This window comes from Solenopsis invicta, chromosome 6, assembly GCF_016802725.1.
Source record: "Solenopsis invicta isolate M01_SB chromosome 6, UNIL_Sinv_3.0, whole genome shotgun sequence".
Lineage (NCBI taxonomy): Eukaryota > Metazoa > Arthropoda > Insecta > Hymenoptera > Formicidae > Solenopsis > Solenopsis invicta.
The window spans coordinates 17203659-17492016 of NC_052669.1; the positions used below are offsets into that span (position 1 = coordinate 17203659).

The 288358-nt window shown below is 36.9% G+C and overlaps 12 protein-coding genes across 23 annotated transcripts in view; 6 read left to right on the plus strand and 6 right to left on the minus strand.

Annotated features, from left to right (window-relative positions):
• The first annotated feature begins 1853 nt into the window (after nt 1-1853).
• Nucleotides 1854-2420, plus strand: LOC105204176. Its single transcript, XM_011173236.3, has one exon. The coding sequence runs from the start codon at nt 1854-1856 to the stop codon at nt 2418-2420; it is 567 nt and encodes a 188-aa protein (XP_011171538.3).
• Nucleotides 2421-3185: 765 nt separating this feature from the next.
• On the plus strand, nt 3186-4038 carry LOC113005983. The gene is made up of 2 exons (XM_039450825.1): nt 3186-3783; nt 4028-4038. Exons 1-2 carry the CDS (start codon nt 3186-3188, stop codon nt 4036-4038), a joined length of 609 nt encoding a protein of 202 aa, XP_039306759.1.
• Nucleotides 4039-4762: 724 nt separating this feature from the next.
• Nucleotides 4763-13491, minus strand: LOC113004659. Of its 7 annotated transcripts, XM_039450377.1 has the most exons (8): nt 12040-13134; nt 10926-11039; nt 7602-7817; nt 6677-7033; nt 6342-6562; nt 5843-6005; nt 5044-5143; nt 4763-4959 (listed from the first exon to the last, which is right to left on the minus strand). In XM_039450377.1, the coding sequence occupies exons 3-8, from the start codon at nt 7795-7797 to the stop codon at nt 4920-4922; spliced, it is 1077 nt and encodes a 358-aa protein (XP_039306311.1). In that variant the 5' UTR covers nt 7798-7817; nt 10926-11039; nt 12040-13134; the 3' UTR covers nt 4763-4919. The 7 variants fall into 7 exon arrangements, with proteins under 7 accessions (XP_039306311.1, XP_039306312.1, XP_039306310.1 ...); XM_039450378.1 differs by lacking the exon at nt 10926-11039; XM_039450376.1 differs by lacking the exon at nt 12040-13134 and having other exon boundaries at nt 10944-11851.
• Nucleotides 13492-15971: 2480 nt separating this feature from the next.
• On the plus strand, nt 15972-20188 carry LOC113004056. Its single transcript, XM_039450826.1, has 5 exons — nt 15972-16275; nt 16366-16830; nt 16915-17124; nt 18670-19295; nt 19568-20188. Exons 1-5 carry the CDS (start codon nt 15972-15974, stop codon nt 20186-20188), a joined length of 2226 nt encoding a protein of 741 aa, XP_039306760.1.
• Nucleotides 20189-38666: 18478 nt separating this feature from the next.
• On the plus strand, nt 38667-39407 carry LOC120358107. Its single transcript, XM_039450827.1, has one exon. The coding sequence runs from the start codon at nt 38667-38669 to the stop codon at nt 39405-39407; it is 741 nt and encodes a 246-aa protein (XP_039306761.1).
• A 16525-nt stretch (nt 39408-55932) lies between these two features.
• Nucleotides 55933-57661, minus strand: LOC105200608 (uncharacterized protein K02A2.6-like). The gene is made up of 2 exons (XM_011168243.3): nt 57007-57661; nt 55933-56867 (listed from the first exon to the last, which is right to left on the minus strand). The coding sequence occupies exons 1-2, from the start codon at nt 57659-57661 to the stop codon at nt 55933-55935; spliced, it is 1590 nt and encodes a 529-aa protein (XP_011166545.2).
• LOC120358108 (uncharacterized protein K02A2.6-like) lies at nt 57661-59697 on the minus strand. Its single transcript, XM_039450830.1, has one exon. It carries the CDS (start codon nt 59695-59697, stop codon nt 57661-57663), a length of 2037 nt encoding a protein of 678 aa, XP_039306764.1.
• Nucleotides 59698-62476: 2779 nt separating this feature from the next.
• Nucleotides 62477-89561, minus strand: LOC105197109. 2 transcript variants are annotated; one of them, XM_039450418.1, is made up of 5 exons: nt 84628-88391; nt 84283-84481; nt 81715-81848; nt 63533-63751; nt 62477-62699 (listed from the first exon to the last, which is right to left on the minus strand). In XM_039450418.1, the coding sequence occupies exons 3-5, from the start codon at nt 81832-81834 to the stop codon at nt 62541-62543; spliced, it is 498 nt and encodes a 165-aa protein (XP_039306352.1). In that variant the 5' UTR covers nt 81835-81848; nt 84283-84481; nt 84628-88391; the 3' UTR covers nt 62477-62540. The 2 variants fall into 2 exon arrangements, with proteins under 2 accessions (XP_039306352.1, XP_039306351.1); XM_039450417.1 differs by lacking the exons at nt 84283-84481; nt 84628-88391 and adding an exon at nt 89418-89561.
• LOC105197110 lies at nt 89478-142727 on the minus strand. Of its 3 annotated transcripts, XM_039450414.1 has the most exons (14): nt 142163-142727; nt 137586-137682; nt 137158-137306; nt 136896-136984; nt 135743-135819; nt 134862-134926; nt 134606-134765; nt 133286-133687; nt 129467-129665; nt 129204-129383; nt 119516-119667; nt 119301-119402; nt 95324-95547; nt 89478-89627 (listed from the first exon to the last, which is right to left on the minus strand). In XM_039450414.1, exons 2-14 carry the CDS (start codon nt 137588-137590, stop codon nt 89611-89613), a joined length of 1821 nt encoding a protein of 606 aa, XP_039306348.1. In that variant the 5' UTR covers nt 137591-137682; nt 142163-142727; the 3' UTR covers nt 89478-89610. The 3 variants fall into 3 exon arrangements, with proteins under 3 accessions (XP_039306348.1, XP_039306349.1, XP_039306347.1); XM_039450413.1 differs by lacking the exon at nt 89478-89627 and having other exon boundaries at nt 93477-95547; nt 119516-119661; XM_039450415.1 differs by lacking the exons at nt 89478-89627; nt 134606-134765; nt 134862-134926; ... (3 more) ...; nt 137586-137682; nt 142163-142727 and adding an exon at nt 134313-134396 and having other exon boundaries at nt 93469-95547; nt 133286-133812.
• A 5829-nt stretch (nt 142728-148556) lies between these two features.
• LOC105197111 (odorant receptor 9a) lies at nt 148557-212932 on the plus strand. Of its 3 annotated transcripts, XR_005574992.1 has the most exons (10): nt 148632-148775; nt 161444-161560; nt 162742-162859; nt 169389-169644; nt 169754-169876; nt 181908-181998; nt 189725-189861; nt 201070-201202; nt 211272-211509; nt 212748-212932. XR_005574992.1 is itself a non-coding variant. In XM_011163342.3 (9 exons), the coding sequence occupies exons 1-9, from the start codon at nt 148632-148634 to the stop codon at nt 211320-211322; spliced, it is 1170 nt and encodes a 389-aa protein (XP_011161644.2). In that variant the 5' UTR covers nt 148562-148631; the 3' UTR covers nt 211323-211381. The 3 variants fall into 3 exon arrangements, 2 of the variants coding, with proteins under 2 accessions (XP_039306350.1, XP_011161644.2); XM_011163342.3 differs by lacking the exon at nt 212748-212932 and having other exon boundaries at nt 148562-148775; nt 211272-211381; XM_039450416.1 differs by lacking the exons at nt 169754-169876; nt 212748-212932 and having other exon boundaries at nt 148557-148775; nt 211272-211381.
• A 61148-nt stretch (nt 212933-274080) lies between these two features.
• LOC120358109 lies at nt 274081-274870 on the minus strand. Its single transcript, XM_039450831.1, has 2 exons — nt 274332-274870; nt 274081-274240 (listed from the first exon to the last, which is right to left on the minus strand). Exons 1-2 carry the CDS (start codon nt 274868-274870, stop codon nt 274081-274083), a joined length of 699 nt encoding a protein of 232 aa, XP_039306765.1.
• A 10018-nt stretch (nt 274871-284888) lies between these two features.
• LOC120358110 overlaps nt 284889-288358 on the plus strand; it is a 4626-nt gene continuing 1156 nt past the window's right edge. Inside the window, exon 1 of the mRNA XM_039450832.1 lies at nt 284889-288358. This exon is cut by the window's right edge and continues 1156 nt beyond it. Within this exon, the coding sequence (XP_039306766.1) occupies nt 284889-288358 (3470 nt within the window).

Genomic DNA, 288358 nt, shown 5'->3' on the forward strand with positions numbered 1-288358 from the left:
AAATTTGTCATGTAAAATAGTCATTAAAATTATTAACTCTCTAAAAAAACTTAATAAAGAAGAAAAAGAAAAATTAGCCACATACAATAAAAATCATCAAATTATTATAGAAGGTATTTTTCTTATTATTCCCTTCTTAAAAGTTAACAAAAGTCTCCCCCTTCGTCTATAAAATAAATTTACTATATAAAATGAAGAACATAATCCATGAGAAATCATCATAATATATCTATCTAAAATATTTAATTTATACATAGTTATTAAAACACATAATATTATATTTATATGAACTACAGACGAATAAGCTATCAATCTTTTTATATCTACTTGAATTAAACATAAAATTCCTAGAATTATTCCTTCAACAATTCTCAAACTAAAAATTAAATAAATAAATTTCATTAATAACAACTGCCCCGGCAGTTTGCCGTATGCAACCAGTTGTGTGTCCTAAATGTATCTGCAACACCATGTACACGCACCGGGAGAAATGGTGTCTCTCCGCGCTGACGCTTTGCTGCCGCACACACGCGAGCTACGCGAGACGCACGTACGTGTTTCGCGGCAGCGCGGCGGAGGTTGGGGTGCCGGTAAAAGTAGTGGGGGGGGGAAGTGTTTCGGTACCGCATCTTCCTCGCTCGACACTGGATCGAGAGAGAAGACACGGAATCGAGGCGCTCGAGAAACTGAAATGCTGTCTTTTGCGCCTATACAGCCGGTATACGGGATACCGCGGTTCGTCGCGCGCTGTTGTGATTTTTAATTGCATAAAGAAATTTACTCGGATACGAATATTCGTTTGAAAAATAATGTAAATAGAATTACGATTTTTAATAATAAATTAAAATTATGTCATCACGGCAAGATATTTTAGCTTTAATTTGTGGGACTATTACTTTACATAGAGACATAATTTTAATTAATTATTGAATGTAAATCTCTTTAATTACTTATTAAAATAATCTGTATTAGAAAATAAGTTTAATTCGATTAATTTATAAATATGTTAACATTATCGAACAAGCCAGTTTACTTTGTAATTGAGGTAAAACAATACTCGGAGAAGTGACAGACTTCTCCATATTTTGACGTTGCAAATTACTGTACGAAATTTAAGAAAAATCATAATCAGACGTTGTTGCGTAGAATAACATAAGTATAAAATCGAGCAAGTTCCGCGCGATACCGCTCAACATGTTCGGACATGTCTCGGACGTGCGGGCGCCAGAGTTGGCGCGATCTCGGCTGTGCGCGACAGCCACTCAGACAGAAGGATCGCGGAGTCGCTTACGGATTCGTTGCCGGCGAAGTGGTGGGATCGCGTGAGTCTCCGAGGATCTATAAAAATCGATACTTCCTCAAGCGATCTGACATTATTTTCCTCGATTCTGCTAGAGCATTCGTCTCGTGCGAATAATAACGTTGGCAACTAGCAATATTCCTAACGAGCGAAACGCGAGCGAAACTATAAATTCGATACGTAAGAACGCGAGAAACGCGTTCAGTGTAAATTCAAATTTTAATAAAATTGTCATAAAAACGTAAAAACGAGTGTGAACGAGTTCTTCACCGTGCATACAACATTTGGTGTCTCCTGTGAGGTCTTGCGACCCACGGTCAACGAGCGACGAGCCAGCGCGCATACGAGCAACGAGACGGCGCGCACACGAGCCAGCGCGCGAACGAGCCACGAGCAAGCGAACGGACGAGTTCGCGAGGTTACGTAACCTACGAGGAACGAGCCAGAGACGACCCTCCACTACCACGAGCCACACGAGCGAGAGGGGGACCATACACGAGCAGAGTACAAAATGAAGTAAGTCGTTCGGTTTCGTTATTTCAATCAGTGAACAATGGCAAACAGAGCCAAAATACTCATAAATAAACGGACTTCTTTAAAGTCTAAAATCACGAATCTCTATAATATCCTCGACAAAGGTACAACGGACGGTACATTAATCAAATTACGCTTAGACCGTGTAACTGAGTTATTTCACGCGTATGAGGACTTCAACGACGAGCTTACCGAATTAGATCCAAACGAATCACATCAAACTGAATATGAAAATATTGAAGAACGATATTATTTGCTTGCGGCTAAGATAAAAAATAGGTTGTTCGCGTCAAATATATCCGAGGCTAGTACCAGCGCGTCCCACGAAGATCGGGCCTATGAGAATTCACTCGCTACTTCGACCAAAAAACGGCGTATCAAACTGCCCGAAGCCTCGCTTCCGACCTTTGATGGCAAATTTAAGAGTTGGCTCTCGTTTAAGAATAGCTTCCGGAATATGATCGGATCACAGAACGACTTGTCAGACATTGACAAGCTTCATTATTTGAAATCGGCTTTAACGGGCGAAGCGGCCAATAAAATTAAAATCTTTGAAACCGACGATATAAATTATTCTAAGGCATGAGAGTTATTTGAACGATCATATGAAGTGAAGCGCATTCTCATTTCGCGACATTTATCGTCTATTTTAAACCTACCGGTGTTAGAGAAAGAAACGTCTAGCGGTTTGTCGAAACGTTCGGACGACGTACAACAGCATATCGCGTCATTAAGCGTATTGGGAGCTTCCGTCGGGCCCGAAATGATTGTGCACGTTTTAGAGACCAAGTTACCGAAGAGTACGGCGGAAAGATGGGAAAACTCTCTCGAACGAGAAACATTTCCGGAACCCGACCAAATATACGATTTTTTATATAAATCCGCGGTCTTCGCATCAAAGCGCGAACGGACTAAGACATTGGAGGCGGAAAGAAGCAAAGGGGAACCGCCGATAAAGAAAAAACGATACTCTTCTTCTCCAAATAAAGCATTCGTGTTAAATACATCGCGTAATTGTATAATATGCAGAAATCGTCGACATGCTCTTCATTTGTGTGATAAATTTAAACAACTACCGGTGCAAAAACGTATTGACGCGATAAAAACCGCGAAACTCTGTTATAATTGCTTACGGTCGCACAAGAGCAATGTTTGCAACTTTTCCAATTGCTCTATTTGCAACAAGCGTCATAATTCGCTTCTCCATATTGATAATTACGCGAACACGCATAAATCAAACAAATCAAAATCCACCTCCGTTCAAACCGATTGACTAATTGAAGCGAGCAACGGTAAGACCACGAGTCTCGCGTCATTGCACGTATCTGCGCCACATCTAATGACGAGCGCAATGGTATACATACGTGGCGGCAAACACGGTCCAATAAAATGTCGTGCTCTACTAGATACGTGCGCTTCCGCGAACTTTTTAACAGAATCGATCGCGAGATATTTGAAGGAAGAAGTGACGGCACATTCTTCGCCAATTAGCGCGATCAATGGCATGAATACTAAATCAAAGGGCATAGTACAAATTACAATTCAATCTATACATGATAACTTTTCTAAAGAATTGACCTGTTTGACAATTCCGACTATAACAGATTTAGTTCCGTCTGAAACCTTTCCGCGCAATTCAGTTAAGATACCGTCAAATATCAGATTAGCAGATCCGGATTTTCATTTACCGCGACATGTTGATTTACTGATTGGCTCGGGAGCGTCACTATCGTTGTTCGCTATTGGTCAGATAAATTTGTCCCGTGAGGGATATGACTTATACTTACAAAAAACGCGATTAGGATGGATAATCGCTGGCGGCACATCATCGCAAAAATCGGGAAGGGCTGTAACATGCCATTTAACGCGTTTGGAGGATTTGATACAGAAGTTTTGGGAAATCGAAGAGATCGGATTAAATAAACCGCAAACAGAGGAGGAAGTCGAATGTGAGTCGCATTTTATAAGAACGGTATCTCGCGACGTTAATGGGCGATATACAGTTCGGTTGCCATTCGGCAATACAAATAAACGTCTCGGAAATTCACGTAAAATGGCACTCAAACGCCTATTGTCGTTAGAGCGCAAACTTACAGCACCGAAATATTTCAGAGATGTTTCAGAAATATTTCATGTAAAAATTGAAACATCTCAGAAACATTGCAAAATGTTTCTGCAACATCTCTGAGACAGCTCTGCAATAGCAAAATGTCCGCGATCCTTCCACTTTAAATCTTTCAGAGCTGTCTCAGAGCTGTCTGAGACCTTTCAGAGATGTTGCAGAAACATTTTGCAATGTTTCAATTCCTTACAATAAAACATCATACAGCACCGAAATCTTTCAGAGATATTTCTGAAATATTTCATGTAAAAATTGAAACACATCAGAAACATCTCAGAAACATTGCAAAATGTTTCTGCAATATTTCTGAGACAGCTCCGCAATAGGAAAATGTCCGCGATTCTTTCACTTGAAACCTTTCAGTGCTGTCTCAGAGATGTTGTATTAACATTTTGCAATGTTTCTGAGATGTTTCAATTTTTACATTAAATAATTTTGAAATATCTCTGAAAGATTTCAGAAGTATTTCATGTAAAAATTGAAACATCTCAGAAACATTGCAAAATGTTTATGCAACATCTCTGAGACAGCTCTGCAATAGCAAAATGTCCGCGATTCTTTCACTTGAAACCTTTCAGAGCTGTTTGTCAGGAAATAATGCAATAATTGAATAAATTATTTGTTTCCGCAATGAGCGAAGTGTGGATAGGAGTGTAAAATTCAATTTAGAGAAATTTTGCATTTTAAAAGTAATGTTAATAACAAAAGTGAATTTTTATTTAAATTATTTCTACGTATTTATTATAAAAAGCTTAAATTCTATATATGTATATATACATATATATTATATGTACAACTTAAAATAATATAATATTGAAAACGTAAAACACTTGAAACATAAAATAATACATCAACTTTTTTCTAAATTAAAAGTTATTGAGAAAAACGTTTACAAAATTTCTGTAAGTTATGCCTGCATGTAAATATAAAATTAAACAAAAGCGGTCCAAACTTATAACAAGTTTAATCTTGTGATTTTTTTTGATTACGTTGCAATCGTTCCCTGAAAACATACAAATCTAAATTTAAAATATGTTCTTGTAATAAATTTACGAAAAAGTTTTACTTCCCACCAATATTTACTTACTCATCTCTGTCACATCGCAATTTTCCTTGTATAAACCATTTTGCTATAATTTGCGTAATTTGTTGGTCATCTGCAGTTTCAAATTTTGAAATGACACATTCTAAAATAAGGAATATTGTTCGTTTGAATCAGAATTATTGAAAATCTGTATGACTAACACATAATTAAATAATTAATTAATAACATGATTGAGAATTAATTAAAATTTGTTTATAAATTTTCTATTAAGAAATAGAATGTCTATAACTTTTCTTATTATAAAACAAAACTCAATTCAAAAGTATAATTTTTTCATTATTATAAATTTTCATAAAAAGATTGAATATTTATGAGAAAAAGTACGAAAATTTATAAAAATTTTTGATTACATAACACAATAAATTTTTGAGAAAATAGTAATTTTTGCGAACAGATATATTACATTATAAAACATATGAAAATCCATTAGGAATTAACAATATATTAAAACATCCTTAAAGTATATACTATGGAGGAAACAAACGGTGATGCAAACAAGGCAGAGAGGGGAATAGTTGATCATGATGTTCTCTGTGTCACACTCAATTATCACCGAATAGGTGTTAGGTCTGACGGGCCAATCAAAATTGAAGGAAAGAGAGAGCATCACAATCTACTGTTTTCTTCTCTGTCCTACACACAAGCGATGGCTTTCTCCTTTAGTTATGGTCTAAGAAAATATCTAAATTTCTGCAATTTAATTAGAAATTATAGAAATTTAGAATTGTTTACAATAATTTTTCTTTTTTTATAAGAACATTTTGTTCATTGTTTGACTTACGTTTTATGCATTTGGCGAATATTAAATCTTTAAATGCTGTCTTTTTTCCATCTTTTCCATTCCAACAGTACAGGGTGGAAAGAAAATTACTAATGGTATGTTTTAAAATAATAACCGTCATTTCATGATAAGTTTTGCCACCTAAGTGTTTCATATAAATTATCTAAAACATAAAAATTTAAAATAATAAGTACATTTTATTTGTGATATTAAATAACACAATTTTTATTCCGGATTAACAATAAATATCAAGATATCGTACAGCTCCGTGTGAGCATTATAAATAGCAGGTCACGAGTTCGAGCCCACATCCCCGTATATTTAAATTTCAAGTAATTCAGATTTCCCCGTATATTCAGATTTCAAATTATTCGTATTGCAATGATAACTTCACAAGAGCTACAGAAGAATTCTTTAGATGTAGGTGACGTAAAAAGATTGATATGGTCCTATTACTACTACAAACAAATATTGCAATAAGATATCTAATATACTTTACCATGTTTTTGAAAAAGTCTGCTTCTTGAAGGTCTAGTTCTAACTTGTCCAGATCTTCTTTCGTTTTTAAAGGAAAGGATACAATTTCTGTTATGTCAATATCATGCTTCTTATTTTTAAGACTATTTTCCAGTTTTTCTTCAAGACTATTCAATTTCCCATCAATGCGATCTAACTTAGCATCCATTTTATTACATCTACGTAGTAATTCCTTTTTTAAATCTAAAATATTAGTTATAAATACAATATTATTAAAAGTAAGTCGCATAAGTATAAAAAAGTCGATGAAGTATAAAAACATGATTCATATGATTATAGATAAATATGTTTAGATACCGATATCTGCCAAAAGTATTGCATTATTGTCTTTTGACACATTTGTTTCAGTGAAAGACTTTTTTGAAACATTCTGCACAGATGTATTATCATTACTGTGTTTTTTTTTAGCAGCATTTTCTAAAGGTGAATCCTCCATTGGTACATTATCATTTTTGGAATTCATGGACGTTTTCGAAAATGGTTTCTTTGGCGGGGGAGGTAACATATGTTGACTATCATTATCGCTTTCGTCAGAAACGCTAGTTGTTGTCGTTTTACGACGTTTTTTTTTATGAGCATCATCGACGTCAGAAGATTCGATGTCCGAAAACTTCTCAGCCAACTTTACTTTTGCCATCCCACTTTCATATGAATCTGGATTATAAACAAATTAATGCAATTAACACATTTAGCTAAATGCCATAACATCAGCATGTGATTTTTCTGCAATATTAGCCCAAAATTGAAATTTAATTATGAGTAAAATTATATATAGTAAGAAATAGGATTATAAATCAATGCTAAAAAGCATATAAAGGCGTATTTATTTATCTATATCTAATTGGTTTTGCAAATTTGTAATAAATTACATCTCTACAAATTACGCATTGTTTATGTTACGTTTATATAAATCTTTTTTATGTAGACAGTGCAAGCAATGTAAATTATTATAATTTGGATAATACAAATATATAAAAGTGTAATCAAATTTCAAGAGGTTATTAAGTTTGTTGCCATGCGCTAAGAAAAGAAAGCCATCATGACAACAATATAAACGATATAAATTGTATCAACATAAGCAATATATTATACATCGGTTCTAAAAGACGCTTTAAATTCTGTAGTGAGATGTTATAAAAACAATTGATATATGTAGGTAATTTTTTTCATTAATTACTAATAATCATAACATACATGTATCTTAAAACAGTCATTTACTCACTTGCTGTTCCAAAAATACGGACAACTTTCACGGTTTCCCAAGTTTCATCATCTGGTTCTTCGCACTCAGAAATATTTTTATGAAGTCTTTTTATGTTTTTATGCGTTGGCCAGAAGCATTCTGATGATCCTTTTAACCACTTGGTAGGGACTAAATGCAGTCCATCTTCGAATTCGACGACAGAAAATCGATTCATTTCTTTTCACTTATTATATTCTGCAACACAAAAACTGTAGCGCAGTCTACTCTATTGGAGCTTAAAATACCTTTAACAGAGATCTTTTGTGTCCTAATTTTGAACATATGTGTTTGTCTGAGTATAAAGTCAAAACACGACCATAAACAAGTATACTTTAAATACAACTACTTTTTTTATAATTAGTATGAAAAATATCCCATACATATAAAACATATACAGAACATATACATATTAAACTTAAAAATAACACATATATATATATATATATATATATTAAAAATATTTAAATTTATATAAATAAAAAAAACTCGTAAAAAATTGACAAATAACCGACTCGCGATAAATCGACAAATAAATACAAATAATTTAAACATTAATAATATAATAATAAGAATATTATTCTTTACAGAAAATGTAAGTCAATGACAATTACAGACACATATGCGTACATACATACGCACGTGTGTGAGTGTGTGTGTGTGTGTGTGTGTGTGTGTGTGTGTATACATACATACATACACACGCACGCATCTACACATACACACATACGCAGTATATATGTAATACTTTATTTAATTAAATTTAATGAAAACTCTTCATATCCTGCCTAAAAGCATTGCTAAAGTTTATGTATAATATATAAAAAAAGTTGAATACATTATATACTATTGCGCGACAATAAACTGAATATTTTTCATAAAATAATCTAATTATGCAAAAATCATTATAATCATTTTTGTTCAATGTATTATTATATATTTTGTTTATCAAATTGAAAATACTCTCGTGATTATTTTGAAATTTATATGAACTATTATCGACCGTTTTTAAGTATGTATTACTGGGAAAACAACAAACTGATTATGATCGTACGGCATTTTCCACATTTTATTTCGAACATTCTCGCACGGCCAAAGGCATACAGCAGTGTCTTCGCGCATAACTTGTAGACCCAACTCTTCTGATGCGCAAGGATAGATAGGTTCAGAATACAAATTTTTTACTACTTTAAGCTTCCTACCTATTATAAATTTTGTATTATCATTACATTTGACTAAATTTAAAACTGATATTACAGTTCCATTTTCAAATGAAATACAATTATTACTTGTGCTATTGGAATGGATCGTATATGTTTTAGTTCGTAATATTTTATACTGAAAAGCAAAGTTGTAACCATCAATTAAAGGTCCGTTTGAGTGAATTTTTTCAAAACAAATTTCATTACTGTTTTTTTGTTTCTTACTAAGCATATTAAAGTTATTGAGTTCGGAATATCTTCGTGATAATTGTTGAAGAGGTTTCTCATTTTTTCGAATCATTTTTTTTATATTTGACATGTAATTTTCAAATCTGAAAGCACTAAACTCGTCAATGGGTCCATACTTCCGCACATCAGAACAAATATGTAACAAAGTATGGAAATTATGAGACATAAATTTAACTCCGTAAATTTTTTTGAAACATTTTAAAAAATACTCTATTAACATTTGGGCCCATGTAATATTATTATTATCTTTCGAAAGATTAGGACTAGCAAGAATTGTTACAGCAATATGTAATGTTATAAAATTGATATACACATCTTTTCTTAATATATCCTGTAGCACAACTGGACCCGTGTAAAGAAGAAACTGACGAAATTCCGTTGCTTTCCATAATTTTACATCTTTTAGTGATCGTGGGCGTCGAACAAAATCATTTGGTACACAACTTTGCAAATTTAATAAAGCTCCTGAAATCTGATTTAATAACTGTTGAGATAATTTTACAGTACGCGGACCTTTAATCCAAAGTAATATCAATTTTTTCATTATTCCTAAACATATAAGGTGCATGTAATCAATTACAACGCTAGAAACTAATCCAAAATTAGGAATTTGCTTTAAAATCGTCTCACCAATTTGAAAATCGTCGTATTTATTATTAGCAAAATCTTCATCAGTTCTTAAAGCATCAATTATTTTTGTCGCTGGAAAACATAAACGTCCATCTAAAAATTCACCTGTAATAGTACATCGCGAACAACTATTGTAACCGGTATGATATTTTATTGATAAAATAAAAGCTTTTGCTGGAGCATCACAAATTAATCCATGAAAATTAATTTGTACTTGAATTTCATTATAAAAGAGTCCTGTATTAATTAATAAAATTGCTTCGTCAACAAATTGTGTTAAAAACTCATTGTTACACTGCGGTTTTCTTTGACCATAGTATGCTCCCACAATGAAAACTGATTTTAAAACTGTATCTGAACATAAAATGGGCCATAAAGTCGCATTGCTTGATTTGGAAATCGGTAAACCATCAATGTTTATAAAAATATCCAGACTAGCAGGTATTCGGCCTAAAACTGTATTATATTCATCTAACATTTTTTTTAATGCATTTTGTAAACCGAAATGGCAATATTGTTCAACGCCCATTTCAATAATTGCTGTGTGCCTTGGAGTTGAGAGTAATGTTCGAGGATCTTTTGGAAACGAATGTCGCGTATATTTACGTAATATAATCAAAAGTGCCCTGATAGCAACGTGGAAAATGTTAAACATAATTGCCCAAGAAGCTATATCCTTAATAAATTGATCATTTTGATTATCAGTTTTATCGCCAGGCTCAACATTTATATAATGTACTACTGATTTAGTTAATTCACTTGCATTTGTATCACTTTCACTACTATTATTACTATCATTTCTATGCATTTCTCCCTCTTCATTATTTGATTCATTATCGTCAACCGTGTCACTTTCATTTAAATTGTCTACAAGTTCATCATTTCTATTGACAAATTCGTTTTCTAATAGCTCTAAATCTTCACTAGTATCAGATTGTAATAATTCGTCTCTCAATTCAAGATATTCATTATTGGAAAGATTTAATAAATCTGAAGCAGTGTTATTGGCAATAATTCTTCGGAAATGCCGTTTAGAAAGAAAAGAATAATTTTTGTGTTTTCTATCCATCTTTATAATAAAATAATATACTAATCAAAACTGAAATAGCTATATGCTTCAATTAATAGATCTTCTAATATTTGTTCGTTTCTACAGTACATGAAATATAAAACTATTTGTTTTATAATTCATGTACAGTAGAAACAAATGTTAAATATACAAAACCTTTATTCAATAAAATACCAATCTCAACAGCTATGCGTTGGAATGATGGATTTCTCCGTATACGTTGGACTAGTGTGAATGTCCTTGACACTTCACGGATCGTACTTATTGAATCTAGTAACAGAAAAAAATATATACATACATATATATATACACACACACACACACATTTATACTAACTTAGGAATAAGAAAAAAAAGTTAAAAAAATTTACGAGAAATAAATAATAAATACTTTTTGTATTATCTTTATATATGTTGTAATTATTGTAGTTATTGAACTATCCTTACAAAGTGAAAGCTTTTGTCCTTCGAGAATAATATAATATTTTTTAGACGAAAAAGTTTAATAATTTTATATGTCTAATTTGTATACAATTTTTCTATCTTTATTACGTTTGTAGTGTTAATTTATATTATATTTCGTTATAGGATATTTCTTAGTACATAAAATATTACTTCAAAACTAATTTTTCTTCTCTGGAAACTTGAAATCAAATTAATATATCTAACCAGAATACCATTAATATAAGCTATTGAGAAACAGTAGTTTTAAATTTATCGCTTACCTCTGACGTCACACTTTGACAATTGTGATTGGTCGTATGCGTGTGAGTATACCCTTGTCTTTATAACATGTGTGAGACCGCCGTATTTCTTTACGTCGTATATCAAGAGACATAACGCCCGCGCGCGCGCGCGCGTGTGTGTGTGTGTGTGTGTGTGTGTGTTTGAATGTGTTTAGTTCCAAAAATTTTAGAATATTAGTGATGCAATAATCACTTTGTTTCCACGAAAAGCTTTGAAATGCTTAAATTGTAAGTGTAAAGTTCGCTTCTTGTACTAATTTTTTCTGAGTTTTATTAAAGCAACTAATAGGTTAGATTGTCCACAAGAACTACAGAGGGATGTATGGCTTGAGAGAGAGAGAGAGAGAGAGAGAGAGGAGAGAGAGAGAGAGAGAGAGAGAGAGAGAGAGAGCGTGTGTGCGCGTGTGTGTGTGTCTCTTCGCGCGACCGGCGACTTGCGATTACCGAGATCGAATCTTATGTGTACATATACATACATGTAAAAGGTTCTTTTAGATTAAAGTAATGATTGAAAAAATAACTCACCGTGTTATACTATTCTTCCTTGCGATTGTATCACATAATCACATGGAGCTACAGTTGTCGAACCTTGCAGACCAGTGCGATCTACACGACTGCACGATGCTGCGACTCGCGACACGTGACGCGCGACGATTTTCAGTTGTCAAGAAAATCTGAACGCTTGGGATCATCGCATATCGCGCATCGCAACAGTTTGCAACCAACCATAAAAATTCGCGCGTTTTCTTTTCATAGCCAGGCCATCAGAACCGTATGCACAAGCGTGCATACAAAGGCGTATATTAAAGACGGAGCAAAATTACAATTGCAATCTAAATCAATTATCTTTGTATTAAACACCAATTGTGTGTGTTCGCTTCCGTTAGATTTATATTAATTTCTTTCAAAACCAGTACCGTATTATCAATTTAGATTTAAAGAAATCAATTATGTTACATATACAAAATCTGAAACCATACATTAATTAAATCGAATAATAATTAATTGTTTATTTTTCAATGTTATTAAAATCTTTCCAGTATATTTTTCAATACGTACACATTATCAGCTATATTAAGGTAATAATAAAAAATCATGCATGTTCTTTTTTTAAAAAATATTTTTGAATTTATAAAAATGTCTTATTTATAAAAGATTGAACGCAAAATAATCAACAAAATATAATGTTGTTTCTAAATGTATTGCTTGTGAAAGGTGTTATAGCTCAATCGAAAGATTTGCAATATTTCGATCTTATTAAACGTTTCAGAGATATTACAATTAATTCAACTAAAAATTTATAAATGTATTTCATGAAATATTTCATAAACAGCTCAACTGAATTTAAAGATCTGCAAATTATTTCATATGAAATGTTTCAGAAATAATTCAATTGAAAGTTTTTAAATTAATTGCATGTGAAAGATTTCAGAAACAACTGAACTGAAAGATTTTCTAAATTATTTCATATGAAATGTTTCAGAAATAATTCAACTGAAAGTTTTTCAATTTATTACATGTGAAAGATTTCAGAAACAACTGAACTGAAAGATCTTCTAAATCATTTCATATGAAATGTTTCAGAAATAATTCAACTAAAAGTTTTTAAATTTATTACATGTGAAAGATTTCAGAAACAACTCAACTGAAAGATCTTCTAAATCATTTCATATGAAATGTTTCAGAAATAATTTAACTAACAGTTTTTAAATTTATTACATGTGAAAGATTTCAGAAACAACTCAACTGAAAGATCCTCTAAATCATTTCACTTGAAATGTTTCAGAGATAATTCAATTAAATTTTTCAAAAATTATTTTCACGTGTAAGGTTTCAGAAACATTTCTGTTGCAACATTTCATATGACACATTTCAGAAATCTTTCAGAAATGTTGCATATGAAATGTGAAAGGTTGAAATAATTTTGAAACCTTTCAGAAAGCTTTCTGCAATGATCGGTGCTGTATGGGATATATACACACACACACACACACACATTTATACTAACTTAGGAATAAGAAAAAAAAGTTAAAAAAATTTACGAGAAATAAATAATAAATACTTTTTGTATTATCTTTATATATGTTGTAATTATTGTAGTTATTGAACTATCCTTACAAAGTGAAAGCTTTTGGTCCTTCGAGAATAATATAATATTTTTTAGACGAAAAAGTTTAATAATTTTATATGTCTAATTTGTATACAATTTTTCTATCTTTATTACGTTTGTAGTGTTAATTTATATTATATTTCGTTATAGGATATTTCTTAGTACATAAAATATTACTTCAAAACTAATTTTTCTTCTCTGGAAACTTGAAATCAAATTAATATATCTAACCAGAATACCATTAATATAAGCTATTGAGAAACAGTAGTTTTAAATTTATCGCTTACCTCTGACGTCACACTTTGACAATTGTGATTGTATGCGTGTGAGTATACCCTTGTCTTTATAACATGTGTGAGACCGCCGTATATCTTTACGTCGTATATCAAGAGACATAACGCCCGCGCGCGCGCGCGTGTGTGTGTGTGTGTTTGAATGTATTTAGTTCCAAAAATTTTAGAATATTAGTGATGCAATAATCACTTTGTTTCCACGAAAAGCTTTGAAATGCTTAAATTGTAAGTGTAAAGTTCGCTTCTTGTACTAATTTTTTCTGAGTTTTATTAAAGCAACTAATAGGTTAGATTGTCCACAAGAATTACAGAGGGATGTATGGCTTGAGAGAGAGAGAGAGAGAGAGAGAGAGAGAGAGAGAGAGAGAGAGAGAGAGAGAGAGAGCGTGTGTGCGCGTGTGTGTGTGTGTGTGTGTGTGTGTGTATCTCTTCGCGCGACCGGCGACTTGCGATTACTGAAATCGAATCTTATGTGTACATATACATACATGTAAAAGGTTCTTTTAGATTAAAGTAATGATTGAAAAAATAACTCACCGTGTTATACTATTCTTCCTTGCGATTGTATCACATAATCACATGGAGCTACAGTTGTCGAACCTTGCAGACCAGTGCGATCTACACGACTGCACGATGCTGCGACTCGCGACACGTGACGCGCGACGATTTTCAGTTGTCAAGAAAATCTGAACGCTTGGGATCATCGCATATCGTGCATCGCAACAGTTTGCAACCAACCATAAAAATTCGCGCGTTTTCTTTTCATAGTCAGGCCATCAGAACCGTATGCACAAGCGTGCATACAAAGGCGTATATTAAAGACGGCGCAAAATTACAATTGCAATCTAAATTAATTATCTTTGTATTAAACACCAATTGTGTGTGTTCGCTTCCGTTAGATTTATATTAATTTCTTCCAAAACCAGTACCGTATTATCAATTTAGATTTAAAGAAATCAATTATGTTACATATACAAAATCTGAAACCATACATTAATTAAATCGAATAATAATTAATTGTTTATTTTTCAATGTTATTAAAATCTTTCCAGTATATTTTTCAATACGTACACATTATCAGCTATATTAAGGTAATAATAAAAAATCATGCATGTTCTTTTTTTAAAAAGTATTTTTGAATTTATAAAAATGTCTTATTTATAAAAGATTGAACGCAAAATAATCAACAAAATATAATGTTGTTTCTAAATGTATTGCTTGTGAAAGGTGTTATAGCTCAATCGAAAGATTTGCAATATTTCGATCTTATTAAACGTTTCAGAGATATTATAATTAATTCAACTAAAAATTTATAAATGTATTTCATGAAATATTTCATAAACAGCTCAACTGAATTTAAAGATCTGCAAATTATTTCATATGAAATGTTTCAGAAATAATTCAATTGAAAGTTTTTAAATTAATTGCATGTGAAAGATTTCAGAAACAACTGAACTGAAAGATTTTCTAAATTATTTCATATGAAATGTTTCAGAAATAATTCAACTGAAAGTTTTTCAATTTATTACATGTGAAAGATTTCAGAAACAACTGAACTGAAAGATCTTCTAAATCATTTCATATGAAATGTTTCAGAAATAATTCAACTAAAAGTTTTTAAATTTATTACATGTGAAAGATTTCAGAAACAACTCAACTGAAAGATCTTCTAAATTATTTCATATGAAATGTTTCAGAAATAATTTAACTAACAGTTTTTAAATTTATTACATGTGAAAGATTTCAGAAACAACTCAACTGAAAGATCCTCTAAATCATTTCACTTGAAATGTTTCAGAGATAATTCAATTAAATTTTTCAAAAATTATTTTCACGTGTAAGGTTTCAGAAACATTTCTGTTGCAACATTTCATATGACACATTTCAGAAATCTTTCAGAAATGTTGCATATGAAATGTGAAAGGTTGAAATAATTTTGAAACCTTTCAGAAAGCTTTCTGCAATGATCGGTGCTGTATTTGCATCTGTATACAGATGCAAATTTAGAGAATGAATACGCGCAGGTAATAAATGAGTACTTAAATCTAAAACATATGTCGTGGGTAACAAATTCTGACGAAAGCGGGTATTACATGCCGCATCACGCGGTGATAAAAAATACAAACAATACTACGAAGGTGCGAGTAGTGTTCGACGCCTCTGCTAAGTCTGACAATGGCGTATCGTTAAATGACGTGTTAATGACGGGTCCAAGCATACAAGATAAAATAATATCACATTTGATTCGGTTCCGTACGTACAATTATGTTATAACAGCGGATATAGAAAAAATGTATCGCCAAGTGCTAGTACATGAACAGGATCGACACTTTCAACAGATTCTATGGCGTAGAGATGGCAAGATAGAAACGTTGCAATTGAATACATTAGCTTTCGGTGTATCATCCTAGCCATTTTTGGCAATCCGTACCATACAAAAACTTGCAGAGGACGAATATCAATCATTTCCTAAGGCGACCGGAGTTTTAAAATCACACTTATATGTAGACGATTTATTAACCGGTTCCGAAACGATCAAAGAAGCCCGAATAATACGAGACGATATCATCGCGTTGTTAGCACGGGGCGGTTTTACGATAAGACAATGGGCATCGAATGATGAACGCATAATCCATGACTTAGAGTCTACCGCGTTGCACGAGAATTTCACTATCCGCATTGATCGTGATCTAAAAACACTAGGCATCACATGGAGCGCGAAAAACGATAAATTATATTACGCAACAAGATCAATCGAGATCACGGAAAGGGTGACAAAGAGAAAGGTATTACCAGAAATCGCAAAATTTTACGATCCGTTGGGTTTAGTAGGACCAGTTGTCTTGTATATCAAAAAATTAATGCAAGACGTGTGGCGTAGCGGTGTACATTGGGATGAATCCATTCCGCAAAGTATTTATACCGAATGATCTAATTTCGCTAGACAATGGGAATCTATAAATAAGATTTCGGTTGACCGTAAATTATTAATTGAAGGGTATCACGATGTGCAATTGCATGGTTTTTGTGACGCCAGTAGTATCGGCTACGGGGCATGCATATACATACGTTCATCTAATAATCAGAAAACCGTGGCAAAATTGCTATGCGCGAAATCGCGAGTTGCACCCTTGAAAACCGTCACGATTCCACGACTCGAGCTGTGCGGTGCATTAACATTAGCACAGTTATTTCGGGAAGTAAAAGGCACATTGAACATCAATTTCAATAAGATTATCTTTTGGTGCGATTCTACCATTGTGCTTCATTGGTTGAATACAGCCCCCCATTTGTTAAAAACTTACGTGTCTAACCGCGTTGCGAGCATTCGACAATTTACTGACAAGCAAACCTACCCAACTGTTACACTCCGATTTTGATGAGCTTTGAATATGTTGTAGTCTAGGTCAAAATAAGAGACACGTATTTTTTTATAAGGGCTCATACGCACTTTTAGGGGATGAAACACCTCTTTGAAGAAAAAGACTTTTCTTTTTCGAAGCGTATATCGTCGAAACTATAAGAGATAGAAAAAAATGTTCTAATTAAAAGTTAAATGGCATGAAAAGTACTATACAACAGTGATAAAAAAATTTTTTTTTTTAATTTTTTTTATACTTTTCCTCATCACCTACCAATTTTTTTCAAAATTTTTATTTCTTTTTATAAGCGGAAAAAAGTTTATTTTATTACGAATCCAACGATGTATAAGAAAGTTATATTCCGACATTTCCATTTGCCAAAAATAATTAAAAACTTCTCTATATTCATGGTACACGGGCGCATCCGTCCGTGTGCTACGGAAGTGTCCCTTTCCAATTTTGACGAGTTTTTAATATGTTGTTTTCTATTTATTCTATTTCTATATTAATTAGTTGATTTCTGAAAAATGTGTCTTTGGGCTACAACTTTATCATACATGTTTAAATTTGTTGTTAGGCTATAAGTTTTGATATAAGATAAATTTTAAATTTTTCAAAAATTTAGAAGAGGAGGGAAGAAGATTTTGAGAAAAATGACATTTTCAAAAAACCTGAGCGAACGGTTATAAAGTACATAGAAAGCCATAAAACTTTTATTTGAAACTTTTTTTTATATCTTTTATCGTTTCGACAGTATTACCTCAGAAATTAAACAATCAATTTTTTTCAACAGCGTGTTTCACCCCCTTAACGGTCATATGGGCGTATAAAAAATGCGTGTCCCATATTTTTATGTGTATGACAACATATTAAAAACTCGTCAAAATTGGAAAGGGACACTTCCGTAGCACACGGACGGGTGCGCGTACCATGAGTATAGAGAAGTTTTTAATTATTTTTGGCAAATGGGAATGTCGGAATATAACTTTGTTATACATCGTTGGATTTGTAATAAAATAAACTTTATTCCGCTTACAAAAAGAAATAAAAATTTTGAAAAAAATTGGTAGGTGATGAGGAAAAGTACAAAAAAAATTAAAAAAAAAAATTTTTTTATCACTGTTGTATAGTACTTTTCATGCCATTTAACTTTTAATTAGAACATTTTTTTCTATCTCTTATAGTTTCTACGATATACGCTTCGAAAAAAAAAAGTCTTTTTCTTCAAAGAGGTGTTTCATCCCCTAAAAGTGCGTATGGGCCCTTATAAAAAAATACGTGTCTCTTATTTTGACCTAGACTACAACATATTCAAAGCTCATCAAAATCGGAGTGTAACAGTTGGGTAGGTTTGCTTGTGAGTCACACAAATGGCGACACATTCGAACAGAGGAAAATCCTGCCGACGCTATTTCGAGGGGTCAATTGCCACACGATTTTTTGCGAAATCAAACATGGTTTACGGGACCATCATGGTTGAGCAAGGATGAAGTTGAATGGCCCAACGAAATTATTCGGATACCCGAAATACCCGAATTAAAAAAGAATGCTTGCCTAATTTCCGAACATACTAAGTTTGATATCCTCGACAGATATTCTTCTTATTCCAAATTAATCAGAATCGTTTCATACTGTCTCCGGGTCCGTCATCCAAATAAACACACAGGGGTCTTACAAGCGGAAGAGATTAATAAAGCAGAAATACGCGTGCTAAAAATATTGCAAGCTGATCAATTTTCTGATGAAATTAAAAGATTAAATGGAGCTTCGACTAACAAGAGTAAATTCGCCAATTTAAATCCGTTTATTGACGAGTACGGTTTAATTCGCGTGGGAGGACGTTTGCAAAAATCAGACCTCACTTTCGCGCAAAAACACCCAATTCTGCTTCCCAGTCGACACAGCCTGACCGATCGCATCATACGCGAAATTCATGAGAAGCATTACCACACAGGCATACAAACCACGCTTTACATTCTTCGGCAAAGATTTTGGTTACCGGACGGCCGTAACCAAGTACGGAAAATCGTCCGTACATGCACGCGTTGCATTCGATTTAACCACAATAACAGCGATTATAAAATGGGCAATCTTCCGATAGCTCGCGTACGCGTAAGCACGCCCTTTCAAAACACAGGCATTGATTTCTGCGGCCCATTTTATATTAAAGAAAAAAAAATACCGCAATAAAACACGTGTCAAGGTCTATGTATGCGTATTTGTGTGCATGACGATTAAGGCGATACATCTTGAAGTAGTAAGTGACTTAACTTCCGATGGATTCTTAGCCGCATTACGCCGATTCGCTGCGAGGCGAGGTTTACCGGAACGTATACTCGGATAATGGTACTAACTTTGTTGGCGCGAACAATCAGTTGAAGGACCTATATGCCGTATTTAATTCGAACGAACACAAAAAATTATTACAACAATATGCGAGTGATCGCCGTATCACCTGGCATTTTATACCGCCAACAGCACCCCATTTCGGCGGGCTATGGGAGTCTACCGTAAAAAGTTTCAAACACCATTTCAAACGAGTAATTGGTGATTCCTTGTTTACATTCGAGGAATTAAATACGTTCGTTGTAGAAGTCGAGGGTATTCTAAATTCGAGACCAATTACATCTATTTCGTCCGATCCGAACGACTTATTAGTACTGTCCCCCGCTCATTATTTAATTGGCAAACCATTAACCATGTTGCCCGAAAACGATTATACGAGCATTTCAGACAACCGTCTGTCCACTTGGCAACATATTGCTAAGGTGAGACAAGACTTCTGGAAGAGGTGGAGTCTCGAGTATTTAAACGAGTTACAAGTCCGTCGCAAATGGATCAAACAGGGACAGCGTTTCGAGATTGGAGCCGTCGTACTTATCAAGGACAAAACAGCTCCGTGCGCATAATGGAACTTGGGAAGAATTACATCCTGGCGACGACGGGATATCACGAGCCGCTACCATTAAAACTGTGAGCGGTGAGATAAAGCGATCAACGGCGTTACTATACATATTGCCAATTGAGCCTTGACTGCGTAAACATTGTACTCAAATTTTGTCATGAAACATCCCGGCTGTAATTGCGTTATTGATCGGTGTACTCTCTCAACGGGGGAGTATGTTGCGTAGAATAACATAAGTATAAAATCGAGCAAGTTCAGCGCGATACCGCTCAACATGTTCGGACATGTCTCGGACGTGCGGGCGCCAGAGTTGGCGCGATCTCGGCTGTGCGCGACAGCCACTCAGACAGAAGGATCGCGGAGTCGCTTACGGATTCGTTGCCGGCGAAGTGGTGGGATCGCGTGAGTCTCCGAGGATCTATAAAAATCGATACTTCCTCAAGCGATGGGACATTATTTCCTCGATTCTGCTAGAGAATTCGTCTCGTGCGAATAATAACGTTGGCAACTAGCAATATTCCTAACGAGCGAAACGCGAGCGAAACTATAAATTCGATACGTAAGAACGCGAGAAACGCGTTCAGTGTAAATTCAAATTTTAATAAAATTGTCATAAAAACGTAAAAACGAGTGTGAACGAGTTCTTCACCGTGCACACAACAGACACTCATTCGGGTCCTCTCTCAGAATATTGTTTTGAAGAAAATTTTTCTCAATTGAAGAAAATTTTTCTCTTCGTGTAAGTACTGTATTGCCGTGATGACATAATTTTAATTTATTATTAAAAATCGTAATTCTATTTACATTATTTTTCAAACGAATATTCGTATCCGAGTAAATTTCTTTATGTAATTAAAAATTACAACAGCGCGCGACGAACCGCGGTATTCCGTATACCGCTGTACAGACGCAAGGGATACCATTTTTGTCAGTTTCTCGAGCGCCTCGATTCCGTGTTTTCTCTCTCGATCCAGCGTCGAGCGAGGAAGATGCGGTATCGAAACGCCCTCCACTACTTTCTGCCGGCACCCAGACCTCCGCCGCGCTGCCATGAAACATGTACGTGCGCGCGTGTGTGCGGCAGCCGAGCGGAGAGATACCATTTCTGTCGGTGCGTGTACAACGCCGCTAGGTTGTGCTCTAGACACCTGCCTCTGTAAATAGTTCCGAATTTGAATCTCCGGCCGTCTATATACGAGTATACTATAATTCCGCAAAATGTCCATCCGATTTTTGTTCTCTATATAATGCATTAGCGTCTGTCTTTTACACTCTTTCCATTATTTTCTTTTGTATTACGTTACCATTTATTCTCCAAATAAATCTTGTATATATTTTTCCTTCTAAAAACTGAGTTAGCATTTAATTCTCTCCTGACGAGCCCTCGCGCTCTCGCCTCCGTTATAATATCGCCCGTGCGCGAAGCGGGATCGTAACAAATAAATATATATATTTTTTTTAATGAGTTGAGGAAATAAATATTAATGAAAAACAAACATTTAAAAAAACATTGTCTACTACTTCGGAAATTTAAGTAATTATTTCTTAGGATTTTCTTACAAAGCTAATTACAAGATAAGATCTTTTCATCGCAACATTAATCATTGTGCACAATTCATGTCAAATTCCTACACCAACTTGGAAAATAAATTATTTTATAACTGTCTTTTAAGACTGATACATAGGCCTAGTTTACACCGAGCACTTGATACGCGTACTAACTCGTAATTTTTTATTAAATTATCTTACTTTTGACAATGCGTGTATACATGATATATATATTTAATTATCTCGATTCATATTGTACCAGCTTAATATAGTATTCTTTAAATTTATTGCCGAAATTACGATAATTTAATAAAAAATTACTAGTTAGTTCGTGTATCAAGTACTCAGTGTAAACTAGGCCATATATAATCTTATATGAAACACTTCGGAATTATATATGGTTCATACTATATTCTTGGACAACCTTATAAAGCAACTATTTCTTCAGTATTTCTCACAAGGTTAAGACAAGATCTTTTCATCGCAATTAATCGTCGTATACGATGCATGTCAGATTCCTAACATTCTGATAAAACTCGTGTACAAATTGTAAAGGATTCTTATATGATCATATAGATTCATCTAGTACTCTTGTTTGATCACATACAACTCTTGTACAAAATGCTTACATGAATATTCAACAGGGTTTTTATCGCGACATTAATCGTGGTGCACGATTTATGCCAGATTCTTGCACCAATTTAAAGGATAAATGTCTTTTAAGACTGATACATGATCTTGTATAAAACACTTCGGAATTATATTGATTTACACTATATTGGACGATCTCATAAAGCAACTATTTCTTCAATATGTCACAAGTGGCAAAACCACCGCCGACAAAGAATAACTATCAATTGTTAAAAACTATTGCGTCAACTAAGTAAAATTAGAAAAGTTAGGTAATATTACACGACTGATATCGAGAATGCCGAGCAAATGACCTACTTACGAAGACAGAAGATCTACCAATTCGGGCAAGGTCGAAATAGACAGGTCCCCAATAAAAAGCATACAAGACGGGCTCAGTATCCACGACACGCGCACATATCGCATTACACTATCTAATAACACTGGCTTGTATCATACATGCTACTGTCATGCGCGCTTATTGCATGTCGTTATAATTGTAGAATCGGGAGTGACTAAGCAATTTCTGTATAAAGAAACCGTTAATAAATTTTATTATGTACACAGAAAAAAGATTTCTTTAGACTTAATATTCCTATTTATTTGACTGAAATTTGTTTCATTGAAATAATATACAGGAAGGATAGTGTTCGCAAAATATACATAGGGTGGTGGAATAACATATCTCGTATAATTCACGATAAATTCTAAGGGAAATCGTTAAAAATTATTTTGTTACAGTCTATTTAGACATTGTAGGATGATTATTGGTCAATAATATTTGCTGTGTTTTTATAAAAGCTGAATTTTAGTTTTGCTAGTAGCAGAAATTTTTACAGATGTATATTCTCTATGTAATTTTGAGCTTAAGAATCTTATTAAAAGAAATTACCGTCAAATTATATTTTACCACCATCACATTATTAAAATTAATATTATTTTCATTACACCATTTTAAAATAATTAAATGATTTTTATCTGAATTTGTAATGCCATTTTCCTTAGAGAACTTACAATGAATATTGGAGCTATCAGTAAAAGATTCCAGAAATCTCAATATTTACATATTCTTTCTCTAAATTTGATTATTTGTTTAAATTAATTTTCCGTTAAGAAATTAATTGTTTAATAAAAGATTATATTTCACAAAATTCATGATTAATTGATAGGACAAAGTACTTATATATTTCTTTAAGTGTTAAAACTTTATAAAATTTTACTGGATCTAATAATTAATTATTTGTTTAATAAAATATTTAGTTCACAATTAAAACATGTATAAACCATTTATATTTGTTTTAAAAAGAAATATATATTTAATTTTTGTAAGAAAAATTTTTGTAATAATATTCATAAATGACTGACTCTAAACATCAATAAATGTAATCACACAATTAACCCTTAAACACACCGATCCTGTAAAATACGGAAACACATTTTTGGGTCTGGGAGAATTTTTCAACTTTGAAAAGCTATAACTTTGATTACAATCAATATTTTTTTACGATTTTTTTTTTAAACAAAAGTTCAAAATTTCAGAAGTGTGACTGCACAATTGGCATTGCCGAAAAATAATTTATTGTGAAGTTATAAAAGAAAAACCATTAAATAAAAATGAGAAATTGGTCAAAAGTACACTTTTCCTTCAAAAAATCATATCTTCGCAACAAAAAATGTTTGAAGACTTTCAAATACGGTGTTTTAAAGCTAAAGATTCATACTTTCAAAAAAATTATGTCATTGTCATTTCTATGAAAAAATATACCTTTGTAACAAAGCGAATATGAGGTATTTTTGATTAAATCGTGTCTAAAATTAAAAATTGAAGTGTTTCATGATATATTTCGAAAAAACTTTTTTTTTTACAGCATTTTCTAGTATTCCAACTTTAGATAGAGTATAGGCGAGTAACATCTGCGAACCGACCTGTTCAATGTATTTTGTCCAGCTTTTTTATGTAAAATACTCACAAAAAAAGTTTCACTTACACACTACATGGGTCGCATTGACCTTAACAAAACTTTGCTGCCGTGCCGTTCAAATTCTAGTTGACCAAAGAAGTTGATCGACCATGTCAATCGAAAAAGGAGATTTCAAACTTTTGTTATGTCTTGGTTCGAACTTCCTATTTCATTCCATTTTCACACAGGAAGCGTTCGAAACTTTATTTGGGGTCTCTCAGACCCACTTACGTGTTTAAGGGTTAATCATAAATTTTGTGAAATAAATCTTTTGTTAAGAAATTAATTTCTTAACGCTAAACTTGTCTAAATAGTAATCCAATCATTTTTGTAAGGTCTTACAACCGCACACACAAACACAAGATGACAGGTAAAACAAAGTCAGGGCAATTTAATGATTTTCATGTACACTACTCAAAAGAAAATAGGGAACACTTTCCAGACACCAAAAATTAGGCTATTTTCAAATGACTGTAACTCGGTGAAAAATCATCGTAGATAAAAAATAAAAAAAGCATTTTGAAGCTTGAAGATCCAACTTTAACGCTCTATCAGCAGATTTTCAAAATTCTTTTAACTTCCTTGTCTTATGCAGTAAAAAAGCACACCCTGTTTTGTTCCTTAAAATTTCGTATTTTTGACACTTTGCAGCTCGACCAACAAATTTTTTTCGAACAATTCAAGTAAAGCTTCATAAACTACAACATTTTGCCTACAAAATGCTTTTTTTTAAATTTCTCTACGATTTTGTTTGACCGAGTTACGCTACTTTGAAGCTAAACCTACATTTTTTACAAATGATATCCGTACTCCGTGAAAAATCATCGTAGACAAAAAATCAAAAAACCATTTTAAAGCTCGAAGTTCCAGCTTTAACATGCTGTTAATGGTTTTCAAAAATTTTCTCAATTTCTTAGTACTATGCCCCAAAAAAGATACACTGTTTTTTCCTTAAAATAACGTATTTTTAACAGCCTGTAGCTCAATAAAAAAATTTTTCTCGACAAATCCAATGCAAGTGCCATAAAGTATGACATTTTCTCTACAAAATGCTTTTTTTATAGTTTTCTCTACGATTTTTTTTGACCGAGTTACAAGACTTTGAAGATATACATTTTTTACAGTACATTTTTCCGAAAAATGACGTCTACCGCCGACATTAGCATTACCCAATGTGCACCACGTGGAGGTTGTCGGTCGGATTTTTGCACATCGTGTGTGTGTGTGTGAGTGTGTGTGTGTGTGTGTGTGTGTGTGTGTGTGTGTGTGTGTGTGTGTGTGTGTGTGTGTGTGTGTGTGTGTGTGTGTGTGTATGTATGTATCACAGCAGAGATAAGGACCCCGCAGTTCGTCACTTCTGCAGTATTTAATGACTCCAAACCCTCTCTGCTGTGTGTGTATGCGCTCGCGCGCATGAGAGTTCAATAGTGTGTATTTCCTCCTCTCTGATCAATTACTGCTTGCAAGCGTTCTCGCATATTTATACATCTTGCAATATGATCTTGCGGAATGTTGTGCCAAATTTCCGTTAAAATTTCTCCCAATTCTTCTAAATTTCGCGGCTGTTCCTCGCGACGCCTTAATCGTCGTTCCATTTCATCCCAAATGTGCTCGATTGGATTTAAGTCCGGGCTATTGGCGGGATGATTTAACAGTCTAATTGCGTGTCGTTGAAAAAAACGTCGCGTTATATTCGCCGTATGAGGTCGAGCGTTGTCCTGCATAAAAATAAAGTTCCGACAGGTTCGATTTAATAGCAAAACGTGTGGTCGTAGAATATCGTTGATATAACGAACACCCGTCATTGCCGGAGGTGGCAGGATCACTAAATCACTTCGTCTTGTAAGTGATATACACCCCCACACCATCACGGAACTGCCGTTGTAGGATCGTATTGGCATAACGCAACGTCGATCATAGCGTTCATTTCGTCGATGCCAAGTACGTATACGAGCATCATTGCTATAAAGGCAAAAACATGATTCGTCGGAGAAATATACATTTCTCCAATCCTGTGAACTGTAAACATATAGTCGTCTTAGTCTAAAAAAAATCTCTTTTTAGACAAAGATGACCATATGTAAACATTGCATGCTCAATACAATAAAATTTTGTTTAGTACGCCGGCGATTCTCGCAGTGTGATAAGCGACACGGAATTTTCAAAATGCCGCGTAGACATTTATCGGCCGTAGAAGTTGCACGCATAATTGCGCTTTTGCAACAAGGTTTTAGTATGCGTTATGTGGCGCAAGATATTGGTGCATCTGTGTCCGTAGTGAGTAGAGCTTGGTTACGATATCAAGACACGGGAAATTACACGAGACGTGAAGGTAGTGGTCGTTCTCGATTAACGACAAATAGACAAGATCGAGCCGTTGTTCGTTATGCATTAGAAAGACGAATAATTACCGCAAGAAACATTCGTAATGACATTCATTTGCGCCATGTGTGCGAACAAACAATTCGCAACCGTTTGAGAGAAGCCGGTCTTCGTTCTCGTGTTCGTGCACAAGTACCAAGACTCACACTCGTACATCGCCAAGTACGTTATCAATTTGCGCGCGATCACATAAATTGGACCGCTAGGGATTGGAGAAATGTATATTTCTCCGACGAATCACGTTTTTGCCTTTATGGCAATGATGCTCGTATACGTACTTGGCGTCGACGAAATGAACGCTATGATCGATGTTGCGTTATGCCAATACGATCCTACAACGGCGGTTCCGTGATGGTGTGGGGGTGTATATCACTTACAAGACGAAGTGATCTAGTGATCCTGCCACCTCCGGCAATGACGGGTGTTCGTTATATCAACGATATTCTACGACCACACGTTTTGCTATTAAATCGAACCTGTCGGAACTTTATTTTTATGCAGGACAACGCTCGACCTCATACGGCGAATATAACGCGACGTGTTTTTCAACGACACGCAATTAGACTGTTAAATCATCCCGCCAATAGCCCGGACTTAAATCCAATCGAGCACATTTGGGATGAAATGGAACGACGATTAAGGCGTCGCGAGGAACAGCCGCGAAATTTAGAAGAATTGGGAGAAATTTTAACGGAAATTTGGCACAACATTCCGCAAGATCGTATTGCAAGATGTATAAATATGCGAGAACGCTTGCAAGCAGTAATTGATCAGAGAGGAGGAAATACACACTATTGAACTCTCATGCGCGCGAGCGCATACACACACAGCAGAGAGGGTTTGGAGTCATTAAATACTGCAGAAGTGACGAACTGCGGGGTCCTTATCTCTGCTGTGATACATACATACACACACACACACACACACACACACACACACACACACACACACGATGTGCAAAAATCCGACCGACAACCTCCACGTGGTGCACATTGGGTAATGCTAATGTCGGCGGTAGACGTCATTTTTCGGAAAAATGTACTGTAAAAAATGTATATCTTCAAAGTCTTGTAACTCGGTCAAAAAAAATCATAGAGAAAACTTTAAAAAAAGCATTTTGTAGAGAAAATGTCATACTTTATGGCACTTGCATTGGATTTGTCGAGAAAAATTTTTTTATTGAGCTACAGGCTGTTAAAAATACGTTATTTTAAGGAAAAAACAGTGTATCTTTTTTGGGGCATAGTACTAAGAAATTGAGAAAATTTTTGAAAACCATTAACAGCATGTTAAAGCTGGAACTTCGAGCTTTAAAATGGTTTTTTGATTTTTTGTCTATGATGATTTTTCACGGAGTACGGATATCATTTGTAAAAAATGCAGGTTTAGCTTCAAAGTAGCGTAACTCGGTCAAAAAAAATCGTAGAGAAATTTAAAAAAAAGCATTTTGTAGGCAAAATGTTGTAGTTTATGAAGCTTTACTTGAATTGTTCGAAAAAAATTTGTTGGTCGAGCTGCAAAGTGTCAAAAATACGAAATTTTAAGGAACAAAACAGGGTGTGCTTTTTTACTGCATAAGACAAGGAAGTTAAAAGAATTTTGAAAATCTGCTGATAGAGCGTTAAAGTTGGATCTTCAAGCTTCAAAATGCTTTTTTTATTTTTTATCTACGATGATTTTTCACCGAGTTACAGTCATTTGAAAATAGCCTAATTTTTGGTGTCTGGAAAGTGTTCCCTATTTTCTTTTGAGTAGTGTATTTAAATTACTATGTTCAATTAAAGCTTATTGTGCCATTTGTAAATTACTACGTTAACTTGATGACAATTATTACGGCGATTATTCAACAATTTGATCACTTCGAGTCTTGAACTATTGACACTGTACACATCCGACAATTTTTCATTTGTACAATCATTTCCGACATCTCTCGTTGATCCAACATTTCATCGTTTCCATCTTTTTCACAAAAAAATATAAATCTTTTTCTCTTAATGTACAAGTGAAAAAAAGCAATATCAAAGTGTGGATGGAAAAACGTGCAAAGAAATAAAAACTTTGTTCGCACTTTTTCGCATTTCATGGCGTCGTTTAAAAGATGATAGTACACGATAGAAATGCCAACATGCATCAGCAACTCCGCCTGTTTTCAAATACGGGATTATTGATTTGCCTTCGTATACATAATACAAATCTATTGTTAAATTCTATTACATTTTATATTATTTTAAATTATATATGTATGAATATATAATCTAAATTTAATAATATATAATAATATATAATATATAAATTTATGGCTCAGGTCTCGTCCGAATGGAATATTACTTGTAGTAGTGCGCCTGCGCACCTTTCACCAACAGAATTTTAACACTCTAAAAAGAATCTCTTCTTTCCGCGCTACGGCACTCTTGTCGTGGCGCTCCTATCACGGCGCTAGCACGGCCATCTCCATTGTGTTTCTGTTTGCATCAGCCAACACATCGTGGTTCGAGAATTTCTCGTTCCTTTTCACATTTATTAGACAGTTTCAGATTATTCGAGATGTCGGATTCAAGTAGCTGAAGTCGTTAGAGGCCTAGGAGCCATAGGCGGCATAAGAAATGCTCACGCGGGCATAGGAGGAAACGAGATATCCAAGTGAGGTTAAGAGACGATCTTCCTTTTACAGCCCAGCGACACGAGGAGCCGACGGCTCTCAAGAGCCGGGGCATTGAACCAGATAAGCCTCCTTCTCCTCCCCTCTTCCTCAGGGAAGTATGAAGGTGGAATAGCCGGGAAGAAACAGTGGGGAGAGAGGACCTTCACAGCGCCGGCTAGACCGGACAGAGGGCCCTACCCTTTCCACTGTTGAGGAGGTACGCCTCGGGCGGAATCAGCGGCGGGGTAGTTGCCCGATTGATCCGTCTTGGGACTTGGGATGCGGGAGTGCGTACCAAGGGCCCTCTTCCACGGGGGTCCAATGCACACCCGGCATCCCGGTTCGGGCGGCTGGGGCTCGATTTCGATCGAATTCTGGCCGCTAACTCCGGAGGAGGGTTTCTGCTCTCGGGCGGGGACCCGTTTGGGCTAGGACGGATCGCGGTGCATGCTAGTTCGATCCCGTGATCCGTCCAGAGCCCAGACGTCAGAAAAAGTTTCTGTCCCCACAGGACCGGAGACCCATAAAGGCGTTTCCCAACTATAAAAAAAAAAGGGTAAGTTTCCTTGTCAACCTATTTCGCTCAAGAATTGACAAAGAGGAGCCTTAACCGACGGCTCCTCTGCTTTGTATATGACCCCCGTGTCTACAGACAGGGCGTCAAATCCAGCAGATCACACAGGGCCTCTACTGATTAACCAGCTAGTTCGCAGGTCTTCAGCATGCGGCGCGACACTTGGCTTGGAGAAAGAAAATCACGATGCTACTGCTGTTACTGCCGCAACTTCAAAGCAAGCGGTCGTGCCGTATCAGCGATAAGCGAATGGCTGAGAGCGTAAGAGTGCTTGCGGCATTCAAAAACATAAGCGTAGAAAATAATCGCTTTTTGTCGACATCCTAACTCTCTCTTTCTCTCTCTCAATAAAAATTTGTGCTCCGCACCCGATTTGTGCTCCGCACATTTGTTATTGATGCACGCTTCTCCTCGTCAATTGGAAATGTCTCTCCGGATAACTTTTGTCCAGTCGCGACCTGGCTGAACTAGTGACTCGGCGCTCGCAAACAATCGGGTTCAAGGTTCAAGGACCCTCCCTGGGGACACGTCGAGCATATGCACGTCTTTAAGATATACGTCCCACGTAGCAATAAATCTCCTTAGGATATACTATTTTGATCGGATTGATCCTATTCTGATCTAAAATGTAAAATCATCCAAAGGATGTCCTTAGGACATTTGTAATTGCCATTAAAGTCCTTAGTCTATCTTATTCTGATTTTTAAAAAAATTTTTTTATATTACTAATAATATACAAACCCTAACAGCATGTCCTCAAGATGATTCTGAATCCGTTCTGAATGTCCAGGGACGTAAATGGGATGGGTTTAAAGCGTTACGACATCTTATAGACGTCCTTAGGACGTTCCTAGGAGGTTTGCCATCTGGATTATAAACACGTCAAACGCGTACAATTTTGATAACTCCTATGACTTTTTCATCTGCGAGATTATTCCATTTAACTATATGTAAATACTCAAGTTTTTGAATAGCATATATTAACTATTTAAAGGTTGTGCTTTTGCTCTTTTGATTTTAAAGTTCAAAATTTCTATCTTAAACACAGTAATATTGAGAAACATAAATATTATCGGTAGACAAAATAAGTCCATGGACGAAAAAACCTTGATTTACATCCCAATGAGCAAACAATATTTCTAAATGTTTTTTAAATGTTTTTTTAATAACAATTTTTTTATATTTAATTTAAATATTGTATTATATTGGCATATATTTCTAGTTGCATTCTAATTTAAACAAATAACAGAAGTTATTTCAGATGCTATTTCGCATTTGTAAAAATCACTAAAAAAAACTATAATTTTATATATATTTATATAAATAATATGCTTTAATTATACGGTTCATTTTTTTAATAATATATATTCACCTAATCTATCAGTTATATAAATGTGTTAGCATAAAGTGTTCACAGATCATCACGAGGGATTCAGTTTGCAGCAGTCGTAAAAGTCAAGCATCGTCCACCGCGGTTACAACTTGGATGGGTGACCACTTGGGAATTTCCAAAAGAAAATTTCCAAGATCTTTTTTTGCGAAAAATGTTTTTTAAAATGTTACAAAAATATTGTTTTGTTCATTGGAATTATGTGGTGCAATAATATTTATGTAAATGTTTTAGAAAAATTCATAGAATTAGAAAGTCCTAAAAGTTATTTTAAGACATCTATTGGACATTCTCAGGATCAAATTTGATTATCCAAAGACATCCTGAGGATATCTGAATTACGATATCCTAGGGCTCTACATAGCGGACATTCAGACATCCACAGGATATCCTTAGGTCCTCTTAAGTTGGGAGGGTTCCGATAGCGCCCATCCCGATAGCCCACCAACCAATCATCTTGACTTATCTAACCCAACCTACGGAAAATCTCTAGGCATCTGCTATTGTGAGTGGTTTGTGTGCTATCGAGATGTGCGCTATCGGGACCCGCTGTCTTAAGTTTATCTAAGCATATCCTCAGAGGATATTAGAAATTCCTTGACATATAGTACATCCGCAGGATATCCCTGGGATCAAGTTTTGTTATGTGTTACAACATCAACGCGAAATACAAGATTTTTATTTCCTGGATCCCAGATCCGGAGTCCTTTGCAATTGACGCGTTTACATTGGACTAAGGGAATTTTACTTTTATGCTTTTCCTTTTCAAGTCCATTTCTAGCATCAATCTCTTTTAATAAATCATTGTACAGTGCATACTTAAACTTAATGCCGACTAGCGCAATGAACGTTATTGACAGTTCTCAAGTATTTTTACGGACACCTATCACATCGGATGACTTCATGACTACGTCATTTGGCATATTTCTTTTACTGAATTGGAGGTAGCGGCGGATGATCGATCTAGTAATAATTTAGACAAAAGATCGTACACCCAAGGACTTTGATTCTATCCATGGGGAAATTTTCCAAACTGAGAAGTCACCACTTTCTACATACTCGCAGTTCATGATTAATGAAACTACTAGAGCTTATTGATTGTTACGTCATAAACTGTAAGTATGTAGAAAGATAGCGACTTTTCAGTTTAAAAAATTTCCCCATGGACAGAATCAAAGTCCTTGGGTGTACAATAAACCGTTACTTAACAAAACATATTCTTTCAATGGTTCCACCACCAACACAGGAACAACCTACGTGCAAGACAATAGTTTTATTTCTACTCCTTTTTAATAAGCCAATATATGAATCAAAGAACATTCAATCTAATTATCTGACAAGTTGCTTAAGCGTCGATAATAATATTATGTCGTCGTTCAATACTCGAATTGCCAGCACTCCTGTTTCTCACAGTAATTCTATTATTGCACTAACAGCAAACAATAATACAGATCAGCGTTACCAAATCCTGGTAGCTATTCGCGCCTCGCAAATATCCTGTACTACCAAGAGTGTTCTTATTCGGATTCCAGGAGGTCTATCATGTAACATTTCCCCTAGGGCGGAAACGTGAAAAGTGAAAAGTTTCACGTGAACTGCACGATCATGTACGATTCCACGGAATCATGTAATTCACTCATGAGCGGAAATATGAACTTTTTCACGTGAACTTTTTCGCCATCAGCCGTGATGGCGAAAAGGTGAAAATTTAGGGAATTAATAAATTGTATGTATTTTGAAATAAGAATGAAAGTGTAGTAACAGTGTGGTAACAGTTTGAAGAGATATTACTGAAGAGGTTAACCTTTTTGGTATTGCATTGCGTTGATAGGATAAAGTAATACATACATAAATAAAAATAATGCTTTTGTGATGTAATTAGGTTTGATATTTATATTTGACAAATTGATATTTTGATAATTATATAGAATGAGGTTTCATCAAATGCAAATTTAGATAAAAATATACTTTAAACGCGTTTTGATACATAATGATATAAGAAAGGTGCGCCTTGTGAAATAGAATATTAATCAATCATGTAAGTGTTTATAACTTATAAATTTGGAAAATACATGTGTGAGCCGTGAATTCAGTTTTGATCAAGGTCCGTATTCTAAATTATTCAATATTTTTTAATTAAACAAAGTTAAATTTAATGACTAATGAAATTAATTTACTTTAAAATTTGCACACATAAAAAACTAATTAAAATTAATTTTGAAAAACAATGCTTGAATTAAATTACAATGTAATTTTGAGTATTAGATTACTACGGCCCAGTTTCACAACTTTGGGTTTAACCCGAGCTTAGTTGAACTACCGTCAAGTTTAACGCCACGGTTAAACTTCTATCGCGTTTCACAACCAGATTTTAACTCTAGGTTACGTAAACCTATAATCTATGCGAAGAAACTTCAACAGACTTATCTTTCTTCTAGAACAAGTAGTGTGATTGGTTGTTACCGAAGAGTAGGGAATGAGATATTACAGGTTCTATACACCAAGGCAAAAAATAATGAACAAATTTAAAAGTTTTAAAGTTTTCTTCTTACATGTTTTCAAATCAGTTTGAACTAAACAATTAAATTCAATTGTTACTGTAAAAATTTACACTTTATTTAGTACATTAAACATTGGAACACTAATTAGAAAAAAATTTCTCATAAAATAAAGAACAACAGATTAGAATAAAAGACAAAATTGAGTTTTGAAAAAAATAAATAAATCTAAAAGACAGCCACTCGAAATAAAAAAAAACTGTTCTTTGGAAAAACACATATATGGTCATCGTAATTATAGTATGTAATCTATAAGTACTAATTTAATAATATTACAAAACTATTTTTACTGTTCTGTTTTATGAGAAATTTTTTCTTTGATTTCTCTTAAGACTGCAGTAACAGATTCCTTAGTTAAGCGAAATCGAGCATAAAAATCAATGTCATCAAATTCTTCAAAATATGACGGTCGTCTTCTAATTATTCTCGGGCGTCGATTTATTATTTGCACAAAATCTTCATCGTCAGATGACGATAACATATATTACAGAGCCATATCTTGCAACATAACCTTTTTACAATTCCGTGGAGATATCAGCCATGAAGTACAATACTCGAAAGATTATTGAAAGCAGTGGCGCTGCAGTATTAAACCTCGGTTATCTACCTTAAACGCCCGAATTTCGCCGTTCAACTTTAACCGCAGTTTAACAATGTTAACCGAGGTTTAAGACAGTTGTGGAACACAATATTTACCGTAAATCAAGTTTAAAGGTTTAAACTCCGGTTAAACTAAGTTGTGAAACTGGCCCTACATAATAAAATAGTTGTTACAATATATGGATCATTAAAAATAAATGTAATATATATTATATTTGTAAATTAAGTTTATGCAATATAACTAAGAAATATTGCTATTTATTTATGAATATTTTTTTTACAATTCTTTTTTATATAATAAAATTTTTATAGTAAAAGTTATATTGTAAAAGCAAGTAAAAACCTTTTTCACGATCGCTTGATAGTTGCAATGACAGAGCCTCTAATGGTGAATTTCGGAACGCAAACTAAACTTCCGCGCATTATTCATACATAATCGCTGTGCGTGAAAAGATTCACGTGAACTCTCTATGAGTGAAAAATGAAAAATGAAAAATGAAAAGTGAAAAGTGAAACGTGAAAAGTGAAACGTGAAAAGTTCCACGTGAAATTACATGATTGACCCCCAGGTCACCTAAAGACATCGGTTCCAGGTCGGTTCTTTTATCCTTTTCCCGTTTCAAGGGTCACAACAACTTATGCATCGTTATGTTAATCTCTCATTTCTTACCGAAGACTCGCAATATTCGCGCACCTTCTTGCTACCATCTTTTTATCCTATAAACATCCGCACAGAACGATGGGATTATAGACGATTAGCCAGTGGATAAAAGCAATCATGTTAGACTGAATCAATGACACTTTCTCCACTTACAGTATACCCAAAGACTTTGATTCTGTCTATGGGGAATTTTTCATACTGAGAAGTCGCTATCTTTCTACATACTTACAGTTCATGAGTAATGAAACGACTAGAGCTTATTGGTCGTTACGTTAATCATAAACTGTAAGTATGTAGAAAGATAGCGACTTCTCAGTTTGAAAAATTTACCCATGGACAGAATCAAATTCCGTGGGTGTACACCCAAGGACTTTGATTCTGTCCATGGGGAAATTTTCCAAAGTGAGAAGTCACCACTTTCTACATACTCGCAGTTCATGATTAATGAAACGACTAAAGCTTATTGGTTGTTACGTTAATCATGAACTGTAAATATGTAGAAAGATAGCGACTTCTCAGTTTGGAAAATTTCCCCATGGACAGATTCAAAGTCACTGGGTATACAAGACTAGAGTCCTATATAAAGAGAGAAGCGACATTGATGTCCAAAGCTCTGATTAGTAATCTGATTGATACTTGATTGGCTAAGCGAGCAACCATATTGTGACCACAGCTGTTTGTAGAATGATACGAATGGTGTTATTGGTGTTGGATGACGTTAGAGCGGTCCCAAAATGGCGGTGGAGGACTCAATTGGATACTGAAGGTTGTGGTGGGGGTTCGATGTCGCTTCTCTCTTTATATAGGACTCTATACAAGACACGTGTCGACTTTGCTAGCGGCTCGAAAAGGAGTTTTAGTGAGTCTTAAGCCCGTATCAGACTATGCATTCAAGATTGCGATTAAAGATTAAAGATTGAAATTTAACCAATCAAAACAAGAAAATTTTAACTCCGTTTTTTGATTGGCCAAAGCTCAATCTTTAATCTTCAATCTTCAATTTTCAATGCGCAGTCTGATACTAGCTTTAAGCATGCGACCGGTTGATCCGGGGAATCGCAAATTTTTGCAGATTTCTATAATAGACAAATAATAGAGGGAGAAGCGTTTGTAAACGCAGTCTTATTTAAGAAGTAGCAAACAGTGTAGTTTTTTATTCCAAGTCTCGGACAGTTCTTTATGTATAATTAATTAAGTATGATTGTCAGAACGGGACGAATCACGTTCTAAATATCTACAAGTAATATTCTATCCTAACGAGACCTAAGGCATAATTTATACATCAAACAAACTTATCGAATGAAGTTCGATTATAATTATGCCAAGAGTCTCGTGCGGATGGACTTTCCCTTCCTTGCCCTCTTGAAGCAATAGGTTCTAGTAGGTGACTTTTCCAAAGTTTTGAAAAATAAAGATGGCCGCGCGAGCACTGCGACAGGAGCGCCGTAACGCAGGAAAAAGAGTTTCTTTTTAGAGTTTTAAAACTTTGTTGGCTAAATGTACAGTCGTGTTCATTATAGTTGCGACACTTTTTCTTAGATGCGTTTCTGAACGCGCAACTATAACGAGAGCTGAGAACATGATTGGTTCTTACTTGTGGATCCAGCCAATTACGTTCGCCGCTCGATGCGCAAGGCTACATTCCAAAAACCATCAAAGAAAAAGTGTCGCAACTATAATGAACACGACTGTACGCAGGCGCACTACTACAAGTAATATTCCATCCGGACAAGACCCTTGGCATAATTATAACCGAACTTCACTTGGTGGGCGGATCCCAATAGCACACGGGACCGATAGCATACCACCACTCACAGCGGCCGATGCCTAGAGTTTTTCCGTTGATTGGGTTAGATATGTCAAGATAATTGGTTGGTGGGCCATTGCACCGTGCGCTATCGGATCCCGTCCGTCAATTTTCAGCAAATTTTTTCATAATTTGATGGGAGGGAATAACAAAATACCTTTTTGTCTATGCTACGTACTGCACTGATGATTTTCTTGACACGCATGCGCAAAAAAGAGAACCTCAACCGGAACACTAGTGTCACCAATCGTATCGGTCAGTGCTGGGCCTAGGCAGTGGCCCTTAAGCAGGTTATAGTATTCTTCGCGTTATACAGTTACGTTCACAATTCTTTTACATATTATATAAAAGATGTATTCTTTTACATGTAACGCTGGTGGTTTTCGTGCGGTGCGGTCGGAGTCAGGATACGGTTGCGGATAAGCTCGCCGGGCCGGGTTCGGTAGAATAATCGCACTCGGAATTTAGTTGACAAAACACTAAATCTTTATTCAAGACTTTGTAGTTACATGTAGACAGATAACCTGTTGACTTGAACGCCTCGCGACAAGTGGACTTAGCCTAAGCAGGGACGCAATTGGCTTGCGGTGGTCGCGACGACCAATCGCCGCTGAGCGGTCCGAAACGCTAGTTTTTGGTAACGGTAAAAGTACGGCGACGCGCGGAATAACGAGAATGCTAGGCGAGAGCCGAAATGAGTAACAAGACAAGAATCAAATTATGATAACCGCGATAATACGGATGAAACGGTAAGGCGACAAATAATAATTCTAACTTAAAGAAACATAATAAGAACTAAATTACTATAACCGCGGTAATACTGACGGAATCGTAAAACTACAAATAATCCAACTTAAACTAATCGCGTGGTTTTAAACGGACACGGTGTCCGGGGTGATCGAGGAGCCGCGGAACGCAGGATCGGAGCGACGGCGGCGATTCCGCGCCTCGCCCAAGCCGCCTCGTACAAAGTGAGGCGAAGATCTCGTCAGAGCGCGGATGCCCTGACAAAGCTTTAGGTTACAAGAGAATCTTCCCTGAGAGAGAAGACGCAGGTGATTGGCCAGGGATATCTAGCCTGCGGACTCGACGAGGATGCTCGTCGTGGACGGTGATTCGCCGAGGATACTCGGCTACGGAGCACGGCGAGGATGCTCGCCGTGATTGGCTGCGAAGCGGTATTCGGTATAGCAGGATTAGCCGAGGATCCTCAGCTAGCCGGGACGACGAGGATTCTCGTCAAGGGGAGTCTGGATGAGGCGAGTATTCTCGTCCTTTTGGGAGTCGGAGTGCGGTCGAGGATTCTCGACCTGTCGGGTTCGGCGGACCGGAAAGATCTCACTCGGCGTTCCCACTGCCGGCTTATATATCCGAACGCACGGTTGGGTGGACTGTTACGACCCAAGTGCTACCAGATGGCGGCGTGTACGCACTGGTGTGGCGCCTCCTCCGTTAAGTTTAGGGGCGCTGTAAGCGCATCGAGTCGCTAGTCTTTTAGATATTCTCTCTCTGGTCTTTCGACATAATTTGTGCCTGTTCACGTGTTGAAAAGTAATTATTATAAAAACTAATAAAGCAATGAGTATTCGATACATCCGTCGTTTCTGTCGTTACCCTCATAATTCTACGTGCTCTCCCAAGTTATCTAAATACGTAGCAACGCCACATTTGGTGCCGAAACCCGATTAATACCAGAAGAAGAGGGATTTCGAGAACGGTCGATTGGAATCATGTCGTTAACGGATAGCGGACCGAGCGAGACAAATGAGGCCCGACCAGAAATTCAGGCAAGTGAATTCCGGAATGCGAAGCTCCCGCAATTCTGGCGGGAGGAGCCGAAATTATGGTTCGCAATGTTAGAACGCGAATTCGCGGCGTACAACGTTAAATCGGACGCGGTAAAATGCGCGGCTGTAATCCGACATTTAGATACGCCGACGACTAAGATCGTCGCCGACATCGTAGCTGCCCCCCCGTCCAACGACTCGTTCGGCGACATTAAAACCGCACTGATCTCGAGACTGGCCGCTTCCGAGGAAGCACAGCTACGCCAATTATTGACCGGCCTCGAGTTAAATGATTGGAAGCCGTCCGAATTGCTTAGAGAAATGACGCGATTGGCGGGCAGTAACATCGCAGCATGCGTTCTGCAGACTTTATGGTTGCAGAGGCTGCCCAAGAGGATTCAGGAGCTTCTCACCGTTGTAGGAGACATGGAATTAAAAAAACTGGCAGAACTCGCCGACAAAGCCATGGAGAGGTCTGGCGTCCAGGAGGTAGCTCTAGTGTCGCGCAATGATGCCGTACCAACTGCACAGTCACCGGACTCTGAAATTGCTGCGCTCACCAAGCGTATCGGAAAGCTTGAGATGTTGATGCGAAGGACAGCTCGCAGCAGGAGTCAAAGCCGTAACAGGAGAAATTTTTCCAGAAACCAAGATGGGAATAGGAACAAGTCTAAGGATCGTTGAACAGGCATCTGCTACTTCCATAACAAATTTGGAAAGAGCTCATGGAAATGCCGTAAGCCATGTGCGTGGAAAGAAGGTAAAAAAGCGGTAGATTCGGAAAACTAGTCACGCCGTTGGCCATTGAGGCGGTGGAAAACGGCACAACAAACCAATACCGCCTTATTATAACCGATAGCACTACGGGTATGCGTTTCTTAGTCGATACGGGTGCCGATTTATCTGTTCTGCCTAGATCAACCGTTCACAACCGTCGACCATCAAGGGACTTTAAATTATACGCCGCAAATGGATCGCCCATAGACACGTTCGGCGAAAAATTATTGACGCTGGATGTAGGCTTGCGACGTCAATTCCCCTGGAGATTTACAGTAGCCAAAGTCTCACGAGCCATTCTGGGAGCAGATTTCCTTCATCGCTACAACTTGCTCGTGGACATTAAAAACAAAAGGCTTATAGATGACATCACAAAATTGCATACAAGTGGACGCGTTTCTAGTGCAAGGTCGCCAACCATATCTACAGTCAGCAAAAATAATCATTGTCAAGCACTTCTAGAAGAATTCTCCGACATTACGCGTCCAACTAATCGTGGGTGCGCACCACACCAAGTGAGGCACCACATCACCACCAATGGGCCCCCACTCGCTGAAAGGGCCAGAAGGCTACCACCAGACAAGCTCAGGGCAGCAAAGGCCGAGTTCAATTACATGCTGAAAGAAGGTATTTGTCAGCCATCAAACAGTCAGTGGGCCAGTCCGTTACACTTAGTAAAAAAGAAATCAGGTGAGTGGCGCCCGTGCGGGGACTACCGCAGATTAAATAGCGTAACGAGTCCAGACCGTTACCCCTTGCCGCATATTCAAGACATGGCACGTCACTTTGTCGGATGTAGAGTCTTTTCCACGATAGATCTTGCACGTGCTTATTATCACATACCCATTGCGATCGAGGACAGACCGAAAACAGCCGTGATAACACCGTTCGGCCTATTCGAGTTCAACGTCATGACCTTTGGTTTGTGCAACGCTGCACAATCCTTCCAGCGTTTTATGGATTCCGTTTTAAGAGATTTAGACTTCTGTCACTGTTACATAGATGATATAATCATCGCGTCGAAAACTCATGAAGAGCATAAAAAACATATACGCATTATATTCGAAAGAATTAGGAAATATGGATTAACTATAAATATTACTAAATGCGTTTTCGCTCAAGAACAGGTTCATTATTTAGGCTGCATGATAGGCCCAGAGGGCATCTCACCGGCAACGGAACGCGTTGAGGCTATACAAAACCATCCCAAGCCAAAGACAATAAGTGACCTAAGAAGATTTCTTGGGATCATCAAATTTATCGTAGATTCATACCCGACGCAGCAAAGGTGCAAATACCGTTAAACAAATTGTTGATCGGAGCTCGGAAGAAGGACAGGCGCGTAATTAATTGGTCGCCGGAAACGGAGCGCGCATTCCAAGAATGTAAGCAACTTTTAGCTAAACGAACATTGTTATGTTACCCCAGGGACTCCGCTGTAATGGCTTTGAGAACGGACGCATCGGACGTATCAGTGGGAGCAGTTTTGGAACAGAAGGTTAATAATAATTGGGAACCTCTAGGGTTTTTCTCGCGCAGGTTAGAGAAAGCGCAATGTAAATATAGCACATATGCTATGCTGCTTGCTATATATTTGAGCATCAAATATTTTAGGCACAGATCGAAGGAAGAAACTTGATCATCAGAACCGATCACAAACCCTTGACATTTGCTTTTCAGCAAAAGGATAAGGCGTCGCCCAGACAAACACGCCAGTTAGATTTGATCGGACAATTTACGACGAGAATAACGCACATAGCAGGAGCAGACAACACAGTCGCGGATGCGTTATCGCGCATAGAGGTTATAGATATGCCAGTACTCGTTTCAACAACAGAACTAGCCAATGCTCAAGCTTCAGACGAAGAATTGCAAGATATCCTCATGAAAGAAAACCCATGGAACTTACATAGGATCCAAGTCGATGATTCAGACGTTTTCATTTACTGTGACGCGGCAAGAGACAGCCTAAGGCCTTACGTTCCAGTCAGTCCCCGGAGGAAAATTTTTACGTTAACCCACGGTTTGTCTCATCCGAGCGGCCGCACAACAAAGAAGATAATCGGTAAAAGCTTCTTCTGGCCACAAATGAACAAGAATATTGCTGAATGGGCCCGCTCATGCATAGCATGCCAACGGAGTAAAATTCACCGACACGTTAAGAATCTTCCAGAGCAAATAGAGGCGCCGAAGGGGCGTTTTGAGCATGTCCATATGGACATTGTTGGTCCTTTGCCAAACTGTCAAAATTACCTATATTGTCTAACAATCATTGACAGAGTCTCTAGGTGGCCGGAGGCAATTCCACTTTTTCAGGTCACAGCCGATGTAGTCGCAACCGCTTTCTTCACACACTGGGTGTCTAGATTTGGCGCGCCAGCCACCATCACGACTGATCAGGGCAGCCAATTTGAGTCGCAGCTTTTCGCTGCATTGACCAGGCTGATAGGATGCGACAGGATCAGAACGACGGCGTATCACCCCGCGTCGAATGGAATGGTCGAGCGATGGCACAGGTCACTTAAGGCGGCAATTATGTGCCATAACAGTACAAACTGGATTGAGACTTTGCCCGTGGTCCTACTGGGTCTGCGAACGTGTTTCAAAGAGGACATCGGAGCGAGTGCAGCAGAATTGGTGTACGGTACGTCCCTGCGCCTTCCTGGTGAGTTCTTTTTCAACGAAGACATTCCTCCGGATCCACAGCCATTTATCGAGAAATTTCGTGAAAGCATGCGAAAGATTAGACCAAAGCCAGTCACTCGTCACGACAAAAAGAAAGCATTCGCACATAAAACACTATATTCTTGTACTCACGTTTTTGTTAGGGTTGATGCAGTCAAAAGACCTTTGGAACCTCCATATGAGGGTCCATTTGAAATAATTGAGCGCATAACGGATACCATCTTTAAAGTCGACGTCAAGGGTCGGCATACGAATATTTCCACGGAGCGGCTTAAACCCGCATTCTTCGAGGCCGAGTCCACTGAGGAGACTGATTCCAGGGAATCAGCACAGGCAGCAGTCAAAATTTACACTAATCCAAGGAAGACTGATCTGAAGAGGACCCAGACAATACCAAAGAAGACTGTTACATTTAAGGAATAACTATTTAATATACTATTGTAAAAGAATCTTCAGGCACAAATTTTCGATTATAGCTTTAGCTTTAATATTTCGCGATTAAGTAAATCACTCGGAGGGGTTGAGTGTGGCGCCTCCTCCGTTAAGTTTAGGGGCGCTGTAAGCGCATCGAGTCGCTAGTCATTTAGATATTCTCTCTCTGGTCTTCCGACATAATTTGTGCCTGTTCACGTGTTGAAAAGTAATTATTATAAAAACTAATAAAGCAACGAGTATTCGATACATCCGTCGTTTCTGTCGTTACCCTCATAATTCTACGTGCTCTCCCAAGTTATCTAAATACGTAGCAACGCTACACTGGGCCGATTCCCAATCGTAGTGAGTGGGTTAACCCTGAGCGGTTGCTAGGGGGAAAAAAGGGAGGCGGAAAACCTTTTTTTCTAAACAGACTCCTCGGATATCGCGAGGATTGTCGGCTCGGGGTCTTCGTATAAGGCGGAATTTTCGCGTTCGAGGAACTCTAAAAAGAACATTAAATCTACGGGGCACGTTGCACAATCGCGAATTACTCGAATAGTAGTGAGGGAGACCCGGCAGAGTATGCACCGTTCCGGGTTGTGACTTGTGCCGATATTTATATAATGACGGTTTCTTTTGTTATAATGCTCGGCAATGTTCGAGGAAAAGTTTTGATGGCAATTCTCGCAGATGATGTTGTAGCGGTCCAACCGATGGCGAAAAAATATAGCGTGCACGCAACGAGCGGTTGCTACCCATAATAAGCGGCCGGCAAATTCCTAGTAATTACTTGACGTGATTGGGAGGCTGGGATACACGGGCACATTATTTAAAACCTACTCAACAAGAAAGTTGACGCGTCGCAATTCAAATGATCAGATCCCGAAATTGGCTTTATTTATTGAAAGAATAGAAAGAAACCTCATATCCCTGTAGCAACGCTCGATCTCACGCTGTGGTTCCCCTGGTGAAGCAGATGCTGGGCCACTGGACTTCCTTCTCTCGGCACGGACTCTGGGTGATGATGTGGCACACGCGTGGGCGAAACACGTGTCGCCGTGCAATGTTGCGCAGTATTATTTAGGACTGAATCGAATTAGACTGGACGACACTGGGTATTTAAAATTGACACAGACTCTATTGTTACACACTGTGCAATATTTAATAACAAAAGATCATTTAACTTTACATAAATCCGGAGTTACAACTTACGGCTGATTACATTTAACTTAATTTAGGTTCGGGATTATTATATTGGCGTGAACAGAGTTAGGATTAATATTATTAGGAGTACAAATTAAAAACCGCCGTTTTCCAGTAGATGGCGCCAGCGGTAAATGCTGGCGCCAAATTTTAGATCAAAAATTTTAAATGTAAGGTTGGGCATCTGGCAACAATTCCTTATCATTGCAGTTGTAAATTTTTATCGGCGTTATATATTTTTTTGTGATCGAATTTGTGCCCAATAAGCGTCATTTGCGGGAAGTTTTGTTTTTTGCCTTCAATTCGAAAAAATCTGCGGCTGAGGCGCGTTGAATGATTGTAAAAACTTATGGTGAGGCTTCCATTAGTGAAAGAACGTGTCGAGAATGATTCCAACGCTTCAAAAGTGGTGATTTCGGCGTAGAAGACAAGGAGCGTCCCGGACAGGTGAAAAAGTTTGAAGACGCACAATTGGAAACATTACTGAATGAAGATTCATCTCAAACGCAACAGGAGCTTGCAGATTCATTGGGCGTGACTCAACAAGCTATTTCACATCGTTGAAAACCATGGGAATGATCCAAAAGCATGGACACTGGGTGCCATACGAATTAAAGCCGAGAGACGTCGAACGGCGTTTTTTCGCGTGCGAACAGCTGCTCCAATGGCAAAAACGGAAGGGTTTTCTGCATCGTATTGTAACCGGCGATGAAAAGTGGATCCATTATGATAATCCAAAGCGAAAAAAATTGTGGGGCTACCGCGGCCATACATCAACATCGACGGCCAAGCCAAACATCCATGGCTCGAAGCTCATGCTGTGTATTTGGTGGGACCAGCTCGGCGTGATTTATTATGAGCTGTTGCAATCGGGTGAAACCATCACAGGAGCTCGCTACCGAACACAACTAATGCGTTTGAGCCGAACATTGCAGGAAAAACGGCCACAATACAAGCAAAGACACGAAAAAGTGATGTTGCTGCACGACAACGCTCGGCCACATGTTGCTCAGGTCGTTAAAACCTATCTGGAAACATTGAAATGGGACGTCTTACCTCATCCGCCGTATTCTCCTGACATCGCCCCTTCAGATTACCACTTGTTCCGATCAATGGCGCATGGCCTGGCTGAGCAGCACTTCCATTATTACGAAAAGGCCAAAAACTGGGTCGATTCGTGGATCGCCGCAAAAGACGAGCAGTTTTTTCGACGCGGGATTCGTATGCTGCCCGAAAGGTGGGAGAAAGTAATGGCCAGCGATGGACAATACTTTCAAGAATAAGTATGTAACCATTTTTCAACAATCAATCCTCAAATTTTGACAAAAAGCGGCGGTTTTCAATTTGTACTCCTAATAATTTCAGAATTATGAAACGATAACCATTAACTAAAATTTAGGATTATTATCATGAAATAACTAACATATATACAGGGTGTTTCAGACCACCCGTACACCCCTTTTCTCTTCGCAGGATTAGGACCAATCAAAAATATGTTCAGACAAAAGTTGTAGGGTTTCAGAAGATCTATTCAATAATCTTATCAGTTTGACCTTGGATGGCGTCGCCAAGGTCAGATCGAAATCACATTAAGTTTTTTAAATGAAACACCCTATTTTTGATTCCAGAATCTAATAGCTGGTGTCAAGACCTTTCCAAAACACTACAAGAAAGTTTAGTTTCGTTGACTACTTTCCGAGTTGTGCGGCTTGAAAGTTACACTACCGCCAACACCATGTAAATAACAATATAAAATCACGCGTTACGCAGAAAGCCGTGCAGCCGACACAAAGAAAGTAAACACGCGAGCCGGGCCAACAAAAACAGATCATGAAAAATCGTGAAAGTTAGCTGTCGCGACCGTAGATAGTCACATACATATGTATGTCATAATATTATGTAATTACATTATTACTTTAACGGTAGCACACGAGCAATAACGAGCGCGGCTTTCTGCGTAACGATGTCTAACTCGTGATTTTATACATATTGTTATTTGCATAGGATGTAGTAGAGATGTATTCACCACAACGCTATTGTGACTCAACTCAACACGAGTGACAATAACTCTCTCAAACTTGTCACCTACGTCTTCAATAACCGTCATATCAGTATCAATCGCGCAACAAAAATCCGACCCTCTTTATTAGTCTAGGTTTATTTAGCCATGTCCTATTCCAATGAAGAAGCATATGATATGCTGCTAATTTTAGGTGAGTGTCGAGGTACATTCATTGCAGCGGAAAGATTGTGGCGGGAACGTTATCCTGATAGGACTCCTCACTCGCGAAATGTTTTTTCACGTTTGGCTAAACGAATCAAAATTAAAGGGGTCGTTCAGCCTCAACATAACAAAGGTACACAAATTCGTCGTCCGATTATGGATGAAAGAACAGTGGAAATTCTTGCATCGACAGAATTGAACCCTTATGATTCTTTAAGACGACGAGAACAAGATTCTGGTGTTAGTAAAATCAGTGTTTGGCGCATTCTAAAAAATAACAAATTTCACCCTTACAGAATGTGTGTTCATCAAGCGTTGAATTATAACGATATTAGACAGAGACTTGTATTTTGCAACTTTATAAGACAGCAACCACTTGATTTCCACTTGAAAATTTTATTTTCTGACGAATGTACACTTAAAAGTGATGGATCTGTTAATACTTGGAACTCTCGTTATTGGGCACAAAATAATCCTCACTGGTTGAGAGAAGTAGATCATCAAACCATTTGGAAAGTCAATGTTTGGTGTGGAATTATTGGAAATCAAATCATAGGTCCTGTTTTCTTTGACGAAAATCTAAACGGTGATAGATATTCCGCCTTGATAATGACAGATCTTCCTGTCTTACTAGAAAATATTTCTCTGCAATTGCGCCTGAACATGTGGTTCCAACAAGATGCATGTCCGTCTCATACATCGAGAGTTGCTCGTGCGGCATTAAATACTATGTTCCCCGACAAGTGGATAGGCAAATACGGTCCAATCAATTATCCACCCCAATCACCAGATCTCACCGTCCTTGATTATTATTTCTGGGGAAGGAAAAAAACTTGGTCTATCATGAACGTCCGACTACGAGGGATAATATGATTCGTAGAATAAGTGAAGCAATTCGATCCTTACGTGCCGAGGAAATTCTTCGAGCAACCAATGATTTTCAAAATAGAGTTGATGCTTGCATCGCAGAGAATGGTGCTCACTTTGAACATTTAGTCGCTTAACAAAACATACACTCATTCATTCCCGAACGTGAGAGGCAAGGGGACTCACGTGAATCAAGCACCACAAACGTGAGAGGCAAGGGGACTCACGTGAATCAAGCACCCCAATGGGATGAAATTCTCGTCACGTCCACGTCGTTCATTCTGGATAATGCTAAGCACGGGAAAATGCATACAGTCAATCTGGACATGATTGATCATCAAACATAATCAATCCAGTTAATAAACAAAAGCAGAGTACATAAAACTTTGACTCCCCTTTTCCTCCCCCATACACATACGCATGCACGTATGCACACACCCACACACAAGATTAAATCCGACTAAGTAACCACCACATGGTACATCTTGAGTAATGCTGATGCTGGCGGTAGTGTAACTTTCAAGCCGCACAACTCGGAAAGTAGTCAACGAAAATAAACATTCTTATAGTGTTTTAGAAAGGTCTTGACACCAGCTATTAGATTCTGGAATCAAAAATAGGGTGTTCCATTTAAAAAACTTAATGTGATTTCGATCTGACCTTGGCGACGCCATCCAAGGTCAAACTGATAAGATAATTGAATAGATTTTTTGAAACCCTACAACTTTCTGAACATATTTTTGATTGGTCCTAATCTTGCGAAGAGAAAAGGGGTGTACGGGTGGTCTGAAACACCCTGTATATATATATATATATATAATCAGTATGGAATTTAGCGTTAGGAGTAATTGTAGTTAGAATTAAATTTAGGATTAGGATTGATTTGAATTAGGATTAATTTAGAATTGGAATTGGGATTGAATTTAAAATGTGATTGGAAAAGCCTTAACCGTACAGCGCGCCACGTGGTTCGCTACGGAGAGCGCGGCGCGACGCGTGTTTACGTGTTCGAGTCGGGCGACGAAGTCCCTGGCGTCGGCGTGCGGAGGCGTAGCGTCACCATTCCACGCGGCTCTATGTGGCCTATGCTACCGGGCGCGGCGCTGGTATCGAGGAGGGAGACGCTTCTTATCCCGTTTCCATGGGTACAGTCCCGGTCAAAAATCCACGTTTCAAGCCTCATTCGGCAACTACTCTTGCAAAAATTTATGTCAGGAAACGGTGGATGTAACACCTCCCCCATCGATGAAAATGTTGGACCATGTCCAACATTTTTCTTTATTAATTCTACGTATATGTATATTCATAAGAAAAGGAAATATTTGATTACAAGTTTTCGGTTTCTAAATATCTACGCAATTGACTATACGATCGCTCGGTCGAAGGTTTCTCGCCTTGCCCCTCCATCTGCTCCGTGGGAGTCACCTCTTGATTGGATATTATTTTCCCATCCCTGGGTTCTGGGCGGATGAGGACGTACTCCCTGTTGATAACTTGTGTAGGTGTTTGCTGCTTATTTCCCATATGCATCAAGAGGTTTGTCACCGAGCTCCATATGGCACCCAATAAGTGCATGCTCCATCCATAAATGGAATGTAGTGCATACCCATGTATAATTGTGTCAATGATTAATTTTATTATTCTTATAATGACAAATATTGCCAGCACTCCTGCGCTGAACGATCCAAAGGTTATGAATCCGTTCCAGATTCGTTTACCTGCATTTTCTGCAAATCCAAGGATTTCTCATCTAGTAAATTTAGCATTGGCTGCGTTCAACAGACTCAACAGTTTAGTGAGCGCTTGCTGTTATTGGTGTATTCTTCTAAATCTAAAAGTCTGATTGGATGATCTAGAAGAATATCTCAACATGTTGAGTCTGCTGAACGCAGTCATTGAGATGCTACCTGCTGGTATATCTTGTCCCATGGCACCCCGGGCTATTGTGTTTAGCATCGAAGGCTTCTCCACTGGGAACATTATATGATCCCTGAGGCGATCGAGATCTTCCGCGGTGTATATTCCGCTAACTGCTAAGGAATCCGGGCTGACGTACTTCCACGACGGCTGCGTCAAGGGTTGTATAATTGGTGGTGCAATTGTTTCTTCTGGCCTAGTGGTGATGCGGAACCATGTGTCCTGGATCTTATACATCGCTGGGAGCAACCCATGACAATCCCGCGGTGTCCCTTTTCGCGTGAGAATTCGTGACCTTGGTAGCAGGAAATAGGATTCATTCCGGTACATCACAGGGAGTTCGTTTTGGCAACCCTTCGTATGCCGGACTTTGCATTGGACTGGCACGCATTTAATCAGGTGGATTACCTCACCGGCGATTACGGCAGTGTACCACGGCATCTTCATCATGCGGAACGCCATCTCGTCTGGGGCGATACTGGAAAGGGATAAAACGTTTTGCAACACTTGACGCTCCAACGCGCACTTTTGCTCCATCAGATCCTTGTATAATCGCGTGAGCTGTAACTTTATATGTTTTTCCACGTACACAAATTTTGAATTGACGTACGCGAACATGTCCAAATCATTTACCGACGTTCACGATCGCGACTTAAACGTACGCCCGCGCTGCGTTTCGAAAATCAACAGCTTTGGGTGCTCCGTTTTAAATAGTTTGTATCCACACACGTTTATCTCACCGCTCTTTGTTAAGGCGAACGTCGTGTCCTTTGAAGTCACAGTGTATACGACAGGCGTTACCTGACCCTTCGCTGGGGAAAGTTTGTTTGCTATGCCCTCATATAATATATCATAGCGGTCGAAGTGGCAGCTGTCAGAAGGGGCCATTTCCCAGTATGTCTCCGATCCGTCGGCATCGAAACACACGCGACCGCTCACAGCACAACGCATTCCAGATGGTAGGATGACCTCGCCGGTTGATTGCCTCGTGTTTGCCTCAAAGATTCGAAGGGAGATTTGGCCGTAGCCTGAACGATGACATTATTCCATGTGCCATAACTGTCGGTGTATTGAGCTCCCTGACAACTTCCATCAGTTGCGATTCTTCCGGCCAGAGTAATGCTCCGTAAATTTGTTGAATTTATTGCTAGTTTGTCAATTGTAGCTGTTGAAACAGTTAAAACTCCCGTTTCGTGGAGTCGGCGGCATGCGTCAGCGCCCAATTCTCGGATGTATTGTCGCCGCCCATTGCCAACGATTGATACATGCGAGTGCATTCCGCAATAGTAGATAGTCCGATCTATTTCAACGCGGCATTGCCGTGTAGATACAGGGTTGTAGTCCGATAGCTGCATCAATTGAACGTAAACTTCGTCGTTCACGGGTTCCACGTCGTCGAGATTACATGATCCAATGTCCAATAAAGAGAGGGTCGTTATGTTTAACCCTTCTCCATGACAGTTGTAGCCTGTCAGACCAAACACACACACGGGTATTATCACTAATATAAAAATGGAGCTCGCGCACATAGTCCCTCTTTTTGTTGCTAGATATCGATCAGCTGACAGGGAGTTGGGTCCACTGCTTCCCTTTCTGCGTCGTTGCTGCTGGATGGTGGGGAGATTGCCTCGGGAGGGGGCTCCGTGTGAGCTATCTTTAACTTATCGCTATGTACTAACCTACATCTACCGCTGCTTAACTTAATCTTAACATTATGCTTATCAATAATTTCACTTATTTCATACGGTCCCGTATATTGGTGGTCGAGTTTATTTCTCACCGGTTCTTTAAGCATATATACGAGATCACCTATACTAAAGGTTACAGGTCTTGTTTTCTTATCGTAATAATGCTTTGATCGTAGCTTGACCTTAACTAAATTTTTGCGCGCTATTTCCTGGGTTTCACCGATTTTCCAGAAGAGATTGGTAAGGTAGCTTTCATATGTTTTGTTCCGCACAGTTTCTATCTGCGGGTTTGGTGCCGGGACCTCCTCTATCTTTCCGAAAACCAGTTCGTGCGGGGTATAACGGGTAGCCTCGTGCACATTCGTGTTGTAAGAAAATGTCGCAAGGCTCAAATACTCGTCCCAATCGTTTCCTCTCACAAATTGCTTTAGGTAATCTCACAACACCTGGTGTGAACGCTCTACGGACCCGTTCAACTGCGGGCGGTACGCCGTCGTGCTATATTGCTTAATTTTGAATTTACGCGCTACTAATCGCATCAGGCTACTCAAAAAATTTGCTCCACGGTCGATGAGCATGGCTTTCGGGGCGCCAAAGATACAAATAAAATTGTTTATGAATGCGTCGGCGATATGTGTAGAGGTGGCTTGTTGTAATGGTATTGCCAGTGAATATTTGGTCAATAAATCTTGTAGTGTAAGAATGTAGGTGTGACCGTTGAGAGAGGTGGGGAGAGGACCCATTATATCGAAGGAAATTTTTTCGAACGCCGCTCCTGGGGTATCCGTCAGCGTCATCGGTTGCCTGGTTTTTAATCTTACCAGTTTTCTTAATTGGCAGTCCTTGCAATTTTTAAGAAAATTCTGTATGTCGGTCTTCATGTTAGTCCAATGGTAATTGTATCGTATTCTGTCACATGTTTTTGAGACGCCTTTATGTCTCCCTATTATGGTGTTATGGTTTTCATGCATTATTTTCTTCCGGTCTCGTTCATCCGGTGTAACGATTTGATTAGAGCAAATGGATATAAGTACCGCGATATCATAAAAATATCGAACAATGTATCCGCGAACCACGTCCCATGGCACGGCTGCCACGGCTCCCTCGAAAACGGAAATCGAACGAAGCCCTAATTCACGAACAACATCGTAAAGAGATATAAGGGCAGTTTTTATTGTTTCCCGCTGCGTTACTTCAGAACCTCGGGTATCAATGGCTAAAATTGTACCTTCCCTGTCGTAAAGTTTTTGCCCTTCCAATGCTGACTTCTCCAATTTCGGGTATTTTACCGGCTACGACTAAATGTTTTGACCCGGTGTCGCAAGGTTGGCCCGTCTCGTCTACAAATATTACTAAATTATCTTTTTTATCTTTAAAATGGTCACGGGTTTCTTTAATCTTAGTACGGTTTAGCTGATATTCTTCATCAACAGGGTCGATAATAGGTTCGTCAGAATCCGTTTCAGAGGACGTCGTGTCTGCGTCGCTGTCCGCGAGGTCCGTTTCGTATTCCGTTTCCCCTATACCTGTCATAAGTGTATGCGTGTCGGCCATTTCGTCGTTTATGGTTTCCCTGTGTGCTTTGGCCGGCGCCGTTTTTATGGCTTCAGTCTGCTCGGAACTCTTGGGCGTCACGTTTCGTGCCTGGCTTATCTCAGACCGTGTCCTGTTTATATTGTTACTGAGGGCCCAAGAAAGGAATTCTTCTGAATCGTTTGATGAGACAGGAAGGACTTGGTGAGGGATCGGGTTTCGAGAGATTGCGTCGGCATTCGTGTTATTCTTGCCCGCTTTATATATTACCTGATATTCGTATTCGGCAAGCTTCAACCGCCATCGAACAAGCCTGGAAGTGGGATCCTTTACAGAATGCAGCCACACGAGTGGCTTGTGATCGGTAACGAGTTGGAACCTTCGCCCATACAAGTACGGCCGGAAATGATTTACGCAGTACACTATCGCTAATAATTCACGCTCGATCGTGGAATAGTTTTGTTCGGCTTGATTTAATCGTCTACCTGCAAAAGACACTGGCAAGTCTTTTCCCAAGGGGCCCTGACTCAACACACCGCCTATCGCTACGTTGGATGCGTCGGTTGTTACGAGGAACGGTTTAGAGAAATCCGGATATTGCAACACCGGATAGTTGCATAATGACTCTTTCAGTATTTCGAACGCTTCTTGAGGCGATCCCCACAGAAAGACCGAGTCTTGTTTTAAAAGATTTGTTAACGGATGCGCGATTTTCGAGAAGTTTTGAATAAAACGGCGGTAGTACCCTGCCAGCCCTAAGAATTGTTTTATTTGTTTAGGATTCGTGGGCCTCGGAAATTCTTTGACAGCACGGATCTTCTAGGGATCGGGTTTAACTCCGTTTTCTCCTATCACGTGACCTAGGTACGTTACTTCTTTACGGAGAAACTCGCATTTATCCGGCTGTAAACGCAGGTTTGCCTGTCTAAAACGCGCAGCTAATTTCTCGAATTTTTGCGTGTGTTCCCGCAGCGAGCTCGAATATATGACAATATCGTCGAGATAGACGAACAATTCGGTGCCTTGGAGTCCAGCCAGTACCAGGTCCATTAACCTCTGGAATGTGGCCGGAGCGTTTTTCAACCCAAAGGGCATTCTGTTAAACTCAAAATGGCCATATGGCGTGGAAAATGCTGTTTTATGCGCGTCGGCCTCGTCCATCAGTATCTGATGGAAGCCTGACGCCAAATCAAATATGCTAAAATACTTTGCGCTGCCGAGCTGGTCAAGGATCTCTGTTATGTTTGGCAGGGGATATGCATCGCCGATCGTTTTTTCGTTAAGCATTCTGAAATCTATGACCATTCGCCAGCGTTTGTTACTCTTCGAGTCTGGTTTTTTGGGCACGATCCACAAAGGAGAGTTATACGGTGAAACGGATGGTTTCACTACGTCGTTCTCTAGTAAGGTCTTTACTTGTTTGTCGATTTCTTCTCTGTGGATCGAGGGGAACCGACATTGTTTGGTGTGTACTGGTCGCTCGTCGGTAGTTTTAATCTTATGCTTCATTACGTTGGTGCACTCAAATTTATCATTCGGCAACTGGAATATATCACAATGCTTTTCGACTATATTATCAACATGCTTCAATTCCTCTTCGTTCAAATGTTTCAAGCGCAATAGATTTTTTACTTCGTCCTTTCTACTACCTGTGACTCCGGCAATCGCTAAGATGTTGCCTGAGTCTTGACCCTTCCCTAAGGAGGGTGCGGGGGGGGATCCCTTGTTCCGGAAGGGACCATTTAGGTATGTCGAAGTTTTGGAGCTCTACTGCAGGAGTAGGCAAAACAATATCTTTGTCCGATGTATTGTAAGCGCGAAGGTATGCTTTACCCCCCTGATTCGAAACTATTGCCTCACCGAGATATATATTCTCGTTGATTGTTAATCGTGGGACATAGCCGGACGTTACGTCGGTATTTAACACGTTTATACACATCACTACACTCGAACGCGCAGGAAATTTTGTCATTTCACGATTTAGGAATGGAAATGAGGCATCATGCTACTCTAAAGTTTGCTCAACGAAATTTATTTTGCCCACGCCTCGTAAGAAATCGGCTCCTAAGATACCGTCGCACGAGACTGGGAATTCCGAGGATATGACGTGGAACTTGACTTCTCGCCCGAGCACTCTCGCGGAGACACACCCTAAGGTTTTAATACGTCCTTCCGTGATGCCCGTGAGAAAGATAATAGAACTAGAATCGATTTGAGCGCTAGGCAGTATTTTATTAATTTTGATCAAATTGGGTGCAGCTCCCGTGTCAACCATTAGGGCGACATCCGGCTGGAATATGTCGCTAGTTATGTTAATAGTAGGTGCATGACTAAAATTTTTTATTCGGAGGAGCCCGACTCGCTCTTCTCCTCGGGGTCCACCTCCACACATCTTACCGGACGGTTCGGCGGGGGCCCGGCTCGAGCCGCATCCGGTCTGCTCGAGGGGCCGGGTGCGTTTCCCTGTCCACTTTGATTATATTGTCTTTTACGACAATCCTGAATTTCGTGTCCCGGATATTTGCAATACCGACACCATATTGAACTAGTATTTTGGGGTGCGTTTCCGGCGTTTTGATTTGCTATGTTGGTTGTGACCCGCTGATTGCCGTAATGTTCGCGCGGTTCGCGCGAGTTCCGATACTCTGTCGACCTGCGATACCCATCCACGGGAAGGCGGTTATTTGGGTAATTATTATACGGCTCACGTATGTCACGTGCGGCTGAATAATTAGTCGGCTTCCGATAACGGTCGGTATTAGGCCGAGAATCTCTGTAGTCTCGTGTAGGAGTATTACCTAAGAAGGGTCGATTTCCCCCTCTCCTATCTGCGCGGTAATTTGGGTCATATCTCTCTCTTTCCAACTCATCACGCTTGGCTATAGCTTAGGAGGCGGCAAAGGCTCGCTCTCGTGTTCACGCCGCATGAGCATACGGTATCGCAGCGGGAGGCCGTCGCAGAAAGATCTCGCCGTTAATTCATCGACGTCAGCAACTACTGCTGCATCAAGTACGCCTCGCTTTCGACGCTCGGCATCTAAAATAGTTGAGCGGAGCTCTTTGATTCGCGATACAAAATCTAAAATATGCTCGTTGGGTTTCATATATGCTCTATTTTACATATGTGCTAATCTACTGCGGTTTGCGGTACAGAGGAAGGATCAATATTCTTGTTTTAGAGAGAAAAGTATGCACACTTTATTCGTATAACTGATTGCTACAGAATCCGAAGCGAAGCCACGCGCGCTCTAACGCGGGAAAACGAGCCTCTATATGTATATATGCCCTAAGGTCACGCTAACTCTGATTGGTTGCGCATGAAACCTGATTCATACACAACACTCTTCCCTCTTAACGAAATGGCTAGCTCGGGGTATATCTACGCGGAGGGCGACGAACACGAGTAGACCTTCGCGGATAGGATGGTGGCGTAAAGAATTGCTCTGGGGAAGACTCTCGCTCTGGAACTGGCGAGCTCGAAGGAGTCGATCTTGGAGTTGGCGTTCGAGTCCCTGATCTTGGAGTAAAGGGACTAGAGGATCCGTTTGTTTATGCTATCCTCGTAGGTGGATCCCCCCGTAAAAATGAACTCTTCGAGGTGCGTTGAACCTCTCATCGCTTTCACTCGTTGGCGGACGGTGATCGAACGGTAGGCATTTGGATCCTGTTATATCACGTCCACGAATCTGGTCAACATGACGCTTGTATCGTTTTCCTGCATAGTCAATCTCATAATGCAGGTCTCCTAATCTTGTAACAATTTCTCCTGGAACCCATTTATCCATTCGGGGGTTACCCGAGAGAAAATAGACAGCTTACTTGGGTTCAAATGTGCGGAATGAAAGATTAGACTGATACTGCTTCTCCTTCATCTTGGTATAGAGATCTTCGGGTCTCACTAAGTCAAGTCGGGACGAATGTTGCGTCCCAGAAAGAGCTGTGCAGAAGGTTGTGCTGTCGTTGAATGTGGAGCCTTCCGGTATTGGCGCAAGAATTCATTTAAGTTCTGTTGTATAGAACCTTGCGTGGTAGACATTGCTTTTAGAGCGTCCTTGACCGTTTGGACGTAACGTTCTGTTTGCCCATTCGTAGAGGGATGATATGATGCGGTCAGCTTGTGGTACTTCACACCACTCGTCTGCAGGAACGCTTCGAATTCGGCGGAAACAAATTGGCGGCCATTGTCCGAGACGACAGAAACTGGTACGCCATATCTCGAGAACAATTCATCTAGAGTTGCAATTGTTGCTGTTGTGGTCATCGAGGTAGTTACCTTCACCTCGAGCCACTTACTGTATGCATCTACGATGATAAGCAACATCACACCTTCCACCGGTCCTGCATAGTCAATATGAATGCGTTCCCATGGTCCCTTCGGATATTCCCAATGATGATCTCTGAACTTCGGGGGGGGCATGCGCGTCTTTGGCGCATTCTGCAAGATTTCGCGACTCGTTCGCGACTCCGCGTCGACCCCGGGCCAGTATACAAATGATCGTGCCATGCCTTTCATCTTGACGATGCCCACATGTGCTGCGTGAAGGTCATTGAGAATCGATTGCTGCAGTGTGTCTGGTACTACTATTCGGTGTTCGAATAGCAAGCAATTAGCCGTTAGTGTATAATTAACTTCTGGGGCTTTGTACCCTGCACGAGCAAGATCTTGACCTGCTTCCAAAGTCTTGACAATTTTGCCCAAATGAGGATCTTTGCAAGTTTCCTTGGCTATCTGTTCCGCGCGAACTGGAAGTTGTCGAATTTGGCATAAAACAAATTCATCGAACTCATTTTTTTCCTTCTTCTTGAGATAGCTTAGTATCTTCCGTTTGAAGCCTGTGAATAGTATTAATTGTAGACGGCAGTGGTATACGAGAACAATAATCGGCGTTAGTATTCAATTTAGTTGGCTTATATATAACATCGTAATTAAAATGTGAAAGGTAATCGGCATAGTTAGCCATAGGACTAATACAAAGGACAGGAAGTGACTTCTCTGGGTGCAAAATCTGAGTTAACGGTTTGTGATCTATAATTAATGTAAAATGACGTGCGTAAACATAGTAAAAAAACTTTTGTATTGCCCAGACGATAGCCAATGTTTCCTTGTCTATCTGTGGATAGCGCTGTTCAGTAGAATTCAATGTTCGACTAGCGTAAGCTATTGGATGTTCTTGTCCATTACTTAACTTATGTGATAGAACCGCACCTAATCCTATTTTACTCGCGTCGGTTGCTAAAACTAATGGTAGTGACGGATCGTAAGGTATAAGAACTAGCGGCGAAATAAGAGTTTGTTTAATATCCTCATAAGCTACCTTGGCTGATTGCGTCCATGTGAACGGATCCGACAACAACATATCTCGAAGTGGACGGCTTCTCGTTGCCAGATTAGGAATAAAAGAATTGTAATAAGTTGCTTTACCTAAGAATAGTTGTAACTCTTCTGGAGTCGACGGTTTGGAAGCATCGCGTATCGCTTCGATATGCCTGGCCGATTTATGAATGCCCTGCTCATCTATCCTATGTCCTAAAAATTCAACTGACGATGAGGCGAATATACATTTAGATCTATTAAGTCGAAGACCGTGTGCTCTTAATCGTTCCAACGTAGTGTCGAGAACGGACATCAGGTTGTCGAAACTGTCTGCAAGATGTCGTCGTAGAAAGTGAGTACATTCGGAATGCCCTGGAACACTGCCTCCATCCGACGTTGCCAAATTGCAGGTATATTAGCTGCTCCGTAGACTGCTCTTTTAGGACGGATTAGCCCGTGAGTAGGCGTGTTGAGTGTCAGTGCTTGCCTAAATTTCTCGTTGACTGGTAGATGCGTGTATGCGTCAGTAATGTCTAGACGACAAAAGATCTTCGCATTCTTCATCTTGCTAAAAAGATGTTCAACCTTTGGAATCGGATGTTCATCGATAATCATGCGCGGATTCAGAGTTGGTTTGTAGTTTCCGGTGATGCGTAGCTTCCCGTTCTTTTTTGCCACAATATGCGTTGACGATGCCCATTCAGAATGTTCAACTCTCTCGTAGAATCCCGCTGCAATCTTTTCTTCTATTGCCTCTGCATAAGCGTTGCGTAAGACTAATGGCACTTCACGTGCACGAGTAAATACCGGTGCCGTATTTGGTTTGAAATGTACTGTGGCCGGTGGACCTTTAAGCGTTCCGGCGACATCACTAAAAATATCTTTGTAGCGATAAAGTAATTGGTCTAATTGCTCCTTCTGATTTGGAGACAATTGCGGAGATGCAGTAGTTAATGCATGGATTTTACTCGAAAATAGTTTAGTAAAGTTAATTTCCTTTGTAAAGTGAGAAATCCATTCACGTCCAAATAGTGTATCCAACTGGCCATCAACGACATAAAGATTTAATTTCTTTGTAGTGGAGCCCATTGTAACATTAACCGGAATTGAACCAATACATTTGATATAATGACCTGTGTAACTTACAAATTGTCTGTCTGTATTTTGTAGCGTAAACTTCGGTTTGATTGATTGTAATGCTTTTTTACTGATAATACTGCAAGGTGCTCCGGAATCGAGTTCCATTTGAATAATATGACCATCGATTTCCACGTCTAGCATTAACTTACTCAGTGGATTAATTTCGTTGACTTCGCATACCTTACTTAACTGATGTAGTCTGTCGACTTGTTCAGCTGGTTGCTCTGCAACTTGTGTTGCTGTTGTCGGTACTAGCGCAGTGGATTGTGCTACAGTCTTCGATCGGCAAACCTTCGCAATGTGACCTTTTTTACTGCATTGATGACATGCTGCCTCGCGGAATGGACATTGGTTACGTAAATGCTGTCCTCCACATCCTCTGCACGCTGAATAATTGTTATTGTAACGTGTGCTTTTTTGTGTCTTATCATACGTGTTTTGTTGCTGTCTCTGCTCACGAGATTGTGATCTATGTCGAGCAAACTTTTTGCCTTGTTTCGTTCTATTTGGCGTATAACCTATTTTATTTGTCTGCTCTGATGTGGCTGTAGATCCTGTTTTCTTGACTTCGTCCGCCGTGCAACGTGCTGCTTCCAACGCGTTAGCGACCTCGTACGCTTCTGTGAATGTAGTTGGCTTCTTCGCAATGATTTCGTCACACATCTCTCTGGATTCAAGACCATGTAGCATTTGTTCGATCAGCATTCTATCTAAAAATGTACCATATTCGCAGTGAGCGGCGCCCTGTTTCAGACGTAGAACGAAATTAGCGACTGTTTCGCCTTTTTGTTGTACTATGTGTCGGAATTTAATGCTTTCGGCATACTTATTCTTTGCGCGGTCATAGTGATTGATAAGCGTTGTTTTAATTTCCTCGTATGTTAAATCTTCGGGTTGCCGTGGACAAATCAGAAATTTTAACGCATTATTTAGTTCCGTGCCCATATGAACACGTGCGTAATTAGAATATAAATCATCTGGGATTTTACTTAACTGCAGAGCCCATTTAAAGCGCTTGAAGTAGTCCTCTACGGTGGTATCTTCCGAAGAGCGATACTCGGTCATGGAAAATGTCGGTATCTTCGCCTGACCTGTCGATCCCGAGAGATTTGTGGAAGTGCCGGCTGTTATATTCGCTGCCGACGTTTGCAATGCGCTAGTTAGCATATTCGTTAATGCCTGCAAAAGCTCTGGTGGAACTTCCGTCATCTTTGCGGCGTACGATTCCCGTCGATTTGTAGGTTAGCTTCCTTTACTTTTCTCCTCGTAAGGTTATATCTCTTCGAGTGGGTGTAAATTGCACCACTTCTGACACCACTTTTACATATGTGCTAATCTACTGCGATTTGCGGTACAGAGGAAGGATCAATATTCTTGTTTTAGAGAGAAAATTATGCATACTTTATTCGTATAACTGATTGCTACAGAATCCGAAGCGAAGCCACGCGCTCTCTAACGCGGGAAAACGAGCCTCTATATGTATATATGCCCTAAGGTCACGCTTACTCTGATTGGTTGCGCATGAAACCTGGTTCATACACAACACTCTACTTAAATCTCCACGATATTGAGCAATGCTATTAGGTGAACCGAAGGCTTCGTTCAACAAATCAATGAGTTGAGTGACCGTTTCACAGGGCTCATCTTCGACGGCGGCATACGCGCGGTCAGACAATTTGTTTACCAAAAGTCGAGTTAGATGCCTCTCATGATTTGCAGGCGCGATTTCCCGGGCACGCCGGCAAGCGCGTGCAAATTGCGTTAAGGGGACGTTGTACCCAACAAAGCGTGGGATACCCTCTAAAATTTCGCGAAAGGAAAGTTTCGGTGCGCCCGAGCAATCAGGAGAGCCCGGGTGACGCGTTGGGGAGGGGGTAGCACTAAGTATACGTTGCCCAGCAGGCGGGCTAGGGCTCCGCGTGGCGCTGCGGCGGTTTCCTACGTCTTGCCGTAACATATTTATTTCATGCATCATCTCGTTTTTCAGTGCGGATAGTAATCCGCGCACGTCTGAGGCGAGGGTGCCCTCGGTATTTTTTTACGTTCAAATTCCTTCCTCTCGCGGTCTAACCGATCTCTCTCTTTATCAAGGGCAGCGGATTCTTCGCGAAGACGTTTTTCGTGCTGTGCTTGTGCCATCCGTATGGCGTCAAGCTCCTCCTCAGAGAGCGCTTTCTTAGCACCACCGCGTGTTTCCATTGTTTGGGAACTTCTATACCTACACGCGATAATAGCACGTATCCCACCGCTGTCACCAGTTTATGTTACGACCCAAATGCTACCAGATGGCGGCGTGTACGCACTGGGCCGATTCCCAATCGTAGTGCGTGGGTTAACCGAGCAGTTGTTAGGGGGAAAAAAGGGAGGCGGAAAACCTTTTTTTCTAAACAGACTCCTCGGATATCGCGAGGATTGTCGGCTCGGGGTTTTCGTATAAGGCGGAATTTTCGCGTTCGAGAAACTCTAAAAAAGACGTTAAATCTACGGGGCACGTTGCACAATCGCGAATTACTCGAATAGTAGTGAGGGAGACCCGGCAGAGTATGCACCGTTCCCGGTTGTGACTTGTGCCGATATTTATATAATGACGGTTTCTTTTGTTATAATGCTCGGCAATGTTCGAGGAAAAGTTTTGATGGCAATTCTCGCAGATGATGTTGTAGCGGTCCAACCGATGGCGAAAAAATATGGCGTGCACGCAACGAGCGGTTGCTACCCAATCATAATAAGCGGCCGGCAAATTCCTAGTAATTACTTGACGTGATTGGGAGGCTGGGATACACGGGCACATTATTTAAAACCTACTCAACAAGAAAGTTGACGCGTCGCAATTCAAATGATCAGATCCCAAAATTGGCTTTATTTATTGAAAGAATAGAAAGAAACCTCATATCCCTGTAGCAACGCTCGATCTCACGCTGTGGCTCCCCTGGTGAAGCAGATGCTGGGCCACTGGACTTCCTTCTCTCGGTACGGACTCTGGGTGATGATGTGGCACACGCGTGGGCGAAACACATGTCGCCGTGCAATGTTGCGCAGTATTATTTAGGACTGAATTGAATTAGACTGGACGACACTGGGTATTTAAAATTGACACAGACTCTATTGTTACACACTGTGCAATATTTCATAACAAAAGATCATTTAACTTTACATAAATCCGGAGTTACAACTTACGGCTGATTACATTTAACTTAATTTAGGTTCGGGATTATTATATTGGCGTGAACAGAGTTAGGATTAATATTAATTTCAGAATTATGAAGCGATAACCATTAACTAAAATTTAGGATTATTATCATGAAATAACTAATATATATATATATACGGTGATCTGAAACACCCTGTATATATATATATATATATAATCAGTATGGAATTTAGCGTTAGGAGTAATTGTAGTTAGAATTAAATTTAGGATTAGGATTGATTTGAATTAGGATTAATTTAGAATTGGAATTGGGATTGAATTTAAAATGTGATTGGAAAAGCCTTAACCGTACAGCGCGCCACGTGGTTCGCTACGGAGAGCGCGGCGCGACGCGTGTTTACGTGTTCGAGTCGGGCGACGAAGTCCCTGGCGTCGGCGTGCGGAGGCGTAGCGTCACCATCCCACGCGGCTCTATGTGGCCTATGCTACCGGGCGCGGCGTTGGTATCGAGGAGGGAGACGCTTCTTATCCCGTTTCCATGGGTACAGTCCCGGTCAAAAATCCACGTTTCAAGCCTCATTCGGCAACTACTCTTGCAAAAATTTATGTCAGGAAACGGTGGATGTAACAGGACCAATCCGCGCGTTCGGTCGGCTGGCCCGGAGTGGGAACGTTGCCGAACGCCACGGGCGGCGCGTGTGCTGCCGCGTGATCGCGACGGCAGGTTAGCTCGGTGCGCGCACGTGGCGTTCTGCCGGTGTATTGCTCGGGTGGACGGAGCGGAGTGGCAGTGCGCGCGAGGTGGAGGGGCGTTTTGTTACATACATATAAAAAAAAATTTATGTTTGTATATATTTATTACTAAACACTTATTACATTGCACAATTAATTTCAATGTTTCTCAATTATATTGTAGTGTGTTTTTAGTACAATTCGTAATATTGTTGAATGCTTTAGCTGGATTTAATGACTTTTTAAGTGCCCACTGATTTGTCGTCATAGATAACAGCTCGGCTACTTTTTGAGCATTCTGTTTTCCTTCTAAAGACGATTTCTTCATCTATGATATCAAAATAAAATAATTAATTTTTATTATGATAATTATAATACATGTATATTATAAGTATACTTTTAACTTTTGTTTATTATTATATTTCAATAAAATTTAAAAAAGAAGAAAAAAAAGAAATATAGAGAACAAGGATGGGAAGTGACAAGTTACAATGACTAACGCCGTTATTCATCGTTACTCGTTACTTTTTTATAATACTTTTTTATAATTTAGTAGTTACAATTTACCACAATAGTAAATAGTAAGGCTAGAGTTGGAATGGTTACTTTTGACAGTCAACTCGTTATCATTATGCATTACTCATTGAAAAATACTAACTTGTAACTTTAGTAATAGTTACGTAACGAGTCAAAGTATTGCGTTACTTTTCCACGTTATGTAACAATAAATCAACTAACAAATCAACTAACTTTTTTCAATGAATAGTGCATAATGAGTGCAACAAGTGGTTTGTTAAAAGTGATTGTTATCCAACTCTAACATTATCATTACCATAATAAAAAATTTTAACGTTATTACCAAATCGTTATTATAAGAAGATATAAAAAAAATAGACATAAGATAAAGTAACAATAAAGTAATGATGAAGTAACAACTTTCCTATCCCTAATAGAAAGATATCATCATTTTTATATTGTTAGCATAGATCCAAAACAATTATTGTTATAAATAATATTATTCGTAAGCAGTTAGATTTATTTTAAAAAAATAAATATCTAAAAATAAATCTGTAAAAAAACCTTTTTTAGTATTTTTTAGATATACACAAATTATGATTAAAATTATGTTTGAAATTTATTTATTGTTTGAAATTTACTAACTTCGTCAAATTTTCTTCTAACTTTATATCCTCTGTACGTAGCTTGTATCATAGTGGCCGCTTCTTCTTCAGATTTAGCTGAATCGATATGATCTTCCATACATTTTAATTTTTTCATCATTTTCTGTTGTTTCTTGATGGGAAATGTAACATTTTGCTCCCAGTGTTTGTTAAAAATATTTCTTTCTTGTCGGCTTTCATGTCTTGATTTATCAATAACCTAGAAATATGTATGCTATTACTTATATTATTATATATATTATTATTTGACATAGATATAATCGAGGGTAAATATACAGTTTTAGGGAGTCAGCCCCAAATGACTTCCTACCAATTTTGATGTTAATCCTGACCCTCCACAAGGTCAAGATTGTACTGCTTTGCACTGGATGCGAGGAATAATAAAGCACTCGGATTGTCACGTGTAAAAATGCAATCTTTATTGTGTCTTAACCTTAGAACATATAGACATGGAAGGAGAATGCCTATTGTTCTCAAAAGAAAAATATGTCTAGAGGAAGTAAGAAAAAAAATTATAGTTGCCTCTCTCTCTTGTGAGTAACTGCTCAACAGTGCGCTTATGTTTGCTTGGCCGGTTTTATCCATGAAAATAGGTTAGGATTCTTTAAGGTTCCAAAGTTGTTAAACGTACTCTTTCGCGAACTGTCAAAAGTTAAACAATGGGCTTATATTGCATTTTATGTAGTAAAAAAGACAAAAATATCTACATATATCTACATCTACAAATACGATGCTTGTATGCGTCAAATTGGCGCGTATGCGCATTTTCGAGCAGTTACTCACAAGAGAGAGGCAACTATGATTTTTTTTCTCACTTCCTCCGGACACATTTTAATCTGTTATTCTGCTTCCATGTCTATATGTTCTAAGGTCTTAACAGAGATTTCTCTCTAGGGGAGAGACAGGTTGCTCGCGCACCAACGATATATGCGCGCGCGTGTGTGTTTCTCTAGGATCCTGGTTCTAAGTTCGCGAGGGCGCTGCTAATCGCTCGCGTATAGAAGTAGAAAGTCTGGATATCTGTCCCTAAAATGTCGGTGATGAATATGTCAGTGTATGTACGTGAGCTTTATGTGTGTGTATGTTTATCATTGTGTGCACTTGAACGTGTTGTATGCTGTTATCGCATTGGCTAAAAAAGATTAAACAGGGATCCGTATTGGTGCTGCCATTTTAGGTGCACAATCACGTGCATCCAATCACGTGGAACTCCGAGATGTCCAAACTATCTATTTCTAGGGACTCTACCCGCGTAACGTGTGTATCGTCTAATAAAGATCATTGACCTTTTCCAGCACTCATTGTTTATTAAAATGATATTAACAAAGTTAACAAATGAAATGTGTATTTGTTAATGAAGTAAGGTCCACTTACAAAGGGAACCTTTCAAAATGATCTCGGCAATTTTAATAAAATTTTATGGGTGTGTAGTATTCACTCACACTTTTACTGTAGTAAAGCCGTTTGTTGCACAATTTAAACATTCTCGAGAAAATGAGCTAAATATTTCCAGCATCTATTAGAATGTCGACTGGTACGCTTGGGATCCCAGGTTTGATCCCCGCGAATAGAACATTTTTTTTTATTTTAATCTTTTATTTTTTTAATGTTATATATAAATTTTAAATTGTTTTTAATTATTTAATATAAAATGTTATTTTTAAAAATAAAGAAATTTAAAATTCTCTTCTATTATTAATAAAATTAAAATTTCTCATAAACACAAAAAATATATTTGCAATAAAAATTGACAATGACCGTTTTAAAAACGTTAAAATAAATGTTTATAAATCGTTATATCTACAATGGTCTTCAAATAAAACTTTTATTATTGTTTTTTTTGTCTAAATCTTATGTTAGCTAGTATATAAAACTCCTTACTTAAAATAAACAAAGGCAGCACAAACTCGACACAATCGTCCTTCGGATTAGACAAATGTGAATTTCCAAAAGATATTTGTGATTACTTATTGACGATATAGATATTTCAAGACCGTCAATAAGTACTTCAAATGATAAAAAACAACAAAATTTTTATAGTAAATTACTATTAAAAAATGTTATAAAAATAAGCAAAAAATTGCTTGTTGAAAAATTAAAAAATATAAGATTTAAATAAAAACAAAAGTTTCATCCGCGAGGATCGAACCTGGAACCCCAAGCGTACCAGTTGACATCCTAACGTCCTACGTCGCTTATTCGATAATCATTCTTCTGTAACGGTACTATAGATGTTATAAATATTTATGTCTAAGTGGTGCAATGAACGTCTTTACTACATTAAAGATGTGAGTAAATATTACACACCCATAAAATTTTATTAAAATTGACGAGATTACTTTGGAGGGTTCCCCTTGTTAAAGAATATTTGCCCTCGTTCCACGTGGGTTTGCGACCTTTACGCGAAGCGAGGTGCACCTAACCCCCCCCCCCCCTGCCACGTCGGGCAAAACGAGATCTACAAATTGTACACCCAAGGAATTTGATTCTGTCCATGGGGAAATTTTCCAAACTAAAAAGTCGCTATCTTTCTACATACTTACAGTTTATGATTAACGTAACGACCAATAAGCTCTAGTCGTTACATTAATCATGAACTGCAAGTATGTAGAAAGCGGTGACTTCTTAGTTTGGAAAATTTCCCCATGGACAGAATCAAATTCCGTGGGTGTACTATTCCACAAGAGTTTACGATTTTCCATGCGAGGCAAGATCCAATCCACTCCCTCCCCCCCCCTGCCTCGGGGGCAAAACCAGGTCAACAGATGTACAGTTCATGTAGCTATAATTGTAAACCTCGTTTCGCCCCCGAGGCAGGGGGCTAGACCTCGTTTTATGTAAAAAATTGCAAATCTATATGGAACAGTACAATTTGTGCCAGGTATGCCTGGGGTCTCATTCTAGGGTTCACGTTTTGTTTTTAGTTGTTTTTACGTTCATGACTATTATAATCGGATGCTGCGTCAACGATCATGAATGTATTGTAGTGTTAGTAAATTATGTTTTGACAGCCGGCCGATGTAACCTCAGTTTTGATCGGTGAAATCTTAAAAATATTCTAAAGCTTAATTGAAAAAAAGCGGATCGAAGCCTTTGGTATATCAGATAAGGGTAATTGTTAAGAATACCCACTGCACCTCCGATTTTGACGAAATTAGGCTCATTCGACGCGTTTTCACTCAAAATGAAAGAATCTGGCAAGAAAAAGTGTCGCTCTGGCCCGCGAATCGAGATATCAAGTGTTAAAGTTGGCGATTGCACAGGTTAAAGTTGGCGATTGCACAGGTTAAGATACCTGTCATCTCGGCGTTATGTAGCAAACTGAGCATGCGCTTTGGGCACGTTTGCATGCTCCATGGGCACACACATACAAAAAGTGCGCGAATTTGAAACATAAATACAGAGCAATATAAGTGATTCAGTGATAAATGAATAAATTAATTAAGTTATCGTGCGGAAAGTAAATGCTTAAAAGGCTTTGCCCCTCCCCCCGCCACCCTTTTTTTAACCCAACCCAACCTGAATCTTAGTTTTAAATAAAAAATTGTTTTGCATGAAAGTTGAAACTACCGATGTCTGTTTTACAGTGAAATTAACTTTTATCTTAATTTGCATGATACAAAGCACTTTCCACGTGAAGCGAGGTCCATCCCACTTTCTCCACCCCCAGCGTACCCTCCCCCACAGATGTCTGCTTTGCAGCCAAATTAATTGTTATTTTAATTTACATGATACAGGGGGCTTTTTATGCGGAGCGAGGTCCATCCCCACCCCACCCTTCCACCCCCACTCCACCCCACCACCCCCACCGCGCGGGGGGGTGGGGGTGGAAGTGGGGTGGAAAGGGTGGGGTGGGGGTGGACCTCGCTCCGCGTAAAAAGCCCCCTGTATCATGTAAATTAAAATAACAATTAATTTGGCTGCAAAGCAGACATCTGTGGGGGAGGGTACGCTGGGGGTGGAGAAAGTGGGATGGGGATGGACCTCGCTTCACGTGGAAAGTGCTTTGTATCATGCAAATTAAGATAAAAGTTAATTTCACTGTAAAACAGACATCGGTAGTTTCAACTTTCATGCAAAATAATTTTTTATTTAAAACTAAGATTCAGGTTGGGTTATTATAAGAAATATTGTACAGATTCATAAATTTCAAAATTTTTATTTAACACTTTTTAAATAAATTAAGTTACTAAAACGCATGCGCATGCGGTCACCAGCATGCAAACGTGACCACAGCGCATGCTCAGTTTGCTACATAACGCCGAGATGACAGGTATCTTAACCTGTGCAATCACCAACTTTAACGCTTGATATCTCGGTTCGCGGGCCAGAGCGACACTTTTTCTTGCCAGATTCTTTCATTTTGAGTGAAAACGCGTCGAATGAGCCTAATTTCGTCAAAATCGGAGGTGCAGTGGGTATTCTTAACAATTACCCAGATAAGTTGTAGTTTTGATAATAAAAAGTGCTATTATTTGGCAATAAGAAAATATATTTTGTGAGCTGTTTTTCTCACAATTACAGGTAATAATAAAACTTGGTGCGAAACATTACCGTATTCCTTAATAAATGTAAGGATAGTCAGCAACGGAGGGTTTGTGGCGATAATTATCAAAAGCTTTGATCCGCTTCCTTTCAATTAAGCTTTGGACTATTTTTGAGATTTTACCGATCAAAACTGAGGTTACATCGGCCGGCTGTCAAAACATAATTTACTAACTCTACGATACATTCATGATTGCTGACGCAGCATCCGGTTATAATAGTCATAAACGTAAAAACAGCTAAGAACAAAACGTGAACCCTAGAATCGGACCCCAGGCATACCTGGCACAAACTGTACATTAATTTGTAGACTTTGTTTCGCCTCCGAAATAGGGGGAGAAGGTGGAACTTTGTTAATATCTTTTTAAGGGGGCAGACCCTTTGGAGGATCAGAAAATCAATTTTTTTTAATTGCATTTTATGAAAGTACATACTTTTAAGAATCAACCCTTAAATTTTTATTAAAAAATATGAAAAATTACGGAAGTTATAACATTTTATTCAAAGCGGTAACAATTTTTACCTGTAGTATTTCTTTTGGATTATTCTATTATTTTTTATTATAATAAGTACACTTTACTTCAAAGTGCTTGATTAGCAATACTTCTACCAGAAATTAGAGAAGACTAATTTGTAGAATAATTTCTTCATTTACTTAAAACATAAATAAGAGGGACCCGTTTAAAGTTTTGAGTACAATATATATTTTTAATACTTATATAAGAATCATTCTAATCAACAATTCTAAGCTTATATTATAAGGCCTAGAATTGCTGATTAGAATGATACTTACATAAGTACTAAAAATATACGAGTGAATTGTACTCAAAACTTTAAACGCATTTTTCTCAAAACTATGTTTTTCAAATTGACCATGATTTCAAACAAACTAATAAACCAATTAAATTCGCCTTTTACCTACACACTCAAAACACTTCTCTCTATCATTGGAACCAGCAAAATTAAATTATATTACTGACAAGGAGAATACCCCAACTGCCAACCGAGTTTTTTAATGAGCTTTGGTGTGGTGGTAGATTAGGAAAATATAAGATTACGCCTCCAATATTAGCCGTAGATACGCAGCCGTTTTCGAGAATGTGAGGGTTGAAATTAGGCGAGCACGTTATCTACCTTAAATTTAAAGGTTCAATTGTAGCATTTCGTTAGCCGCGCAACGAACGCACTGGACTCACAATCCAAAGATCATGCATTCGAGCCTCGGCACTGTCCTTTTTTTTTATTTAATTATTTTTTATTCTAAACGTCAATTATTTTACTTATTATTAATTAATTATTAACATTGTTTATTACCTAAAATAAAAGAAATAATTAAATTTGTTTAAAAATATATTAAAAATTTAGGAAACATAATATATGATTTTACAATATTATAATCAATCACAATATAAAATGTTTGAAATTTTATTTGTAAACATGAATTATTTCTCCAAATAGTTTCCTAAATTTTTAATATATTTTTAAACGAATTTAATTATTTCTTTTATTTTAGGTAATAAATGTTAATAATTAATTATTAATAAGTAAAATAATTAACGTTTAGAATAAAAAGTAATTTAAATTTAAAAAAAAGGACAGTGTCGAGGCTCAAACGCGTGATCTTTGGACTGTGAGTCCAGTGCGTTCGTTGCGCGGCTAACGAAATGCTACAATTAAACCTTTAAATTTAAGGTAGATAACGTGCTCGCCTAATTTTAACCCTCACATTCTCGAAAATGGCTGCGTATCTACGGCTAATATTGGAGGCGTAATCTTATATTTTCTTAATCTACCACCACACCAAAGCTCATTAAAGAACTTGGTTGGCAGTTAGGGTATTCTCCTTGTGAGTTCATTTTTCTTTTACGTTAAACTTTCAAAATTTTGAATGATTTTTTAAAATTTATTTTTACATGCATAATAATTATTTTTAAAATAGTTCGATTTTAATAATTCTAATCCCGACAATAACCAAACACCTGTAGATTAAGAATCTTTTTGGATATCTTGTTTCATATAACTGAGTGTCGAGATTTTATGGTCATTATGAGACGATGCGCGCCCGTCACGTCGCGAAAAAATGTTATAATTATTACAAATTTTGTTATTTTTACTTGTAAAAAATCCCAATTAACAAGCAAATATAGATAAATATGTGTGCAAAATTTCAAATCAATTGTTCATAGTTTCCGTTAAAAAAATTCATAAAAATACACTTTTTTTACCATCCAAAGGGTCCTGCCCCCTTAATAAACAATGAGCGCCGGGAAAGGTCAATGATATCAACCTTGTGGAGGATATGGATCCACATCAAGATCGGTAAGAAGTCATTTGAGGCTGATTTCCTAAAGCTGTATATTTACCTAATCGAGAGATGCATAAACAAAGTTTGCTTTTTAAGTATCGGAAATGCATCCAAGGAAAAATATTATTGTAGATATATGTACAATTACTTAATATACTTCAAAATACACCCCTCCTGCATGAACCGCCCGCCTCCAGTGCTTCTGTGCCAAGTTCGCAAGAAGATCGCTGTCAACTAGATCCTGCTCCATGACAATGCACCAAGTCACATGTCGCTCGCGGCGCAGGAACAACTAGCCAATCACAATGTGCAACGCTTCCACAACCTCCCTACAACCCAGATCTAGCACCTGCTGACTTCTTCCTCTTCCATCGCATCAAGGCAATGCTCAAGGGATGCTACTACGGGAACTGGTGGGAGCAGCTTCAAGGCAGTATTTAAAGCAGGTGCCGGTTGCCGCATTCCAGGCACACAAACAGTAGAAGAAACGCTGGAGGCGGACGGTTGTTGCAGGAGGAATATATTTTGAAGAATATTAAATAATTGTACATATATCCACAATAATTTTTTTCCTGGATGCATTCCCGATACTTAAAAAACGAACCAACGAACGAAAAAGCAGCAGTAACTCGGGGGCGTAGCTACTGCTGCTTTTCCCTTCTCACCGCGCCATGCCAACACCCGCGGCTGTCTCGGCGACCGGCGGGCGATCCTTGCGCGCGGTGATACGCGCTTATTCGCAGACTTTATTAATTTTTATTTCGTTAACTATGGCAAATATTAAAAAATGGTAAAGGACTTTTCTGCTCAGTTTTACTTGATCTATCAATCCACGAAATCAGAGGCGGTAGTTACCTGACACCTTGTATATTTTAATTGTGACATTATTTTTATTGAAAAATCTTTAAATTTGACGTTTTTATTCTTTTGTTATTTTTACTTAGATAAATATATAAGGAAATAATTTTTAAAGAAATAATTTCTTTATTAATAGATCTTACATTACAGTGTAAATATACATACATAAAATTTATAGAGGAGGACGGCGGTCATGGAATATACAGGGTGAGTCATTTTAATCTATGGACTCGAATATCTTCCAACTAACGGTATCTACAAAAAAATGGTTTAGATAAAAGTTGACCAGGACAGAGGGGGTCATTCAATTGTACCATTGGTTTTGACCTTGAGGTCAATTTTGAAGGTTATTTCAAGGTCACGATGGTTTTTTGAAACGGGACACCCTATTTTTGACTGCGGATTTCGAAAGAGCGGAAAATTTTACATCAAACTTGTCTTATGAAAAAATTGTTTTTGCGACCTTGGAAAGGTCAAAAATGAAGATGAAATGCCTGAAAAACGATCTGGTGTACTTTTTCTGAAATGACGTGGTTTTCTGGGTAACACAAATGTGCATAATGCTTAAACATTACTACTTGCAACTTTCGGCCGGATTCTTCGACGCACGCTTATTGCTCCCCTCCCACCGCTTGCGCCTTAGCAACGGCGCCGCCGGACGGCGTAGCGCACGGTCCTGAGACGATGTATCGCGCTCCTTAGTTACGCCGTCCGGCGGCGCCGTTGCTAAGGCACGAGCGGTGAGAGGGGAGTAATAGGCGTGCATCGAAGAATCCGGCCAAAAGTTGCAAGTAGCTGACAGCACTGCGATACCTAATGCTAATAATCAACGATTGAAAAAGACTAAACAATTACGTTTGATTTAAGATTTATAATTATTGTTATAATAGAGTTTTATTCCTTTTCTTTCTTACTCACTTCTGCATAATTGAAAAATTTACTATTTAAAGTTGCTTAAATTTAAAAATTCCAAACATACGAGGTGTAATCAAAAAGTAAGGTGACTTTTTGAATTTCGCGCGCTCTGTACACTCTAATTTCAAAATTTTTTTTTTTTTGTGTTGGTACACTCGTCACGATCATATGTTCACAGTTTTGACTATATAGCATGTGTTGTTTTTATGTGAGAGGCATAAAGGTTAGACTCGTGTTTGCGTGCTCGGCGATTTTTTGTTGTTGAAAATAATGGAGCAGAGAGTTTGTATTAATTTTTGTGTAAAAAATGGTATTAAGTGTTCAAAAACTCTTGAAATGTTGACAGTGGCGTACGGTGAGTCAACTTTGAGCAAAAAAAAATGTTTATAAATGGTATAAGTTATTCCAAGAGGGCCGAGAAAGTGTTAACGATGAACCTCGCTCTGGACGCCCCAGCACGTCAAAAACCGATGAAAATGTTCAGGAAGTGAAAGAAATTGTGTTGAAAAATCGTCGAATCACGATTAGAGAAATAGCTGATGATCTTAACATATCGTTTGGCTCATGCCAATCAATTTTAACGAATGTTTTGGGTATGACACGTGTGTCAGCGAAATTTGTTCCAAAACTGCTTAATTTTGATCAGAAGCAGCGTCGCATGAATATCGCCCAAGACATGTTGAACGACGTCAATGATGATCCTGATCTGCTCAAAAGAGTTATAACTGGTGACGAAACATTTTCCTCTTCCCAAAATTGAAAAGGCCAATGAAAAGACGAAGATTTGCGACGATTGAGGAGATTAAGGTTAGGTTAGGTTAGGCTGCATCGCTGGAGGAGCTCAAGGCAATACCCAAAAGTGCATTTCAGAAATGTTTTGACGACTGGAAAAAGCGCTGGCACAAATGCATTGTATCAGAGGGGGATTATTTTGAAGGGGATAACATAATTTTGGATGAATAAAAGAATATTTTTTTATAAAAATGAAAAGTCACCTTACTTTTTGATCACACCTCGTACAAACAGGGTATGTAGGTAATTACATTCACAAGTTACCTTTTCAGAATGGCTGATTATAGTCCTAATGAGATTGTTGATATTATACTCGTATTAGTTTTAGGGGAGTGTCATAGCAATTACAATGCAGCATCAAGGCTTTATGCTCAATGTTTTCCTGAAAGGCGACATCCAACTGATATGACAATACGTAGTTTAGTCCAAAGAGCGTGGAATGGACATCTTGTTCGTCAACGTCAACATCATGAATATGAGGAAAATGATGCGCGAGCTGTAACTATTTTAGCAATATTTCACCTTAATCCTCATGTTAGTACTCGCCAGATTGAAAGGGAAATAGGTATACCACAAAAAACTGTTGTTAGAATTTTAAGAGCTTTGAATTATCACCCTATCCACATCACTCTTACGCAGGCTTTACAGCCTAATCATCATCTGATGCGTATTGCTTTTTGCCAGTGGGCTTTACAAATGTTACACGATGATCCTAATTTTTTTAGGTATGTGCTTTTCTCAAATGAGGCTAAATTTGATAGTGACGGACAACTTAATAGACACAACTGCCATTATTGGTCAGATGTTAATCCCCACTGGTATAGGCCAATAGATCATCAAAATCGATGGAGTATTATGGCGTGGTGCGACAATGTAAATGGTTATTTGATTGGACCTTATTTTTTTTAAGAGAACGTTGATAGACACAGTTACTTATCGTTGCTAAGAGATCACTTACCAGGCTTATTAGAAGATGTTGACTTAGCAACAAGAGCAAGAATGTGGCTTCAACAAGATAGTGCTGCACCGCATTATGCACTCAATGTACGTGCCTTTTTAAATGCCAGTTACAATGACAGATGGATTGGACGAAGGGGTCCAGTTGAATGGCCTCCTTGCTCACTAGATTTGACGTCGCCTGATTTCTTTTTATGGGGATACTTGAAAAATGTTGTTTTTGCTGAACGACCAACCACAAGAGATGATTTTATGGACCGCATTCGTAGAGCTTGTGCAGCCATTCCTAGAGCTACCCTGCTTAGAACTGTGGATAGTTTTCAAAACAGATTGCAGTTATGCCTCGAAGCCAACGGAGGTAATTTTGAACAATTACTCCGTGGGTAATTCATTTAAATTACAGTGTCAGTGAGAGGCGAGGGGACTCACGATAATCAAGCACCCCGACGTGAGAGGCAAGGGGACTCACGATAATCAAGCACCCCGACGTGAGAGGCAAGAGGACTCACGATAATCAAGCACCCGAAAGGAAACAGAACTTACTACGTCCACGTCGTTGTTTCCGGGTAACGCTAAAAGTAAGATGAAAGTGCTTTTGACCTTGATATGACCTTGATATGACCTTCAAAAGGTCAGGTCGAAAAACTAAAAAATCCCTATGCTCATGTAAAAAGTGCCATTGTTTAAGAGCCCATTGTCAAGAAACAGGTTCTGCGGTCAAAAATAGGGTTTACTAATCAAAAAATGCGTTATAAGCCTCAAACAACCTTGAAAATTGACCTCAAGGTCAAGCTAGTCAAAGTGATTACACTTTTACAATTCATTGACTTTGTTTAAGCATTATGCACATTTGTGTTACCCAGAAAACCACGTCATTTCAGAAAAAGTACACCAGTTTTTCAAGCATTTCACCTTCATTTTTGACCTTTCCAAGGTCGCAAAAACAATTTTTTCATAAGACAAGTTTGATGTAAAATTTTCCGCTTTTTCGAAATCCGCAGTCAAAAATAGGGTGTCCCATTTAAAAAAACTATCGTGACCTTGAAATAATCTTCAAAATTGACCTCAAGGTCAAAACAAATGGTACAATTGAATGACCCCCTCTGTCCTGGTCAACTTTTATTTAAACCATTTTTTTGTAGATACCGTTATTTGGACGATATTCGGACTAAAATGACTCACCCTGTATATGTGGTGGAATATTACTGTTACATCCAGCCTTAAGGAAAGGAAGGCAGGGAAGGATGCAACAAAAACTCTTTTATTCTCGTGAGCGCACTAGTGGGACGTGCGGCACGAGCCGAACGCACTTTTGAAGATTCCGAAATTATGCGTCAACGTGTAATGACACGCTTTAACGCCTTTTCAAAATCGTGCGATCGTTGGTCCTAATTTGAGTCAGAGAATTCAATCTCTATAACTCGGGATCGGACCGAGTGTAATCTTTTCGAGTCGGGAGGTTAGTGTGTGAGTACGAGATGGGTTTGATGAAATAAAAATTTTTACATTGGAGCTTCTTTTAAACTAAAATTTAACATATATTCTAATATTTGAATTTTACATACATAAAGGTTCAAAAGGAATTAGCAAATGAATACATTATCGGTTATGGTTATTTAATAGAAGAAAAAAAAAACAATATAACAAGGTAATCATTATTAATTAAGACAGCAGTACGTAATCGGTTAGTTTAAAATACGAAACGATTAGGTAATGATTATTCAGAAGTTTAAAAGTTATATACATTGTTTAATATCGATACATAATTGTAAAAGTGAATAAAACAAGAAATTAATTAAAGGTTATTGAAGAAATTAGTATTACGCATTATCGCTAGGAGTTATAGTATAAAATATAAAAATAAAAAAAAAACTTAATTCTATTACATTTGTGTAGGAGAAGATGGAATTGATTGATTTCGGTTACGGGAATTGTAATTATGCGTTGAGATTCATATTTTAACTATTAAATCAAATCGAAACCTAAGATTTAAGAATGGAAGTAGAACATTTCATTTACATAGAGATTTAAGAAATATTTAGAGGGAAAGTCTGGAATTGTCTAAAATGAGAATTGCTGTATTAATCCGAAATAAAAATAATAATATTGGGAACAAGGAGCTGGGACATGAACGGCTGTGATTGCTCATTAGCGATTGATTCCTGGCGAGTTGAATGGAAAATTGAAGTAAAACCGAAAAAGAGAAAAAAAAAAGAAAAAACTTACTTATTAGTTAGACAAGAAGAGAAAGGGAAGAACTATGGAAATCTGCGGGTTGAAAGGTGCTTGACGCAGCGCAGGCTGTCCGCTCTGGGGATGCTTCAACGGTGGGCTGCTCGGAGTTTTAATGTATGTGATTCTTAAGCGCAGATTCTAAGTTTAAAACGATTTTGAAAATAACGCGCACAGCTTCGACACTTGCAACGCGTGGATGTGAGTGCGAACTTGAACTTTGAATTTTTTGAATGAATGAATGAATGAATCAATGAATCAATGAATGCTCGAGCCGTTCGAAGCTGCGTATTTTATAGGGCTTAGGAAAAGGGCGTGAGATTAGTTTAGTGGGTGAGATGAGGATTTGATTGGGTAAAGCCTTTTGAGCTTTTTCCCCTTCTTTGGAGATTCCTTGTCGAAATTTCGAGCTTATTCGTTGGGTAGTTCACCAACGCTCACTACCAATCATCTTCTCGGATGATCTCTCGTTGGCTAATTTTCCATCTTCTCCCGATTTTTCTTAACTCTAAGAGGGGCGAGCAGTTGCATCACCCAATCGCTTAAGGGATTCGTTATCTTCGGTTCCTCTTCTTGGAACGTTCGGTCTCGATTTTTTATATCGCCGCGTCCGTTTATTTGGGACTCGCTTTCCATATGAATCATCTTTCCGTTCGTGATGAAACATAGGTTCGAACAAACAAAGCCGGGTTGTAAATTTTGATTTTATAGTTTTATAGTTTCCGTCCGGTGTCGCGACTCAATCTTATCTCCGATTGTTGCCAGACTTTAATAACGTTTAGATTTTTTCTCTTTCGAGTCCAGGCTTTGTTCGTCCATATGAATTATTAAATAAACATCGTTGCTTATAATTTTGCAGTCGCACGATTTCTCCTTTTTTTGCGTCTATTTATTGCTCCGGATGTAATATGTGGCCATTATATATATATTCCGAGAACAATGTTTGATTTTTTTTTCTTATAATAGCCGGGTGATAGTGTTATTTATAAAAGAGAAATCGTGGAGTTCCGGATATAAGTGTTGTAAATTTTACAGACAATCCCTTAGCTTGTTTAGCATAATTTATACAATGGATGCGAAAAGGGAAATCGTGAAATCCTCCGGATGTAACATTACGATATCTTATATAATTTGCGTTGAATTCTAAGACAACCGTTAAAATTACTTTGTTAAAGACTATTTAGACTATTTAGATTATAGAATGATTGCTGGTCATTACTATTCGCTGTGTTTTTATAAAAGCTGAATTTTGGTTTTGCAGGTAGTAAACATTTTTACAGGTGTATACTCTCTACGTAATTTTGAAAAGTATGTTACATATCAATTTTTTTACTTTAATCTAACTTGAAAGCCTTGAATATAAATTTTAAATAATATTATTGAATCTAATGTGCATCATAATATCTAATGAATTTGAAAAATAAAGTCATGTTATACAGAGTGATCCACAATGATTAGAACAATCATAAAAGTTGACTTACCGATTACACTCCGTGTAATTTATATGGAATGAAGTCAGTAAGTCATCTCTCATAGTAAATAGTTCTTCCAACCATTATGGATTACCCTGTATATGATTTGTAGTTGTGGAATATGTTGAACATGCGCATCTTTCTTTTGACTTAACAATCTCAATGTTTATTAGAAGCAAAGAAATTATTTTAAAAAGTTGTAAGTTTTATTTTTAAAAAATTTTTAGTCAAAAGTTATTTAAAAAAATCTATTTTTAAATAAAACATATTTTATAAAATATTCTTAAAAGCTTGTTTTGTGACACTTATTTGTATAAAATCTATGAAAAATAATTATTAAACGTTTTGTTATATTGGGTTAGCAACTAAGTGATTGCGAATTTTATTAATAAATAGCCTTAGCATATTCTTTTGTTTTGTCAATGAGTTCGAAGCACCTAACCTATATTGTTTTCTTGTTGTTTAGACTTCCGCCTTTAATTTAGTAAAAAAAATTTATCGATTAGTTATTTAGTTTCGTTTTTATCCCAATTTAAAAATGGAAAAACAAGACGCGCATTTCAGATATATTTTATTGTATTATTTTCGAAAAGGCAAGAACGCATCGCACACAAGAAGTTATGTGCCATATATGAGAATAAAGCCTTGAAAGAAAGGCAGTGTCAAAATTGGTTTGCCAAATTTTGTTCTGATGATTTTTACTGAAAAATACGCAATGATCTGGCCGTCCAATTGAAATTGATGAGACCCATATCAAGGCCATTATCAATTCAGATCGTCATAGTACAACATGTAAGATTGCAGAGAAGCTCAATGTATCGCATACATGCATTCAAAACAAATTAAAACAGCTTAGCTATGTCAAGAAACTCGATTTATGAATCCCTTATCAGCTTAAGGAAATTCCTTTGACGCAACGCATTAGCATTCTGCGATTCGCTTCTGAAACGCAACAAAATTGATCCATTTCTAAAACGACTGATAACTGGCGAAAAGTAGATAGTTTATTACAACGTTAATCGGAAAAGATCGTGGGTGATGCAAGATGAACCAGCCCAGACGACACCAAAAGCTGAGATTCACCAAGAAAAAATTATACTGTCAATTTGGTGGGATTATAAAGGAATTCTGCACTTTGAACTTTTACCAAGAAACCAAACGATTAATTCAAACGTGTACGTTCAACAACTCGCCAAACTGAGCGATGCAGTTCAAGAAAAGCGACCAGAATTGTCAAATCGTAAGGGTGTTGTTTTCCAGCATAATAATGCAAAGCCTTACACATCTTTAGTCACTCGTCAAAAATTATTGGAACTAAATTGAGATGTGTTGTCACATCCACCATATAGCCCTGATCTTGCGCTTTCAGATTACCATTTATTTCGTTCCATGCAGAACTCCTTAAATGATAAAATTTTTAATGACGCTGATGATGTAAAATCACATTTAATTCAGTTTTTTGCTGGCAAAAATTAGAACTTTTATGAACATAGAATTATGACTCTGTCTGAAAGATGGCAAAAGGTCATTAACAAAAACGGACAATACCTAATTGAATAAAGTTATATTTTTAAACAAAAATTTTGAATTTTCTTTCTAATTTAAAATCCGCAATCACTTGATTGCCAACCTAATAAATAAAAGCTAATCCCTTTCATGATATAAATTATAATAGTTATTATTCCCACGATTTTCTCATAGTATTCCACAAACGCATCTTTTCTTTCCTTTTAAGTAAATTGTAAATTACGTTCGTTCTATATACTCTTCTATCTACAGGGCAAGTGATAAAACTCTATGACTAATAAACTCGCGTTGGTTAGAATTGTATGGTTAATATTTACTGATTGTAAGTTAAAAAACATCATCACAAAACATAGTATTCCACAACCCCCCCTCTTACGCTACAATACAATTAAATCATAAAGATATATATATGTACATGGTTTGTCCCAAAAGTTTCCGGAATGAAATTCTCTAGCAAATCAGAAGAACTAGAGCGATGCGGTTTTTGGCGGAAACAGTGGTAGGGAATCTTAGCTAACAAATGCAATTTGGCTTACAATTAGTCGCCTCCGGGCAGTAGAGATCGCATTTCGCGCGTAGTGTGTTTTGGTGATGCATTGAGATTCAAGAATTGATCCCTAATTTGGGAAGCCTTTGGAGAGGAAGCCATCTCAGCCAAGCATTTACGAATAGCACAAAATGTTCCGGGAGGGCGTCAAGAAAACATTGACGACAACGAGCGCTCTGGGCGTCCGACAACATCTCAAACGGACAAAAATATGAAAAAGATAAAAAAAGTTTTGAATCCTCTGCTATCATTCTTACATTCAAGCATCGATCCTCGTTCAAAACTTTACGCACTTTTTCCACATTTTTGTCCGTTTATGACATTGACGGACTCCCGGAGTGCTCGTTGTCGTCAATGTCTTTTCGGCCTTCTCGGAACATCTTGTGCCACTTATAAATGTTTGGCTGGGACATGGCTTCCTCCCCAAAGACTTCCCGAATCAAGCTTACCGTCTCAGAGTCCGATTTTTTTAGTTTAATGCAAAATTTGATTGCGTTAAATCGCTATTAATTAATATCGCTGCTCGATTAACCGCTGCATCTTGAATCTCGATGCGTCACCAAAACACACTAAGCGCGAAATACGATCCTTACTTTGTTACTGCCCGGATGCAACTGAGACAAATTACATTTGTTAGCTAAGACACCTTACCACCGTTCCCACCAAAAACCGCATCGCTCTAGCCCTTCTGGTTTGCTGGAAAATTTTATTCCGGAAACTTTTGAGGCAGACCATGTATATTATGGTTCATGTTTTTTGTGTCAACACTAGTATTATTTTTTTTAATTCTATGTTTGTTAGCTTTCTTAGCGCAAAGAGACAATTATGTTTCGCGCTGAAGTACACACATAAACGATACAAAAATAATTATTATATCTTTAAACTTTCATGTAGACTTTGATTATATACCGATAAATTTTACGTGCGAGAGATGAAATCATCAAACCCTATAATAATTGTTCAATGACAGCACAAATCGGTTTCTGCCAACAATCTTCCATCAAATTCTATCAGTAGAACTTGTTTAATTTCTGTTGCCAATCTGTTGGCATAGAATGTTAATAGGTTCTCGTAGATTTCTAGCAGCTATTTACTGACATCGTCAGACATTACAGAATTTATTGTCTTTTTGGCATCAGAAACTTATATAATAGTAATACTACGCGTAATTTATTTCTTCAAGTTTAGCTGAAGGAAATATATGTAATTACATTTACAATTGATTACACAATAACATTTCTTTCCTTTTTTCTATATATTTCTCTATATATTACATATCAAAAACTTATAAAATGCATTTACAGTTATCTCCATGACTACTTTTGTCTCATACAACAGTAAAATACAATGTGTAAAATACTAAAATACTGAAAGAATCAAGATTAGAAATAAAATCTTTAAATCATTCCTTAAATATTTGTCACATTACAGTTCAGTAAACTTTCAATACATTTCAACTCTTCTTTTCTTAAGTATTTTTATAAATATTTTATATTATTTTTGTATATCTAGTGTATATCAGTGTTTTTTAAGCTTTTAATAAAATATAAAATAAAATTTTTAAATATTGTACTTTATTTTTCACTTCTTTGATTTTTCTTTTATTACTTTATTATTACTTTTTTTATATTTATTACGCTTTTATTAAGTTCCAAAAATGTTTATGTCATTAAAACTTCATATTGAAGATGATTCTACATACATTTTGTATTCTTTAAAAAAATCAAAGATTTTTGAGGTAATTCACCCTTTTTCGCAATTTTATATCGTGAATAATAGATTTATTGTTTTCATTTCCACTGTGTTGCATTTTATTCTTGCAGTGAAAATATAACATTATCCCAATGTAGAGATGTTTAATTATAAATTAGTAATTATTGATATATCCGTTCTGATATAATTTCTGATAAAAGTAATAATTTATTTTTTTATTATATATAGAAATTAATTATCAAAATTATAACTAGTATTTATAATTATAAAAATCAGTTTATATGTTAAAATTAACTCACCGTTTTTATATTATTATTTCTCCCCATATTACTGAGACAATTGGTCAAAATTTCAGGTGACATTACCATACGCGATGAAGCGGTTTTGGATTCATACTTTCTTGGTTCTCTAGTTTGCATTGTATTGTATTGTTCTAAAAATACGAAAACATAAAATAAATCTTACAGAAAAATCAAATAATATACGCACAAGGACAGGAAGTTGTTACTATACCATTATCTTTCACCGGTACTTTTAATTTTCTATGATAACGATTTAGTAATGACGTTACAATTTTTAATGATAATAGTAACGTTAACATTGAAGGATAGTCATGTTACTTTTGACAAGCAACTCGTTAATATTATTACATATTACTCAATAAAAAAAGTAACTTATTAATTGATTCGTTACATAACGCAAAAGTAACACGTTATTTCCATTTCTGTATACACACGCACGCACGCACGCATGCACGCGCGCGCGCGTGCACACACACACACACACACACACACACAAAGAAAGATTTTTTTTATTTTATATATACACACAGAGTGTCCCAAGAGTACCGAATCCCTAAATTATCTTAAAAAGTAAGCGTTTTCAATAAAAATGTTTCAAACTAAAGTTGCATGGCAAAAAGATCTGTTTATTAATGAGCTCAATTTGACCTTGAATGACGTTGTCAAGATCAGATCAAAGTCACATTGATTTTTTTTTTTTTTTAATAAAACACCCTATTTCTAATTCCAATAGTTGATGCCAAAAATTTTTTAAAACACTATAATAAAGTTTATTTTTATTAAGTACTTTTCAAGTTGAAAGGATTGGAAGTTACAGGATCGCTGCCATTAGTATTTCCTAGTGTATCACGTGAATATTGCCCGATCAAATTCCCTCTTCTTGTACGCACATATGTATACGTGTGTGTGCATATACGCGTACATGCACTAATGCACTTCAGCGAAGCATCTCTATTTTGTGTGTATGTTTTCTCTCCATTTATATTCCTTCCAACTCTCGATAATGATTTCCATCGAGACGGATTGACATGATTGCATGAAACCCCCGTGCCTACTGCAAACATTACAATTTCTACTTTAAAGAAAGACATTATAAGTGCTCGAAATCATGTTCGCGTACAATTTGATAATGTGCTAGACTTATGTGAACTCAAGATTGCATCTCAAAATTTATTAAATGTTGCTCTAATTTTATCTGTTATTCCGTTAACGCAAATCATCAAGATTTTGAGGTTTTATATTATAAATTCTGTTCTTTTAATCCCCACAAAATAGTCGAATGGAATAAATCGAGTGTCCGTTTTAGACATTCAACGTAATCCCTTTTTATCCACCTATTCGGGAAAACTTCATTTTTTTATGTGGTTGTCGTCATCACGGACGAGTAGTATAACGCGAGGGTGGAGGATGTTACACAGGATCCACAACTGTATTCGGACTAGCAAATAGTAAATATTTTTGGAAACCACGTTTGATGTCAAAGGTGGTAAAAAAATCGATTGATGGAAGCTCGTTATACCGCAAGAGTTGCGTTGCGCGATTATTCGAAGAAACCACGATCCCCCGCACGTAGGTCATTTAGGCGTGGAGAAAACGTACCAGCGCGTAACAACTAGATACCATGCATGTTTAAGGATGTTGCGAATTACATGCAGCGTTGTGACGTGTGTCAGAGAGTGAAGGTCGAGCGAGATGTGCCGGTAAGATTGATGGAACGCGTGATCGAGTCCCCGTGGACAGTAGTCGTCACGGACATTATAGGACAGCTCCCGACTACTTTAGCACAATCCACAATGCATCACATGAAAATATACTCCGCCTACCATCTCTTGGCAGAGATCAGAACCCTTTCGTCCTACTGCTAAGATATTTTATAACTTTAAACCCTCTCTACCGTGATCTTGCTCTTTTACACTCTTATTTCGAAATATCCAGAATGTTCGGCTCTTATTTCGAGATGTCGGGAATGTTCGAGTCACCTCGCAGGCCAGCATTCCCGCCACTCGAAATCAGCAACGACGCGCTCTCCAAAGCACAAGGTACACGTGCGTTGTGACAACTCGCCATAGCATAACACAATTGCGGCGACTCGGTACGTACACGCGTATTTAGAAACGGTATTTGTATGTTGGAATGCGTAAGGCGCATCGTTACAAGGTGATCATTCCCTCTTACTCTACTAATTACTTGTACGTAAGATTTTTTACAACCATATTCTAATAGCAGCGGTCCTGTAACTTTCAATCCTTATAACTCGAAACTTAATAAAAATAAATTTTATTATAATGTTTTGATTAGCTATTAGATTCTAGACTCAAAAATAAGATTTATTAAAGAAAAATTGATGTGTTCTTGACCTGACCTTGGTGACGCCAAGATCAAACTGATATCATCAATAAATAGAAGAGCTTTTTAAATCCTGTAACTTTTGTCTAAAATTTTTTTTCCAGAAATGCTTGGTTTTCAAGATAATTTAGAGTTCCGGGACTTTATAGACCCTCGGTGTTACTCGGCGCTACATAAAATGTTTGTAACGTTAATACATTTATATTAATTTTCAAATACCTAACACGGCTGAATCTATGCAACGACGATTTCTATTGCAATCCACATATGTTCTTTCTAGAGATAATTCTGAATTATCTTTGGGAGAAGAATTGGCTGGTACAGGTTTTGCTAGATTTTTTTGTACTTTAATCTTCGAGATATTAGTTTTTTGATACTCTTCCAGATATAATAGAAATTCGCGATATGTAACATAGTTCTAAAACAAGAAATATACTAACTGATAATGAATTATTTTATATTCTTCTGTATAAAAATTTGCAATATTTGAAAAACTGTTGGAGAATAATGCATTACAGATTAAATAGAAGATAATGCTTGTTGAATTAATAAAATTTAAATTACTTTGTCTTCTCCTGCCCAATTGCGATTAGTCGGTTCGCTAAGTCCAAGCAAATCGATCCAATGGTAATAATCTTCAGTTTGATTACCATACCAATATTTTATAATAACAAAACTATAAATTTATATTAATTATAGTACGCTTATATTTTAATTTCATATTTTATTTTATTAATTAAGGCTCCTGTTTGTAACCATCTTGGATTAAAGCAATTCTGGAGTCATCTGTATACGCGAATATATTTGGATCAGTTGTTTTTTTTATTAAAGACACGGATAGAAAAATCCTTTTACAAAATTAAAGTATAGACAATAATGAAAGGCGCAGGCTACAATTTAATATAAAAAACAAAAAAATTATAAAAATGTAATTTTGTTAATTAACATTTGTTACGCGACAGAAATTTGAGACTTTATACATATGTATAAAATAAGGATGATGTACTCTCAAAATTACAACAAAAGAACAATTTTGTGCTTTTAGAATAAGTCTAGAAGCTTTAGTATAAGTCAAATGATAATTTAAAAGTTTTATGTGTAAAATGACGTGCGGAATCAGTTTGAAGAATAACAGAACAATAATTGTAATGTGTAACGTAATAGTTGAAAGATCTTGCATCAGATGGCGCTGAAGTTGAAGACAAGAACAAATACATGTAATGTATTCGTGAGTGCGTTTAATAAAGAGCGTTAGGTTAGAGCCTATTTGCCTGGCCTTAGTGCTATTCTCCTTACCTGCGCACAAACGCAAATCACTCGTAAAAAAAATTTACAATACTGACGTCGAATGAGTTCTACTGTCACTCCAGCATCGCCTTAATGACGTTAGAGGCAAGAAAATACATCATGAAAATTCTTCCAACATACATTAAAATAAAAATGTTTTTTAATATAATAACATTTATAATTGATAAAACAAATCTGTAAAAAATACTGAAAAGTCTCCTTTGTTAAAATAATTAATAAATAATCTATACATGTCAAATTAAATCTATACGTCAAATACAAAGTTAATAGGTCTGAAAGTCTAAAAGGTGAAATAAAGGTCTAAAAAAGGGTATGTAAAGTTGTTAAATTGAAATAAATATTTGCTTTCACATATAAAATTATGACAAAATCGAAGTTTTCGGTATATTTTAGCACTACGACTATTATTTTAAATGAAACGTTACACACATTACATACATAAAATGAAACATAACATATGTTGCAAAAATAGTTTAATATTTTTATGTGTCATTTTTCCCGCATTAAATGCATTTAAAGCAATGTGTCTGTATTGTTGTTGACATAAAGTATGTTGGTATAAAAGTACGCAGTCAATATATAAAAAAAATTTGTTCCTAAATTTTTTAATATACATAGAAAATTGTAGTATTTTATGGGAAACTAAAAGTAGATCTAGATTCAAAGTTCCATAGTTTTATAGTTAATTCTGATATACTTCCATAGTTATTTATAAATAATTGTAATATTCTATAAATAAGTAGCCATTGTAATCACTTAAAATCATCTACCTAATTAAATTAAAAATTTTAAATTGGGTTGTACTATTTTCCAAAAAGATAGGTAAATATACCAAATAAGAAACTCCGCTCCGATAATCTTGATATTTGTTGTCATGACCCTAAGTGACCTTTAGAAGATTTTACTTTTCATTCATTGTTTGTTAACAGTTATTATTATAAAAATTATAAAAAATAAGTCTGTAATTTAAACTTTAGCAAAAATAGCACTTTATTTTATATTTGTACTGCAGAGATGGTGGGTTCTCGTCTTCCCGTAGGAAGGACGAAACCCGAGAGATATGACCTGATTCAACTCAAATTTTTGTCGTGATCGACTATGTTTCAATTGCCCAGATTGCCATTTCAGACTGAGAATGTAGTCAGTATTAATATAACTTTACATATACGTAAACAGTACTAAAAAAATGTACATTCAAATTGTCAACTTTATTTGTTAACGTAGCCATCAACATGATCAATCGTGACAAAAATTCGAGTTCAATTATACCTTTCGAACATAGTAAAAATACAAAAATATGTGTTTGAATTACTTTAACTAGTTTTGGGGTTCCAAAATATGAATCACACTCTTTAAATACGATTTGCTTTTAATGCGACGTTAGCTTACATACTGCCCCTGGGAGCAGTACGTAAGCTAACGTCGCATTAAAAGCATATCGTATTCAAATGGAGCACTCACATTTACGCTCGCTGCACAGTTCGCAGCGCCTTGCTGATCTATGTGGATCTAGTGGAATTCACTAGCACTAGTGCGATTAACTGTAGTGACGGTGCGAATACTTAAAAAAACGTATAAATATAATACTGTTAATAACTGTTCGAACAATATGTTCTTCCCGGGTACGAGTATCAAGAAGTCAACTGCGCATCAGATCTTGCATCTTGATTACATCACATTCGTACAGATGCGGTATTTTTCGGAACGCTTCGACTTGATAACATGTGGTCAGCTACCGAAAAAGTGACATACGATATTGTTATTATTGGGAAACGCTGATACTTGACAGTCACTGTATTTCTCGAGAAGAACGATTGCTAGTGCAATAAAGTTTGGGCTCTCCTTCCGAATGAACTACTTCCTCTATCCGATCGATCTAAAATTTTACACATAAATATTCAATGTAAAGAATAAAGTGTGTGTGATCCCAAATTTGGAAAATAAACAAAATTTATATTTAACGTTAAGACGTCCACACATAGGTGAGAAGACTATTGTTCAGTTTAGCTCTCTTACCTCCAATTTTAATGAAATTAAGTTTAGTCGTTGCGTTTTTTTGCACAAAACGAACAAACCAGACAGAAAAATGTGTCGCAAACTAAGATATTAATCATTAAAGTTTATGATTATATTATACAAGTTAGAAACCTGTCATATTGACAAAATGCAGCGACTATTTATTTTTCGAAGTTGGAACTACATAGCATACTCTTTACTTCTTATATTAAATACAATTTATGTATAAAATTTCAGCTTGATTCAGGAGATAGTTATTCATAAAATTATCCAAAGTTTGCACCAAAATGTTCAGAAAAATTGCTAAAATTCAAGAGATTGTGATTAAATATTTTACGTTTCGAAAGACACAGCGTTTCCTGAAACGTGGTATAAAGTGTACAGAGAGTAAATGTGACGAATTGTAAGATGAAATTAAATCACATTAACATATTATGAATCGAAGAATAACAAAAAAGTCAAAATGATATCAATTTAATATTAAATTACTTTTTGGACATGATTTGACCGAAAAAAGACAAATTTGATCCATTTCACTTCAAGTTAACATTATTTTGACTTTTCTGTTTTTTATTGGAATATTGAACATGTAAATAATGCCAACAGCAATGCCAATCGTGCCTTTCTGTTCAATATCATTGACACAGAATTCGTTAAACAGGAAAGATTATATAAAAATATAAAAAACCATAAAATACAAATAATTGTATAAATATCAAACAGCGAATTATATACACCTTTAATAGGCCGAGTCAGTCATAGCAAGAATTTCATGCTAAAATAATGTGTTATATGTTTCTAATTCATTTTGAACTGTGTGCTGTTACTTTCGGTTTTAAACACAATTCTTAAAAAGAAAACATAATTAAATTGAAAATCGATTTAATAATATTAACTTGCATCTCTAAAATCCCCCCACCCCTCCCCCCAAAAAAGTAAAACGTTTATTGCGAAAAATATTACGAACGTCGCGTAGTTCAAAATGAAATAGAAACATAAAACATATTATTTCAGCAAAATCTTTCAATAACCGACTTGGCCTATCTTATATTAAAAATCATAGAAATTAACAAATATCACAAGATAAGCATTTTACGAAAATATTTTTACAAAAAAATAAATATTTCCTTAAAAAAGTAAAAATTTTATTTTTTGATAGAATTTTGGACTTATTTATTGAGGTATATCCCACCAGAGAGATCATGCCGTTATATCACCTATAACTATAAAATCATACAATGCTGCCATATTGTTCACAGCGCAAGGTATTATAATATTGATGCTATCTTTGCCGTTAAACTATTGGCAATGCATATGTACATTATCTGCGTGTTGATTCACTTCGAAATCATTAAAGACAAATATATGGCCAATAGTTGCAAATAATTGCCAGTATCACAAGCAACCACAAATTTATACAATTTTCTGAGATACGTTTTGTTATCTAACAAGGAAAGTGCACAAAGTGATAATCGCGCATTGGTACGAATTATATATTGTTAGAAAGGTCTTGCTGAGTAGAATTTAGCTGTACAATATTTTGCTTGCATAGCACATCTAGAGAGCGCTGTGCGCAATAAAATTAAGTTTTTAACAAAAGTTTTTAAAAGTCCACTTTTGTTATTATTAGGCAAACTTTTTTAAGCTCTACTTTGTTTCTTACTTATTTTTTGCTATAATTGATTATTTTCAAGATATTTTAATGTTTTCGGAATTTATAAGACGCTATAACTTTAACTTCTATTGCGCACGACGCTCTAGAGGCGCTATTCAAGTGAAATATTGCACAGCTAAACTCTACTCAGCAAAACCTTTCTAACGATATATGTATTATTCGTACCAATTCGCGATTATCACTTCCTTTGTGAATATGTATATGTGTACATTTTGTATTAATACAAGGAATGTGATTCTTTTTTCCATTGCTTTGAATTAAATCGTTATTGTCATTGAAGATAATAGACAATTTGTTAATAAAAGCACCAGGAGCCTTAAAGTAAAAAATTTTAAATTGTAAATAAAGCTCATACGCAAGACCATCATCCACCATTTTCTGCACTTCAGGATAAGACATCAATTCCATAAATTCTGGATTTTCGGGATTTCTTTTTACGTCTACTAATTGCCACGGAGCTATAAGTCCAAACCTGACACATTTCAGCACTTCTAACATATATTGCTTCCTTTCATTCCAATTATGCATTAACCATCTTACAGCAGACATTAGAACTTCCATTTCACTGTAAGGCAAAAGAAGATAAGTTAAATATTTGATATTATTAAAAATATTTGATATAATTTTTCATTACTTGTTATTAACAAGGGGAGGACCCGACAATGATCTCGCCGATTTTAATAAAATTTTATGGGTGTGTAGTATTCACTCACACCTTTATTGTAGTAAAACCGTTCGTTGCACAACTTAAGCATTTTCAAGAATATGACGATTAAATATTTCCAGCATCCTACAATAGAGGAGAAGAGGGTATGGCTACTGTCGACAATATGGCTACCCTTATTATTTCCATTATTAGGTGACGTATTCTAATAATTGCTTATGGAGTTATTTGTTTAGTAACCCACCATTTTTTAGTGCTGCTAATATACAAATACATGATGACTGACAATTGTTAGAAGGCATTTTTACTTTTTAGCACGTTTAAACTTTTTCAAGGTACACTAACCTTTAATTACATACACGTCCTCATTATTCTTAAACTTGAGTGTATTATCACACGAAGGTACATACACTCGAGTGTTTTTTTTTGTTATTTAACTTTTTATCTGGTCGTACATTTCGAGTTATACAAAGTTAAAACAATAACATGGAATTTGGTTAATATGGTTTTTTAAGCGAAATTTTTATATCGACATATAATATATCTTCGATGAATCGATTATCATTCTAAAGAGTGGTGTTTAGAAACGTTAGAGACATTATTTTATGTTTGTTGTAGGGCTTTAGGACGTTGACTGGTACGCTTGGGATCTCGGGTTCGATCCCCGCGGGTGCGATTTTTTTTCATCTTATGTCTTTTTTATCTTATATTTGTTATATATAATTTTTAAACCGCTTTAATTATTTAATATAAAATATTTTTAAAACATAAAGAAATTTAAAAATGCTTTTTTATTATTAATTAAATTAAAATTTCTCATGAACACAAAAAATATATAACGCAAGAATAAGAAACCTAAAAAATAAGAACAAAAAATATATTTATATTAAAAATTTACAACGATTGTTTTACAATTTTAAGCAAGAAATTTCGTATACAAGCTAACATAAGGTCTAGATAAAAAAAACAATAACAAAACCGTTTTACTCGGAAACCGTTGTAGGTATAACGATTTATAGAAACATTTATTTTGACGTTCTTAAAACAATCATTGTAAATTTTCGTTGTAAATATACTTTTTTATGTCTATGAGAAATTTTAATTTAATTAATAATAAAAAAGCATTTTTAAATTCCTTTATTTTTTAAAAATTTATATAAAATTTATATAAACATTTATATAAAATAATTAAAAACAGTTTAAAAATTATATGTAACAATTAAAAAATATAAAATAAAAAGAAATCGCATCTGTGGGGATCGAATCTGAAGTCCCAAGCGTACCAACGTCCTAATGCCTTCCGCCACGTCGCTTGCTCGAGAATTGTTTTTCTGTAACGATACTATAGGATGCTGGAAATATTTAATTGTCAATTTCTCAAGAATGCCTAAGTTGTGCAACAAACAGCTTTACTACAATAAAGGTGTAAGTGAACACTACACACCCATAAAATTTTATTAAAATCAGCGTGATCATTGTCGGGTCCTTTCCTTGTAAATATTATTGTATTTACTTATTATTATATTAGTTACATAAATTATTTATTATACAATTTTTTAACAAACAATTTCTCGATAAATAAACAGATATCAATATTTTAAAAATTAGATTATACAGGGTTTTCAAAAAGTTCCGGGCCGACAAAATATTTTGAAAATTAAAAATTTTAAGTAAAAGTGTTTTAGATAAAAGTTGTAGGATTTCAAAAGATATATTTACTAATCTTATCAGTTTGACCTTAGATGGCATTGCCAAGGTCACATCAAAATCACATTAACTTTTTAAATAGAACACTTTATTTTTGTTTTCAGAATCTAATAGCTGGTGTCAAGAGCTTTTCAAAACTCTACAAGAAAGTTTATGTTTGTTAAGTATTTTCTGAGTTGTGAGGCTTAAAGCTACAGTGTACTGTAACTTTCAAACGTCATACTCGGAAAGCACTTAACGAAAATAAACTTATTTATAGTGTTTTGAAAAATTTTCAAAATCAACTACAAAAAAATGCAATAAAAAATATAGAATGTTAAGAAAGTATCGATACCTTTTAATGAAGGAATTATCAATACTCTAACATTATATCTTATTGTATTTTCTTGTAGTCGATATTTTGAGAACTTTTCAAAACACTATAAATAAGTTTATTTTTGTTAAGTACTTTCCTAGTTATGACGCTTGAAAGTTACAGTACACTATAGCTTTCAAGCCTCACAACTCGGAAGTACTCAACAAAAATAAACTTTTTTATATGGTTCTGAAAAGCATTTGACACCAGCTATTAGATTCTAAAATAAAAAATAAAATGTCCATTTAAAAAAGTTAATGTAATTTTGACCTTGGCGACGTCATCCAAGGTCAAACTGATAGAATCAGTAAATAGATCTTTTGTCGAACTTTTATCGGAAACACTTTTTCCTAAAATGCTTAGTCTTCGAGATATTCCGCTGTCCCGAAACTGTTTGAACCCTGTATAATACTTTTACAAATTTTACTATACATAAAATATATTCGAAATGTGATTATACCTATTGACGCAAATATAGTTAGATTTCAATAGTAAGCACAATTCGTCCATTGATAATTCCAAAAAATCCTTTGTACTAACGAGCATCAAGAAAAATTTCATAATTCTTGGCACCATCAGTTCCATTACTGCATTGTTGCCGATTTTTTTTGCTTCCAAGTATAATAAGAAAGCAGTATCTTCGGAGAAAAGCTCGTCATTGTCAATAAAAGCCCAGCATTGCTCTTCTAATTCTTTATATTATACAATGCATATATTTTTAAAATCCGCGTGCGCGTTTTATTACATTTTTTACAATTTACTTAAATGTTTAGTTAAACATTTATTTCTACGTTAGAGAGCAAAAATTTCTTTTATTTTAAAATAAAAATTTGAAATACATATAAAATAAAATTGTACCTTTGATACCCAGATATTGAGCAGCCGTGAAGATTTCTAATATATTATCTCTTCGTAATAGTTGATAACTTTCGTTGATTGAACTTATCATCCAGTCATAAATAATAGAGAAAGCCTTGGAAGTCACGTTGCTCTACATTTTTTCCATATAATCGACATTTTAAGAATTTTAAGCTAATTGTATTATTTTAATGTAAAACTACTTATTTATATATATATATATATATATATATATATACAGGGTAATATATATATATATACACACAGGGTGTCTGGGAATTAGGGAACCTACCGTTTTAAGAATATAAAGGAGATGAAAAGGGAAAAAAAAGTCTTATACCATTTTGCGATATTTGCTATAATTATTGATTTATAAAATAAAACGTTTAAGCCAATGTGCGGTGATGCTACGCCATCGCGCCTAGCTTAGCAACGGCGCGCGGCGGTAAAGGTGACGCGTTATTGTCTGAATTGGCACGGCGCAACGGTCTGAATTCGTCTCACCGCGTGTACATACACTGCAAAATGTGTTATTTTAGCTGAAGCTTCTCCTTACACATTTGATAAATAACACATCTGAATTTTGCAGTGTATGTACACGCGGTGCGGCGGATTCAGATCGTCGCGCCGTGCAAATTCAAATAACGACGCGTCATCTGTCCCGCTCCGCGCCGTTACCTACGAGCTAGGCGCGATGGCGCGGTGTCACCGCACATTGGCTTAGACGTTTTATTTTATAACTTGATAGTTATTGCGAATATCGCAATGGTATAAGACTTTTTTGTCCCTTTTCATCTCCTCTATATTCTCAAAGCGGTAGGTTCCCTAATTCCCGGACATCCTGTATATATACATACATATATATATGTCAGGTTGTTTAGAAAGTCTTTCCACATTTTGAGTCGCCGTAGTTGGCACGTTTGCATTCAAAGTAATCCACGAGGAAGCAGAGGGAACGGGATTGTTATTAAATCACCTAACTATGACGCACAAACTATTGCAAACAAAAAGTGCCTCTAAACTATTGTTTGTTAAGTTCCCAATAAAATCACAGAATAAAATTTTCAAAGTAGCTACAAATTATACCAATTTTAATATATGAATTTAAAAGGGACATAAATGCGTCTCAGATCAATCTTAAAATTTGTATGAAGTTTTCGGACAAGACGTAATTATCATTAGGTCATATCAATTTTGGTTTGAAAAATTGTATACATACATAAATAAGGTATCCGGAAAATCGCCTGAAATATTGGGACGCTTTGATGTCGCTAATCTAGAAAAAACCTTTACCAGCCACAATGCTTGCGTAAGAGTCAGAAAAGCGTTGTAGCACCGTAAGCCAGTACGCGCCATCCATGTTGCTTAGAATGTCAAATCTGTTCTGGCTATGAGAAAATGAAAAATCATCGGCTTCCTGTAAGTATCTGCCGAATGTATCATAATGTCTTAAATTGTTGTTATAATTATTGTTGTTATTTCTTAAACGTGGAAAATTTTTGAAATCCGTTCTGAGATCTGCAGAGTCAGGAAATTGAGAGCTTGTTGAACTATTAGAATTGCTTCGCTTGATGATTTTTCTGCTTCTGAAATTGGGATATTTTCAGTTACAGTTAGAGAAAGTATCAATTTATGCTTGAACACAATCGGGCAATCAGATGATTTGGCAAAATGGACTCTTGCAATTTATGCATACAGATTTATCTAGCATGAGGCAACGACCTATCCTGGCCACATTTGAGGCACCTCTCTACCCCTTTGCCAATAGTTCTGATGTGTCTTATCCTATAACACTTATAACAACTTTGGATCTGGGAATGAAAGGGCTAATCTCGTGCCTGGTTTTGAAAATATATGCGTGTTTAGGGAACGCTTGTCCTGCAAATCTAACACAAATCAAAGATAGGGACACCAATTTAGTCGACCCGTTACTGAAGACTTTTTTGCAACCTTTTCACTTTTAAGAATTTTGTATAGATGTGCTTCAATGGATTTGGATATGATTTCTATACTAATTGTCGTATTTGCTTGAAGGAATAAGAATAATAACTATTAGGTAACCTCTAATTCTGTTTATTGTTTAGTACAAATCGGCGTAGGTTAACTGGCTGACTCGAAGATGCACGCCGCAATCCGTCCGTTTACAAAGACGAGGCTGCGCATGCAGCTTTGCGTTATCCGGGTTGCCAATCCGAATACGACACTAATGTTAGAAGGAACATCTCTAATGAGATCCATGCACATAGTGCGATAAGCAGTTATAAAAGCACGTCCATGAGCACTGAGTATATGAAAAGTGACGAGGTCATTGGCAGCACTGGCCAACTTGAATTCGACCATAACCTTACGCTGATCAATTTTTTTAATTTTCAGGATATCATCGGAAGCGATACTGAAGATGAGAGAGCTAGAGTAAAGCGGGTGGGTAGCCTTAGTCTTAGAATTATCAGTATTGTATACATATACTGTGTAGAAAGTGTTATCTTCTTTTGTATATTTGTATGGATAGAATCCACCAATCGAGATGGTACTATAATTATTATTATTACTGTTGATGCCTTTTTGCTTAAATCAGATGTTTTAGTTTGAATATTATAGTTAGAAAAGGAAGCAGGAATCTTGTTATTCAAAGTCTTGACGTTATTTTTGATGCTTAAGTTTGATTTGCTTGACTTACTCAACTTAGATGTAGATGTATCAATTTGTTCCATTATCTCCTCGGATAACCTCTTCCATATCCCCTTGACAAGGTCAACATCCATAGGTGTCTGACATTTTTCAATGTCAACGTTTTTATCGCCTGACTGACTAGCTTCTGCGATTCTAGATTGCATTGTGTTTATAATGTTACCGAGTCTCGAACCCGCGTGAGCTATTGTCGTTGTTTGGTTGGGTATTTGCCTGGAACATTTGAATATCTTCAGTAGCAGTAACGGTAACGCCACTGTTCAGTGCAGTTTCGAATTCGTCAAACCATTTGGCAGGAACGCCATTGTTGATGGTTATTGAAATAGAAGGATAGGGAAGGTGGAAACAAGGAGGATGAGGACCGGAAGAGTCCACAGGAATCCTAGGTGCGATTAACCCGCACTTTGACTATAGAAACCTGGACTGCTAGTTGCAAAAAAAAAGTTGTAACAAAGATGTGTGAACAGCGCCACTATGGCCCTATACCAAGAATTAAGTCATGACGTCACAACCACGATGCCATGAGCCGTCATCAGCACATTGAAAATTAGTGAACTGAGACATGTTTTGTGTGCAATAATTGTGAATAAAGTATGGGTCAATATTGTTTCATAGAAAAGTGCAGCACAGCAAAATACAAGTGCCAACACAAAGAAAATGACACGAGTTTGTGATTTTTTGGCTTGTGGTATATTTTGGCTTGTTTTTTAATCTAAAATGCTTCATAAAATTTGGAAGTATTTTGCAAATATTTTTATTTATACATATTTTCTTGTTGCAATGCTAAATATTGTAAATAAATATAAAATGTTCCGGCTTAATATAATATTGTTTTTATGTGAAGAAATAATCATCATGTATTTACTTGAGTTATATTATATATATTGGTATTGCAACTGTAGGTTTCCGAGTAATCTAGTTTTGAGAGATAAGTGGATCAAAGCAATAGCCATTCAGAACAAGCAAAAAAGTGTACAAAATTTGCCAAAATATAGCCGTATCTGCATATTGCACTTTGCAAGCAATTGCTTAGAAAGTGTTGACTATTCGCAAGTTTGATTAAAACCAAATACAGTGCCCAATATTCTTCCACGTGCTCAAAACCAAAGGTAATAGAATTTATACTAACTTATGTTTAAACTTTTATTAATGAACATTTAAATATTGAACAATTTTGTTGTAACGCTATAATGTGAGATAAAAGTTGAATGCAAGTATTAATTTATAACCCAAAGGTTGAGCCACCTCTATTGGGCGCGTCTCTAAGTGGCAGATAGGAGAAGGTCCGGAAGAGCCCGAGTTTCTCCGAAAATAATATCTTGTGTGGAATTAAAGACTCTCCAAATAGTGAGGGCTATAATTAGTATCCCAAGTATAAAATCCTCTGTGGGGCTGGGAAGGCCGCTGCCGTGGACCAGCTGCCTAAGCCAAGCTGTAAACAATCGTGGCGACGGTTGCATGGCACTGTGGGGGCAGTGTCTCGAACGATCCCTCTGGGACACCAAACGACACCCTAGTATAGGTAGTCTTGCCCATGCGGGGCTCTGCGTGGGCGGACTTATATTTCCCTAGATGCTTGTGGGACCAATATGGAAGATCAATTAAACGTAACAGAGGAAATGGAGGGCTCGCAATGCGGGACCTTTGGCGCAGGGACAGCGGCGAGGGTTGCGGACAAAACTCATCCGGGCCCGGGAGGCGCTGCCACCGCTGTCTCAAGAGAAAGTTCTGTAGCAGGGGCGGGCCCTCTTGTTAGGAAGAACCGCTTTGGTGCAAAAAAAGAGAGCCAAGCGAGAACGGGAGAGGTCTCAATGTGGGACCTTGTCAGGTACCGCAGCCGCCCTGGCTCGCGCCAAGGTGATGTTTACTCAGATTAACTTGCACCACAGAAAAGGGGCCTCGGCAATTTTGTCGAGGAAACAAGCTGGAGTGCACACAGCCATTTCATTGATACAAGAACCTTGGCTCGTCCAAAGTCGTATCAGTGGCTTGGCGGTATACGGGAGAACGTTTAAGTCTCCGACAGCTGTAAAGCCTAGAGCCTGCGTGGCAGTAGGCATAGACGCTTAACTAATACCGCATTTATGTTCCAGAGATGTAGTAGCTGTCGAGCTGGACGTCACCAACGCGTCAGGGGAGTAAGAGAAAGGTAGTGTACTCTGCATACTTTTCTTACGATAAGGAGGGCCTGTCGCCACCAGAACCGGTGACCATACTGGTGGAGTACTGCCAGGTGAAACGGCTTCCCCTGATAGTGGGGTGCGATGCTAATTTACACCACACTGTTTGGGGAAGCATAGATATCAATAACAGAGAAACTGCTGGAATTTCTGATGTCAACGGACCTAGATATTCTCAACAGAAGTAACAAGTCCACCTTTTGCATGGCGGTGAGAAAAGAAGTTCTCGATTTTACTGTCTGTTCTAGGTAAATATCAATGGATGTGGTCAGATGGAGGGTCTTGAATGAGCCCTCATTATCTGACCACAGACAGATCATCACCTTCAGGCATGGGCCAGAGAGAAGGTGACAAAGTTCAGGGACCCCAAGAGGACCAACTGGGACGCGCATATCGGAAGGACCTGGATAGCAGTCTCAAAAATTTCCCCAAAAAGCATGAGATAAAGAAAGAACTGGAACTTGGCGTGGATCATTTGCAGAAGGCTCTGGTGGAGAGTTATGAGAAGAACTGGAAAGGGCGGAAAGGGCGGTTAAGAACTCCAGGAGTAACTCCTGGTGAATTTCCAAGCTGCAGAGCTTAGAAGTGCGGCTTAAAAGGCCTGGAATAGAACCAGGAACACAGTCCGCCAGTCGGACTGAGAACTTCATAGAAGGGCTCAGAAAGACTATGGGAATTCTGTAGTGAAGGCAAAGAAAAAAGCTGGAGAGAATTCTACAAGTCGGTGGAGAGCACACTCAAAATCACAAGACTATGCAGCGTTCTAGCCAGAAACTCAGACGGCGTCCTGGACTCCATTAGTCTTCCTGACAGGACGATGGTGACCGGGGAGCGGTGTCTGATGCATCTGCTAGAGACCAGCTTTCCAAGCTTTCGTAGAGAGCACGGAAAGCTGTTTGCCTATGAAGCGGCAAGTTCGCACAGAACTCGTAAAGCGGATTGGGTACTAGCGACTGATATCGTCAAACCTGAAAAGGTGAAATGGGCAATAAATACTTTTAAACGCTTCAAATTGGCGGGACTAGATCAGATCTTTTTGGCTCTTCTTCAAGAGGGGCTAGAGCTGATCGAGGGACCTCTGACAAGGACATTGAAGGCTTGCTTGGTTTTAGGCTATACGCCTAACGTATAGAAATTGGCGAGGGTGGTGTTCATTCCGAAAGCGGAAAGAACAAGCTACTCATCCGCTAAAGACTTTAGACCTATAAGTCTGACCCTGTTTCTCCTAAAGACTCTGGAGAAATTGGTCGGTGCATATGTGAGGGACGTTGTTCTTCAACGGCATCCCTTACATCACGCGTAACATGTATACCACATGAGCTACTCCACAGAGATGGCTCTTCATGCGACAGTTTCGTTTATTGAGGAGCAGTTGGAAAGAAGCGGTAAGCACCTTTTTAAATTTAAAAGCTGTTTTCAACAATACCCCGCACAAGGTAGTGTGTAAAAAAGCGTTGCACACAATTGTGCCGGAGAAACTTGTTAAGTGAATCCGGGGCATGCTTAAGCGACGGGTCGTAACTTTGCTGGTAACAGCAAAGGTTAGTGGATGGGTGGAGAGGAATTGCCCTCAGGTGTGCTCTCTCCACTGTTATGGTGCCTGGTGATGGATGGTCTGCTCGGGAGGCTAAGTAAAAAGGCTTCGCCGTACACAACTATGCTGACGACATGGCTCTGCTGGTACGAGGACCCTTTTTTGGGCCGCTTTTGGAGTTCATGCAGAGTGCACTGGGAACGGTGGTGCGAGGGTGCAGAGGGACTGGTTTTTTATAGCGATTTCGGCTGAGGCACACCGGTTGCACATTTCAGGTGTCGGTGCAGCTTTTGTGTTTGACTAGTCAAATAATGCAGTCTCTCAGTGGTGCCGCGTGTTTGTCTGGGCTCGATACACCTCGCAAATGCATATTGGCTGTACATAAAGTGGACCTGAGAAAATAGTCGGAGCCAGTTTGTGTGCCACCAATAACGTAGCACACCGATGTGCCCCAGCCGAAACCGCTATTAGTGAATCCGCTGAAAACAGGGCTTGTTGTCTTCACACGCAGATACAAAGTGGGCACTATAGAAGGGCCCATTTTTGAGGGAACGAGACTAGTTCCAGCTGAGTCAGTGAAATATCTAGGAGTGATCCTGGATAAGAAGCTGTCTTGGAGGGAACACCTCGACAATTGCTGTAAGAGCCTGCGCTTTTATTTTTAGACGTGCAGAAGGATCTTTGGCCAGACATGAGGTTTGAAGCCCAGAATAATCTATTGAATCTACGCTCCAATATTTTGACCCAGATTTACATACGCAGCAGTTATGTGGTGGCCTAGGGCGCGAGAGGACGACTATGGTAACGCTGGAGCATGTCAGGGCTTTGATTTTAAGAGGGGCTCTGGGTGCAATGCGAACAATTACAACCAACTTCAAGCAATGTCCGAATGCAGATGTTATTGAGGATGATTGCATTCCACAATCAAATTGTTTCAAAAATAAAAAATTAATCTCAAAAGAAGATTCAAACGATGAATTATCAAATGCAGAAGTGATCGCAGTCAATGAAGTATCAACACATTCCGAAACTTTGTGTAGAATATTTGCATATTTGAAATCTAGATTGAAAGTAGTTATTAGTATAAATTGCATGTGAAGTAGGAAGAATTACTAAGAACGTAGAGTAATTAAAAGATGTAAGCTTAATGTATTTGGTTGCTAAGAGATTTAATTGCTAAGTAACGAATTCTTTCTTTTGCATGCGTATTTCTGTTGTTAAACTTTTATAATCCTTACTACGTAATTGACTCTTGTTGTGTTAACACGCTTTATAAAACGCTGTCAAAATTGTTCCAATAAATTTGGTGAATTGAGTACAAGTCTACTAATTTTTAAGTAAAAGCTAACACTATGAATGAATCACAAGAGATGAGGTAAAGAAATTTATAAGAAGATTAAAAATTTATAAATTCAATACTATTTTCCAATACTAATTCAATACTTTTTTAATATTTTTTTCCGTGTAGATCTTGCAAAGAATACCAATATTCTTTTGTAGCTCAATAATTGAAAAGAAAGCAGAGGGTACATCTTTACCATGCAGTATGTGCACTCCAAAAAACTTTATAGATATCCTAGAAATATTAAAGATAAAGCTATGAATTATATGAGCCCAAAAACAAAAAGTCATTGCATTTGTCTGCTTGCAAGGCAAAAGATAAAAATATCATAAAATTGATGATTAACAAACTTCGCCATAAAAAAATAGCAAACTTGGTAAAGCTATTAAATGAATTGCGACAAAAATGTGATCTTTCAGAGAATTTGGAAATTATAGAGGTAACGAATGGTATCCCTTACGGAAAAAAACACTTAATTTGAGTGTTGTATCAGATACTGAATAATATAATGCTCTATTTGAGCGTTTTGATGTGAATGTTATTCTCAAATATGTTGTAATATTTGAAAGTAACGCTCAAATAAAACATTATATTACTCAAAGTATCCGAACCAACACAAATTGAATATTTTTTCCATAAGGAGTATAAGTAGACGATGAATTAAAAATGCTTTAATTTTTCATGTGTATTAGAGAAACTTCTTATTAGAGGAATTGTTTCTTTAATACACATAGGGGGGGGGGGAGAATAAAGTATTTTTAATGATTCATAATTTACCTCATCTTCAAAATGCGACACCTTGTAATGACATTACGAGGAAAAATACGTTTTTTTATAATTTTAATCTGCAACAAAAATATGACTACATCATGAATATAAATAGATATATAATAAATATATAATAGATTAAGATATAATTAATGATTATTATTTAAAAAACTTGATTTCTATAGTCAATCGTGTATGTTGAATAATTAATAAATGAAATGGTATTGTAACATCCTTTTCTGTTTATAATATATAACTCTCTCTTGTTTATATTAAGCTAGGCAAGAAGACACAGTACTTGTGGAACTACAGAAAGGAAAAGTCAGTGGAACTTCGTGCCTTCGCTTTAACAGTTATTTTTTATAGCCCAAAGACAAATATTTAAGAAACGTTTTTAAGAACAATTTACCAGCTCCATCAACAATTCAGACTTGATACGGGAGCATAGATTGCTCAGCAGGCTTTACCAATGAAGCCATTGACATTTTAAAAAAGAAGGTGACTTAGAATACAAAGCAACTGTATGGTTGTTTATTGACGGACGAAATGTCCATAGTCAACAAGTCGAATGGAGTAAATTTAAAAATAAATTTATCGGATATGTCGATGGTGGATTTCCAGATGATAAACAAGAAAGTCTACCGGTAGCGAAATATGCTTTGGTGTACATGCTAACGGTCATTAACCAAAGATGGAAAATTCCAGTAGCGTATTTTTTCGTAAATTTGTTGACTTCCTAAGAAAAAGCGGAAATTACGAGAAAAGTCTTAAAGTTTATTTCAACATCCGGAGTAAAAATAATTGCTATAACTTTCCATGGACTTGCTTCAAATATTACTATGTGCAATGTTCTCCAAGCTGATATTTATAGTGAAAAGTCCTTTTTCTTGCATCCAGCAAAAAATCATTGTTTACATAATATTGGATGCTCCTCACATGCTAAAATTAGTTAGAAATGCGTTAGCTTCAAAACACATTTTGTATGATAATGACGACAATTCCATAAAATTTTAATATTTCAAAATGCTGCTTGAATGCAAGAAAATGGGAATTTTTATTTAGCTAACAAACTTACCAAAAAACGCATGCTTTGGTTCAGAAACAAAATGAATGTCAAATTAGCAGCTCAAACTTAGAGCAAAAGCAGTGCAACTGACTTAAAGCAGCTATCAGAAAATAGCAATGCTAATTTTATTGGATGCACTGCTACTGTAAAGTACTATTCTGTCGAATAGTAAATAATGTTTTTGACTGTTTAAACTGAAGAAGTTTATACTTGTATGGTTTTAAAAGACCATTAAATCGTAATACAATGGCAAAAATGTTTGCATTTTTTGATAAGGCAATTGATTACTTTTTTCACTAAAATTGAAGCCTGCTGAACAATTCGTAATCAAAAATAAAATAAAAACGGGGTTTTTAGGGGTCTTTACGATTAATTTACAAAATTTGAAAAAATTATATGGAATATGTGGAAACAAGGTATGTACGTGAAATACATTTTGTCATACAAAATGTTACAAAATCATTTAAAAATCTTGTTTTCTTGTTTCCGTGCAATGGGGAGTTATAATATTATAATAACCCTAATTGCAAACAATTTATATCATATAAAAGATGATTATCTCACAACAAAGTTAAATCTTCAGTGCAAGCAAATTACATGCCGCTCAATACTATTAATATCTTGACTGTCTCATCTGCTAAAAAATTTCGACAACATGCAATGATGATATCAAAGCAAACCAGGATAAGCTATTTAATCTCGATGTAGATAATTATTTCTCATTGCATTCCGTAAATTCAAGTGCAAATCACGCCACGTTATACATTGCCGATTTTGTAGAAATGCGAGTTTTACAAAAATTAACTTGCAAAACCTGCTTCAAATTATTAAACGAGTGCGATGAAGTATATTCAGATTTTATTGTAAGGAAGTCTTGTGGCTCTTTACGTTTTCCCAGATGTAACACATTTACAATTGCTACATTTGTAGAAAAAGTGTACAATCTATACAGAATACAAAATAATTTGCAATCAAAAAATGCATACAATAAAATGATTGTCACAGTTTTACGTCATTTAAATCTTATTATTTTTAAAAGTTTTGACAGTCATGTCCAAAAACTTGATTTCCTCAAAAATCATAAATATCAATTAATAAAATTAATTATTAAATTATATTTAAATGTTAAATTATATTATTATAAAAAATGTGTCACTTTACGTATGCATAATAACTTTATTCGTCACACAAATACAAAACTACTACTATTTTTAAAGGCCAGTAAAATTAATTACAAATTATTTTTGTTTTTATAAATTATTATGTATTTTATTAACAGTTTATTGTAATTAAAATTGCAGTATTAATATTTTTACATAAACTATGATATTAGATATATTTTAAAAGTTTTCTATTTTGTTCACCTATATTTTTCTCATTCAAAGTTCTTATAATATTATACGTTCAAATTTATCGCCTTTTGGTCAAAGGGCGGAGTTAAAACCTAATCTATGTTTATTACACTTCTTTCTCTGTCTTTTTCATTGCGAAAACAGACAAAGAGGCGCAGATTAGCAGTCCAGATTTTTATAGTCAAAGAGCCCGCATCGTTGACCGGCACACACCTTCCCCCCCTCCCCCCCCCCTTTCCCGAGGCAAGGAAGTTGCCATCTATTATTCATCGTACACGCTACTTATGCCGAAAAATCCTAGTTCGCGCACTTTTAATCCTTTAAAAGGAAGAAGAATTGTTTCTTCCACACTTACTTTTTCTAATTACATTTACAGATTTAAGAATCCTTCTACTCTATTAAAGTGTGGGCATTAATGTACTTCATAATAATCAACTTTGTACCGAGGATGTTAAATTTATATCTTTTTTTATCTTCTAATTTTAGTTCAACATAGCATTTAGAGTTATCAACAGATGCCAATATTTGCTTTAAACAAATTTGGCAGTCTTTCTACAAAACGAATATATTGTGAGAGGCAAATTACACGCAAAAACAACGTAGAATTTTCAAAATTTGATCTTAAATTTAGCATTCCCTTAATTGGAAACTTCTCAAACATCCACCATACTTGTAAGGATTCCAACGCTATGCAATTACACTCTATGGTTCTTTCCAGCTACGACAGAAGTCGACACTGTTGGTGCGTTTGTTTATGCAGTCACTGCCGCAGATGTTGTTCGTTTACTCACCGACTCTCTCGTCGGTGGTTTACTCCATCTGCGAAAGCGACTGCAGCGCAGTTTGTCGTTCGTTTACGCAGGGATGCATCCCATCTGCGCAGCTATCTACGAGGTCCTGCTCTGGATGCTCTGCTTGCAGTACTGCATAAACGAACACTCGTTTATGACTCTAAAAACTGACCGTATGGTCTCTGCATTGCTGAGAAAAAGAACAAGAGCCATAACAAATTATAATAAAACCTGCATCCGCGTATCCTGTGTATAATAAAAATGGCTTTTTACAATAAAGATAAAAAGAATACAGGAAAATTGATTTCTGACCACAAGTCAGAGTCTGATGAGCTACTATCGATGAGATCCATAGCACAATCCATAATCTCTGATTTCTATTGTGATTTCTAAAAATTGAATTTTTTAAATAAACTGAGTTTAAAAATAAAATTTACAAAATATTACACCACCTAACTTTTAAATAAACTTCATAGATTAAATATTTTTAAGATATTTATTACTTAATTATTATTACTAAAATTTAATAATTTTAATAAAAAAATAATTTTATATAATTAAAAAAATTATATTATAATTATTTGAATATAAAGTTATATTAAAAATTTTCTTTACTTACACACTGCAAACAGTTTTTAATTTAGATTTTGCTCACATTTTTTATTGGTACATATTCGACTAATACGATCCAAGCAGCCATTCACGCAGGCATCCGTTCAGTAAATTTAGGTCATGTGATCAGCAGATGAAAGAGCAGTGACTGCGCTAACCACTGCATAAACATAAACGAATGCACCCAGTGTAACATAGTGTCCATTAGTGTGAGTAAAACAACTAAAAGTTTCTCTCTTACACTAATGGACACTGTGTTACACGGAGTCGACTCGTATCGTAGCGGAAAAGCACCCTATGTATACCTGCTACACTTTCAGCTCTCTCACACATCTAGTTATTTTACTCTTCCTAGGTTGGGCTAGTTACTTACGCTTAGCGCGTTGGTAGATACGCTTACCGACTCACGTGCAGACACAGCTTAGCTCACACACGCAAATTTTGTAAATCATTAGCATTAGTTATTCATTATCATTAAAGTTCTGTTTTGTTAATTGCTTTGCTTCATTTATCAACTTCCGTTCCCGGCACATCGCTACATACTCTTTTGATCTGGCGCTATCTATCATCTTTTCAGACCACTATAAAATTTTCTTAACGGGAAAAAATTGGATTCAAAAATTGGATAAAGTCCAAAAAGAATTCGAGTGCTTCTTTAATTCTAGGATTAGTGCTTTCTTCAAGGACGGAATTTTCAAGCTTGTAGATCGAAGACAAAAGGTCATTAAACAAGGCGGAGACTACATTGATGATTAAAATAAAAGGAATTTTTGTGAAAACACATTTTTATCCTTTTTGGGGATATAAAATACAAAAAGATTTTCTGATCAACCTGACACATATTAATATAAAGCTATTTACATTACGTAGAATAGTTTTATACATATAGAAATCTCAAAGATTTAATTAGTTTTTTAACTTTCAAAAATATTTTTTTATATTTATTTTATCAATTATCTAATTAAGTAGAGGAGAAAAGGGTATTATGGCTACTGATGGCTACACATTATGGCTATCCCCGTTATCTCAATTATTAGGTGATAAATTCTAACAATTGTTATAGAATTATTCAATTAGTAATGCATCGTTTTTTAATGGCGCTAATATGCCAATACATAATAGCTAACAATTGTTATGACATTTTTATTTTTGAGCACTTCTAAACTTTTTCAAAGTATATTTTAGCATTCAATTACACATACTTCCTTATTATTTTTAAACTTAAACGTATTATCAACGAATGTATGTATCCTCGAGTGTTCCGTTGTTAACTCTTTATTTGGCTGTACACACTTCGAGTTGTGCAAAATTAAACAATAACATAGAATTTTGTTAATATGGTTTTTTAAACGAAGTTTTCATATCAAAATATTTCTTCGATAAATCGATTATTATTCTAAAGGGCAGCGTTTAAAAACATCAGAGATGTTATTTTATGTTTGCCGTTTAATATTAAACAGAGATAAATGATATTTCTATAAATAATATCTCTAAAATCTTTAAACATAGGAAAATTTTAAATCAAGAAAGTTCTGAACAATGGAAAATTAAAAATATATACTCTAACAACAAAAACGGGTAAATGACAAGCAATAAATCAAGTTATTCTAAATCACATATATTTTCTCATTACGTATAAATAAGCAATGCGAAATTTCTGCCTCACTAGGCTTTCATCGGCCGTTTTAATAGATGTACTTTAACATTAACAAAATAATTACATATTCTAACTGCGGAGTCAAAATTCAAATTTGTATAAAATTGTAGGATGTAAATTTCACATTGAGTCAACAAATTTTATAAAACTTTCGCAACTATTGTTTTCCGTTATCATTACTGTGTACTTGTTTACATTGTCAAAGATCATTATCTAACTATCTAACTTACATCTAACTATCCATTGAATGAATCATATCTGTATCAAAATTTATACAATTTTTCTTTAATTTACATTACTATTATTTACATATTATTGTAACTAAAGACAAGCAACATACCAGACTAATAATTAATTTTGTGAATCCTTCCTTACAAAATGATGCTCATTTCGAACAGAGAGAAAACAAACGAACTTGTCGACAAATCGTAATCGATTAAACTCCGAAACTCCGCTTACGGTTTGTCGCAAGGTTGTATCGTTAAAAATATATGCTTTTTTTAACAAAATACTGTTTTTCTCTAAACTGATTTTAAAAAAAATTATTCCTAGGCTAGCCATATTACCACCACTTTTTTCTTTCACCAATTATACTGTGCGTCACATTTTTATAAATCACGTCCTACGTAATAAATATTTCATTATTTTGAGTCTAAAATTTGTTAAACACTTTGACGAATAAAATTGTTCAAGTTACAATATAAAATATTGATTATTGACTAAGTTGTTCAAAAATGAAAATGGGTGCCATATTACCCTTTTCTTCTCTACATTTTAAATAAAATCTTACGCCAGATAAGTCAATATCCTTGCAATTTTTCTCGTCGAAAAATACACTATAACTTTGCAGAACAAGAAGATGGCAATAAAACTCATCATTATCAATTCGGATGACACAGTCAGCATTTCTTGACAGAACAAATAGAAGAATGCTTGGTTTAATATAATTAAATTTTTAATAAAATTAGCGAAACTTGGTTAAAGAGATGTCGTGTATAGATAAAAATGTATCTGGAAAGTTCTGACAAGAAAATGGCGGCAATTGTAGAATGTCAACGATTATAGATAAAAATTATAAATAAAATTGACGAGGCGATAGAAGTAAGAATTCAATTTTTAAAGTAAAGAAGATGTTACGTAAAGAAATTTGAAGAGGCAAAGAAAAATACATGTTGAATATAAAAAAAGTGTTAAAGAAGAAAAGCAGTTAAAGGATATTCCCGGTAAAAAATTTTATATATACAAAATGAATCTTATAGTAATGTAGGAGTGATGCTAGGAGTGAAAGTTCGGCTGTGGCGTATCGATTGCACATTTAAAGTGTCAGTGCAACTTGTGTGTTCGGCTAGTCACATAGTGTAGTGTAGTCCCTCACTGGTGCCGCGTGTTTGTTTGGACTCTGTACAGATGTATTGGATGTACACAAAGTGGCTCTCACAAAATAGTCGGAGCTAATTGATAAATTGGTAACGTCGGTAATTTAGGTAAAACCGTCACAGTACAACATTGCGTGGGTGTATCCCAGTAAAGAGAAGTAGCAATGGCTGTCTTACTCGTCTCACCGCGCCGCCTGCCGCAGCTGCCTATAGTTTGGTGATCGACGGGCGTTTCCGGCGTGCGATGGGTAGAGAAAGTACATGCTCATTTACCGACTTTATTAATTTTTATTTTGGTAACTATTGCCACCGATGAGAGACTATTAAAGACCGTCAACCTTGGGTAAATTTTCGAGGCCGTTACTGGGGCCCCAGGGTCCCGGCGGTAATTGAAGAGCAATGACGTTATCGACTATATGATTGTTAATACAAATATTTGAGTAATACGTTATTAAAATCTTGATTTTTTTATTATACAAATACTTCATAAGCAAATATGCATACTTATATTTAATAATATCATTGTATATTGCTTCAAAATTGTAATTCTTTTTGATCAGTTATTATCTCTGTCGATAATCAAACTTGGATGTTAACATCAAAACTGCAATTTTTAATAAAAATCGAGAATTTTTGGGTTACAAATACATAAGCATATCTATGAAACTTCAAGATAACAATAAATTATAAAATTAGTACTGTATTGTCAGTTTATCATTAAAAATTTAACAGTCACACAAACTCCCGTAAGGTTAGCGGTCTTTAACAGTCTCTCGTCGGTGCTATTGCGAATTTTGAAAAATAATAAACAATTTTTCTTTTCAGTTTGACTTGATCCATCAACCTACGAGAGCATAAGTAGGTTTTATCAAACGCCCTGTATACAGGGTGTCAGAAAACAATCATTTTTGCTCTCGTGGGTTGGTAAAGTAAGTCAAACTGAGAAGAAAAGTCTCTTATCATTTTTTATTATTTCAAATAGTTAACGATTTAAAAATTAGTAAAGTTTGGCAAATGAGCGCGTATTTTTCTTGCCCACTTCTCGCGGGGTCCGCCCGTCTGCCGCCAGACTAGGAGCAGTTGCGAGTGGTGGCGCGGTAAGGAGAGAGAAGTAAAGTCACTAGATTAATAAAGTACTGCAATTTATAAGGCTCAATGTATACCCATGGAATTTGATTCTGTCCATGGGGAAATTTTCCAAACTAAAAAGTCGCTATTTTTCTACATACTTACAGTTTATGATTAACGTAACGACCAATAAGCTCTAGTCGTTACATTAATCATGAACTGCGAGTATGTAGAAAGTGGTGACTTCTCAGTTTGGAAAATTTCCCCATGGACAGACTCAAATTCCGTGGGTGTACACCCAAGGACCAGTGATAGGATATGGAAAGATCTTTCTCGCGCACGCGCATTCAAGCAATGCTACATACCCTCATCGACGTACAGTTTTAGTGGTACTATAAGGGCCCTTATATTGGTAAAAGGAAGAAATATTAAGTAAATTGTAGAAAAAGTTTTTATTCAATTTTTTTATTTAAATAAAATGCTGCTTAAAAAATAATATGAATAAATACAAATACATAATACAAATATATTGCAACAATTTTTTTTTTTTTTTTTTTTTTACGGAGGAGGAAAAAATCTTCGCAAGGTCCCTTTAGAAGCGATAATCTTCTGATCCTCACTCCAAAAGGGACAAGACGCGGTATAAACGCGGGAAAACTCGTAAACATAGTAGTAAGCGGTCTTGTGCGCATGACAGAGCTCCCTGTAGGTACCCCATGTTGCTCCCAAATCCGTCACTGAAAATTACTATCTACGTCATCTCACGCATGCGCACAAAAATTCCCTTCTTAGTGAATATCTTTCCATATCCCATCACTGCCAAGGACTTTGATTCTGTCCATGAGGAAATTTTCCAAACTGAGAAGTCGCTATGTTTCTACATATTTACAGTTCATGATTAACGTAACGACCAATAAGCTCTAGTCGTTTCATTAATCATAAACTGCGAGTATGTAGAAAGTGGTGACTTCTCAGTTTGGAAAATTTCCCCATGGACAGAATCAAAGTCCTTGGGTGTACATAAGCGGTCATTAATGCCTTTCCTAAGGAGGTAAGGCGCGTTTCAGTCACATACATCGCATCTAGGTGTTCATCACACATGATTGTTAAATCTGACTTGCCAGATTGGTCAGATTTAACAATCATGCGTGATAAACACCTAGATGCGATGAATGTGTCTGGAACGGGCCTAACTTCTGTAGGGAAGGCATTAATGACTGCTTGTGTATTAGGATTTGGAGCCAAAATGGCGTCGGAAAGTGTAAAGAGTGCATACTTTCATAATGTATCTCACACATTAAGTGCAATTATTTACCATAAAACACCGTGAGATACGTGAGATCTGTTATGTTATTGTTGTACTCTGAGAAATAAAACAATGTTAAACATTTAAAAACATGCCTAATTTTGAATAAATTAAAACCTTTAGATTTTATAAAAATGTTTTTAAATAATTGTCGTACAGACTTTATGCCTTTATGCCACAATATTGTTTTTAAACTTATCAAAACATTTATTATAGCACGCATCCATTTTACCTTAAAAAAAGTAAATATTAATATTAACAAATTGAACACATATAAAAATAGAAGCATTGCAATGAAATCATATGTGAATAAGAACCATTGTAAATAAAATTAATTTATAAAATTTATGATTTTTTTTCTTATTTAAATACATTCATACACATATGCACGTTTTAAATGTGCCGCATATTGGAGCCAAAATGGCGGAATGATTGCGGTACTTTATAAATCTAGTGACTTTAGAGAGAAGAAGCAATGGCTACCGGCCAGCGCGCTGGCGCTCGTCGGCCACAAACGCAAAAACGCGCACACACGTAGTAGCGCGGAGGAAATCGGAAAGCAGGCAGAAGGTGATGGGGAGCGGTTTATAAACATGATACGACGTAATGTTATGGAGAAATGCCGTGTTCTCTGCTCTGCGTTATGCGAGCGGTATACGAAATACCACGGTATTTAATCACGCACTGTTTTAATTTTTAATTGCATAAAGAAATTTACTCGGATTCAAAGATTTGTTTAAAAAATAATGTAAATAGAATTCTCGAAAACACGATTCTCAGTAATAAATTAAAATTATGTAATCACGGCAATATAGCCTTCAATTTATGGAACTATTACTGTATGTTGAGTCATAATTTTAGTTAACTAATGAAATTCGTAAATCGTTTTAAACAGTTACATTTAAAATAATCTGTATTAAAAAATAATTTTAATTCAATAAATTAATAGAAATGTTAACATTATCGGGCAAGCCAGTTTACTTTGTAATTGGCGTAAAATAATATACTTTGAAAGTGAACAATATTGCTGTATTATTGCCAATCTAAAGAAATCACAGAAAATAGCAGATTCTGTGTGTAATTTTTTATCTGTAATTTTTTTGGCGATAATATTTTTTCATAAGGGTCGGGGTTCACTCTCAGAGTATTGTGTTTTACGCCATTTACAAAGTAAACTGGCTTACCAGATAATGTTAATATTTCTATAAATTTATCAAATTAAAATTATTTTCTAATACAGATTATTTTAAAAAGTAATTGTTTAAAAAAATTTACGAGTTTCATTAATTAATTAAAATTATGTCTCGGCATAAAGTACTAGTCTCATGAATTAAAACTATATTGCCGAGATTACATAATTTTAATTTATTACTGAGGATCGTAATTCTATTTACATTATTTTTCAAACAAATCTTCGTATCCAAGTAAATTTTATTATGCAATTAGAAATGAAAATAGCGCGCGACCAAATACCGTGATATTCCGTATACCGCTCGCATAACGCAAAGCAGAGAACACCGCATTTCTCCATAACATTACGTCGTATCATGTTTATAAACCGCTTTCCATCTCCTTCTGCCTGCTTTCCGATCTCCTCCGCGCTACCACGTGCATGCGCGTTTTCGCGTTTGTGACAGCCGAGCGCCAGCGCGCTAGCCGATAGCCGTTGGTGCTTCTCTCTCCTTACAGCGCCGCCACTTGCGACTGCTCCTAGCCTGGCGACCAATGGGCGGACCCCGTGTGCGGTGGACAAAAAAAATACGACTTATTTGCCAAACTTTACTAATTTTTAAATTGTTAATTATTGGAAATAATGAAAATTGATAAAAGACTTTTCTTTTTAGTTTGACTTACTCTATTAACCCACAAGAACAAAAACGATTTTTTTCTGACACTCTGTATATGTATATACAGAGTGTCCCAGAATTGGGTATTTTTCCGCTATGGAGGACATAGAAGAGATGAAAAGAATAAAAAAAGTCTTATACTATTTTGCGATATTTGTTATAATTATTGAGTTATAAAATAAAACGTCTAAGTCGGTGATGCCGCACCATCACGCTTAGCTTATAGGCACATCGTGCGGTAGAAAGGTGACGCGTCTCTGTCTAATTTTGCACGAGCGACGGTCTGAATTCCGTCGCATTGCGTGTAAAATCAAATGTGTTATTTATCAAATGCGTAAGAAGAAGCTTTAGTTAAAATAACACATTTGGTTTTTGCAGTGTATGTACATCCACGGTCATCGATTCTGTCCTTCAGAAAATTTTCCAAACTGAGAAGTCACTATTTTTCTACATACTCACAGTTCATGTTTAACGTAACGTCAGAGTTTACGGTCGCAACGGCCGCTTACGACCGCATTTGACATAAAGGTAATGTAACCTTTCTGTCAAATGCGGTAAATTTTCGGAAATTAATCCGCAAACTTGAGTTTTGAAGATTAATAATTTCTCGTGTTAAAAAAGAGAATAAATTAGAGGTAAATTTTTAAAAACTATCAAACTATTATTAAATTATTGTATTGTCATTGTTCCAGCGGTATTTAATTAATAATTTCTACGTTAATCATGAACTGCAAGTATGTAGACAGATAGTGACTTCTGAGTTTGGAAAATTTTCTGAAGGACAGAATCGATGACCGTAGGTGTATAGTTGTGAGCTAAAAGGTTGCAACACATTTTCTTCGATTGTTTTTGAAATGTAGACTTGCTCATCAAACGGCAAACGTCATTGGTTCTTACCTGTGGATCCAACCAATTAAGCATCGAACCATCTACCATCAAAGAAAATGTGTTGCAACCTTTTAGCTTACGACTATACATGCAGTGCGACAGAATTCAAACCGTCGCGCGTGCAAATTCAGACAGTGACACGTCATCTTTCTCACCGCACTACAAGCTAAGCGCGATGGCGCGGCTTAGACGTTTTATTTTATAACTCAATAATTATAACAAATCTCGCAAAATGGTATAAGATTTTTTTAATCTTTTTTGTCTCCTCTATGTCCTCCATAGCGAAAAAATACGCAATTCTGAGACACCCTGTATACATTAACCCTGTTATTATTTCTTTCACATTTAATTTCTTCCATAAATAAAAATTAAAGATAATTTTATTACAAATCCATTCTTTTAAAATATAATTATTGTATAAAATTGAATTTGAAAAAAATTACTTATGCACATGTGCGCGAATAGCATATATGGAGGCATTCATAATTAATTCTCAAAAATAATTTTTTGTAAAATAATTTTATTATACATGGTTCAATTTGAAAAAAAATAACCTTTAATTTGACGAAGAAAGATTGGAAAAATTTAAAAAAAATTTAAAAGAACTTTGGATGGTAGAGATATTTTGTTAAACAAAGAGAAAAAAAATGTTTTTCTTTACAATTTTAAAGTACTCTTTAAACTGTACAACTTTTGTTAAAAATTTTTTTTCTCTCTGTTATACTTTTGACGATATTCACTTCAAAAGAAAAATACTGTTTTTTTAAAGGAATATTTTACCTCTTAAACATGAAGTTCCGCAGTTATAAAAAAATACGTGTCTATTAAATTTTTGTTTTAAGAAGATACTAAAGTAACAGAAGAACTACCTCGACGTCGATACTGCAAATTATTTTTTGAGCGAGACTAGACTATCGCTCTTTGTCCAACGCATAGATCTGTCTTTATTTTTTAATTATATCGCCATCTGCGAACAGACCCATCACCTATTTTTGGACACCATACTGCTCTGTTTATGACAGTTTTGCTTAGCGAACTGTGCATGTGGTAAAAGCACTTTATTTGATCTTTTTCGTTAGGTGTTTAGTCGTAATTTCACACGGTCATTGTTATTCGCGCATATTTTCTGAAGGGCGTTCTACTATCATTTTGTACGTAAGAGCTACACAACTTCTGTGTTAAAGTAAAGTTAACCTCAAGTGATACGGCTATACAAGTAAATTTTTAATGATTTATTCAATTTTTATTCAATTTTCTAAATTGATCTGAGCGCCTCTTTTTTACGCGTATTTCAAATCTAAAAAAAGTTTTTCTGATTCTGTAACGCCAATTCGAAAACATTTAGTGCACTGTAAATGTTGGTAATTTGCGGCACTTTAGCATCCTCTTAAGAGGATGCTAAGATGTCTTTTTTTATCGATTAAAAATGATTAATTTTTGCGCACATCTTTTTTTAATTGCATTTACAGATTTAAAAATTCTTCTCCTCAATTAAAGTATAGGCGTTAATGTATCTCAAAATGATCGACTTTATGCCGACAATGTTAAATTGATATCTTTTTATATAATCTTAGTACAGTACGGTGCATTAATTCGAAGAACCTAATAGATGACGTGACTTACTAACGCCACAGTCTAGCACATATTGTATAAATGTTAAGACTGTGGCGTCGATAAGTCAGCCACTAAGCTGTCTACTAAGCTCTTCAAATCATTGCAACACACTGTACAACATGACATCTAGAACTATCAATGGGTACCGATATTTGCTTCATACAAATATTTGAGTCTTTCTATAAAATAAAATTACTTTGAGGTGCAAATTACATGGAAAAACGTCGTAAAATTTCCGAAATTTAATTTAAAAGTCTAATATAAAAGATTTGCATGCCTAAATGCATGCAACAAAGATGAACCATGGCACCGACAAGATACTATTAAAGACGGCCGGCCATGGGTAAATTTTTATGACTGCCAAGTGAGCCTGGCGGACCCGGAAATAATTGAAGAATGATGACGTTATCGACTATAGTTAAAAATTTGCGATTCTTAACACAAATATTTGAGTAATACATTATTAAAATCTTGATTTTTTATTCTACAAATATAATACTTCATGAAAAAGTATACTTATAGTGCAGTAATATTATATTTATTGCTTTAAAATTTCTATTTTTTTTATTAGTTTTTATCTCCGTGAATAATCAAACTTAGATGATAACATTAAAATTGCAGTTTTTAGTAAAAATCGAAAATTTTCGGGTGATAAATACATAAACATATCTACGAAACATCAAGATAACAATAGATAATAAAATAGATAATAAAACTATATTATCAGTTTATCATTTAAAATTTAAGAGACTTGCAAACTCCATAACCTCATAAGACTGGCCACCTTTATTATAGCGATTTTGGCTGGGGCGCAACGGTGTACCGGTGGCACACAAACTGGCTCCGACTATTTTCTCAGATCCACTTTGTGTACTCAATATGCACTTGTGAGGTGTATCGAGCCTAGACAAACACGCGGCACCATTAAGAAACTGAATTATTTGACTAGCCAAACACAAAAGTTGCACCGATACCTGAAATGTGCAACCGGTGTGCTCCAGCCGAAATCGCTATTAGTGTTTCGTCGGTGACCATGGTAAATGATCAGTTATTATGGAACACAGTAGATAACAGATCTTGCATTAAATGGCGCTAAAGTCAAAGAACAAAAACAGATGAGTGTGTTGGACAAAGAGCACCAACCTATTCGCCTGACCTTAGCACTATTCTCCTTACTCTTTCCTCCGCGCAAACGCGTGCTATTCAATTCGGGGTGCACACGATTGGACACCGCATGATTGGACACCACCACTCATGGCGGCCTATGCCTAGAGTTTTTCCAATGGTCAAGCGCTGTGAGTGGTGGTGTCCAATCGTGCTGTGTCCAAAAGGGTGTCACCCTTCAATTCTCGCTCAAAAAAAAATTTGTAATACCGACGTTGAGTAAGTTCAAGTGTCACTTTAGTATCCCCTTAATGACATATTTCAAGAAAAATCAAATCGGCTTCGTGACATATTTCTTGTAAAATCCGTTATGACCGACATAGACCGTCTCACAGGGTGTCGCAAAATATTCACTCATGCTCTCGTTGGTTGATAGAGCAAGTTATACTGAGAAAAAAAATCCTTTACCATTTTTCATTATTCGAAATAGATACCAAAATACAAATTAGTAAAGTTTGGCGAATGAGTACGTATTTTCCCTGCTCACCGCACGCAGGGACCGCCCGTCGGTCGCCAAGCTAGGGCAGTCACAGCAGGTGGCGCGGTAAGGAGACAGAAGTTAAAGTCACTAGATTAATAAAGTACCGCAATTCATAAGACTCAGGGTGCTTTCCAGCTACGACACAAGTCGACACTGTGTAACACAGTGTCCATTAGTGTGAGTGAAACAACTAAAATTTTCTCTCTTACACTAATGGACACTGTGTTACACAGTGTCGATTTGTGTCGTAGCTGGAAAGCACTGTCAATGTATAAGGATTTGGAGCCAAAATGGCGTCGGAAAGTGTAAAAAGTGCACACTTTCGTAATGTATCCGTTTGTTTTCTGTTCCTGAACTTCCTGAATTAGTGTGCACTTAAAATGAAATAGATATATATTTGAAAGTTAGTGAAAGCAAGAAGAAACGTTTCAGTGCAGTCTAGTACAGAAATAGAAAACAAGCCTTATGTATCTACACATTAAAGGCTTGTTTTCTATTCCTGCACTAGACTGCACTGGAACGTTCCTTCTTGCTTTCGCTAACTTTGAAACATCTATCTATTTCATTTTAAGTGTACACTTATTTAGAGAGTTCAGGAACAGAAAACAAACGGTAAGTACAATTATTTACCGTGAGACACCGTGAGATGCGTTAGATCTGTTGTGTTATTGTTGTACTCTGAGAAATAAAACGATATTAAACGTTTAAAAACATGCTTAATTTCGAATAAATTTAAACCTTTAGACTATATTAAAATGTTTTTAAATAATTGTCGTACAGACTTTGTGCCATCATGCCACAATATTGTTTTTAAACTTATCAAAACATTTATTATAGCACACATCCATTTTACCTTAAAAAAAAATATATTAATATTAACACATATAGAATACGCATATATAACATTAACGCGTATTGAACACATATAGTAATAAAAGCGTTGCAATAAAGTCATATGTGAATAAGAACCATTGTAAATAAAATTAATTTATATAATTTTTTATTTTCTTTCTTATTTAAATACATTTATACATATATGCACGTTTTAAATGTGCCGCATGTTGGAGCCAAAATGGCGGAATGATTGCGGTACTTTATAAATCTAGTGACTTTAACAGAAGCAGCATTGTTCATCGGTCAGTGCGCTGGCGCTCGGCTGCCACACACACGCGAAACCGCGCACGTACACTCACCGGAAAAAATGGTGTCCCTCCGCGCTGACGCTCGGCTGCCACACACACGCGAAGCCGCGCACGTACATGTTTTGTGGCAGCGCGGCGGGGTGCGGACAGACAGTAGTAGGGAGCGTTTCAATAGCGCATCTTCCTCGCTCAACGCTGGATCGAGAGAGAAGACACGAATCAACATGCTGGAGAAACTCGGCAGAAATGATGTCCCTTACTATGCGTTTATACGGACGGTATACGAGATACCACGGTTGGTTGCACGCTGTTTTAATTTTTAATTGCATAAAGAAATTTACTCGGACAAAGATTGGTTTAAAAAATAATGTAAATAGAATTACGATTTTTAATAATAAATTAAAATTATGTCATCACGGCAATACAGCTTCAATTCATGGGACTGTTACTTTATGTCGAGACATAATTTTAATTAATTAATGAAACTTATAAATCTCTTTAAACAATTACTTATTAAAATAATCTGTATTGTAAAATAGTTTTAATTCGATAAATTAATAGAAATGTTAACGTGGTTTGACAAGCCAGTTTACTTTGTAATTGGCCTAAAACAATACTTTGAGAGTGAACAATTACTGCTGTATTACTGCAAATTTTAAAAAATCACAGAAAATAGCAGATTCTGTGTGTGATTTTTTATGTGTAATTTTTTCGGCACTGATATTTTTTCATAAAGATTGAAGTTCACTCTCAGAATATTGTGTTTTACGTCAATTACAAAGTAAACTGGCTTTTACAAAGTAATCTCGGCGATATACGCTTCGAAAAAAAAACCGATTTCATTCAAAGGGGTGTTTCATTCTTTGAAAATGCAAACAAGCACGTATAAAAAAATACGTGTCTCTTATTTTTATCTGTACTATAACATATTAAAAGCTCGTTTAAATCTGACGCGGACACTTCCGAATGTTTCCTTGTCCAGTATATATTGCTCTATCAACCCAGGAGAGCATAAGTAAATATTTTGGGATACACCCTGTATAAGTTTCATAATTATGTATATCTTTACATAATTTTATACAATTAAATAGGATTTTGTATAAAAAATTTTTTACCGCTTATAAATAACCCATACGACACCAAAGCTTCCAGTAACATTTCAGAAACGTTGCAACATTTCAAGTTGCAATGTAATATTGCAGAGACGTTTCACTGACATACGTTTCTTCAACCTTTTGATACTGTATAGGAATGAGGTTATATTTTATCAATTTAACAAACATTAAAAAAGAAATAAAGCGAGTAAGTAGCTGATGAAATAAGAATTTTAATAGATGTGTTTAAGTAATCAGGTAAATCAGATTTCTTCTTTACAAAAAGCTAAAAGAAACAAGATGTTAAGAATAAAACTGAGAGGGATTAAATATTCAAGTAGAGAAAGTAAAAATAGAAGAATAGGATTAAACAGTAGATAAAAAATAAAAGTTAATAAAGAAAGAAAAGGAGAGAATACTATAAACATAAAAATAGAATTATGTCTGAGGTAGGTAGAAGATGTATGTAAATTAAAGTAATTTATAAGTGCAGGATAGAGTGATTAATTAGCTAACAAATTAAAGTATGTGATATGAAGGAATAAACTCTATTCTATTTTATTTTTTAATAAAATAAAACCAAAAATTAAATTGATTTACGATTTAACAATGTAATAAACAAAAAACTTAATTTCAAAGTTTTGTTAAAGTTTATTTAAGTTTATTCCCTCTCTTTTTTCTTACTTGTAGTTTGTGATACGTCTAGTTAATTCCTGATACAAGTCAGTCTTTTCTGGTAGAATTATATTATTCCAATTGATTGGTTGCTCACTCGTAAATCCCAACCTATTTAAAATAGAAGTAATAAAAATAAAAATAAAGACAAATGTTTGCAAAATTGAAATTATTTAAAAATGTTTTTAAATTTTGCAATTTTTTTTTAACTTAAAGAAACTAACGAGGCAAGTGGTACTTCATTTATTGGAGGAAGTTGGTGGGATGTTGATTGTACCGAATGATTATGTTCCATTTCCGAATAAAACTTAGTATTTGGTCGCGTTCGTGATTTATAGTTTCCTTCAACATATGGTAATTTCTTCTGTGCCTGTAACTCATAGATCAATAATATTGAGACAATATCAAAATAACAAGAAGGGAAAATTATTTTATAAAATAATCAATTAGTTACTAATTAATTTAGAAATATCGATTAAGTTACCAATATCAATTAGTTCCATTCTTAAAAAAATAACCAGTTACCATTGTAAGTTGACGATTTTAAAAAATAAAATATTACAGTTACAGTTACTCAAAAAATACCAAATTATTACTCTTTAATTACTTTTCTGTTAATTTTTGGTAACATTTATGCATTGCTTTAAATACAAGAATCACATATTTCAAATATTACTAAATTATTTTACTTATATTAACTCAGTTTATAATGCATTATTTTGTATAATAAAGTACAGTTATTTTAAGGTCCTAAAACTAAAATATATTGATTGTATTAATTGAATTAATTTATAATAAATTAATATATAGAAAAAAAGTCGCAAATATGCTGACATAGACCTCTTAAAGCAACATCCCTTGTTTCTCGGAAACTAAACATTGCACTATACCCACATAGAACTAAAACCTCCAATGAACGTCTAATGGACGCCTGCCGTGGAGGTTTGGACCTTCCAGTGGACGTCCTATGGACATTCAATGGACGGCCATTAGGCATCCACAATTCCGCATTGCGCACGTCCATTGGACGTCCTTAGACGTTAACAATGGATGTCCATTAAACGTTACGTGGATCATTAATAAAGGGTTCATAGAGCCTTAGTGGATGACAAACCGTCACGTGGATTATTAGTAGATGCTTTATGGAGTCTCAGCAGACGTTACATGGATTATTAATGGACGTCTGCCGTGGAGGCTCGGACTTTCAGTGGACGGTAAAAAAAATTTTTTTTTAACAGATTTTATTATTTTTATACCTTAATCTGTTTCACTGTTTCACATATAACATTTTAATTCACTAATTATAATTACGTGTTATTTTATAAATTTTTGAAACGTATCCAGCGCCGGCGGGATTCGAACCTAAGATCTTCAGAACAATAACCTAGTATCTTAACACTGAGCTAAACGTACACTTGTGAGATTGTTAATAAAAAGTTATATTTGAAGTAAAGCTGATTTGAACAAGAAGAAACTGGCGTCTTAAGTATCGCGCGAACACTCTTATTAACCCTTTGTTTATTTAGCCTTAGATATTTTTAATATAAATTATATAAATAATTAAAATCTGTTTCGGCTCATGGCCAAATCGGTCAAAAAACAACAATTAGAAATTGTATCGGAGCATGAAAAACATTAATGACGTAAAGAGCCCGTTGCCAAAGTTAATTTTGCAATTAATTGTAATTAATTATAAACAAATTAGTTGCATAATTGTTTTGATAAAGAGATAATGATCAAATTCCATAAAGAGAGCGCATGATGTACGTAATATAACATTTTATCCTTGTTTAACTTTTGATGATCAACAAGGATTACGTCATGCGCATTATACGCTTTTAGGAATCTATCTGACTTCTATGATGAAAGTAAAATCTCATGAAGCTATAGAAATTTTATGGACTTCTAATGGACGTCCATCTGACTTCTATAATGAAAATAAAATTCCATGGAGCTATGGAGATTGGATGGATGTCTAATGGAGATCTATTTGACTTCCATGATAGAAGTAAAATCTCATGGAGCTATGGAGGTTTCATGGGCTTCTAATGGACGTCCATCTGACTTCTATGATAGAAATAAAATTCCATGGAGCTATGGAGGTTGGATGGATGCCTAATGGGGATCTCTTTGACTTCCATGATAGAAATAAAATCTCATGGAGCTATGGAGGTTTCATGGACTTCTAATGGACGTCCATCTAACTTCCATGATGGAAGTAAAATCCTATGTAGCTATGGAGGTTTCATGGACTTCTAATGGACGTCCATCTAACTTCCACCATGGAGATAGACGTCCCATGGAGCTATGGAAGGGCGATGGACATCCACTGGAAGTCAATTTCTATGTGGATATTAACCCTTAAACACAGCGATCCCGTAAAATACATAAACACATTTTCGGTCTGGAAGACTTTTTCAACTTTGAGAAGTTATAACTTTGGTTCTAATCAACATTTTTTTCAACAAACTTTTTTTCACGTGAAAGTTCAGAATCTTATAAATATGACTGCATAATCGGCTTTGCCGAAAAATGATTTGTTGTTAAGTTGTAAAAAAACCATTAAGCAAAAATTAGAAATTGTTCAAAAATCCACTTTTCCTTTAAAAAATCATGTCTCCGCAACAAAAAACTTTAAAAAATTTTTAAATACGACATTTTAAAGCTAAAGAATCATACTTTAAAAAAAATTATGGTATTGTCACTTTTTTTTAAAAAGTATAATTATGTAACAAGGAGAATATGAGATATTTTTGGGTGTCTAAAAATTCACTTTTTTTTTTAAATCAAATCTTTGCAACAAAAAATTTTTAAGAACTTTACGATACGGCGTTTTAAAGCTAAAGAATTATACTTTCAACAAAAAATTATGTCACTGCCATTTTTATTAAAAAATATACGTAACAAGGCGAACATGAGGTATTTTTTATTAACTTGTGTTGAAAATTGAAAAGTTGAAAATTAATGTGTTTGATAATATATTTCGGACTCTACGCAAAAATCCACTGCACTATGGTATTTTAACTTTAGACAGAGTAACATACATAACGTACGGATTTGTTTGAACGTGTTTTGTCCAGTTTTTTTACATAAGATTACTCACAAAAAAGTTTCAATCACACGCTATATGGGTTCCATTGACCCTAACAAAACTTTGCTACCGTGCCATACAAATTCTAGTTGACCAAAAAAGTTTATCAACCATATCAATTGAAAAAGGAGATTTTAAACATTTTTACGTCCTGATCCGAATCTCTTATCTCATTCCGTCTTCACACAGCAAGCATTTGAAACTTCATATGGGATCTCTCAGACCCACTTACGAGTATGTGTTTAAGGGTTAATAAAGGAGAAAAGAGTATAATGACTGCTATTATAGCTATAGTAGCTACTTCAATCTTGCATCTCGGCTTAAGAATGATCATACCACGAAACTTATCAGACAGATGTCTAGTGGAATTTATTACAAGAAATAAGTGTGCTTCTAAAAATACCAGTTGAATGTCCAAGGAAGATTAAATAATTTAACTCAAATTTTAAGGGAACTCAGTGGACAGTGTAGTTCTCTTATCTTCTTGTCTGTGGCTCTGGATTTCAAACTTCTAAGAAGTCTCAGTAATTATCTTAACATAATAATTATCTTAATACAGTGCACAGTGGGCCAGCAGGCAAGCAAAAATGGCCAAAAATCAACTTCGAAATTTTAAATTTGTAAAATGGTTATTAGAATCTATATGGATAGTTTAAAGTATCTCTCAGCAAAATTTTATTGGAATTGGTTAATTATTGTGGTTGTACTCTAAAGTCATTTTATTCTAAAGTCAAAAATGTGTACTAAATTGTTACTCAATCGAACGATGAAATACTTAAATTAGCTTTCAACAACTCAAATTGTAACTTTTGTTTGTTGATTAAAATAAGTATTCAAGATAAAAAGATAAAAATTAAGTACAAAAAATGTCAAATATGAATTCATACACCAAATTAAAATGCGTGTGTATAGATTTTCTTATATTACGCGTGCTGCCGTTTGACCATCCACCAAATATTCTCAACATACCAAGGAAATGAAAACGTGAATCTCTTAAGGATTTAATATACTTTAACTTTAATCGGCCCACTTTTGCCCGTTTTCATTCATTACCAAGAAATACAATAATAAACAAGGTTGCACACGCTCATGATTATACGACGACTACATGCCGCCCTACAACACACAGGCACAAGCATAGTATGGTGGACATTGGATCCGGATGCGAAAAAATGCGCGTTTCTTGTGATGCGATGTCCATTGAAATTTTTGTCTTATTTTTAAGTAAGAAATATTTATTATTAAATTTAAAAATATTTATTATTAAAATTTTGATTATGGATTATAGGACACCCTGTATAAAAAAATGTATTTTATGTGATTATACAGGATGATTCAGAATAACCTTATGTCCTTGAAGAGACATATTCCTGAGGTTATTCTGAAACAACTTTTCCTTTGGCAGAAACTTGTCCGAAGCATAGTTTTTATATAATAAAAGGAAACAGTTATCTAATAACCGGGCGCATATGGTGGTGAAGCAGGGCCGGAGCAACTCACCGTTCAATATGGGCGATTACGTAAGGCGATTGCAGTAATAAGCAGACAGCTCGAACACTGCTCTCCCTCCCTTCCATTTCTCTCTTATTCTCTCTCAAAACCTCTATCCCATTCTCATTCTCATTTTTTTCTTAATTATTTATCAATTCATGCACTAAAATAATGCTAGAATTAAAAATAATATTTAATTATTTGACGTCTCCCTTTTAATAATTTTGTACAAGTAAAAAAATATTCTTTTTAAATCAAAGTCATATTTATAATGCGTGAATAAAAAATACAAATGCAGAGTGAAAGAGAAAGAGAGAAAGAGACAAGTTCGATTAAATTTAAACGTGTATACTCACTTATCATCCTGCACAGCAATCAGCTTTATCTTATCGAAGACAGAATATTAAACTCCATATTAAACTCAAGATTTTCCTCTTTTCTTTTTAAATCACATCACTTGTCACATTCACTGCAATTATTGTCTTGATCGAAAATTACTAATCGCTTTATACAAATCACTATCGTCAATTACTATTAGTCACTACTAATCACGCGTAAGAATTACTCAAAGAAAGAAACACGTGTTTACACGACGAACACACGACACGTATTTACAACAAAAAGATTGGGTTAGGTTATATCCTCTTTGCTTCACAAGCGAGCAGTCGACTAATTTTATTGTTCGCGGTATCACTGCGTGATTGACGTTCTAAAAGTTAGAACATACTTTCGTGTGTTATGCCTGTGACCATGAACTCGAAGATTTCACGGTCATTCCGGACAAGCTTCAAACGATGCACTAGCGACGCGTCTATGGCTCACGTTTCTCGAGCGACTGTCACTTGTCTTATATCAAACTTAGTCTTTCGGCCGTCAAAAATCAGGATGACCTTGAAATCTTCAAGATTACGGTCACATGCACTTCATTTTTTGAGTAATTCTCACGCGTGATTAGTAGTGACTAATAGTAATTGACGATAGTGATTTGTATGAAGTGATGCGTTAGTATTTTTTGATCAAGAGAATGATTGCAGTGAATGTGACAAGTGATGTGATTTAAGAAGAAAAGAGGAAAATCTCGAGTTTAATATGGATATTTTGTCTTTGCGAAGATAAAGGCTAATTGCTATGCAGGATGATAAGTGAGTATACATGTTCAAATTTGATCAAACTCGTCTCTCTCTCTTTCTCTCTCACTCTGCATTTTTATTATTCATTCACGCATTTTAAATATGGTATTTTTGACTTAAAAACAATACTTTTTACACGTACAGAATTATTAAAAGCAAGGCGTCAAATAATTAAATATTGTTTTTAATTCTAGCATTATTTCAGTGTTAGTGTATGAATTGATAAATAAATAAGAAAAAAATGAGAATGAGAATGGGATACAGGTTTTGAGAGAGAATAAGAGAGAGGGGGAAGGGAGGAAAGCAGTGTTCGAGTTGTCAGCTTATCATTGCGATCGCCTTACGTAATCGCCCATATCGAACGGTGAGTTACGCCGGCCCTGTCTCACCGCTATACGCGCCCGGTTATTGGATAACTATTTCTTTTTATTATTTAAAAACTATGCTTCGGACAAGTTTTTTCCAAAGAAAAAGTTGTTTTAGAATAACCTCAGGAATATGTCTCTTCAAGGACATAAGGTTATTCTGAATCTGTGTAATATAAGGGAGACCGGGGCAATTCGGCAGACGAGGTAATTTGAAAAATGGAAATATCTTTTTATGGGGGTACATAATCAATACTTTAAATACTGTAAATACGTTCTAATATAACAAGGTGGCTAACAAAGCTGGCTGGTTGGCAACGGCGTCATATTGAAATCATAATAATGAAAAATGTATTTTGCAACAGTCATAGTAATTTCTGATAGCCAGCATTTCTTCAAAATTTAAATAAGATAAACAAGATTCTTTTTGAAAACATTGAATGTATCATATCTAGTTGTATGTATTTAAAACATTTCGTGTTTACTTTTTGCTGTGTGTCTATTTTTGTAAATTATACGTAATAATGTGCATCGTTGATGGCAGAGCTATTCAAAAAACCTAACGTCAAATTGTCGTGCGGACGATTTTTTTCTTTCATATTCGCGTTCTATGAACCAAAATACACAATTTAATACTTAACAGATGTAATTACACAAAATACAAATAGTTTCTAATTTATTTCGAAAACGTTAAAACAATAAATTTCTTTATTGTGTGGTTGTATTTTTTTATTGTATGTAACATTTCTTTATAACACTATACAGAATGTCAGGAAATAACCTTCCATGCTCTCGTGGGTTGATAGAGCAAGTCATACTAAGAAGAAAAGTCCTTTACTATTTTTCATTATTCATAATAGTTACCGAAATAAAAATTAGTAAAGTTCGAGACACGTATACGTGCGCAGCTTCACGTATGTGACAGCCGAGTGCCAGCGCACTGGCCGGTAGATAATGCTGTTTCTCTCTCATTACCGCGCCACCACCCGCAACTGTCTTTAGCTTTATTAATTTTTATCTTGGTAGCTATTGCAAATAATGAAAAATGGTAAAAGGAAAAATGGACTTTTCTTCTCAGTATGACTTGCTCTATCAACCCACGAAAGCATGGAAGGTTATTTTCTAACACCTTGCATATCCTTTTCTTAATAAAAAAAGTCTTTACAACAGCTTTTTTACATTCTTTTTTTTATTTTAAAACAAATTTTAGAATATTTCCGGACTATTTTCAAATTACCCCGGGCTTGGGGCTATTCAAAATACTTGGCATTGGTCAACATTTTTATATGTACTTCAAAGCAAGTACATTTCCATGTTCTATCTATACTGGTATTGTGACGGAGAAGGTTTAACCTTTCAAATCGTCTCACGTTTTTTTTAAATAAATATGGAACTCAAGAGACACAAAAGAAAAAAAAGGTCTTACGAATAGCTCCGGTCTCCTCTATATAATTTTTGTTGATAAAACAATAATTTTGTGTGCAATTTTGGTTTTTATTTTTATAATCCTGTACATTATTTAGACATCATTAAAACGCCATTAAAACAGTCAAAATAGTCATGGAGTCACGTCTTTTTAACATCTTAAAACGACATCATTGATCCGTGACATTAGTAAGTCATTTTCTCATCATTTTAACGCCATTATATTGTATTAATCAATTAGTTTTGGTCAATCTATCAAATTTTGACATGTACCTGTTAGCCGGGCGTATTCATTTAAATTAAAAAGATCCTACTTGAAACACAATCTAATTTAGCACACTCTCTCTTACAAAATACAAATATAAGTAGATATTAGATGTAAACATGTGACAGCAATTTGACAGTTTTCTATCATAACATTCATAGAATAGACGCAAATAAGTATTTTCAACCATCATCTAAAAATTTTTTAAGAAAAGAAAATTCTTGTAAATTATTTGAGAAGTGTTAAAATTTTGAAAGATAATTGATTTAACATAATTAAGAAAAATTTTTTGCTTTATCATAATATACTTGCGGACGTCAATTGAAGATCTAATAGACGTTCACTGGAAGTTTTATAAATCTTCTATTAATGATCTAACACCGTCCATTGAGGCTTCATAAATCTATTAACGATGTGACATAGACTTGTCCATGAAGACTTCACGAACCCTTTATTAACGATTCACATAACAACTACTGGATATTTATGAAGATGTCTAATGGAGGTCCAATAGACGTATGCAAAGCGGAATTATGGATTTGTAATGGCCGTCCAGTGTAGATCTAATAAACATCGATTGGAAGGTCCGGATCTCCATGACAGACATCTAATGGACGTCCATTGGAAGTTTTTGTGCTATGTGGTTTACAATCTAATTGTAAGTTAAAATAAGAGAAACATATTTTTTATACGTGTTTATACGATCGTTAAAGGGGTAAAACACGCTCTTGAAGAAAATCAGTTTTTTTTATTTTTAGCTATCCAGATAGCAAAACGTAAAAACTCAATCTAAAGTAAATCATGGCACGAATTAAATTATTCGTTAATTGCTATTATGTTGCCTTTTATTTAAACGTTTTAGTCGATTGAGTATCAATATGTTGAATTTTATTATCGAGCAAATGTGGTACAATTATTGCAGCTAATCTGTAATAAGTATATTGCTGATAAGTTGTTGGAAACAACTTGTCATTATTTTATTTTAAAAACTGTTTATAACAATCTGTTTATAAGAATTATTACAATCAAACTGTTTATAAGAATTATTACATTTTGAAAACTGTTGCTGACAAAAATATACTAATAAGAGGATAATCCTTTCTGTTGCTTTCCTGACAATGAGAATATTTGTGACAAGTTACCGACAACTTGCAATTATTTGGCTATTTGGGTAATTACGTCGAAACGATAAAAGATATAAATAAAATTTCAAGTAAAAGTTTTATGATTTTCTATGTATGTACTTTATAACAATTCACTCAGATTTTTCGGATATGTCATTTTTTTCGAAATACCTCTTTCCCTCTAAATTTTAAAAACATGTTTTACTCTCTCAACAGTTGTATGTATGAGTGTATAAAATAATATGTGTCTCTTATTGAGTTGGCAACTAAATGATTGCGAATTTTGTCATTAGAGACGGTCTTAGCACATTCTTTTGTTTTGTCAACGTGTTCAAAGCACCTAACCTATATTGTTTTCTTATTGTTTAAACTTCCGCCTTTAATTTAGTAAAAAAATTGTATTGATTAATTATTTAGTTTTGTTTTTATCGCAATTTAAGTATCAGCGCAAAATCACCAGAACAAAATGTGGCAAACCAATTTTGACACTGCCTTTCTTTCAAGGCTTCGTTCCCACGTACGGCACATAACTTCTTGTGTGCTTGCAATGCGTTCTTGCTTTTTCGGAAATAATACAATAAAATATGTCTGAAATGCTCGTCTTATTCTTCCATTTTTTAGTTGGGATAAAAACGAAACTAAATAACTAATCAATAAAATTTTTTAATAAATTAAAAGCAGAAGTCCAAACAACAAAAAAACAATATAGGTTAGGTGCTTTGAACACGTTGACAAAACAAAAAAATGTGCTAAAACCATCTATTGACAAAATCCGCGATCACTTAGTTGCCAACCGTATATTTTGACTTTGATTACAACACATTCAAAGCTTATCAAAATCAAAGTGTGACGCTTGGGTAGGTTTACTTGTAAGTTAAGTTATAGATTATAAAAAAAGAAAAGAACGAAGTCAAATTGTATAAGTTACTAAAAAAATATAATTGTCTTTAACTTTATTACAAATAACGAGTTTGTTCTAAATCCTGCAATAAAATAATAATGAAGAGATTTTGAGTTTTACCTGCAACTGATCGATCGTTGACGGCGTGATACCAGGCGGGAAATCGATATATCTTGTTTGGTTTGAAGAGTCGGATGTGCCAACGTTGGCACCTGATTGATTGAACTCAGCCTTGACGTTAACTTTCGTATGTCGTGGATCGGCAACTAAAATGCTGAACTTCTTCGACTCGAATACAACCTAGAACGACTATGCTATGTCTGCTTCGAGACCGATATTTCTGGAAAGGGCTATAGGGTTTGCTAAAATAAAATCCTCCTTACCTGATTCGGAATGATCTTAAGATTACCACTAGATGTAGCTTGGAAAGGAAACACCCGACTCGTCTCGTCACTCTTATGTGTGTTAACAAATGCTGATTTAACGCTCGTTTCTTTAGGATGAATTTGTATTTGCTGTCTCGACAAACTCGGGCAAAGTTTAGATTGCTTTTGATCCTTTATGTTCTCCGTCTCCACTTTCCTGTAAAATTATATTATATTACTTTTATTAAAAAATGTGTAAAAAAATGTATAAAAGAATTAGAAAAAAAGCGGTCAAAGAATGAAGAAGATATGTGAGAAAGGAAGAAGAGGAAGTTAATGGAAAGAGCAAGAATAAAGAAGAAACAATTTTAAAATAAAGAGAAACAGAAAATCAGGAAATAATTGAGAACATTTTGAAGCAAATAAGGAAAGAAAAGTATGAGAAAAAATACTAAAAAGAATAAGAAAATTCGGATATATAATAATAATTTTTAAAAGGAAAATTAACAGGAAAAATATCAAAACATCTAGAAGGAAAGATAGAAAGAAAAGACAGATTAAAAAGTCAGAAATAAATGGAAAAATAAGACAATAGAGAGTCAGTATTTGAGAAAGAATGAGAACTGAAAAGTAGAATATTTAAAGAAATAGAAAAGAATATGTTTCATATAATAAAAGAATTATAAAGCAACAAAAAGCTAAATTTCAATAAAAAAATATATACAGGGTGACAGAAAATATTCACTTATACTCTCGTGGGTTGATAGACCAAGTCAAATTAAAAAGAAAAGTACTTTACCATTTTTCAAAATTTGCAATAGTTACCGAGATAAAAATTATTATAGTCGGCAAATGAGCACGTACTTTCCTATTGCACGCGAGGGTCGTCCGTCGATCGCCAAGCTAAAGGCAGCCGCGACAGGCGGCACAGTGAAGGAAAGAAGCAATAATGGCTGTCTTACCCGCCTGCGCCGCCTGTGCGGCTGCATCTGGCTTAATGACCGACGGGTGGTCCCCGCGTGTGGTGGATAGGGAAGGTACGTGCTCATTTGCCGACTATATTAATTTTTATCTCGAAAACTATTGCAAATTTTGAAAAATAATAAAGTACTTTTCTTCTTAATTTGACTTGCTCTATCAACCTACGAGCATAAATATTTTCTGGCATCCTGTGTGTGTGTATGTGTGTGTGTGTGTATGTGTGTGTGTGTGTGTGTGTGTGTGTGTGTGTGTGTGTGCGTGTGTGTGTGTGTGTGTGTGTGTGTGTGTGTGTGTGTGTGTGTGTGTGTGCGTGTGCGTGCGTGCGTGCGTGCGTGCGTGCATGCGTGCGTGCGTGCGTGCATGCGTGCGTGCGTGCGTGCATGCGTGCATGCGTGTGCGTGTGCGTGTGCGTGTGCGTGTGTACGTGTATAGAGAAGAAGATGGTATTATGGATCGTATAGCCGTATGATTACTCGTACTATCTCCGTTATTAGGTGACGCATTCTAATGATTTATAGAATCATTTGTTCATCATTGTTTATAGAATCATTTGTAGAATCAGTACTTGCTGTTATATAATGATGCGAATTTGCCAATAGTCAACATTTTTACTGTCGAACATTTCGAAATTTTTTCAGAGTACATTTTAACATTTAATTACATAGGTACTTTGTTATTCTTTTTAAACTTGAGCGTAGTACTATACACTCAAGTTTAAAAAATATGATTTAAATGTATGTACACTCGAGTGATTTTTCATTTAATTTTTTATTTGATTGTACACATTTCGAATTATGTAAAGTTAGATAATAACATAAGATTTTGCTAATATAGGTCTTTACAGTATCACATAAGAACGTCAACTAGGATGCTTTAAGAAAAAACTACTTAGATGGTTTTACTATTGTGTTCGTTGAAGGATAAAGGAGACTACTACGCTTTATACTAGAAACCTACTGACGTCTCAACAGTCCTATATAATATAACCTTTTACATATTTTCATATTGAAGTAGTTATTCGAGAAGTAAACTGTTGTTTAACTACTATACTTTACGTTATATTATAGCAGTACTACTATATGCAGAAAACTTATATGTGCATACATACGAGGGTTGCCCAAAAAGTAATGCCCCACATTTTTTTTTCAGAAACTATTCTGTAAAAATAATGTTTGCACATGAAAGAATGATGTTTTATTTACTGACTCTATTTTTTTACATAATCTCGTTCAAGTTCTACTGCTTTCCTTCAGCGATTCACTAAGGGCGTATATGCCCCGTCGGTATCAATCATCGCTCTGGTTACGAAGTCAGGTTTTCACTGCGCTAATCACTTCTTCGTTGTTTTCAAAATGTTTTCCACGAATGCTATCCTTAAATTTAGTGGCCCAAACAAATGGAAATTTGAGGGAGCCAGATCAGTGAAAACCTGGCTTCGTAACCAGAGCGAGGACTGATACCGACTAGGGCATACACGCCCTAGTGAATCGCTGGAAGAAAGAAGTAGAACTTGAAGGAGATTACGTAGAAAAATAAAATCAATAAATAAAACATCATTTTTTCATATGCGTAAACATCATTTTTTAGAATAAACAGTTTTTGAGAAAAAAAATGTGGGGCATTACTTTTTGGGCAATCCTTGTACATTTGCACATATTCTGCAATACTTTCTTTTTATTTTAAATAACTATATTTTAAATAAATATATCATTATAATTTTATAATAAAACACTGTATTTTTTATATTAAAGTCAATTTTTTCAAATTTATTACATGAGATTAGAAAACCTATGTCAATCACAGCAGTTCTTGGTACCTAATAATACTCTCTAAATTCTTTGGAGAAGAATTCCACTCTAAAAGTGTGAAAATCCTGCCAGTCTTGATAAAAAGTAGCTGAATTTTCACACTTTTAGAATGGGATTCCACTCTTTTAGATAAAATTCCACTCCAAAGAGTTTAGAGAGTACTTTTTAATTTTTTAATTTTTACAATTTTCAAATCAAACTGCGCACCGCATATTCGTCGGACTTGAAATACATAAAGCCAAAATAGTAATATTAATACTATAAAAAGCATATGTAATATCCCCCCCCTCCCCGGAAAAACTGTAAATTATTTTATTGCAAAAAAATAACACGTTGGCCAGAGTTTAAACCTGGATCTCCCGAATTCCGTACGGTCATCCTACTACTTCTACTTCCGAGGTATGTTTTTTAAATTTATTTTTGTGGTGGCTATATCACCATTCCTATTTCTCTTCAACTCATTACGCAAGGTCGCTAAATTTTTATAACATTTAATATAATAAATATATCATAACTTTGAGTCTAGAATCGATTAAAGAATTTTGATGAATATAATTTTTAAATTTTTATTTTAAAATATTGATTATTAACAAAATTATAAAGATATAAATGAGTGGCCATAATACTACCTTCTTCTCTAATAATTTTATCTTTATTTAAATAATAGAAATGTAGAGCAATATTAATTTGTTTTTATGCACTTCTAGTATAAATATTGTACAGACTGCCGCCTTAGCTCTTCGAGATATTAGTCAAATTTCGATATATTTCTAATCAAATTATATTAAAAGTTAAATTTTCTATATTAAATTATAAATATATAATTATTTATATATTTATAATTTAATTTAATTATAAATATATAAAATATATTATTTTATATCAAGTTATATAATGTATAAAAAGGTATAATAAGTGTACATAAAGAAAAGAACGTAACTCGAAGTCTAAAGGCATATGGAGGTTTAAAATAATAAGTAATAATAATGACTTCTATTATCTGATTTTATTATTTATCTAACAATAAGCTATTCTCCAAATTATTTACTCTGAACAATGATCCATAGATTTCGAAGCGGCAACTTCAACAAATGAACATTGTTTCTCCCAAGATCTCTCTTCTTCGCTACATTTACGTGATCTTTGATTCGTTACGTGTTTTTTAAGATGACAAGAAATTGTTTTCGATTGCGAGTTGATAAGATTTTTAGGAAGCTGGTCCGTGTACTCCAGATTCTTATACTTGGAATTTATTCCCGTCTGCCTTTTAAGTGAGAGCCACTGATGCTGTAACGGCGATACAAATCGCTCTACTCGATTTGCGTGATAAATGTTTACATTCAAAGAAGGCTGTTGTCCTGATGTATGACGATATCTTTTAGAAATAGTTTTTCGTCGACGTAGTGAATATCTCGGAGACAAAGTTTCTGGAGTCTCTATGATTTTTGTCCTTTTCAAACATATTTTCCACATAAAAATAATTTATATCATTCTAATATTTTGTTTGTCTTTTTTTGCATAATATCCTGATAAAATTTTTTTCTCAGAATTTTTCACATTTTAAAATAAATATTTCTGAAAAATATTTTAAATTTTTTCAGAAATCATAAAATGAGAAATATTGGAATATCAGAATTCATGCATAATATACGAAGAATTCTAGAAAAAAAATGTAAACTTTTCCACGTATAAATTCATAATTTTTAAATTTAGTAAGTTTCTTTAGAAATTATAAAATAAAAATTTCTTAGAATATATCAGAATTTACATATATAAGGATTTCTAAAAAACAAGTAGACGTTTTTATATTTTTTCATAATTTCTCTGAAAAAAGTCCTTTTCTATATAATGAGACCAAACGAGCCAACAAAACGCGGTAAAGTTCTATTTCTCAATTAAAAATCTCATAGACTAAAACATGCAGTATTATGGCTTTTCTCAATTACGTAAATAACACTTCTCAACTATTCTACAAAATTATATTAATGTTTTGAAGGTAAGCCTCCAAAATTGAACTTTAAAATCAAAATAAATAAAGCAAATTAAGTATTTTAATAACACAATATGTTACATACCATACTAGCACAAATATCTCTAGTAATTCAAAATTTAAATATTCTTATCTGAATATCTTAGATATCATATTGATCTGATACAATCTGAAAAATATTCAATATTTTTTAACTTCTAAAGTGTTACAATTTGTTTAAAAAGTTTAAAAAATTTTCTAAAAATGTTATAAAAGTATACAAGTTTTGAAATTTTTTCTCAAAAATGATATAAAAAATTCCAAGAAATGGATTCCAAGAAAAATTACCGCTTTTATTGCGGTAATTTTTTATTGCATTTTTATTAGTTTTTTACTTACTTATCAGGTGATGCAGGGTTTGTAACATGCGATTGCGATATGTACGATGTTTTTACAGCTTGATCAGATTTCGAAAGTTGCACGAAATCTTTCGAAGAAGATGATGGAGGATTATTGAAATTACCGTGATAAAGCACAACAACGCTGCTTTTACTGTTGCCTGTATTTGATAGAATAGTTGATTGAATGGTTTTTGATTAAATAATTCTATAATCTAAATTGAAGTTTAAAATTCTAATTTTAGCAGTTAACTCACGTTTCTTGCTATTTTGTCGAATGGCTCTTACGATCCGTGGTGTACTGCTTTGCTTCCTGTTATTACTGCAATACATTAGGTGCTTCAACCCAGACAACATTTGATATTTATGATTAATATTAATAAATATTTTTTACTATATTTATTTCTTTTTAATCCTTGGTAGAATTTTCATGCACATTTTTAATAATTACTAAACAATTTAATTACTTCTATCTAATAACTGAGAAATAAAACTACTTAGGTCCTCAATCAAAATGTAACACTTTGCAATTGCGCACAAAAGCATAAAATTTGAACCCATTCATTGAACAAAAACAAAAAATAAATGGACTTCAATGGACTACTTAATGAATTAATAAGCAAGCCCAAAAGCCTATCAGTTAATACTATACAATAATTGTCAGTTGTCTATATATCTGCATATTGTTACCAGGAAAACTGCTTTAGTCATTGAATAAAATTTTATCAAGTTCTTGCGTGTCTTTCCTATGAAGTATTGTTACAACTAATAAGAATGCAATAATATCAGGCAATAACTAGATGCGTGTCTAGGGAAACAGTATACATTTCTCTACCAGAGATTATATTTATAAATTTTTATAAATATTTTATAAATATTTTACACATATTTTACAAATATTTTTATGTGTAATATTTGTGATAAACCATTATGATCTGTTCAATCTAAAATCATATATCATTTATGAAATATTTTGGTAAATATTTATAAAATGTTCAAATAATTATAAATATTTTGCAAATCTTTTATAAATATTGTGTGTTGTCTCAGAAACAATATAACAACTTACACTTCAATACATACTGTAAAGCAACAATAACTGAGATTGTACGATTGATTTAATTTTTTAAATAATTACCAAATTTTCTTGTTGAATTTACGTTCAAACTTTTCACCATCGCTCAAATATTTTTCTTCGAAAGTTACGGCTGGCGGCTAGAAAACATTTGTTTATTAAAATCAATAGTATATCGTTGAACGCAATCGCGCCTTAATCAGTATCAGAAAACAAATTTACGTTACTCCAGAATTTATGAAATAAAAAATATTGGATTCTCATATAAACTTAATTCTTAAACCGTTATGCCGGTCTTACAGACCGTTATTTTAACTCTTATTTATTGGTATGATGTTATATTTTAATGTTAGAAAAATTTTTATGATTCAACTTTCTTTTTAGGATTTTAGAATTTTTAAAATTTTTTGAATGGGAGTAACAATTTTTTTTTAATTGGCCTTTTTTGAACTTTAGCCCTAAATAATTCCCGAACAGGTCAACCACCGCTTTATATCAAAAATTTTATTTTTTATACTCTTTCAAATAATATATTATATGAGGTTTTATTTGAAATATATGAGTTCCCGCAAGAACCCTTTAAAAGGAATAATCTCTACAATCCCTTTAAAAACAAGCCCTTTGAAATGATCAAACATGTATTTCGCGGATTTTTCATAATTTTAAACCGTTTCCGAAATATAATGGGTAAAGTTTTTTTTAAAGACACCTTGTATATGAGATATTTTCGCTAAATTTTACATTAAAATAATTTTCACCCTTATTTACAGATATTCAGAGAATTAAAAATATACGTTTTTTATTATAAAGAATTTATAAAATTAGTGGAAACATAATAACGGTCTGCCAGATCGCTGTTTATCAACAGTGTGATTTTTTCGAGTTACAGTGCAAGTATTAAATAAATTAAAATATATTAAAAAATATATATTATATTCCAAATAATTAACATTAGGCATTATTAAGTGATGATCACTAATAACAATGTGCCAAATATTAATACACTTTTACAAAAGAATGAATTCTTTCGAAAATATTCTTTACATTATATTATGGTCGGTATTCATAGTCGATTTTTATTTGCAGACCGTTTTAAGTAATGTCTTAAGATGTTAGTACAGCTCTTTTATTGGTTGATAATATTTTAAAATAGTACTTAAGACAATCTTAAATTTAAGAATCAACTATGAACATTGTCCTATATCTCATATTTTACCTCATATTTTTGCTGACAAATATATGATGCAGAAGATACAATATTTGAGATATGTTGCGGCGTGGTAATTTCATCGATCTCTCTGGTAACTAAAACACGTCTCCATAAAATAATGTGTGTGTAAAAAATATATAATAATAAACAGAAAGTTTGAATATTCTTTCTAAAATTATTCAACATTTTTATTGTGTAATATATAGATTCTCTTATAAGATATTTGAAACTTGTATATTTGAATTTCGTTAGCACTTACATCACTTACATAATTTTGCTTTAGTGACTTGTCTATTAACAACTGAATCTTGACAGTAATTTTGTAATTTCGACGGCAATTTGAGAAAATTTAATTGATTGTCCTCGTTTTTTGATGTTCGACAATCAAGTCGAAATTTTCGACAAGATTGTGTCACTCTTGAAAGATACAAATTTAATAATTATACAGCTATTTTTATTCATATATTGTTTATGTTAAATGTAAATAGATCAGAATCAAGGCAAACGTTACTTCGGATTTGGTAAATCAAGATCTGATGAGAAAGATGAATCGTTTTCGAAGCTTGTTGAAATATCAAACTGCCTCTGTATAGTCCATTAAAATATATATAAATACAAGACGATAACATTTTTTACAGACAAGCTTCAAAAAACATCACTCATAGTAAATGTGTGTTAAGTTTATACTATACTCACATCATAACGCGCGAAGCTTCTTTGCATGATATGTATCACGTTCAAAATATAATTTGCGTAATTCGCATAATAACGATGAAACGCTTCTTTGTCGTCCCTGTTACGCGAAATAAAAGACAATAAAAATATATATTTTATAAATTAATGCTGTGACATTTAAAATAAACAAGACATTTGCAAAAGTGCGCGTATCTAGAAAGGCCTTAGATACATAACAACTAACAAATGAAGGAAATGGTCATGGTAGAAAGACAAGGGTATGCTTTTGCGCATCGTAAGACAGCTAGCCAATGAGAAGCTGTATCTTGCTCACGCTAAGTTAGGTCATATTAAGCGGCAAATTGAACTGTTCTAATAATAGACATTTTTCAACAAGCGATACAATTGATACAGCATAACACATTCAAATCATTTTATCCTTGTTGTTTATTAAAAAACAAGAATAAAGTGGTTCATTGTGCTGCACTGTGTCTTTTTGTATGGAAAGCGCCCAATATTAACTTAATAATATTAATAAACTTTGCACAATTCGATATTAATTTAATATAGAGATATTTATTAATGTTTGTGATTTTTATTTATAACTAAATATTTATTTTTAAATAATTAATATATGTATATATTGTAATTTATTTTGAAATAATAATTTATACATTTAGATTAAAAAGTATTAAAAAACAAAATTTTTTACTACATATTTTTAAAATTCACAGTATTTATATATTATAACAAAATCAATGTACAAATAATTATGTATAATAAATGTTTAATAAATATTTAAGAAATACTATTTTCGCCAGAGAAATAAACGTACGATTAGCATTGTTATTAGCATTATTTACATACTTTGAAGGTATTAATATTTTAAAGAAAACAAAAAAGTCGAAATAATGTTAATTTGATGTCAAATTAATCAAATTTACTTATCATTTTTTAAATTATAAGAGTAATATGAGAAATTAAATTTTGTCAAAAATATTTAAGTACAAGGGCATCTAAATAATTCTACTAATCAAATAAGAGTAATGGTAAATAAATAGGTCTTTAACAAGCGGATTAAATGGTATGGCAATCAATATTTATTTATTTTGAAGAAACAATATACATAAGTAACAACTTTCAAAATTTTTAAATTTTGCCAGATCTAATATACAAGGGTTGGACGAAATAATATATGAACACCTATTCTGACTCCGAAAAATAGGCGTAATTCAAGAGAGTGAAACTTTGTCAATAATAATTTGTAAATAAATTTAATAAAAAGCATTTTAAAGCTTGAAATCTCTTGTTTTGAAATTGATAAATCATTAAACGATTTACAGATTGTTTACGAAATTACACGGATTTAAATGGAGATGCGTCAAATCTCAAAATATTTTACAAACTTTGCAAAGCTCCACAACGCGAAATAAAAATTTCACGCAAATGCAGCATTCGAAAGCGTGGATTTTTACCGTTTTTGATGAGCGTTGTACGATTTTTTTCACTGAGTTAGGCAACACTGAAATAAAAATAGTCTCTTTTGCTTCAATGTTGTATAATTTAATGAATAAAAATCCTACAACGCTCAACAAAAACGCAAATTAAAGATAAAGATTCACGCTTTCAAATGCTGTAAACCGCATTTGTGTGTGATTTTTAATTCATGTCAAATAAACTCGCAAAGTACATAATAAATTTTGCCACATCTTTATTTTTATCTGTATAGCTCCGTAAAAAAACAGTATACGTTTTCAAAGTCGATATTAAAATTGTATGTAGAAACATTAACCTGTAAAATACATTTTAAAACATTTGATTTATCATTTTTGTTGATTCATCATGTTACACATTTTTTGGAGAGTAACTGTAGGTGATCTTTTTATTTTGCTGTTGAACGCTCACTTAATCTTTGCTGAAGTCGATATTTGAACTTTGTAAAAAAAAAAGTATAAAACGATCTTCCAAGGCTCATTTTAAAGGGGAAAACCTTTCGATTATTTAAGTTGATTTTTTTCAAAAATTTTTTTACACTAGAAAGTGAAGAAAGAAATTCAAGAAAAAGAGGCCATTTTTGTTTCAATGTTGCCTAACTCAATGAAAAAAAATCATACAACGCTCATCAAAAACGCAAATTAAAAGTAAAAATCCACGCTTTCAAATGCTGTAAACCGCATTTGCGTGCAATTTTTATTTTGCGTCGTGGAGCTTTGCAAAGTTTGTAAAATATTTTGAGGTTTGACGCATCCCCATTTAAATCCGCATAACTTCGTAAACAATCTGTAAATCGCTTAATGACTTATCAATTTCAAAACAAGAGATTTCAAGCTTTAAAATGCTTTTTTTTATTTTTTTACGATCATTTTTGACAAAGTTACACTCTCTTGAATTACGCCTATTTTTCGGAGTCAGAATAGGTGTTCATATTATTTTGTCCAACCCCTGTATATACCCAGTTTGGCACAGAGAATGAATTCTTTCAAAAAGAATTCAGACTTATGTCATCATTCAAAATTCATTTTCAAATGCAAAAAGAACTCTTTTCAAAAAAGGAATTCTTTCTGCATTTCAAAATGAACACTAAATTAACGACATAAGTCTGAAATCTTTTTTAATTCTTTTTGAATATATGTGGGTATATATATGTACGACTAGGTATATATATGTAAAATTTAAAAACCAAACACGTTTTATTCTATACTGAAAACTTCATTAATGGGCTTATTAAAAAACTAGTATAAAATTCAATAAATAATAGAATTTAACATTTAATTTTGTTTAACATTTATTGGAATAGCATCCCGGATATCACCACAAATTACACAGAAATGAGCTCTAGATCCAAATATGAGATGAACACGCAAACATATAAACATAAATATATAAATAAATAATAAAAATAAATAAATACTTAATAAATATAATGATCTTTACGTCAGTGTTAAAAAGAATCAAACAAAATAAGAGATGCGTGTTTTAACTTTCCTGTACGAATTGGTGCAACCTTTACTGCACAATACATTTTTTCCGAAAATGTATTTAAATTAAATATCCATGCTTTCCGACAATAACACCATAACAGATTATTCGTATCGGCCCCTTGATTTTTTGATAATAGCAATGTCATATGTATCACGCATCACGCTTTTGATAGCGAACAGCTACATATTATTGACTTATAGAATTGAAGCATTCGTTCAATTTCCGAATGTGACGTCAGCTTGATACATCACATAATGCGCAAAGAAGTTTTAAGGTTTGGATCCAGGAAGAGCATATCCTTGTCTTTCTACCATGGAAATGGCAAAAGAACATCCTATGCGTTTCTAATAGAGAATTCGATTGGACGCTAAGATTTTTTCATGCTTTTATATTATAAGAATATTATTATTTAATACCTTTCATATAAAAATTCTTTCTTAATTTCTAAATGTGTTGATACATTTTGCGCTCATAATAGAATGTCGATTATTAATTATCTATATTTTTTATCTATAAGAGTTACTTATTTTTACAAAATTAAGAAAATGACTATGCCGGTCAAAAAGAGATCTCAGTGCACAATAATAATTTTTTAGATGAATTTATATACATTTACAAGTTCCTCAAAAACTTTGCGCCGCATATTTGCCAAACTTTAAAACGCATTTGTTAAGTAGGACCAGCATTATAATATAACAAAATTAAATTGCTAATCAATTTAATAATTTTAAAGCTACAGTGTAACTTTCAAACGTCATAACTCGGAAAGTACTTAATAAAAAATAACTTCTGATTAAAATTTATAGGGTTAGATTGTAATACTACATAGTAACCTTATAAATTTAAATCAGAAGTTATTTTTCATTAAGTACTTTCGAGTTATGATACTTGAAAATTACAATATACTGTAGCTTTGAAGACTCACAATTCGGAAAGTACTCAACAAAAATTAACTTTCTTGTAGGGTTTTAGAAAGATCTTGACACCAGTTATTAGATTCTGGACTCAAAAACAGGGTGTTCCATTTAAAAAAAGTTAATGTGATTTTGATCTGATCTTGGTGACGCCATCCAAGGTCAAATAATATTAGTAAATAGATCTTTTGAAACCCTACAACTTTTATCTAAAACACTTTTTTCTAAAATGCTTAGTTTTCGAGATATTTTGCTGTTCTTTTCCCCCGCCCTGTATACTTCTTCATTCAGATCACTGTTTACGTAAGCTGTAACCATGTCTAATTGATACAGATCCAATTTCAATTGTGCAGAAAGAGCTGCTATTAAACGAATGGAACTCAGTCATGTAATGAGGCTAAATGTCTCATGAAAATCGATGCCCGGCAGCTGGCAATAACCTTTCGCCACCAAGCGTGCTTTTCTTTTCTTAATGGTTCCATCAGCCTTGAATTTTGTTCTAGGCACCCATCAGCATCCTATCACGTTTTTGTTTGCTGGACGTGGTACTAATTTCCAGGCACCATTTCTTACTAAAGCATTGAACTCGATTTTTATTGCCCTCTTCCATTCTTTAAAGTATAGATCGGCTAGAGCTTCCTCTTCACTTGGATTCGCATCTTTACTATACATAAAATTAGCCTCGTGAATAGCGTTACTTACAGGTGCATACTGCTTCTTGGGTCTGCCTCTTCCGTGCAAATAATTTTGAGACGTCCAGGACCCTTCTTTACTTGTTGATCGCTAATTAGTTGGACATTGTAAACACTATTATTCAGCTGTAAGAATTATGACTGGAATTACCCAACGCAAATAAAACATACCTGTTTTCGATATGCACACATGCTACAAAGAACATACACAAGGGAATACATATTTCATTCATGTACGCTGTAAAGAAGATATTAAACGGAGACCATTTTTAGCCTTGAACCGATACCTAAGTTATTTATTAAAAACTGTTTTTGGGACCCCCCTCCTTTAAAAGCAGAAAAAATAATTATTTGTCCATTAGGTTCAGAGCAGAGATGGGTATGATTGACATTTAATAATTGATGACTGATGAATAAAAATTTATTTGTTATTTGACCTCTTATAAATGATGAATAAAAAAGTTTATTTGTTATTCAGCCTCTTATAAATGATGAATAACAATTCATTCGTTATTCAGCTTCTGCAAATAACAAATAAAAATTTATTCGTTATTCAGCCACTTCTGAATGATGAATAAAAATTTATTCGTTATTTAGCCTCTTATAAATAATGAATAAAAATTTATTCATTATTCAGTCACTTGTGAATGATGAATAAAAATTTATTTGTTATTCAACTTATTATAAATAATGAATAAAAATTTATTTGTTATTCAGCCACTTGTGAATGATGAATAAAAATCTATTTGTTATTCGGCCCCTTGTAAATATTGAATCAAAATTTATTTGTTATTCAGTCTCTTATAAGTAATAAATAAAAATTTATTTGTTATTCAGCCACTTGTGAATGATAAACAAAAATTTAATCATTATTCAGCTACTTGAAAATGACGAATAAAAATTTAAACATTATTTAGTTATTCTTGAATAATGAATAAGCACTTATCCTTTATTTAATACATCTTGAATAAGGAACAAGAATTTATTTTCTTATTCAATTATCTTTGAATAACGAAATAAACGACTAAAATTATTATTATTTTTATTCTATAAATTCTGAATAATAAATAAAGATTAATTTATAATTTTGTTCGTAATTAAATCAAATAACTACCTTAGCATTAACTGACTATATATATTTTAATAATTTAAAATTATTTTACTAATAATTAAAGAATGTAAAGAATCATTTGAAAAAAATGTTATCGATTAACATAGTTTTTAAAATTTTTAATATAATATATTTATTACATTCATTACAAAATTCATACAATAAAAATAACCCGTAATGGTCACACTTCCAAATAATAACATAACGGTCACATAGGGTCCATTGGATCTGCCTGCACAAAATCAATCAGCATTTGCCAGGTTTTTGAAATTTTGTCGCAAAAATTTTACTCGACATGCCTTGAGGTCTGTTCTTTATCATCCAATAATTTTTCTTCTAAATTAGAATTTAACATAATGAAAAAATGCATATAGAGGAACTGCAAAATTTGACTTTTTTACAAAAATATTCATAAAATTTTTAATTTTTGAGATAATTCAACAAAAATTTAGGAGGATATGTTTAAGATAATATGCATACAAATAAATTTAACATAATAAAAAAATACAAATAAAAAAACAAAAAAATTTGACTTTTTACAAAAATATTCATAAAATTTTTAATTTTTAAAATAATTCAACAAAAATTTATGGGTGTATTTTCAAAATAGTATACTTTTAGATAAAAATTAGTTTTATAGAAGGTTGTTTGATTTTGAATGGTCTGTGCACTCTTAAAGTTAGTGTGAGGTCCAAAAGATCCCTGGTGACCATTACGGGATGATAATAATAATTTCAGTCGTTTATTTTGTTATTCAAAGAGAATTGAATAAGAAAATAAATTTTTGTTCCTTATTCAAGATGTATTGAATAAAGGATAAATGTTTATTCATTATTCAAGAATGATTAAATAATGTTTAAATTTTTATTCGTTATTTTCAAGTAGCTAAATTATGATTAAATTTTTATTCACAAGTGACTAAATAACAAATAAATTTTTATTCATTATTTATAATAAGCTGAATAACGAATAAATTTTTATTCATTATTTACAAAAGACCGAATAACGAATAGATTTTTATTCATCATTCACAAGTGGCTGAATAACAAATAAATTTTTATTTGCCATTTATAAGAGGCCAAATAACGAATAAATTTTTATTCATCATTCATAAGTAGTTGAATAACGAATAAATTTTTATTCGTTATTTACAAGAGGCTGCATAACAAATAAATTTTTATTCGTTATTTGCAAGAGGCTGAATAACGAATAAATTTTTATTCATCAATTTTTTATTATTTAAATAAAAATTTATTTAATAATGCTTATCCCTGATTCAGAGTTACAAAAAAATTTGGTTTTATTATTGATTGCTGAAGTTGTCATATAAATATTTTTATTAAAATAAAATTAATTGCTCATTTATGTGCTGAAGAAAAAAAGTAGTAAATGTAGAAAGTATGAGATTTTGATTCACATAATATATAAGGTGTCCAAAAATTCCCGGATCCCTTTGAAGTGTGAATACTGTTTTCTTAGTATTTTCCAAGTTAGAAGACTTAAAATTTAAAGTACTGATAGCCAAACCCAACGGGAGCACGAATTGCAAATTTATGATTCACATTATGTTGACAAAAGTCAAGCAGAAGTGGGGCATGATATACTGTTTCAACTAATATAGCAGAATAACAGCAAAATCCGAGCAAGCACTGCGTCATACATGTTAAAAGAAATGTAACAAAAAATGCAGCAAAACCTATCGACATAATCAACAGAAATTGAACACACCGTGTCATCGTAACATGACAGCAGAAACGCGGCAAATATATAGAACGTGGTCTGTTTCATCAGCTCTTGACGGTAAAATCGCAACAGAAATCGAGCACAGCGTGTCGTCATGACATAACAGCGAAAATGCGGCAGGTATAAAGCCTGCCACAGACGATACGTTTTTTCTTACTGGATTACTTACGTGCTCCTATACTGGCAGTCTTACTGGCTAATGTACTGGAAATGTGTAGCTTACTGGCTCCGCTACTGGCTCGTCTACTGGATTTTTGTAATAGATCAGGTGCTATTTTTCTTGCGTGATTTTGCACTGGTTTATTGTGAGAGCCAATCAGAACGCAATCTGTATAGGTTATACTGGATTATACCAGGATATACAATCAAAGTGTCGTCTATACATCAAAATTCAAAAGTGGATTTACTTCGCAATTTTTTAATAATTAAAAATAATGCAATAGCATTTTTACGACGATGTACGACTGTTGCAATACTCTCATTTATCTCATCCATCTCATCCATATTTATTCTATCAAACAAATTCTAGTTGTTCAGCTTACACGAAAACTAACACCGTAATGTATGAAGCCACGGTCAGCAGCACTGCCAATACTACTGCCCGTATTGTAGCAAGCAAGCAAATCCAGTTAGAAATCCAGTAAGAAAAAACCTATCGCCTGCGGCAAGTTTAAAACGCGATTTGATTTATCAGTTACTTGATGGCAAAATCGCAACAAATATCAAACACAAACTGTCGTCAAATGTAATTGCAATAGTTACATTCAAAATCTTAGAGAAAGTATAATTACAGATTGTGAAACTTTGGATTAAAATAGTATATGGTAATATCTACTACGCATAGTAATTTATTAGCAACAACAGAACTTTCTATTACAGAAGGAGGAAAGCAATGTGAACATTTGCTTATATAAATTACAATTTTTCTTTATTTATGTTTTATTACGCTTTTTTTATTAAATAATACGTACACATACATGTACCCATATAACTATTTTTGCAACTGCAAAGGTTGGTAACAGATTTTGGTCCGCTTATGGTCCGCATACATTGGTATTTCCGGTATCATTAGCAAATTTGTAGCAAATATACTACAACCTTGTTGACAGAATATATGTATGACAAATTGGCGGTGAAAAGCAAACAAATCTCTTGAGAGTTTTAACGACAAATTTATAACAAATGTTAAACAAGTTGCTACTGCAAAAATGTTAGCAATTTTCATGCAAAAATGCAACATTATCCCTTTGTCAAAATATACGACAGATTGGAAATTAATAGCAGACAGATCTGTTGTATGTATGATTGATAAATTGGCAGATAGTAAGCAAGCTTGCTATTACAAAAATGTCAGCATTTATCAAATAAAAATGCAAAATTAGTTGAAAGCGCATATGCCCATGACGTAATCCTTGTTGATCATCAAACATTAAACAAGTATAAAATATTACATTATGCACATTATGCGCTCTCTTTACGGAATTCGGTCACATCGTTTTATCAAAACAATTATGCAACTAATTTGTTCATAACAATTATAACAGCTATAACAATTAAGAAAGCATCATACATGTTTCTTTTGTAATTTTTCCCCGTGAATCGATTGGTGCAATTAGTTTTCCTCTTTAATCATTTTTAACAATTTGTTTATAACCATTAATTGCAAAATTGACTTTTGCAACGTGTTTTTTACGTCCATAATGTTTTAATATGTTTTGATACTACTTCTAATTGTTATTTTTACTGATCTGGTCATGGGCAGGAAAAAGTTTTAATTATTTATATTATATAGTTTATATTAAAAGTATCTAAGGCTAAATAATCATAAGGTTAGTGATAGTATTTTTGCGATATTCAAGACGCAAGTTTCTTCCGGTTCAATTCAGCTTTACTTCAAATATAACTTTTTATTAACGATATCACAAGTATACGATTAGCTCAGTGTTAGCGTGTTAAGTTGTTGTTCCGAAATTTTAGGTTCTCAAATCCCTCCGGCACATGTGTTTTCAAAAATTTATAAAATAATGCGTAATTGTAATAAGTAAATTAAAATATTATATGTGAAACAGTGAATACAGATTAAGCTATAAAAATAATAAAATCTGTTTAAAAAAAAGAAATTTTTTGTTGTTCTCGAAAACATCAGATTTTATCTGTATTTGGTCTTATTCTGTCAGTACGTTTGAAAACAGATTTGGTTTGTGTTTGGCATCATTTTGTTAACGCATTTGATAACAAATTTGGCCTGTGTTTGATGCCATTTTGTCATCACATAGTAGTCAAATTGTTCTGGTATTGGTTTCAATTTGACTTCAGATATGTTCGTCAGATTTGGTTTACATTGGGCATCCTAATGCGGACACAGTAGGATACGGTTTTGTTACAAAATTCCGCTAGAATTTGATGCCAATTTGATATCCTTTTGTATACAAAGTGTTTGCTGGGTATAATAATGCATATGTATATATTATGTTCTGTTTACACTTCCATCTAAAGCTTGTACATAAGTACAGTTGTTACACATAATTTAATATTATAAATATTAATCAAATTTGTGCATATAAATTAATACATAATTTTTCTTTATTTATAGATATTTATGATAGATATTATGTGTTTGTGTATCACACAATAAAATCAATAAAATATCAATAAGTGAAATTCTCAATAGTGCCGTTAAATTCGTCTTGAAGAAACTTATAATATTATATGAAAAAAAATTGTATGGTGCTTTTTAAAAAATTCAAAATGACTTCAATTTTTTATTTCAAACATTTTTTTTAATTCTTTTGTCACATGATGTAGCCTGCATGAAACAGATGAATATTCACCTTTCGATCTTCTTTAACTATCAAAAGTGCTTAAAAAGACGTTATGCTGAATACCTTGTAGAGAAGTTAAGGTCATGCAAAATAATAAAAAATGTATAAAATCTTCGACTCAATGGACGCGAAGTTTGTGGACACTTACCAGCATAGAAACACAGTCACACACTTTATATGACACAATGTTACACAATGGCTTTATTGTAACTAAAACGCTGCTCAACTTTTCTATTTTACTTCTTTATTTCAACTTTTATTTACATTTTATCGCCAAAAGTATAACGTTACTATCCATGGACCCATGTAAAACACACAGTAGTTATAATATCATAAGGATTTCATTTGTCACACTCGATGATATCATAAAAGTTTCTTATATGTACTTAATAAGTGAAAAATAAAGTCAATGATGAAGTCTTTATGATGTTATAATATTATGACTCTATCTAGAGAATATAAACGACGCGGTCGACCACAGCATTTTAACTGTATCTACTTGTGTCATAGTTGAAAAGCACTGTGTCGTACATATATTGTGTTACACAGTGTCGCCTATATACATTGCTAGAGAAATACCTTACCTATATACATTGCTAGAAACACCTTGTGTTTAACAGTTTGACTAGTTTAACTGCAGGAGTATAAGCGAGCAATTAAAATAATTTTGTAATAATGTCGACAGAACACTTACAGAGAGAATTATTAAATAAGGCAATGTGAATGTGGACGAAACGATGAAAGGTCCCTACCGTTCTGTCTGAATCATATTGTTCTTCTACAGTTCTAATGATAAGTGCGAAATGCGGTTCTTCGATGGACGGAATTACAGGATCAATAAAGTCCTCCTGTCATGTGTCGGACAATGGCCATATCAAACGAATAGAAGTAGCAATGCTATAATTATCATTATGGTGTCTTTAGCTGGCACGCAATTTATCGCCAAGGTATAACAACGTATCTTTGAATATCGCTAACATAATTGTTCGTTGATAAAGAGAATTTTATTAGACTTTTTATAGAAGCAATAGTGTCACTTTTGGGCAATTTTTATTCTGATGACATTTATTCTATATTCTACAATATAAATCATGAAAACGCTATAAAATCATAACAAGATCTTGAAAAATGCTAAAATAATACTTCATACATGATTTTACATAAAATTTCTACTTCTTTCGAACTAAAGGCCATACATTAATTTTGATTTCGAACACAGCTCTTAAATTGAATCAGAAAAGTAATATCACAAAATTAAATAAAAAATGAACCTAACATTTTAACGGTTATAGCTAGATCTTAAGGTGTAGTTATATGCAAGCGTCGAGCGTCGGGTTATGCAATAGATATATTGCGCAGCTTCTTGCAGCTTCCTTGCTGAACCTTTTCGACGGTGATGGAAGTTGACGGACGTCTGCTTCCTCTTCGTGTGTCACACTTGTGCGTTTACTTTTAAATTTTCGATCCGTTCATATGCACTGCTGCGTAGTAAAGCATTGTCCCCGCATTATGTTAAAAACCTCCAATGAATTTCAGCACCTTTTATTCCTTCCGACCAAAAAAATTGTATCACAGCTCTTTATTCCTCCTTGGTGCAAACTTCTAGCGGAACGGCAATTTTATACGCTTGTAGCGATAAACAAACTGACCCGATCAAGGTCCAGCTTTGATCACGGGACCCCAGTAGTGCCAACTTAAGAGGTAACTCTACCTTTGAGATTTGAAAAAATCGATTTTTTTTTGCTTAAACCATTAGTTTATACTTATAAAAATATGCTGTAAGTAGTTTTAGAACAAAATTCAAACTGTATTATAGTGTTTGAGCTGATTAAATGAATCGTCCCTATGCGCCTACCAAACAGCTGTAAGCGATTTGGAGCGGCCCCATCTTCTCTATGCTTCGTAGTTATTTGGGCTTTATTTATGTACCAAAAATAGACCTTTGACTAACACAATATAGATGTTATTACTTGTACTATAGCAGTAAATAGTTTTGAAAACGTCGGTTTCTGTGTTTATGCGACGCCATTAGTTTTTCTGTGTTTATGCAACAAACTTGGCTGTTTGTTATTATAATGATGGCTATAACAGTCTAATGAAAATTTTGCAAGTTTAAAACCTCATGGTGGGCACTATTTGTCATTATTATTGCCAAAAATTCGATGCGCGGCGCATCGTACTTGCCGAGCACAGTCTCACCCAAGAAGCAAAAGAGACCAGAATATCATTATTAGCAACAAGAAAGGAATATAATGAGGCTGCTAAACTTTTGGAAGGACAGCTTTATAGGGCAGGCATCGCAGATTAGAAATAAATTAAAAGTTTTCAACTTTATACACAAAAAATCAGTTATCAAAACTTTGAACGCGTTTTTCTCAAAACACAGTTTTTCAAATTTGCGTGCAAGGTTACTCTTACAATTTTTATCCGATTGACTTGAAATTTTAGCACAATCTTCTTGTAACTATTCTACAGGGAAATACGTAGGCTTTTTGTGAAATGTTGAAAACTCTTTTTGTAATTAGCATTTTTAAAACAAATTTTTGGGTGAAAAATCCATTTTTTTCTATAAATAGCCATTTTGATAAAAATTAATATTTTTAAAAATCCCTACGTACTTCCTCAGTTTTGAATATGCAGATAATGAAGATTTTTTTTGTTTGGTTCCAATATAAACCATGTCGCAGAAAACTTATCTTTAAGAAAAGACGATTTCGTAAATGGGCCAGTACGCCGCCATTTTGTGCATAAAAGAAAATTAAAAAATATTTTTTTACTCGTCAATATATGTACAATAAAGCCTTCTAAGCTTTTTTTTTATATAAAGTTATTCATTTACCGACAATAAATTCCCAAACTTAGGTATCATTTTAAGGCCTCAAAGGCGGTGTTACCCCTTAAAGCCTGCCTGCCCAGAATGCAGTATGACAAACTTAAAGACGTGCTCTAGCAAAAGTGCGGATAATTGTTGACCCTAGTATAACTAATGACAAATAAACATTAAAAAAATATTTAAAAAGGATTGTCTGCTCATTGAGATGTTGCTATGACATCATTGTGATATATGAAATATAACGGCTTCGTACTGCAATTTGAATATTATAAAATAGTATAGTATACATTTTTTGAAATAAATTCAATATATTTAATGTACAGTTTATTTAATGTATAAAGGCTACCGGGGCAATTTGGAAGACCTTTTTGTGTCTCCTGAGTCCTATATTCATAAAAAAAAATTGGACAATTTGAAAGGTTGAACCTTCCCCTTCACAATGCCATTATAAATAGAACACGGAAATGTACTTGCTTTGAAGTACATATAAAAATTTAGACCAATTACAAATATTTCGAATATCCCCAAACCCGGGATAATTCCAAATTAGTGTGAAAATATTCTGAAATTTATGTTTTAAGATGAAAAAAAAATGTAAAAAAACTTAGACTGTTAAGACTTTATTTTATTTAAAAAAGGATATATAGTATTATAAAGAAATGTTACAATACATACAATAAAAGAATACAAATGCACAATAAAAAATTATATTGCTTTAGCGTTTTCGGAACAAGTCAGGGACTATTCGTATTTCGTGTAATTACATATATTGAGTATTAAATTGTGTATTTAATACATAGAACATAAATATGAAAGAAAAAAATCGTCCGAACGACGATTCGACGTTTAGTGTTTTGAATAGCCCAGACATGAACTGTGCGCATTATTGCATATAATCAATTAAAAATAGACATCACACAGCAAAAAGTAAACACAAAGTGTTTCAAATACGTTCAACTAGACACGATACATTCAAAGTTTTCAAAAAGAATCTTATTCATCTTATTTAAATGTCGAAGAAATTCTGATTATGAGAAATTACTTTGATTGTCGCAAAACACATTTTTCACTACTACGACTTCAATATGTTACCAACTGTTACCAACAAAACTTTGTTAGTAGCATCGTTATATTAGGACGCGTTTGCAGTATTTAAAGTAAATTTTTAATATACACCCATAAAAAAAATTTCCATTTTTCGAATTGCCCCGTCTCCCGACTTCCCCGGTTTTCATTATACTTTTATTTCAAGAATATATGATAAATATATAAATTGTAATTTTATAAACTTTTGTGGTAATTTCTACTGCACTAAGTTCTCACAGCTTATTTAAGCATTTGGACAAGCGTCTCTGAAAATGTATGAAATATTCTAACCTTTGCCTCGCTATAACTCGTAAATTACCAATGTTACAAAAAAGTTTATTACAAAAATTGTAAAGAATTTTTTCCTTTACAACTTTACTCATTCCTTTGCATTAACCTACTTTGACCGATAGAATTAATAAAAAACCTAGAGTTAATAAAAAAAGAGTTATTCCCGAAAAACTACTTTTGGTCGCTATTTTTACAAGATCGCAAAAATTTGCCTATACAGCACAAAAACTTGCAGCAACATTGCTGCAATGTTGCAATGTTGCACGTTGCAATAGAATGTTGCAGAAACATTGCAAAGATATTTTTTTACAATATTACTTCAGCAATATTGCAGCATTATTTAAAAAATATTATGAAAAACATAATGACTTATTCTATTGTATTATAAATGCATGGTCATTTAATAAGAATTACTTCTATAATTTTTAACCTTTAAGAATTTTTAAATAAAATACATTATATTATTATACATACAAATTGGCATAGTCTTAATATATCAGTAATACTAAAACTTTCCATAATCGATTCGTTTTTTTAGAGCAATTTTAATTACTTTGTGTATTAAGAATATTATGTCAAGTTGTATAATCCATTAGTAAGGTCTTGCGTACAATGGAGAAATAGAAATGATTATTAAATATTAAAAACAAAAAAATTAGAAATACAGATTAACGAGGGAAGATCAGGAAAAAGTAGAAAAAAGTTGATTTTTATAAATCTTTTTGCGGCATAAGACTTTCAATGAACTGTCCATAATTTTTCTTACATATTTCTTATAATTCGTAGATGTAGAATTATAAGAAATATGTGAGAAAAGTTATGGACAGTTCATTAAAAGTCTTGTGCCGCAAAAAAATTTATGAAAATCAGCTTTTTTCCGCCAATTACATGACTTTTTCTTCTTAAATGTAAAACGCACAGTAAATATAATATTTTATGCTTTATTTGTATCTATTGTGCGTTTCATTTAATATTTATTGCTAATTTTTTGTATGTCTGATATTTAATTCATACAATACATAAGTTTACAGCAGTTAACATTCCATCGTTACTGCAATGTTGCTGCAATGTTTCTGCAAGTATTTCTCTATTGCTGTATACTGTGTAATGTTTTGCTGCAATATTGTTGCAAGTACTCCTCCATTGTACGCAAAGCATAATATTGCATAAACGTTATATTACAATGTTGCTGCAACATTACGTGTAATATTTCAGCAATATTATTAAAGCGGGCATTTTACCGTTGCTGCAATATTGCTGAAACATTACAGCAGTATGTCGCAACATTTCTGCAATATTACAATCTTGCGATGAAATATTTCTGCAATGTTGCTGCAATATTTTTGTGCTGTACAGGTGCACGCACCCAGGTTGAAAACATAAAATTAGCATTTAGCATTCTGATTCAATAACATATTAAAGAATCACATGACATTCATTCCATGTAACAAATTCCCTATTTCTATTCTAAATTGACTGATTTAATTATGACATTACTGTACAATTTTTTGGGGATTTTAACTATGGCCGCTTCAATAAGCATATTCCACGTCTATGTTCATAATACATTCATATTGAAAGTGTAGTATGAACATAGACTTGGAATATGCTTATTGAAGCAGCCATAGTTAAAATCCCAAAAGCAAAAAATTGTACAGTAATGTCACAATTAAATCAGTCAATTTAGAATATTTATTAAGGCGGCCATAGTTAAAATCCCAATGGCGGTAATTGGCATCATAATATTAAATTGATTATTAATTTAATTCTGTGATATTACTTTCTTGATTTAAGAGCTGTATTTGAAACTAAAAGTAACGACGCACGATTCAAAAGAATTGGAAATTGTACGTAATTAATCATAAATCGTTATTTCAATACAAAAACGTTACTATAACTGTATGATCTTTTTCTGATTTATTTATTTGTCAATTGTTTTATAACCACGATCTTAATTCTAATATGTTCTGTACTCTATTTTACACACACACACACACACACACACACACACAATTATTTGATTATTAGGGGTTTATTTTATGCTAAAAATGTTATAATTTGAGAAAAACTCAATTGTGATTAAAAATTCTTACCGGTGATACATTTCTATCAAAAGTGTTGTTGTGCCCGGTGGTGGTCCAGGCACATCGGTAGATATTTCGGGATCTTTACAGCGCCTCTAACGGGATTCTGTGACTCTTAACGACAGCTAGGGATATCGTTACGTGTTGTTGCGCAACTTTTCTATCACGTATAATATCTGCGCAACGATGCTTTAACGATGCCGAATTGTCGCTATAGAGTTACAGAATCCCATTACTGAGGAGTTAGGACTCGAGGAAGGTCCGCGTTGACGGGTTAGAAAGTAGACACTCTTGCGTTCCCAACGTTAAATGTATATTTCTTCAGTTTTGTCCTTGTTACACTTGTTGTGCGACTATATGTGTCACTCGTACACTTGCTTTCTCGGACGGCCCGGTGTATATTGTGACGGTGTTTTTACGCACCTGGCACAAGCCTTCGTCATTCGCTCACGACGTAGCTCGAAAACGCGATAGTTGTCCTCCTCAAATAATTAATTACGTACAGAACTAAGTGCCAGGCACAAGAAAGCGTGACACTCTTCGCGAATCGCTAATTTACCGAGATTACTTGAACGCGAATGGCCGTGAGCGATGACGGAACGGCAAGCCGGCCGCTCTTCGCTCAGTCGACAGAAGCGCAGGGTGGGTCGGTGCGGGCAGGTGATGATTAAGAAAGCGAGAGAAGATCACAAAATAACGAGACGACAATTAACAGAGAAAATATAACAAAGTGTATTTCAAATTCTCGGGCTAGTAAGATACAATGCCTTGCACGCGGTCCGCCATGCGGAATGCGTTACAGAATCGCGGAGTATTACGCAAAGCGGTTAACGGTCGAACAGTATCGTGCAGCAGTCACACGCAAAACGATTCAGTAACCTCAGCGAGGCGGTCGCTGTGAAGGAAGGTGTACAGTCGTGAGCTAAAAGGTTACAACACATTTTCTTCGGTGGTTTTTGAAATGTAGACTTGCTCATCGATCGGCGAACGTAATTGGTTGGATCCACAGGTAAGAAAAGATTACGTTCACATCAAAGCTGAGTATCGCGAAGTAATTCACGCATATGTTAGACGAAGGATCTCGCAATCTCCCTCACAAATGTTACCGTTATTATGCTAAGTTCAACCAATGAAAACATACAAAATTCACACACAGTTACAGTGACTCATAAAACAACGCTGGCTTGGCTGTGGCGATACAAGCACGAATACCGGAACTAAAGGTATTATTTTAATACGGCGGGATCGGGCGAGCGAAGTCGCAGCTGCGACAACTGTTACATTAACGGACGTTAGAACATTACATGCAAATACGCGACAATTACGGCGTGGCCTCTACTCAATTCTACTAGTCGCAACGTCACTCGTCTTTGACCGCAAAATCGGTGACTTTACAGTTCTCGATTTACGCTCGTCTCACCCTTCGGCATGACGCGGCACGAAACTTCTCTCTTCTGCATCCCCTCTGGATGGTGAGTCTTGGAGTTGCTCGGCTCTTCACTCCGGCTCGGAACACGCTCACAGCACAAGTGAGCATCGATCCTCGATCCTGCGAGAGGCCCGCGGCGCCGCGCCTCACTTATCGCTGTGGCCGCTTCCGTATTGGTTGTCATCAGGCGACTAGATTCTGGCGGTGTGCGCATTACTCTATTGTTCTGTGCTTCTGACGTCAATAGCGCGCAAGGCTCAAATTTGGCAGGTAATTTCTTCACAACGTTCAGCGTCCCCGGGAACTAATATTGGCCGGCCTTGTCTCCGGTGGCGGATGGGCCACCGCCTCAGGCTCATGACGCCTCCTCTGCATGGTTCTCGACATCGCTTTTTTGCCTTTGCGCGTTGGTTTGTGTGGTTTTGTGCAACTTCCGCCTTTTTTTTTACGAAGAGGAAATTGCGTTATCGCATACCCCAGGCCTCGGGGGAGGCCTGGTGGTTATGTGGAGCTCTCCCCCGCCGGCGACGTGTCGGCGAGGGCCTACCCACTAAAACCTCTCCGGGTGTCCTGCCCTGGTCCATAACTGGGGGACTCTGGGAACGCGTGCAGCATACTTCCGGAGCCCCCCGGACCCAGTCGGCTAGTTGAGGCCGACTCGTCTCGCCAGGGGCGCCTTATCTGCCCTAGGTCGGGGGAGTGGGACACCGTCCCTCCCCCGCCTCTTCCCCTATTGGTTTTGGGGGTACAGGCCCGAGGGTCCGGCCCCCGCCGGATGGTTCCCGGGGCCTAGCTGCACCATTGGTGCAAGCTCCCGTGCTCTCGTGGGGAGGGAGCACTTGCCCCACTCCTCTCCCCCCGGCGAGCAGAGAAGGTTACCCCTTCCGACTGGAAAGGGACCCTCCCCCCGATGTCACTGGGGGTTAGCCCCGCCGGGAGCCGAACTTGGCGTGAACTGCTTCGCCCTGCTTCGGGTCCCATATGCAGAACCTTCGGCAGGGAAGGCAGGAGGCTCGTCCTCCCTGTTGTCGTTGGGAAGGTCACCGTCGCTTTCCCCCTCCTCCTCGATGGTTTGGAGGGAGGGGGGTGCAGCGCCGGCGATCCTTCTCCGCTTTCTGCGGGGGCTCCCGCCATCGGGGGGGTCAGGCCGGTCTCTCGGAGGGCGGGGGTCCCCGCCTCCACCGTTCCCACGGGGGTTGGGTCGGCGACGTCATCGCCTGCCGCCCCCCCTCCCTGGGTATTCCTCCTCTCTGCCTCTCCCTGGCAGTCTCGGCCACCTCCTTCTGTAACATAACCTGTTCGCAGAAGGAGGCAACCGCCTTCCAACAACTCTCCCTGAGGACCATCTTAGCAACGGCCCCCAGGGAGAGGTCTTCCCCAATTTCGTTTTTAAGGACTCCGCGCAGCTCGTCCCACGCTGGGCAATGCTCCAGCGTGTGCTGCGCAGAGTCCACCTCCGCCTCGCAATGGTGGCAGCGCGCTGTCGGCTTCTTTCTTATTCGACACAGGTACTCACCGAAACAACCGTGTCCGGTGAACACCTGCGTCATCTGATAGGATAGACCGCCCCATGGGCGGTCCACCCATTCCTCCAGGTGGGGGAGGACGGCCTGCAGAACCCGGGTGCCCACTATCGGCGGGTTTTCGACGAGGTGGTCTCGCCATACCTCGATTGCCCGCCGACGGGCTCTCTCTCTCCACGACGCCATGGTCCTCAGGGCGATGACGTTGCCCCGTAGGCGGGAGGCTTTGACCCGAACGTATATGGCAGCTCGGGCCGTTGCCAGGAATTGTACTGGTGGCACTCCCGCCAGAACCATTATGGCGTCGTTTGGAGAGGTGCGATAAGCGCGCGCAACGTGTAGGGCCAGCAATCTTTGCACTGAATGCAAATGCTTCTTAATCTTGCTGCTGGCTCACATCGCCCCGCACTAAACCGGGGCGCCGTATAGCGCCCCGGACATGACTGCGTGCATATACGCGCATCTCGCACCTATACCCGGGCCCCGAAAGTTGGGCATCAAACCTCTGAGGGCATTGGCCCTCTTGCCCAACCGTGGGGCAATGTCGTCGAAATGCTCGACGAAGCCCCACTGGCCGTCCAGGGTCAACCCCAGGTACTTCAGGGTTGTCCCCACCTGGATTTGGGTTCTACCCACGAGGATTGAAGCCTGTGGAGGGGGCCCCCAAAAGCCATCGTGGAAAAAGATGGCTTCCGTTTTGTGTGGGGCCACCCTCAGCCACAAGTCCTCTATTGCGCCGACAACGCATGTCACCGCCCTGTTCGCCTTCGCAACCGCGTCTTCCCAGGTCCCCCCAGCCACCACTAAAGTGTCATCGACCTAACACACAGTGTGGCAGCCGGGGGGAAAGTCCGTGCGGAGGACGACGTCGTACGCGGCGTCCCATAGCAGGGGCCCGAGAACCGACCCCTGCGGAACGCCGCACGTCATGTCCCTCTGCCGCTGGGGTCCATCGTTGTCTATGTACTCCAGCGTTCTGTCCCGGAAATAGTCTCGACAAGGTAGGGCGGCAGGCCGTAGTATTCGACCAAGGCCGCCACTATCTTGCCCCACGGGACGGTGTTAAAGGCGTCGGCGATATCTAGCGACACCGCCAACGCCACCCTTCCCTCCCCCGTCATGGACTCCACGAGGGCGCGAGCGTGCTGAACAGCATCTATCGTTGAGCGCTCCTCGCGGAATCCGAACTGGTCGGGGGATAGATCGGGACCTATCCGGGACAGATGCCGAATGATGCGGTTGGCAATCACACGCTCGTGGATCTTGCCCGCATCATCCAGCATGCAGAGGGGCCTGTACGCGGAGGGGTCCTCCGCTGGTTTGCCCACTTTCCTTAGTAGGACAAGCCGGGCCCTCTTCCACCTCCTGGGAAATACTCTTTCTTTGAAGCACTGGGTGAGGATCCTTTTGAGGTCCTCACCCACCACCGGTGCGGCCCGGACCCAGACTTTGCCGAAGACTCCGTCTGGGCCGGGCGCGCGGGCTCTGCCCTTATTTTTAATCCGTGCAAAGGCCTCCTCGAGCTCATAGTCTCTGACTCCCAGCTCCTCCGACCAACCCGGAGGGGGACCGGACCTAGCCGGTATGTTCTTCCCGCGGGTGGGGAACAGTTGGTCGATCACCCGCTTTAGTGCAACTTCCGCCTGCGGAATGGTAATTCTGCCGTTCCTGAAAAATTAACTCCTGACAGACAAGATTTTTGTTCGGCGGCAAACAAAAAAGACAGTGTGAGCGGTACAACCTGCGAGCCCTCACGTCTCGGGGTGTTTTGTGAATACCTCGGCGGTATTTCTGGATTCTCGCTTCCTTCTGGGTACCTCCGGGTGGACGAAACGTTTAAGCAATACACATTTCTTCGTGGTCACCGGCTCTCTCCTCGACAGACCTACCACTTACTCGAATTTAATGGCAGGCGTAGAGAGACGACACAGAGACAAACACACACACTTAAACGATCGCGCCAACGGAAACACGTCTGCTCCCGAGCCGGAAGGATGCAGCATCCGTGTCGCGCCTCGGAGTCAGGTTAGAGAATCTCTAGGAGAGAGAATCGCTAAGAGGGGTCACGTGACCAACTCTGTGATTGGCTAGCGGAAATGTACAGATTTTGCATTGCGACGTCAATGCGTTGACAGGCTTCGTCGCGAGCAACCATCGGTGATTCCACGTGATGCATACCAGCCAATGCATTGACGTCGCAATGCAAAATCTGCTCATTTCCGCCAACCAATCACAAAATCGGTCACGTGACCTTCCCTTGGCTATTCTCTCTCCTAGAGGTACTCTAGGTCAGGCCATACGACCCTTGTGACGGGCCACAAGCGCAAGTTGCATCGTCACAATATAGGTCGGCGCTTATCTCCGGATTGTGTTCCCGGCTCGACGTATAAACAACGTACAGTGCGTTGCATTGATGCCTGGGGTACCGATTTTAGGAACCATGTTTCTTTCTTTGTTATTTTTATATTCATGATCGAATGCTGCGTCAACGATTACCGTAGCATTCATTCATGAACGTAAAAATAACCAAGAAAGAAACGTGGTCCCTAAAATCGGTACCCCATGCATCAATGCAACGCACTGTACAGCAAGTAACACACCGGACAGCTGTTCGTTAGACTCTCCGTCACATTCCGATTTGGTTTCTCTATTTATCCAAATTTGTCACTTGGTTCGACCAATCGTTTTCCTGCAAAATGCAGCTCCCACGGTTAGCCGTAATGCGAGTACCGGAAAACGACTCAGCAGTAGGCGTCGCGCGATGGTATTTCAGGTTGGAAGCCCGAAAGACCATCAGCGTCTTTCAATTCTTTTACGTATGCAGAATTTGAATCCGCTGCGCAGATGCATAGTAATAGGAATGCTAATTTCCTGTTGCTATGCACAATTTTAATGTGATTGTACTGGGTATAACAGTGTATATTTGTATCCAAACGAAAATATTCACTAGCTTGTTATTAACAAAATCAAATTAACACATTTTTGAAATAGAAAAGTATATTTAAATAAAGATTATTTAAATAAAATTGCAACAAAATATTAATTCTCTTTGTTTTTTATTTCTATCTTTATCTGTTTTTATTTAATTTAAAAATATGTATAAAAGATAATATAATAATAATGAAATGATATTAAATAATAAATATAATTTTGTACATGATTAGAAAATTAATTGTTCATACGCACAAGATATTGCAAGTTTATTTTAAACTATAAAAGCATGTATACTTAATAAAAATACAAGTCTGAGGTTTCCTTACAAGCTCCTTACAAAAAATTTATTTGATAAATTTACATAAAACTTCCGTTTTCTGTGTCTGAATAATTAATTTTTGTAACTGTATGTAAAAACAAAATATTTAATAATAATAATATTTAACCCTTAAACACACCGATCCCGTAAAATACGTAAACATTTTCAGGTCTTGGAGACTTTTTCAACTTTAACACGTTATAACTTTAGTTCCAATCAACATTTTTCAACAATCTTTCTTTTTACATGAAAGTTCAGAATCTCAGAAATGTGACTGCATAATTGGCATTGCCAAAAAATGATATATTTTGAAGTTATAAAAGAAAAACGATTAAGCAAAAATTAGAAATTGTTTAAAAATCTACTTTTCCTTTAAAAAAATCATATATCCGTAACAAAAAACTTTCAAATACGACGTTTTAAGGCTAAAGAGTCAAACTTTCAAAAAAATATAGTATTAACATTCCTTTTAAAAAGTATAATTATATAACAAGGAGAATATGAGGTATTTTTGGTTGCCTAAATATCTACTTTTTTTTAAATCATATCTTTGCAACAAAAAACTTTTAAAAACTTTACAATACGGCGTAAAAAACTAAAGAATCATACTTTAAAAAAATAATGTCACTGCCATTTCTATTAAAAAATATACTTACGTAACAATATGAGGTATTTTTGATAAACTCAAGATGTTTAAAATTAAAAATTGATGTGTTTCATAATATATTTCGGACGCAGAAGTCCTCTTTTTCACGGCATTATAGTATTTTAACTTTAGACAGAGTAACATATGCGAACGGATCTGTTCGACCTTGTTTTGTCCAATTTTTTTACATAAGATTAAGTACTCACAAAAAAGTTTCACTCACACACTATATGAGTCCCATTGATCCTAACAAAACTTTGCTGCTGTGCCGTTCAAATTCTAGTTAACCAAAAAAATTGATCAATCATATCAATTAAAAGAGAAGATTTCAAATTTTTTTTACGTTCTAGTCCCACCTCATTCCGTCTTCACACAACAAGCATTTGAAACTTCAGATTTACTTATGTGTTTAAGGGTTAAGAAAGTATTTAAGTGCTGATTCTCATATTTATAATTTTGTGATTTAATAGATATGTGGTTTGTTCTCTATTGATAACGCCGATGTATTTATCGATTCTTTTTCACCATTGATAGTTGATTTAGCATGTGGTGTAAAATTAATCACTTGCATATTAAAAGCAACTGAGGTATGTAAATTGCGATATATCTAAGTTCTAAAGTATTTTCAACAGACTCGCTTGTCGTAAGCACATCACTTTCTAAAACTCATTAAATAAAAGAGCAACTGTTAGAGGAAAAGAGGGTATTATAACTATACAGTCGACAATATGGCTACCCCTATTATTTCCGTTATTAGGTGACGTATTCTAACAATTGCTTATGGAGTTATTCGTTTAGTACCCCGCCGTTCTTTAGTGATGCTAATATGTCAATACATAATGACTGACAATTCTTATAAAGCATTTTTACTTTTGAGCACTTCTAAACTTTTTCAAGGTAACTTTTAATCTTTAATTACATACATTTTCTCATTATTCTTAAACTTGAGTGTATTATCACACGAACATACACTCGAGTGTTTTTTTTTTGTTATTTAACTTTTTATTTGACCGTATACATTTTGAGTTATATAAAGTTAAAACAATAACATGAAATTTTGTTAATATGGTTTTTTAAACAAAATTTTAATATCGAAATATTTCTTTGATAAATCGATTGTCATTCTAAAGAGCGGTATTTAGAAACATTAGAGACATCATTTTATGCTTGTTATTTAATGTTAAACAGGAATAAAATAATATTTTTAATAAAATTTCTAATAGTATTTCTAAAGCTTCTGAACGCAAAAAAATTCTAAGCAATGAAAAATTAAAAATATATAATTTTGTAACAAGATACTGTGTTTCTTTTAAACTAAACTAATTTTTTTAAATTATTTTTATGGATACCCTGATAAAAAAATCGATAGAAAACGACAGAAAGTGTCAGAAACCTGATTCAAACCAATAGAATTCTATTGTTTTGAATTCGGTTTCTAGCACTTTATATTGTTTTCTATCGGTTTTTTTTATCAGAGTAGCTATATTACATCCACTTTTTTTTATACCGATTATGCAGTGCATTAAATTTTTATAAATCACGTCCTAAATAATATATATTTCATTACTTTGAGTCTAGAATCTGTCAAACAACACTCTGACAAATGTAATCATTCAAGTTTCAATAGAACATATTAATTATAAACAAAGTTATTTAAAAAAAATGAAAATGGGTGCCATATTACCCTCTTCTCCTCTACTTGAACAATTATAATTATTTAAATGTAATTAAAAATTTGACATTTCTTTACAACAAAATTTAATTACAGATCAAGGCACTTTTTAATCAAATACAATCCGATTGGCAATTATTAACAACACCTTCATACATCAAGGTTCTTAATAATTACGCGCAAAATGGACGGACATTTACGATCATATACGCCAGTAAGCATAATAATTGTGTGTGGAATAAAATCAAAAAGTTCTGCAAAATGTTTCTTAAGTTTTTGAGAAAATTATTTTCTGATGTCTCTGATTATATCTTTTGCTCAAAAAGTACGCAGAATTGTCTATTTAAATAAAGCGGTTAAACCGAAATCAAAATTCCTTTTTGTCGCCAAGTTAAGTATCATAATTGTACTTGACTTTTATTTTTTGTACTTGACCACAATAAGTAGTCGAGTAGTTTCCGCGTCGAGTAAATGTGTGCTGTGTAACGTATTTTTCTCTTAATTTCAAGCCAATAATTAAACGGTCGCTGAATAATTAAACGATAGTGATTAATAGTCAAAAACATAATTTTGTTTGTAAATGCCTCGAGTGCCTGAATAAAAACTAAAAACGTGTGATACGTGATACATTTATAAACAAAAATAAATTGTGGCTATTCGGTAATAGATCATCACATAAAAACGTGACGTGTAATCTTGTGACTTATCCACAATTGTGAAATTATTCATCCGTCAAATTACAGCAGTGTAAAAGCATCGATTCCCTACAAGGCAATAAGTGAATAAAAAAGACAGACAGAGAAAGAGAGAGAGAGAGAGAGAGAGAGAGAGAGAGTGTGTGTGTGTGTGTGTGTGTGTGTGTGTGCGCGCGCGCGCGCGCGCGCGTGCGTGTTTACTTATTTTGTCGCTTTGTGTTCAAATGCATCGAATAATTATGTTTTATCAATATTTTTGACGAAGCTCGCGTATTCTATAATTATCTCTTTTAATTAAGTATCCAATTTTCACGTTGTTATAAAAATAAACAAAATTATTTGATCTGTAACCAACGTAAAGTTAAGGTAAAAGTTTTAAAATTCTTGTTCAATGTTCATAAAACTAGGCATAAAATTCCAAAGTTACTTAATTTTCACTATTTAAAATCTGGCAACGTTGCACAGCTATCGAATTATTTCGATACATCTGTAACAATATTTGCATCAAATATAATCGTTAAAGCCAAGTTACAGAATCACCTGCAATAATGATTATCGATAGCGCAAGCGACAATTGTCGATAGCTAACGATATCGACAATCATCGTTAAGAAGTTAGAGAATCCCAGCACAATCTAGCATTAATTCGTCCTTAATTTATAATTTACTAAAAAATAATTCGGAAAAATGTCGCAAAGATTACGAGATTTAACTGTAGTTTTCATCAAGCCATTTCTAATATCATCTCACTTCTTCAACGTTGCGAACGGTATTGCGTGTATAAATTGAAAGTTTCTTGATCATACAAACATTCTCAAAGTTCAAAGTTCTCGCAATTTGTTGACAAAAAATAAAATGTTCAAATCAAAAAGATTATTATGTCCGTCTTCCTTTGATCGAAAAACATCGTACAAGTGTTTGAAATGTGACAACCCGATGTGTAAGCAACATACTGCAAAAATTTGATGCAAATGTTCAATTTAAACAAATAATAATAAAGTATATTCTATAGCATTTTATGTTTTTTCAAGTTTTATAATCGAAAACAAATGATTTGTTTTGTCAACCCATCTTTTCCTGGGCTGAAAAACCACCTAACTTCACTTTGCAGAATAAATGTACTGTTTGAAAATAATCAAAATAACAATATATTTCTCTTAAAGTACGTTCAATTACCTTTCAAAATCGATTGGAAAAATCTCTCTAATGGTTTTCCTTTCAAAACTGTAAATTGAAAAAGAAACCATTTTTTTCGCAAGTTTCCTTCTCTCCTAAATATTTGAAATATATTCAATTTCTAGATTTAAAAAAAATTGTTCAAATTTTTGCATTACATATACAAAATATACGCAATTAAAAATGGTCGGGTGACGTAACATACACCCATGTGTGACAAAATATCAAATTCCCTTAGCGTACCAACTGAAGGTTAAATATGTACATTTATGTATATACGTAACAAATTATGTACATATATACACGTAATACACGATTATATAAGACTACTTACAGAGTGTTCAAAAAGTGTGAAAACTCTTTAATATTCAAAAGTTAAGCATTTTTGAAAAAAATGTTTCAGACAAAAGTTGTAGGATTTAAAATTCATTTACTAATCCTATCAATTTGACCTTGGATGATGTCACCATGGTCAAATAAATGTCACATCAAATTTTTAAGATGAAACACTATTTCTGACTTCAGAATCTACCTTACTTTTAACATCGTTTATGGGAACTATTGAGCATTTACATAACTTTTTGTTTCTCTTCTATATATATTATGTGCGATACATGTACAAACGCCGCGGTTTCTTGACACTAATTGTAATTCTTGATATTTGAAAGTGACATTTACTTTTGCAGTTAAAAGTAAAATCCTATTAACAAACAATGTATTATTAAAATCAATTTAAATGTCATCCACAAAATTGTAGAATTTCGGATCGAGGTGGATATTTCCCAATATTAATCCGTCTAAAACGTATTATTGTAAGTCCGATTTCACTATTTTCAATAGGTTTTGATACTGTATTTTTGGTGCAAATATTACGATCAATTTGGATTACTTTTTTCAATTAGTTTTAATCGCACTTTTTCAGCAGAGCTGGTATAATCATTAAGATTCATCTTGTATATATCATTAGGCTAATCATTTCCCAAACAGTGTTTTGTTAGATGCAGTCTAAAATCAGACTCCGTATTGACAACACAATATGTTCTTTGTGATATCTAGCAAAGCACTCTTTCGTGCCTGACTTTGTGCTAGAAATAATCAGCATGTAATTCACGTTTTAATAAAAGTTTTTAGGATCACTAATTATAAATCTGTAATCAAAATTTTTAAATTTTAAATGGCGGATCCATTATATCTAAATATTACTTTAATTTAACAAAATTTTGTATTTTTATCCGCCATATTGAATTTTGAAAGTTTTATTAGATTTATAATCACACTGTAAAAAAACAAAATGTCCCAGAAAGTCTACTTTGAATTTTAAGTTAATATAACTCAAAAATTAAGTTAAAATAACTCTTATTTTAAGTTATTAAGTTAAAATAAGAGTTATTTTAACTTAACTTTTGAGTTATTTTAACTTACAATTTTTAGAGTGGACTTTCTGAGACATATAAAAGTGTTAAATTAGCATTTTATTTTTTACTGTGCAGTGACCCTAAAATTCGTTAATAATATTCTACTCTACGTCAATATTCATCAGTATTATTTATTTTAACAATTGCCTCTAACCTCAAAATACAACAGTTTAGGACGCAATAAGACGTTATGACGCACACTCTATTGCGCTTTTTTCTAGCACGCAAGTTAAAAAAGCAAAATTACGCTGATTGGTCGCTTCAATGACGCATTCTCTATTCCGCAGCTCTATTACACATCATGTGATTTCAGCTTTAATGTGCGCAATCGAGACAGTCCCTGTTTACAGGCCAATTTGAAATAAAAAGTTTCCGATTAGACAAAGATAGTGAAGCCATATTTGCTCTTGGCCTCAGAATCCGTCAGAAAACGGATTTTCGTTCTCGAATTTTTATTTAACCTTGTAGAATTACCCTTTTAGAACAATGTTTGAAACAACTAAAATAATAAAGAATGGTTTGATTTTTAAAAAAAAAGAAGGGCCAGTTAAAAAATGATTTCTTTGTTTTATCAAAAAACCATTGTTACGTCTGGCGAGAAAATTTTCATTTTTCCGCGCCATCCGTACTAATAATAACCCAATCAGAATCCGGAAACATCCTCCGATCAATTAGATAAATCCCGCATCAGTCGATATCGCTCGATTTCAAATTTCATACGGCTTGGCTACCTCGTGCCGCCCCCTCGACGCGCAACACCCGCGAGCGTCCATCGGCGCGAGACAAACATCGTGCGCGCCGACCCCTCGGCTCGCGGCCCCCTCTGATACCGACAAGCTTCGCGCGTTGGAATTCTATTCATCTTTCCAATTTAATACGAAATATTAAGAATGGCAAATTTATTATTATCTAAGCGTGATCCACTCATGGACGCTTCCCACTGCTGTGCCATGCAACTCAGATCGAAACAACTTTAAAATCACGGTCAATAAAAATGCCAAATAATTTTGAATCAATCAATCTCCTACGAACGATAATTAAACCTTAACTTTTTATACATAAAACTATTGCATGTGCTTGGCGCTATCGCCTCGCACACTCTCAATATAAATTCTATTAAATTCTATTAATTTCCTGGGCACTGGATTTCGCGTCGGGGCTTGATATGCGGTGCCCCCGCGAGTCGCGATCCCCGGAGAAGTCTACAAGCGCTCGCGCGATATTGGCGCAAGCCGCGCGGTCGCGGAACGGGGCGGGCTTCTAAGGGCCACACGTTACGAAAAACTATCGCTCCGAATTTTCCGCGAACCTGAGGAATCGTCCCGCGACACCTCTTGCCCATATCCTTGCCTATATAAGGAGCGAAATCGGAGCTCGAAATTCAGATCAGTCTTGTTGGTCGAGTGAGATTCGCTGCCATCGGCGACCACCAACATTCAGACCTCCAGGTACGATCTCAGCGACGGGAGGGTTTTACTCCTGACGAAGACGTTGGTCTTCGGGGTGGCCCCGGTCGGATCGCCTCTTTCCCTCTCCCTCCTTTCCACCAGAGATCCTGAGGGTTGAACCTCACCTAGCACTAGCTAGAGTGTGGCCTCACTCGTTTCTCTGTCTCCACCCCTCTCTTACGGCGTCGAAGAAGACTCGCTAACGCGACTCTTCGACGTCTCCTCTCTCTCTCTCTCTTTCCTGCGGCGTCGAAGAAGACTCGCTAACGCGACTCTTCGACACCGTCCTTCTTCCCTTCCCAACCCGTCGAGGAAGATTCGCTAGCGCGACTCCTCGACGCTCTCACCGTCCCCTCTTCTTCCATATAATTTCCATCTTTAAGGGAGGCGTTCTAACGGGTAACCACTCCGACCCAGCGGATTCGTCACTCGTTACATATACTCGATCACTAATCTATTTCACTAAATTTCGTAGATCTTCTATACCGAGCTCTCTCTCTCTCTCTCTCGCGTTAAGATCGGTAAGTTACCTGTTCATATACGCATTAACGTGGCAATTCTTCACCCATATTAAATCTACCATGTCTCGCTCGAAGCACGTATGGGCAAACGCAGGGCACACCGCGCGTACGCCGGCGGCAGAAAGCGCTTCTTTCGCAAGATGACGTTTTACCCGCAGCCCCCATATGTAACCATCTACTATTCCGTAATCACGAAAATACATATACATATTCAGTTTAATCATTACACGCTCTGTCATTCATTTAATCCCACGCCAAGCTCGAGCACGCACGCTACACCTCCAGTAGTGTTAATAAACGCTACTACATTTTCCAAACCTACTAATAATATATCTTCCTACCTCCTACTTCCCATACAAGGAATTTGTCGCGTATCCGGCCGTGTTATCACACGATTCGGAGCCGCGACTGGTGACAGCTGCCTTAACACCAAAACTAACCAACGAAGCAGATCTACGTCCCGGAATCGCAACCCTCGCGAATTCGCGGACGCAACACCATCAAAATTAAAATAATATCGCCTTGGAATAATATCGTACAAAAGAACGATTTGAAATAACTTTTGAAAATGTAATTTTCAAAAGAAGAGGAGATTAACTTTATACACTCTAATTTTAATCTGAAATATAAAGTACGTTGTTATCATACTTAAAATGAATCTTATAACTAATATCGAAAAATCAAAAACAAAAAATTTAACTTAAATTTTGTATTATATTTTCAACGCTTGTACTGAAACGCTGAAATGATTGAATTTTTGCAAAGATAATTCATAGATTTTGCGCCACAATAATATACCATGTCACATATTAATGCTGATATGCAACTCTTTGGCTAAAAAAACATTCCTCAAGCACCGTATTTATCAGATTTGGCCTCCTGTAACTTTTTCTAAAACTCAAATTACTACTTCGTAAAAAGCATTTCAACAGAAACCGTAAAAAATTCGCTGAAGGAGCTAAAAGCAATATCCTTTACAAAATGTTTTAAAGAATGGATAAAGCGTTGGCATATGTACACTCAGCGTGTTTGATTCTGTCCATGGGAAAATTTTTCAAACTGAGAAGTCACCACTTTCTACATACTCGCAGTTTATAATTAAAGTAACGATTAGAGCTTATTGGTCGTTACGTTAATCATGAACTGTAAGTATATAGAAAGATAGCGACTTCTCATTGTCAGTTTAGAAAATTTCCCCATAGACAGAATCAAACACGCTGAGTGTACGTTACAAAGAATAGAGTCTATTTCAAAAAAGAAAATAAATTTATTCAATTTAATATCCAATTTGTTTTATTTAACAATTCCAAATACTTTTTGAACAGAAGATAAAATAATAACATAAGCTTACGCCCCTTTATAGAATCTTACTTTCAATAAAAAGAATTCCAAATACAAATCAACGGTTTTACTTTTTTTATAATTTTATTTTATAAGAAAAATTAAAAATTAAAATTAAAAATGATTACGAATATTAAAATCTATTTAGGTGTTTTTTATTCTGCATTGATATTATTTATGTTAATACCATTGCAACCATTGTTACTGGGTCCTTCTTCAAATGATACAAGTCGACCCGCGTTGTTACATCAAGTTGAGTATTATATCGATATGGAGAAATATTACTTTCCAATCTTAATTCATGGGTACATTACAGCTGTCATTTGTGTAAGCATAGCCATTGCAGCAGATACAATGTATGTAATAGTTGTACAACATGTCTGCGGACTATTTATGATCATCGGGTAAGAATTTCATAAAATACTTATTTTAGTAGTCTTTTTAAAAATACTTATAATCAGTTCAGAATTTGTATTGATAAATAACTTTTAACTTATACATCAATTCCATCAGGCAACAACTAGAAAATGCAATAAAAGAAGATAATATAGAAATAAATTTTAAGCCATCAATAACAGACGATAAGCCGTATGGCAATATTATAAGCAGTATTCGTGCACACAAGAGAGCTCTGAGGTGCTGTAACAAACAAATTATTATAAATATATTGCGAAAGCTATTTTATTTTTACACACATATTCATATAATATACCTATATTATTAAATTTATAATTACATTAATACACCGCAGATATTGTGAGTCTTTCAAAATCCAAGTAAATTTTTCGAACGTGAATATCTGGCGTCAAATTCGTATAAAAATAGTAAAAAAAGTTTTGCCTCAAATAACTATTAAATCGTATTTCTAAATTTAAAAAACATATATCAGAATTTTTTCAAATTTTTGAATGCAAAAACTTGAAAAAAATAAGGTCCCCTCAGTGATATTTAATTAATAAGGGAGGTTTGGCAAATATAAAATTCAAAAAATTTTGAAAATTTGCTTTAGTGTAAAGACCTAATCACGAAACAATCTTTCTTAGCTGCTACAAAACAATTTTAATAGTGGAAACATTCTTTTGAAAATATTGATTTTTACGTTTCTAATTGTGTTTAAATTGTTATATATCTTTTATGATCTTAATTTTAATTTAATCAATAATAAAAGATCAGTTTTGAATTTCTTGCTTTTTTTCAATACAAAATTTACAAAAAAAAAACCATATTCTTGTGCTCAGAGGATTAATTAAACCTGAAAACCCAAGCATAATAGTCAATGTTTTTCTACACATGCTACGCGACTAACTCAACAATTCTTCTTTTGTAACGTTACTATAGGTTCTAGAAATATTTTCTAGAATTATTTTCTTGAAAATATCTAAATAGCAGGTTTTTCTGTTTTGCTGTATGTAGTAATTGTATGAGTGTATAATACACAACCATGAAATTTTTTATCACGGACCCCCGAGTTTTCGTAATATTGCAAAATTTTCGTCTCATCGCCAACGAGAACCAAAATATTTTTTTCGTAAATCTGGTATTAAAAAATAATCAAGAAATTCCAAAATTACTTTTCTATTATTAATTAAATTAAAATTGAACTCAAAAGATGTGTAAAATTTTACACACTTATTTTGACGTTCTTAAAACACTCAGTGTAAATTTTGATGGCAAATATATCTTGAGAAATTTTAATTCAATTGAAGAGAATTTTTAAATTTTTTAATATTTTTTTATAATAACGTACCTTGTGTTAAATAATAAAAATGATTTAAAAATTACCAATTTTAAAAAATTCAATTAACTTTTATATAACATATAATTCTACGTATGTACATTGATAAATGCTTGTATACATATACTATATGTATCGAGAATAATTTTTTTTTACAATTATTTATATACATAAATTTGTAAAGAAGGTAATACATCGCGCATTGCAAACGCGAACGCAGTTTGACGAATCGATATCAGAATTCTTGTGTCTACTGCTGTAACGAGAGAAAAGGAGGCATAGAGAAAAGGAAACAGGAAAGAGACGCCAGCGAGAAGGCGACCATCGATGGATAGAAAACTCTCCTCGTGACGCTCTTCTGTCTTTTTCTCTCTATGCCTCCTTTTCTCTCGAGACACACGATCTCGATTTGCCGAGCGCGTTGGCCATGCGACGAAAATTTTGCAATATTGCGCTAACGAGAGAAACTCGGTAGTCCCTGGTCATTGATTTTATAAAATTTTATAGGATTATAATTTTTATTCATACATTTACTTTAGTAGAATTCAGGCATTCTTAAATAAATGATACTTTTAGTACCTATAGTAACATTACGGAAGAAGAATTGTCAAATTGGCCATATAGCTCTGTGGTAAGATGCATGGCTAGTATGTTGAAGGTTCCAGTACTGGGATTCTCTAACTCGTTATAACAATTCGGTATCGTTACAGTGTCGTTGCGCAGATATTATATATGATAGAAAAGCTGCGCAGCGCAGCTTTTTGTCGTTATAGACACATAACGACAACATAACGAATTAGAGAATTGCACTACAGTAAACATATGCTGTAACTCTTTAGTGACAATTCGGTATCGTTACAGCGTCGTTGCGCAGATATTATGCATAGTAAAAAAACTGCGCAACGACATTGTACCGAATTGTCGCTAAAAAGTTACAGAATAGGCCTACAAGTTCAATCTTTTAGGACAAAATTTTTTCTTTTTTTTGTAAAATCTAGTATTTAAAAAAATCAAGAAATTTAAAATTGTTAGACAAATGGGGTAAATGTGTAGAACACCCCCTACCACCTCCGATTTTGATGAAATTAGGCTCAATCGACGCGTTTTTGCATACAATAAACAAATCTGACAAAAAATAAGTGTCAGACTGCCCCGCGAACCAAGATATTAATCATTAAAGTTGGCGATTGTAGGTTAGGAAATCATCTCGGCGTAATGTAACAAACTGAGCATGCACTGTGATCATACACATACACATACACACACACGCGTGTGTGTGTGTGTGTGTGTGTGTGTATTACCGTATTATTATTGTTACGTCCGACGGTGGCACAAGGCACTCACGCGCACTCACGCACAATAAATAATTGAGCAGATTCTTTAAAAGAAACTGAGACGTTTATTAGAACACGTCTGTCACCGAAACGAGGCTCCAGACGTCAGCAACATAACAACAACCGTCGTCAACGAGCGACCGTCAACTCATTACTATCGATTACATAAATTATACGGTGACACATTACAAATATCGCACGACCGTAACACTGCCCCCCTTCTTTAAAGTTGTCGTCCCGACAACCAAGCTGGAAGGCTTGTTCTTCCAGAGATCATGAAGCTGCGAAACCTCTTCTTCAAAACGGAACCTTCTCACTTCAATCTTTGCTCGTACAAAACTCTTCATCTTAATTCTTGAGTGCTTCTTTCTTCATTCTTCGGACAAGGGGGGGAAAGAAATTAACTTTCAGGGACCCAACGCTCTAAAGGCTCCCATGTCCCCGCCTCGGCATTTGCCTCCAAGCCCACGGGAAAACCCTGAATCAAAAACCGGGGCGAGGCGGTCTTCTTAAAAAAAAGAATCTCGTTGACCTCCCTTTACGCGTCGACCTTGCAAGCCTCCAAACTGAAATAAAAAAATAAAATCCGACAAGTGCTCAATTCACGAAACATTAGTTTGCCTCTCTCTCTCTCTCTCTCTCTCTCTCTCTCTCTCTCTCTCTCTCTCTCTCTCTCTCTCTCACACACACCCCCCCCTCGATTTAGAAGAAAAATAATCCTCAGAATCCCTTTCCCCCAAGGCGAAGATTTCCAGAGAGGATTTCTGATCTCCCGCTCTACCCTGGGCTTCTGCCTCAGGTTACCGAGCATCGTCCCTTCCTGTAAACCTTAATTGACGACCTTCTGCTCTACCCTGGGCTTCTGCCTCAGGTTACCGAGCATCGTCCCTTCCTGTAAACCTTAATTGACGACTTTCTGCTCTACCTTGGGCTTCTGCCACAAGTTACCGAGCGTCGTCCCCAAAAATTTTCTATAATAGAAGTTCCCTAGAACTTCCATTCTCTGAACGTAAACAAAAATAATTCCCCCCAAATAAATTTCGGGCCCTGATTCCCTATTCACACTCCAAACGTCTTTCCGAATACGGTGCTAATCTGTCTGCATGCACAACCTTTCTTCTATGTCTCAATGATTTTTGAATACTGAACACTACCTCGCTAAGTTTTCTTACTATTTCATAAGGACCTTCCCAATTCCTTTGTAATTTAGGAGCCTTTCCTTTTACCCTATGAGGATTGAACAGCCAAACCTTTTGCCCTTCCTGAAAAAGAACCTGTCTAACTCCTCGATCATATCTGTTTTTTATTCGAGAAGATCTAAGATCCATCCGCTCCCTAACGTTATTATGAATAAATTCCATTTTCCTTCTTAATCCACTAACATAATCTTCATTGGAATCTACTTCCACCTCTGGAAGACTACCCCGCAGCAAATCTAAAGGAAGTCTTAAATCTCGGGCAAAGCACAACTCGGCAGGAGTAACACCAGTGGCCTCATGCTTCGAAGATCTATAAGCTAAAAGAAACATTGGAACCCAATGATCCCAATCTCGTTGATTCTCGGAAATAAATTTTGATAAATAACCAATTATAGTTTGATGTTGTCGTTCTACCTGCCCATCAGACTGAGGATGTAAGGGAGTCGTTCTCGTTTTCTTAATTCCAAGCAAACTCATTAATTCCGAGAACATCTTAGATTCAAAATTTCTTCCTTGATCAGTATGGATCTCCATAGGAACTCCATATCGAGAAATAACCTCCTTAACGAGAACCTCTGCTATTGTCCTGGTCCTAATGTTCCTAAGCGGAAAAGTCTCCACCCACTTGGAGAAACAATCAACGATAACAAGCAAATACTTATTTCCAAAGAAGGTAGAAGGAAGAGGCCCAAGTATGTCCATCTGTATTCTCTCAAATGGAGCTCCCACATTGTAGACTTGTAAAGGGGATTTCCCCTTTCCGGAAGGACCCTTCTTGGAAACACAAATTTTACAAGTTCTACACCAATCTTCTACATCTTGCTTGCAGGTCGCCCAGAAAAACCTCTTACGGATTTTCTCTAAAGTCTTATTAACTCCAAAATGACCTCCAGTAGAAGAATCATGCGCTTCTTCCAAAATCCGCTTAATCCGCTTGCGCGGAACAACAAGTTGGAAAATGTTGAATTTTGAATTTGAAGATTCCCATCTTTTATAAAGAACTCCATTCCTTAAAACAAGCGCATCCCAATACGACCAGTAAATCTTGCAAGAAGGATCTTTAGAAATAATCTCCGTCCAAGAAGGTCGTTCTCCCGAGACCTTGCTTTGATAAATAAAAGAAATACCAGGATCCCCTTTCTGATCTTCACGCCACCCCTCCAAATTTTCTCCTTCTAGAATCAATCGTCCAACAGTCTCTTTTCCAAATAAGGTGTTCTTCAATTCCACTTTAGTACAATATTGACATCCGTAATCCTCACATAATCGCCTAGAAAGACCGTCAGCATTCTTATGACATTGACCCCTCCGATGGATAATTTCAAATTCATACTGCTGAAGCCTTTCCATCCAACGAGCCAATTGACCCTCTAACTCCTTAAAGGACATTAACCATCTTAAAGAAACATGATCTGTACGGACCATAAACTTTCGTCCATAAAGATAATGATGAAAAGTTTTTATTGAATCAACAATAGCTAATAATTCCCGACGCGTTGTACAATAATTCCTTTCAGCCTTAGAAAATACTCGGCTAAAATAAGCAATCACTTTTTTCTTTCCGTCTTGTGCCTGTGACAAGACTGCACCAATTCCCGTATTCGAAGCGTCAGTATCAAGAATAAATTCCCCATCTCCTTTTGGAAAAGAAAGAATAGGAGATGATGTTAATATTTGTTTTAATTTATCAAAAGCTCTTTGACATTCCTCGTCCCAAAAGAATCTAACTTGATTTTCAGTTAAAACATATAACGGTTTTGCTATGGACGAGAATCCTTTAACAAATCTCCGATAATATGAGCAAAATCCCAGAAAACTTCAAATATGCTTCTTATTATGCGGAACTGGCCAATCCCTCACAGTCACAATCTTTTCAGGGTCCATTGCAACGCCCTCAGCTGATATAACATGACTTAAATATTTAATGCTCTTTCCAAAAAGAACACATTTTTTAGGATTAATTTTTAAATTTGCAGAGCGTAGCCGAAGAAAAACTTCTCTCAAATTCTTTATCATTTCCCCAAAATTTTTCCCGAATACAATAACATCATCAAGATAAACTAAGCAAATTTTTGATAATAAATTTTGTAAAATCTTTTCCATTAATCTCTCAAAAGTTGCGGGGGCGTTACAAAGACCAAAAGGCATAACATTAAATTCCCAAAGACCGTTACCGATAGAAAAAGCAGTCTTTTCTTTATCCCTTGGATGAATTTTTACCTGCCAATAACCGCTTTTTAAATCCAAAGAGGAAAACAAATCGTTACCTGTTAATTGATCGAAAATGTCATCAATTCTAGGCAAAGGAAAAGAATCTTTCTTAGTGACATCATTTAACTTCCTGTAGTCAATACAAAATCTGATTGTTCCATCCTTTTTTTCACCATAACCGCCGGCGAAACCCAGGGACTCTGAGATTCCTTGATAACTCCATGTTTTTTCATGTCCTGAATAATTTTATCTACCTCTCCTCGTAAATGGATTGGAATTCGACGAGGTACCTGTTTAATTGGGGAAGAATCTTTTACATTGATCTCATGTTTGACAACATCACAATTCCCTGCAACAATTTCATCAGAAAACACATCTCGAAACTCAATCAAAAATTCCGCAAAAATTTTCTTCTGACTGTCATTTAAATTTTTTGAATCTTTAATGAAAAGTTCTTTCAAAATTTCAGGAATCTCTCTAAAACAACTTTCCACACGAGAACATCTTAAAATATTTGTTTCACCAGATAAAGATTGACCCTTAAAAACGAAATCAAACACATTTCCTAAATTCATTTTTTTAAGAAAATCCACTCCTAAGATGCAATCATCGCTAATGTCCGCAATTAACATTGGCATTTCTACAGAAAAGTTTCTAAGCCGAACTTTTACAATTGTTTTGTATTTAATCAAAATTCTTTCCCCCGTAGGATATTTCAAATCACCATCAAAAATCTCAACTTTTCGCTTACCTAACTCAACAAAATTTCTATTCAAAATTGATACATCAGAGCCCGTATCTATTTTAAAGATACAATGTTTATTATCTGCTTCTCCGGAATAACAAAATTCATCAAGATCACACTTAATTCTATTTAATTTAAAAAAACGTTTAAATTCTCTCCCCGTAACTTTCGGGGCTCCCCGTTCTTTAGTCAAACTCGCCCCCTCAAGTTCAACTATTCCGAGTTTTCCGATTTCCCGGGACATTCAAAACGTAAATGCCCCTCCTTTCCGCAAAGCCAACATTCCGTTCGATTTTTATTCACAAAATTCCCTCTATATCTATTTCCTCTTACAAAGTTATTTTCACCTTCATTTTTACCTCGTTTCTCGTCGTTTCCAAAACCACTCTCTTTTTTCCTAAAATCAAAATTATTTCCTTTTCTTTTAAAAGAATTAAAATTACTTCCCGCTTTTCGTTCAAAATTATTTTCTTGAATAGATTTTATCGTCTTAGCTCTTTCTATCGCCACTTTCAAAGATGTCATTCCTTCTAACTGAAGGGTTCTCCTCACATACTTATCTGATATTGAAGAAACAAATTGCGCACAAGCAATCTTGTCTCGAACAGAATGTGGGCATTCAGGATATGCAAGCTGAGATAATCTCTCTATATCCGTTCCAAAGGCAGCAAAATTTTCCCCAAATTTCTGTCTTCTATTCGTAAATTGACAGTAGTAACTCTGTAATGAATGAGTTTCTCCGAATCGTAATTCTAATTTCGATTTTAATTCTGCGAATTCCAAACTTTCTAAATCTTGTATATTTTCTAATACCGCGCGAGCTTTCCCTCTTAAACATGACACAAGCACGGCAGTTTTCATTTCCTGATCCCATCGATTTGCCCGAGCGATAAGGTTAAATTGCGACAAGAATTCGCGCAACGAGGTACTTCCATCGTACGTATCCGGTTTTAATTTAAACGAAGTTCGTGAAGTTACCCGCTCTCCCGCGATCGCGTCAATTTCACTCTCAAGAGGCATATCATTTTGCACACTCGCATTCCCGATTAAATTCGCGGCATTATCATTAGAAAGACTTAGCTGGTTTTCCCGAAGATGCCGAAACTCCTCCTCTCGCTGTCGCAAGAGCGTTGCAAGATCTTCCTGTTGCCGTAATTGCAACGCGCGCTCCTCACACATTTGCCTCAACTCCTTCAACGTCGTCCGGAGAAGCGTCTCCGCGTTCGATGTTTCACTACTAAAATTCTCCAATGTCCGTTCAACGACATCCTCTGTCGTTCGTTCGACGGCATCGCCCGAAGACTGCATGCATGGGCGTTCGTCATCTCGTAGAGATTGCTCCGCAAACGTTGTAGAACGCGTGCACATCCCCTTTCGTGGGCTCCGTGATATAAAAGCCATTGCTCGTCGTTCAAATCGGACGAGCCCCCAAATTGTTACGTCCGACGATGGCACAAGGCACTCACGCGCACTCACGCACAATAAATAATTGAGCAGATTCTTTAAAAGAAACTGAGACGTTTATTAGAACACGTCTGTCACCGAAACGAGGCTCCAGACGTCAGCAACATAACAACAACCGTCATCAACGAGCGACCGTCAACTCATTACTATCGATTACATAAATTATACGGTGACACATTACAAATATCGCACGACCGTAACATTATAGTTATCACTTTCGGTTTGCAGGGCAGTCCGACACTTTCTTCTGCCAGATTCGTTTACCTATTTCGTGCGAAAACGCGCCGAATAAACTTAATTTTGTCAAAATTGGAAGTGGTGGGGGGTCTTTTCATATTTGATCAAAATTGATTTTTATTTTCCTAAACAGCGTTCAAGCAAATGATATTTACCTAGAAAAATAGCATTTGAACACAAATAAATAAATTATTCGACAAGGCAGATAGCATGTGCCTAGTCAGATACTATTTTTCTAAAATTGCTATTTGCCTACTATATATACAGGGTCCGCCATTTAAATCCGGACAAATTTAAATTTGACATTTCCGAATTATATTAGAATGCAGCAGTAGATGCTACATGATCTAAAGGTAAGTTAGAGACGTGGATAAGACATTAATATCTTCAAAATGGCCCAATTGTTCAGGTCGACGTCGGAATATAACCGAAGAGCGGCAGTTATTGAAGGTGTCCGCGCCGGAAAGACGCCAAGCAAATTATCAAGTTCTTTGGATATCCGAGATCGACGGTACAATATTGTCCAGAGGTACGCGGCTTCGGAAGAATCCGAAGTGGGCTCCTGGATTCCGGAACTCGTTCAAAAAACACAAGAACCCATTTTGAAGGAACTTCGCTCGCAGAATTAACGGCCATCTTGGGGGTGAGCGACACCACTGTTCGTCGGATTGTTTGAAAGGACCTTAGATACAAGTCCTACGTCCTCAACAAGACGGCGCACCTGCTCATACGAGTCACTTGATGCAAAACTGACTATCGGACAATGTCGACATAATTTGGTGGAAGGATTTCTGGCCTCCGAATAGTCTCGAATGTCCCAATTTAAATCCTTTCGACTACTACGTGTGGGGCAAAGTCGAAAGGATTACTAACAAAGACAGACATCCTAATGTGGCCTCCTTTCAGACCGCTATTAAAACGACATTCATGAAAATGGACCGGGCGAAATTGCAGACAGCATGCTCGCGCTTTTGGAACAAGATCGAAACGATGATTGAGGCGCAAGGCGGCTACATTGAATAAAAAGTCTCAGAAAAGGTCGCTTAAGGTGGTTCGAAAGTAAACTAAAAGACTAGCCACATAAATAAAACTTTGGGAGGTTGTTCTTTAATATATAATAAACCATCTCTTAAAATTTGAGACCCTGTTGCCATGTAAATTATTGCAAACAAGCAATATAAAAAATCACTTTTTAACATAGCTCTTATGGGAGGTTATTCAATTCTTAACGGAAATGATATGATATCTTTTAAGAAAAACTAGAGATGTTAATAAAAAACTGATTACTGAAAGATGAAATCACAAGCTTTCCAGTGGTATATGAAAGGTTGTGTGTTGCCATGGATTTGTAAGAAAATTTAATTGAGAAAGTGATGATGCATGCGTGTCACAGAAGTAAAATGGTTAAGAGGTTATAGACGCCAGCGGGAAGACGGCGAGTCGGCTGCTAGATCTACACTATCTTCACAGTACTTGCGCACTGACGCGAAAGAAGATGGGTCCTGCGATCAAGACAACATTAATCAATCGACCTTTTATAAGTATTATAAATTTATAAACTACTTATAAAAATCAATAGGAACATTATCAATATTAATAATTTTTATTTAGATAAGATGTTTAGGAAAAATCATAATATATTTTATCAAGTTTTATGTGAGTTGTATTATTGACTAACGATGTCACTTTAGCCACCTTAACTTAACTATAAAATAATTTATTTGTACTTTTACATATTTTCTGTAATAAACGACTTTTCGCAAAAAAAATTTCATGTCCGGATTTAAGTGGTGGACCCTGTATATACTGACTATATATATTTTGTGCGAAATTTTTTTTGCGAAAAGTCGTTTATTACAGAAAATATGTAAAAGTACAAATAAATTATTTTATAGTTAAATTAAGCGATCTTTTCTGAGACTTTTTATTCAATGTAGCCGCCTTGCGCCTCGATCATCGTTTCGATCTTGTTCCAAAAACATGCTGTCTGCAATTTCACATATATACACACACACACACACACACACACACACACACACACACACACACACACACACACAATGTATATGTGTGTGTGTGTGTGTGTGTGTGTGTGTGTGTGTGTGCGTGCGTGCGTGCGTGCGTGCGTGCGTGCGTGCGTGCGTGCGTGCGTGCGTGCGTGCGTGCATGCGTGCGTGCGTGCGTGCGTGCGTGCGTGCGTGCGTGCGTGCATGCGTGCGTGCGTGCGTGCGTGCCAACAAGCGTGGCATAAAATAAAACTTTATTTATTGGTTGTAAATAAAATTATAAATAAAATTATTGTAAATAAATTATAGTTGTAAATAAAATTATAATTTTTAAAAAATTAAAAATGGCAAAGTATTTTAGAAAATTTAAAATAAAAAGATCTAATTACATCTTTGTAAAGTGCTTTTAAAGCCACAACATTTTTATTTAAAAGATATTTCAATATTTTTCATTGTTTTTGCGATATTCGCTTAGAAACGTAAAAATCGATTTTATTTAAAGAAATATTTCCATCCCTAAAATCGTTTTATGACAACTAAAAAAAATTGTTTCGTGATTTAAATTCTTATACTTTACATTCTATACTACAAAGTTTCAAATTTTTTTAAATTTTACACTTATTGAATCTGTAAGCAATGAAATACAGCAATGCCCGCAGAAAGTTAACATTCTATTTTCCAGTGAACAATAATACATATAATGAATAGACGTCAATTCAATGTCGATTTGATCGAAATCAATTTCTTTATGTTTCGTTATCATTTATAACTGGATTAAGCAATATGTATTTATAACTTATATTAGGGTACCCATAATGTCGTTTTTTTACTGCACAAAATTTGATAATTATACAGAATGCAACTTACGTTCTAATTTCGATAAAATTAGGCTTATTCGACGCGTTTTGAAATGAAAGAATTTAGCAGAAGTAATTTCAGCTCGGCCTCGCATAGAGAGATATAAATCGTTAAAGTTGATGACTAAAGATTGAAATCACCGTTCCTAAATTTTTTAAACCAACACTGACATGGTCTAAGGCACCAGATAAACAACATTAATAAAGCATTTGTGGCATTAGTAGCATTGTTATGCATTTGAAACTCATAAAGCATCAAATGTCTAATATATGAAACTTATCAACACTTTACTCTTCCATTCTTATAGAGTACATACATCTAATTTTCTTCAAAATTTAACAATAAACAGATTAAATATTAATATATTTGACTAAATATGAGTTATATTGTATTAAGTTAAATTATTGTAAGTAGATGGCAATGTTTTTAGAATTTGATAAAAACGACATTACTTAATTATGGGTACCCCTAATATATATAAATATATAGAGTGTAAATACATACATAGTGTATATTATAAAATACAAGACAAGAATCCAAATCGAAAGGTCCCAAGTCATATTTTAATTTAAGTTTTCTGTTCGTAATTATACAGTATTAAAGTTTAAAAGTCAGCGTCCGTTTATAAACGGAAAGCAAGAGTGAAAAGTAACCGCTATTCTCTCATCCCTGCTTTTCGTCTATATACGGGCGCTGATTTGCAAATTTTAATACCATAAAACAAACAGAAAGCTCAGATCAAAAAATGATTTGGAACTTTTCTATTTGGATTTTTGTTTATATTTTGTGGTATATACCATATACGTTGTTTTAGCTACACCCTATATATTTCTAATAGATATATTATAACTAATGTATTATGTTTTTTACACATAAAGATTTGCCAGTCTCATTGAAGCAACGTTTAGCCCAATGTTTCTTGTAGTAGCGGGTTTCAACATGGTCATCATAAGCATGACAGGTGTCACGGTATGTCAGGTTTATTCATTTAAAAATAATAATAATACTATTGTATTTAATAATAACTAATCGCAAACAAACCTGTTCGAACATGTTTTCTTCGGTTATTTTTTATATAAGACTACTCACAAAAAAGTTTCACTCATACACAATGTTACTCCCACAAACCCCAACAAAACTTTGCTGCCGTGCAATTCGATTTCTAATTGACCAAAAAAATTGATCAATCGAAAGAAGAGATTTCAAACTTTTTTTACCCTCTAGTCCAAACCTCCTATCTCATTCCGTCTTCGCACTGCAAACGCGTGAAACTTTATATGAGGTCTCTCATACCCACTTGTGTGTTTAAGGATTAAAAAAAAACTGTTTATAATAATTTTTTGGCTTAAATAATAACTAATTAAAATAATCTCTTTGGCTTAAAAAATAACTATTTAAAATAATTTCTTTGCTGCAGTAAGCATTATGTAACGTTCACTATGAGGTTGTTAAGTCGCAAGTCTTATGCTCGAAATGCTAATGGTTCATGCATCTCACTACATGATATAACTTTACATACTGATAAAAACGTAGTGCATACTAATAAAATAACCAGTAATCATTCTAGAATGTCCAAATAGACTAACGAATTTAACGCAAATTATCAATAAGATATCATAGTATCTCGCTACCCCACACGTATTTCATGACCTCCGTCTTTCCTCTAGTAACAATTAATGTTAAGAAAGGCATATAAATTTAAAATTAAAATATTAATTTTTAACTATATCTATGGATTTTTTGGATCTGAAAAAATGTTTTGATCGATTGAACACATTTGTATGATTGACTTTATGGGATCTTCAATTGTAGATCAAATCACATTAAACCTTTCTTTATCACCGTATAGTTTGATTGCATTATGCAATATGTTTAAGCGGAACGCTTCAAAAATCCACCTCTAAAGTCGTTTGAATCTGAATAATGTAGATTCAAATAAGTTTTTTACTAATATTTGACTATTTTAGCGGAAAAACAATTTCATTTATAAAAAACGCATTTTTATTCTAAAAGTAAAGTAACTGTTGATTGCATCTACTTTGAATAAAAAAATCATGAGTATAACAATAACAAAATAATTTTTTACAAAATATATAACCAATATTTACCAATATTTACCAATATATAACCAATAAAATTAATATTTTATTACTTTAAAGTGTTGAGATATTTTTAATTAATTTTTAACAAAAAAATAAGAACAAGATTTTTGATAAATATTAATAAAAGTGCAGTCACGATTGATCTTGATCTTAACATATAGGGTGACCCAGAAAATCTGCCTATACCTTTATGGGTTGATAGAGCAAGTAAAACTGAAAAATAAAGTCCTTTAACATTTTTCATTATTCACAATAGTTACCAAAATAAAAATTATTAACACAATGATAGTAAGAAAGCCTTCTTCGGTCGCAGCTAGATCTTAGTGCTAATATTTATTTGTGTGATTTTATATACTTCTCCGAATTCAACCAGAATGTGCGCCGAATTAATTTTGGTCGTAACACAGCATGTCGAATAAGAATTAGTAATATCACAATTTATATTAAATTAATTAATTTAATATAATAATTGATGCTGATTTGCATCTATATACCCAATCCACTCTGAAAAAACTGTAAGAAATTTATTGCGAAAAGTAACACCCTACCCAGGGTTCGAACCTGGCACCTCCGGAATCTCCGGTCCCGGTGTCTTACCACCTCGACCACTGGGGCACAGTGATATTTTTCGCAATATTCGTATATGAGTGACAACGCATTTAAGGCGCGTGATTCAAATTATAAATATGTTATTAAACTGATAGTGTAACAACACAATAATAGTAAGAAAGCCTTCTTCGGTCACAGCTAGAGCTTAGGGACCGGAGATTCCGGAGGTGCCAGGTTCGAACCCTGAGTGAGGTGTTATTTTTCGCAATAAATTTCTTACAGTTTTTTCAGGGGGAAATGGGTATATAGATGCAAATCAGCATCAATTATTATATTAAATTAATTAATTTAATATAAATAGTGATATTAATTCTTATTCGACATGCTGTGTTACGCCCGAAATTAATTCGGCGCACATTTTGGTTGAATTCGGAGAAGTATATAAAATCACACGAATAAATATAAGCACTAACAAGGGCACCACACACAACCCGGGTCACCGATTTTAATGAAACTTTACAGTTATGTAGTATTAGTATAGAAGTACTAAATGCTAAACGGAGACGATGCACTACTCAACCGTTGACGTGAAATCGTTGTTTGAATTTCACCATATAGCTTTAATACCGTAACATTGAAGGAGTTTGGCAAGTAGCAGCGTGGTGTGGCGGACAGCGCGAGCGCCTATAGTTTTGCAGGTCGCGGCCGTCGCGGGTTCGAGTCCACAAGTTTTTTTTTTTTTTCTTTTACCCAGTACTCTTATTGTTACAATATATATATATAATAAAATATATAATAAATAATACACAGATATAGATATAATAATACGCAAAATATCTTCTCTGCATTCGAACTTTTGTTAGTTTACTTTATATACATTTATATATATATATATATATATATATATATCACATAGATTTATATGGATGGCGAGATATTTATATGATATATTTGATTGTGAGAGTTAATATGCATATTTATTTATGTGTAAGTACAAAAACAATTACAAATGAATTTATTCGTCGTCTTGCTCTGTAATTTTGCACACTTTCGGGTGATAATAATCATAAAAACAAGTAAAACATAAAACTGATTTACACCACGAACATTTTATAAATCCAATTTTTTCGCAAGCACATTTTTTTTTCAATAATGCATAAAAGACATAAAAGACATAAAAGACATAAAAGACATTCTTAAAACTAGCTGTGAATTTTATTACTTGTTTTTGTAATTATTATGACCCGAAAGTGTGCAAAATTACAGAGCAAGACGACGAATAAATTCATTTGTAATTGTTTTTGTACTTACACATAAATAAATATGCATATTAACTCTCACAATCAAATATATCATATAAATATCTCGCCATCTATATAAATCTATGTGTGTATATATATATATATATATATATATATATATATATATATATATATATATATATTAATGTATATAAAGTAAACTAACAAAAGTTTGAATGCAGAGAAGATTTTTTGCGTATTATTATATCTATATCTGTGTATTATTTATTATATATTTTATTATATATATATATTGTAACAATAAGAGTACTGGGTAAAAGAAAAGAAAAAAAAACTTGTGGACTCGAACCCGCGACGGCTGCGACCTGCAAAACTATAGGCGCTCGCGCTGTCCGCCACACCACGCTGCTACTTGCCAAACTCCTTCAATGTTACGGTATTAAAGCTATATGGTGAAATTCAAACAACGATTTCACGTCAACGGTTGAGTAGTGCATCGTCTCCGTTTAGCATTTAGTACTTCTATACTAATACTACATAACTGTAAAGTTTCATCAAAATCGGTGACCCGGGTTGTGTGTGGTGCCCTTGTAAGATCTAGCTGCGACCGAAGAAGGCTTTCTTATTATCATTGTGTTGTTACACTATCGGTCCAATAACATATTTGTAATAAAAATTATTAAAGTTCGAGACACGTACGTGCGCGGCATTGCGTGTGCAGCCGAACGCCAGCGCGCTGGTTGGTAGACAATGGTGTGCTGCTTCTCTCTCCTTACCGCGCCGCTACCCGCGACTGCCACTACCCACGTAACACAAGGACGTCCTTTAGACGTCCAATGGACGTCGCGGTCGGACATGTCTTGACGTCCAGATGACATACTAATTGTGTCTTGTAGACGTCTAGGAAACATCCTTCGGACGTACAATGTACCGCCTTCTGACGTCAAATGGACGTCGTTAAGACGTCTCAGCAGGACATAAAAAGGACTTTTATGGACGTTGTTTGGACATTATTTTATATTGCGCGATTAGGACTTTATTTAGTAAAAAATGATATTTATTAGTAAAAGTAGTATTAACCCTGCCGAAAATGTGCGATTAAAATCGATTAAAAAAAAAAGTAATCCAAATCAATCGAGATTTCTGCACCGAAAATATGGTGCAAAGACAGATTGAAAATATTATAAAATCGGAACCCAGATAGATTTATTAAAACAGAATACATTAATATAAAATGTTATAAATGTTTAATTTACAAAAAAATATTTCTTGTATCCTTTTCGTTGAAAAATACTAAAAAAAGATTAAATTTGAATTAAATATTTAATTTTTGTACAAGATTAAATAACAATACAAATTGTTATTTACATGTAAAAATTATAAAAAATTATGTGGAACAGCGTTCCACACACACATTTGAAAAGACTGAGCGAGTATTCGTCTCGAGGTTACAACAAACAGCTCCTAAAAGTCTTACTGAAGTTATGAGCTAGGGAGTCGGCCGCGGTGGCGCCTCGATATAACGCCCGTGGCCGCATTCGACTCACGAGAAGATCTCTCGCGGCGTGGCCGCCTAGCGGTGGTGCCAGCACTCACTTGTTAAATTCATTTCAATCCGAAATTGCAGAATTTCATAAATTATAATTAAATCGAATTTTAATGTATACATGTATTTGATTCACAGAATCATGTAAACAGATATGATTCTGTAAATCAAATATATATATACCTTTTATTATACCTGCTAGATGTATAATTACTTTCTTTATATTTTAAGTTTACGTTCCAAAACGTTTTTTCCAAGAAAAATTTTACTTGATATAATATACGTTATTATTTATTTATATTTTGAGTAGGATTTTCCTCACAAATAAAATAGCCATTAAATAGCATATTAAATTAATCGTTATAGTATTATACATATGTATTAAATATTACATAATTTAAATATTATATATAATGAAATATTAAATATTAACGAATAATATATTTTATTAAAAAGCTATATACTGTATATTAAAGCTTCTCATATTATCAAAATTTGTAGTTTATGTTTATATATGGTTAAATATATCTTTTGTTAAATATTTTTTAACACGAAAAATTATCTTTATAATTTTATAATTTATAAAATTCTTGTGTTATAATAATAATGATAATGATGATAATAATAAAAATACTCAACTTTGTTGACATATATGTATATAACGGACCTTTTCGGAACGTACCACCAATATCTGCTAGACATTTAAAGGACGTCCTTAGAACATCTTCAAAATGTCTTATTTAATATAAAGAACAACGCAATTTTCGAATGTATATTTATTATGTATGTTGGAAACATGTTTAATATACATAATATGTTAAATATTACGAATCATCCCAAATATGTCTTGCGGATGTCCTACAAACGTCATACTGCAGCTATGATAAACCAGGATGTCCTTCGGACGTCTTTGGAACGTCCTATGGACGTACGAGATACTATGACATTACAAGGACTTTTGTGGACATGTATTGGACGTCCGGGGACGTCCATGTGTTGTGTGGGTAGCTTTAATAATTTTTATTTTGGTAACTATTATGAATAATAAAAAATGGTAAAGGACTTTTCTTCTCAGTTTCATTTGCTCTATCAACCCATGAAACTATAAGCAGATTTTCTGGGTCACCCTGTATATGATCGTTAAGATCATATTCCCTAAACGGGAATAGTGGAAGAACTAGTTCGCATAATGATCCTTGATACGTTAATTCTTCCAATATCTCCGATAAATTTACTATATTTAGTGCAATCATGCAAACAACACAAAAAAAGTTAACATTTTTATACTAATCAATTACTTCTTATTTTCTCTTTTTTTAGTTTCTTTTTTCTAGATAATATATATTTATAATATATAATAATATAATATAATATATATACAGGGTGTCAGGTAAATACCGCCCCTGGCTTCGTGGATTGATAGATCAAGTAAAACTGAGCAGAAAAGTCCTTTACCATTTTTTAATACTTGCCATAGTTAACGAGGTAAAAATTAATAAAGTCTTCGAATAAGCGCGTATCACCGCGCGCAAGGACCGCCGGTCGTCGAGACATAGGCAGCCGCGGCTGGCGGCGCGGCGCGGTGAGGAGAGAAAAACAGCAGTAGCTACGCCCCCGAGCTGTAGTCTGACAAATCTTGTTTTTCAAATTTTAATACGGAACCAACTACTTTAATACTTAACATAGCAATTATCTCGTAAACGATGCATAGTAGCAATTTTTTCACAAATTTAATTTTGATTTCACATTACTTTTACTATGTAATTATGCAAAAAAGAAATTATAGGTACCCATTTGAAAAACCTACGTTGATCTTTATAACTCAAAAATGTCACGAGTAAAGAATTTTTACATGCATTTTGTAGTTGAGTAAAAGCCATGCAAATTTTTGTTATTAAACTTTCTTGTAACTTCAATCAGTTACGAGATATCTGCTCGAACATTTATGGACAAATTGGCCCAAAATGTGCGTTTTGTTGCGATCACTGTTTTTCTCGATAATACTATTATTTTGTCTCTTGCGGATTTCAAATATTGTGAAAAATGGCGAAGTTAGCTCTCACCCTTATTTTAAAATTTCAGTACAATCACCCTCTTAACCCCTTGCCGTACTTTGACGAGTCTGACTCATGATACAAATTTTGTACCAAACATGAATATCACGAGTCAAACTTGTGGAATAAAGATTGAGCCAAACATAAACATCACGAGTCAGACTCGTAGATTGAAGATCGGTCAAACATAAACATCACAAGTTAGACTCGTGGAATGATTTTTCGCTAATTACAATGATGGTTTAGTTCTAGTCGAGCTAAATGGTACGGCAAGGGGTTACGAGTACAAATAAAATAAACGGTGATACAATCGGAGACCCACGATTTTAAAACAGTACCTGTTGTGAGTTTTTTACCAAATCTAACCATACCACCTGTTCCATTATTACCTGTTTCAGTCACTCCATCATTTCACGCATTTCAAAACATTAAAAGAAGTATGAAAAAGCATTAATAACTTCATCGCATCAAAAACATCATCTTTTTTTCAAGAAAGAATTCGTCGATTTTCTGAAAGAGGGAACAAGGTCAGCAAAAATAATAACAAATATTTTGAGGATTAAAAAATATGATTTTCCTGTAAATAAACGGAAAAGTTTCAAAAGTAGCCAAATTAATTTATATATTTCTGATAAAACAATACTTTTGTTTTGGGGAATTTTTTTCTAAAATGAACATTTTTTTCTAAAACAAAACTTTTAGGATTTTTGAGATTTTTCTCATAAAAAACATAATTTTTACAAAAACACTTTTTTGTAATAATGTTACATACGTTTCTGAGCATTAACTTTTAACTTTATTATCAAAATCTTTTTTCACTTACATATTTGAATGTTATACAGTTCAGCATTTTGTCTTAAAAAATAATTAATTAAAATCCATTAAAATTTATAGAAGATTAAGAAAAGAAAAAGTATGAAATCCAAAGTATCCATAGATATAGGTTAAAGTGACTTTCTATGTATTACATTTACACGTCATTATTAATCAAGTTTAACAACATCAATTAGTTGTAAAACTGATTAATAACAAGTATTCCTCTGAAGAATTACTGTAATTGGTTAGTTTTATAACTACGGATATTACTAAACCCGATTAATGGTGACATGTAAACATAGTAATAGATGTAGTTGAAAATTAATTGTTCCTTTATAATTATAATACAATGTTAAATTTTTTTAGGCAGTCTCAAATATGGACAAACCGGAAGAGTTTTTTAGACAAATAACATTTTCATGTGCATTATTAGTGCATCTATTTTTTGAGAGTTTTCAAGCGCATCGTCTAATTGATCATAGCACATATATTCACACCAGTTTGTATGTATTCACAACAGTTTTATGTATAAATACTTTGTACTGTGAGAAAATTTTAATCTGTGATCTCATAGGGCAAACATCTAAAATATTTATAATAAATAGGGTGTTAAAAAAATGTTTACAATATAATAGATAAAGAAACCTTAATACTCATAGGTCAAAATATCGACCATATAATACTGATCGGAACGTGCGGCGAAATTTTTTTTATCTTTCCCGTGTCAGAAGAGTTCGAAAGAGAAAAACAGATGTAGAAAATTGAATTTTTTTCTATTATTATCTTATTGGTCAAATTTCAAAAAAGAGCAAGCAATAGCATATGTTTTCAAGTCAGAAACCTTTACATACAAAGTGTCCCATTTTAAGAGGGCACCCCGAATAACTTCGAAAGAAGTAATTTTTAAAGAAAATGTTTTAGACAAAAGTTGTAGAGTTTTTAAAGATCTATTTACTAATCTTATCAGTTGACCTTAGATGGCGTCGCTAAGGTCAGATCGAAATTACATGAACTTTTTTAAATAGAACATCCTATTTTTGTATCCAGAATCTAATAGCTAGTGTCAAGAGCTTTCCACAACCATATAAGAAAGTTGATTTTTGTTGAGTATTTTCCGATTTGTGAGGCTTGAAAGCTACAGTGTACTGTAACTTTTAAACGTCATAACTCGGAAAGTACTTAACAAAAATAAACTTATTTATAGTTAGTTAAGGGTTAATATTTAATAATACGTGATATTACTTAATCTCATTCAATTTAAAATTGTGTTATGACTGAAAATTAATTCGGCGCGCAGTTTATTGAACTTGAGGAAAGTATATAAAATCACATAGACAATACAAGCACGAAAACCTAGCTACGACCGTAGTAGGCATTCTTGTTCAATTTGTGATGATACAGCAACGGTCAAAATATCTCTCTCTATTACTTATTTATAGTGTTTTGAAAAGTTCTCGAAATCGACTACAAGAAAATGCAATAAAAAGTATAGAATGTTAGGGAAGTACCGATACCCTTTAATTAGGAAACTACCAATACTCTAACATTATATCTTTTATTGCATTTTCTTGTAGTCGATTTCAAGAACTTTTCAAAACACTATAAATAAGTTTATTTTCGTTAAGTACTTTCCGAGTTTTGACGCTTGAAAGTTACAATACATTGTAGCTTTCAAACCTCACAACTCGAAAGTACTTAACAAAAATAAACTTTCTTATATAGTCTCATTTGAAAAGTTCTTGACACTAGGTATTAAATTCTGGAATCAAAAATAGGGTGTTCCATCTAAAAAAGTTAATGTGATTTTGATCTGACCTTAGCAACGCCATCCAAAATCAAACTGATGAGATCAGTAAATAGATCTTTTGAAACTCTACAACTTTTATCTGATGATATTTTTGATTGGACCTGCGAAGACAAAAGGGATGTACGGGGTGGTCTAAAACACCCTGTATATGCCGCTATGTGTTGAGTGTTTTTTGATAAATACTGTCGATACTGAAAATCTATAGTTTATAAATAGATTTTTAATATACAGAGAAAAAAGTATATGGTATTTGTGACTATAATTGCATAGTTGAAAAATTATGGTAAAGAGAACTATTTTTATAGTTATTATCACTATATTGTAGGGATTCGAAAGTATCGAGGAGAAAGAACAAATACGTTTACTCTCTTTAACTTAATTGGATTAGTTTATTTTATTTGAATGCGACATGAAAGATTAACACGATTAAACATAACAAACGCACAATCGTATTTCGCGCGGCTTAACTGTCTTACGCCGGTTTCACTCCGCTTATCAATGTATCACGATAACTATATTGTGATCAAAGAGGTTCTATGCTTTTCCCTACAATATTGTTAGTACGAACAACCTTATATGTATAGTTGTGTCAGCTGTAAAAATATTTTACTATAAATTATGATAATCACAATTATTAATATAGTAAAATGTCAAGATATGTATGAAAATTAAAATAACTATTAGGAGTACAAATTGAAAACCGCCGTTTTTTGTCAAAATTTGAGGATTGATTGTTGAAAAATGGTTACATACTTATTCTTGAAAGTATTGTCCATCGCTGGCCACTACTTTCTCCCACCTTTCGGGCAGCATACGAATCCCGCGTCGAAAAAACTGCTCGTCTTTTGCGGCGATCCACGAATCGACCCAGTTTTTGGCCTTTTCGTAATAATGGAAGTGCTGCTCAGCCAGGCCATGCGCCATTGATCGGAACAAGTGGTAATCTGAAGGGGCGATGTCAGGAGAATACGGCGGATGAGGTAAGACGTCCCATTTCAATGTTTCCAGATAGGTTTTAACGACCTGAGCAACATATGGCCGAGCGTTGTCGTGCAGCAACATCACTTTTTCGTGTCTTTGCTCGTATTGTGGCCGCTTTTCCTGCAATGCTCAGCTCAAACGCATTAGTTGTGCTTGATAGCGACGTTCTGTGATGGTTTCACCCCAATAATGCTTCTAACTTTGCGCCTTCAAACTTTTTCACCGATCCGGGACGCTCCTTGTTCTTTATGCCCAAATCACTACTTTTGTAGCGTTGAAACCATTCTCGACACGTTCTTTCACTAATGGAAGCCTCACCATAAGTTTTTACAATCATTCGACGCGCCTCAGCCGCAGATTTTTTCGAATTGAAGGCAAAAAGCAAAACTTCCCGCAAATGACACTTATTGGGCACAAATTTCGACTTTTCGATCACAAAAAAATATATAACGCCGATAAAAATTCACAACTGCAATGATAAGGAATTGTTGTCAACCTTACATTAAAAATTTTTGATCTAACGTTTGGCGCCAGCATTTACCGCTAGCGCCATCTACTGGAAAACGGCGGTTTTCAATTTGTACTCCTAATATTTTTATATTGTTAACGCAATTACAATTATAGTAAATATAATTATTTTCTTAACCATGCAATTATAGTCACAAATATCATATACTTTTTTCTCTACGTATTGTAGTACACAAAATCGTCACTAGATGGCTGCTATGACGTTTTATTTCTTGTAAAAAAAGAATCACATAAATAGTATAAAAAGCGGAGCTTTATGAGATTTTTCACTAATAAAAACATCAGTGTTATTATATAATATAATAGTAAAATAATTTTTCTGATAAATTTCTTTGAAAATAAAATCAAGTGGAAGATGTTTTGATTTATTAATAATTAAAAGTAATCTTTTTAAACTTTCAATATTGGAACCATATAAACATAATAAATATAATTATACATAAAAGATAAAAAGTGGAGGAAGATTAGAGAGTCAAGATATAATAGATAGTATAAGAAGGTGAGAGGAGGAAATTCCGGGATATCTGAAAAAAGAATGAGCGGAAAATAGATGGAGGAGAGTTGATACAGGCTGGGGAAAGGTATTGGCAGAGAGGAACCTGAGAGCAATCATGTTTTGATTTTAGGTAAGATGATCCAAGGTCCATTTTCACGTCGGTGAGGTCCATTTTTTCGTGGTTCTCAGCGGTGCTATGCGTTAGTTAGATAAAGACGGCTATTGTATCATCTTTATCTAACTAACGCATAGTACTGCTAAGAAGCACGAAAAAATGGAACTTACCGACGTGAAAATGGACCTTGGAGCGTCTCACCTAAAATCAAAGCGTAATAGTTCTCAGGTTTCTCTGTGGTATTGGCGGGAAAGAAGAAAAGTTTGTGCAGGATGTGTAAGGGAGAGAAGGAAACTTGAAAACATGTATGGGAGGACTGTGGGAGTTGGGAGGCAAGAGGTGGATGGAAGGAGATGATAGAGGAGATACTGGGGGAAAGCGGGGAGGGAGAGAAATGACTGAAAAAAGTGGAGGTGTGGTGGAGGGTAAGGGAAAGGTTGATGAATGATGAGGGCGAGAGGGAAGAGTGAGAGAGAGCAAATGTGAGAGAAAATGAAGAGTGACAGAGAAGGAGAGAATAAGAGAGAAAGTGCATGTGTAAGGAATGGAGAGGAGTCTGAATGAGAAGCCTCAGAAAGAAGAACATGCTCCCTCTTCGCACGGCTGCTTCTTCCCGTGTTTCTTTTCTGGCTCCGTCATCCACCTATCCCCTCCATACAGCCGCTCTTGGTCCCTACTATACTACATCTTAAAGTAGAGACTTTAAACTTTAAAATGAAAAAAAAAACTTTCAAGTACAATTATTTTTAACAAAGTTATGGTTATTTGAAATAGTGCAAAATTTTGGTATAAATAAATGTTGCGATAATTTTGTTGCCTAGTGTATATTATTGCAATATATTCTTCTAGTTGCATTCTTATTTAAACAAATAACAGAAAAGTTATTCCAGATGCTATTCCGTGAGAGGCGAAAAAACTCATATTCAGAACGCACAATTCACCAAGTATTATTCAATTATTTTTGATTGATCCGTCATATGCGACATGTTAGCATATGACACTAAATTTTCCTTCCTCTCCCCGCGGGTCCAAGACGATTTTTTTAAAAATTAACAGAAATGTTATCCTATCCCCAAAGTATTTCCTTCTCAAATTTGAAGAATATTGAATAAACCGTGCGATATATCGTGGTAATACAAATAATATTTGAAAATTGTTAATACGTAATATCTTTATTATCAAATTTCATTAAATGAAAAACCTGATGTAAACCGCTGAAAGTAAGATAACCCACTAAACATTTTAGTCCTTATGTTGCAGAAATGTCATACTAACATTTCGACAACAGCTAATGTCTCTCTTCTGTTTTAACAAAATGTTTTCTTTGTAAGGTTATTGCAACGCACAAGTAACATAAAATTGATCGTTACGTTATTTGTACATTGCAATAATGTTACAAAGAAAACATTTTGCTGAAACATAGAAGAAGGACATTAGCTGTTGCTAAGATGTTAGCATGATGTTTCTGCAACATTATGACCAAAATGTTTAATGAGAAGTTTTTGGAATTTTTTTGAAAAATTTTTAAAATATCTTATTCTAACATTAAATTACTACAATAAAAAAATATTTTTTGACAAAAAAATAATATGTATTTTATAAATAATAATAATAATATTAATGGAATGTGTCGGCGGTGAAGTCACTTGTCGGCTTGCAATGTAGCATTGCTTGTATTTATCTGAAATAAAAATACTAAATCGATTTCTTTTTGGTAAGATTTATGTTGTGAATTAATCCTACAATCAAAGACAATAATGCAAAAATGTAAAATTTGCGATACTTAGAAAAAAATACCAATTTTTACAAAAAATTTTTGTGTTAATTATGCAATAAAAATAATTTATTTAAACAATACAATTGTAAATGTAGGATCAAATCATGAGAATAGTATTTATCTAAATGTGTGCACAGATAGATTAGTCGAATAAATAGTTTTTGAATTATCTTGCACGCCAATTAAAAAAAAAATAGTTTTGAGGAAAATGCGTTTAAAGTTTTGGGTAAAAATAACTAACAATTTTCAAGTACTTACAATCTGCTATGCCAGACCCATAAAGTAATCCTTCCGTTTCCTTATAAAATCCTTGTAAAGCCGTTTTTACTTCTTGACGAGCCGATCGAGCCTCTTTTGTGCTGTTTGTGCTGCGGCGATCCTGTCTCTGTATTCTATGTGCGTTGTATTGATCACCAAATATTTTACATTGCTGACCAATAACAATATCGAGGCTGCTTATTTGTAAAATTGAATTATAATCTTCATTAAAGACGCCAACTGCTACAAAAGCGGCAATTTCAATTGTTTTTAAGCCGCAATTAAGATGTTTAGGGGCCAAACGCCATGCTATCGGGTTGAAATTTTTATTTGCATTATGCGTGTGCGCACCTAAACATCTTTCTAAAAGATTTTTTTTGGAAAGCTCTTTATATATTGGCAATAAATTTTTCCGCACATCCGTATGAAATGCAGACGGGTGCTCAAAATTTTGTATAGTACCAGCAGCCTCTGCGACACGCTACTTATATCAACTATCTATTCCTGGTAGACAATTATTATGCTACGATTTTTTATTTGTTAAACTTACAAGGAAAGGTCTCAAGGTGTCCCCCTCCGATTTTGACGTAGAGTACTTTATAACATTGCTAAAAAATTTTTTTTTATTTTTTTTACACTTTTCCCCACCACTTACCTATTTTTTCAAAATTTTTATTTCTTTATATAAACAAAATAAAGCTTATTTTATTACGAATTTAATGGTATATGATAAAGTTATGTTGCAACATTTCTATTTTCCAAAAATAATTAAAAACTACCCCATAACGCATGATACCCGTCCGTGCACTATCAAAGTGTCCCCTTCAATTTTGAGGAGCGTTTAATATGTTGTAGTACAAATGAAAATAAGGAAGACGTATTTTTTTGTACGTAAAACACCTCTTAAAAAAAATCGGTTTTTTTTTTTAATCGTGTATAGTCGAAACTATAAGTGATAGAAAAAATGTTTGAAAGTTAAATGGCTTGAAGAGTACTTTATAACAGTAATGAAAAATTTTTTTTAATTTCTTTTTCCTGTCACTTACCTATTGTTTTCAAAATTTTTATTTCTTTTTATAAGCAAAATAAAACTTATTTTATTATAAATTCAATGATATATGATAAAGTTATATTGCAACATTTCCATTTTCCAGAAATAATTCAAAACCTCTCCGTTAACATATGGTACGACATCTATTAAGCTGACACAGCCAATGCAGCGGGTGACACTCGTTTGGAACCAGCTTGATCGGACACCAACCAATCATCTTGACTTATCTAAGCCAACCAACGGAAGAACTGTAGACATCGGCCGCTGTGAGTGATGGTATGCTATCAGTCCCGTATGCTATTGGGATCCGTCCCAATGCAGCACAATGAAACACGAATAGAAATTTGTTGCTTTTTTTATTGCTAATTTGTTGTTCAATTTCGGATTTTGTTGCTCCAGCCGATTTGGAGAAAATATCTCATTAATTATCAATTTTATTGTAGTGTGCTAACGTACGACTATTTGGGGTTATTTTTTAGGGGTTGGGTGAAGTAACATAATTGAGAATTGAACAATTAATTAGCAACAAATTAGTAGAAGGAAAATCTGTATTGTTTAAATTGTTTTTTAATGGCTGTGCTAGCTTTAATCTTAAATCAGCACAACCACTATTTTTTCCGAATCGATTGATGCAACAAAATCTGAAATTGAGCAACAAATTAACAACAAAGAGCAACAAATTTCTGTTTGTGTTTCATTCGATTGCGCTGCATTGGCTATGTCAGCTTAATAAACGTCGTACCATATTCTTATAGAGGTTTTTAATTATTTTTGGAAAATAAAAATGTTGCAACATAACTTTATCATATACCATTGAATTTGTAATCAAATAAAATTTATTTTGCTTATAGAAAGAAATAAAAATTTTGAAAACAATAGGTAAGTAGGAAGGAAAAATATAAAAAAATATTTAAAAAAAATTTTTTTGTTATTGTTATAAAGTACTCTCCAAGCCACTTAACTTTTAATTAGAACATTTTCTTCTATCTCTTATAGTTTTGACGATACACGCTACGAAAACAAAACCAATTTTCTTCAAAGGGGTATTTTACCCTCTAAAAGTGAAAAAGGGCACATATAAAAAAATACGTGTCTCTTATTTCTATCTGTACTACAATATATTAAAGGCTCGTCAAAATCGAAGGGGGACACCTCGAAACCTTTCTTTGTTAAATGATAAAAAATAGCCATAATAGCTTTCCCCATTTCATTAACGGACTCACGATTCCTTCTTATTGTCAATTCATAACATTTTGTAAGTTTTTTTATTAACTTGTCCGTCAATTTTTCTCTTCCTCTAAATTTTGCAATTTTCTCGATGGAGTAACCACTTGGAAAATAAGTGTACACCGGACTTCGGACTTCAAAACTTCATTGGACTTCACCGGACTACATGGACTTGATTGGACTTTATCGGACTACGTCAAACTTCATCGGACTTTACTTGCGGTCGTAGTCGAGGTCATTGGTCTAGTCGTTGGCGGTTTGGTTGCGGGGGGAGTGTGGTTGCGCGGAACAAGTCTGGGTTCTCGTCCACGTGTTGAATCATACGCTGGCGGAGGGTATCGAGGTTACCCTCCGTGTCTAGCCCTAACGTTTCCATCTCCTCAGGAGAACATCTTTGTGTAGATCGTAAATCCAGATTTTCAAACTGGTGGCCTTTCCCTTCTTCCGGTCTTGTCCCTGTTCGGGCGCCATGTAACTTACCGACTTTCCGCACACGGATCAGTTCGTCGAATTTCGCCGCGAGACCGCGAAAATGGTTTGTTGCGAGAGAAGGAAAGGCGATCGGTACTGGTGAAATACAAAGCGCGTACACTTCTAGTAAGTGAACACGTATTTCAGTGGCTTTTGACAGTATACAGAAGTATACGCGGCTAGGTGCCGCTTAATAATTGTAATCGCGGAGTAACTAAACGAACAATATGTACAAAGTATTTACAGAGGAGTATGTACAACTGCAACGCGCGTAGCGCAATGTCGCAGAAGAATCGCGGGCGCGGTCTACAGTACGCGTATCTTTACGTGCGCGACGCGATAGGCATGGCCTACTGTGCGGTCCGTAGGCTAGCCCAATTCCGGGAGTCTTGCAGGCGGGACGATTTCTCGCGTGCAATGGCGGAAAAGACGGGATTATTGCCAGTAGGCTAAGAAACACGACACCCTGTCAAGAACCTTGACCCGGGACTCCGAACACGGCAACATCTTGGTGTTGTAGATGACGTGAGGTTTACGAGAATGTTACCCCATCCCCCCCCAGAAGTCGTGAATTCCGGTCGCTGCCCAAGACGCTTCGGCTGCTTACAGATATTCCGTTTTTCGGATGGCTAGAAACTAGGAAGAATAGTCGTCGGAGGTGGAGTATCCTCTCGCCGCAACCAAATACTTTTCAACCGTGTTTTCCGACTAGGGAGCGGAATGTCACTGCGCAGCGGATTGAAACAATGTGCTGGCTGATGACGGAGTCAATGTTTTTCTGAGAAACGACCCTATTTATACCCGGCAACTCCGTTGGCCTCCGTTATTTCTCGACGTTTAACGACGGAGTTGTCGAGATAGGAAAAATCGCATGTCTCCCAAGTACGCGTGCGCGCCGACTTAGCGCGTGCGATAACTCGACGCGTTTCTTTTGGCAGTGACTGCCGCCAAGCATTATCTCTTTTGTAAACAATTAAAAGTGGACACCCGTGGTATCCCCGGTTATGGCCAGGCGGTCTCTTCCGGCTGATATTTGCCGGGACGATGCATTTTTCGGGGTGCATTATCATAAAACTTAAGGAACATATTTAGTTAAAGTCAAAGGGGTAATCACTTTCAAATTCCGGTGTACAACCCGTTAGAAGTCCGTTGAATTCCGTTGAATTTCTCGAAGTCTGATGAAGTCCGATGAAGTTCGGCGAAATTCGGCGTAGTCCGATGAAGTTCAATGTAGTCCGATAAAGTCCGATGAAGTCCGACGAAATCCGTGAAGTCCGATAAAGTCTGATGAAATCCAGCAAAGTCTAGTGTAATCCATTGAAGTTCGAAGTCCGGTGAAGTCCATGAAATCCGACGAAATCTGGCGAAGTCCGTGAAATCCGTGAAGTCTGATGAAATCCGGTGAAGTCCGGCGTAATCCGATGAAGTCCAACGTAATCTGATGAAGTCCGATAAAATCTGACGTAGTCCGATGAAGTCCAATGTAGTCCGATAAAGTCCAATATAGTCCGATGAAGTCTAATGAAGTCTTAAAGTCCGAAGTCTAGTGTACACTTATTTTTTGAGTGATTAACCCTTCGGTTAAGCATTAAATTATACAAACAAAAAAATCGATTTCTTTTTACACCAATTTTTGCCTTAAGTTTCCATTGCTTCCCAGACTTAAAAAATATCATTTTATATTCTGTAAAGTACCAACAACAATATGTATTTTACGTTTCAATTGATAAGCAGAAATCGATACCTTTTTAACGGCTCTTCTTTTTGTCAACACGTCACGTATAGTAGTTCTAATTTTTTTCGCGATACTATATCACCACTGTCAACGCGGGGTTTTCGATCGACTACTCAAGAGCCTTAATTGAAATAAATTCAAAAAATCAAATATTTGGATTCGGCAATGACTACACGAATTAATTTATATCCATTTTAATCTATTTCCACTTGCGTGCACTTAAAACAAATCTCTTCTTAACAAAGAATAATACGATGTGTGCGTTTCAGTATTAGAAATTATATTTTAGTGTTTACGATATGTTCTTTGGCTAGTAACTGATGAGCCAAAGTTAACAAAGTTTACCATGCAGATGCAAACTACTTTTTTTAACACCCTGTATATGAAAGGAAACTTAGAATAATGTACTAGAATCAGTCAATATATAAGTCGCAAAATTGGATAGAGGCAATAATAATCAAAGTAACTTCCTGACATTTATTTCATTTTTTGATATATTTACCCTGTACATTCAGGCACTTATCCCATCTCTTTACAAGTTGTTGAAAGCTGGTGGCAAAAAAGATTTTTGGTTGCTGTCGCAACCAACGTGTAATTTCTTGGATTACGGCATCATCAGTTTCAAAATGACGGTCACCCAAATGCTTTTTTAGGTGCCCAAACAAATAAAAGTAATTAGATTTTTATCTATTTTGTAACTTATAAATTGACTGATCTTAGTATATATATTTTGTAAACTGGATAAATTGCAATATCCAATATCAAATAAATTAATCTATCTTGTTTATTTTTAAATTATTCTTGCTTATTTTCAAACTGACAAAAAGAGAAAAAAATTTTGCTTAACTAAAAATTAACCCTCCACAAACTATTATACATTGAAATCTGTAATAGTGCGCGGCTTGAATGCGAGACTCTGAATAACATATGTGCAATATACTGAGATAATCCTTACTTTACTCCCAAACTGTGAAATTCAAGCTTGTAGCGGTATTCTAACTTACCGTACTACTAAAACACAATTTCGCCTGAGATTTGCACAAACACGTAGCAGCAACTAAAAAAGTGGCAACCGTAGACACGATTTTTTTTTCACAAAATTTGTGTATCAATTTTGTACGGTTCCACATTAAGAATACAATTATACAAACTGAAATATTTTATAAATTATCTGAGAGTCGATATAATCCAGGTTAACCTGCGGAGGATTAATTTTACATAAGCTCTGTAAATGATTTTTTGTAAATATAAGACATTGTTTGCAGAATAAACCTAGCATGGTATGAAACTTCATTTCGGACAAGGAAACTCTTAATCTTCATGTTAATGAAAACGCGAGAACCCTGTGTATTAACAGCAGGTAAAATGTTTGTCATATCCATGGATACTTTCTCTACGGTAAGACATATGCATATTTTGACTCTCAGGTGACACACTGGGTGTCGTACACCCGGGCTATTTATAAAAATGTTTGGCATTCATAAATCGTTTGCCCTTTCTCTTCTGAATATTTCAAATATATTCAATTTCTCAATTTTTACACCTATTTAGTTTACACCTTCTTCTTGATTTTCTGGTGTATTGATTTACAAAAATTGTTCAAGTTCTATACGTATAACCGACGCAAATGAAAATGATTTGGTGATGTACACCCATGTGTAGCAAAATATCAAAACTAATATAATGTGTCAGATGAGGATTAATTATTAATATACTATATATGTATGTAATTAATGAAAAATATTTAACAGAACAGATAGCACAAAAACCAAGACAATATGCTTGTTCAAAATCGGAACATAAACGCAAACAGCACTAATGTTGAATCAACATCTCAGGAACATTAAATTGCAAGATTGCAAATGTTGTAGAAACATCGCAAAATGTAGATTTAACGTTAAAAAGACGTCACAAAAAACTATAAATCTGTATCTTACAAACATTGCAATTCAACATTAATTTATCATTGTTTCTACATTTTAAATAAATCGACTTCTGTTCGCGCGGATAAGCTCGCCAGACTATAAGGCTGCGTTCCCATTTTGTCTCAGTGCAGTATTCACTGGTCGCCATTTTGCTGGATACTGAAAAAGCGTTCCCAAATTACTGGACTGACTAGTGGCTAGTGACAGCCTCGCACACGTATTAGCTCATAACCTAAATAAAACTGTTAGTTAATATGTAAATAGTGTTGATCATTGTAAAAATTATTATATCGGTAAGTAAATATTTCAATTGGCAATGTATCAATAAGTGTTATTAATAAGTGTTTTCTTCAAATATTATAGTGACGATTATATCGATTATTTCTTTGTATAACTTCACATTTAAAAACAATAAATTATTGTACAGGGTGAGCCATTTGAATCTATCACCCCAAATATTTCCGTTTCCTTGCATTTTACAAGAAAATGTTTCAGACAAAAGTTGTATGGTTTCAAGGGGATCATAAGATGGTGTCATTAATTTGACCTTGAATAGTTGCTTGAAGGCCACGTGAAGGACACCTTCAATTTTTTTAATGGGACTACCTACATTTTATTACATATTCTTATAGATTATTTCGAGACCTTTCCAAAACATTATAAGAAAGGTCATTTTTGTTGAGTACTTTTTGAATTGTGAGGCTTCAAAGTTACGTTGTACTGTAACTTTCAAGCGTCATAACTGGAAAAATCTTTAACAAAAATAAACTTATTTATAGTGTTTTGGAAAGCTCTCGAAATTGACTACAAGAAAATGCAATAAAAAAATATAGAATGTTAGGGAAGTACTGATACCCTTTAATTAGGGAACTACCGATACTCTAACATTGTATCTCTTATTGCATATTTTTGTAGTTTATTTCGAGTTTTTTTCAAAGCACTACAAAAAAGTTTATTTTTGTTAAGTACTTTCCGAGTTGTGACGCTTAAAAGTTACAGTACACCGTAGCTTTCAAGACTCACAACTCAAAAAGTACTCAACGAAAATAAACTTTCTTGTAGTGTTTTGGAAAGGTCTCAAGATAAACTACAAGAATATGTAAGAAAAAGTAGGTAGTCCCATTAAAAAAATTGGAGGTGTCTTTCACGTGACCTTCAAGCAACTATTCAAGGTCAAATTAATGACACCATCTTATGACCCCCTTAAAACCATACAACTTTTGTCTGAAACATTTTCTTGTAAAATCCAAGGAAATATTTGGGGTGATAGATTCAAATGGCTCACCCTGTATATAATTGTTTATTGTATATAATTATTGTACATAATTTTATTTTTTCAGTACGCATTGAAAAAATAAAATTATGTACTATAATTATATACAATCTATACAATAAACAATAATTTATTGTTTTTAAATGTGAAGTTACTTAGAAGTTGTAAATTTTGTCTTGTTTATCTGTCAATAGATGGTATTAACATGATAAGTAAGGCTACTTATATTAGGGCCTAAGGCAGCCATAGGTCTAAACGTTGTAAACATCTCAGTAGTGACTTACTTTAGGTCAGAGTATAGGTTAGTGCATAGGGCAGGCCGCACGGTGTGAACTAGGTCACTCATATGTCTAATCATGCAATTAGCATGTGATTGCATATGATTCGTATAAAATTTGCATATAATTCTTATACGATCATATATGATTCATATGTCATTCGTATACTATTGATATATGATTTACATACCAAATTTACAGTAGAGTATACAAACAAGTAATCGGTATAATCATCGTTATAATATTTGAAAATAATGCTAACACTTATTGATACATTGCCAATTAAAATATTTACTTATCAATATAATAATTTTACTAGCAATGATCGCTTCAACACTATTTACATATTAAATAACAGTTTTATTTAGGTTATGAGCTAATACGTGTATGTATAAAACTGTCAGTGAGGATCTCTGCTGTTACTAACCACTAGCCAGTCCAGTAATTTGGGAACGCTTCTCCAGTGCAATATCCAGCAAAATGGCTTACACTGGATACTGCTCTGACAATGAGACGAAATGGGAATGCAGCCTGAGAATAGGTTAAAGTGAGAAAAAAGAAAAAAAGCTTGATTTTAGGCGAATTAAATTCTCCTTTCTCACTTTTTTCAGAACAACTTGCGGGTAAAGTAAGCTATTTGGCTGGCGGAGATCCGGCGCAACAGCGCGTCAGCGCGTAATCGTGAATCTAGCAATTTCGCTTTCTGTCCCGACGGCGCTGAGGCTAGGATAATTGCAAGTCGGTGTTTATCGGTTTCATCCTGTTGAGACTGGTTCTCGCATTCGAGAGTAACCGTTCCTGCTTTCATATACGACTCTCGTGGCCGAATCTTTACACGCGCGCGACGCGCCCCTCGTTAGTTAATTGCAAGCAAATCATTGTCTAAGAGACACCCAAATTTCTTTTTGTAAAAGTATAATAAAGATTTATTTTTTACTCACACGAAAACCTTGACCTTGATATATGTTATCAAGGAGAGGACCGTGGACAATTTTTTCTTATAAATTAATCAGCGCTCTTGTATAATTTCTGAAATATACTTGGTAGAAAGAAAAAACAGTTTTTCTTAATTATTTCAAAAAATATTCATTTTACAAAAAAATGTGTCAAACAAAAAATAAAGCTCGTAATAAACTTATATATATTTTACCTAACTTCAATACGTTAGTTATAGTAGAAAAACTGTTTTAAAGTTTTTCACTATTTTTCAATAGTTTTGCGTGAAAAGTAGCTGTTTGGGCGGCGGAGGGACTCCACTCCATATGGATATATACAACTCATTATTTGAGCCTGATGGTCCACCCCCTCTCGCATCCACACCGTTATTAGTGGACCGACTGAGACGGGGTAGGTTGGATTAGGAAAAATACCAGAATTCCGGAGGGGAGTCTCTGCTCTCGAGCGGGGACTCGTTTGGGTTAGGATGGATTGCGGTGCATGTTAACCCGATCCCGTGGTCCGTCCCGAGCTCAGACGCCGGAAAAAGTTGGGTTTTAGTGGGTATACCGGCCAATTTTAAGTCGGTGAGTCTCACATACCCCGCGTCCTGTCCTCACAAGCGCGGGGACCCATAAAGGCGTTTTCCAACTATAAAAGAAAGGAAAAATACGAGGAGGGGGTGCGGGGGAAGGGCAAAGCCCCTCATCCGCCTAAGCGTCTATTTTTTACGCAAAACTACTAAAAATAAAAAAAAATTATTTTAAAATAGTTTTTCTACTATAACGACTAAAGTATTGAAGCTAACAAGAAAACCTTTTAAAGTGTCACACCCAGATTTTAATGAAACTTTACACACATTTACGTAAAATAATTAGATGATTTTAGAAGCTTTCAATTGCTGCCCAAATTTGATTTTAAGAAGTGAAATCATCCCTTATGTGTATAGCGGTTTTCAGCTTTTTTTGTTATACCTTGAAAACTATTCAAAATATCAAAAAATGTTTTATACAAAAAATTTACAATAAAATTACTTCTGTCACGTTAATAACATTTTTAAAAAATAATTATTAAAAAAATTTTTTTTAATAATTGTTTAAAAAATTATTCAAAAAAATATTATTGACGTGAATAAATAAAGATAATTTTATTGTAAAACTTTTATATAAAACATTTTTTATATTTTAAATGGTTATTGAAATATAGAGGGAAAAGCTAAAAATCGCTTTACACATGAGGACTGATTTCCTTAAGGGGGCATATAGTATACCCAAGAGGCCAAAAGAAATGGCAACTTTCTGGAATTTTTTTTTAGAAACTGTTGAAGTTACCAATTGGATTTTTTTTTAGTTAAAAAAATATATATTAAAGAAATTTCATGATTTTTTTTATTAAGAAATTACGCAAAATGACAGAGATATGGTGGAAAGGTAGCACTGAAAAAATGGTCCAAAACGGTACCAAGTGTACTTTCGCCAAAAATCAACTGAAACAAAAAATGTTTATGGAATCTTAAAATATATAATAATATCTTTGGCGTATCGGGGCCAATTTCAAAAATATCAATTGTTGACAAAATGGCGGGCGTTTAAGCTTAAAGTTGTGATTTTTAAGACTAAATTTGTTCGTTTTCTCGCTTCCCCCATAAAACCAAGAGGTTTAAAAAAAATCTCTCCAATTCGCGATAAATAATCATGTGTAGAATAACCAGTATAAATTTCAAGCAAATCGGATCAGTGGTTGTCGAGATATTTCTGGTACCAGTTTGAAAAATGTCGTTTCGAGAAAAACGCGTTTGAATATTCAACATATGTTTTTGTTAAGAAAACGTGAAATTTTTTTTAATTACACAGAGGCATCAATTCCAGGGCCATAATACAAGTTCTCTGCAGTAGATACGATGCACATATCGTCTAAATTTTGTTGTCGGCGACGTATTCGCGCTTCTTTTGTCTGTTCCTGTGCGCATACTTCGGCTTGCGCTTTGCGGCGATCATCTTCGCGCATAGCATATTGGTATGCATTAGGTCCGAGAAAAATGCCCATAATGCTCATTATTCGTAATATTGAAGTTATACCATCGTTGAATATGCAAGCAGCTGTGTCTGCAGCAATTTCTATTGTAATAGCACCGCTGTGCATTGTTTGTGAGGCTATTTTCCAAATTATATTGTTAAAACTTTTATTGCTATTTTGAATATAGCCACCAACACAGCACTCCAATAATGCGTCTTTACTGAGATATTAGACACGAAATCGAAGGGAGGAGCCGTGGTCCAACCACGATATCTCAGTGGCGCGCGGCGCGATGAGGCGCGCCAATGTGCTATCAGGGCTACTACTTCATCATTTTTCGGAATTTTGATTTGAAATTTTCACCAGACATTCTTGAAATATTAAACATTATAAATATGTAATAATCAAAAAATCGATTTCTTTTATTATTCTTATATACATCTTTCCTGGGTGTATATGCTCCCTTAAAACCGTATATTGGCAGTAACTAATATTTTCTAAAATCATCTCATTATGTTACCTAAATGTATGTAAAGTTTCATTAAAATCGGGTACCTTGTTTCTTAGCATAAAAACTTTTAGAACTTTTTAAAAAATATTTATTATTAACAAAATGATAAAGTGCTATCATTTCCACACTACCTTTTATGAGGTAAATTAGCATGGCGCGCTTTTTTTATAGTGATTTTCACCGTAGGCCTAATCCACTCTTTATTCCATTCTCTATTTTTTAATGTGTTGTACCCTGTACAACTACGTTAATTACACGCATAGCAACAGGAAATTAAGATTCCTATTGCTATGCATACGCGTAGCGGACTCGAATTCCGCATACGCTAGAAATATCGAAAGACGCTGATGGTCTGTCGGGCTTCCGGCCCGCAACACCATCGCGCCGCGCCAGCTAATGCTGAGTCGCTTTCCGGTATTCGGATTTCGACTAAGCGTGGGAGCTGCATGCCGCAAGGAACACGATTGGCCGAACCAAACGACGAATTTCCGTATAAATGTCGCGACAAAATCGGAAAGCGACGGAAGAGTTTGACAAACAGCTGTCCGGTGTGTTACTCGCCGTGCGTGACTTACACGTCGAGCTTGTAACACAATCCGGAGATAACAGCCGACCTATATATACCGGGCCGTCCGAGAAAAGCAAGCAATCAAGCGACATATATATATATATATATATATATATATATATATATATATTCATACTACAAGTGTAACAAGGGCAATACTGAAGAAAAGACATTATTTAACGTTGGAACGAGCTAGTGTTGTATCTTTGATCACCGAGCGGCCCTTCCTACGAGTCCTAACTCCTAAGGCGCTGAAAAGATCTCGATATACCTACCGACGTCCCTGGAGCCATCACCGGGGCACAACAAATGCATTTTTTAATTTTTCAAATACCGTTTTCACTCTTTTAAAAGATATATTATTATTACATAAAAATTCACCCAATTTTTATATGACAAAATATTTTGTATGTTATAATACTATAAAATAATAAAAATCTTTTTATTTTAAATCTGCATGAATTTCGATCTTTCCATGATATTAAGATGAATTATCGTACCATATATTTCCTGTAATATACATTTTTAAGCACATTTTTTTATTATAAACAGTAATGAATGTATTTATTATATTGATTATTTTATAACTAATTGTAAATCTTGCTATTAATACTAACATGATGATTATATGACAAAGTGTTAGCAATTATGATATTCTTCAAAAAAAAATGCTGCATACAAAAGTATTTCTTGCACTTGAAACATCGTATTATAGCAGGTGCATCACATAAGGAGCAGAGTAGTATTTCTTGAATATCCTTTTCAGAAAAACAAAAATCTACTGGATGTTTATGGATTTAGAATATGGATAAACTTTGTGAGAACATTTAATGATCGCGTTATGTTATTAAATTATAATATTAATTTACATTTGAGAAATAATATCATCAAATTGCAATCTTTAATGCATATACAGCTATCTTCTCCGCGATTTCATAATCTTTTTAAATATGCCTGGATTAAAAATGGATACATCGAGAAACGGCTGCCACATTTTGAAAATCCAGTAGATGTTTTTGTTTCTCTGGAAAGAATATTCAAGAAATACCACTCTGCTCCATATGTGATGCACCTGCTATAATACGATGTTCCTGGTGCAAGAAATATGTTTGTATGCAGCATTATTTCAAAGAATATCATGATTGCAAACATTTTGTCATATAATCATCACGTTAGTATTAATAGCAAAATTTGCAATTAGTTATACTATAAAATAATCAATATAATAAATTTGTTGCTGTTTATAATAAAAAATGTGCTTATACGTTATAAGAAATATATGGCACGGTAATTCATCTTAATATCATGGAAATATCAAAATTCGTGCAGATTTAAAATTAAAAAATTTTATTATCTTATAGTATTAAAGCGTACAAGATATTTTGTCATATAAAAGTTAGATGAATTTTTATGTAATAATAATATATTGTATCTTTTAATAGAGTGAGAACGGCATTTAAAAAATTAAAAAATGCATTAAAAAATAGAAAATAGAATAGAGAGTGGATTAGACCTACAAGAAAAACCGCTACAAAAAAAGCGCGCTATGTTAATCTACCTCATCAAAGATGGTGTTGAAATGATAACACTTTATCATTTTGTAATAATAAATACTTTTTTAAAAGTTTTATTGCCAAGAAACAAAGTGTCACAACCCGATTTTAATGAAACTTTATATACATTTAGGTAACATAATTAAATGATTGTAAAAAATATCAGTTGCTGCCAATATACGGTTTCAAGGGGTGAAATCAGTCCTCATGTGTAAAGCTATTTTTAGTTTTTTCCTCTGTGTCTCGATAACCATTCAAAATATAAAAAAATGTTTTATACAAAAGTTTTACAATAAAATTATCTTTATTCACGTCAATAATATTTTTTTAGAATAATTTTTTAAACAATTATTAAAAAAAATTTTTTTAATAATTATTTTTTAAAAATGTTATTAACGTGACTGAATAGAGGTAATTTTATTGTAAATCTTTTGTATAAAATATTTTTTAATATCTTGAATAGTTTCCAAGGTATAACAAAAAAAGCTGAAAACCGCTATACATTTAAGAGATGATTTCACTCCTTGAAACCGAATTTGGGTAGCAACTGAAAGCTTCTAGAATCATCTAATTATGTTACCTAAATGTGTGTAAAGTTTTATTAAAATCGGGGTGTGACACTTCAAGAGGTTCTGTAAGTAAAATATGTAGATAATCTTTTTGGGAGGGTCCCAGATGCGCACAAACCCAATTGGACACCACCAATTATAGCGGCCGATGCCTAGAGTATTTCCGTTGGTTGGATTAGATTAGATTACGTGATTGGTGGTGTCCGATTGGGTCCGTGCGCATCTGGGACCCTCCCATCTTTTTTATACAGCTTATATTACAAGCTTTATTTTTTGTTTGACACATTTTTTGTAAAATGAATATTTTTCTGAAAGAATTTAGAAAAATTGTTTTTTTCTTCTACCAAGTATAATATATCTCAAAAACTGTACAAGAGCGCCGATTAATTTATAAGGAAAAGTTGTCTAGTATCTTTGCCTCTATAACATATGTCAAAAGGTCAAGGTCGTCAGAGACTGCTTTCCTTTTATAAAGTTTTACCCGTCCCTCTCAAAATAACATCCAAACTTTGAGGATTAATTCCCAAATTTGATAATTGACCACAAAAGTTTGTTCCCGGGTCTTCCACAGCGTCGAAGAGTGTTTAGTATTGGTGATGCTTCTGCAAGGCTACCGTTTTTTCACTTTTGAGCACACTGGCAATTATCACCATTTAATCTAGCTACATTGCCAAAAAGCATAGCTTTCACACACGAAACAATATTAAGAAAGATTTTGACCGATTTGAAGGTGGATATGTATTCTGTACATACACTTTTTATTCTTAATGATAGTCGTCAGTGTTGTTGCGCAGATATTTTACATAGCAAAAAACTGCACAACGACACCGACAACTATCGTTAAGGAAAAAGCGTATACAGAATACATACCTACTTCCAAATCGACTGAAACTTTTCTTAGTATATTATTGTTTCATTTGTGAGAATTTTTCGATGACGTAGACGTAGGTGGTGATGATTGCAATGATTTCAATGTTGATTCGAAATCATCATTTTAATGTTGATTCGACGTCGAATTCATTAACATTTCTCACTGGATAACGCGCTCAGCTGTAGGAAAATGGCAATCTCACAGAGGCACTGTCAAAGATCGGAAACAACAATTGTTGTTACAAAGCCTAACGAAGAAATAAAATTAAAAAATTATCCTATTATGCTATAAATGAAAAATGTGAATACTCCTTTTACATGTCCATCGAATATCCTGTGAACATGCTAGAGATTGTTCACATATCCACCAATTTTATAAATAGAAATCCCATGGAGGCTTATAAAATATCCAAAGGATCTAAAATGGATGTTTCATGGATGTCCCCAATATTCAAGGACGTGTTATGGATGTTTTCAGGATATCCGTTTACTGTCGTAGTCTAATGCGTATTCGAATGACAAATAACATACTAAAATGGCAACATTCTATCTACTACACCGTCTAGAAAAATTAGAATTGTACAAAACGTCCAATATGCAAAATATCCCTTTCTACCGTATTGAAATTTGGCTGAGTTCAAAAATGTAGAATAATTACAAAAAAATTTTAGTAAATTTTAGTTTTAGCTAACAATAAGCTTTTTGATTAATTTTTTTCCAAAGGAATAAGCACAGATTTTGTTTAATACATGTTTTGCGAAATAATAAAATATTATTAATATTAATAATATGTTTAAAACATTCTTACGCTCCAATTCTGAACATGCGTGCTGTCTGGGTATATAGCTGATTTAAAAAAGAAAAACAAAATTAATTATAGAAAAACGAGATTACATTTATACAATTTATATCAAAATATAAATATTATTTAAACGTTGCAATTTTAATAACATTTATTGTTTTTCTAGATTGTACGTACATCAGTGTCATATTTCACAATGTTGCGTTCGATGCAATAGTTTATTTACATTGGTATTACGTTTTAAAATCTAAAATACATTATTATAAGATATAAATAGTTCATTGTACTGTTTTGACTGAGAAGAAGTTTAAAATTAAGAGATATGACCCACTTAACATGAAACCTTCAGGGAACGTTACATTTTGACCCTAATTTAGTGAATTTGTAACGTTTTATATGTATAGGTAAGTAACAGATCCTGTAACGTTTAACCCGTAATGGTCACACTTCCAAATAATAACATAATAGTCCACTGGACTACTGACCCCCCTGCACAAAATCAGTCGCCATTTGCTAGTTTTTTGATATTTCGTCGCAAAATTTTACTGGACATACCTTGAGGTCTATTCTTTATCATCTAATAATTTTTCTTGTTTAATTAGAATTTAACATAGTGAAAAAAATTCAAATAAAAAAAACTGCAAAATTTAACTTTTTTACAAAAATATTCATAAAATTTTTAATTTTTAAAATAATTCAACAAAAATTTAGGGTATATTCTCAAGATAATATACTTTTAAATATATTTAACATAATGAATAAATTCAAATAAAAAAAAATTGCAAAATTTGACTTTTTTACAAAAATATTCATATAATTTTTAATTTTTGAGATAATTCAACAAAAATTTAGGAGTATTTTCTCAAGAAAGTATACATTCAGATAAAAATTAGTTTCACAGAAGGTTGTTCGATTTTGAATGATCTGTTTTAAAGTTAGAAGAAGGATACGTGGGGTCTTTCAGCCCCGTGTGACCATCACAGGTTAAAAGTAACGTTTTAATTGCGTTAGTTCATGGAACGTGTCAGAAATATTGCATTTTTACCTTAAATGTGACATTTCGGAATGTCACAAAATAAACGTTTTGTGACGCAACGTTTTGTATAAACCGTATTCTTTGCAACTTTAAGGGAAGAAGGTCATGTAAAAATTGATTTTTTTTATTGTATATGTGTGTGTGCGTGCGTGCGTGTGTGTGTGTGTGTGTATTAAAACATTTCAAGAATTCAAATTTTAAGTCCTCATATTGGAGATCAACATATTAACGATCCTACAGACAAGTTTATACGTGCGCACCCAATAGATAGTCACGCGCGTTTCAAACTTTGAACGCGTTTTTCTCGAAACTACTTCTTTCAAAACGGCGTGCAATATAACTCTAAAAATATTTAATCCATATAGCTAAAACGGTGCATTTTTATTTTTCACTAAATTTTTCACCAAAAAAACTAATAAAACTCACAAGAATAACTATCTAAATTATTTTTTTCACATGATAAAAATAAAAATTTTATGGGAAAATTTGACATTCTTTTCATAAACTGCATAAAATTTTTATTTTAATACTTTTTACTATCAGAGTTTAGTTCTTCCGGTATGCAATTTTATCAAAAAGACAGATCTGTTCACTTTTTTATTTCAGAATGAAATAAAAAAATTCCACATTGCATGCCATTTGACCTTCTCAAAAACCAGAAATTGGAAAGCAAGCGACATTACGCCGTCATATTTAAACTAGAAAAAAATTTGATTTAACAAATCTACGAATTATAAGAAATATATAAGAAAAGTTATGGACAGTTCATTAAAAGTCTTGTACTGCAAAAAATTTATGAAAATCAGTTTTTTTTCAGCCGATTACATAACCTTCCTCCCTTAAAAACATTACCTCAACGTATCTCACATAGCACGTAATATTTCTGTGATAATATCACAGAAATATTACATATTACTGTGAAATATCACAGAAATATTACTGTGATATTACACAGTGATAATGACATTGAAATATTCCACTGATATCACAGAAATATTACTGTGATATTATACAGTGATAATAACATTAAAATATTCCAGTGATATCATTGCAACATATTGTTGCAATATTTAATTCCAAAGAACAAGGTAATGTCAAATGATGTTTTTATTATGTCTTATTAATGCAACGTCACTATCTCTTTGATTAATTTCGATATTTTCAGTATCCATAATATTCTTGGTAATTTTGGTATCCTATTGAAAAAATCAACTTACAAATAAAATAATTATGTCTTTGTCCTTTCGTGGAATAAAAGTGAAAGTTAAAAAAAAATTAATTAACTTTATTATTAGTTTAGATATTTACTTAGTTTATCTCTTAAACTGTATATATAAACTATAATGTACGCTCTTCTATGTAATCTATCAATTTAATTATTGCTTTACAACGCGATTAATAATGATTTTATTAAAAAATTACAGAAAAACCTTTGTATTTGTCTTATTGTCATTTATAATTTTTACAGGAGCACAAAAATCGATTTTAATTTTTAAAAGCTTTTATCATGAGAAATTTAAAAAAAAAATGTTTACAAAAAGTTTTGTTAATACACATTTATTATTCACTTGGCAATAAATATTTCAAAGTATATTTAGAAGTTTTTGAAAAAATATACATTTTTACGTCGTTTAATATTTACTGCTCGGTACATTATTTTGTAAAATAGTTTATTCATTAATATTGATTACACTATTAAACACCACAGTAAAAGGTTTTTCAAGTTAATTAAAATATTAAATTTCCAACAAATTTTTCTTTAGATTTCACTTTTTTTTAACTGTATTAAAAAATATGATTATATACGAGGTGTGTTCAAAAAGTATCGCGAATTTTGAATTTTCGCGGGTTACGTATATTCGAATTTCGATTTTTTTGTGGCGTTATGTTGGTACTCATGTCTCTCACTTATGCCGACAAGCTCGGCCATTTTGAATGTTCACTTAATTGTTGACAGCTGCTTTGCTTGCACGTGTTTTGGATCGTCTTCGATTTTTACCTATTCAAAAAAATGGATCAAAGAACCTGTATCAAATTTTGTGTGAAAAACGAAATTAAGTGCGCGGATGCATTCCGAATGTTGACTGTGGCATACGGAGAAGCTACCTTGGACCGAAGCAACGTTTATCGGTGGTACAAAATGTTCTCAGAAGGCCGAGAAGATGTGAACGACGAAGAGCGTGCCGGACGCCCGAGCACTTCAACAACAGACGAAAAAATTAATGAAGTGGAGAAAATGGTATTGGCCAAGCGTCGAATCACCGTTAGAGAAGTTGCTGAGGACCTAAACATATCGATTGGCTCGTGCCATTCGATTTTTATCAATGATTTGGGCATGAGACGGGTCGCCGCGAAATTCGTACCAAAATTGCTCAATTGCAACCAAAAACAGCATCGCATGAACATTGCTAATGAGATGTTGGACTCTGTCCGCGACGACCCAAATTTGCTCCAGAGGGTCATAACTGGTGACGAATCGTGGGTTTATGGTTATGACGTGGAAACCAAAGCTCAATCATCTCAATGGAAGCTGCCGCACGAACCAAGACCGAAAAAAGCGCGCCAAGTTCGGTCGAATGTGAAAGTTTTGCTGACAGTTTTCTTCGATTGCAGGGGCGTGGTGCATCATGAGTTCTTGCCACAGGGTAGAACGGTCAATAAGGAATATTACCTGCAAGTTATGCGCAATTTGCGCGAAGCAATCCGCCAGAAACGCCCGGATTTGTGGAAGAACAAAAATTGGCTTTTGCACCACGATAACGCCCCTGCTCACACATCGTTGCTTGTGCGCGACTTTTTGGCCAAAAACAATACACTAATGATGCCGCAGCCACCGTATTCCCCAGATCTGGCCCCTGTGACTTTTTCTTGTTCCCTAAACTGAAGAGGCCCATGAAAGGACGACGTTACGCTACGCTTGACGAGATAAAGACGGCATCGAAGGAGGAGCTGAACAAGATAAAAAAAATGATTTTTTGAAGTGCTTCGAAGATTGGAAAAACCGTTGGCACAAGTGTATAATATCTCATGGGGATTACTTTGAAGGGGACAAAATAGATATTCATGAATAAATAAATAATTTTTGAAAAAACACAAAATTCGCGATACTTTTTGAACACACCTCGTATATTCCATCATTAATTAGGAATTTTACAATGTTTATTAATTATATGTATGTATATAATGTTGCGGCTCGGTTACTGACCGTCACAACATACGACGAAACAAGCGAGCGCGTGCACAGCCGCTATGCGGTCTCGCCGTGTGTATAAGACTCCACGCAAACAAATAAGTGCTGGCACCACCGCTAGGTGGCCGCGCCGCTGGAGACCTTCTCGTGAGTCAAGTGCAGCCAGAGGTGTTATATCTAGACGCCACTGCGGCCGACCGGGCCGACTCACTAGCTCACACTTCAATGAGGTTTTAAAGAAAATCGTTGCTTGTTGTAATTTGGAAACGGAATACTCGTTCTAATTTTTTTCTCAATGTGACGTCTCTTGGAAAAAAAGTTGATAAACTTGTTTCAATAAACTGATTACTAATCAGTAACTGATTATATTTTGTCAGTTAACTGATAAAACATCATCAGTTACTGATCAGTAATCAGTTTATTGAAACAAGTTTATCAACTTTTTTTTCAAGGGATACGTGTGGAACGCTGTTCCACATAAAATTTTATATTTTTACATGTAAATATTAGGAGTATAAATAAGTTTCCGCCGTTTTTTATCAAAAATTGGGCATTTATTGTGAAAGAACGGTACCTAATGTTTTATTCAAAGTATTGTCCATCGCTAGCCACTACTTTTTCCCATCTTTCTGGCAGCATACGAATACCGCGTCGGAAGAATGCTTCATCTTTTGAAGCAATCCACAAATCGACCCAATTTTTTGTATCTTCATATGATGTGAAGTGTTGCTCAGACAGGCCATGCGCCATCGATCGAAACAGGTAGTAATCAGAAGGAGCAATGTCTGGTGAATACGACGGGTGGAGTAAAACTTCCCAATTGAATGTTTCCAGGTAGGTTTCGACCGGTGCCGCAACATGTGGACGAGTATTATCATGCAGAAGAATAACTTTGTCGTGTCTGAAGTAGTAGTGGGCACGTTTTTCCTTGAGTACTCGGCTCAATCTCATCAATTGTATTCGGTAGAGAGCCCCAGTAATGGTTTCATTCGGTTTGAGCAACTCATAATACACGACACCAAGCTGATCCCACTAAATACACAACATGAGCTTTTTTCCATGATTGTTCGGCTTGGCTGTCGACGTTGAAGCATGGCCAGGTGGTCCCCATGATTTCTTCTTCTTTGGGTTATCGTAGTGGATCCAATTTTCATCACCAGTGACTATACGATGCAAAAATCCCTTTCGTTTATGCCTGGCAAGCAGCATTTCACATGTGAAAAATCGGCGTTCAACGTTTCTCGGCTGCAGTTCATATGGAACCCAGTTTCCTTGTTTTTAAATCATTTCCAATGATTTTAAGCGATGTGAAATTGCTGGTTGAGTCACTCTTAATGTAAGTGCAAGTGCTTCTTGCGTTTGGCACGAATCTTCATCTAATAATGTTTCCAATTCCGCGTCTTCGTACACTTTCGGCCTTCCGCTACGTTCTTTGTCTTCGACGTCAAATTCACCGTTCTTAAACTTGTGAAACCACTCACAGCAACTTCTCTCACTTAAGGCAGCCTCACCATATGCTTCTACAAGCAATTGATGCGCCTCGGCTGCAGATTTCTTCAAATTAAAGAAGTAAATCAAAAGCTCCCGCAAATGACGCTTATTCGGCTCAAAATTCGACATTTTTGCACGAAAAAAGATATATGATGCTGATACAAAATCGCTAATATTTTAAGGTTATGTTGTTGCCAGATGTCCAACCTTACGATATAACGTTTTACAACAAACAATTTCAACTATAACATACTAGTGGCGCCATTTTTTGTGAAACGGCGGAAACTTATTTATACTCCTAATAATATTTTGTATTGTTATTTAATCTTGAACATAAATTAAAATTATAATTCAAATTGAATCTTTTTTAACAAAAATGAAAAAGAGATATTTTTTTGTAAATTAAACATTTATTACGTTTACATTATTGTATTCTGTTTTAATAAATATAATTATTTTTTTTTATGTCTAATATATATTACATATAACAATATGAAAATAATATTAAGAATAACAATAAAAATAAAATAAATTAAAATAATTTATTTCTTTAATTTCTTGCAATATCATTTAAATATCACATAAACATCGCAGAAATATTGTGAAATATCACAGTAATATTACTATAAATTATCACAGTAATATTACTGTGATGCGTTTTGGCGGACATTTTGATATTACTGTGATATCACAGTAATATTTCGTGATATTTCTGCAATATTTTATTTGTAATATTGCAATGTAAAAGTAATATTGCTGTAATATCACTGCAATATTACGTGCTATGTGGGATACGATATTTGTGAAACATTCATTTTGCTACGTTTCTTCAACGTTTTCTTTGAAACGTTAACTTTTACACAATCAAAAACACTGCAGCAACGTAGCATATGCAACATTTTTAATTTTGAAACATTTTCCTAACCTGCATTAACGTTTTGTTACGTGATGTAACGAAAGATTTAAATTTGTTAACTACTCTATAACAGCAATAATGTATTAAAATAGTCTTGAAATACGAGTCGATTATGAATACCAACCTTTGAGTCAATGATTATATTGTATTATACATTTGAGAAATAAATTTTCAAAAAATATTTTGTTTTAATATTTTTTAAGTATTTATTTTTTATAAAATACTCGTGTAAGAAAATTATTTCAATAAACAGTTTTCAAATATTTATTTAATATTTATTTATTGTGTATTTAGTGTTTATTTAACATTTAAACTATTATATTTAAATTACTATTTATTTTAAAATTTATTTAAATAGTTTAAATTTTAATTTATTTTAAATATTATTTAAAATAACCATTTAAAATAAAACAATAAAAATTTTTTTATATTTAATTTAATTATTGTACTATATTGATTTTTTCTAGTTGTATTCTTATTTAAACAAATATAACAAAAACGTTCAAATGCTATTTATTTATAAAAATTAGTTAAAAAACTGTATTTTTATATATGTTTATATAAATAAAATGCTTTAATTATATATGTTTCACTTTTTCTTCAAAAACATATATTTTCCTGATCTATCAGCGATATACTCGTATATGTGTGACATCCAAGCGTGAGTCGGACGTAGGTTTTTGTTATTACTTTTTTATTTTATTAGATATTATATTTTAATATCTGTGGGCTGCTATCACCAGTCCGAAGCTCTGTCCAGGACAAAAATTATTATTTTATTAGTTTGGAATATTTAATTATATTTATTGTGATCAGTGATTTTTTAATATTTTTTAAAATATATTATTATTATTTATTGTTTAAATTAGGAAGCATGATTGGGAGCGGTGGCGTGGGATTGGATTTAAATGATTGATTGCGCATGGTTATGTATAAAAATAATTTGAAAATATATTTGAGTAAAAATGAGTAAATAACTACAAAAATATTAACAGAAAGAGTGTTTGATATTTTATTACAAATGAATGAGAGTAAATGTAGTGAATGATTTGAATTACTATAATAATTTGATATAATTTGAATAACTATATTAAAATATATACAGGATGTATAAAAAATGTGGAAACTCCTAAATATTTCCGTTCTCTTGCATTTTACAAGAAAATATTTCAGACAAAAGTCGTAGGGTTTCAAAAAATCTATTTACTGATCTTATCAGTTTGATCTTGGATAGCGTTGCTAAAGTCACATTGAAATCACATTAATTTTTTTTTAATGGAACACCCTATTTTTGATTCCAGAATCTAATAGCTGGTGTCAAAAACTTTCCAAAACCCTACAAGAAAGTTTATTTTTGGTGAGTACTTTCCGAGTGAGGCTTGAAATCTACAATGTACTGTAACTTTCAAGCGTCATAACTCGGAAAGTAATTAATGAAAAATAACTTCTGATTAAAATTTATAAGTTACAATGGTATTACACAATCAAAGCATGAATTATTCCCAAAACCTTAGCACTGCCGTTTATCGATAGCGCATGTGCTCTCAGTTCTTCGTTTCTAGATTCTTGTTTAAAGTTTGGATCACGAATACGATTAAAATTTATTTCAGTGCTCCCACATTGCGAAATTGATTTCACACGACCCCATATTGCATTTAAGATTTTTTTGCCCCCCCTCCTCCCCCCCAGGATTGACAAAATAAGCGTTTTTTATGTTATGTGTACATTGTGTGATACCATTTTTACCTTATAAATTTTAATCAGAAGTTATTTTTTATTATTAAAAGTATAAATAAGTTTCCGCCGTTTCACAAAAAATGGCGCCACTAGTATGTTATGGTTGAAATTGTCTGTTGTAAAACATTACATCGTAAGGTTGGACATCTGGCAACAATATAACCTTAAAATTATTCGCTATTAGCGACTTTGTATCAGCATCATATATCTTTTTTCGTGCAAAAATGTCGAGTTTTGAGCCAAATAAGCGTCATTTGCGGGAGCTTTTGATTTACTTCTTTAATTTGAAGAAATCTGTAACCGAGGCGCATCAATTGCTTGTAGAAGCATATGGTGAGGCTGCCTTAAGTGAGAGAAGTTGCCGTGAGTGGTTTCACAAGTTTAAGAACGGTGAATTTGACGTCGAAGACAAAAAACGTAGCGGAAGGCCGAAAGTGTACGAAGACGCGGAATTGGAAACTTTATTAGATGAAGATTCGTGCCAAACGCAAGAAGCACTTGCACTTACATTAGGAGTGACTCAACCATCAATTTCACATAGCTTAAAATCATTGGGAATGATTCAAAAACAAGGAAACTCGGTTCCGTATGAACTGAAGCTGAGAAACGTTAAACGCCGATTTTTCACATGTGAAATGCTGCTTGCCAGGCATAAACGAAAGGGTTTTTTGCATCGTATAGTCACTGGTGATGAAAAATGGATCCACTACGATAACCCAAAGAAGAAGAAATCATGGGGACCACCTGTCCATACTTCAAGATCGACAGCCAAGCCGAACAATCATGAAAAAAAGCTCATGTTGTGTATTTGGTGGGATCAGCTTGGTGTCGTGTATTATGAGTTGCTCAAACCGAATGAAATCATTACTGGAGCTCTCTGCCAAACACAATTGATGAGATTGAGCCGAGTACTCAAGGTAAAACGTGTCCACTACTACTCCAGACACGACAAAGTTATTCTTCTGCATGATAATACTCGTCCACATGTTGCGGCACCGGTCGAAACCTACCTGGAAACACTCAATTGGGAAGTTTTACCCCACCCGCCGTATTCACCAGACATTGCTTCTTCTGATTACTACCTGTTTCGATCGATGGCGCATGACCTGTCTGAGCAACACTTCACGTTATATGAAGATACAAAAAATTGGGTCGATTTGTGGATAGCTTCAAAAGCATTCTTCCGACGCGGTATCCGTATGCTGCCAGAAAGATGGAAAAAAGTAGTGGCTAGCGATGGACAATACTTCGAATAAAACTTTAGGTACCGTTCTTTCACAATAAATGCCCAATTTTTGATAAAAAGCGGCGGAAACTTATTTATACTCCTAATATATTAATTTTATAATACTAATTATGTTAGAATGTATTGTTTTTAAGTAAGTATTGTTTCAATATTTGCCGATGCTTTGTGTATCAGCTTATTAATCAATAAATCCAGACTTAGAATAACATATAAATATTCCAGATTAAGAATAATATATAAAGGACCAACAATGAGATAACCCATATAACTATATTATCACCACAATCTGTAACATAAATTTGCACATTATATTGCACATAATTAAATTTAAATTAATAAAATTTGCACATTATAGGCTGCATGACAGTGACATAAGGTTCACCAGTAAAATAATGAGCAACTTAATAATAGTTGTATTTCTGTTTTCATATTTGTCATGTTTAATCACATTACAAACAAAATACTTTCTCCTTGCTCTTTATTTGTTCACCAACTTTCGCTTTACCTGTGAATAAGAAAAACACCTCACAAAGTATTATTTCTTATTAACAAATAATAACAATTTTACTTTTTCAAAATGATACTCATCTGTTATATTAATTCGCTTTAATCTGCTTTCTTTGAATTACATTTGGTGTATTTATTTATTAAACCTGACTTTATTTTTATATATTTCTTTGGAATATTTCAGAGATCTCACCGATCAAAACTGAGGTTACAGAGGTTACCTAACCAAGCCTAACTGTCAAAACACTACTAACACTACGATACATTCGTAATTGCGCGCGAAATTCAGTTATGAACGTAAAAATAACTAAGAAAGTAACGTGATCCCTAAAATCGGTACCCCAGGCATCAATGCAACGCACTGTACGTACAGCCATGGAATTTGATTCTGTCCATGGGGAAATTTTCTAAATTGAGAAGTCACCACTTTCTACATACTCGCAGTTTATGATTAATGTAACGACTAGATTTTATTGGTCTTTACATTAATCATAAACTCTAAGTATGTAGAAAGATAACGACTTTTTAGTTTGGAAAATTTTCCCATGGACAGAATCAAATTCCATGGGTGTACAGCTGCACAGGTGGGGAAGTCACAGAGCCTGCCCTATGGTTACAGGCCACGCTCCCTACACACCAGGCAATTAGGAGGAAACTTACAATTCTTGAGACGATGATTATTTGCACGACAGTTAAAACATAATGTCGACCTATCCACTAGGATCGAACATTTTTATCTTGCATGTCCAGATGCAAGGCACTTATAACATTGGAAGGGTTTAGTCTGCAATCGCTCCATCCTCACCGTAGACTATTCCAGTGTGATTTTTCCAGCCTCGGTAAACATCAGAACACTGTTAAGCGGGCATTGAACCCAAACCGATCTTAGACCTCCTTTTAAGTTCCTGGGTAATCCCAGTCTAACTTCCGCGGGAGAGCATTTCCCGACGCGAGAAACAGCTAAAGTTATATCCTTTTCTTCTATGGATTCATCGAAACCTATGAACATACATTCTCCTTTTTTGGAGGGTCTAGCAATTCTAACTTGGTCCTGTGAAATAATGTTACGCAATTTCTCTGCCAACGCGTCAGCCTCATCAGGGGCCCCCTCACCGGAAATTTGGATGAAAAAACCGCCCGTTTGGATTTTTCTAAGTTTCAGGTACTCAATTCCTAGGGAGGTACCCAATTCCCGATAGCGCACATCCCGATAGCCCACCAACCAATCATCTTGACTTATCTAACCCATCCTATGGAAAATCTCTAGGCATCTGCCATTGTGAGTGGTTTGTGTGCTATCGGGATGTGCGCTATCGGGACCCGCCGCAATTCCTAATTGTTCTAGCGAGATTTTTTCCCAAGCCATCTTTAACGCCTCTGCGTACGAGAAATCGTCCGTAAGGCCATTGATGGTCACCACAGCGCCTGTGGAACGCCTTTCAGACAGTTTTTTTCCTTTGCTAGCGGTACTGTACCAGAAGGTGCAACTCCTCCGATACTTCCCATTGGGATTGGCATGTCTTGCCGTGTGCTTTTTGTAATTATGTCCGCCGAGTGCCCAGCACCCGTATTTTTAGCTTTCCCTCTTCTCTTTTTTTTTTACTATTGTAGACCAACCAGGTCGCTCATCCGATTCCGAGGCTGACGAGTCCACAGAGGCCAAACAATTAGCGTTTAAAGTTGTTCTGGGTAACGCCGGATGGGCGTGGACCTGGATTGGTTGGGTAGTTTTTGCCCTGTATCCGTTCGTCACAGGGCAAGAAATCAGTTCCTCCAGAATCTTAACAATTGCCAATTGCGGTGCTTACTAACCTAGCGATATTGCCCCCTAATTTCTCGTAGAATGCTTCCTCCGTTGGTTGCCTTGTAGAGAGATTACTGTTTCCAAATCTGAAAAACAGAGACTTAGAGAGAATAAGTTTAATCCCGTACGCCCTGAGATTTAAAGAATCCGACTCATTTTCCGATGGAGCAGACTGTGCGATAAGGCGGGATTCTCTTTTCTTGACTGAAGGGTCTTTCAAGGCTGGTTCTAAACGCCTCATCAATGGGGAGGCGCCTTTCATGTCAACATCAAGTGGTAGGAGGATCACAGAAGAAGGGTGGATCTCAATAGCGCACGGGACCGATAGCACATCACTCACAGCGGCCGATGCCTAGAGTTTTCATTTGGTTTGGTTAAATAAGTCAAGATGATTGGTTGGTGGGCTATCGCACCGTGCGCTATCGGATTCCGTCCGCAGAAGGAGGCTTTTTAATACGTGCAATCTTCCCTTTGAGTTCCTTAACCTCGTTTTGGAGGTCTCTAATTTTATTTTGCAGCATGGGATCATTTTGGTTGCTCTCGCTGCGAGACTACGAATCGCCGCAATGGCCATTCCCATCTCCACCTTCATTTTTCGTTTGAGTGGGCCCTTGATATTTTCACATTTATCGCGGGCTTCCAACGCCTCGTTAAAACACTCAATAACGTAAGAGGCCACCTCACAAAAGGTAAACCCATCTATGTCTTGGATTCTCAGGTCAATTGCCGCCTTCTGAGAATTTGTCATGATGGAATATGAATCAAGCAAGCTGAAATCCGAGTCTAAATCATTGTATCCGGAAGAAGAAACCATTTTTTTTCGTTTACTGGCAGATTTCCTTGAAGTTCTTGAAGAGACTGAGCTTCTATGGGAAGCCTGCCTCGTTGCTTCTGGAAAAGCCACACAGGAAACGGACTCTGCATCCGGTACTGGGGGCAGGGACATTAGAATGCCTGGAAGTGCCTCAGTGACTGACATTTACTCGATGTCAGGAGACGTGGGATCCTGAATGGGTTTAGTCAAAATTTGCTTAGTTTCAGTGTTGCCGTTGCTAGTAATTTTTTAACAGATTTGGGGATTTTCAATGATTTTTGGTGATGTGGTAAAAAACTTGCTTTGTTTGGTGATTTTTGCAATTGACTGCGTTCAGCGGACTCAACAGTTGAGTGAGCGCTCGCTGTTGGTATATTCTTCTAAATCTGAAAGTCTGATTAGATGATCTAGAAGAATATTTTTGCTGAACACGGTCATTCACAACCATTCGTAATAAAGGCAGTGTTTTGTTTCGCACATGATCGATCCATTTGAATTACGTAGCAGAGGAAAAATCGGACGAGGTAAAACAACAAACTCATACCATCTCAAACAACGATACAACCATAGTCGTGGTCGTGGTTAAAAACCATTCAGACAGAACGTATGTATTAAAAGCATTAAAAATTTATAAACAGAAACTCTATGTAGACGGCCTCTGCTATTTGGTCAAGAGATATATGAAATTGAAAATGAAAATACTGAAAATGCAAAGGTACGTAAGACTCTACCTCACTATTGATACAAGTTCTTACTATTGATATGTATTAACCTAATTTACACCGGTCGTTTAATTTAATACATGTTCCAAGTACCAAGTATAATATTTGTGTTAAAGGCTATGTTCTGTTTCATGCATGATGCGCATGATATATCGATTAATTCGTCCTTGTTTGACATTCAGGGAATTACAAGGATAAAATGATACATCATGCGTATCATACGTGAAACAGAACGTAGCCAAATTAACTTATTTGATGGTGTATTAGTTTGTTATGATGCGTATCAAACAGAAACATATTGAATTAAAATAGTACACATTTTCAGCTCACATGTAATGCTGTAAACATTTGCTTAGTACGCGTACCAAAGTACTTGGTGTAAACTAGAATATATTACATTACATCAACTAGAATATATCACATTACATCAGAGCTCGGCAAAAAATTGTACATAGCGTTATTCCCCTTATTTTACCAACCTGCACACAGTCTAAATATTAATTAGCATTTAGATTGCGCGGGAAATAATACGATAAAGAAAAAGTTTTAAACTGAAAATCTGCTGAAATGTGCATTTTTTGCTGAAATCTGCATTACATAATGGTTATGTTTAGTAGAAAAAAAAACAGTTTTGCAATTGCTGTAAGTTGCTGACTGTCTTTAATGATTAGTTCGTAACCTTAGTTTTTGTCAAATCTAAAAATATAAACTAATAAATCATATTAACCTTCTAACTGTATTCGGATCTTTTTCGAACCATAACGCTTTTTAAAACAATCTCGTGGTATAAAAATATGATTGACAAAAGGTGTTCAAGCTGTGCAATTTTTTTGAATATCTACAATATTTATCTGTACAATATCTACACATTTTAATGAATAAAGTAATTATTACAATATTCAAAAATGTAACGATACTTTAATATCACGAGAATTTCCTAAAAATGTTTAAGTCGGAAAAAACCTGAACACGGTTAGATAGTTAAAGTCTCTGTTTATAACAATAGCAAAACTGCTTTTTTTGTTGAACGTAGCCATTGTATTAATTGTTTTTCTTATTAATTTAAATTTTTAATATACATTCAATAATTAAATATTAATGAGTATTATTTATAGAGCCTTGGTCTATGTGTACAACTATGTTTACGTTAAGTAAACATTTTCTTTTGCTTTGTTATTTATGGATCTTATGGACGATTATTTGAAATTCTGATTTCATTACCAATTGTAGTAAAATCGACCAAAAAATTTATCAGTTGAGTTCTAATATACGAATTTAAGGACTAAATGAATATAATATTGTAAGCAAGTTTTAACACATTTGTATTTATTCTTGTACACATGTATGCACTTGTATTAAAATGTTTTATTTTCATTTCCGATAGGTTGGATTTAATATTAAATTAAATATGAACGAAGACAAAGTTATATATTTAACAGAGGATGAGACACCATCAGCTTCAACTAGTGATAAAAAGATGAAGAAGATATATTTGCACAAATATAGATCTGAATAGGAAAATCATAGTGACTATAGAAAGTAGATTCAAAGAAGTCATAAAGATATAAATTACTTTTGTTGTAAAATATGCTCAGCAAATTACATTGGCGGAATGGCAGCAGTTAAAAAACATGCTGCATCTGTAAAACATATTAAAAATGCAAAAGATATTATAATGCCTATAACAGATTTTCCATTTATTAAACAAACTCATATATTAAACACCAAAGAAATCAAATTAAAAATTTATTATAGAGCGTTTATTATACAGCATAATATTGCATTTAATTCTGCTCAACATTTGGTCAAACTAATTATAAGTATTAGCTCCGAACCTGAAGCCATAAAAAAGGTACAATGCAATAGAACTAAATGTACGAGGTGTGTTCAAAAAGTATCGCGAATTTTGAATTTTCGCGGGTTACGTATATTCGAATTTCGATCTTTTTGTGGCGTTATGTTGGTACTCATGTCTCTCACTTATGCCGACAAGCTCGGCCATTTTGAATGTTCACTTAATTGTTGACAGCTGCTTTGCTTGCACGTGTTTTGGATCGTCTTCGATTTTTACCTATTCAAAAAAATGGATCAAAGAACCTGTATCAAATTTTGTGTGAAAAACGAAATTAAGTGCGCGGATGCATTCCGAATGTTGACTGTGGCATACGGAGAAGCTACCTTGGACCGAAGCAACGTTTATCGGTGGTACAAAATGTTCTCAGAAGGCCGAGAAGATGTGAACGACGAAGAGCGTGCCGGACGCCCGAGCACTTCAACAACAGACGAAAAAATTAATGAAGTGGAGAAAATGGTATTGGCCAATCGTCGAATCACCGTTAGAGAAGTTGCTGAGGACCTAAACATATCGATTGGCTCGTGCCATTCGATTTTTATCAATGATTTGGGCATGAGACGGGTCGCCGCGAAATTCGTACCAAAATTGCTCAATTGCGACCAAAAACAGCATCGCATGAACATTGCTAATGAGATGTTGGACTCTGTCCGCGACGACCCAAATTTGCTCCAGAGGGTCATAACTGGTGACGAATCGTGGGTTTATGGTTATGACGTGGAAACCAAAGCTCAATCATCTCAATGGAAGCTGCCGCACGAACCAAGACCGAAAAAAGCGCGCCAAGTTCGGTCGAATGTGAAAGTTTTGCTGACAGTTTTCTTCGATTGCAGGGGCGTGGTGCATCATGAGTTCTTGCCACAGGGTAGAACGGTCAATAAGGAATATTACCTGCAAGTTATGCGCAATTTGCGCGAAGCAATCCGCCAGAAACGCCCGGATTTGTGGAAGAACAAAAATTGGCTTTTGCACCACGATAACGCCCCTGCTCACACATCGTTGCTTGTGCGCGACTTTTTGGCCAAAAACAACACACTAATGATGCCGCAGCCACCGTATTCCCCAGATCTGGCCCCCTGTGACTTTTTCTTGTTCCCTAAACTGAAGAGGCCCATGAAAGGACGACGTTACGCTACGCTTGACGAGATAAAGACGGCATCGAAGGAGGAGCTGAACAAGATAAAAAAAATGATTTTTTGAAGTGCTTCGAAGATTGGAAAAACCGTTGGCACAAGTGTATAATATCTCATGGGGATTACTTTGAAGGGGACAAAATAGATATTCATGAATAAATAAATAATTTTTGAAAAAACACAAAATTCGCGATACTTTTTGAACACACCTCGTACATCAATAATAAAAAATGTGATAGGTCAAACAGCTTTTGAAGAGACTATTAATAAACTCAAAATTTATAAATTTTTGCTAATAGTAAATGAAAGTACAGATCATAGTTGTATAAAAAATTTAGCAATAGTTGCAAGATTTGCAGAAAATTTTAAAATAAATGATACGTTGTAACTCTGCTGCCTATTGCAGATGGTTCTGCAGCATCACTGTATAGCGTTATAAAAAATTTTTTTAATAACTTTGAAATACCATATAAAAAAAATATGATGGGTTTTGGGACTGACGGAGCTAATACAATGATGGGCGAACATCATTCCTTAAAAACTATGTTAACTAATGATGTACCTGGTCTTTTTGTATTGAAATGTACTTGTCACTCGTTGGCCTTATGTGCATCATAAGCCTGCTTGAAATTGCCTAGGAGTCCTGAAGATTTTACGTGATGTACATTCGTACATGAAATATAGTTTCAAAAGAACAACCGAATTTAAAGAATTCCAACAGTTTGTAGATGCAAAACCACATAAACTGCTATTACCAGCTCAAACTCGTTAGCTTTCATTAATATCGGTCATTAAAAGAATCTGGGAACAATATAATGCATTAAAACTTTACTTTCAGTCTCAATATGTCAATGATAAAGTACAAGCATCTAAAAATATTCATAAAAAACATTAAGACCCTTTAAATAAGCTTTATTTAGAATTTCTAGAATTTATATTGCCAATGTTCATTAATATAAATGTGGAATTTCAAGCAGAAGCACCTAAAACTCATTTATTGTATAATAATAATTGTATAATAATGTATCTTCAGCGTACAAAACAATTCTCGAATGTTACATAAAAAAAGAAGTATTATTTTCCAAAGATTTAAGTGAAATTCAATATAAAAATCCACACAACTTTGTTTCAATTAAAGATTTGTCTTTAGGATCAAAACTAAGTGGACAGTTAGAAAGATCAGATATAAAAATTACTATTAAAGAAAAATACAATTTCAAATTAAAATGCTTGGATTTCTATATTGAAAGTGCTTTTTACGTCCTGCGTAGTAACAATTTTTTTCTTTTGAGCGGGTACACCGTTGTTCGACAGAAAGATATGCATAAGTTTTCCCACTAAACGCTAAAGCCAGGAAGTCGATAAACACGAGTACGCATCCCTTTTAGCTCCCAGAAACTCAGCACCATAATAATTGCTCTACAAACTGTCATTCTCTACAATTTGTTAATGAGTCACCTACGCTTTTTACCGAGAAGCTTACTGTCAAAAAGAAGTTATGAGGTTTCTTAAGTAGACAGCGCTCTTTGACGCCTGACACGTCCGGTCAGCGAAGAGTTAGAAACAAGGAGGGTTATTAAACCGAAACTCGTGGAAGAGCGCGTAGGTGTTATAATAAATAAAATCGGTGCGCACGACCCCAAAAATCATTGGCCAATACTAGTATAAATAAACAGCGTTCCTTCCTAAGCAGGAGGGGCATTCTTTTATCCGTCGCACAGTCCATGGCATCTTACATGTTCGAGTCTGTGTGATCGGATTCTCATTAACACTCATTGTCAGTTATTTGATTGGCAACAAGTTCTGCCAGTGCTAAGTGCCAAGGTATTTAATAGAAATTTTTACAAGTAACCTCTTCTCGCAAGTATCATGGAGCTAAACATCCCCACATGATGGGCAACCAGCAACTCGTTGATCACTACCATCAAGCAGTAAATCTACACTCCGTTTCTTTCTTTCATTTACCCTCTTATATAAGCACCTACCTTTTCTCTCTTGCAAAGGTTTTTTTTCCATATATTAGTACATTTATAAGTATTAAGAATTAGTACTCTCTCCCCTCAGCCCACTTCCTTTACTATTTTCTTTCTTTATTCTTTCTCTTATCCGAATTGAACTGAATTTATTTTAATTCGATTCTTAAGAGTTTCTGTTTCTATTTCTCCTCTTATCCGAATTGAATTGAATTTATGATATTTCAATTCGATTCTTAAGAGTTTCTACTTCTATTTCTCCTCTTATCTGGATTGAATTAAATTTATGATATTTCAATTCGATTCTTAAAAGTTTCTACTTCTATTTTTCCTCTTATCCGGATTGAATTGAATTTATGATATTTCAATTCGATTCTTAAGAGTTTCTACTTCTATTTCTCCTCTTATCCGGATTGAATTGAATTTATAATATTTCACTTCGATTTTTAAGAGTTTCTACTTCTGTTTCTTCTTTTATCCGGATTGAATTTATTTTAATTCGATTCTTAAGAGTTTCTGTTTCTATTTCTCTTTTTATCCGGATTGAATTAAATTTATTCAATTCGATTCTAAAGAGTTCCTTTTTTTTTACTTTTCTTTTTTTGGATGAGATCGAATTATTTCGATCCAATTCAAACAAATTTTTCCCATTCCTTTCCCTTCTCGGGTAAACCTTAAAATTTTAACTATACTGTTTCATCTGAACAACCAGAGAGCAACGGTTCCTTCCCATACAGCACAGAAAATTTGTTCAAGATACTGCTCCAGTTTTTTTCTATATAAAATTTATTAATTGTGTATTGCAATAAATAATTACATTTACTATTTGAAGCACCGTTTAGATAAAGCGTGCGAGACAAAAGAAAGAGCCATCGATTTGGCTACAGGATATTGCCAAATATAGTAATAGTTTAAAACATTACCATATAAGGCAATAATTTGCAGCTAGGAACGCATTAAAACAAGCGATTTGCGTTTACACGCATATATAAAAAATAAAGCTCGAGCCCTCTTTTTGGTATTCGTGCTCGGTTAACGAACATTGCGCCACGCATCTCATAATTGTGTGTTACTTCTTGTTCTTACTTTAATTTTGATTGATTAAAGTTTCTTTTGTTGTTAATATCACGTTCTCGCCCTTCACTCTCCCTCTCCACACACGCCGCAGTTAATTTACGTTCGGCGGATATCACGACACCGAACAAAATTGCAGCAACATTGCAGCAATGTTGCAATGTTGCAGATTGCAATGTAATATTACGAAAACATTGCAGAAACATAAATTAACAATATGCCTGCAGCGTCTCATGACATATGCCAGTAATATTCCGGAAACATTGCAATATCATAATTTTTTAATATTTATATCAATAGACGAAATAGGTCCATATATGAAAAAACATTGATCTACAGCCCAATGAACAAACAATATTTTTTAATTGTATTTTTAATAAAAATTTTTTTATATTTAATTTAATTATTGTATTAAATTGATGTATATTTTCTAATTACATTCTTATTTAAACAAATAACAGAAAAATTATTCCAAATGCTATTCTGTATTTGCATAATTAGTAAAAAAAACTATAACTTTATATTTGTTTATATAAATACTGAGCTTTAATTATACATCTTTCATTTTTTCGATTTTTTTTTTTTTTTTTTTTTTTTTAATTAGTTTATTTGCAGGACTTGTTTACAATATTCTTGTTGGAATGTTACAAAATAAACTTGGAAAGAAAAAACATTTTTGTTATCAATTTATCGAATGAGCGGTACGGTGCATAGCACTCTCGCCGCTACGCACAGTATTTTAGCCTATGGCTATAATTTATAATGATTTCAATTTCGATTTTCGTAAATAGGTAATCTACAATGTAGAAGTTGTTATTTGCAGATTATATATATATTTTTTTTCCAGTAAAAAAAATGAGTCCTAATTATTGAAAAAAAACTGGATTTTTTAACACTTTATCATAGAATTGCACATAAATAAATAAATAAGCAACTTATAGGTAAGTAGAAATTATAGTAACATAGTAAGTGTACAATAGTACTTTTTTTTTTTCCTCCTTCCCGCGTAGAATAAATGAAATGTATATATGTGTGATTATGTATTGTGTGATGTGTGGGTATGTTGTTCGTGTGAGCAGGTGAGTAAGTAAGTAATTGGTATTTTTCATCTGTCTCCGTTCGAGCACGAATCCGTAGAGATCAGCAGAGCTATTATTGCGATGTTGTAATGTATTTATATTATGAATCGGTTAACCACCAATACCTAGATTTCTTGGTTTTTTTCTTTAATTTTTCTTCGTTTGGAATCGAGGTGTCATATCTCCACTGGATTTGTGTATCTTCGCTGCTTGTATGTTCTGGGTAATATATCTTTTTGTTGTTATTATGTCTAGGGTAATGATATATTATTGGTACATTTTTATGGTCCTGTATGTATCCTTTTTTATCTAGGTACAAGAAACCTTCTGGGGGTATGTGCCCCATTGATAACGCTCTTTCAAAATACATGGGGTTCGGGTATAAGGCACTGAATATTAGACTGTTTTGTTTTATTTTACTCGCTTGTAGGAAGTGTTCTCTTGTTAGTTTAATTATGAAATTGTCAATTCTTGGTATGCCTGACTTATCGTATAGACTTTGATTACTGATATATTTTATGAATTCTGACTCTGCCGATCTGTTCACATTCGTGCATGCTCGGAGGCACTTTCTTTCGAACTTCCTGATTCTTTCCATGAGGGCTGCATTAATATTATACCATATAGGGCACCCGTAAGTGATTATGGGTCTCACTAGTAGTTGGTAGCACATTATCTTAATTTTTGGTTTTAAATATCTAGAACGAAAAAGTCTTTTTAAACGCGTAAATGTGTTGGTCGCTTTGGCCAGTTGAATTTCTACATGGTTTTTGTAATGCAGCCTCTCATCGAGATAGATCCCTAAATATTTAACAGTGTTTTTATGTGGGATTTTTTGTTTTTCGTTGATTGACGGAGCGCTCTCAATCGCAAAAGTTTTATAATTTTTTTTAACATTACTGTTGGCATATATTAATGATGGCCTAAATAGGATGGTTTCACATTTGTTTAAGTTGATTTTTAATCTCCAAGTTTCGTAGTAGTATTCTAATTTGTGCAGAATGTTTTGCAAGTTTTCTCTTATTTTCGAGGGCCAGCTATCCGCCACATACACAATCAGATCATCCGCAAATGCTATGGCTTGTGGGTTTTCCGGAGAGTTTAAGTTGAATATTTTAAGAACTTCTGTTGTATAAATATTAAAGAGTACGGGTGAGTTAACTGTGCCCTGTTGTAATCCATTGTTTATTTTGTATACTATTTTTGAGTAAGTTTCTCCATTTGCTGTTACGAATGATCTATTAGATATCATGCTCCATACTAATTTGGTCAGATGATTTGGGAATTTCTTTTTTATTAGTTTGAAAATTAGACCATCAAGCCAAACTGTGTCGAATGCTTTCTCTAGGTCTATTAGGCATGCCCCTAAGCATTTTTTACTGTTCAAAGCCCAATTAATGTCTGAAGTAAATCTATTTACCGCATGGATTGTGGAGTGTTTAAATCTGAAGCCGAATTGTGCTTCTGGAATGATATCATTCATTGAACAAAAAGATGTTAACTGGTCGTTTATTATTGTCTCGAATATTTTGCTGATGTTAGGAAGTAAGCTTATGGGTCTGTAACTAGAAGGGTTGTTTTTATCTTTGCCTTTTTTTAAGATAGCGATTACTTTTGCTTTCTTCCATTTGTCTGGAAACAGTGAATAATTTAACAGGTTATTAAAAATAATGACGTAGTTATAAATTAGGTTTTCTGGTATATTTTTTAATACAATATTTGGTATTTTATCTAATCCTGATGATCTTTTGTTATTTAAAGTTTTGAATCTTTTAGTTAGGTCATACATATTTGTGAAATATTTTTTATAGCTTTCATCAAGTTTGGGATCATCTGCTTTGTTGTCGCTGTTAAATGTGCATATTGAAGTATTACTCGATTTTTCATTTTGAATTTGTTCTTTAAGAGTGTTGATGTTACTATTTATTAGATTGTTAAGCTGAGGTCTTTTGTTATCAGTGATTCTGTTATTTATACTTGCAAAATAAGCACCTAAAATGTTTAATTTATCTTCTAATTTGTTGACAAGGATATTGTCATTTTCATCTTTTTCCATATGTGTGATATTTAGATCCGCGTCGTTTAGTATCATGGAGTTAGTAGGAATTTTAAGTGTGGCTACATCCGCTATGCTTTTCTTCCTAAAGATAGCATTTAACTGCGGGAACATTTTTGTGGAATCGTTTGTAGGGATGTTTTCAATTTTATTTTTCCAATAAGTGTTTATGGAGCTTGCAAATTGTTGTGTTATTTCGGATTTAATATCGTTTAATTTTTCTTTCAGGATTATTATTGTCTGGGTAAAGGGAACTGGCCATTTTCTTTTTAAGTGATGTATTTTAGTGAGAATTTTGTTTTTTTGTTTTTGAAGTTTTCGGATTTTATCATTTATGTAGGGGTTGATTGAATCTTTTTCTTTTATTTTAGGTACTATTTTTTCTATAGCTTCTAATATTTTAGCGTCCGCTTCTTCTAGAAATTCGTTGATTTCTTGAATGGATAAATTTCTATCGTTAGGTATGTTATTTGTAATCTTTTTTTTTAGAGTATTTTTTAATTTTTTCCAATTAGTTTTTCTTAAATTATATTTATAATTTATTAAGCTTGGTTCCAGTTCTATACCGTTTTCTTCCGCAAGGGATATGACAAAGATTATCGCATTGTGATCACTATCATAGGGAATTGTGTCTAAGCTGCAGTCGTTTTCAATGTCATTAAACGTTAGTCTTGCGTCAGCCAGTACGACATCTAAGTAAGAGTTACCTTGAGGGTATGAGGGGTACTGAGAACTTAAGAATCTTATTTTGTACGTCGCATTATTTTCATCTAACCAATTTTTTAGAGCTGTACCTCTGGGGTTGTTGTTTTCATTTTTCCAGCTAGTATGTTTAGCATTTAAGTCGCCCGCGATTAAGTAATAATTTTCCTGCTGGTTTAATTTTAGAGTTTGGAATATTTTTTTTAATTCTGGCATAAATTCTTTTTGGTTGCCACATCTCGCATACGCTGCAATTATATAGAGTGCTTTGTTTGTTTTGAGATTGATTTTAATTATTGAGTGTTCTAATATTTTTTCTTTTTCTGATTCGGTTGATGTTATTATTTCGAATTGAATTGATTTTTTAATTAATATAGCGGTTCCACCGCCTTGTCCTTTTTCGTTCCTGTCATTTCTTACTATATTATAATTTTCAAATTTTAATACGTGGTTTTTGTTTAATTTAGTTTCGTTTACTAATACTATGTCCGGGTTTTTTGTTTTTAATAAGTTATATAAAGATGCTCTACGTTGATTTTTAATTATAGAGTTAACATTTATTGATATTATTTTTATTTTTTTCATAATTTGTTTACGATTTGATTGTCTATTAGTTGTATTGAACATTTTGGTTTAGTAGCTTCTCTAGTAAGGAGGTAACTGCGTTAATTTTTATAGAATTATCCTCTACAATTTTTTCTAGTCTATTTAGATTATTTTTTAGATCCAATATTATATCATTTAGTATCATGGGGTTTGCTTTTGAGTTTAAGTTTGAATTGTTGTGATTAGGTTCACTAAATTGACTAAATTGATTTAATGAGATTCTATTATTGGGTGTTGTCCTTTTTGTTATTTGAGCGTAGCTGATTCCTGGTTGTGTCAACGCTCTATTTATTGAAGGATTTATTTTATTGTTATTTCCCTTTTTATTATTATTTAGATTTAGCTCTGTTAATCTTTTTTTATTTTCTACTAGCTTGGGGCAGCCTCTGTATGAGGCCGGATGGCCGAATTCGTTACAGTTCACACAGAATAATTTTTTCTTATCCATTTGTGTATCTGGCGGGTAGCTGCACTCTCCTGGAATGTGATTATTATTACATTTCACGCACCTATATGGTAAATTGCAGTTAGCTGCCGCGTGGCCTAATCTCTGACATCGTTTGCATTGGATCACGTCCCTTCGCATTAACTTATCCCAGCTTATGGCTTGGTGAAATAAATATTTTATTTTTTTTAAGTTATTTATCTGGCTTTCTGGTGATAATTGTACTACAAGTATTGGCAAAATTTTACTTTCTTGTTTAGATTTGTACGTTGAAAATCTTAATACTTTTTGGAACTCTATACCGTCTATGCTCTGGGAACGTAATTCATCTAGAACCTCATTTTCGTTATAAGAATTGTTTAGACCTTTTAAGAGAACAGTTTTCGGTTTTTCTAGATTGTCGGTATATGTATAGAACTTCGTATTACATTTAACTAACAGGTCTTTTATTTGTTTAAAATTATCTAAGTTATCTATTTGTAAAATATGTTTACCGTTATTGATACGCTTAATATAAAAGTTGACTATCCCTCTCGTATTTGATTCTATCAGCTTGGTTGTGTCTTTAGGGTCTTGGTACAGGATGTTGATGGGCGGAGGCTTGTCCTTTCTTCGTGGTTTTTGTAGTGTGGTCCTTTGCTCCTGGGACGATGTATCTTGCTGTTTCTTCCTTGCGTTGTTGATTGACGCTTCCGATTTCTTCTTTTTGCTATTGTTGTTACCATCCTGGCTGTTTTTTTCTCGTAGCTGTCTCATGAAATCCAGCTCCTGGTATTCTGTTTCTTCCGTTTCGTGAATCGTATCCTCACAGTCTAGCGCCTCAAATCTGTTGTATGTGGGCACATTCGGTGTTGTTTCTCTGCATGCCGTAGTTTTTTCTAATTTCTTGTATAGTATTCCTATTTCTGTTTTAAGTAGGTTATTTTCCTTTAGTAATTCTATTATTGAGGTTGAAATATTACCGGCCTCAGATCTTGGTGCTTTTGCTGGGCCAGTCATGTTATCCTTTTCCTCCTTGGCATTCCCTTTGTTTCGCGCCATGCTTAGGTTAGGGATTACTTTGTTGCGTTTGCTATCTATTAAGATGGGTAGCTGCTGATGTTTTCTTTTTTGTATTACTTTATTAATTGTGCTGTACTGCTTGACTTTCTCAGCCGTACTTTTTCCTTTCTCTTGTTCGGCAGTTACCGGCTCTTTATCCTTGGAGGTTAGGTTTTCAGGATTCTCGTCTTCCTCGCCCAATATCATATTCCAGTCATCGCTTTTATTAGCGATTTTAGTATTTGATCTCTCCAGTGTGAGAGATGCGTCAGGTGTGTCGTTAATAGACAATGTGTTGGCTTTTTATACTTTTCGAAAGCGGACACGTGTGTTGCACAAGTGGGCACCACGAGCGCTCGACGAGAACTCGATTTCATTTTTTCGATAACGTATATTGACCTGATCTAGCAGTTATATACACATGTCAGCATAAAGTGTTTACAGGTCATCATGAGGGATCAATTTGCAGCGATCACGGAAATCAAGCAACGTTCACCAAAGTCGCGACTTGGATGGGTGACCGTTTAGAAATTTCCAAAAGATTCGCGAGATTTTTTTTGCGAAAAATGTTTTTTTAAAATGTTGCACAAATATTATTTTGTTCATTGGAATTATGTGCTGCAATAATATTTATGTAAATATTTTGGAAAAATGGAATGTTTCAATGCAATATTTCAAAAAGCGGACATCTTAATGTTGCTGCAATCTTCCAACAATGTTGCAGCAATGTTTCGCAATTAAAATGCAATATTACAATGATTCAATGAAATCATTCTACAATGTTCCTGGAATCTCTCTGTGCTGTATGGGTTATTGCTAATATTTATTTAGTAGAAAGTTTTCCGCTACACGAAAGATAGTAATTCACCATTCATTCATTCATTCTTTCTTTCTTCCTTTCTCCTCCTCCCTTTTTCTATTAACTAAAAATCGATTACTAAAAAATAATCAGAAGTTAATATCCCGTTTTCTTCCGATATATGAAATTAATAATAATCTAGCCAAATCGCCTTCGAACATGTCTCATAATTATACATACGCTTACTTATATATATTTTTGTAACAATTGCTTAATATTCTATAAATTATAATTATTTGAGTAATATTGTAATAATCGAATAATATTATTTAGATTATATGCTTAGATTATAAACTATCAAATGTGTAACGTTCGCAATTAATCATCTCTTTTATTTACAACTCAACGAGAAAAATTAACGTTAAACCAATACATCTCTAATAATAAATAAATGCGGCAAATCAAATTCTCAAATATAAAATCTTCTTTTCTCTTGTATAATATATAATAATTACCCTATTATATACAATAGTTTTAAAATAGGTTATGCTAATTTTTATAAAAAAATTTAATTGTTAAAATTTATTACATTTTCTCCTCAAATTAACCTGTCTTGTTGAACGCCTTCTCCTAGTAGAGGATCACACGAGGTCCGATCCTGAGTTAAAGAGATTCAATTCTCTGACTCAAATAAGGACCGACGATTGCACGACTCTTAGAAGGGTGTCAAAGCGTGTCGTGGCACGGTAACCCAATTTCCAGAGTCATAAAAGTGCGTTCGCCTTTGTGTCGTACGTCCATCTAGTACGACCACGAGTTTAAAGATTCTATTGCGTCCTTCCCTACCTTCCCTAAATTCCAGATGGCCTTTCCTTAACCATCTTTCCCTGAAGGCTGGACTAATATGCTTATCAAATATGTTTAAGATTTCCATTTAAATTATTACATATACAAGCTTTAAAACACTTAGTTTTCCTAAATTTAAAAAAAAATGGATTTAATTATTTCAATAGGACCTCCCTTACGGAAATGAACTATTGGAAAGCCAATAATCACTATTGACTTACAATAGTGATTATTCATTCTCTACTAGTGATTATGTAGCATCTAATGATTGGATTATTCGCAATAATCATTTCCTAATAGTTTTTGAATGAGTGATTATTGATTTCATGAGATTTAATGAGATTATTTGCAATAATTGTTCCCTAATAGTTCTTTTATGGAATGATTATTGATTTCATAATCAGGTTATTTGAAATAATTACCAGCACACTACTTTTAATAGTTAATGTATAAATGACTATTAGTCGACTATTCACAATAAACCCAATAAGAACTGGATTGTTTTATACGTTTATTAAACGCAAATATGGTATAAAACAGGTATAGGTATGTGGCAGATATGTATATAATTAAAACAGTTTTCATACGTTAGTGCAATATACGTTTATAATAATAGTTCTTATTACGTATATATAATATGGAACGTATTTTATACATTGAAAAATGGTTTATAAAATGCCAGAAATGTATTTACGTTTATAACACGTATAAAAATATTATAAAATACTATCATATACTAATTAAACGTTTCTTAAATACGTTTATGATTTGTAAAAGTTGTCCCCTTAAATAACGTATCAAAAATAGGATTTAATATCCAGGTATGATATACTTTTTAAATATGTTAATAAAAATTTAAACGTAAATTATATTTATACGTTTTTATTGCAGCAATATTTAAACGAATAAATGTATTTTATACACATTCGATATAGCTAATTAAAGGTTTATTGAAAACGTATATTATTTATGAAATAAAAAACATTTATAAATCATTTCAGAAACACCGAATACGGTTAAAATCCAAGACATTCAATTATTAATAGTTATTTTACACGTAAAAACATATTACGATGCTCTCAAAAATCAAGCGATTTGCTTTGGTTTTGAGTCTCAAACATAGACTTTGTACTATGTCTATGGTCTCAAAGCTTTTTCGGGACGCCAGTCTTCGCGCCTTCGCGGCTTGCGCGGCTTCCACTAGGTGGCCATGCCGCGAGGGATTTTCTCGTGAGTCGAGTGCGGCCACAGGCATTATATCTAGGCGCCACCGTGGCCGTCTTTCTAAATTGCACAAATCAGTAAAACTTTAGGGAACTAATTGTTATAACCTCGAGACGAATTTCGCTTTCGTTTTTTTTTCAAATGTGATGTGTATGTGGTTTGCTGTTCCACATAAAATTCTATATTTTTACATGTAAAAATAACAATTTATATTGTTATTAAATCTTGTACATAAATGTTTAATTCAGATTTAATCTTTATTTAATCCTTTTGAACAAAAAAAAGAAATATTTTTTTGGAAACTATAATTTATTACGTTTAATTATTGATTTATCAATACATATTTTATATAACTATACAAATCGTAGTGAATTGGGCTCAAATAATTTTTCAATAGTTCTGTGTAATAGTTTGTCCCAATAATCCGCAAAAAAACTATGACGAATAATCCAATAGTTTTATTAATAGCTTTACTAATAGTTACATCCATTTCCGTAAGGACTACGGCAATGTATTTTGAAAAAATATTGTCAAATGTCGACTTAAATGAATTAGACAAAGAATATAGACTTCTTCGTAATAGTAATTAAAATGAAAACAAGGAACTTTTAGAGTTTCCGACAGAAGTAGTTAAAATTAAAAAGGGAGATAATACTTTTGCATTTCTTTTAATAACGCAATTTGTATTTGATTTATTATGCTTATCATGGACAGGATCCGATAGGGCACGGTGCGATAGCCCACCAACCAATCATATTAACTTATCTAATCCAAACAACGGAAAAACTCTAGGCATCGGTCGTTGTGAGTGGTGGTGAGCTATCGGTCCCGTGCGCTATCAGGATCCACCCGCTTACCACAGCAGTGCTTGCGTGGAAAGAATATTCAGTATTATAAATCTGAACAAAACAAAAGTAAGAAATCGGTTAAATAGTGAAACTTTAACAGGTATGTTACAAAGCAAAAGGTATGTATGTGAAGGACAGATCCCGATAACGCACGGGCTGATAGCACATCACTCACAGGGGCCGATGTCTAGAGTTTGTCCGTTGGTTGGGTTAAATAAGTCAAGATGATTGGTTTGTGAGCTATCGCATCATGCGCTATCGGATCTCATCCCTTTTTTTTTTTTTTTTTTTTTTAACAGGGGGAAAATACTCATTGTACCCCGGGTTGGCTAGACTCGGGACGCGGTACTCCTCGCCGGTACAGACCGCTTGCGCGGCAGAAAGTTGGCGAGGCCCGGCCTGCCCACTAAAAACCCACCGAGCCCATCTCACCCCATTGCGTGGAGGGATCGGGAATTGCTAAGGCATAACACTCGGATCCCTCCACCGGGGGTCGGAGCATGGAGCTCCCCGACGCGCCAGTTCGTCGAGTTGGGAGTCGGGCTTTACTGGCCCAGCCGAGATACGTCGGCCGGTAGGGCCTAGCCCGACCCCGGGGATGCGGAGCGAAGCATCACGCACCCCCGCGCCCATTTAGGGCCATGGGGCCGCTCCCGACATATTGCCGGTGCGAGCCCCACGCCCAGGGACGAGCGGTCGCAGCTGCCCGCCCCACCTTCTCCCAGTCCACGGCGCTCGCGTGGCCGGGCCGGGCGCCAGAGGAGGGAGAACATTTCGCCTAGCGCCGGGCCCCAACGGCCTGGGCCTCGTCCCATCGCATCCCCCGAGCGCTAGGGGCAGCTAGGGGCGGGCACCCGAGGAGCGGCACTATCGCCGCTTCCCCTTGCCGAGGACGGGCGGCCCCGGGGAGGGCGCACTGGGCGCGCCTCCCTTGGGCCTCGTCTCCCTCGTGGCCTTACTCCCCCTCCGCTCCCTCTGCGGGAGTTGGGGGGGAGGGGGGACAGAACCACCCGGGCCACGGGGAGGTTATCCCCAGAAGCGTGGCTCACCACGCTAGCGGCGTCACACGCGTCGGTCTCCTCGACCGCGCGCGTCTTGGGCGGCGGGAGCTCCTCCCCGGACTCCGAAGAGTCCGAGGTGGACCCCGGCAGCCGAGCGTTCCCAGCGGATGGGACCCCACCCGCGGGAGACGCACCCCCCTTGGCGGCCTCGGCCACCGCCGGACCGTCGCCCCCAACGGCCTGAGCGCCGCGGGCAGCGTCAGCGTCCGGCGATGACGGAGGCCGCTCCATCTCCATTTCCTCCTCTCTCCCCGGATCCGGGGAGGAGGGAGGAGGCCCCCCGCCCTCCGAGGCATGGGGGGTATTTTGGGGCAGCCCGCGCCACCCGGTCGGTGGCCGGCTGCCCTGTTGCGGGAGGCACACTCGGGACAGAACGGCGGATTCGCGCACTGAGCCCGAGTGTGACCCTCCCCGCCGCAGTTGAAGCAGCACCGGGACCGGTCAAAGTAACCGGGACACCGGTGCTGCATGTGGCCCTGAGCCAGACAGCGATAGCATCGCTGTGGAGGCGCCTTGAGCGCCTCCACGCGCGCAGCCGCCCAGCCCAGGGCCACTTTCCCCAATTTAGCGAGCCTCGCCGCCGCCGCGACCGGACACTGTGCTATCACAGAGCCCATGCCCCGCGAGTAACTCGCCCGACTTTGATCTCGGCGGCACTGCAGGTTCCTGCGCCTGCCAGCGCCGCCGCCACTTCCTCCGGCTGGGTTGAGTCCAGGAACCCGGACACCCGGACCCCCACCCTACGCATAGGGCAGGTGATCCGGATCCCCGGGCCCCCAGCCACCCGCCTCATCTCGGCCGCGAGGCGCTCCGCCGGGGATCTCCAGGAGGACACCCCCGGCCTGCGACACCCTGAACTTGAGGCCCAGGGCGGGCTGAGGGAGGATGTCCCCCAGGTTGATCGCCGCCCTGGACCTTCTGATGACGTCGGTGTAGGAGGCACACCCCGGCTCCACCGTGATCGCAACCACGGAGGACCTCGGGATCCGCCTCCCCACCGCACCTGAGGCAGTGGACGCCGCCCGTGACGACGACGATCCCTCCCCGGTCTTCCCCCCCTTAGGCCCCTTCTTCTTCTTTTCCCCGCCGGTCTGCGACCCCGGAGGAGGAGGGGGCGGCAATGCCCCACCGAGGCACCAGCACCGGCAACGCCCGGTCGTGGAAGGGAGCGCCCGCGACCGGTTTTCGAGGACGCGGGGGCGGGAGCCGACTTCTTCGTTGGCGCCCCCCCGCCGCAGCCCTCCTCTTCTCTTTGCGGCCCACCACGGTCGCCCAACTCGGTCCGTCCGTGGACGGAGCCGCAGCAGGCGAGTCCGCGGGGCCGCTGGGTGGCTCGAGGGAAGGGGGCTCCTCCCGCGGAGCCCTGTCCCCCCTACGGCCACCCCTCACTCTTTTCGCACCGGCGCCAGCCGGGGAGGAGGCATAGTACGCCTCATCCTCGACCCGCGCCAGGCGCTTCTCCATCTCTCCCATCGACCCAGACATCCGCCCCAGCATCCCAAGCACCCTCTCCTCGAAAGAAGAGGGGTCGGGAACAGGGACGGACGCCAGGGCCGGCGGGGGGCAGGATGAGTCCACCCCGTCGCTCCGGGACGCAGCCGAGGGCCCCGATCCGAGCACAAGTGCTCGTCTCGCCACCCCCAGCTGCTCCCGTAATTCTGCGACCTCGGCGCGGAGGGATCTTAATTCCTCCTCGCGCACCGCTGCCGCGACATCTTCTTGCCCCTCATCCCGCCCGAGGCGCCCCATGGCCCGATAGGCCAGGGTCATCACCGCTTCTCGGGCGAGATGGGTGCATTTCTTCAATTGTCCGGACAAGGCACCATGCATCCCTAGCCTGGTGCACTTGTTCCGGACAATTTCCACCTCTCGCAGCCAACCGTCGGCCAAGCCGGCCAGGTCGGTCGTCGTGCTGCGAGAGATGACGCCGATCTCCCGATCCAGCTCGCGACGCTGTTCAGGAGAAAATAATGTCGGGGGTATCCTGATTCGCTGCCTGGGCCGCGAGTCTGGTCCCCCCGACATATCTTCGTCCTCCGAAGAGTCTCTTAGCACATTGGCTCTAAGCCGCCGTGCTCTGAAACCCTCCATGGGCACCCCGTGGAGGCGGTCTTCGATGTCCGCCCCGTCCGAGAGGGGAAACGGAGACCTGAAAGGTCCGCTCCCATCGAGCCGGGGACGGCCACGCGCCCGCTTCCTCCCGCGCTGAGTCCCGGATTCGGCGGGCACACCCGGGATATCCGGGGTAACCACTACCTCCTCGGGAGGCTCAGGCGGAGAGGCGACCGTCTCCATCGTGCCCCTGGAGGTTGAAACCTCCACATCCCCTGGCCGGTCCACATCCACGATGGTGCCCGGAGGAGACTCATCGGGTGAGCTAGGCTCACCCTCGCTCCCCCGGCCACCCCCGCGGATGCGGATCGGCGAGCGCGAGCGCGACCGACGTCGCCCCCGCCTCCGCCAGGCTGACCGGCATCCGCCTCGCGGCGTCCGCCGAGCAGCTGGCTCGGAGACAGGGAGCGCGATTGACGCGCCCCACTACCGAGGCCAGGTCCACCGGAATCCGCCTCGCGGCGTCCACCGGGTGACTGGCCCGAGGGCTCCCCAGCGGGAAGCACGGGGGCCTCGGCCTTATCGGCCGGCTCCACCTCGGGCTGCCCGTCAGGCAGCGGGTTCGGGGGGGACAGGACCGGCTCAGCCGGCCCTGAATCGTACTCTTCCTCATCCTCCGAGGAGGCGACGAACTTCCCAGAGTCCAATTCGCTCTCCTCGTATTCGCACCCAAGTTCACGGCATCTCTTAAAATGAAGATCCACCATGTCGCGCCACTGTTGATCCGTGGCCCGCCTAGGGTCAACACCGCAGCGCAACAACATACGCACATAGCGCTCCCAACGCGCCTGAATATCGCGAGACGCATCGGAGTCGTACTCGCCATTTTCCACAGTCACACTGTGGTCGGCGGAGCCTGCGGGCACTCCGCTCGACCGCCCGTCGTTCGATGACGACAGGGGGGGACCCGGGACAATAGCCCCCCCGTGCCGGCCCTGGGGTGTCCGTTCACCCCTGGGCGGTAACTGCTTCTTCTTTTTTCTGCCCATGTTCATGAATCCTAGTTGGGGTCTTTTTTAACGAGGGGAACCCCACCCTCGCCCCGGAGCCTACTCAGGCCGATGTCCGGGGACCATCGGCCCGAGGCAACATGGGCAGGCGGATCCACCAAGACGGGGGAGACGGCCCCGGGAGGCCCAGGACGAGCGCAAGCACCCACCCAGGACCACCCCGGACCGGCACCCCCATCCCGGCAGCAGCGCTACCAACCAACTAAATACGTTGGCGCCCGAGACACGAAACACCGCCCCGCTGTTACACGGAACGACCCCCCGCGCCACGGACGCCACCGTTGGATTTTTTATAGAGGTTTACTCCTCGCAGCCCGGGCGGTGAGACCCAGGCCACCGGTCCGTCCCGCACGTAATTTCAGCACGTGACGGATTACGGTATGCCAGCTCGGGCGCCAGGGTCGCTGAAGATCGCTGAATCTACGGCCTACGAGAGACCACAGACCCCCTAGCGAGCTCGGGAACCGCAGGAACGCCAATTCCTGTATCTGGAGTAGTTGCAGAGCCTCGGGAGGCCCCGAAACGACTCCAGACCCCTACGGGGATCGGATCTCATCCTATATTTTTAAGAAACAACTTATTTTATTTTAGAAATTAAATTATTAATTACTAAAATAAAATAAGTTGTTTCTTAAAAATATAAAGATTTATTGTGTTTATTGATATTTTCATGTGATTTATTTTTAAAATTGTAAGTATCAATGTTATGTATATGACGTCTTTTTTTGGTGTAGATAAGATGTACACCCAAGGACTTTGATTCTGTCCATGGGAAAATTTTTCAAACTGAGAAGTCGCTATCTTTCTACATACTTACAATTCATAACGTAACGACCAAAAAGCTGTAGTCGTTTCATTAATTATGAACTGCGAGTATGTAGAAAGTGGTGACTTCTCAGTTTGGAAAATTTCCCCATGGACAGAATCAAATTTCATGGGTGTACAGTCGCCTGCATTATATTATGCGACACTTTTTTTTCGATGCGTTTCTGAACGCGCAACTATAACGAGAGCTGAGAAAGTGATTGGTTCTTACTTGTAGATCTAATCAATTACGTTCGCCGCTCGATGAGAAAAACTATATTCCAAAAACCATCAAAGAAAAAGTGTCGCAACTGTAATGCAGGCGACTGTACATCCAGGGAATTTGATTCTGTCCATGGGGAAATTTTCTAAACTGAGAAGTCACCACTTTCTACATACTCGCAGTTTATGATTAATGTAACGACTACAGCTTATTGGTCGTTACGTTAATCATAAACTGTAAATATGTAGAAAGATAGCGACTTCTTAGTTTGGAAAATTTCCCCATGGACAGAATCAAATTCCATGGGTGTACATATATGAGTGCGCGATCCGTGCATGAGTTGTCCGTGATGCGAGACTATCTACGGATGGCGTACTCATCTCTCCACCTTATTTACACCGAAAAAGGACCTCATTAATGCGAGTGACAACAGTATAGCGTCCATAAATATTTTAAAGCAACATATTGGCTATAACAATGCCTATAAACCTAGTTTAATCTCATTTAAATCAATATTTATAAACACAAACTGCAAATCGATGATATAACATGATATTTACTCTGTTAGATTTCAATACATAATGACAAATGCTGACACTAGTTGGTCGATCATATCTTTTGATAATGCTTTGACCTATTTCATCGAAGTCAATATTTGAAAATGGATAGAGATTATGATATATTTGACTATAATTTTGTTGACAGTGATTCAGCCAGTTAGATTGATGGATTTGGACAGTAACATTCTTCCTCATAAATAGGACGTAGAGATATAATTTTTATGAGATTAAATGATTATATAATAGGAATCTTACACAGCTAATAATACTGTTAGTACTAAATTGTCAGTATTCGTTGGAATAGTACTATAAATTTTATAAGATTGCTACACTTGATTGTGCAATGTATATTTTACTCATCCCCCCTCCCCCTGCTAATTATAAAATATATTATAAAAATGTTTAATAAAACGTAAACACTGTGTTGGATTAAAAAAATTATTATTACCCCGTGCGCGCGAGGGGTAGGGTGGATAGAGGTAGGGATGGGGTGGACCTTTCTTTGCGTGAAAAATCGCAAACTCGTGTGGAGGGAGCAATTCATCTGTAAACCTTGTTTCAAGATTTCTATTTGTAAGTGAGATGTATTTATTAATTAAATTAATTAGTTTTATAAAATAAATTGTTTTCATGTCTTAATAAAAAAAATCGACAAAACTAATTGCACAAAAACTAATAACTTTTTTAATCCAACATAATGTTCTGGCAAATACAAGCAAGTGTAATAAATGTGGCAGTGATATAATTATTAATAAGCATTTTAAATTTTGTGCACATTTCTATCACAGCGCATGCTCCGTTCATTACATTACGCCGAGATGATTAGTATTCTAACCTGTACAACTGCTAACTTTAACGATTAATACCTTGGTTCACGTGGCAAAGCGACACTTTTTTCTGCAAATTTGTTAGTTTCATGTAAAAACGCATCGAATGAGTCTAATTTCATTAAAATAGGTGAGGAAGACCGTCTCCTACAGTATTATTAAAGTTGGAACTTGGCCAACATTATGAGCGACGCACGGAGGTTAGGTTAGGTTAGGTAGAACAGAAAACAAACGGCTCATAGTATATGTTCTGTCGCCGATATCCCGACAGATTGGTTCTTTTATTTGCAACCTCTACCTTCGGTTGCAGAGGCCCATTATGCGTCGTTTACAATACAAGGTGCTTTCCAGCTACGACACAAGTCGATACTGTAGGTGCTTTCTAGCCACAACACAAGTCGACACTGTGTAACACATTAGTGTAAGACAACTAAAATTTTCTTTCTTACACTAATGGACACTGTGTTAGAGCTTCCGCACATGAACTTCTGTAAGACGTTAAGTTACGTTAAATACAAACCTTAAACTTAAGCCAGTACTTATAATTAAACTTAGGTCAACGCACAAAGAAATCCGTAACGTAAGGTTCCATAAGGGAATGATTGATCCCTTGATCATTATTGGCACTGTCTCTCTCGCTTATTAGATAATTTGCAAAATCTTTACTAAATTTCTTTAAATTTTATATTATTGTTTGAATAACGTGTGACGATGCACCCCGTACCAAGCATTGTCCCGGCGAACATCAGCCGGAAAGGCCATCGGGCCATAACCGGGGGTACCTCGGGTACCTATTTTTAAGACTTAAAACACCAAAGTACCGCCTGGCGGCAAGCGCCGCCAAAAGAAACGCGCCGAGCCATCGCACGAGCTGAGTCGGCGCGCACGCGCACTCGGAAGACACGCGGTCGTCCCTACCCCGACGACTCCACCGTCGAGCGCCGAAAAGATAACGGAGGTAAGCGGAGTCGCTCGATATAAATAGGGCCGTTACGCCGAGAAACGACGACTCCGTCACCGACCAGTTTTCCGACAACGATCCGCTGTGACATCCCGCTCCCAAAGTCGAAACCCCGGTCGAAGAGTGTTTGGCCGCGGCGAGAGGGTACTCCGCCTCCGACGCCAATCCTTCCTGAGCAGCACACAGTCCTCCGAAGGCCGAGACCCGCTCAGAATCAAGAGTCTTGGTCAGCAAGCCGGTCCCCGGCGACCCGGAGGCTGCCCTCCTCGCCTCGCAACACCCACCAAAACCGCGACCGCCGTGTTCGGGGTCCCGGGTCAAGTTACTTGACAGGGTGCCGCGCGTCCAGCCCACCTGCGACGATCCCGTCGCGACCGCCATACCGCGCGGGAATTCGACCCGCCCGCGAAAACCGCGACACAACGGCTAGCCCGCGGACCGTACCGTGAGACCACGCCTACCACGTCACGAAACACGGCACGCCGGCCGTAGACCGCGCCCGCGCAAAACCACGCCGGTATACCATTGTACGATCTAGCGTCGAAGCGCATCGATACTTGTGTATATATATATATATATATATATATACGAGGTGTGATCAAAAAATAAGGTGACTTTTCATTTTTATAAAAAAATATTCATTTATTCATCCAAAATTATGTTATCCCCTTCAAAATAATCCCCCTCTGATACAATGCATTTGTGCCAGCGCTTTTTCCAGTCGTCAAAACATTTCTGAAATGCACTTTTGGGTATTGCCTTGAGCTCCTCCAGCGATGCAGCCTTAATCTCCTTAATCGTCGCAAATTTTCGTCCTTTCATAGGCCTTTTCAATTTTGGGAAGAGGAAAAAGTCGCAGGGGGCCAAGTCTGGTGAATACGGTGGCTGAGGCATGATGATAGTATTGTTTTTGGCCAAAAAAGTACTCACTAGTAACGACGTGTGCGCAGGTGCATTATCATGGTGCAGAATCCATGAATTTTCTTTCCACACTTCCGGACGTTTTTTTCTTATTGATTTACGCAAACGCCGCATAACCTCAAGGTAATACTCCTTGTTTACCGTACGACCTTGTGGTAGGAATTCTTGATGCACAACGCCATGATAATCAAAGAAAACTGTGATCAAAACCTTCACATTCGAACGAACTTGGCGTGCCTTTTTCGGTCTTGGCTCTCCGGTCTGGGCTCTTCCACTGGGATGATTGGGCTTTGGTTTCGACGTCATAACCATATACCCATGTTTCGTCACCAGTTATAACCCTTTTGAGCAGATCAGGATCATCATTGACGTCGTTCAACATGTCTTGGGCGATGTTCATGCGACGCTGCTTCTGATCAAAATTAAGCAGTTTTGAAACAAATTTCGCTGACACACGTGTCATACCCTAAACATCCGTTAAAATTGATTGGCATGAGTCAAACGATATTAAGATCATCAGCTATTTCTCTAATCGTGATTCGACGATTTTTCAACACAATTTCTTTCACTTCCTGAACATTTTCGTCGGTTTTTGACGTGCTGGGGCGTCCAGAGCGAGGTTCATCGTTAACATTTTCTCGGCCCTCTTGGAATAACTTATAACATTTATAAACATTTTTTTGCTCAAAGTTGACTCACCGTACACCACTGTCAACATTTCAAGAGTTTTTGAACACTTAATACCATTTTTTACACAAAAATTAATAGAAACTCTCTGCTCCATTATTTTCAACAGCAAAAAATCGCCGAGCACGTAAACATGAGTCTAACCTTTATGCCTCTCACATAAAAACAACACATGCTATATAGTCAAAACTGTGAACATATGATTGTGACGAGTGTACCAACACAAAAAAAAATTTTGAAATTAGAGTGTACAGAGCGCGCGAAATTCAAAAAGTCACCTTACTTTTTGATCACACCTCGTATATATATATATATATATATATATATATATATATATATATATATATATACACACACCAGGTGTATGCATAAGTTTTTTCCGGTTTTTTGGTAAAAAAAACACGTAATTTTCAAGGGAAATTAATTTTTTTTTATTCAAAATATTGGCCGTCGGCTTCTATACATTTCGTCTATCTTTGAGGTAATTTATGAATACCATGCCAGAAAAACTGCTTGTCTTTTGCGGCAAACCATTTGTCGAGTCATTTTCCAACTTCCTCTAAATTGCTGAAGTGCTGCTCTGCGAGCGCGTGCCCCATTAATGCGAAGAGGTGATAGTCAGATGGCGCCAGGTCTGGGGAGTACGGCGGCTGCGGAAGGATGTCTCATTCAAGAGATTTTAAGGTGTCTTTCACTGGTTTTGCTGTGTGAGACGGCGCATTGTCGTGTAACAAAATCACTTTGCCATGTCTTCTGGCCCATTCCGGTCGTCTTTCGATTAATGCGTGGTTTAAATTAATCATTTGTTGCCGATAGCGTTGTGTATTAACGGTTTCGCCGGGCTTCAAGAGTTCATAATACACAATACCGCTCTGGTCCTACTAGACACAGAGCATGGTCTTCTTGCCGAAGCGATTTGGCCTTGGTGTTGATGGATCGGCTTTGCTAGGTAAAAGCCACGATTTTTTCCGCTTCGGTTTTCAAAATAAATCCATTTTTTGTCACCCGTCACAATTCGATACAAAAATGATTTCCTTTCGTGGCGTTGAAGTAGCATTTCACAAGTGACTTTGCGATTTTCCATTTGACGTTTATTCAAATTGTATGGGACCCATTTACCGAGTTTATTGATCTTTCCCATTGCTCGTAAACGTCTGCTAATTGTTTCTTGTGATACATGTAATGCTTCTGCTAATTGCCGTTGAGTTTGAGTTGGATCATCATCCAATAATTCCTGCAATTGCTCGTCTTCGCATTTTTGTGGTCTACCAGAGCGCTCACTGTCTTTCACATTGAAATCATCACTTTTAAATTGTCGAAACCATGTCTCACATGTTCTAATCGATGGAGCGTGTGCACCATATGTTTCTACCAGAAAAGGTTGACTTTCAACAGCCTTTTTCTTTTGATTAAATAAAAAAAGCAATGCGTGCCGCAAATGTTGTTTTTCAGGCACAAAACTCGACATGATCACTAAACAATAAAACAAAGACGCTAGTTTTTGGCGGACTCAACTTGTGTGTGTTTGTAATTCTATGTCAGACAAACAAAATGACGTATGTGTCAAATTAATACGCTGCGTACTTTTCGCTGGCGCCATCTCTTAGTAAAACCGGAAAAAACTTATGCATACACCTGGTATATATATTACCGTGTACGTATTGTCCGTCCCACTAGCCAAATATATGTCAATTCAAACCGTATCTCGCGTGTAGTGTCTTAAATTGCACCGCCGGCCTTCCTTTCTCCCGTGTTGAACCATTTTCGCGGTCTAGCACCGAAAACCCGACGAGCTGATCTGTGCGCGGAAAGTCGGTAAATTACATGGCGCCCGAACAGGGACAAGACCGGAAGAAGGGAAGGGCCGCCGGCCTAAAAAGCTGGATCTATGATCTGCATAAAGACGTTCTCCTCGAGGAGATGGAAACGCTCGGCCTAGATACAGAGGGAAACCTCGATACTTTGCGGCAGCGCATGAGCCAGTACGTGGAGGAGAATCCGGACTTGTTTCGCGCTCGCCCCCCCCGACTGAACCAGCGACGACGTGACCGGCGACGCTAACTTCGGCTCCCACCGCGCCGACCGCACCGACACTGACGCTCCTCTGACCGCCACGACTCACCTTATAACGCGCGAACCCCACTGACTCTAGCGGATCTCCAGACGAACCCACCCCCGCAAAAATCATGAACCAAATGCGGAAATGGGGGGGGTACAGTTCGATGGAAAAGACCCGTGGGGTTTCTTGGCCGGTCGAGGAACTACGCGCCGGCTACGACTTTACGAACCATCAGATCCTGCTGGGGTTACCGGAATTATTAAGAGAAGACGCACTCTTGTGGTACAGAAACTTGCGGAACGCGTGGGACGAATGGCGCGACTTTGTCGGAGATTTCAAAGCGACCTACTTGCCACCGCGCTATCAAAGCCATCTACTACGCAAAATACGTGATCGCGCCGGGTGAACCATACCTCAAGTAATCGACAGTAATTCTCTCCTTGATGCGACGAGCGGAGAACTTCTCCGCCGACAAGAAAGTCGACCAGCTGTACGACAATATCCGTCCCGAATTCCAGTTACACGTGCGACTAGCCAACATTCGCACCCTCACCGAGCTGTTGCAATGCATCGTCGAGATCGAGCGAGTCCAGGAGCGCTGCCGAGCGCTCCCCACCAACCAAGCGCGGGAACGCGAGACCCCCACCGTCGCCGCCGCGTACGACCGGAGCGAGTGCTGCTGTCGATGTAAACAGCGGGGACACACACGTTTTGGATGCCGCCGGTTGCAGCGCAAATTTTGCTCGCAGTGCGGCAAAGACGACGTGCTGACCCGCGACTACCATCCGCCCGCGGGAAACGACGCCAGGACCGGCGACACCCCAACCAACCCCCGGTCCTCCGCATAAAGTTTACACCCCGGCCGCATCTAACCGTGCGTTTACGTGACCAGGACGTCACGGCACTCCTCGATACCGAGTCCGAAGTGTCGTTTATTAATCTCGCCACCGCCCGCCGCGCCGAAGCATGCGGTTTTAAAGTCCGGCGCAAGAATAATACCGTACAGCTGGCCGACGGACAGTCGGTGGAATTGCCTGGCCATGTACGCCTGACCGTGACGATCGGACACCGACGCATCCGGCACCAGTTTCGCGTAATGCCAAGCATGAAGACCGCCATGCTCCTCGGTATAGACGCATGGGCAAAAGTAAGCGTAGTCATACCCGCCCCACCTGCCGGACTGCGGGGCCGCGAGGAAAGTCACGCAGTAACCAACGCATCCGCGGCATTCACGCCCACCGAATCAGCCAAACTAAACCGCTTCCTCACTACCGAACTAGCACGATTCGAGGGCATAGCCGGCCCGACGACGGTAACACAGCACGTCATCCGGCTGAAACCCGGCCACGAGCCGATTAAACAGCAATATCGACCTCGAAATCCCGCTATGCAGGCCGTAATCGACGCCGAAGTGACAGCAATGCTCAACGATGACGTCATCGAGCGATCGCGTAGCCCGTGGAGCTCCCCCGTCGTAATAGTGCGAGAAAAAGACGGAAAATTCCGATTCTGCATCAATTTCCGTCGCGTCAACGATGCAACCGAGCCGGACGCATATCTGCTCCCCCAGATTCCCGCCACACTCGACAAGCTACGCGGCGCTAAGTTTCTGTCCACGCTGGACTTGAAGAACGGCTACTGGCAAGTTCCGCTGTCCCCCGCGAGCCGACCAATAACCGCGTTCACAGTACCCGGCAAAGACCTGTTTCAGTCATAGAGATATAAGAATAGAGGGAGCAAGTCGTATGCTAGTACGTAAGAGGCCGCGATATAGCGATAGAAAGAGAACGCTACATAAGAGCCCCTCTGTCTTTGTCTATACGCGCATGCGCTTTTGCGCTGCTCATTGTCTATAACCATTGAACTATACTCTAACTGGAATGGGCACTAGCCGCCAGAAAACGTGACGAGAGAGAGCCATTTCGAAGGGCCACCTCTCTTTGTCAGTACAGTCACGTTAGAAAGTTTTGCAGTACCGACACATGAGAATAGATAAACGAGCGACTTGAGTGACATACATAAATAAAACAAAAGCAAAATTGTATTATATTTTTTTAAGTATTTAAGTAACTTTTTAAGTAAAAGTTAATTTCTTCCTCGTTTCCACGAATTCCGTTACATGCTGTATTAACATGAAAACAAAGAAGAAATTTAACTTTTGAGTAGGAATGTAAGGTGAATGCTGACGCATGCGCAGAGAGCCCTTAGAAAAAGAGAGGTGGCTCTTCGCATCATGCTATTTCTATCACGTTTTCCGCTTACGGACGTTATATGGCAGTGCCCATTCCAGTTAGAGTATAGTTCAATGTCTATAACGCATTTAGGTTCTAACCTCTTGAACAGTTTGAAAAGATAACCTTAAAGAAAAATTCTCAAAATTACAAACTTATTACAGCAAACAGTTACTATAAAATATAACTTTTTTTGAATACGGAATTGTATATAAATATACTGATATACATAATAATATAATAAAATTTATTACAATTACATATTGTTTTTTATATATTAGTAAATATATATATAATAGTTACATTCTTTAAATCACAGTACAAGCAAAAATAAATTGCACATTATTAAATATTTATAAAAATATATAAATATGCACATTACTATATAAATATTTATAAAAATAGAAAATCTTGCTATTGCCCACTGAAAATCGTGACCTTATTATTTCGCATTTGTATTCTTTGTCTTTCATCTTTTAAAATATTACTTTCGTGTTTCAAACGAATATCTATATATTTTTGTATTATGAATAAAATTAATTGATTACGGTGGTCCATAAAAGGCTCTTGTTCGATAAAATGTTTATTATCATCTAAAATTGTACTAGGCAAAATTTCATATGTTTTAATAATTATGTTTGTATTAATGTTTTTAGCTAATAAATTTTCAGATTGACGTATAATTTTTTCTGTACATTTGCAAATAAAATTCACATCATCAGATGCAAAATTTAAGCCTCCGCGATTTTTTAAAATTGTCAATTTAGATTTGAAAATACTATTGGCTTCATCTAATAGTTCACAGCATTTTTGACAATGAATAATACGTTTTAAAATATGAATAATACAACCAGCTGTATGTTTAATGATTTCTTCTGCGTATTCAGAAGAATACCAATTTTTACTTTTACTATAATTATCTTTAAAAATATAGTTGTTATTTTGCAGAAAATCATTAATTTAAGTGGAAGTAAATTTTACTTTACAAGGAGTTTCGTCTTGTTTCTTCATAAAATCAGATACTGTATTTTTCGAATTAATTTTTGAATTTTTATTATTAATATTTGTAAAATTTTCTGCAGAAATCAATAATGTTTCATCTAACGGAGAACAATTTGCAGAAGAAGAAATGATGATATTCAAATTGTTGAGCAATAATTTTTTATACGCAGACATATATTGAGTTGTAGTCGGATTATTGTTATGTCCATTCATTCTTGTTATTGATGAAAAAAACATTTCGATATGATCCTGTGATAGTTTATAGCTTAACATATATTGAATAGTATTATTTTCTATTAAATAATTAGCAAGATTGTAGATGTTTCTCAAACAAATAATAAAACCCACAAAACCTGTACTTACAGAATCACTATGAACAACTGATTTACATATAATATTTGCATTTATATTACTGATAGGTAACCTACTGATAGGTTATAGAATTTTCTTTGTTTGATGTTTTAATTTTTGCATTAATTTCTAATTGTTCAATATATTGAACGTATTCTTCAACTTTTTTTTTTAATTCTGGTAAAGAATCTTTAGTTATGCTCATTCGGCCTGGTGTTTTGCAAAATTTATTTCGAACATTTAATAAGTCAAATATATCATTGAAGTTTTTGCAAAATGTCGCTGTTGGAAAAGCGTTTACAAAATCCTGATTTTTTAGATCAAATTCAAGGAATCTTAAAGCAGCTGAGACACTATTGCTTAAAACTTGAGCAGCCAAGAATACCTTCATTTTTTCATTGTAAAAATATACGTGCCTATTTCGAATTTTGCAAGCACAATGCAACTTCTCATGCTCTTGTATGTTATGCAATTTTTTAATGAATTCCCAGCGTATATATTCGTTCTGATTATAAATAATTGGACCTTTTGTAGCGAAATAATTTCGAACAAGTTTAAGACAATGACAAGGATCATAAAAAATATAAACAGGTTTTAAATTTTCTGGATGTTCGAAATATGGCTTAAAATGATCTTTATCTTTATAATTTAAATTAGCGCTTAATAAGTTACATGCTGTTTTATGGGCTCTATCACCGTCAAATGTTACACTGACTACATTAATACTTTTTTCATTTAGTTTTATTAATAAATCTTTTAAAAGAATCGATTTTTCTACGCCATTCAAAGAATTAATCAAATAATGGGCTACCGAAGTTTTAAATCCGCCATTTATATTAACTAACATAAAAATTAATACTTTAGTGGCAACTTTGACCTGTCCATTTTTCTTTATTTCGTCTAGTTGTCCACCGAAATCTACAAGACCCTTCCACGAATGTGTATTTCTATCCCACTCTTTATGTTGTCTAATATTCATTGTTTAATATTCATCTCATCAAAAGTTATATTAAAAACAAGCTTTTTACCTTTCTCTGATTCTTGCTTAACAATATTAGAGATATTATTAATAATCTCTTCGGAAATCCCCGGTTTGTATCTTTTTGAACAGATCCAACTATTAAGTGTTTTAGTATGAGGTAAACAATTAAGAAAACTACGTCTAACTGCTTCGTATGCAGCTGGTGAATGAAAGTGAAGAGTTCTAGCAAAGTTTTTTAGGTTAGCAGGAAACGGAGCTGTTTGTTTGCGTTCTTTCATGCGTATTAATAATTCTTGTACATGTGGTGACAAATCCTATAAAATACAAGTATTAAATAAATTTTATATACTCTTTTATTAAAAGTAATATAAAAAGATTATATATAAATATTATATAATATTAATATACAATAGAAACTCGAATTTCTATTATACATTTATATATAATATATATTATGTATAATCTACAATATTAAATACATATATAAATACATATTCTTATTATAAAAATTAATGATCATAAAATTGTAATCAAAATTAATTATTAAGATTTTAAGAGAATTCTATTTTATATACAATTGTTTAGTTACATAATTTTTTTCTTAATTAAAACCGTTATATACAATTTTATTTTAAAAATCATAAATTACCTAATGCTATTGTATAATATAATTGTACAGTACTGATATATATATATATATATATATATATATATATATATATATATAAATTGCGAGATAAACGGTATATAGTGTTTTTAATCATTTAATTTTTTCATTATATATATATATATATATATATATAGTAGGGATAGAAAAAGAGAGGTTATGGACGAGTTAAAATGGTGGAGTAAGAGAGGGGGAGAAGGGAAAAAATATAAAGAAATGAGAAAGAGGTACAGGGAACATTGTGAGGAGAAGAAGAAAAAGGAGAGGGAAAGATGGGAGAGGGATATAGAAGGAATAAGATCCGAAAAGGACGTGTGGAAGGTAGTGAATAAAGGAAGGAGGAAGAGAAAGAGAGTCAGGGAAGGGATTGAAATGGGGGAATGGGAAAAACACTTTAGAGGGGTGCTGGGGGAGTAGAGTGGAGGATAAGAGGGGAGGTAATGGGGAGAGGGGTAGAGGAGGAAGAAGAGATTAGTAGAGAGGAAATTGGTAGGGCGATAAGGAGATTGAGGGACGGAAAAGCGGCAGGAGGGGATGGGATTACGAATGAAGTATGGAAATATGGGGGAAAAGAAATAAGGGAATGGCTGTGGGAGATATGTAATAGAGTGTGGAAGGGAGAGGGATGGCCGGAAGATTGGAGAGAAGGGATAGTGGTACCGATAGTGAAAAAGGGGGAGGGGGAAAAGGTAGATGACTATAGGGGGGTTACGCTTACGCAAACGGCGTATAAAGTGTACGCGGCGGTTTTGGCGGAGAGATTGAGGGAAGAAGTAGAAAATAAAGGGATATTACTACCGAGTCAAACGGGGTTTAGGAGAGGGGTAGGAACGATAGATCACATATACGTATTAAATTATTTAATAAATAAGAAAATAGCGGAAGCAAAAGGCAAAATAGTAGTTATGTTCGTGGATATGAAAGCAGCGTTTGACTCGGTGGATAGGGAGATACTGGTACAGACAATGAGGAGGAAAGGAGTGAGAGAGAGTTTGGTGGTGAGGTGTGAGGAAGTTTTGGAGGAAACAATAAGTAGAGTAAGGGTGGGGGAAAGAGAGGGGGGAAACTTTTGGACAAATAGAGGAGTGAGACAGGGATGTCCGTTGAGCCCATGCATGTTCACACTACTACTAGCGGATTTGGATGAGGAATTGGAGAAGGGGGAATGGAGGGAGTAAAGGTGAAAGGAAGAAAAATTTATTCCCTGGCGTACGCGGATGATGTGGCGGTGGTGGCAGAGGATGAAGCAAGGATGAAAGGGTTAATAAAAACATTAGAAGAATATGTAGAACAGAAAAGATTAGAAGTAAATGTGGAGAAGACAAAAGTGTTGAGGTGTAGAAGAGGGGGTGGGAGACAGAAAAAGATATGGAAATGGAAAGGAAATGAAATAGAGGAAGTGAAAAGGTATAAATATTTGGGCTACATGATGATGGCAAATGGGGGACAGAAAGAACATATAGAGGAGAGAATCAAAAAAGGAGCGGTGGTGATGAGAGAAGTATGGGGAATAGGGAAAAGGAAATTTGGAAAGAACTGGGCTAGAAGGATGTGGTTATTTGATAGGTTGGTATGGACGGTGGTTAGCTATGGGGCAGAAATTTGGGGGTGGAAAAAAAGGGAAAAGGTAGAGAGGATACAGGACAGGTACTTGAAATGGGTAATAGGGGTGGGAAGGTACACACCGGGGTATATGGTAAGGGAGGAGATGCAGAGGGAAAAATTAAGGGGAAGGGCAGGAATGAGGGCATGGAGTTATGAAAAGAAACTGGGAGAAGGAGGAGGGGGGAGTTGGCAAGGTTGTGTTGGGAGGAGATAAGAGGTAGAGCGAAGGAGGGAAAGGTGATGGGAAAATGGGAGGAAGAAAGAAGAAGTTTCTATGAAGAAAAGAGCTGGAACATCAAGGAGATAGAAAAGTTGAGAGAAGAGGGAGGGTTAAGGGGGGAAGAGGTGGTGGCAAGAGAGAGGAGGCGGCAAGAAGAGGAAAGGTGGGAAAAAATTAGGAGCTCAAAGTTCAACAGATGGTACAGCAGAGTGAAGGGAAAGGGAGTGCCGGAGTACTTGAAGAGGGATTGGAAAGAGGAAAGATGGAAAAGGATTGCGAGGTTTAGGTTAGGAGATGGTATGAGAGGAGGTAGATACTGGGAAGAGAAAGAGAAAAGAAAGTGTAGGATATGTGGATGGGGAGAGGAAACGTGGGAGCATATATGGGAGGAATGCACGGATTGGGGGACGGAGAAGGGATGGCAGGAGATGGTAGGAGAGGTTTTAGGTGAGAGGGGGGAGGGATAAGTTTGGATGAGAAAATTGGAGGAGATGCGGGAGGGAGGAGGGTGGCTGGGTATGAATGAGAGTGTAGAAGGAAGGGAGGAAAGGGTGGAAGAAAGCGGCGAAAACGGAGGTCCAAAGAATGAGTGTGGAGGTGTGGATGGATGAGTGATTTTTCTCTCTCTCTCTCGTGCGTTGTAAAAGAAGCAATGAATAAAAAGGTTGAAACTATGTAAGCGGAGCGGAAGTCCGCAATGTACTCCGCAAGGAATAAAGTACCTACTACTATATATATATATATATATATATATATATATATATATATATTATATATATATATATATATTTATTATACACTGGAAAACAATTCTTGTTGCATTAACAAAACTTCCGTTCAAAAATCGACGAAACAGAATTATTGGTTGAATCTACCACAATTCCGTATAATGCATACAAGAATTCTTGTACAAGTAAATTGTTTCGTCGATTTTTAACCAGATTCATCATTTAACCAGAACCTGTTTTTCAGCGTATATATTTTTATGATATATATATATTACTAAAATTATATAATTAATCTTATAGAACCTTTAAATATTCGGCAGCATTAAATTCTCCTTTTCTCTTCAAATCTTTTATCAAAATGTTTAAACTTTTTATTTTTTTTCTCTGCGTGAGTTTTTGTTATGTGCCGCTGCTATTTTAGATCTTCTATAAGTTGTGAACCTTAAGAATCGATTCCAAGCTTCATCAGAAGCAAAGTCTTCTCGAGAAATATATTCTGTTTTGTAACAATTCATAAAGCGAACTCTTTTTACAACTTTGTTATTCGTTAATGAGTTTTTCCTAAAATTTAAATTTTTTACATTTATCGTTAAAGTAATTATATTGAAAATAAAAATATCAAGTATTTCTATTGTGATATTTTGTAATAATATTATCTATAGCATTTTTATATATACTTTCTTATTACTGTAAAAGAAAATTAATTACCTTTTTCTACTGTTTGTGTCATTGCTTACACTACTATTATTCAGTTCATATGAACAATCATGCTCATTTAAAGAGCCTTCATCAAGAGAATTCACAGGCATCTTTTCTCTACATATCTTAATCTCTTTATCACAATCTTTATTTGTTTCTAAATTTTTTTTTTTTAATATATTATTTTCTAGTCTATTAACACTGCTAACTAATACTCTTTCTGTTACTGGCTTTTTTGTAATATTCTCTGTTGACAAATAAGATTGATTTACATTTATGTTTGCCGGAACAGCTTCTGGTCGTAATCATTTTCTGCTTCTCAATTCATCAGAATAATAAAACAATTTGTCATCAAAGTTATCTGCATATATATGTAGTTTTGAAGTTTGGAGACGTTGATAAATGTATAGCATCCATCCATTTTTTTCTTATTAATTCATTTTTTGGAAACCTGTTCGTATTAAGAATTATAAAACTTATAAAATATATAATTGAAATGACTTATGAAATATAATTTATTATTAAATACATACTTTATTAAATTTTGAGGTTAGAAATATAAATATGTACTTACAAGTGAAAACTACGATTGGAAATAGGAGATGCTTCTATTTTGCATATCAAACATTTTTTTTGTTATCTTAGTAATCAACCACAGACACTAGTGTCTCGCGCTAATTATAAAAGTTATGTAATTATCTCAAAAATAACAGAACCAAATACAAGCAGAGATACACAATTTTCCACGATCTACTACATATGCACACGCTCCGCACGCATATATTCCATGATCTGCACATGCGCACATAAACAAAGACAGAGGGGCCCTTATGCAGCGTTCTCTTTCTATCGCTATATCGCTCTTTCAGCTCGTTCGCTCCCTCTAGTCTTGTATCTCTATGGTTTCAGTTCAAAGTGATGCCGTTTGGCCTGCACTCCGCGCCCGCCACCTTCCAGCGTCTGCTCGATTCCGTACTAGGGCCCGATCTTGAACCGCGCGTTCTGGTCTACCTCGACCATGTTCGAGGAACACCTGCAGACACTACGCGAAGTCTTTCGCCGGCTCCGCGAGGCCAAGTTACGAATCAATCCGGAAAAATGCCGGTTCTGCGTGGAACGACTGAAGTATTTCGTCGACCGAGATGGTATCCGCAACGACCCCGAAAAAGTCAAAGCCGTCGCTGACTGGCCGTCGTCCGCCACCGTCGAGCAGATCCGACAATTCCTCGGCGTTGCCTCGTGGTACCGCCGTTTCATCCGAGACTTCGCCATTGTGACTGCGCCGCTGACCGCGCTAACAAAAAAGCACGCGAGGTGGAGATGGGACACCGAGGAGCAAACCGCGTTTCAAGCACTAAAGGACACCCTAACCTCCGCCCCCGTGCTGACATGCCCTGACTTTACCAGACGCTTCGTATTGCAAACCGACGCAAGCAACACCAGTTTCGGAGTCGTGCTGACGCAGTTTTTTCCGGAAGGCGAACGCGTGATAACATACGCGAGCCGAACGCTGAATCAGGCCGAACGAAATTATAGCGCCACCGAACTCGAATGCTTGGCCGTGATTTGGGGGATGCGCCAAATTCGCGAATATCTCGAGGGGTACTCCTTCACCGTCGTCACAGACCAGCAGTCATTACGGTGGCTGCAGAAGCTAGACACGCCCACCGGGCGATTAGGACGGTGGGCGGTCTGAGCTGCAGCAATACGACATCGAGATTAAGTATCGAAAAGACGCACTAAATCGCGTCGCCGGAAGGGTTCCGATAACGCACATCCCGATAGCTCACCAACCAATCATCTTGACTTATCTAACCCAACCTACGGAAAATCTCTAGGCATCTGCCATTGTGAGTGGTTTGTGTGCTACCGGGATGTTCGCTATTGGGACCCGCCAGCCGACGCTTTGTCACGGCAACCGACAAGTGCCGCAGCAAATCTCATCCCGCCAGACCGCTGGTACAGGCGCGCGCTACGCGCTGCACAGGAGAACCCCGCCGCGCGACCCAATTTCGCGATCCGCGAAGAAAGATTGTACCGCCACGTCCTGCATCGGCGGGTCCCGATAGCGCACATCCCGATAGCACACAAACCACTCACAATGGCAGATGCCTAGAGATTTTCCGTAGGTTGGGTTAGACAAGTCAAGATAATTGGTTGATGGGCTATCGGAATGTGCGCTATCAGAACCCTTCCTAGCCCGCGGATCATACCGTGAGACCACGCCTACCGCGTCACGAAACACGGCACGCCAGCCGTAGACCGCGCCCGCGCAAAACCACGCCGGTATACCATTATACGATCTAGCGTCAGAGCGCATCGATACTTGTGTATATATATATACCCAGATAGCCAAATAATTGCAAGTTGTCGACAACTTGTCACAAATATTCATATTAGTTGTCAGCAAAGCAACAGAAGCGGGTATCCTCTTACCATTACGTTCTTGCCAGCAATAGTTTTTAAAATATAATACCGGCAAGTTTCCAACAACTTATCAGCATTATACTTATTACAAGTTATAAATGGGAATTGTTGCTCACATGTTGCTGTCATGTTGCTCGCAGATTGCTATAAACAATTTTCAAATATAGCAATGGCAAGTTCTAAACAAAACTTACGACAATATAATAACACAGATTGACTTCAATAATTTTTCTACATTTGCTCGACAACAAAACTCAGCATATTGATACTAAATTGACTAAAACATTTTTATCGCATTAAATAAAAGGCAACGTAATAGCAATTAACAAGCAATTTAATCTGCGCGATGATTTCTTCAGATTGAGTTATCACGTTTTGCTTTCTGGGTATATATATATATATATATATATATATATGTATATGGCTAGGCAGTTTTTGGGTCGTTTTCTGAAAATGTCATTTTTGTGTATAAAAGTGTAATAATTACCGTTTAGAAGACTTTTCCGTCTAAAAAAATCATTATTTTTATAAATATTTGGAAATTAGTACAGACTGGCAGTTGTCGGGTCAATAACGTTTTTAAATACAGCGACTAATATTTCTTTAATATAACGTTTGCATTCTATAGATTTGGTATTTATTAGTAATGTATGATTAATTTTATGCCATAAAACGAGGACAACTAATAAATTATATACAATTTTTTCACAAGTCCTTAATTCTGCTATTTCACTGAATTATTTTTTAATAAAGAGGCAGTTTCCAACCTTGTATATTTTAAATAAAACAAAGCAAATAATTTATTTTACTAATTTTTTTTAACCATGCATAAAGAATTATGTCAATTACAAATGAAATAAGTTGTTAAAATGTAATATTAAATACAAGCAAAGCAAAATTTTTAGTAAAATTACAAGTTCTGAAATCCATCATTTCATAAAAATTAAATTATATATTGGGACAGTTTTTAGGTCTTATAGTTTACACTGGGGCAGCTTTCAGGTCTTATAATTTTTATATTGGGGCAGATTTCAAGTCTTATAGTTTTTATACTGGAGCAGTTTTCAGGTCTTACAGTTTATACTGCGACAGTTTTCAGGTCTTATAGTTTCTAATACATTAAAACGTCTCAATATAAAGTTTTGCTAAGTTGTACATTCTTGTGTAAAGAACGTATTGCTTGAAAACAAATTGATTATGAAAAATTGAAATTTTAGTTTACTTTATTTTTAAAAAAGAAAACTGAACTAGTATCACCATTTGGCGAATCTTTTTTTCCTTTTCGCAAATTATACGATCTAAAAATTGCTGTAATGGCTTAGTTTGCAATCAGCCTATTACAGCATTCTTTAAATAATATAATATTTGAGAAGGAAAAATTGATTTGTTGAATAGTTATACTAGTTTAGATTTTTTATTTAAAAAAAAAAAAAGTATTATTAAACTTCAATTTTTTTAATAATTTTGTTTCCAAATGATAAGAACTTAAAAGAAGAATGTTGAGCTATATCAAATTTCTTAATCAAATATTCTAGTATATTAAAAAACGTAAGACTTGAAAACTGTCCCAGTATAAAAACTATAAGACCAAAAAACTGCCGCAGTATAAACTGTAAGACTTGCAAACTGCCCCAGTATAAATACTATAAGACCTAAAAGCTGTTCATTCGGCCCAATTAGCTTTATTTCGTGACGATATTCATGTACACATATTGTCAATCTTATGTTATAAAACTTCAAAAATTTTAAGCGCAGTACTTGAAAATATAACACGTAATGAAATAACATTTTTAGTATTTAAAATACACGCAAATTCACTAAAACAATTAATGTACGATCATAAAACACAAAGAAAAATATCTTGATAACATTAGCATTCCGTTTATTTAACTTAATTGTTATTGATTTCATTAATCAAACAGAGCAAAGTAACCTATTAACCTCACACCTATCAAACACTGCATTAGTACATCAACAGTAGGCAGAAATAACATGAATACAATGGGATTAACGTTAATCACAGAGTACTTATATTATTTTTGCCTAATAATGTATACTTGACGATCACTCATGCATATGCAATTTGACAGGTGTAATGTTTATAAGTTACTTCGCTCCATTTGATTAATAAAATTAATAATAATTAAGCTACATAAACGGACTGCAAATGTTAGCAGAATATTTTTCTCCGTGTTTAATAATCGTTCATTAATTTTTTTAATCAGTTTGCAAGTATTTCAAACGCTGAAAATGCGATAATACACGTACTTTCACGAATGCTGCACTTCAGATTTTAGAAGGATTATAACATAAGATTGGCAAAGTCTACATAAATATTATGGTCAGAAAATAAAGCTAATTGGGCAATTTTCAGGTCTTATAGTTTTTATACTGAGGCAGATTTCAGCTTTTACAGTTTGTTATGCCAGGGCAGTTTTCAGGTCTTATATAGCTTCTTATACACTAAAACATTTCTTTAAGAAGTTTTTCTAAGTTCTATATTCTTCTGTAAAGATTTTATCGCTTGAAAACAAATTATGGAAAACTGAAATTTTAGTCAACGAATCATTTTGTCCTTTTACAAATTATACGAAAAAAATTGCTTTAATGGCTAAGCTTACAACTGATTATAGCAACCTTTAGATCATAATATTTAACAACGAAAAATTGATATGTCAAATAATAATACCAGTTTAGATCTTTCTATTTAAAGAAAAATATATCAAAATTTCAATTCTTCATAATCAATTTATTTTCAAGCGATAAGATCTTAACAGAAAAATGTAGAACTTAGCAAAACTTCTTATTGAAACGTTTTAGTGTATTAAAAACTATTCCATAAAGTACAGAAGGCTGTAGAAATATTGTTGCAACATTGCTACAACGTTGCGACATTACTGCAATATTGTTGCAAGTTTTGTGCTGTATTGGGATAAGACATGAAAGTTGCACCAGTATACACAGTATAAACTGTAAAACCTGAAAACTGCCGCAATATAAACTGTAAAACCTGAAAACTGCCTCAGTATATAATTTAATTTTTACGATGAATTTTATAGAAACCAAATCGCGATTCACTCTGAGGTGAACTGGATTTAACATCGGATTGATGTTACTACTATTAAGAGGAGAAAAAAAATGAATTATTAGATAACGTGTTTATAGGCCCTAACGGTTACGGTTAGGTTAGGTTATCCAAAGCGTGTACGGACGGCCTAACGGCTTCTATTGTAGACGAAGCATCAGGGTGCGTTCTGTTTAACTCTTGCAGTGTTCTGGAAATCGCTTCAGTTATACTGAAGGAGGCGGTCCTTCCCACCAATTTAGCTCAAATTTAATTGTAAAATTCACTTACACGCTCTCAATGTCCCTCAATTCTGTCAATCAGTGTGACAGTTTTATTAACCTCACAAATGTCGTACACTCTATAACTTTTTACCTGTTTGAGAGCAACGATTCTTTCTTTCATATTCTTGTTGTATGTATAAAAATAAACAAAAATATAAAATTTGAGCTAAATTGGTGATAAGGACCTTCTCCTTCAGTATAACGGAAACGATTTCCGGAGCACTGCAAGAGTTAAACAGAACGATCTCTAATGATTCGTCTACAATAGAGATTTAAGCCGTTGGGCCATCTGCAGACGTATTGTTGCGTATTATAGTTTTTATACTGGGGTAGTTTTCAGGTCTTACAGCTTATACTGCGGCAGTTTTCCCGTCTTACAGTTTATATTGCTGCAGTTTTCAGGTATTACAACTTATACTGCGGCAGTTTTTAGGTCTTACAGTTTATATTGCGGCAGGTTTTAGGTCTTACAGTTTATATGGTGGCAGTTTTTAGGTCTTATAATTTTAATACTGGTGCAGTTTTCAGGTCATATTTCTAATAAACTAAAACGTTTCAATAAGAAGTTTTGCTAAGTTTTACATTTTTTTGTTAAAATCTTATTGCTTGAAATTGATTATGAAAAATTGAAGTTTTGGCTTACTCTTTTTTAAAAAGGAAAAATTGGAACAGGTATTGCTTTTCGATATATCAATTTTTTGTTCTCAAATATAATATGATATATATATAATCTGAAGATTCCTATAATCGATTGTAAGCTAAGCTTTTGAAGTAATTTTTAGTTCATATAATTTGTGAAAAAGAGAAAGTGATTCTTTGAATGGCGATACCAGTTTAGATTTTTCTTTTTTTAATAAAGAAATTAAAAATTTCAATTTTCCATATTCAATTTGTTTTCAAGCGATAAGAAGTTAACAGAAAAATTTAGAATTTAGTTAAACTTATTGAAACATTTAAGTGTATTAAAAAGTATAAAACCTAAAAGCTGCATCCGCATAAGAATTATAAAACCTAAAAACTGCAGCAGTATAAACTGTAAAACCTGAAAACTGTCCCAGGATAAAAACTGTAAGACCTGAAAACTACCGCAGTATAAACTGTGAGACATGAAAACGGCCGCAGCATAAAAACTGTAAGATCTAAAACTGTCCATTTGGCCCAATGAACTTTATATCGTGATCATATTATTTATGTACACTTTGTAAATCTTATGTTACAACATTTGAAAAATTTGAAACAAAAAACTCATGATAAAATATAACATATGATATCGCATTTCCAGCGTTTAAAATACACGCATAAAACGATTTATTAAAACAATTAATGTACGATTATTAAACACCATGAAAAATATTCTGGTAACATTCGCACCCTTACGGAAAAAACTACAAAAACCTGAAAAATTATTGGTGTATTATATAAAAACTGCAGTTCTTCAACAATGTTCCAGTAATATTTTCGTATTCTTATAGCTTTTTCCATAAAAGCAGTCTGTTTATGTTGCTTAATTACTTTCAATCTCATTAATCAAACAGAGCTCAGTAACCTGTAAACCTTACTACTGTCAAACTGTGTATGCATGAGTGATAATCAAGTATACCTTAACATTAAGCAAAGATAATATAAAGATAATATAATATATCAACATTATGTAAAAATAATATAAATAAGCTAGGATTAATGTTAATTCTAGCGTATTTATATTATTTTTACATAATGTTGATGTATTACATACACAGTATTTGTTCAGTGTAAAGTTTATAGGTTACTTTGCTCCGTTTGATTAATGAAAATAATACTAATTAAGCTACATAAATGAACTGCGAATGTTACCAGAATATTTTTCTAATAGTGTTTAATAATCTTACAGTTACTTTAATAAATCTGTGTATATTCTAAACGCTAAAAATACCATATGACATTTTATACTATTATGGGTGTTGAGCTTTAAATGTTCCAAGTGTTATGTATATTTTGGTAGTTTTCAGATCATTTAGTTTTCAACAAGAAAGATACCTCATTACTGATTCAGATATAACGTTATAAATTACTCATTTTTAAAGAAATGTAATTTAAGGCTGTCTATTTTTATTTATATATATGTTTTGTAAATAAGTGTAAAGGCAGTTTCAAGACTTTAACAAATTTTATATGTAGAGAGGCTATATATTTACTTTATATAAGGTTTACTAAGTAATTAGGACTGTTATTAAGCTATTTAGTAATATATACAACATATATAAAGCTTATCTCATAAGTAATAAAAGTTACATACTTTTTGTATAATAATATTTTATCTATTAGTAGTTTTAAGAACTTTATATAGAAAAATTAAGAAATGGTAGGTTTCAAGACAGACCCCGAAAGTACCGACAAATATGTACAGTTTTCAGGACCGACCTGAAAAGTACCAAAAGTCTTCAAAACTGCCCATTCATGCCAAAAATCGTCCTGAAAGCTGCCTCGTCATATACATATATATATATGTATATATATACATATATATTACCGTGTACGTATTGTCCGTCCCACTAGCCAAATATATGTCAATTCGAACCGTATCTCGCGTGTAGTATGTTAAACCGCACCGCCGGCCTTTCTTTCTCCCGCGAACCATTTTCGCGGTCTAGCCGCGAGTCTCTCACCGAGAACCCGACGAGCTGATCCATGCGCGAAAAGTCGGTAAATTACAAACGTGATTTTTTGTTTTATTAATAGTAAAGGATTATGATCTATATATGATCTAGAAGTGATATTTAATTCTTTACTATAATTAACTTCTGTATAACGATATAACTTTTCATACACGTCGCCAATATGCAGAGATTGGTATTCTTTTTTTTAAGAATAACAATATTAAGAAAAAGAGATGATACCAATTGAATGTCAATAATGATCAAAGCAGATCAAAGGATCTATCGACGATCTGCGACGATCATTCCTTTATGACTTTGCGGAACTGCTTACGTTACGGATTTTTTTGTGCGTTGACCTAAGTTTAATTGTAAGTACGGGCTTTTTTTTGGTACGATGAGGGAAATGCTCATGGCACGACAGGTTGGCTAGACCTGACAGTGTTGGACTCGAGTCAGGACGGTGCTAATCCGACCACATAATTTCAGCGACCAGGCTCGCCCTAACCCGCCTACCAACTAAAAACCTCACCGAGCCACCTCGCCCCGGATAAGGAAGGCCCCGGCCGACAATACGCCATTTCATGGGCGGAGCCTTCCCCCAGGGGCGGAGCGTAAGCTCCCCGACGCGCCAGTTCGTTAGGTTGGGAGAGGACGTGCCAGGGCGACAGCCGAGATACGTCGGCTGCCACCTTGTCCACCCCGGGGTAGCGCCGTGAAAAACACCGCACGCCCCCCCCCCCCCCCGCGCTCCATTAGGGCAGGAGGCGAGCGCCGAACTTACCCGTTCCGCGCCAACCCCCTACCCAAGGTCCAGTGGTCCCTAGGAACCGACCGGGCCTACCTCCTATCCTCGTGTGGCCGGCTCCCGGATGAGCGGAGACCCCTACTCATCGAGCGGCCCAACAGCCAGGGTCCTCGTCTCCTGGGCATCCCCGAGCGCAGGGGCAGCCGGAAACGAGGCCCAGGGTCGCGTAATGACCCCCCCCCCCCCAGGGGAGTCACTCCACGGCTCTATCTCCTCCGAGGATAGGCGACCCCGGGGGAGAGAGCGTCAACGCCCTCTCCGCCCGGGGTCTCAACGCCTTCTTGAGAGGGGTGCTCGAGTCTCGTCCCACTCGCTTCTCCCGTTGCGGGAGAGGGAGGGGCTCGAGCACCACCTTCGCCTGGGGGAAGTGCGCGGCACTCGGACTGTCGAGTGCCTCGCACCTCTTTTTAGTCGGCGGACTCGTCCGGAGCCCAGTTGCTCCGGACGACTCCGACGATATCTCTATTACCCCCGTGATGAAGGCCTCACGTGACAGAGGCCTCCGCCACGGGAGGGGTCTCCTCCATCTCGATATCGGCCACTGGCCCCTCCGACACACCACCATCCACGGCCTGAGCGCCGGGCGGGGTGGGAGGCGGAGGGGTCAGCGGCCGATCTTCTTCAGAGTCTCCGCCCTCCTCCCGCCGTGGAGGAGGGGGAGCCTTCTTCCCCGGTCGAGCAGCCGGGGGAACTCTCACACACTTCTCACCGCCGGGGCGGTGGTCGTGTGCTTTGGAGCAGGGCAGAATGGCCTGTTCGCACACTCTGCCTGGGTGTGCCCCTCACCCCCGCAATTGAAACAGCACCGGGCCCTGTCAACGCCGCCAGGACACCGGTGCTGCGTATGTCCCTGGGCCAGGCACCGGAATCATCGCTGTGGGGGTGCCTTTAGCACCTCCACGCGAGCCGCCACCCAGCCCAGGGCCAGACTGCCCGCTCGGGCGATCTTCGCGGCGGCGGCGACCAGGCACTGCACTATGACAGAACCCAGCCACCGCGCGTCACCCGACCAACCCTGAGGCCCGCACGAAGCATGACCCGGAATCGGCGACCGCCGTGGCCACCTCTTCCGGAGTCACGGAATCTTTGAACCCGGAGATGCGGATCCCCACCCTCCGCAGAGGGCAAGAGATCCGCACGTCCGGGCCCCCCGCAACGCGCCTCATCTCAGAGGCCAGCCTCTCAGCGGCTGGCCTGCTATCTTCGCCGGGGATCTCCAGGAGAAGACCCCCGGCCTGGGCTCGGCAAACCCGCAGCCCATTGCCCCCCTGCGGCAGGATGTCCCCGAGGACAATGGCCTCACGGGCCCGCCGCATGACGCTTGCATAGGAGGCATCGTCCCCGGTCACCGTGATCATCACCGCCGATGACTTGGGGACGCGCCTCCCGATCTTTTTCGCCGCGAGCGTTTCGCTTCGCGGCGGACCTCCACCCTTCTTCTTTTTTTTCCCTCCTTCTTTTTTTCTCCCTGCTCGGCCGCCGGGGGGGCGGCAGGCACCGCTGCCCCCGATGGTCGAGCATAGGCCCGCTCAAACTCTGGGGGGAACACCCCTCACCCGCCATCCCCCGTGGGGCGGATGGGGGGCGCTCTTCTGCCCCCCTTGTCCACCTTTCTCCTTTTCCGCGTGCCGACAACCTCGACCCAGCTCCGATCGCTCGCAGGCGTATCGGGGCCGGGCGCTGCCGCCGGCACGGCGAGGGGCACAGGAGGCTCCTCCCGCAGAGCTCCCGCATTCCCCTTTCCCCCTTCCCCTTTTTCTTTTTCTTGCCCCCAGCGTCGGTGGGGACGGCGGCCGGAGCAGCCCCCGTCTCCACCCGCGCCAGGCGCCTCTCCAGGCCCTCCACCGTCGCCGCCAGCCGCTCCAACGTCCCCAGCACTTGCTCCCCGAAAGGAGAAGAGCCGGGGGCAGAAGCGACCGACGGGGGCGGCGGAGGGGAAGGAGACCTTCTCCCTCTCGCCGGCTGCGAGGCAGCCGCGGACGAGGAGGGACCGCTCTGTAGCATGAGGACGCGTTTTGCTACCCCCAGCTGGCCCCTCAGCTCGGCGACCTCAGCCCGGAGGGAGCGAACCTCCTCCTCCCGGGCCGCGGTCGCCGTTTCCTCCTGTCCACCTCCTCATCTCGCCTCCCGGGCGAGATGGGTGTTTAATTTTATTCGCCCCGACAGGTTGCCCGACAGTGGGCAACCTCTGGAGGCCTTGTTCCTCGCGCCCTTGACTTCCCGGAGCCACCCATCAGCCAATCCGGCCAGATCGGTGGTAGTACTCCGGGAGATCACCCGCAGATGGCGGTCAATATATCGCCGCTGGTCCGGCGTGAACAGGGTCGGGGGGGATCCTGATGCGCTGCCGAGGGCGCGCATCATTCGCCCCCGTTCCCTCTCCCTCCGACTCCGAGCTCCGGATGACATTAACTCGGAGTCGGCGGGCCCTAAATTGCTCCAACGGAACCCCATGGAGCCGGTCCTCTGTGTCCGCCCCGTCGGACAGTGGGGAAAGGGACCTGAAGGGTCCACTCCCGTCCAACCGGGGTCGGCCACGGTCGCGCCTGCTTCTAACGTGAGTCGGAAGGTCGGTCCCGTCTCCCGGAACATCCGGGATATGGACACGGCCCTCCGACTCGTCCAGATCGATGACCGGCTCCAAAGGGTTCCCGATCATCGGTTCCTCCTCCTCCTCTCCCCGATCCACGTCCATGGGCTCAGCCAGAGGCTGAGAGAACCCCTGCCGCCTCCTGCGAGGCGGGTCAGCGAGGTCCTCCCCGCTCGAGCCTTCCCCACGGACGCGGATCGGCGTTCTGCCTCCGCCAATTTGCGGTGGCGTTGGATGTGCCACCATTTCGAAAAATCGGGTCTTCGTCGACCCGGTCGCGTAACCATCCTGCCGGTCGGAGCCTGCCTTGCGACAGTCATCGGCCAACAGGATCGTGTCCCCCTCGACGGTCAGGGCAGAGGCCTCGTCCACCTGGGACGGCTCGACTCCGCCCCTCCCGTCCAGGGAGGCATCCCCCCGTCACTAGAGGAGGAGGAAACCTCCTCCACAGACTCCACGCCGACAAGGCTCCACGAGGTGGAGTCCGTGGAGCTACAATAGGGCGTCAACGCCCTCATCAGTCGACGACGCCATAGGTTGCGCTGATAGGCTTCGGACCTCGAGTCTATCCAACGAATTGGATAGACCTTCGGCCTATCCGCCTAGCGCGGGGACGAACACGGACATCAATTACCACACTAGCCCGATAGCCGGTGGAGCATGTGGTCACTCCGCCCGGCCGCCCGTTGAACGATAACGACAAGGGGGCACCCGGGACACTAGTCCCCCCTTGCCGGCCCTGGGGTATCCAACCCCCCTTGCGCGGTAACATATCCCTTTCGTTTGCCATGAGTGCTCATAAATGGGGTATTGTTTTACGAGGGGAACCCCACCCTCGCCCGAGGGATACTACGGGCCGGTGTCCGGGAACCACCGGCCCAAGGCGACTCTAATAGATGGCACACACATCGCACGCGCCGACCAGGGAAGAACACAAAAACAAAACCTAAGTGCACGCGGTTAAGCGCACCGGGATGACCCACGATCGACACGTACCAGACAATGGACTGCGGCGGGCAGTCGGGACCCCCGATCCCAACAGGCACCCAGAGAGATCCCCCGACTCGAGGCCTCGGCAAGAGCTAGCACCCCCCACGACGATGCCCCCGCGCTAACGAGGAACATCCCCGCGAGGAAGCACCAGTCGCACCGGTATACGGGCTGATCCTAGGCCTGAGGGCCCGGCGCCGATGCACCCGGGCTAGCCGGAGACATCGACAACCAGCGGGTCACGCCGCGGGATTTAACCATCAACCGGAGGATCGCTCCAGGATTCTGCAAGGAGAAGGCGACCCGACCCCCCCGTCGCGACGAACACCGTACATAAAACAATCATACACCACCATGGCGTCTGAGGCGCGAAACGCGGTATTCAGATGCCGCCTCCTTGATTTTTTATAGAGGTTGACTCCTCGCGACCCGGGCGGTGAAGCCAAGGTCCCCGGTCCATCCCGCACGTAATTTCAGCACGTGATGGATTACGGTGTGTCAGCTCGGGCGCCAGGGTCGCTGAGATCCCTGAATCTACGGCCTACGAGAGACCGCAGACTCCTAGCAAGCTCGGGAACCGCAGGATCGCCAATTCCTGTATCTGGAGTCGTTCCGCAGCCTCGGGAGGCCCCGAAACAACTCCAGACTCCTACGGGAGAAGTACGGGCTTAAGTTTAAGGTTTGTACTATTTTTTTTTTGTTTCTCGGAGAAGAGGAAAATCTTCGCAGCGCCCTAACCACGACTGGCGATAAACTGACCAAACTGCCCAGCGGGACGGACCGCCAGGATGGATCCTGCCAGTACCAACTCTCACTGGTCAGCCGTACTGGCCGCTTTCGCCCATCGAGGAAGGGAAGACGTCTCGAAGCCCGGAACTCCGAAACGTGGAGGATTCAATGTGGGTACATCGCTGCGATTCTACCCACATTGCTTACCCCCTAAAAACCTCTCCTCGTGTTTTTCCGCACTGGACGATAGCCAAACACCCCCAGCCGACTATACGCCATTCTTTCGGTGAGTGTTTGCGTCCGTATAAGATATATTCCTCACTCATTTCCGGACAAATCTTTGAGTAATTAGTCCTCACAGGGTTGGGAATACCACACTACTTATGCTAATTGACCGGGTAGGCTGTGGTCGCATAATCGATAAGGCACATATTTTCCTTTCTATAGCAGATACTTTCCTCAATTCGATTTTTCATGCCTCAGAGCTTGTTTCTTATCTGGACGATCTTCCGCTCAGAAGAGCTCCCCTCCCTGGCCGGATCCTTGATCGCGAAAGCCTAATCCACGGGGGCTGTCGAGCTACTTTTTCCTGCCTTTGCCTAGCATCTTTCGGCAACCTCCTTATCTTTTATTACTTTTTCACAAAAGTTTGTAAAGGCCTGCCACTTGTCCGGGTCCTCCAAACTGTCCTCCATTATCTTCTTAAGCGTGAAGTGTCTTCCAAATGTCATGGCGAGTTGCTCCCGTTCTTCATCCCAGCTGACGCATTCTTACAGAGTGTACTCTGCAGTATCCTTGGCGACAGTGAGCACAAATGGGCGAAATTGCTCTGTTAATGTTAAACAGATACCAATTAAAGCACTCATGTCCCGTCATTATCTGGGTGGTTCTAAAGAACAGTCCAAGATTCTTCCTTCTAGTCAGCCGTTTGCCCAGCACTGGGACCAGGCAGTCTCTGACTCTTGCCCACGGTAGCCGATCCGCTTCCTCTTCCAGTCTGAAGGTCCATTCCATTACTGATGCTTCCCTCTCTAAGTTTTTAATTCCCATTATCATCCTAGGTGGCAACGAGTGACCCCTTTCTCTGAGCCCGCTCACCGTGTTGTACACGCGTGCGTACTCCGTTGTTTTGATGTCTAGAGGTATCTGGCTCGCTAGAATCGCCACTGCCTCATGTGAGGTTGTGCGGTACGCCGATATCACTCTCAGTCCTACGTTTCTCTGTATGCGTCTCAGTTTTTCTTTAATCTCTTTGTTCTTTGAGATCATTTCTGCCCATATAGGAACTCCGTATAGTATGATAGAATTTATTACGTTTGAATAGAGCCTTCTTCTTTTTTCTGCCGGTCCTCGCAAATTCGGCATTAGTCGCATCAACGACATCGCCATGCCTTCCACCTTGGTGATAATGTTATCAAGGTAACATTTAAAACTCTAATTCTTGTCAATTGTGAGACCCAGATATTTCATTGTAGGCTTAGCGACAACCAGACGCCCGCACACCATTACTGCCGTGTTTTCCGGTACCGGAGTCCCTCTTCGCGCAAAAACCACCACCTCCGTCTTACTAGGGGACACCTTCAGGCTCATGTCACTTATCTCTCCGCAAATGTTGGCTATGGCCACATCCGTCCGAGCCACGGCCTCCTTCAGCGTCTCATCGGCCACCACCAGAAGGGTGTTGTCGGCAAAACAAATAGCCGTGCTTCTCTTCAACAACTTTTTTTCCAATATCGCATCATATATCATGATCCAGAGCAACGGTCCCAGCACGGACCCTTGTGGGATTCCACACGACATCCTTCTTTGGACTGCTTGCCCCTCACTGTCTACGTACTTTAGACTGCGGTTCTCCAGGTAGCTGCCCACCACCACTCTTAAATAATTCGGGCATTCCTTTTTGGCCAGCGCTTCTTTTATTGTCCCCAATGGCAGCGAATTAAAAGCGTTTTGCACATCTAGGCTAACCGCGATGGATATACCCTCCACCTCGACTCCCTCCTTTATAAGCTCTTTGGCCTGCTCAATCGCGTTGATCGTTGACTTGTTCTTTCGAAAGCCGAATTGTAGGTCAGAGAGTCTCTCCGTTACCTCCAGGTGTTCGAACAATCTCCTGGCCATTACTCTCTCCAGTAACTTGCCAGCCTCCGCCAACAAGCAGATCGAACGATACGATGACGGAGTTCCCACCGGCCTCAATTCCTTCCTAAGAAGTATAAGTTTTGCTTCCTTTCATTTTACTGGGAAATATTTTTCCCGGAAGCACTTGTTGAGATATTTTGTCCATGCGGGTAATAATGACTCCTGTGTCAGTTTAATAATCCTGCCCATTATCCCGTCCGGTTCAGGAGTTTTGTTATTGCTTATTTTCTTAATCGCTGCTGCTACTTCCTTCTCCGTGATCGCTAGTTCCTCACTCCACTCGACGTCCACTTCCTCTCTTTCCATTATTGGGTGGTTCGGGAAAAGAGAATCTACAATTCTTTGAACTGTTTGTGGTCGGAGCTGTTCGCAAGTCAACGGGCTTGACTTTTTAAGCTTCTTAGTGACTATTCTATATGGGCGTCCCCAGGGGTCAGCATCAAGGCTCCCTAGTAATTTGTCCCAGACCGAAGCTTCTACTTTCATAATTGCCGCTTTTAAAGTCCCCCTTGCCTCTCTTACTTTATCATCCAATGTTTTTTATACGTCAGGCAATACCTTGTTTTTGCTTCTAAAAGCTCTCCTCCTCAGGTTGTTACACCTCCTTCTGAGCTCTGCAATGTTCGCATTCTACCAGTAGCAGGAAGACTTGTGCCCCAGTTTTGCTCGCGGCGTAGTTGCACTGGTAATCTCTGAAAGCACCGAATCTATCTATTCCGCCCATTTTTTGGCCGAGCGCTCTCCATGTTCCTCAGGCCAAGCCCTAGCCGCAGCCGCCGCCCTTAGTATATCTTCATCGATCTTTTTCACGCACCATCGCGGAAAAATCGTGTTGACCAGTTTAAGTCTATTCTTTGCCCTATTCCTAATTTTAATATTCACGTATATACAAAAGTGGTCGGATAGGGAATCGTTTAGGTAATCAACTTTCTATCTTTCCACTAGCCCAGATATCGCACAGTTGGCCCATGTCAAATCAACCGTTGACATCCCACGTGGATAATAGGTTGTTGGGGACCAAACTAAATTCACGAGAACCAAACCCAAGTCCGCCGCCCATTTGCTTAGATGCCTCCCTCTCAAGTTTTAGACGGTATCCCAGAGAAGCGCACGCGCATTAAAGTCTCCCATGAACATGGTTGATCTATCGGCAAATTTTCTGCTTACTCTAGCTAAACTATCCAGGTACCGGTTGTAACTTCTCAATGGTTTATTTGGTGGATAGTAACATCCAACCAATACGATCTCTTCCCATTCCACCACCGAGTATCCCTCTCCCGCTTTTAGCCTCCTGCATACCTGCGGCAGCCTGGCACCCTGCCAGGTGATTGCTACTGTTGGCCGCCTTCCGCTTGAAGGATACCATCTAGTATCCTCAGGAACCATATTTGGCTCTGTTATCACTACCATTGATACATCCAATTCCTCCATTTTTCTAATCAACAAGTCATGTGACGCTCTGCTGTTGTTGACATTTAGTTGGGCTACTACGACCATTACAGGGTTGAGTCATTTGACGAAGCCCTCCGTGCTCGCTCTTTTGTATCCTTGTCTCCTGACACCTCCATGTCAGAATCGTTTTTGCTAGTTTGTTTGTTTGCTGTTCCCGGGCTTTTCTCACTGGCTGTCTCCCACAGGAAGGGATCCAGCCTATCCTGACTCTTAATCCTAGAGGTACTAGCGGCAAGTCGCCGGTTTTCAGCCGGGCTTGCTATTGTTGCGGATATCTCCTTTTCCTGCACTTTTTCAGGCCCCTCGTGCTCGTCCGTCACCAGCGGTACGTCATCTTCCTTTGCCGATTTCAACGTCTTAGCTGCCTGCGTTAATTTGGTCCTTATCCCATCTCCTCTCCTAACTTTAGGGCTTTTAGCCACGTTACTGCCAGCTGACTGGTTCCCAGCTCTCTCGGCTATCCCGTCCTGTCGGTCCTTTGCTACTTTCTCGCAATGTACTTTGTTACCAGGTACATATGCTGCTCTAAAAGTTGGCGGTGTACTTCTGAGGCTCCTTCCCTGCAGTGAGCGGGGCGCGACCTGAACACACCCTTTCCCTCCTGGTTTGTAATCATGACGCAGACCTCTGTACTCACATATTGGGCATGACGGTTTATTTCTACATGCATTTCTCTTGTGGTCTTGACTCCTACAATTGAAGCACCACCCACTCCGATCAATTACCGATGGGCATCTCTCCCTGGTATGTCCCACTGCCAGACACCTAAAATACTGAAATGGACGTTTTTCCAGCAGCGACACTCTGGCCATTGACCAGCCAATTTTGAGCTTTTTTTCTCCGTTATTTTAATTGCTGCTACTACTGGGCACTTCGCCCACATAGAATAGAGCCCGTTCCTCGTTAGCCTGACTGGACCCAGACACGGACCTCACGTCCGTGCTTGCACACTCCCCTGCTTCCGCGAGTGCTAGGTTAAGCTCGTACGGTGTGGCCGATTCGTCAAATCCTGACACGATTAACTCTCTCCTTGGCATCGGCCTCGCGATCCTTACCTGCTCTTTTTCAAAAGCCAATCTTAGGTGTCTCGCAAGTTTGTCCGCCCTGACCGACGTATCCTCCCCTGGCAATTCAATTATGAGTCAATTATGAGGAGTAACCATTGACAGCTCTCTTGATGCTTGTTGTTTGTATACCAAGATTCGCGAGAGAAATTTTTTTCTCTCGCATTTCTTAATATGTCGGCATAAGAAGGCCCACCTTCCTCTTTTGTTATAGTTACCGCTGCTGTTTTAAGAACATTTTTTTTGGCCGCACTGATTAGCTGGGTCGACGTCCTCTTCTCCCTTGCGTCAAATTCTTTCCGCGTTCTTTTTACCTCCACTTGTCCTTCCCTTCCACTGTTTATTCTTCTCCTAGGAGCGGCTATCGTCTGTCCTCTATTCCTTATGGATATTTCAACTTCATTTCTTCGATCACCATTCCTGACAAACTCTTGTCTCCCTTCATTTAATGGAAATGTGCCCCACTGTGATTGGGGCATTCCTTCCTCAAGAAATCTATCTTGTATACCCATTTGGGCCCGCTCCTTCAATCGTTCGTCATGAGTTTGACTCTGATACTGGTTTTGGTTTTGGTTGGTTTTTTCCTCCGTCTTTTTTTCTTGCCATTTGTGGCATCTTGCCACATTTCTTCAACTGATGATGAACACGGGTACGATGATCCCCCGTATTCCTGGAGGAACTATAATGCACCGGGTCCATCTCTCAGCTTGATATATTCATATTTCCTGACCTCCCGTTGCGGTAGTGAATATTCCCCCGCATTATTTCCCATTGTATATGGGATCAGTCTATTATTAGACGTAGAAGAATTTGCAATTTCGTCTTCTATTCTTCCACCTGCTCCCTCTTTAAGGTTAGGGTCCTATTTCACCGCCCGTTGATGAAATGGCCTCCCAGGAAAATGAAATTATCCCGTTTCATGGGTTAACTATTTTCATCATCACCCGAACTGGCAATAAGTTTTTTCCTTTTAACTTTTTTACTTGTTAGACCTTTTGGTGTTTGTTCTTCATTACCTTGCTTCCGTATATTAAGTTTCCGTTCTCTTTCTTCCAGGACATTTTCCAACTTTTCTTTTAATTCGTTTACTTCTCTTTGGAGTGCTAGGCATCTCTCCCGGTTATACGCCGGTTATCCCCGCACGGATGGCCAGCTCACGCACTGCAATACTATTTACATACAGAGACAATTTGATTCGTTTATTAAGCGCTCTTTGGATATTTGTGCATTTTAGTCTTGCCTCTTCTCCATCATTAACTGATTTTATTGCCTCTTCCGCTATTTGCGCTGCCGGCATTGTATTGAAATTACCCACTATTTTGTTTGCCATCTTCTTTTGCTGGGTCGTAAGTGCTTTTTCCGCTTTTGTTAACCCAATTTTTCTCTTTTTTTTCTTATCTCATTTATTGAGTCGATGTCCTCTCATTCTCTATCACTTAAGTCAGTCTCCCAGCGATTGCTTTTTTTCCTGCTTTTTTTCTTTTCTATCTTACACGTGGGGATACCCGTAACCGTTGAGAGGCTTTTCTTTCTTACATTTCTAGCTATCCTCATCTTCCGCCGGTACCGCCAATCTTAGCTCCCCAGAATCATCTTCATTTTTCGGGAAGTGCACTCGTTTTTCTTTTGGCATTTCTATTCTGTAATTGAGGCAAACTGCCTCTGCAAAGATTACCTTTGGATTTATTTTAGACTGTTCTTTTTCTGCTCTCTTCTTATAAGATTCCAATTCTTGCGTACTCATTTTTTTTTATGACTACATTAGATGTACACATTGATTCCTCGGGGATTGCCAAATCGGCTAGGGCGCTCCCCATTGACGCCCCCGCCTTCCCTTCGCAGGATTCCGGCAATGCCGCCGACCTCGCGCAAGCAGGGAAAGAACCCGCGCGTTACCGGTTCCCAGGGATCCGATCACCTGGGGATGGTTTATCCTTATTTTCAGACATTTCCATTATACAAGATTGGCTTGGTTGTTTTGAGAGCAAGTGCCCACCCCCGTTTCGGCTAAATATAAATGTTGTCTATTTGATCCGCAGTCCCGGGCCCGGAAGTTCAGAGCTGCGGAGTTATATTTCCATATACGGCTTCTCATTCTTCCTCTCTAGGCTCCACTGCCGAAATTATGCAAAGTTGCACTCCATCAGGAGGGGGCGTAGCGAGTATGCCTTGGAGCACTGCCATATTTATTTTATTTTCCAAATATATTCCGGCTCTGAATCTAGCGATCTTTGCCAGTTCCATATGTTCCCCACCTCGGTCCATACCAACACCAGATCAAACGCAGGCAGCGGGCAATAAACATAACGATCCGGTTTGCTATACCCCAGGAAGAGGAACAGCAAACAGAGCCATTTCAGTCTTAGCTACGTACTCCTGTTCAGCCAAGTATGTATACTAATGGGCTACCCATGGTATAGAATCATTTATATTCCATAGGCTAGTTGTAGCAGCCATTCATTTCAGTCAAATTATTTTATAGTTAATCCACCGCAGGCTTGATATCGAGCGCACGGACACCTTTTATCTCGCCATTGACTTGCGACAAGCCCCGGCGAGATTTAAGCGCCAAGGCACAGTAGTCACAATCCGAAGCAGGGCCCTCCATTGTGCTTCTGGATGGAAACCACAGGAGATCCCCCTCTAGGCGCGCCTCCCATCCAAGATCCCGCGGCCACTGGCATTTTCCTTCTACAAGGGCATCCATTTTTATATACGAAAGATCACTCATTCCTGCACTGGCTTGATGCGGTGGCGGGATTCTCTTCCGCTATTCCCACGTTGCTGGTCCGGCCCACTCCAGTGCAAGCAATACAACCAATCCTATTTAAGGTTCCCACATCCGCCTCCTTTCTCTTTGAACAATAGTTATATACATATGCCATCTCATAGTCCTTAGACTGCTTTCCTTTTTACCTATTACTAATACTTAACAGATTTGATTTCCCGAGATAGTCAGTTTATTTTCAACTCCCAAAAGACAATTTAATTCTGCATTTATTTGAAGGGTTCGGTAATCCCTTTGTTAGCGGTATAACCGTTTAGATTTTATGTTTCTATCTACACAAGGATATTGAAACTAAATGAGGTTCATATTTCTCTCTGATCTAATAGAATCTGTTAAGTATTAGTAGTAGGTAAAGAGGAAAGCAGTCTAAGGACTATGAGATGGCATATGTATATAACTACTGTCCAAAGAGAAAGGAGGCGGATGTGGGAACCTTAAATAGGATTGATTGTATGCCTTGCACTGGAGTGGGCCGACCCAGCAACGTGGGAATAGCGAGTGCTCGGCCGTTTATCCGTGCATAATTTCATATAAAACGTCGTGTTTAGGGGTATTCAGAGTTATCGTACATGTTAAAAGATTTATCTAAGTTCTATTAGAATGCATCCTACCAATCCCCAGAGCATACCAGAATGATGGATTTTAAAACCCTTCTACAAATCCTCATTGCACCAGTGTTACATAGGTTTACAAAAGACTTGTTTTCTATTCCTGCGCTAGACTGCACTGGAACGTTCTTTCTTGCTTTTGCTAATTTTGAAACATCTATCTATTTCATTTTAAGTGTACACTTATTTAGAAAATTCAGGAACAGAAAACAAACGGAAACACATTAGGCATCCTGTTTTATACTTTCTTCTAATCTACATGTTTGCATATAGTTATGCAATTATGACTGGGGAAACGTCATGTTTCCGATATTCAAAGTGCCAAAGATATTTGGGATTTATCCAAAATTTATCTTAGAACGCTTCTCACAGTTCTTAGGCATGTCTGAGAAATGGATTTCAGAGCACTTATACACATTTGTCTTGCACCGACGCTACAGAAGTGTACACCCACGGAATTTGATTCTGTCCATGGGAAAATTTTCCAAACTGAGAAGTCACCACTTTCTACATACTCGCAGTTTATGATTAATGTAACGACTAGAGCTTATTGGTCGTTACGTTAATCATAAACTGTAAGTATGTAGAAAGATAGCGACTTTTTAGTTTGGAAAATTTCCCCATGGACAGAATCAAATTCCATAGGTGTACGTACACATCGAAAAACACGCCTATCACCTCTATCTGATCCAGTTTACATGTTAATGCAGCGTTGTCGGATTATTAATTGTAAGGACGTCATATTTCAAACTACTCAGGAATATCTTATTTTAACAATTTATCCGAATTCAGAACGTTTCACTACGAATCTCAAAGCATACCTAAATAATGAGTTACAGAACGCTCGACTTAAATGCCTACTACCGTTCTTTGGGCATATCCGAATAATGGATTTCGAAGCCCTCCTTCCAATCCGCTATGTTCCGGCATTACATAAGTCCCGAAAAACATCAAACATTCTATCTTATGTTCTTCTCTAGTCTATGTACACCCATGGAATTTGATTCTATCCATGGGGAAATTTTCCAAACTAAGAAGTCGCTATCTTTCTACATACTTAAGCTCGTATCAGACTACGCATTGAAGATTGAGATTGAAGATTAAAGATTGAAATTTGACCAATCAAAGCAAGGAAATTTTAACTCCTTTTATTTTGATTGGTTAAAGCTCAATCTTTAATCTTCAATCTTCAATTTTTAATGCGTAGTCTGATACGGGCTTTACAGTTTATGATTAACGTAACGACCAATAAAATCTAGTCGTTACATTAATCATAAACTGCGAGTATGTAGAAAGTGGTGACTTCTCAATTTAGAAAATTTCCCCATGGACAGAATCAAATTCCATGGGTGTACAGTCATGTTCATTATAGTTGCGACACTTTTTCTTTGATGGTTTTTGGAATGTAGCCTTGCTCATCGAGCGGCAAAAGTAATTGGTTGGATCCACAAGTAAGAACCAATCATGTTCTTAGCTCTTGTTATAGTTGCATGTTCAGAAACGCATCTAAGAAAAAGTGTCGCAACTATAATGAACACGACTGTACCTTTTCACATGTAGTTATATAAATGTTAGTTACATAGTTTTACGAACGCGCTAGATATACTCGAGTGAAGGTTTGTACTTAACGTAACTTAACGTCTTACAGAAGTTCATGTGCGAAGGCTCTTACACAGTGTCGACTTGTATCGTAGCTGGAAAGCACCCTGTGTAACACAGTGTCCATTAGTGTGAGCAAGACAACTAAAATTTTCTCTCTTACACTAATGAACACTGTGTTACCACAGTATATACAGTAGCGACAGTGCGAGAAAAGTATGGGTCAAATTTATTTTGAGCATGCGTTGGCTATACAATCAAAAATATGGCGAACTGTCATAACAATATCACATGATATCACATATGTAGTCAAGCTGCACTAAACTGCGACGATATACCGGCAAATAAAATAAGTGTAAAAATTAGTAAAGCTGAGGAAAATTTTATATTATAATTATAATTTTATTATTATTCACAAAATAAACAGCTAAAACAGGCTAGTGAAAGTCAGCGCGGGTATAAGAGCGCAAAACACAATCAGTGTTCAAATAGTTATTTATTCATAATGAATTATAAGTAACAAACGTTTCGGCTCTCTTTGGAGCCCTCTTCAGCGAAATTACAAAAAGAAAAAATTATTTTAATCGTCATCTTCAACGCAATTACAAGTAAAAGCTATTCTAATCAGTTCGTTACCGGGAATTAAATGAGTCACCAACGGTTTGCCAAATTCGCCGTGGAAGCATTGCCCGTTGTCGTGTCAGTGAAATTGACAATTTTCTAAACAACCATCGTGTTCTTAGATAGCTGACATTACTATAATTAATGTTTTTTTATTTTTTTTTGTAAATTTTTTAAAAAATATGTGACTCACCCATTGGCACTGATGACGACTAGTGAAGCGTTGGATAACTTTGTCCATAGGAAGCGAAATTTGCCTGTCAAAGTATACGTTTGACTTTTCTGTAATGCCGCGTGCTTACTATCTTACGCAATAACATATACTGACCAATCTTCGTTCGTCGTTTTCTTTATCACAGAAAAGAGGAACAATTTTGGGCATGGTTGACAGAGCATTTTTATTGTCAGATCCTAAATTTCACAGAAAGAATCTTGAGCTTATCGTTGTTCGGAGCGGCGCGCGGGAAAGGAACGCTTTCGCGTGCTGTGTTTCCCGCTCGCGACGAACCGCTGTTCGCGAGCGAGCGCGCGAGCGCGCGGGAGCACGGCCGTTGTCGAACGGCAGTCAAACGGTCGTTCGAGGAATCAAACGGCCGCTTCCAATGCAAATAAACATGTTTTCGTCAAACTCTGAGGATCCTTCTAGAAGGATCCGGAACAATGGGATTGTTGTTATCTGCCAGTTTCCCGCCGAATCTTTCTAGAAGGTTCCGATCGCCTTTATAAGGCGCGCGTGCTTGGGGACCAGGCAGATGTCTTTTGCACGCCCTCGAGTCATTAAGTAATCGCACGTAGAATAATTGTTCGATCGGCTTACACATTCGGATATCGGACGCGAGCGAACTCTCATTGTCGACCCGGGCCTTCATACGGACTTCTCTATTCGATTGACGCTTAACTCTTGTCATTCCGGAATAATAAATATTCTTAACTCCGTTGAACAATCGAGTTATTGACTGTTACTCTACCTCCCGTGTATTTGCCGCGCTCACTCGCGAATGCTCGCTGCTCTCGCGCACATTAGCTGGTCCTTCGAGCCGGATTTTTCTCGCCAGTGCCGGAGTAAAAAGTGAGTGCTGTGAAGGTGAAGTGCGTCGCGTTGCCTGCGGTCAAGACCACGCGAGAGAGACAAGATGAGTAATCCATTAGAAGATCTGGTGCAGGCGCAGCATGATCTGTATGGGCTTCTGGCCCGCTCCTACGACAATATGATGAAGTCGGGAGCTGCCAAGGTCACGATCGGCTTATTGGAGGCTCGCCTCCAGACTCTGGAGGGTTACTGGGCGAAGTTCATGAGTCGACATGAACAACTCCTCCTGGAGTACGGCAAGGAGCTCGCGAAGCACGACTACATCAAGGAAGATCTGATGCTCAAGGCCGACATCGCCTACCACACGCAAAAGGGTCAGTACCTGGAGGACCTGAGTGTGATGCGTGGTCCCGAGAACGTTCCGGGCGTCGCTGCCGCTGCCGCTGTCGCGGTCGCGGCACCTGCCGCGGCGAAGTTGCCGCGCATCGCGATCCCGCAGTTCTCCGGGAAGTACGAGGACTGGCCGGCTTTCCGCGACCTTTTTGTGTCTCTGGTCGTCATCAACCATGCGGTTACGCCAGTGGAGAAACTCCACTACTTAAAGACAAGCCTCAAGGGCGAGGCCGAGCAGGTGGCACGACAGCTTCCGACGACGGGCGCTAACTTTGAACGCACTTGGCGGGCGCTGATCGCCCATTATGAGAACAGGCGCCTCCTGGTGCGGGCTTACATCGCGCGACTGCTGGCGCTGCCTAAAATGAAGGGTGAGTCCGCGTCAGATTTACGTAAAATCTACCATTGCGTGCATACGACCGTCGGTGCTCTGGAGGGGATCGGACGGCCCTTAACGCAAAGTGACGACCTGGCCGTCCAGCTGATCACGGAGCTCCTCGATCCGGTATCGCGGCGCGAGTGGGAGACGGAGCTCAGTAAGACTACGGAGCCTCCGTCTCTCGAGGAGATCCTGGAGTTCGTCAGCCAGCGAATGCGAACTCTCGAATCGTTGGCGCCTTCCAAGTGCGATGCTAGCTCGGCGAAAGCTAGCTCGGGTTCGTCGAGGCAAAGGAACTCCTTACAGACGAGCAAACCGGGAAGTCAGCGAGGACGCTGCTTCTTGTGCAGTAAGGAGCACTACCTGCGTCAGTGCGAAACGTATCTCGGCAAGTCGGCCGTCGAGCGCAGGCAATACGTCGACGCGAGTGCATTGTGCGTGAACTGCCTTGGTAAGCACAAGCTTACCGAGTGCCCGTCGCGGACGTCTTGTTTGTCTTGCGGAGCGCGACATCATTCGTCCTTGCACGACGCCTTCACCGCAGTCGCGGCGGTGACGTCCCATCTCGCGAGGCCGCAGCCGACGGTCCCGATGGCCGTGCTGCTGGCTACCGCGCGCGTTCGAGTGACCGATCGCCACGGCGTCGATCACGTCGCGCGGGCATTGGTCGATCAAGGATCGGAGTCGTCGCTGGTGTCGGAGTCCCTGGCACAGCGCCTCCGATTGCCGCGTTCGGCGTCGTCAGTAGAAGTGTACGGAGTGGGGGGCGTGCGGACAGGCGTAACGCGCGGCCTTGTCACTCTGCGTGTCTCGCCTCGTGACGGCGGCTCACCGATGTCAATTTCGGCGTACGTCTTCCCGCGACTGACGCTATACGACAGCGGCGTGCGTGCAGACCCTAGCGTCTGGTCGCATCTCCGGGGACTGACTCTCGCTGACCCGGATTTCCTGGCCGCGGATCCGGTGGAAATCCTCCTCGGAGCCGACGTCTACGCGTCCATCCTCCAATCTGGGCTGAGGAAGGGTGGTCGCGGTCAACCTACAGCGCAGAGGACTTCATTGGGATGGATACTCTCGGGGCCAGTCGGCTCTGCTGAGCCTCCCGCCCGAGCACTCACCCTGCAGTGCAGAGTCGACGAGGAGCTCACCAGTCTAGTGAGGGGCTTCTGGCAGCAGGAGGAGCTGCCCGCCAGTCCCTCACCCCTCACTCCAGCTGACCAGGAGTGCGAGGATGTCTTTCGACGCTCACACCGCCGACGGGAGGACGGTCGCTACGTCGTGCGACTCCCGGTGATTGAGCCGCTGCCGGATTTAGCAACGACGAGGCGCGCGGCCTTGCGCGCTCTCACCAGTATGGAGAGGCGACTCGCTCGCGACGACCGATTGAGCGAGTTGTACGTCGGGTTCATGCGAACCTACGAGGACCTCGGACACATGGTTCGCGCGGATGCTGCGCCTGGAGGTCGGACAAGTTACCTGCCTCACCACGGAGTCCTGCGGGAGGCAAGTTCGACTACCAAGTTGCGCGTAGTGTTCAACGGGTCCACGACGACTGCGTCTGGCGAGTCGCTGAATCGGAGCCTGCTGGTGGGCCCGAATCTGCTGCCTCCTCTCGCCGACGTCCTGCTGAAATGGCGACGACATCGCTACGTCCTCGCCACGGACGTGGAAAAAATGTTTCGCCAGATCCTGGTCCACTCAGAGGACCACAATCTCCAGCGCATCCTTTGGCGGTGCAGCACCCGGGATGAAGTGGCGGAGTTCTGCTTGACGACCGTGACATACGGTCTAGCGTGTGCGCCTTTCCTGGCCATGCGCACTCTGCGCCAGCTGGCCGACGACGAGGCGGAGAGCTATCCCCTGGGATCCCGCGCTCTCCGCGAGGACGCCTACATGGATGACGTCCTGACGGGCGCACCGACCAAGAAGGAGGCTATCGAGCTCCGGCGACAGCTGACCGACTTGTGTATGGCGGGCGGCTTCCCCCTACGCAAGTGGTCCGCGAACGAGTCGGAGATCCTGGCGGAGGTCCCGGTGGAACATCGTATGCAGCAGGAGCTGCGAGACTGGAGGCCGCACGAGACGCACGGGACGCTGGGATTGCGGTGGCATCCCGCCACTGACGAATTCTCCTTCGCCATTCCGGCGAGATCATTGACGACGGTAAGCAAGCGGACGGTTCTCGCCTTCACAGCACGCCTGTTTGATCCCCTCGGCTGGCTGGCGCCGGCCGTGGTGAGGGCCAAGATCGCGTTCCAGTCGACTTGGTTGTTGGGCCTCGGGTGGGACGATCCTCTCGACGGAGCGGCCGAGCGACTCTGGCGCTCCTATGAGGACGAGCTACCGCTGCTGGAGAGCGTTCGAGTTCCAAGGATGCTGGAGATCTGTCCGGCGCGCGGCGACGCTGAACTTCACGGGTTTGCGGACGCCTCCGAGCGCGCCTACGCCGCCGTACTCTACTTGCGGACGGGACTCGGCGACTCCTGGAGGACCTGTCTGGTCGCCGCCCGGACGAAGGTGGCGCCTATCAAGCCAGTGACGTTGCCCCGGTTGGAGTTGTGCGCGGCTGCACTTCTGGCGAGGCTCACATCCCATGTCCGCTCCACTCTCGGTCTCGGGCAGGCGCCCGCACACCTGTGGTCGGATTCAACGGTCGTCCTGGGATGGATCCGCGGTCACCCGACGCGGTGGAAGACCTTTGTGTCAAACCGCGTCGCTGAGATCCAGACCCAGGTCGCTGACGCGCAGTGGCACCACGTGCCTGGCCTGGACAACCCGGCGGACTGTGCCTCCCGTGGACT

Bases quoted from the DNA above. Each gene is read 5' to 3' on its own strand.
- LOC105197110 (XM_039450413.1), bottom strand. The intron at 119,403-119,515 runs GTTAGTTTCTTT...TATTTTAAATAG, and splicing joins AATGAAGTACCACTTGCCTC to GTTGGGATTTACGAGTGAGC. The intron at 95,548-119,300 runs GTAAGAAAAAAG...CAAATGTTCCAG, and splicing joins AGACGTATCACAAACTACAA to GCAAATACCCAACCAAACAA.
- LOC113004056 (XM_039450826.1), top strand. From the start codon at position 15,972: ATGTCGTGGGTAACAAATTCTGACGAAAGCGGGTATTACATGCCGCAT. The intron at 16,276-16,365 runs GCAAGATAGAAA...AAAAACTTGCAG, and splicing joins GATTCTATGGCGTAGAGATG to AGGACGAATATCAATCATTT. The intron at 19,296-19,567 runs GTACGGAAAATC...ATGGATTCTTAG, and splicing joins TACCGGACGGCCGTAACCAA to CCGCATTACGCCGATTCGCT.
- LOC113005983 (XM_039450825.1), top strand. From the start codon at position 3,186: ATGGTATACATACGTGGCGGCAAACACGGTCCAATAAAATGTCGTGCT.
- LOC105204176 (XM_011173236.3), top strand. From the start codon at position 1,854: ATGGCAAACAGAGCCAAAATACTCATAAATAAACGGACTTCTTTAAAG.
- LOC120358109 (XM_039450831.1), bottom strand. From the start codon at position 274,870: ATGGCGATGTCGTTGATGCGACTAATGCCGAATTTGCGAGGACCGGCA. The intron at 274,241-274,331 runs GTATCTGTTTAA...AGAATGCGTCAG, and splicing joins GGACATGAGTGCTTTAATTG to CTGGGATGAAGAACGGGAGC.
- LOC120358108 (XM_039450830.1), bottom strand. From the start codon at position 59,697: ATGACGGAAGTTCCACCAGAGCTTTTGCAGGCATTAACGAATATGCTA.
- LOC105197111 (XM_011163342.3), top strand. From the start codon at position 148,632: ATGCGGTTCTTCGATGGACGGAATTACAGGATCAATAAAGTCCTCCTG. The intron at 161,561-162,741 runs GTATGTAAATTG...ATTTAATTACAG, and splicing joins GCATATTAAAAGCAACTGAG to ATCAAGGCACTTTTTAATCA. The intron at 169,877-181,907 runs GTGCTGTAACAA...TTACACATAAAG, and splicing joins GCACACAAGAGAGCTCTGAG to ATTTGCCAGTCTCATTGAAG.
- LOC113004659 (XM_039450374.1), bottom strand. From the start codon at position 10,769: ATGGATAGAAAACACAAAAATTATTCTTTTCTTTCTAAACGGCATTTC.
- LOC120358107 (XM_039450827.1), top strand. From the start codon at position 38,667: ATGTCGTTAACGGATAGCGGACCGAGCGAGACAAATGAGGCCCGACCA.
- LOC105197109 (XM_039450417.1), bottom strand. The intron at 63,752-81,714 runs GTGAGTTAATTT...ACATATTTCTAG, and splicing joins GAAATAATAATATAAAAACG to GTTATTGATAAATCAAGACA. The intron at 62,700-63,532 runs GTTAGTAAATTT...TTGATATCATAG, and splicing joins TTAGAAGAAAATTTGACGAA to ATGAAGAAATCGTCTTTAGA.
- LOC105200608 (XM_011168243.3), bottom strand. From the start codon at position 57,661: ATGTCCGTTCTCGACACTACGTTGGAACGATTAAGAGCACACGGTCTT. The intron at 56,868-57,006 runs GTATTAGTCCTA...TACTATTCACAG, and splicing joins GAAGTCACTTCCTGTCCTTT to GCTTCAAACGGAAGATACTA.